Source organism: Colias croceus, chromosome 1 (assembly GCF_905220415.1).
Source record: "Colias croceus chromosome 1, ilColCroc2.1".
Classification (NCBI taxonomy): Eukaryota; Metazoa; Arthropoda; class Insecta; order Lepidoptera; family Pieridae; genus Colias; species Colias croceus.
Window position 1 is genome coordinate 11063197 of NC_059537.1, and position 288358 is coordinate 11351554.

The window sequence follows — 288358 nt, forward strand, 5'->3', positions numbered from 1 at the left end:
TGAACGGAAGCTGGGAGGTAGAGGACCTAAAGGGCTATCCGAATCACTCCTATGTATGTCATGCGATTTTTCGTATTTTCGGAGTTATGACGTTTTTTTCAATTTTTCACCTATCGCCGAGCACGATGATATTTTCACTCATGGTGACGTCAATTATTGCGCTAGATGCTTGATTTTTTTTATGTGCTAAGCTGAAAGATAAGCCAATTCAGTATGGTAACATTTACTGTCGTCAGACCTTTGAATGGAATAAAAAAAAGAATTAAATGCCAAGAAAGATAAAATTACCCAGTATGTTCACCACTTCAAGGGCCCGTAAAAAAATAAAATCACATAAAAAAAGTTTTCCGTTTTGCTTTTAAAAACTTGCTCTATCTATCAGGTAACTACCCTGAAAATTTCAATTTAATATTCAGAAGGCTTCAATCGAAAAATTGAAATCTAAATGTGGTATTAGATTAGAGAGAGTAGGATTTTATTTTTTTATGGGCCCTTGAAGTTGTGAACATACTGGGTAATTTTATCTTTCTTGGCATTTAATTCTTTTTTTTATTCCATTCGAAGATCTAACGATAGAAAATGTTACCATACTGAATTGGCTTATCTTTCAGCTTAGCACACAAAAAAAATTAAGCATCTAGCGCAATAATTGACGTCACCATGAGTGAAAATATCATCGTACTCGGTGATAGGTGGAAAATTGAAAAAAACGTCATAACTCCGAAAATACGAAAAATCGCATAACATACATGGGGGTGATTCGGATAGCCCTCTAGGTCCTCTACCTCCCAGCTTCCGTTCATCACTACTTTTTGGGACACCCTGTATAAATTCAAATTACATTTACAAATGTAGGTGCTGTTATCTACCACAGAACAGTAAATTATCTACGTAGTACCACAGACTAATAATAATATAGCCATACGAGCCATGACAACCAAAATAGTAAACAAGCCAAACAAGCTCAAAAGTCGCCGCGCGTTCTTGACAAAATGTAAGGTCGCCGCATTCTAATTCTGAAATTTTAGAGAAAACTAAACAAACTTGCCGTATTGTAAATTTTCTTTTCAATAAAAAGGGTTTTATTTAAAAAAATTCAACTGATAGATCGTAGTTGTACATACAGTAAAAATAACTACAAAAAAGAAACCGACTTCAAAAACAGCTGGAAAAGTAAAATAGAAAAAAGATTTGATATTATTAATTACTTAATATTATTTAGATGTGCTATTTATTATACAGGTTTGATATCGGCGCTAAAACAAAGCACTAAATCTGTGACTCAATGACAACAATACAATAAACAGCTTACAGCACAACAGTAGTCCAAGTAGGAGGAGGAGCGAGGCAGAATGAGTAAATAAAGATAAAAGACACTTATATTTCGAAGATACGGTTGAATTTAAGAACGCAATATATTTTTGTTTACTTCAGTTCAGCCAATTGCCGTATATTATAGGACGGTATTAAAATAGCTCCCGTAAAAATAGTATTTTTAATGCCTTTAAATACTTAAATGAATGTTTTCTTAATAAAAAGGTTTAAAGTAAATGAAAGGATTTTTTTTTACATTTAGCGCCTAGAAATGACTGAAAATACACAAACTAGTGCTTTTTTTGCTGTTGGTATACTACCTTTTCGAAAATTGAGTTGGTAACACTGAACATTATCGTCCGATAGTTCACGGGAATATCGGTGTTGGCTCCGATATCCGATATCGGACCGGACAATGTGAAAGACAAGTACCTAAATCATACATTTTACTTAGCCTCCGATATCGGATATCGGCTATCGGCGCCCGATATCCGATATCGGACCGGACGATGTGAAAACGCTCTAAGGCAATTACCTGCCTTTCGTGTACCTAGCCTAATAGATAGGGAGGCGAAGAGGGGAATTTTCTGCAATACTCGAGCGTGGCAGTTTAAGATATGAGAGATACCTTAGACCTAATAGAACAACCTTGTTAACTATTTAGCTCTTTAAGTAGTGACGCGCGCCCAGGATAGACGATCAGATTAGTAAAAAAAAATCGATAGTCTGAAATACTCGAGCGCGTCAGATTAAGATATTGGGGGTTGATTTTAGTGTTTTAAGACTAAATTTAACTAATCTGACGATAAGTCCTTGACGCCGCCAAGTTATAGGGTCGCGAACTTGTAAAAAAAAAAACGTTAATCCGGCATTCTCGAGCGCGATTGTTTTTATTTTTATTTTGAAGAATATAATCTAAAACTTACTAAAAATACAAAATCTGCCGGTTTACGCGTGACCGGAAGTCTGGAGGAGCCATTTCGTCTTCCGAAAAACGCGTTGCAGTATATAAGTCGCGAACGATACATTTTACAAAAAAAAAAGTTTGAATAAACAAAAAAGGTAATTTTATTTTACACAAAAAAGGTCTTTTTACATTTTTGTCCAAAGTTAAAACTTTTTGACTTGAAGCATCATAAAAACTCAAACTCCCGGTTTTTTGAGTATATCTCGAAAACTGAGGGTGTTAAGAAAAATTGATATGAAATAACGATGATTAAAAAAAAGAAACTCTCAAACCTTTTTCGGTCAGATTAAGAGAACCCACCAACATTTTTGTCAGATTAAGAAAATATGCTTTCAGGAGACCGAGATAAACCTCCCCTATGAAAATCTGACGCGCTCGAGTATTTCAAAAGGACTTTTTTTTTCTGCATTTTAAAAAATTCATCGTAACTTATCGTCACGCCGAAATCGTCAGTTTTTTTAAGGGGAGCTTCCTTGGGGCCTACTTAACACCCCTTCCGAAAATCTGACGCGCTCGAGTAAATTTTTTTTTTGTGCATTTTTGACGAATTAATATACCTAGCCCCACCACGCAAACCGGCAGATTAGTATACCGTTGTTATCAGAGGCACTTGGGGCATACGTAGTATGAATATCTGACGCGCTCGAGAATGCCCAAGTAACTATTTTTTTTTACATTTTTGAAAATCCGTACACGCCAAACCCACCGCTAAAATGGTTTTTACCATAGAAGCTTTTCTTTTCGAAATTATTTTATCTATCGATTTTGATAAGTCTCGACGGCGCCGTTTAATTACGCCATTTAGCTACCTCGCCTACCTATCTATAATGATTAAAATGTGTTTTTAAATAGTGTAGGTATGTTTTCATATTAATTCTCAATTTATGGAACCGTATGTGATTTTGGAAATAGATTATAATAAATGAAAATCTCCTAAATTTAATACGATCGCAGTACCTACTACTAGACTTAGTGTATAATTTTGTGATTTATTGGAATATACCTGAATTGCCTGAATAGTACAAATAAAACATAGTGTGCCGATTTGGTGCCGATCAAGAAGCTTATATCTAATACGTGGCGATTATAAAATTACTAGCTTTCTGGTACCGATCGTACTTTGATACAGTTCCAGTATTGCTTTGTTTAATAAATTGATAACATTTATTTTAGGTTTAACAGCGGGTTAGACAGAAACAACGACTTTACTGGTGGACTTTACGAACCTAAATTTAATACGACGACGTGTAAGTCTAAGGTACAATTCCGAGACGGGCCGCAGACTGCAACCGCAGGCGACACTGTGGCTACCGGCTGCGGTTACCGCAATGCTGCCTGCGGTCGCTATTCCAACTGCGGCTGCATGCCGTGGCTGCACAATGCACAGAACCGTGTCTTAAATGATATAACCAAAAAAGACAAAGATAGTTTGTCACTTCTGCGCAGGTGGCAATTGGCATTTGCATACTGCAGTCTGCGGTCGCTGCGCGCCGCGGCCGCACGCTGCGCGTTGCGTCTGCAGGCAGCAGTGTTGCCGCGCTTGGAATCAATTTCATAGATGTTCATAGAAACAAGTGCTGTCGCTTGCAGTTTGCGGTCTGCGGCCCGTCTCGGACTTGTACCTTTATAATCTTATACGTCGAACGCGTATATTTAGAAACTAGGACTTTAAAAAATCGGGAGTTTTGAAAAGCGAAAGAAATTGACATCTGGCAACACTTGACCAGTTTGGCAGAGGATATGAATCCGCGTAAATGGCCTATGTCCCTATGTTCCCAGGTGGTTCCCAGTGGGAACATAAAAATATTATATGATCTGATGATGATGATGAATATACAAGTTTGTCAATCGACATTCCTAAAAAAAATATGATAATATTATGTTATAATAAAAATTTAGAAGTAGACCCACTTTAGTAGCTTTTCTTTGATATCCTCTCTTTTATTTCAATATCTTCCATAATATAATATTCTACACAAAAATAAAACAAATTTTTATTAATAAAAATTATTTATTTACGATGGTCAAAACGCTACAGGAGCAACGCAACCCGTCATCCGTTGTAAGGCACTAGTCGAAAAACGGACACGCCGAACTATAATAAATTATTACATAATTAATAATTACATTGCTTGTAACAGATTGTTCATTTAAAATTGTACATTTGAAAAAACCTGTTTTCGAATAATGTAAAATGAATAAACGTGATACTTTAAAATTTAAATGAACAATGTGTAACAAATCCATCCTAATAGATAAGATTTAAACACTACAAAAATAATCTGTTTCCTATTAATCAATACAAATAGATTGTAATTTATAATAAAAGCGTCGTTTTGGCATTCAAAGTTCAGTGGGTAGATTCAAAATATTCCAAAACGCATATACAATTTAGCTTGTTTATTGTTTAGATTTAAATCTAATCTGTTTGTTTACACTAATCTAATGTGTACACTCCTGATTGTGTTTATAATGAGCATAATTCAAATCTAATTCCTTTAAATTTAAAAATTCGATACAGGATTTGCTGGGTCGTTACATTTGAAAAGTAACGGTTGCGAATAAGAACCGCGAATATTTGTTTTTGTTACTATATAACTATAGAGTATAGAGCAAGCACGAATCACATTCGAATTCGTAGGTGAAATCGTATCGAAGCTTTTAGACAGGAAGATGATCATGTTCTTTTACGTACGACAGAGGTGCTTCTCAATTTCCATACCTCTCAATGACGATGATAAATAAGAATACGTTTTCGATAGTTTTCGTGCTCGCCCTACTGAAGTATTGTACTAAGCCCTTTGTATATGCGTTGGTATATTTATACAGAACAAATTAGACGACACTAAGAAAAAATATTTCTAATCAATAAACTACTGTCAATATTCTGTAAATACCCAGAGCAGATATGTTACGAACAATTTTATGATATTATATACAATGCAACTACGCATTTGAAAATTTGGTTCTTTTTTTTAAACACTACTCAATATTTAAGCACATAGGAAAATACTATTGTTTTAATACTGAATTCCTAATTATCATAAGAAAAGAATCGTCTACTAATATTATTATTACCCCACTTTCCGCTACATCGGTCAATAACCTTATCTTAAATAATGTGTGTATAACAATTAAGATTATCACGAAGCAGTAAACAACTTCACATTGGCATTTAGCTCAAAGGATTGTGCAATAAATAGTGATGATTGGCACATGTTTTTCAGCGTTTTAAACAAGGGATAGTTATCCCAATAGTTATTTTATTAAAGGCCGATTTTTCAATCCTTGGTTAAAATTTATCCGCCCAATAAAGTATTACACGAACATTTTAAAATATCACCTGTAAACTGTCAAATACGGACAATTAGAATACATTTTTGAAATGGTAGTTTAATACGTTATTCGATGAATAACTTTTAACCAACGATTGAAAAATCAGCCCTAAATATTAAAGCAATTCTTGGATTAGTTAATTAACTTGTCTCATTAATGACTGGAACTGTCCAGAGTCCAGATAAAATATATTGAAAGTATTATGACATGCAATAAAGGTTACGAGAGGTTCAAATAATGTACCATTTTAGGGTTTTTAAAATAATCAATACACAATAATAGTAACTTGGTGCCCAATTCACAGCATTTTTAGGAATTAAGTGAATTTTTAAACAACTAAAAAATAAATAAGGCGGATCATTTCAGGTTCCACACCTTCCTTCCTCGCTTACAAATTATTATTATTTCCTAAGACTGTAAAGCTAAAAGCACATAAGAATTTATATCACATTTTGAAAAGCCTGTTACGCACTTAATATGTATAAGGAATTTAAATGTATTCTTGAGCCTTGTGAGATCATTGTGATTGTATGAAAAAAGCTACTTTTTGCATCTATTAAAATTTAACGTGATTCCAAAAATTGTTTAATCATAAGTACTTATTTAAATAACGTTCTTAATTCAGTATAATAAGAAATCAACTATATCACGTGTTATCTGTTATCTATAAGATTTTGAATGTAAAGTGTAACAAGTAAATTTTTAATATTCTACTGTTTCGCTGTTATTGAAAAAATTTAATTACCTTTATGTGCAATAGTAAAAAAGCATTTTATTTTAATTAATTATCTATTATCGTACTTATTGGTTGCGTCAACAATTTTGAAACTTAGAACTAAGTCATTTCCTAGTCAGGTAACAAAGTGTTCTTTATACTCTTAAGCTGCGTTTCCACCAAAGATCGGCGAAGATGCGTAACGATGGATGTGTTTGTAAAGAACCAATAGTATCACTTCAGACGCAAAATGAAGCGATATGATTGGTTCTCTTTTCTCTAGTGGAAAAGCACCCTTATTGACGTATTTGCAAGCTGTAATATACTGCACTGTGGATAGTGCATTGTACCTCGTTTCATACCATTATACTGATAACAAGGGATCCCCTTATGTTAGACTTAATATGTTAAATTTCTGATTTTTTTCTTTACTTTTGGAATCATTGTATTAGCACAGACTCACTATATTTTCCTCCTCTTTATGTCTTTTTTTCTCATTAAGATCTTTGTATAATCTTTCTTTCTATGGAAAATAAGTGCCAATGGTATCAGACATTTTTAAGTACATCAACCCCCCGCCCCTACAACACGTAGTGGAGTAAGTCCAGTCGATTCGGCATCTAGCCATCGCTGGTTTATCGATTACGTTCATTCGTTGTTACGTCTACGTAATCGAAGTACAGTCGAGATTTCGACTACGAGAAGCTATCCTGCTCGCACTCGTCCCAACTATCGTAGTCCTAGCCGTTGTTGTTGTAGTTGTAGTCGAGACCTGGACTCGTCCCCACTACCGTAGTCGAAGTCGACATATCGACTACGAGAAGCTATCCTGCTCGCACTCGTCCCAGCTATCACAGTCATAGTGGTCGCAATCGTAGTCGATATCACACGCCGCATGACCGGTGGCGTCTGAACTGATGTCGGTTAGTGCTGCGTCAGATACCGGCTTCGAGGATATGTCGAGGATCTGGAAATTGTATTGGTTTTTTATTATTGCTGTAACTGTGCTTATAGATTTTGACACTATTGCCTTTTTCAGTTAAAAACTTGCGTTCAATTTATACTAATATTATAAGCTGAATAGTTTGTTGGAACGAGCTAATCTCAGGAACTATTTGTCCGATTTGAAAAATTATTTCGGTGTTAGATAGCTCATTTATCGAGAAAGGCTATAGGCTATATATCATCACGCTAAGACCAAAAGGAGCAGAGCAATGCTGGTGACACTGTGGAGCACAGCTAGTTTTGACGTGACAACGCCTTATAAATTGGTTTGCCGGGTGACACTTCAAGAAACTGCGTTACGCTCCGCTCACGTTATGCGCTCACAATGAGAGCGAGTGAGAGGCACGCGTCCCTTCCACTCGGGCATGGTTAGCCCGCCTAAGAGCGAGAGAGACAAACATAAAAAGTCGTTGTCACGTAAAACTTTCGCCCGTATACCGACTTTACAGGCAACCAATTTTTTTATATTATGATGTTTGATAAACAGCCTGTAATCTTATCTTCGTATTGAATTTCATACCGATCCGATCAGCGTTAGCACCGCCGCTACGGAGGACGTGTGTATGTCGCAACTATAGTCGAGCCAATTTAATAGGCAACATTTGACGTCTATCAATTTTATCTTCGAAGAGAGGTAACCTGCTTAAAAACATCGATTAAAGTGAATTAATCGATACGGATTTGAAACATTTGTCAATCGAATTTATTAATTTATGATGATTTTTATTCACAAGTAATCAATGCATTCGATTCTAGATGTCAGATTTCGATTTTTAGAGTAACGTCTCTGGTATTTAAAAAGAAAAAAGGTTTATTGACACAAAATTGTAGCGACGTCAGTTCTTCAATTCAGAAATTGTTTAATATGTTTAGTATGGTTTATCAGTAAAATGAAATCTTAAAATTACTTGTATCGGTTATTATTATTTATAAATGTGTAATCATAATTGAAAAAAGTTAAGCAAATGTGCAGTTCTAACAAAACGACATATCATGTTATTCTATGTCGTCGTTACTAGGTTACGTTGTTGAATTTTGTTGAACTGTCAAATGTTGCCTATTAAAATGGCTCTACTATAAATTGTATTATTTCGCCGTTTACAAACGCTCGGTATTTTGTAAACTGTCGAGAATTCGTAATCATAATTTTTTTGTCTGGATGTGGGTAAGGTAAGGTTCGTATTTTTTGTAACCATACAGAAATAGGAGCACGCTGAAGCTGCATTCCGTCGGCTGGCAACCGTCTTTTTGTAAAGAGAAAAAGTAAATCCTCAGCATATAACAAATTGCCGAGCGTTTGTAAACGGCGAGAATATACAATTTGCCTGCGACATGTATATACTCATGGCCGGGCTCAGTGGCGTGCCATGACTGAGGCCTATGTCCAGCAGCGGACAAGTGTGGGCTGACAATGATGATGATGATGATGATGATGATGATGATGATGATGATGATGATGATGTATATATACTAACGTCAGCAGAAGAGCGCAGGCTATAGTTGTCGGAGTGCGGGTCGCGGTCTGCGGGCGGCGCGTGCGAGCGGCGCACCGACACGCGCCGGCTGCCCGACACCGCCGCTACGGACGACGCTTGCGAACGCTCTAAGATATACATAGAAGAAAGAAGAAAGAAAGAAAGTAAAGGACAATGAGTAATGGTGGGCCCACCTCTCAATAGAAGTGAGAAACTCATGAATGAATTGGTATTTTTATACCGAATAAAACTTAGTATTACATCAAAGGTTAAAAGTCAGTACTTTCGGAGTTATACTGTCATAAAAGTGATCCCAATCCCTGCAATTAATTATCGTAGTTTACTTCAATATATTACCGAATAGTGTTAGAACCGTATTACATGTAAATTATTAATTACCGTAATAATTATATTATAATTTACCGTATTAATTGATCGAAACCAAGTTGGAAGAAATGCGATAACACAATATTATTGTACTGCTTGACCGGACGGCGAACTGTAGGTACTTGCGCTCATATAATATCTTTGATTTGGTACCTAGGAGTTGGGAGATATCAACCATTCCTGGCCCCCGCGGCTTTTTTAAACGATGTAATTGTTATCGATGTACAGGACGACGAATAAATCTTATTTAAAGTGAAATACGTGTATTATTATCATTGTACCTTATAAAAATCCATAAATAATAAGTTAGATTAAAATACTTTAAGACGCCGAAAGTACTAACATTTGACCATAGTTGTAATAATAAATAATGTTCCGCTTAAAAAGCCCTATGCAATGGTATATCACATGTTACTATTGCGGGGTGGGTCCAGACTCCATACATTTGTTTCCCATTATCCTTTATTGCAAAAACCACAGCCAACAACATTACAAAATTTATCTTAAGATTAGGCAAACGGATACAGCCTCAGCATTTTGCTGTAGCCTAAATGGCCAATCTAAGATATAATGGAGTAAGTGTTATACCACGTTAGAATCCTTATTAAATACGCTAACTTTTAAAGCTACTTGCCAAACTGTAGTAGTACATTTTTTTTCAAGACGATCAGTTGAAGTATTGCGAAAAATTAATTTTGAAAACTTGGTACGGTATAAAATGACATTTTCCTACAAGTTCGAGTGATCGGTACAGGGTTTAGGATCACAGGTTACATAAAGCACTATTCGGGATGACGTAACAGAAAAAAAATTGGCAAAAAGTAAATATGGGTAACAACAGGAATGAAAAAACTGTCACATGGTGTATTTTTTCTGGAATTTACAAAAAAAAAATCCATAACTTCAAAAATGCATGACTTAAATTTTTTTTTAATTTATCTAACAACTGGTGTGGCCACAGAAACAACTGGTGTGGTGACAACCTGTCAGAAAATTTCGGCATGACGTCGACTTCCCTGTTTAATAAAAACTATGACTATATTTTATGTATAAAACAAATATCTAAAAGTAAATTTGAACCTTTAGCTGCCAGTGATATTGGAGAACCGCTCCTCGGTGATCCCAGACTACCGCTGAAGTACATTTCCGGGTTAGCTTCGTGGCCATCTGCAAAGTATTAGTATAGAATATCTAGCGTCTACTTTAGCCCACATTTATCAAAATATTTAGCGATATGAAATTTACTGCTTGTTTAAAGTAACTTAAACGGAAGATTATAGTTTATAAAAATCTAGCATTCATTCCTAATTTAGTTTTCAACAAAATCAGAATTTTATTTAAAAAAAGTCCCATATGATCCACAGACACAAACAAACCTATACAAAAAAATATATTTCTAGCCATTATTTTATGTTAAAGCATCTCTTAAATATTGTTTACCATACACTGCATTTCCTAGTAAACGACTTTACGATGTACCTGTGATCAGTAACTAACCATAAATACTACTGTATGGCTGATCACGAGTACGCGCGCATTAAGCAAGAGATACTGGAAGCAGGGAGTGGCAATACTGAACGCAAGTACACATTGTCATTATTTGACTATATAATACGGTGAATAATTACACTTTACAATACACTACACTAACCGCAATCAACAATCTCGTGGAACACATAGTGCGCGATGGCTACGGGTTGCCGAATCCACGCGTGGGCCATTAGTTGAGCGACTGTACAACGTTGCGATGGCTCCTTGCATAGCATCCAGCGGAGGAGTTGTTCTAGCTCTGTGGTTAAGATTATTAATATTATTGGAAAATTATATTATTAACATGGAGTATCAGAAATATACTCGTGAAGTACAAAAGCTTTAATAGCAGTCGTAACTTTGGCAGCTGTCATAACAAAAAAAAAAAAAAACGAGTGCATACGCTGCACTTGTATTTTTTTGGAAATTGGGACTAACACGTGACTAATTTTATCACATCATAATAATGGGAATCAAGAGCCGGGAAATTTCATTCTGTTTGACGATCTTTATTTATAATAATTTCTAGAAGAATTATTGCTTGATCGAAGTATAAGAATAATTTTAATATCACTCAATATGTACCTTCAGATACAAGTTGTGGAAACGACAGCGGCCCCTGTATAGTGTCCTCGATGTCGGAAAACGGGTTAACGAAGAATGTCAGCACGTACAGTGTTATTCCCATTGACCACATCTCCAACTCGGGACCTGCATATCTAAAATTGAGTAGTAAAAGTTATTTTTTTTAAGATTGAAAAAAATATAAAGGTTTAAAACAAATAATGCCAATAATGCTGCAATTAAACATTTCCTTTCTATAATTGAAATAAAATTAGATATTTTTATTAGGGTTTAAAGTTAAATTTTTAGATATTTCTCGTTTTATTCTTAAATAGTTATTATTGCCATTTTACTCATTAGGTTTAGTACTTTCGATATCAATTTAAAGTTATTTGATATAATAGTTATCTGCAATAGTTATGGAATAATCACCTTAACGATCACACCCTGTATATAATCAAACTTTCTGCGAAGGTGTGTAAATGCTAAAAAGTTCCATATTGAATCTAATATATATAAGTAAAGGACACTTACTTATTCCCCGCCAAAACTTCAGGACTGCAATACTCTGTGGTACCATAGAACGTAGAAAACAGCGTGTCTTTGCTCATGAACGTCGCTGAACCAAAGTCTATGAGTTTTACGTGGAATTTGTTGTCTATTATAATGTTCTCGTCTTTGATATCTCTGTGTAAGATGTTCAGCGAGTGTAAGTATTCTACCGCTTGGCCGATCTGTGAATGAAGGATTATACAATAAGATCTAATTTTGAAAAAGAGAGCGTGTGTGTTGAGCATATGTGTCAGAAGTGAAACTTCTTTGGCAAGATTCAAAGATACCAAAATCGGCGCCTTACTCCATAAAGTGACGGTATGACGGTAGTGAGCGTACGGAACGTGCGGCGCGTACAAAGCGTACTGAGCGTACAGCGCGTACGGAGCGTACTGAGCGTGCGGCGCGTACGAATCATCATCATTAGAACCATCACCTGTCTAAATATATAACTGAGCAGCGGTTCGTCCAAGCGCGGTCTCCTACGCAGCGTACTGGTTAGAGGCGCGTACGAAGCGTACTGAGCGTGCAGCGCGTACGGAGTTTGCGGCGCGTACGGAGCGTACGGAGCGTATTGGCTTGAGGCGCGTACGAAGCGTACTGAGCGTGCAGCGCGTACGGAGTTTGCGGCGCGTACGGAGCGTATTGGCTTGAGGCGCGTACGAAGCGTACTGAGCGTGCAGCGCGTACGGAGCGTACTGAGCGTGCGGCGCGTACGAATCATCATCATTAGAACCATCACCTGTCTAAATATATAACTGAGCAGCGGTTCGTCCAAGCGCGGTCTCCTCTCGATAAACTCGAACAGATCCATACCGGCGCCGTGCTTCTCCATCACCATTTGGAAGTACTTGTCGTTCTCGTACACGTCCAATACGCTTACCTTGGGAAAAATAATATGTTATTTGGATAAAAAACATTTTACTGTGGTTTGATTGTAGAATAAGTGGAATATAATTCATTTTAGTAAAATTAAAGAAGATTTAAAAATATGAAATTTGAAAGAAGTTAAAACCTAATGTTTAAAGTATATTGTTTGATTTGATAAACTGAATCGTAATGACTGTTTAGTGATAATCTTTACAATCAACTTAGAAAAGCCAGTCTACTATGCAGAGGATTTTCGTGAAGCCCACTGATGTCAAGAAATTTCGGTTTTATGCATTTACATTAGTTTTGTATACGTGTTGTGCCAAAAAATACGCTAAACTATATCTTACCAGATGATACTTGCTTAAAATAATTAAACTCACAATATTGGGATGTTTGAGTGTCATCAACAAACTCAATTCGAGCGGCACTTTCTTGCCTTCCGGTCCGTCTACCCAGAACTGTGCGCCGACCTTTTCTTTGAGAATAAACTTAGCTACTGTGAGCAAGCGATCCGATCTTCTGTATGCCATTTTAACACAACCATAAGCACCTTTACCTGAAAAAAAAAAAGTAATATATTATGTAATAACTCAGAAAATATATACTTTTGGTTTACCTTACTGTAACAACATGTATTATTTAGGCAAAGAGAAACTAGGATATTGACTAAATATTACCATTTGAAACTTTCATTTATAAATTTTCAACTTCTTTAAATATATAACGAAAAAAATATACTTACCAATTTGCTTAAGAGTAACGTAGTGTTTGCTGTACTCTCCAGCTATCTGTTCCTCGCCGCACTGGCTCATCAAAGACATTGATTGGGGTCTACTGCTCACCGATTTATTACCCTGGAAAAGAGGAATTATCAAAGTTCAATTCACACTAGCAGGAAAACTCAAACTTAAAAAATAAAACCAGTTTGGACAGCTTTTTGTTTAGGGGCCTATTTTATAGTGGAGAAATTCTTGTATAGATACCCACGGCTTCCGGGGAAAGAGCTGTGATTTATGTCGGATTTTTACCGACTAAAACTGAACGAGCACTCTCCGCAGTACGGAGCGTACGGAACGAACGGCGTGTACGTAGTGTGCTTAGCGTACGGGGCTTACGGAGTGTGCTTCGCGTACGGGGCGTACGGAGAGTGCTCCACGTACGGAGCGTACATAGCGTACGGAATGTGCTTCGCGTGCGGGGCGTGCTTCGCGTACGGAGCGTACGGCACGTGCAGAGCGTACGGAGCGTGTGGCGCGGTTTCCGTCGAGCCGCTTTAATGACGCAGGTTATTAGGTACTGGTTGGAATTCTTCCGCGATTTCTGTCTCTTGACGGTAATCTCATCTCGCGGCGCACGTTGGGAGGCCACTCACCAGCACGAGCGAGTTGTCCGCGGTGGAGGCGAGGCTGGAGGCGAGCGTGGCGTGGCGCGGCGCGTCCTCGCGGCGCACGCCCAGCCACACGCAGCGCACGCTTCGCCCACTCGCCAACTGCATACTCGACACCGTGTACACCACGTCTGCGGACACGTGGTATGAGATATTATTTACTGCTACCTCCGTCTTCACACGGTTGCATTAGCACAGCGCGTCGTGAGCATATAGCAGAAAAATCACGTAGCGGAATTCGTGTTGTGGCTAACATAGTGACATGCTATTCGACCTGGATGCGTTGTGGCAATGAAGAAGAGCCACCACGCATTTTAAAAAGGTTAATTTGAACTTGATTTAAACATGAAACAATAAAAAAATGTAAAAGTTGGCCACAACATAAAACTCCCTTTAAAAATGATTATCTTTTCATATTTTTTTTAATTACACTCACTCAGTTCAGTGCACCTTATGCACCAAAACACCGCGGTAGGTGCCGTCCTTGTGCCGATAGTCCACCGTCTAGAAGTCGACCTTGCTATTGCGCGCGAGCGTCGACGACAGTACAAACATTGCTTGTTAATTGCTTGTCAAATGTTTTGTCCTAATCGTCAATTATACTAACGCAGTTCAGTGCCATCCTTGTGCACCACAACACCACGGTAGGTGCCGTCCTTGTGCCGGTAGTCCACCGTCTCGTAGTCCAGCTTGCTGTTTCGCGAGTGTGTAGGCGTGGACGTGGTTACGTGACTGCGCACCATTCGCTTCGCTACGCATGGCGTTTCGGGTGGTTCGTCTGTAAGAAAATTATATAAATTATTAAATCAATAGATTTTTACTTCCTTCCATAATATTTTAGGAACTGATGTTTTTATTATGTATCTTGAACATTCTAGAATAATTACACTGCTATGAAGTCCCAATTTACAGCAAGTTTTACTCCTACAGAAATACGATTTAATTCAGCAATTAATGCCAATATAAACTTAACGAACGAAGAAAAACATTCTGTAAATGTAAATTTTATATTTACCGTCAAATTTCTTTCTAGGAGCTGATTCAGTCTGTGTCTCCAAATCTATATCATTGCTTAAACTATCTAAGCTTTCATTGCCGTTATGTTTCGGCAGATCTTCAATCTCACAACCAGATGGCGGCATTTCGTTGATTGGCGTCAGAAAATCTGCGCTCGTTTCATTCGAATCGCAGAAATCCAAAGAAATACTACTTCTATCGTCCTTCCCCTGTTGGTTTACTTTCAAGCCTTTATATTTGCTCGCATCAAAAGACAACCTTAATGCTGGGTCGTTTAGTCTCATTTTCGGGGATGATCCGGTAGGCGTAACTTCTTGGGAATGCTGCGACGTGTAATAGATAGAATCGGATTTTTCTGAAGGCTTTCCGGGGGCTTGTTTTACGAGGTTACTTTGTTCTGAGCGCAGGATATTTTCTGACCGCGACTTGGAAATCGAACTCTGGCAGTAATTCTCTTCGTCTATAGACATTCCTGACATGCCGGAAGTGACGTCAGGCAAGGCTGACATGTCATTCCTCTGTTCTGTGGTACTCAAACTGGAGACCATGTCTTGTGTGGGTGTTGGCGTATGAGTCACTAAGCTGCTAGATTTATCTAGACAGAGAGCACTTGACGACTTTTCCCTTGTAGTGGACAGAATTGATGGCTGGACGTTGAGGGATATACATGCAGATTTCTGACTTCCGTTAAAAGCGCCACATGAATCTTCATCTGTGTCTGAAACTAAAATGCAAGATAAACATTAACTTTCTGATTGATGATTCTTTTTATTCCAATATATTATTTTTTCTTTCTTTACCTGAACCATCATCCTCATTATTAACAGGTGATAATGTCATATTCCTATTGTTCTCCTGCATCTTGACCAAGTCAGCTTCCCTACAGAAGTTCTGTATGACATCCTCAATGTGATGGCCTATTACTTCAGACTGAGGTTTGCCAAATGTCAGCATGGAGAAATGTTGGTTGCAGGCGGTGATGATACCGCCTTCGTCGACTACTAATAAGCCACTTACGTTGTATGTTACCTGTCGAAATATTAATAGTTAAACTGTTGTCTATTGTGGAAAGTAATAACTAATAGTTAACTAATAGTTAAACTGTTGTCTAAGTGGAATACTACCATAGTGGAAATGGCCCCTTTCAAAAAGAACAGGCAAGGAAATTGGTCTCATACTTTGAAATGGTGATGTATTGCAGCTAAGAAATTTGCTTTTTAAACTTTATATTAAAAAAAATAATCATAACTTTAGATTACCATTAATTAATTAATTAGAAAGAGAGAAAGACCACTTTTATTTAATAGCACATAGCCTCTCAAGAATAGAGCAAATACAATACAAAAAATACATTTATACAGAATTAAACGATTAATATTATTTTGCTTACCCTAACATTAACTTCAAATAACGGTTTCTCTTTATTGCCTTTTACTGTTGTCAAACCAGAATTTGGTTTGGATAACCACAAGCACAATGGAAAGGAACCCCCATCCAATGTTCTACCTGTAAAATGCATTCAGTTTTAGTACTATGATTCACAGTAATAGCCTACAACGTGACTAAAGTAGCAATAGTAAACTTCGGAATTTATTATTTATCACGAAAAATAAGTTTTTAAACAAACTGCTTTTACCAGTAGCTTTCTGTTTTGACAAGTTCTTCGGTATGGCGACATCATAGGGTGGCATCTGTATAGAAGGTATGAGAGAAGAGATGGCCAATCCAACCAATTTGTCCGATGTTTCAGCTTGGAACAGCAATCCTGCGTCAGCACCTTCGCAGGAAATGATAGTACCCGTGTCTGCTTCTACTGTGAACTGTAGGAAAAAAAACAATTTAAACATATGAGCATAGCAGGAAAAATTGTGAAAATAAAGTATAGTCTTTCTCATTTTTTTGTGAAATATATTTTCTCTTGATTAAACATACAATAAATTGTTTTGACATTTCGTCAATTTGTGTCCCTTTATATCCTGAGACAAAATATTTTCATCACAATGACTTCTATGATTATTTTCCTTAGCCTTAAAATTTTATAAGAAACAGTTTATAACACTCACTAATACATTTTTACAGCTGACAGGCTCAGCAACCACAAGACATGGACCATCACTGTCCAGCTGTCTTATCCATAATGATACTTGAACGGCATTACCATCTTTGGACAGAAGTTCTACCACCTATAATATAGTACGGGAAAAATTTAAGAAAATCTGTACTAATATTATAAAGCTGAAGAGTTTGTTTGTTTGCGCGCTAGTCTCAGGAACTACTGGTCCAATTTGAAAAAATTTTTTGGTGTTAGTTAGCCCATTTATCCAGGATTTAACAGGAGCAGAGCAATATAGCGGGTAAAAGTTGTATATATAATACATAAAAATATTTACATTTTACTTACATTTTATATTTAAACAAATTAAAATAATTTCTCTATGTAATACTTACTTTTCCACTAAGCAAAACAACAGTACCATCTTCAGATGTATCCCCATCTTCAGCTCCATGTAAATTGAACTTTTTTCGATTTCTGTTATGAAGCAAATCCGAAAAATGCAAATCGCACAACTCCCCTGACGAATAGCCAAGTAGGGAACATGCTTTGTTGTTCACTATAAGAATCTGTAAAAATTACACTTTAAAAAGAAGACATCAAGAACTTTGGAATGAGAAATCAATATACATGATTATACACAAGTATATAGGATATGAGTAGGTGTATAGCTCTCTCTGAAGACTGATCACTGAAGTGTGTTCTACTAGGGTACTAAAATTAGGAATTGTGCTTTAAACACCTTTAATAATTCTTTTAATTCAGATAAAGATTAGATGAATGATCCAGAATAATATGTAAATCAAATTGCTAACAAAAACAGTTAAAGAAAACAGAACATATTACATACCTTAGAACTATTTGGTTCGATAGTGAACACAGCCTTACTATTGATGTTCTGTTGAATGCGGTCAGTTTGTGATGGTGCTGGAGAGCCTGTCACATCACCAGCTGCTATGGATGTGTTGAATCGGAGACCATTTGGACCATCCACTAGAATTGTACAGTTTTTGTTTATAATTTTTAGAGGTGCATAGAATCAAATTGTTTGTATGTGACTGTTAACTGTTTTTGATGAACTTCTTATTAGAACAATTACTATGCGGGAATTTAGGTCAAATTAATATTTTGATCATTGATAATTTCGAAGAGAAAGTATTTTAATGTAAGTATTTAAATTTCTCATTACCTCTCACTAAATCAACAGGTTGTTTAAGTTTAGTGGGTGTTTCTAACTCCATTTTGATGGGTCTCACACGGCGTTTCAGGCGTGGAAAGCTCTGATTGCCCTCAAAAGAGCAATTGTTCCAAACATTGGTAAATTTCTGTGAAGCTTTGACGGTCCTACAATAAATTATGTAATGTGATGGTTGCAAATTCAATATAAATTAACTGAAAGTATATAAATTTTATACATAAAGGTAAGTATATACATTTTATACATAAATATAAGATATGTACCTGCATTTGTTGTCAATATCCAAGCACTTGACAGGTGTAAAGAAATCACGGTTTTCATTTACAGTCACTGCAGCACTAAACTGTCGTTTCTAAAAGGACATAGCTTGCATTATTTTAAAAGATTTATCATATAATATTATTATCACAATAAACCAACCACTTCAACTTACAGGTTTCGGAGATAAATTGAGATGTTCTGGCGAGTAAATATCCACAAATCTTCTTAATCTAGGCTTTAAAGGTGTGAGCGACGAGCAATCTACCGCACTGTACAATAAAAACATATATTACCTAGCACTATATGGCTGAGAATTAATCGAATCTGTCTATAAAAAGTACAAATAAAACGAAATAGCTCTGCTTTATGATTTATTTACATCCTTCAAAGTTGTTTTTGAAAGAAAATCGATAAATTACAGCGCGCAGGTTCAAAATAATAGCTTGAATTTTTTGTTACAATATAAATAAATATTACCAGTTTTTGTTTAAGATTTGTGCCGTATCCATATCGATTGCTTAGCAATTGATCTTGTCTTTGTAACTTATAAATTGATTAAAACAAACTTTCTCTTCTTTTCTATTCAATCACCGAGTTAATAAAATTTAAAACAAAGAATCATTTCAAATATTCAAACCGAAATCAGCTGTCAATGTTTGAATTTTGATTGAGTTGCACGAGTTGCGTTCATAATAAAAGTAAAAGAAAATAAACTACGTTTAAAATTTATACTTAGAAAAAACACAAAATACACCAACTTCGGTACTTAACTGTATAAAATAAAAAAATAAGAATAAAAGAAAATTAAATTAAACTTGCACAGTTCATATTAGTGTTGTGTTTTGTTTTTCGCGCCATCTACAAATCTATTCTATAATTACTATGACTAGGTAGGTACCTACATTTTTACATTAGTAGGCATCTATGTTTACATGAATTACATGAAGATGACGCTATTAGCGGTAAAGTTATAAAAAAACATTAAAAGATATTATATATTATTCTTTAAAATCAAACTGTAGTGCATAATTGCAAAATTGAATACTAAAATATAAAAAAAGCAATACAAAGTATTAAATAAAATTAAATTGATGATAACAAATTGCTATGCTATCACAATCCATTTATGATTTGAACTTAGTGCCTATATTTTTTCAACTGTTTCAAAATTTCGCAGTATACTTCGACTGGGAGCGTGGCGTCTCCTGTAATCCGGCTACTCGGAGGTCGGGCTCTGAGGTCGGGAGTCCTGGTGCTGTGTGGTCCATGTTGACTGGACGTCCACACTAAGCCTGGTATTAATATGGACCCCCCGGAGGAGTCTGGGGGGTGCAGGTTAACTAAGGAGGGGCGAACCGGGCCAGGGGGGAAACCCAGCAGCCAAAAGTCCCCGTATCGGGCAGTAGTGGGATAGCGGCCGGGAGTGGACGCTCAGTATCAGCCCGACCAATACAATCAGACCCGTTCCTTTTGCTTCCATTTAATTTGAAAGTGAAATTATGTATCTATGTGTTCTGTTATTTTTTTTTGTTTCGTTATAGACCGGGAGATACTGACACAAAATTTCGAGTCATTTTTAACAGGATGGCGGTTCTACAGGGGTCTTAGTACGCAATGACAAAAAGAAAAACGATGGTGTGAACGCTGCAGCTGGTACCGGCGGCTTAGTCGCGTGGGCGTTAGTCGAACTCGTCGGAAAAATAGCGAAAGTCAAACGATTTGTAACACAAAAATTTTAGAATTTACCGATAGCCCATAAAAAAGAAGTAGGCGGTAGTGTCATGCCATACTTTTCCGGTGTGACTTACAGCCCGCCATACCGACGCGAATGTGTTGATTTAAATAAAACAATTATTCAACCATTTGTATCAGGCTAACTTTTGCACAGGTAACCATCGTCGTGCAGCCATTTACGAAAATCGCCATGCCATACTTTTCGGACGATTCCAAATGGTCGCCATACCGCCGAAAATCTGCAAAAAATTTTTATTTCGCCAAACTTTTTGTACCAGTATTGCATTTGGATTTTTGGAGAGTATTTGATAAAATGTGACCATTATTATATTTGCCATACTTCTAGTAGGGGGAAAAAGTGCTGTCATACTTGAAAAATTAATTTAGTATTAATTTATATAAGTGAAGATTTCCAACACCTAGATCTTTGAAATTTTGTATTTATATTCGTTGATCCTCAAACTTACAGGAAAAATAAGTGCCATACTGTTACAAATCGTTTGACTTTCGCTATTTTCCGACGAGTTCGACTAACGTCCACGCGACTAAGCCGCCGGTACCAGCGTTCACACCATCGTTTTTCTTTTTGTCATTGCGTACTAAGACCCCTGTAGAACCGCCGCGCCATCCTGTTACAAATGACTCGAAATTTTGTGTCAGTATCTCCCGGTCTATTAGTTATCTTTGTGGTATTCAATGAAAAACTACAAATATGGCTCATAATTTATGAGTTAATATTTAATAGGTAGGTATAGAGGTATACACCTAGACTATAGAATATTGGTTTTCTTTTTTATTTCAGCACTGGACAGAATAAAAAGAGTTCAACGTGGGATATCAAGAATATTCAACAACAGCGAAATAAATTCTAGAAACTGACAAGATCACAAATGTAGACTTCAGAGACAGGTAAATGCGTTCCGGTTGTATACTTGTGTAGTGCACTTTCAAATCTCAAGGTCCATTTGAAGTCCTTTCAATGTACTACCACGTACTACGCCCATTTGAGTGGACCCAATTATTTGACCGTTACTACAATGTAAAATCAACCTTCTCAAGATAATATTAGACCTCATTTTAAGGAAACAATAGCTATTGCGGATTGCTACATATGTATTGTATTTATTTGTTAACTTTATACCATAATTAATTATTTTAATGGGATACTATTGTGCTGGACATTGATTTTGATAGCGGGTGGGATTGGTCACGTTTCGGAACATACCTAGAGTTGATAGCGGATTTAGATTTACGATTTAGGTATAGGAATGACCTTAATAATTCTGTGCCTCCAGTGAATAAGGGAATAACTCAAAAACAGCACTTTTCAGGAGAGACAAAAAACTATATATCAATACTAAATCTTTATAACTTCAAATTTTTAAGCTTGTATGGGTAAGATATGATGTTAGACTTTAGTTTTACATATGAACAGATATTGTAACAACCCCATAAATATACTTTTTTCGTGTTTTTTTGTAGTTGTGGCCTTATGAACGAGTACTTCATGGAATAACTCAATGTATTCACATAATTTTTTTTTTGCTCTTTGCAATATAACGACTTATGCCCTAATGCACTATGTTCATAATCACCTAACACGACTTATATTATTGCCAGCTTTGGTTTTATAGAAATGATGCGACTTATTATGCTTGAAATTTGTGTACTTTATGACTCAATTGAGGCCTTTTAGTGGAACAACCATGCACGTAGCTTGAAAAACGAATAAAATCAACGGATTTTTTATCGTTATTAGATATAATAAAAACAAAATATCATTTAGGTGTTTATATGCATTTAACCCTAGAAGTCCAATCTACGTAAATTTGACGTACACCGCGGCGAAATATCTTTGTCTTTTCTATATTTACCATCGAATCGCTTCGAAATCCAGAACCAACTCATTAGCCGTCGAGACCTAGCAGTACATAGTTGGTTCATCCCGGTAAATTCCGCCATTTTATAGTAAAGAGGATGTTGTACGTCATTTTGACGTATAATTGGGCTTTTCGTATTTTTTTCGATTGTTTCAAATTTTTTATTTTGTGATGAAGATGATTATATGAATATTTTTTTTCCAAGTCACGTTTTACATGATAGAGTATTATATACAATATATTGAGTGTAAAATAGGATCCAGAAAACTTTAATACTAGGACGAAAAACCTTCAATTTTAGTAAATGACGATTATTGTCTTCCGTTGGATTTGGACTCCAAGCAAGAGGATTGGGTAGCTGAAGATGTGTGTGTGTGTGTCCGGAGAAAAACCGAATGTCATGGTGGTTATACATTGAGGATACAAGCACTATAAAGAGATAAGAGAAGCTCGAAAACCATATTCCTGTATGTTCAGTTACCTTACAGGGAAAGTTATAGGTGGTCAGTGGCGATATTTTACGGCAAATATGGAATTTCAAAAATTTCTATATCATAATATAATATCAACATAATATAGATAAATAAAGAAAATACAATGAGCCGCAAAGATTTTATGAAAAAATTAAGCACACATTTGAAGGTGCCTTGGATGCAAATACGAGTGCAAGTGACACGCACTTTGAAGTATCTTGACAAATACAAGACTAGAATTTTGACAATATCCCAATTTTTTCAAAATATGTGGTACCAGAGGTAACCTATTAAAAACTCGAATTTCTATTACCCGAATCTTAAAACCCCGAAAACGGTTGTTAGAACTTTTAAAAGACAGATGTAATGAATGACAAATTTTTAAAATTCCTTTTTTAATTGCCCAGATGAATCGATTTCCAGATGCACCAAAACCAGATTTTTAAAAAGTATTTTTTTGTTTCCCGTATTCTCATAATACAGATCTCATTATACCAGATTCTCCGAATACTTTTTTTTGTTTCCCATCGTACCATTTTCCAAATAAACTATTGCCAAATTTTCATAATCTTTTTATTTGGTTCCCATATAATCGTATAACAGATAAACTATTGCCAGATTTTCATAATATTTTTATTTGATTTCCATACAATCGTGATTATACCTTTACTATCGACTGAAAATAAACATTGTCAGTAAGTAAATTTATTGTTTTACTTGCCCATTACAGAAAGGTTTAAGTGTCAAATTCGACTCAGTAGGTTAGGTTAGGTTTGAACTGTGACCCCCCATGCACGAGCCGAGCGAGCGAAGCGAGCGTGCCGCGGCAGCGGCCGGCGAGTGCCAGAACCGACTCGCTATTGTTTTACTTGCCCATTACAGAAAGACTTAAGTGTCAAATTCGACTCAGTAGGTTAGGTTAGGTTTGAACCGTGACCCCCCATGCACGAGCCGAGCGAGCGAAGCGAGCGTGCCGCGGCAGCGGCCGGCGAGTGCCAGAACCGACTCGCTATTGTTTTACTTGCCCATTAAAGAAAGGTTTAAGTGTCAAATTCGACTCAGTAGGTTAGGTTAGGTTTGAACTGTGACCCCCTGGAAGGATTTCGTTTCGCTGGATATCGTTTATTTGAATTTCAAAAATCTGGACATTGTTTGTCTGGATATCAATTAACTGTATTTCAAAAATTTGTGTTTTAAAAATCTGGCTTTCGTGCATATGGATTACGGTCATCTGGATTTTGTGAATTTAGATTTCGTACGTCTGGAACTCATTCGTCTGGATTGTAAAACGTCGTACAAATGAAGAAATGGGTAAATGAAATTCGGAGTTACGATTATTTGGCAAACAAAACTTCGAAATTTTGAAATTCGGGGTTATGAAAAAATGTCCAAACGTTTTCTGGATTATGATATTCGGAATATTAAAATTCGAGATTAAGATAGGTAACCGGTACCAGAGTATCCATAATATGTTAACGATAATGCAAGGCCAAAAAAGTATCGATATTGCGGATTTTTTTTCCTATAAAAAAGGCAAATCACCAAATTACAGAGGCTAAAACGCTATATGAGAGTACAATATTCATAATAATTGTCAAGACCGGTTATAAAAAATTTTTCTATGCGACTATAATTATAGTATTATTGTAGTTAGATTAAATTAAAAAAAAAGATTAAAAACTAGTTATTTTTTATAAAACTTACCCAAATATAAGAAGAAAATATAAGTTTAACATTTTTGTTGGCTTTTTTTAGATGATTCAACTATCGTTCTGTATTTATATAAACAAAGAGTATAATATTAGCACTTAATGTGTTAATTAAAACTGTATTTTTAATATCTATTGCAAAAAATAGTTAATTTCCATAGAAATATTATTAGTATCCCAAGTTAACTGATAAATAAAAAAAGATTGAAAAATATTATTAAGCAAAAAGGAATAGTGTCCGTTGTTTCCGTGCAGTATTCAAATGGACAAAACTGTCTCATGTCGTCACTTGAACCAATGACACTAAGAGTTGTTCCTTTATGCTCATGTTAGAAAAATGACACAACTGCGTTTATACTAAAATAGTGTTTAGCACGGATGGAACAAAATGAATTAAGTCTTTATTCAAAAAGTATAACTACACATATGTCTTTGTGTTCGTGGGTTATTTTGACTCGAGACGAATAGTTCCTTTGCGATTGCCTAAAATGATGGATAAGGTAACTTATACCGTTTATCACACCCTACTTATACCGTTTGGGTCATTCGAAAAACTGGGTTAGGATGCAGCTAGAGATATGACCTTTTGATATGTTGTGTATTTTGACGAGCTGAATCCAATGGTGCAATAAAAACCAAAGGGAATAACTCGTCTTACTCCCTTATTCACTGGAGGCACAGAATTATCGTATTATATATCACGTTTTTAAAATGCAATGTCATGCCTATAGGATTAAAATATTATTGTTGTGAATTTCGTTCAAAGATACCTACTACACAATTGTTTTCGATCTGGGTCTTTAAGTACCCAGTCTTTAGCCTTTGCTAAAGTTAGTATAAAATAATTGAGTAAATTAGGTACCTTGTACCTACTCTTTACTGCGTATACTATCTAGATATAACTAAACACTATGACTATACTATAAAATAAAAATTAAAGTCATAATATTTTGTTATCTATTGTAATACGAGTACCTAGGTATGTAGTTTCAATATTGTAATTTGTAATTTAGTTCATACTTATTTGCATGTGAATTATTTATATTTTTACCACATAATATTACCTACTTAAAATATGAATATTTAATGCAAATTCATATTTTCACAAGACAGGTTATATTTTTTAATCATTCATTATTAATTCATTGATGATTTGGTATGCATAATTGATGTGCGTATTTTTTGAAAGCTTTCCACGATAGACGTTAGTAAAAAAAGGAATCTCTGTTTAATAACCCTTAAAGATCGTAATATCAGTTTTTTCAATAAACTATGTAACTAAGTACAATTAAATATTTACCTCCTACTTCTTTGAATTGCATTTAAACTTACTTATAACCAGTTTGCACTGCATTAAAATGACATTTGCGTCATAAAATAATATTAAAGCCGGTAATGTTAAACGATATTGACCAAAAATAGTGCACTGGTGATAAGAATTACATAATAGCTCCTTTCACGAGCGTTGTGTAAGTATCGACTGCTTAAAGAATAGGTTCCGATATGAAAAGGCTTTCAAATCCTAAACCAGATTTATAATCTGTGGAATATAAATTTTTTTCACTTTTAAAATTATGAAACCTTTGTATGTAGGTACAATTTGGCGTGCCATTCAATAGCGTAGGTATTGTATAATTTTTTAATTTAATTCTGTACTTCACATTATTCATAGTCACTCGTAGTCAATTTTCTTTTAATCAGTTTTAGTATAGTGTTTACAATTTTGATTAGATATCTCATTCTGATGTTATTTTCGATTTATTTCCAAGTTACACAATGTAGGTATTTGGATTTGAAATGTTATGAAAAATAGGTGAAAATGAATTAAAATTTCCAACATTTCTTTTGACCTGATTTAGATGTTTGCATGTAGCACTGCTAGTAGGGCAACAATTTCATCAGTTTTACAGGCGTGTGTTTTGTAAAAAAATATGGCAGTTGTAATTAGTCGAAAAAAAAAAAATTGTTTGAATAATTAGAGCTTGCACTACACGTGATCATGCTGCCAACTAAACTAAACACATATCTAGACCCTTATCCTTCAGTGAGATCTAAGCCTGACCAATACTTTTCGCCTTAACTATTAGGCCGCGCTAACTGCATGTATTGTTTCTTATCTCCCAACACAATAACACGTAATGCATTATTAAAACTAACAATATTATTGCAACACAAAGCTACAGATACATGCGATTACATTGTACCAAAGTTTCGCACTAAATGAGGTGTTATTGTAATTAAAAGGATAACCTTAACTTGAGGTCACCTAAAACTATTCACTTAACCTCGCCACCTATACGCACTCTTACCGTATCCCATTAAAACTTAATACATAATATGTAGACCGGCTATTAAGCGTATTCTTAAAGCACAATTACTTTGCATTACTGTTATCTGGCTGTATGGTATGTAATTACTTTGAGGTTAAAGTATTTATTTCTCTAGTTATACTTAGCGATTAATTCATTCCTCTGTAAAGTGGATGGTAAGAAAAGATATGCTTAAAAAAATATTGCAGCGCGTTTTTAATATAATAAATATATATTTTTTGATTTATAAAATTTATTGCGGATACCTAAACCCCCTACAGAGATTTGGCCATGTTCTACCACGTTGGCCAAGTCCGAGTTGATGGATGACGCAAATTTTTTGGTTCCACGACTGGCTGGTTTCATCATGATCACGAAACTCCAAATTTAAATTTTTGGCACGTTCATCTAGCACCGATAGTCGGGGGCTTTCTGATTTAAGTCGGAGGCGGCTGAGTCACCTGCTCTATTTTTACAGACACCATACTATATTATGTATGCGCAAGCCATTCTGTTTGGACTTTACGCTATTCCGTGTGGACCGTAGAAAATATAAATAAAAAAAAATCTATATTGACAAAAGATTTTACATTTTGAAATATTGAAGTCTCTGACTCCCAAACTAGGTAAAAACCTGTATATCAGAAGTCAGCGCCCTCTTCCAAAGAGTATTCAAGAAATGCCAATAAGAAAAAAAATGTATAACAGACAAAAATAATAGTAGAAATTGGATATTTGGAGAAGGAAAATAGAACCTCGAGGACGTGTAACTTGTAAGATAGGATGGAAATTCGTGTAGAGAACTGAAGAAAAGGTAAATAATAAAGCAAAATGTTTCTTTAATAAAAATCATGTGGCAGGAAACAGCTTTTTGAAAGATGGATTTACAATAAAGATAAATGTGTGTGAGTGTAGGTATGTGTCTGTAGTGTATGTGTGTAGTGTAGGTATCTAGGTACTCCATGCCATATGGGTATAAGGCATGAAACAAAACAAAACGTTTTATCAATTAACTGATTTGAACATGCGTCCATTACAATATGTATAAGGCTCTAGTTGCATACAATGGTAACAACACAGGAACCTTGATATTAATGTCTCAATAAGATTAAGTGTTTTCTATTTCAATTTGTCATATTGCAACAATCACTTATAAAAGTCATGTATCAAAGGTTCGAATGATATTTTTCATTAATTACATGCTACCTACTGAGGAGACAAAAGCATGACCTTGATCGATTTAATTTTGACAGAGTCATCGGTACAAAATCGAACATTGACACGACGTGTTCGATCAATGTGGAATCGTGATGGAAATGACATTGCCATATTGCGTAGGTACATACCAACATACCTACTATGTACATGAATTGATTTGGAATTAATTTTTCATGAATTTCATTGTATTGAAATCCAAAAGAATTCTGTAAATTTGATTTTATCTGCTTATCTAAGTTAGTGTTAGCTACTATTCAGTATTTTGTGTATTAGATTGTATTTTACTTTTGTAGTTCTACATAGTTAGTTAAAATTATAACGATTAGTTCGTTTCGGACTATTTAATGTTTGCAGTAGAAGTTATTAAATAGCAAAAGTCATTTAAAGGCTCTGTTAATTATAACATCTTGGAAGTAAAGGCATTTCTTGATTTTCTTCCATTACTTATTAATCAACAGTCAACAGGGACTATTAGTACCTATTTCTATTCATTAAATATACTTTGAATACCTAAACCTTAACAAAATAGACAATCCCACGAATAAGCATAGATTTACCTACACTCGTACAACTGTGTAGGTACTTCTCAGAAAGTGGAACAACAAATAACTCTAAAAGCGTGCGCATATTTGCAAACCGAATATTTGATCTGATGTGACCTTTTGATCGATACAGATTTACCATTGAACTTGTGTGACTCTATGTTGCAACTGACATGCCTTTTGTCATTTCCGAACGAAGGCTATCGTTTATCGACGTGAGACATTTTGTTAGCGAATTAGAAGTTAAGTGACAATGCTACACGCAAAAGATGATGATACGGGGTGTCGAAATCAGCCTTCTGTTCAATGAAGGGTTGTGAAATATATCTGTTGGATAATTTTGTTAGCGTGTGTTACCTATTCTTATGTTTTTCTTGTAATGCAGTTTTCATAGATCCGATAATTGACATAACCTTTTCACGCGGGTCATGTTTACAATGTCACGATTTTGTTTCAATTGGTTTTGCCTTCGAATTAAAATTATGCGTGTCGCGATTCGGTTAAAGGTGTTATTGTCTTAGTTATTGGTACATAAATATAGCACGATCGATGTTATATAGTGTTTATTTGAAAAATAAACGAATTTTTTCAGCCTTTGTACTGGGTTAATTCCATTTGACTTGTTATCGTATCTATTTCATATAAAATTATTCGAGGACAGTCAAATTATAATAAAAGTAATTACAAAAATTAGTTATTTCATGAAATTTACTCACGAATATAACATTAAGTCAAAGTAATAAAAATCGATTTCCTCATTACAATGGACAGGCATTTGAGATTGCTAAACCGCTTTGAAATTCTATTGTTACTGTCAATATATAAGTTTTTTTTCGCATTATGTACAGTTTCCCATATTCGCGTGTATTTCGTACGATGAGGTAATAGTGAAGAATAGGGTATTATCAAATGTTTGTAATAGACTTGTGCTGTCGAAACAACAAATGCACTTTGTTCGGGATTCGGAGAATTTATCTGCATTGTCAGATATTATCTCTACTAATTAAAGAAATTTTGTTTTTCTTAAAGCGCATAAGCGCTGAAACTATATTATGTAGATAATATGTGGGATTAACGTTAAATTTTATTTAGAAGATATATTTAAAATCGTTGCTTTATACAGAACCCTGTATTATGTATTGAGAAATTCATATTTTTTTGGTTAAATATATTTCGATGAATAGAATTTATCGAAAGAACTCTAGAGTTATGAAATAAAGACTTCACATAATTTGATTAGCTAACAATAATCTATAAATATGTTAATATGAAAAACTGTCAATAATAAATAACACAGTTTGCACAATTTACTTGTGATATTAACATTAGATTTAATGTCGAAATGTCATAAGAAATGTAATTCGTATCAAATGTTTGTGCTAGAGCACTAGCATGGTGACTGGCAGGCCTTGGCCAGGTACCTACTATTGGAGCTATAGGTACAAGTATGCGACTAAATCTACATATAAGGGTAAAGATTTTGTATTACAGTCGCTGTTATAATATGATAATGTCATTCGTTACTGCGTTGAATGATCGCTCTAGAAATAGCGATCGAATATGTATTTTTTGCATTAACATATCGGCTAATGATCTGCAATTATACTATTTAAGAAAGAGCTAAAAAAATTGACTATATTTAACTTCGGTGCTAAAATTTGCAAGGAATTTTATGTGCTACGCGTAAATTATTTTTAAACTTAAATACCCTATTGGTTGTTAAGTGAACACTGAACAACTCAAAATCGATCACTTACCATAAAAATAATTTCTTATCGAATTCATTCATTTTTCAAGTCGAAATACTTTGAGGTTTGAGAAGGAATTATAGTTGCCCTATACTAGAAAATATTTGGTATATATAAGATATGATAAGAGATTCATATGTAAGAATTTCCCTAAGTTTTCCCTAAGTTTTCATCTCAAAATGAAAATGATATCTATTCTATGTCTACGTCTACGTCTACGCCATGACAATTTTATGCAACAGAGAAATGCGGCCGCCTCAAAGAAAAAGCTCCAAGAGTATGTATTAAACCGTATGCATATGCATTTACAATAAATATTCCCGCTTCTGAAATAGTACGTATGTAAACAGGAATCCACTGATGGCATGAAATAAACAGTTAGATTCCACGTATTGAATGCAGTACATTTCCTTAACCGCCGATCAGATAGTGTGTACCTACCTACTACAATATGAACGAATGAATTATGCACATTTCCCAGCGGTGAATGAACAAGGAAACACCCACTGTGAAATGCAAATTCCATTCAATTTCGTATCGGAACGCGATCGAATGTCACTTGATTTCGCAAGTATTAGAATAGCTGATAGTTCGGCACTGCAAACAATGGCACAATGTACCTGACTGCTTGACAGGTTACCAAATAGCATCAGATGGTATGGCTAGATCCTATTGATATAAGGGGACAGGAATCAATATCGAATTTACGTCAGATGATTGAATGACTTTGGAATGACATCATTCGTGGAGTGGGTGAGCTTGCATTATGTCACATTTATATTACTAGGAAGGTATATAATATGTATAAACTATAAAGTACTGTTACTGTTAAAACATACATGTATGATTATGTAAATTAAGTTTATCTATCTGCCTGCCACCACCCCTACACTGGATATCTCGATAAACAATAAACACTACATTAAACTTATAATTTTTGCCTAAAATATTACAAAATCTGAAATACCAATATTTATTGATCATATTATAAAAAATTTATTAACAAATCAGCAATGTCTATGAGCGGTCTAAGATCAAGAATGAAGTATCGGATCTATAGTAACATATTTTATTTTATGGCAATCGTATAAATAATTTTATAATAAATTAAGTCAAGCCCAGCAATTTTCTACGTAATGTTCTGATTTCAATGCTGTGGGAACTGAGTCTAGAACTTGTTGGAAGCTTGAACGGTAATTATCATTAATAAACTAACACTTTGACGACTTTGATTAAAGTCAATTACTCTATGTTGTTTTGTTCATTAGATAAAGCAAGCCGTAGAGTAAGTAGCTGAAGGCAAACGAGCAAATCAGCCATTGTTTATAACTTTGTTAATGTAATAATTTGATAATAAGTAATAAAAAAGTCACAAAACGTTGTAGGTGTATGTGGTTATGTTATCTATCTAAAATTAAAATAGCGTGTATTTTCTCTCCATTTTGATTGTTTGTCATAACATCCTTTCGATGGATCTATATAATTTCCGTATTGTTTATAATACTTTCAATTGTCTGTAAGAATAGATCTTTAAGTTTAAACGTTAAAATCATGAAACTGTATTCCTTTTTATTGCATAATAAGAAAGAACTATACGTCATTGTCTAGGCCAGTTGTGCATACATTATAGATAAACCCACAACCAACATAATAGTATAGAACGTTACATATTATATTGTTTCTCAATATTAATTACAGTGAAAGCAGTTCACTATTGTAAGGGTGCTTGTATACAAAGCTTCTGGAATGAATGAGCAAGGCACAACGTGTCAATCGTAGCTTTAGTTATTTTCCACTGACTGTTCAGTTGACTTTTAATTATTGTTCGTTATTGATCTTATAAGTATTAACGCTACTACTCTTTGTAAAATTACTTCGCTTAAATTCCCTTTTTGGAGAAAATTGTTAATGCGTAACTGCAGGTGTATAATTATTGTATCTAATATTAGTCTGTAATTTTAAGAGTTTTCAGTTTAAATAGGTCACATAAATAGACTTTCAAAGTTTGAATATAATACAAAAATATTCAATTAACTACTGAATTCAGATTTGTGTTGAAATTATTTAAATCATATTATAAATAACGCAGCGTTTCAAACTCCCGTGCATATCAAGGTTTAAAAGGCTTTTGTAAATTCTAACTAACACAAATTATGAAATAAATCCTACAAAGTACATTACTTGCATTGTATTAGCCAAAGGTCAGTTTGTCGATAAGAGTCCAGTTGCAATATAATGGAATGTCCATAACGCCTTGGCATTTGGAAATTGGTTCATATTGTTGACGTAAAGTGAAGCAGGATTTATTTGATAAATTGATCATACTGTCCTTGCTGTTTAGCTTTGGTATTAGATGTTGATTAAGCGGAAATAAATATAATACGTTAATTTATAAAGGTACAAGGAAATGATAATTGGAAACGAATTCAATTGAGTGCTTTTATGTAGATAGTGAATAGTGTGATGAAGGAAGTGTTAAAGAATATCTATGTAATTAGCAAAAGAAAAATAAATAAACATTTTGATTGATGTTTAACGTTTTTCAATTAAAGTGGTTATTTAGTAAATTATTCTACTTTTCAATAATTGTAGACAATACGTTGTAATTAAGCGATTATGTTAAGGCTTCTACGAACGATTGATCGGTGGCCTTTTCCTTCATAAATTTTTGTATTGTTTTTCAAGTGAATTTTGTTGTGCTTTGTCAGTTGCATTTAGTTTTCATATACAAAAGTATGTATATGTATAATGTCTCTAAAATTAATTTTGTTTTAATTATTGACATTGGTGATACGTTGTACAATATTAGCTCTAATAGTAAAGACAAAAATAAATATTAATTTATTATAATATTCTACAATGTATACCTACGTTTTAACTTTTAACCAAAATATTGAGTATATCATAATTTATAGATATTTAATTCACCAATTTCAACTGTTATAATATATTTTATTCGACGAAACGGTCTAAGGATGTGCAAATTTAAGTTTAACATTAGGTCAATGTCGTGTCAGAAGTCATTAGCCGATGGAACTTGTTACGAAGGCATCTGTTTGACGAACGCGACTATAGGTATTTCTTAGGAAATAAATATAGGTAAATAATAAATATGTAGGATTCTATGTATTTTAATTTATCAGGTTCCTGTGACAAATAGCTATTATGAATCTTATCACAACTCTCAAGTAAAAAATTCTACGTAAACCGTTTACATTGCAAAGTTCGCTAAAGAAATATATGAACATACGTACAGTATACATACATCTATACAGTAGACATACTTCATCACTACATAGTATCCCTTTGTTTGCTTAAATCTTTAAAACAACGCAACGGATTTTGATGCGGTTTTTTTAATAGATAGAGTGATTTCAGAGAAAGGTTTTAGTATATAATTTATTAGGTTTTAGATAAAGCGGGCGAAGCCGCGGGCGGAAAGCTAGTTATTTATAAACATATTCTTTTTTCAATGCATATAAGAATCAAACATTTCGTTATAAGCCTAATAAACTTTTATAGCAATTCTAATGAACTAGTTTTGATAATAAGGTCAACAATATTTTGGTTCAATAAAATTAACACTAATTGCCGTGGAATGTATGTTTAATCTACTTTTTAACACTTGGAAGTATTGTGCAATGTAAATAAACTTGATTTATTCATCTGAACTTGAATTCTTTATCTGTTGATTTGAATACTTGATTACAATAAAACGGTACGTCTTACATCACACTACTTTGTTAATTAACCTTACCAATATGGTTTTAAACATAGTCAATTCAATAAACTTATAAACCAAATTACTTATATCTTAAAAAAATTAATTCATTGCTCAAAAAGTGCCTACAAAAATGTATTTATTTAATAATTTGAGGCATGTAAAAGTATATAAATTATTTAATCTCGATAAAAAATACTCCGTTACGGATTGCTAAATATTTGGACTACGACCAAATTATAAAAATAATTATTTTTAAGGCCCGTCTAGACTAATTATGCCATAGCCAACTTTGATTTCCGGTGATAAAAATGTTTTTTTTTTCAATCGGCCTTTGAGGTCATCTAGTTTTTATGATCTAAGTAGTATGATGTTTGCGTGATAAAATTAAATAGCAATACTTATAAATTATTTCGCAAATGACTAATCTATATTTTTTAATGTACTACATTCACTTTCGATACAATTTTATAATTAATTATTCGAATTTTTTAAATTACTTCAGACTTGTTTTCTGGGGTAATTATAGCCTTCGGTACATTTGATTTATCGATACTTTTTTATTAGATAGTTTACGTGATGGACGCTTGAAGTAATTTTAAACGTTAGATTATTTAAAAGCTCACGTGATATACTTTTCAGTTTCAGTGGGACAGTATTTTTCATTAATATTTTTTTTTAATTCAAATTGTCCCTATCTTTACTGGATACTTTTGCATAATTAGCCGTACTTATTTAACTAACTAAAATTAAAACTACTTGACGTAAGAATCACATTTTTAGAATGTAGGTAATTTGAAGATTGGTACTCGAAATAGAAAGAATACAAGAACAATAAAAGTAACTTAATTAGATTCGAAATTGATTCTGAACAGGACATAGAGACATGAGCATGTTTCCTGATACTATAAACTTGTACTGTAGGAAATTGTATTATAAATGATAATTAAAAAGGTTATTTTTATGTCCTATTATGATTATCTTACATTTACGAAATGTCAAGTAATATAATGTTTCCTAATCGGACCTAACGATTTTAATGACCAGTATCTATAGAAATATCATTCCATAGTGGGTACAAGTTTAATCTCAAAAGGTGTATGCGATTTTAGTTTATATTCCTATGACTTTAAAAAGGTAAACAGCATGTATAACTAACGGCCGTATACAGCGTTAGTATAAAGTTTTATTACCTGCTAAATATATGTAGAAAACACATGATTATTGATTACGTCGTTTAATTATTTATTATTAAATCAATTGGTGTTAATTGGACAACTTCTACTGAACTTTACGTGGTTATAATGTAACTAGATTTTTTTTGGATTTTATCCTACTTATATAAAATTTATTGTCATATAATATCAATTAAAAATAGGATGCAATCATAGAATAATTAATGAGGTTCCGTCAAAATTTGTTAATTACTTAATAATATTATAAATGTAGAGTCTGTATGTTTAAGGAATTTATTAAGTATATTATGAAAATTAAAATAATATCTTGTGACAAATGTATTTTATCCTAATACAAAAAACATAAGAAAAATATACAGACAAGAAGAGAAAATTGACGCTTTACTATAGTCCTTTTCAACTAGGATGATTCCTGTGACACATCGATTGTTGACACGTGTAGAGATTGCCTTTACTGAAATCGTATCAATTGTTTCCGATAATTGATTCCTGTGACACATCGATTGTTGACACGTGTAGAGATTGCCTTTACTGAAATCGTATCAATTGTTTCCGATAATCGATAATCTAATATATAAAAATCAATGCCACTTTTCGTTGTAATTCCATAACTCGAGAACGGCTGAACCGATTTCGATAATTCTTTTTTTATTATATTCCTTGAAGTACGAGGATGGTTCTTATGTAGAGAAAACGTAAACATGTACCACGGGCGAAGCCGGGGCGGACCGCTAGTATTTTATATGGAAATGAAATCGATTTGAATAAAGGACCAAAATCAGTTATTTCGGCATTTCGCCAACAATTAACTAAGGAATCTTAGCAAACACCACCGACAAAAAGTGAACAATTACAATTAGTAATAATAACACAATACCACGTAAAGTATCAATATAAAAATGCAACTTGTATACAAAGCTGACGGACTCGTACAGACGATTGACGCGATTGACAAACGATCACAAGATGGGCGTCAATTATATGATTTTCCAACTCTATAATTTTTCAACGTTCGATTTCATGTACACGAATTGCGTAGGTATTATTTTTTTGTGTTATTTTATTTTATTTTTCGTTATATTAAACTAAACAATACTGTTTTTGTTTTAGTAGCTTAAGATGTTTAATTTTTTATTTTTGGTAATAATGCCGCCTTGAAATAAAAATATTATGCATTAAAATTATTTTTGCTTTTTAAACATAAAATGCGTAATTCGGAACACAATGAAGTGTCACAGGAATCATCCTAGCTGAAAAGGACTATAACCCCAAATAGTAAACAGAAATAAGTCGAACGGAAGAAAAGCTCATGATCGATTATTGTCACAGCGAATGTGTATGATAAAATACACTAATACATTATCTACTATTTACTTGCATATAAAGTAAATGTTCAGAAAAGTAGAAGCTATTTCCATTTTTACCGTCGATATACCTACATTATTATTGTAATCAAGTTATTGCTAAACCAAAAGCTTCTATCAAACTCTACCAATACTTATTGTGCATGCGATATCCTTATTGCTCTGTATTGTTATAAGTTTTAATTGAATGACGGATTAAATTCTCGATATATTCGATTTCGCGTGTCAATTTATCTTTGATAGTTTTTGAGCAACGTACAGTACCGAAGGTCAGTTTACATCATGATATGTATTGTGTTGAAACATTGTCGTTCTGTCAGTTCATTACCGATATATTGATTGAGTTCCGATCATGATTGCCTGTGGTTTCAATGGGGCTGATTTGTACAATAACATAAAGAAATCGTGGTACAGTAGGCGGTTGTGAAAATGTATTATTTACACGCATTTGTATACAGGGTGGAAATTTTTAATAAGCCCTGCAGGAAAAGTAAACGGCCGTGGCAAGTGAATTTAGAAAATCTTTAAATCCAGTTCTATTTCTTATTAGAAACATAGCAATGTTTCCCTTCAGAAAATTTGGCTATCTCCAGCATTTCACGTACTTCCCCTCCAGGGTCGAGGAAATTTCCATCCTGTATATGCAATATGCATTACAAAACGCCGTGAAATGAATCGATTAAAGTAATTATCAAGGATTTGCTTTTAAGAATTTCTGAAAATTATTTTCTATAATATTTAATAAACCCGCTTTTGCTTTTATTTCATTGAAGCGGTAGTTAAATGCTGTGAGATAATTCCGATGGCAATGGGATTAAATATTTCAAAATGTTGTAATATTATTTCCGACTTAATTTATTGAAAAGCTCATATATTTTGATCCATTTTTATAATGTGTCTGAAAAATATACTTTACGCAGAGTAAGTAAATTGTAAGGACACATACCGATATGATCTATCGCGGGCCTTGAGCGCGGGGACCGAATCGAGAAATTCCGTAACGAAAAAACCTCACGCTCCCCACTCCGACGAGCGGAGGAGTGGCTTGAAGGCATAGCATGCAATAGCTTTACCGCGGCAGTCCCCGAGTGCCACACGTCGTTTTTTTATTGTAAATTATTTTTGTATGAATTGACTCCGATTTTTATAAATAATTTTAGAAGAAGTACACATACATCTAGAGTCGTAATTCCTTGCGGAAAATACTAAATACTGATGTATAAAAGTTATCGAGTAGTCTGATATGAAAAACATAACTTTTTTTCTTAACCAGTGGTTAAAAATAACCGAAGGCTAAACAAGTCGCGATATTGATTACAAAAACAACTTTCACTAGTTTTCCATTACAGATTAATGCTTCATAGAATTCTGTTCGCAACTATTGCCTAAAATACGACTATATTTTTGTAATAAACGCATTGTTATGCAAATGAATATTTTTGACGAGTCGTATGTTGTAATTGCTATTGCATTTACCGCTGCAATTAGACGGATTTTAAATGAGTTTGTTTCAAAAGATGAAGATAATACTTTTTTTGGTAATTTGTAGGACTAGTCAGACTAGAACTATTATTATTGTATTTAGCAACGTTATACCAAAAATCGTTGAAAATTTTGAGATTTTATTAAATACTAGCTGTGCCCCGCGGTTTTACCAGCATAACTCCGCTCCTGTTGGTCTTAACGTGATGATATAAATATAGGCATATAGCCTACCTCAATAAATGGTCTATTATTTAAAACCATATCATAAAGAAGTTTTCAAAGCGGACTATAGTAGTTCCTGAGATAAGCGCGTTCAAACAAACATTCAAACACTTCAGCTTTAGAATATTAGTATATATTATGTGTAGTTTGTTTACGTAAATTTTTATGAAATGTATGCTTGAGATACTTTTAAGTTAGAATGAAACATAAAAATAAAAATTCATTGCACGGTTTACGAGATAAGCGCAATATCATTTCATCAATGTAGAGTTCGCGCTTCCTACTAAGATGAGGACTTTACAGATATTTTGTATGTATTTTTAAGGATTATTTTAATTTATTTTAAAGTCAAGTGACTTACGAATCTATCTGTTTAGTTGTTATAAGGTATTTGAGGATAGAGCTGTAGTTTTATTCAATAAGGCTCGGTTGCAGAAACTTATTTAAACTTGTTTTTTATTCGTTCTCACGCTTTGATGTAATTCCATTTCTATCTCCATTCCCATAACATTCCACAAGGAGTTAACCACAAAATAAACGAATATCAAATAATATTTCAGCTACAATACGTTTTTTCCTCGCTCCTATGTAATTTTCCTGCAAATATAATCTGTAACAAGGTACAACCTCACAATTGCCATTGCCCATAGCACCGGCATGTATCAAGAAATTCGCTTTGGTTGCTCAATCTCGTTATTATTTGAAAATTTATAGCATGTGCAAGACCACAGGCATTCGAGTTTACGACTTTGTGCAATACAATAGCTTTAGTACGTATTTGTTACCAAATGTTTAAAAGTTTACATTGAAAACAGGCGTGATACTGATCGGTATTTATTTAAGATATTTGGTTTAAAGCTAGATGAATGACTCTTACATTCGGTTTTATAACATAGTTTGTGAAATAAATTTCCAGGGCTTTGTTTGTTGCAAAACATTATATGTAAAGCAGAGACATATTGTGTTTATTATAGGCTTAATATATCTAAAGTTCTCAACGAGCCTGTTATTAGCATTGCACGATATAATTTATATCTGTTGAGATTGATATAACGTTTCTACGTTTCTTACGTCGCTCCGTTATCTGATAGGGCGTGGTAAAGTAGGCTATCGTTATAGAGATTTTGTTCTTCAAGCTCATAGATAGTTCACAGATTAATAGATAAAAACAATAACTTACTACGTGCAACATTACTGGAACAATAGTTGCCGTGGTAATCATTACAGTTTCCTTATAAGAATATCTGTTTAAATGGTTAGAGAACAGTAATTATTCGTACGTTTCTAATTTTCAAGGCTCCCTTACAAGGCTTGCGGTTTCTGGGCAGTCTCACTTGCTTTGTTAGGAGATAATTTGCACTGAAATTGGCATGCAACATAATTGCTACGCTTATGGTTTATTTGTGAAATGTTTAGTCATATTTTAGAGACTAAGGTGTTGTTATAGTTTCAAATTGTGGGAACCATCTAGTTTAAAATAGTTGTTAAAATAGGTTTTCAAAATGTCTACTAGAATATTCACATAGCAGTTAGTGTGTAAATATTGTTATGTAGTTTAATGTGTGAATAAATATTTTTTAAAATTGCACATTAATTTTGAAGAGGGATTAGACATAATTTAGTTATTTGGGTATCTAACATAGAAAGAGCATGCAATTTGTTTGAACTGTAAGTAAAGTAGGTACTCCTTGAAGAGAAAAAATCCAGTATTTGTCTATTTGTTATTTTATTTTTATACAGTTGGACATACCTATAGACTAGTTATAAGAAAAGTGTACCAAATATGCATACAATCTTACTTAGTTGTTTGTTCCAAGGATTTTTAGGCATACGTCTAATGTTCATACTTTAACCATAATGTTTAATGATGCGCCTGCTATGTACGTAGAATATGTCAACTATTACTAATTAGGTAAATAAAGTCGATGTTACTTATAAGAACGTTCAACCATAAAAGTAGAGGTTTAAAGTAAAGATTCCAAAGCCATAAAATTAATATACATATGAATTTAATACGTATAAGTCAAGATAATAATATTATACAGGATATGCTGAAGGTATTTTATGCGGACGTCAAGATGTGAGGCGGAAAAATTAAGCACTCTATCAAGGGAATATGTACTCTGATTTTACGAGTTAAGTGCTAAAATTGATTGTTTTAATTACTATATAGTCCACTTGAAACCAGGTGATAGTTGAAAGGGTTCAACAGTTGTTGGAAAGGTCGTCGCAAGGTCGTTGCATGTCCGACAGAATGGCGTTACGCAGTTTAACATTTTTCGTAATTAATCGTGATTTTATTAATTATTTCTTTAGTTAACGGTTTACGGTATATTTTGGAATTGGTCAATTGTTTGTACATCATATCGGGCAGTTAGATGGAATGATGAAATACAACGATATTTTTTTCAATTAGATTGACATTCTATTAATAAATATCAATTTCTGAACTATCTGTAAATTGGCGTAGAATCTTGTTAATTAGGTTTTTACAGTTTTGTGAGAAATATATTGAAACAGTTCGTTAAAAGAACTTAATATTTATAACACTTCAATAACTATCTCTCTACCTTTTGAAGATGTCACAAACATAAAACTTATATCTATCTAAAAGATATTTATGAATGAAAAAACCAGTGGTAAATACATAGCATATATGATTTCAGGATACAGGTATCCTTACAATAACAAACTCAGCATTATCAATAATCATAAGCCATTCATAAAGAAGAGCACGTTTTCCACTTCCCCATTCAATCTTGTAAACTCCAGTGCAAATAACTAAAATATTTCAAGAATTATTTGCAGATTAAACAAAAGCGAAGTACAATAAACCCAATGCAGTTTGCAATAAATATTTCAGCACGCGATATTCGTCTCGCAGCATATGGTAATAAAAGTCATAGTCGTATGTATTTAGTGTTCAAAGTTAACTGGTGTAAAGCATTCCCGTTCGATATAATCTGGCGTCACGAGCGTGCGATTCGTGTTACGTCGTAAATTTTTGTAAGCGTTCGAATTTCCGCGTGCCTAGCTCCGGGAGTACAATGTGGTCCATGTTTAGAGAGAAAGACTAACTTTGAGATAAATCGAGGTAGATTTGTCAATTACCTGTATTTTTAAGTTGGAAGGAAGTTAAGTTTTTTAAGTTATGTTAGGAAGTAGTAGAAATTGCTGAGTTCTAGAGGCTTAGTGTAATGAGGTACATATTATAAGAGTTCGGGAAGAGTAGATCACATTGTAAATTATTACTTTATTAAATAATCTCATGACATTTGACCGCCTTCTTGGTACAGTGGTTGACGCGTGAGCGTAACACCGAGGGGTCCTGGGTTCGATTCCCGGTGGAGACGAAGAAAAAAAAATATCTCGGTCTGGTAGGACACAGAAGGCTGATCACCTACTTGTCCCTAAAGAAAAAACGATCAGTGAAACAGATGTATAATGCATCTGCCCCTTACCCCACTAGGGGACATGGGACTTCACTTAAATAATCTCATGGATGTGGTGAAGATACCAGAATTTAATGTAGAATATTATAATCTTGTATAGCATTTGATTGCTATTTTATGATATATTATGTCTGAATGCTTCTCTAGTTTAAGGTTAAGTCATTTTGAAAATCTAATTAATGCATTCCATTTTTCTTTTTGTTAATAAAATTAATACCTACAATTTGTTGGTTTTTGCATCTTTAAGACTCACAATTATTTTGTGTTCAAGAGGAAGCATGTCGTGATTACCATGAAAAATTAGATAATTCCTATCTTTGTGCAAGTTCTTACAGTAGGTACTATGCTCGTGTAAAATGTAAGGTAAACCATATTTTGTATTTAAATAGAGCTTTAATAGTCAACAACTTCTTTTAAAATATTTATAATCCACCAAAAGTTAAAATAGTTTTACTGCCGCATACCAGTACTAGAATTAACATACTTCTTAAATAAGTTAATCTTTTTCTTCGAGATCTTACTAGAACGTTCAGTGCTCTCGTGACAGAATGTTGCAAATCTAACCCTCGCTATGGGTGACGGTAACAATCAGATGACCTGTCTCCTTCACAAACAAACGCATAAAAAGTACAATAAATCTAAGATAAAACATATCGCCACTCCAGTTAATTTCAGTGTAATGTCGTTGCAGAATTTTTTCGTCAAATTGGCACATATTACGTGTTTGGAATCAAGGTTACGTACGATCTTTTTATCGCATATAAATATGACTTTCAGCGCTTGCAGGACCTCCGTTCCGTGTGACCTTCAGGCTCGCTCCCACGGTCTTTCGCGGTAATTATTTTAGTGATTGTGATAAGGGCTCCGTACGTCATTACAGGTAGGATGCACTGGTTAAATGCTCGCGTTTTTAAACTCTGAGGGATTGACGACTTAAATATATAGCTTAGCTTGCCGAATGCTGCCCAACCAAGGCGAATTCTTCTGTTGGCTTCCACTTCGAAGTTTTGTTTGCCTAGCTGGATGTTTTGGCCAAGGTAGATATAATTTTGCACAACCTCAAGCGTGGATTCATTAATGATCACAGGTCTTGGGACTGCGTGCGCGTTGAACATTACCTTCGTCTTGTCCAAATTCATCTTGAGGCCTACCCGTTGTGAAGAATCGTTTAGGTTGTTCAGCATATCGTCAAGCTGTTGCACGGATTCCGCTATTATAACTATATCATCTGCAAAGCGCAGATGCGAGATGTATCGACCGTTAATGTTGATTCCGCGTTCTTTCCAATCGAGTGTCTTGAAGATGTCCTCCAACGCATTTGAAAAGAGCTTTGGCGAAATAACATCACCTTGCCTTACTCCACGTTGCAACTGGATTGATCTTGTACTCTGCCCTTGTACTTGAACGGTCATCGAAGCGGTTTCATAGATACACCTCAGCACATCGATATAGCGGTAATCAATTTGAGCTCGCTGCAAAGAATCCAACACTGCCCAAGTTTCGATGGTATCAAAGGCTTTTTCGTAGTCAACATATGCCAGACAGAGAGGTCGATTATATTCTTCCGTTTTTTGAATAATTTGTCTAAGTGTGTGTATGTGATCTACGGTACTGAAACCTTGTCGGAATCCTGCTTGCTCAGGTGGCTGAAATTCGTCAAGCTTACGAGCGACACGATTTGTGATAGTTCTCGAGAAAAGCTTATATACATGACTTAGGAGGGATATAGGACGGTAGTTTTTCAACGCTGTTCTATCACCTTTTTTGAAAAACAATATCGTTGCACTCCTACTCCATGTTTCTGGGATTGAGCCGCTGTGGAGGACAGAGTTAAAAAGCTTAGCGAGTTCCTTTATTAGTGGCAATCCACCAGCTTTAATGAGCTCAGTTGTAACTCCGTCCTCTCCAGGAGCTTTATTGTTCCTAAGCTGCTCAAGTGCTATCTTGACCTCATCTACGTCAATGTCAGGAAGTTCGTCTGTATAGTGGCGAGTTAACTTGGCTCTTGGATCATCTGTAGTAGGGATTTCAGGCCTTTGATTTTTGTGTCCATACAGATCGCTATAGTATCTTTCGACTTCCATGAGTATATCTGGTTTCGAAGAGACTATATTTCCTTGAGATGTTACTAGTTTGGTGATGTGACAATGTGAAGTATATGGCTTAGTGAAGACTTTAGAGCCTTTATTGTTTTCTATGGCCTCTTTGATGGTTTTGGCATTATATTGGCGGATGTCATGCCGAATACGTTTTTTAACTTCCTTATTCAAGTCTCGGTATTCTAACGTATCTTTGCTAACGTATTCTCTTCTCTTACTCATCAAATCGAGAGTCTCACTGGAAAGCTTAGATTTATATCCCTTCTTCGTTTGTTTAAAGTATTTTTGCCCCACCTCACGGATTATTCGTACAAGTTCATTGTTAGTGGCATTGACATTGTCGTCGTTAATTGGCAATGCTTCAAATCGATTTTTTAATTCCAGCTGAAACTTTTCAGTACCATCTTGCGTATAGAGTAGGTTCGGACGTAGAGTTGACTTCATCAGGCGCTTACGCTCTAGCTGGACATCAATATTAAGCGTACCTCTTACCATTCTATGGTCGCTACCGGTATTGAACCTATTGACCACAGAGACGTCGGTGAATATGTAGCGCTTGTCGGTAAGGATGAAGTCAATCTCGTTCTTTGTCATGCCATCTGGGCTCCGCCATGTCCACTTTCTTTGGGGCTTCTTTTTGAAAAATGAGCTCATATTGTATAACCGCTGACGTTCGAGAAAGTTAACAAGCATTTGACCCCTTGTGTTTCTACATCCATATCCGTGTGGACCTACTCTAGATTCACCCGATTCTCGAAGTCCAACCTTAGCATTGAAGTCACCCATTACAACCTTAAAATGTGACTCGGAATTAGACATAGCCTTAACTATGTCATCGTACATAGCCTCGACCTCATCGTCAGAGTGCGCAGACGTTGGAGCATATACTTGGATAACCTTCAAGGAGTACCTTTTGGTTATCTTCAGTACTAGAAACGCAACTCTACTAGACACACTCCCGATTTCTACAATGTTGTTAATGAGTGACTTATGAACGACAAAACCGACACCACCTTGGGAAAGTTGGTCTCCCTCACGGTAGTAAAGTAAGTGGCCTGATTTTAGGGTCAAAGTATTTTCTCCCTGTCTCCGGACTTCAGATAAGCCCACAATGTGCCATTTGATGTGACTAAGCTCTGTCTCAAGTTCTGTAATGTGTTCGTCTAGCCGAAGAGTTCGTCCGTTATACGTAGCCAAGGTCAATCGTTTACGGTAGCCATCATTAACCCGGGGATTCCTAGCACCCCCTGCCCCGCCGTTACCTAGGTCGCTACCATGACCAGGAATAGCGGAGCGACCGGGAACTGGGGGCCGTTTCTTGGATGCAACTTTCATATTCTTCTTTACTATATCTGGGAGGATATGCCCTAGTCACCGCGCTGGGCAGGCGTGTTGGTGACCGCAGTGAGAGACTTATTTAATCGGCAAAGCTGCTGCCCAGTGTCGATTATTTTAGATTTGTAAGCCCCTTATTAAGAAATGGTTATTCCGCCATTTATCGGTCGCCATTGCCTTGTCCGTTGCATAGCAGGATGTACCACGAGCAGGTAAGGTTGGCAATTGGGCTATCTAGATGTCTGTCGATATCCCCTTACATCCCTGCATCTGTGCATCCTACCTGTAATGACGTACGGAGCCGAAACGTGGACTCTTACATGCGGACTCATCCATAAGTTCAACGTTGCGCAGCGAGCTATGGAGCGAGCTATGTTAGGAGTTTCTTTGTCGGATAAAATTCGTAACGAGGTTATCCGACAAAGAACCAAAGTAACCGACATAGCCCGCAAAATAAGCACGTTGAAGTGGCGGTGGGCTGGCCATGTGTGTAGGAGAACAGACGGCCGATGGAGTCGGCATGTGCTTGAATGGAGACCACGTACAGGCAAGCGTAGTGTAGGACGCCCTGCGGCGCGTTGGACTGACGACTTAAAGAAGGTGGCCGGCATTGGGTGGATGCGGTATGCCGAAGAAAGAGGAAAGTGGCGCGATCTGGGAGAGGCCTACGTCCAGCAGTGGACGGGAATAGGCTGATGTGATGTGTGATGATGTGATGATAAGGGCTTGGTCACGTACACTTTAGAACTCAATTTGCATAGTTTTAGTCCTAGTTGATGCAATGCTGTTAAACGTGTTGGTTGTTGGACACGATAAAATAGACAATTTGAATAAAACTAAACTAGAGTAAATGCATTTAAATTTAAACTTTGTCTAGATCGCGTTCACAAATATGCAGCTTACAAGGCAAAATGCGAAAACAGTGCGATTTAATTCTCTTGAAGGCAGACACTCTTGAAGGCTAATCTAAGATTCAGCCTAATCCAATGTTATAAATTGTCCAATGAAAAAAGGAGAAATTAAAGTCCTTGTCGTGTCTTTCAACATAAAATAAAGGTCTGGCGTCGTTCTTAATGGTTTAATATTTCTTTGTCACGCAGAAAAGCGCTAAATAAGTGTGTGTATTTTACTTACTTAGTTGCTATTTAAGATATCTCAGACCTTTACTGGACAATGATGAATAAGATAAACCGTTATATGGAAAAACCTCGTGCATTAAAACAATAGTCATGCATGTCGTTTGTTTTGATAACAAAATTATATTAGCTGAGAAAAGCTTTTAAACTGATATTTTTATTTACCTATACATTTTATTTTATGCTTAGCATACAAAGCGAAAATGTCTGAATTATGGACTTATGTCATTTATAGGTATTTAAAATTGTAAGTGCTAATTGAAATTCAAGTGTCAAGTCAATAAAACTTATTTTGCAAATTTAAATTTGTTTAGATTTTTTCCGGTTGAATTACATAAAATGCGCTGGCTCAATTTTTTGTTACGTTTCTTGCCCAATTTATTTCATTTGGACAAACCAAAATAACGTAAGATTATTGAAAAAAAATATTTTGCCTTTATGAATGAAATCATATTTTTATAAGATTTGTTTGAATTACTGACCGAAGCTTTGGTTCGATTACTAACAAATTTCGTAATAAGGCACAGAAGGCTGAAAACCTTTTTAACTCAAACAATAAGATCTAAAACGAAACTGAACCAGTACAAAATATATGCTCCTATTATTAACAGCGTTTAAAACAGGAGACGTAGCGCAAACGATAAAATTTTTAAGAGAGAAAATTTTAGTGATAAACTGTAATGGTGAAATTATAAAATGATATCGATAACTTCATATTCTTTATACTTACACATAATGTAGGAATGTTTGAACTCCGATATACGACATTCAGTATTTATATGCTCAAATCGTTTGAAGCAAACCTAGAATTCTGCCTGAATTGTTAGTGCACGTAGACACAGCTAAAGGCCTCAATAAAAATAAGAACAATACATTTAGATATGATGTAATCCTGTTGCATAATAAGTACTCTATATTTCAAGAAGGTTTCACAAAGTGGGCGAAAGCCGTCCAACCAAAAATTTAAGGTTATCTCCACACGCGTGATCGCATTATTACGCTGTATTCGTCTGCAATATTTAACATGCTCCTTTTTAGTACAGTCGTTACATTAAAAACTATCGCAACTCTGAAACAAAGAGAACAATTATCTGAGCTGATATGAACAGGATTATAAATGATTCTCTTACTTACTTTTAATTAGGTACTTATTGCCAAACTGCGCAATATTGAATTGTGTTAGTCAGCCTTTTGTCATATTATTTCTATGAGATGTTTATCTTCTGGAGGCTTGGCTAATTCTTTCTTTAAAAAACTAATTAATGCTAAACCCGGTTAGCTATTTATTGTTAAATGTACACATGTAAGAGAAGGGTGGGTCTTGTAATATCGAGCTAAGTGATAGATGGCTTGATAACAAATTGCTAAATTATTACCGCAACAATAGCCTCTGGTGGTGTTGTCGACATGTCGATTAGTTTGCATATCAAAACCATTTAACATTTTAATGAAATAAAATGCCTCGGACTTTTTAGGGTTCCGTAGCCAAAATGGCAAAAACGGAACCCTTATAGTTTCGTCATGTCCGTCTGTCCGTCTGTCCGTCTGTCCGTCTGTCACAGCCGATTTACTCGGAAACTATAAGTACTACAGTGATGAAATTTGATGGGAATATGTGTTGTATGAACCGCTACAAAAATATGACACTAAATAGTAAAAAAAAGAATTGGGGGTGGGGCCCCCCATACATGTAACTGAGGGATGAAATTTTTTTTTTCGATGTACATACCCGTGTGGGGTATCAATGGAAAGGTCTTTTAAAATGATATAAAGTTTTCTAAAAAACATTTTTCTTAAAGTGAACGGTTTTTGAGATATCAGCTCTCAAAGTCGTAAAAAGTATGTCCCCCCCCCTCTATTTTTATAACTACGGGGTATAAAATTCTAAAAAAAATAGAGGTGATGCATGCTAATTAACTCTTTCAACGATTTTTGGTTTGATCAAAGTATCTCTTATAGTTTTTGAGATAGGTTGATTTAACTGTAATTTATTATATTTGCTGCTACGGAACCCTTTGTGCGCGAGCCCGACTCGCACTTGGCCGGTTTTTTTTCTTCTTTGGTGAACGCTTGAAGTATGATTACTTAATTATTATCTAGGTCGAATTTAGATTTTATGGCTTCTATATTCTTTAAATTATTGTCATAGTTTCAGATTTAAACAAATAAAAAGTATAATTAAAAAAAATACAACAAAATATGACAAATCTATAATAGTAACCGGAAAAGATTAGTTGGAATTTTTTTGAGATTAATTACCAATTTTTGAGTGTAATTACGACCTTGTAATGATCGCATTTCATGACGTAGATTTCATGATAGACATATATTTTTCAAAGGAGAATGGCGAAACTGGGCCTAACATAAATAAGGCCTTACAGAAATGATAATAAATTTAAAATTCATTATGTTATTTTTAATAATTCTTGGTAAAATATTGACTTCTGATTCTATGGGAAAACAAATGTTTGAAAAAAAAGATAATATGTTCACTAACGGCATTGTTATTTAGATTTCTATGACTACCGGTCTTATCAAGCAGAGATTGTCAGTGCTGTCAGGAGTAAAATAGTCGATATATCGATTAAAACGAATGAATATTTATTTTCATTTTTAGTTTTATACAAAATTCAAATGCTTTATGAATCAGAAATATAAGTTGACTACGTTACATATTTTATTTTTAACTTTTTAACACGCTATTTATTTAGGTAATCCGTAATTCTATACATTTTTACTCATGGCGGCCGCACTTTGTAAGAATATTTCTGAAATGTAGCTGGCCGCTTCAATTTTAAATACAATGTCATGTTTGTCGTTTGACTTTTGACATTTGATTGAGGTTTTTCGTTACGTTACATTCGACTTTGTGCTTGTGGTTAACTTATTTTCTTCATCTTTATCGACTTTCGCTACGCATTACGGACACTGACGATCTCTGTTATTACTACCAACCAACGCTTGCACACCGGACTTTGATTACCTGCCTTTACGACTCACTACTGCTACCCTACCTGGACACCGACTTTGCATCCGATTTTTAATTTACAATTAATATGAACTGCATCAACTGTGGTATAAATGCTAATCGTAACAATGCTATACGTATGCATTTGTTACAAGATAACGCAATATTATCAATTATACAAGGGTGGGCTGCTCCTCTAACGGTTAGTGGATTAGTATTATCTAAGGTATTTAGTACTCGCTATTGAAATCAAACAAAAATGTAAACACACATTGTTTTTTATATTTATACTAGCGGTCCTCCCCGGCTTCGCCCGTGGTACCTACATGTTTAAACTATCCTATCTCTCAAGTTGGATCGAACTCCACAAGTTGTGCGAATTTTATTATAATCGGTTAAGTGGTTTAGGAGTCCATTGAGGACAAACATTGTGACACGAGATCTATATATATTCACTTTCTTTTGTCCAATTGTAATATTAATTCTTTATTTGTAGATCACTCACTCTGATCACATATTATTTGATGCATGCTGGAAACTTGCAAATGATACTTTGAGGATTGAAAATCATGAAGATGACAATGCAGTTGGTTTCCTTAGGTTCATATCAAATTAAGCAAGCAAGGTCCTATTATGGTGAGCACATAAGAAACGATGGCAAATATGTTATAGAAGTGTGCCGTGAATCAGACAGCGACATACAGAGAGCACTGTCAACATCAAGTACTACATGGCTTTTAAGAGGTCGCATTCAATCCAGGCATAGAAGTAGTAAAACTTATTTTACTTATATTTTAGTCGACAGTGCTCTCATAGGAAGGGAAGCAATAACAGTTTATTATTGTAATTGTTTAGTAGGAAGAAGAACTGTAGGTTGCTGCTGTCACGTTATGTCCATAATATGGTACCTTAGCTGGGCAAGGTTTCAACCAGATTTAATGCCGCCAGCACAGTTTCTGGATGATGTGTTAATTGTTTATGATGATAATGATGAATAAACGATTTATGAAAAAACGTGTTTTATTTTATATACTTATAAGTACCTACGGTGTTTTGGTAGGTACTCTAAAAGAATAAAAGTTCGATCCAATATCTCTATTACCTAACTGTTCTTCTGTTACACTCTATCTAAATAATATATATTATAGGATATAAACTTACCTCTACTTAGAAAGAAACAAAGCTATTCATTGAACTCGAGCAAACATAACCTCAATTTTAGTGACGTTACATGCTCAATATCTCTGCTATCCCATAGAACAGATCTTTAATTGTTATATTTATAGAATCTGTATATTTTTATCTATTTAACCCCACATAAATCATCAGTGTAACGATCAGGCCCAAAGTCCTATGGGAGTTCGCCATTCTCCTTTAGATTTGAATTTATGACGAATATCTCCATAGTAGCACATAGAGTCGTAATTTATGATATTTTTTTATCTGTTAATATATCAAATACTAATGTGGGAAAGGAAATAAACCAACAAACAATTTGTTAAAATCGATGTATCATTACATAAACTTGTACAATACATTTATGAATGCAATGATCGTAAATAAAGTGCAACATAACACTTAATCGTTATGAAATATACGCTTTATTTTTAATTATCCTTGCTCAATTATGTGAATTTCAAAGTGTTACAGTATTGTTGTAATACACAATATATTATATAATTCATAGTAAGTAATAGTTAACGCATAATGAAGTGAATATATAATTATATAAGCGGGTATGGTATTGTTATTTTAACACATTTAAATTTATATTAGTTTCTTCATTGAGATTTATTTTAATTTGCTTTTATTATTGCTATTTAAATTACCCAACTATATTATGTTATTTATTTTGTCATGTTTGTCTCTGCTGAACTGGTAAGGTTGGACTGATTTAGTGTTTTTGAATGCATTTCTTATGGATTTTGGTTCAGAAGCGAGATGATGTGTCAATAAGATCCTACTTTTTATATTGCAGTACATACTACATAGTGTTGAGTAGAAAAATATTGATAAAATATATCTGAGGTATATAAAATAGTGTAAAACTATCTAAAATAGTATTGTATAACTTTAAATGCTTTTGTGTTTGCAATTTTGGTGTAAATCATACTTGCCCAGGACAGGTTTTTATCATGCCATTTGTTTACTGCATACCTTTTGTATTACGCCAGAATTATTTGGGACAAGAAAATATATAAGTGTGTATCTACTTTTTTGCACATCATCAACTTTAAAACGTTTCTTATTTCTCAACGAGTTAAAATCCCGTGTTCTTCTGTGGTGTATGGAGTAATTATTTGTAAAAAAACGCTTCTTTTACTCAGTAAACTTTTCAACTATAATTTTGCATCTATTAACTCAGAACTTATGACTGGGAGAACCGATTTTGATGATTATTTTTTTTTATTTTAAAGCTAATACCTTCCAGTTGGTCACATTTAACTTATGTCCAGTTCTGACCATTTGAGGGGGGTTAGTTTTTTGTGAAAAAATAATTAATAATTATTTTAATAAAGTTACGTATAATCTTTATCAGGAAATAAAAAAAATGAAAAAGAACAATAAAATCAAATGGAAGCCACCTCGCTCTATATGTAATGATTCTCTGATTACCTGGAATCACCGATCTCATGGAATGCCATATTTGTTCATACTCATGAACAAATTGAGAGTAAATCTTTATTAGCCAATATCTTTTAACTAGTGGATTTATAGCTGTGCCATATTTGGTTTGTATTGACAGATATGGGCCGTAGAGCTGCATAAGCATTTTAATACTGTTAAGTTACTTTTAACAATATTTTTGATAATAAACCAGGCGATAATCTGCTGCATTAGTAACCTAAAAAGTAATTTTTGAGAGTAAGTACGTATTGAGTTATAGAATGAGATGTTTATTTGTAAATACAGTCAGACCCCAATTGAGTAAATTTATTAAAAAATGATGTATTTTTTTATTAGGGAATCCACATTCTCTCATGCGATAATTCGGCACACTAACCACTACGCCAAAGGAGGGATCAAAATAATTCAAACCTAACCTTAATACGTCCGCGGTATGAAATTAAATATATCATTACATTTCGGTATAATTGATCAATATAATTAACTTTTCTAATGTAATTACAATAACACGCTACGGTTATATAACAAAGCAAATAACGTATCAGATTGGCAGGTGTTGATTATCGGATATAATGTGTCAGAGTGGCCCAAATAGAAAGTATGTGGCCCACTTCTTTTAGCGCATTATGTAATGTGCATTGATGCACTTCGCACTCTATGTACGTGGCGTGAAATGTGATATGGCATACTAAGTTGTATGAATTTCTTAAGTGATTTTTAAGGTGTGGTGTAATACGGATGTCGATTCTTGATTGGTTTTTCTAGCATGAACTGACGACCTAAACCTGAAGTTTTTCCTGGACAATTAATACATAATTATGGTGTTTATATTTATTTTCATTAAAATATATTATTTTTTATGAACTGTAAACTACAAAGTAACTAATTAAGCGTAAAGTTGAGTTTATTTTATGACAAATTCTGAAAAAATGATATTAAAGAAATAAAATATTTATCGATTATTATAATTTTTAGCATTACCGACCGCATATTAGCTAGAAAATCACATAGCTACTTTACATAGTAAGATGACCAGAATAATCGAAATTAAAACATCCTCACTGAATTGGATACGTCAATTAACATGAATTAGAATTAATTGAAAAAAGGCCTAATGGACAATTTTTTAGAACTATTATCATTCCTACTGCATTTTTAATTATGTGGAAGAAATGCGCAAAATGTAGTTTGTAACGTAAATTGTGTAAACATTACATTAATTAGTAATTATTCAAACCACTTGTTCGCATTCTTATTGCGACACTTGTATACTCGAAAGTTATCCTTTGTAATTATTGAAATTAGTTTTTACTAGCTTTCCGCCCGTGGCTTCGCCCGCGCAGTCAAAGAAAAACCCGCACAGTTCCCGTTCCCGTGGGATTTCCGGGATAAAACCTATCCTATGTCCCGGGGTAAAAAGTAGCCTATGTCCTTTCTCGGGTATCAAAATATCTCTATACCAAATTTCATGCAAATTGGTTCAGTAGTTAAGGCGTGATTGAGTAACAGACGGACAGACAGAGTTACTTTCGCATTTATAATATTAGTACGGACTATTTATATACCGAATTAATTTGATCTTTTATTATATGTTTTAGCACCAGTGTAGCCGAATGTTGTCTTTTGTTATTTTTAAAATTAGTTTATTTTATTTGAAACCGACTTAATTTGAATATGTTTTTCATTATATAAGAAAACCTTCGTATTAACTTCCTTATCATACTTATACATCCCAGTTACCCAGTATACCTAATGCCATGATAAAAAAAAAAGATATATAGAATATAATGTACACGAGTCTGTTATAATACAATAACAAAGTCAATATACTTTTATATATATTACTTATGGATAAACAATTTAATATAAAAGCACCTTTCATATCAGGTGCATTTTATTACCTTTAATACTTCCTCGTATTGTTTCTTATGTAATATAAATATTTACAAGTAAGCAAGCAAGGCTCAGTGGTGAGACTCCAACATAAAACGAAAAAATTGGGGTTCGAGACCAGACGAGCGTGCTAAAAATAAGATGAGTTTTCAATTTATCTCCAAATTACTCTGTGTATGTTGGTAGTTCGTACATTATGTCTGTGTTGGTATTTTGCTAAATCGATGCATTTTCTATTTCTATTATCCCTAATAATTTAAAGTTCACCAAAAGTAAGTATACATTTTAAACAATCTTTTTTAACACCGATCCGATATAAAGGTCTCCATTATTTTAATAATTCCGTGTCAAATACACTTCTTGGTCATATGAAACATATAGTTTAACGTTACATTAAACTAGTTTATATCCGAGATCATTAAACACGATATCCAGCTCACGATTATAGTTTGACGTTGCATAGAATAAATATTTGGGCATAATTACACATCACGACTGTAGGCTGCATTGGGACGGTCTAGTAGCGTTTAGAGGCATAGTTTTAATATTTGCAGCTTGACTCAGTCGGTTGTTTGGAAAAAATGGCTTCTTGTATTTCCTAACTGTATGCACTAAAGAATAAATAAATAATTAATATCAGTCGACGATTTTTTTAGCTTCATTTACATTTAAAAATAAATTTTGTAATTGAAGTGTTGACACAATCAGAATCGTCCAAAATTTGATTATTATTATCACGGGTTTAAGGATATATGACGCATTGCACTTGCGATTATCATACGCCCCTTCATCCATGTAACCCATGTTACATAATAAAATCAATGGTTACATACGCAATGAGACTCCATTTAATAGTACCACAGATAATTAATACTAGTACTAGTAAGATACGTCACAGGTTCAAAGAAACCGCCAGTATCTATAATGTGTACTAAACGGGCATGTGAAAAATCTTAATGGTTGCACTTCGTGGAATGCTCTGAGAGGATTAATGGTGACAAATGGCTATTGAATAGACTAGCTAACTTTATGGGCTTATGCTGGATACACTGAAAGTTCATTGGTCTCTTAGAAATAGCGATGTTTAGGTTTTAATGTGTGTTTATTTCAGAAGGGATTTTTTGGAATTTGTTTTTTGAAAATGACGGATTGATGTTCGAAAAGTAAGGGGATGAACAATTAGAAGAAAGAAAACAATATTTTGTAAATTATTTTCCTTTTATTTACAAAATGTCTACGTAGTTTGAAGGTAAACGAGCATTGAATAACAAAATTAAAAAACGTATTTTTTAATAAACTCGCAACTGTTTTCCAAATATCAATTAAAAGCTGACATAAATAATAAAATGAAATAAATTTATAATCAAACGCTATCTACGCGTTTTTGTTTTGTAGAGCTTACGAACGTTATCGCCCTAAGAAAAAACATCAACGCGTCTCTTTACTTAGTTTGTGTTAAGAGGGCTTATTCAATTTAACGCAAGTCAAAATCTCCGCGATCTATTACGATAGATCGCGGCTTGCGCTATCCTTTTACTATGAACAGCATAAGTCCACAGGAGAGCGCTGAGCAACATATCCTCTCTCTGGAAAGGCTCGCTGCCGACAAAAGTACTCTGTGCTGCCGACTGATTTTAATCGGGTCGCGCGCAGTGTTTTATAGTACTTTAAAAAAAATGTAGAAAAATAATAGAGGTACCTTAGTTGATTTTTTAAATTTTATCTTATAAGTAAGACGTTCTTTTATTGCAATATGTATAAATTATATTAAACTAAGTCAAATATCTTGGTGAAAATAATCATTTTGTCGACTATAATTTCTAAAAAAATTCACATTGTTCGGATTTTAATTTCGTAAGTTAGGAGTCCAAAATAAAAAAATCTTTTAACTAACTATTTTAATAAGGATTTTAGCAGTTAGTTAAAAAAAATTGTGTGTTAGATCTGTCAGCGATTTCAGATATTTTTAGCTTCGAAATTGACACTAAAAGCGAAATCAAGTAATCATCGGCTCAGTTATCTTGATGGTATTCACAAATACTGTATTAATTGAAAAAAACTCTTAACTAACTATATAGACAATAAAATTTCCTAAAATTATTAGTAATTCATATGTTTTTAAGATAAGTGGTTGATGGACAATCTGGTTTGAAAAATCACATATTTGAGCCAAACAGCGCACGGACCGCGTACACGGCCTTAAGCGTACATGTTTTGCGCTATGTTACATTAGATTTTATTTTTCTTAGATAATAATTATGACCATGAAATAGCAAAAATATTGTTTCTAGATTTTCACTTGATGTAAATAAGTTATATTCACGCTTTCAATTAAATGAACCACGATTTCAGAGTGCATTTAAAAGTTGAATTACAGAATATAATATTTACTTTACTTATATTACCATAACAGAAAAATAGTTTATACGTAGGATATTAATATATTTATTGTACTTTAAAAATTTTGTGTGGTTACGAAAATAAACAACACAATTTTCAAAAACTGATATTATGTTCATTGTTCAGTATGTTGCAAATATTAAATCATACTCGTAAATAATGTAAAATTCTCTATTCCATTGAAATACCACTTCCCCGAAACCAGCCCTCTTACAATGTTATGCCCGCAAGAACAGACCCTAGAAACATTACAAAAAGTAACTCCAATACCACAAAACGTAGCATTCAAGATCTGAACAACATCCTGAAAGTATGTAATCTATCCCTGACATTTGTCCGCCCCACCAAGCCAGCGAGGCACAGCCGCGCGACCGGCCACCACAGAGCAAGTATACCGGCCACTGTGGTGCGCTGACTTCCCGCGATACAACGCGTGATGCGGTAGTGAGTGAAGTGACTGTGTGTGCTATGGGCTCTTTTACGTACTTCAGCGCAGGCGCGCTGTTCACATTGGTTATATTGACAGGTGAGACAATTTGAAAATGAAACGAGAGCTATTTGAAAAACGTTCGGAATTTAAACGCGTTATTTTTTAATTTTGCGTAGCTGTCACAATGTCACGAAGGTATATTTTTTTATAAAAAATTATGTGTTGCCAGTATTCTTTTAAAAATAAAATTTAAATTGAGAATGGAATTAAATCAGCGCTCAATTATTGTAAGAAGTATGAAGTGACGTTCAAAGGCTGCGGAAATAAATTAATAGGTAGATCGATCAGGGAAAGTTAAATGTTGTTATTAGTGTATCACGCATGATAAGTCAATGTGATTGATTGGTATTTTTAAGGAATTCGCATTTTAATTTATCGGTTTATTTAATTTAAGATATTCACTAAATATTTAATAATTAATCGCTCCTAAAGAATCGTACAAGGAACAAAAACGAAAGGCTTATATAAGTTAGATAGTTGTAATTAATATGCATACGATAAAAGTTTTAAATAAACGTTTATAGTTGCGAATAATAAGCAGTTTTTGTTTCTAATTATTATTTTTTCATCAAACATAATACGCGACAAGTCGAATTTCTCATGTCAACAATGTCAATTTCTCATGACAAATTCTTTCGCTCTTGCGCAATTTGTCTAGCGAAGTTTAGATGTTTTAATTATATTTCACCAAATCATTCTGTTACAAAACGTCTGTTCAAAAAGTCTGTTGTTTTTATTTATGCAAATGTATGCAACGTTTAATGTTTGTTTATTAAAGATTGTCTGAGTTAACTTGAACCATAATGACACCGAACGAATGCCGAAATAGAAATGCTGTTTGATATTGACGTGATATTTTCTAAACTCGTTTTTTATTTTTATTATGATCGAACTCATAAATGCGATTCGGTTCTTCGTAAGCTTTCCTCTTAATGCAATCGTTGAAAATAAAAGTATGTTTAACTGTACAGAGGCTTTAAGGTGTATTATGGTGAGACATAATTTCTCCATTAGAAATGTACACAATAAAAAAATCACATTTACAGAGCTATACAAAATAAAATGATAAAATTTCGAATGACATTGAGAACAATGGAAGTCATAGAAAGGGATAGTTATACTTAATTCAAGTTTATTTGGAACTTTTACTAATGCCGTGCCAAACAAAACCCAATTAAGTTCGCTTATCCCATTAATTCTCTTGTCACTTTCGTTCTATGGTCGCACAATGATAGTTATGGGAAAAATCACAGCAAAACACCTTGGTTTTCTCATGCGATTAATTAGCCAAAGTATTTTGAAACACGCACGTTAATTGTTCTATTGCAAGCGGTCAGACATTGAAATTGATGTTGAGTAACAAGCGTTAACTGCTCATAACGTGTATTTCGGGAATGTGGTACTTTAATATGGATTAATAAACTGAGGTTGCTGTGAAAAATAGATTTAAATTACTGATGTAAATTTTACAATTTAGTCATTTTAGTTAGAAGTAGTTTTGACGATAATTTGCACTTAAAAACCTTATAATTTTCTTTGTATGAATATTATATATTTAAATGTTAGATTAGTTTCTATACTATCTCTCTATCTATACTAATATTATAAAGCTGAAGAGTTTGTTTTAACGCGCTAATCTCAGGAACTTCTGGTCCGATTTGAAAAGTTCTTTCGGTGTTAGATAGCCCATTTATTGAGGAAGGCTGGCTAAAGCAATGCGAGTGAAACCGCGGGGAACAGCTAGCTTAGAATAAATATCGTACTGATCGCAGGAAAATTTAATTCATCTCTATATATTTTGTTATGTGGAATTATTTTACTGATTATGCCTAACTATTTCAGAATATTAAAGAATTTACATACCATAAAATTTATGATTGCATTTTATTTATTGGGTTATCCCAATAAAACTAACAATGTCGTACTAAATAATATAAACCTATTAAGTTTATGAAATGTTAATTTTACTCTATCTAAAGTAGAGTTAGCAAACGAGCGTCTTATCAGGTAATACCTGGCTTATTTATCCTGTTAAATTTTGAAATAAATGTGGAAAAGTTTTAATAAGTGTGTAATGTTTTCAAAGTGATAATTATATTCAGTTATCGAAATATAAACATTCATTACACATCTTGTAAATGTCTTTAGGTCATTGCGCGACGTTTAGTCACAATATTGCTGGATGATGGATGATATTTTGCATCTTTATAATAATTAATTAATATTACTAAATAATCTAGTAGGCCGCGCCTTCTATCGCGTTGAATACTAATCTAGTGGTATAATAGAGTCGGTAGAGTATGGTAAATTAGGTTTTTAAATAAAGTCAAATTATGAGGTCAATATGCATTAGTTATGTATATCTACTTGTGTTACTTGTGTTATAAATCCGAATGCTTTGATGGATGGTTGAATCAAGGATCAGTTTTAATCAATCACGCCTAAACAATAGTTTAGATTAATAAATCAGAGTTTATAGAGACTTATTTTGGTGTTATTTATGTATCAGAATAACGCATAAACTATAGAAAACTTTTGCACGTTGTTGGAGCCAAACAGTGGGCCCAGGAAGTATCGGCAGGAATCGTTAGCTACTATAAAATATAAGTTGACATCTAGGATATTAACAAGATCACGAGTATACTCTAAAACTTAGTACTTTATTACATAAGTATAGTATAGAAAAAGACATGGCAATGTTAATAATGAACTAGAACAAAAACAATTTAGATTAAACACGTAAAATGTAATTTTCATTGTTTATAAATCATAAAAAATATATTTCCTTATTACAATAGGTATATTATTTAGTTTTCATATTTGAACACTTTTGTTTTCTTATCTTGTTTCCAGCCTTTGAAGGTCGAAATCGAAATTTATTATAGTTAAATATTTATTTAAATAGAATATACATATTAATGACTTACCGAATTGGGACAAGATTTTTATAGAATATAGATGTGAATGACATTAAGTGGCTTAAGATTTTGTTCCATATGAGATTAGTTTCAAAATCATTATAATTATTATCAGCACTAGCTGATATTAGGTATATCTATTGATATTTATTTTGATGGTAGTTACTGCAATATACTTTTGAGCCGAATTATTAGCAAAGCTGATCTAAGATACGTCCTTCGTTCGTCCAGCCTTTCAGGACGTCCACTGCAGGAAGTAGGCCTCCCCCAAATATTTCAATAGCGAGCGATCACCAGCGGCCTGACTCCAGAGGCTGAGATAGATTTATATTAACAGATACCATACATTTATATTTAAATACGATCTTCTTGTAGACACTAAATCTCTATATATATTTCATATAAAGTGACGATTTTGCAATTTTTTCGGATATTCAGTGAAGTCACGGCTATTGTTACGGATACATATTATATACAAAGCTAACAATATGTCAACAGTTAGACCAAATCGGGTCGTTTGTAAGCTGTTATTGTTATGCAAACGGTTTTTCAATTTGTATGTGATCGAAATCGTGGCTCGTGCGCGTGAACGCTTTCTATGATATTGTTATTGTAAATAGTCCTTTTCCTTTCAATTCATAATACTAGATACTATAGGTAATATGTAGAGTATCTTACAAAAAACTTTTACCAAAAGAAATTATCCACATAAAAATATAGCGAGTTCATAAACGAAATAAAATAGGACACAATATATTTTAGCGGAAAGGTTCATGTTATAGATTATAATATAAGTGCGTTAAAATTTAATTGGCATCACTCTATCTATATATCGTATCGGAATGTATCATATATAAATGTAAGATATAGTTCTTAGAGATATAATTTACAAATAATTGGTTCTAAAGCAAAACGAATGAAAAATGTCGGCCAAGGCTTTACTATTTCACAAGAACATTATATATTCTGTCCGTGTCCGCTGTCAGTTAGGTCTTAGAACAAAAGATCTAGGTATTCGTGACGAAACTAAATAACAAATGTGTTCAATTCTTAAACTACGTTATTGATTACGAAAGCGTTTAATTGATTTCCAAGGTCTTTTGAATTTTTTTATCTTTAGATATCTGTATTATTTTTTATGCTGATGTTTTTAAAATAATAAAAGGGCAGGCATTTTTCCTGATTACACCTGGTGATACCGAAGTACCTATAGAAAGTTCAGCATGCTTGCCTAGAGAGATAGAGCCTATTCAATTTTGTCTTAAAATGGCCCAACATATAATGATTACAGATGTAGGAAATTCCATTCTATCGTACACTGAATCAAAAATGTTATGTTTTGTTTTCAATTTCTAAGAAGTAACTTTAATATATACAATTTTGGATAAAATATACGTTATAATTTATTCTCCAGTTTATTTAAATTTATCTTAAACAAATAGACCAGCAAATAATGCTAATTTACTTATTAATTTATCTATTTTCTCGCATAAATTACTATTGCTATGAATTATTATAATTTACATTATAATTAGGCTATTTCAAATACAGTAGCTGATCATTTTATAATGTGAATATAATGCTGTAGTTGTTAAACCTTGACCAACAGAAAATAGATAAAAGAAATAATTATTTATATAATATTAGTTATGTATGTTTCTGTGGGTTGTCAACTTTTTCTAAATATAAATTTATAAAGGATAGAAAAAATTCGATCACGAGGCGGGACTTGAACCCGCATCCTTCGCACAGAAGATACATAAAACTGAAAGGATAGAATAAATTCGATTGCTCAGGCGGGTCACGAGTGGCTGAGTTGGTTAGGCATCCGCCCCGGAATGGCGCGAAGGATGCGGGTTCAAGTCCCGCCTCGTGATCGAATTTTTTCTATCCTTTATAAATTTATATTTATAAAGCATTTGAATGCCATAAAAACCAAAAAATATAAATTCAAGAAAAGGTCGTGTTCCATCGTTACAATATTGTATTCACTGAAAAGTGCTTCATATTGGTTGAAATGGTTGTTAAATCATCTCAATAGATGGCGCGCGGTGTGTCCCTTAAGACACATAAAACTGAAAGGATAGAATAAATTCGATTGCTCAGGCGGGTCACGAGTGGCTGAGTTGGTTAGGCATCCGCCCCGGAATGGCGCGAAGGATGCGGGTTCAAGTCCCGCCTCGTGATCGAATTTTTTCTATCCTTTATAAATTTATATTTATAAAGCATTTGAATGCCATAAAAACCAAAAAATATAAACTTTTTCTAATTCATAATATTTCGTACATATTCATCATATCTATCGTGATTATTTTCTGTTACAGGTAGTTTTTAAAATAACAGCATGTTCATTTTTTTTAATGCACTATTAAGTTAAATTATGTCTGGTTAACAAAGTTTACTTTATATTTTAATCATATTTATGAGAACATAAATAGCATCACATTAAAAACGAAGGTTTTACCAAATTTCATGCATGCAGTGACATTGTGATAATAATAATTTGATTGACATACTCTTGGCTCTTGGCTTAGCCTGGATTATCAGATTATGTTGCTATTGGATCATTAATTTAAACACGTCTATAAACTACTCCTAATGTGGTTTAACATACTAATAACAATAATTCAATGGGTCACCGTCGATTTATTTAATATCAATCTTATATAATAGGTCGAAGTTTACACAATTGTACACATTAACGTCAAACTACAAGGCTGTAATAATGTGGGCGTATATTTTTAATAAAATTTATGGTGTTCTTTAGAATTTTCGAAATAATTGAGAAAGGATTTGTCAATGAGCTTGATATAATAATAAAATAGGAAAACCATTTTGCATCTTAGTTTTGCATTCTTACCGCGGAGTGACAGCTGAAGGATATATTAAATTATGGTAGATTGCAACAAAACTTGATATAAAAATTCAACATACCTACGCAATCTCAATTCGATGACTACAATTTTGTGTTAAATATAAATTTTAACATTTGAAATTTAATCGCTTATTGTTTATTAATGCGTCGTAAATATTAGAATTATCTTAACATATTTGTTACGCATGAAATATTAATTTATTATACCACTAGCTTCCGCCCGCGACTCCGTCCGCGCGGTAAAATTAAGAAAAATTAAGATTTTTTTTTTCTACGTATTTTTCCGGGATAAAAAGTATCCTATTTTATGCCCAGGATAATAAGGTATAATCATACCAAGTTTCATCGAAATCGAACCGTTAGTTTTCACGTGATGCCTTCACATACAGACAGACAGACAGACAGACAGACAAAATTTTTTTTAATCACATATTTGGGTTTGGTATCGATCCAGTAACACCCCCTGCTATTTATTTTTTCAATATTTTCAATGTACAGAATTGACCCTTCTACAGATTTATTATATGTATAGATATTTGTCACCAAACATTACAAGGTTAATACACAAATTACGCCTATTCTTATTCTGATCCGCTCAATTGATCACAGATGTAACATCACTAAAACTATCGATAAATGTTTCTTTATTTTAATCACCGAGGTATAAAGTTGTTTACAAAATCTTTAATCAGACTGGAGCCGGCCAGTTGCATCGAGCTAATTGCTTTTATCGTTCAACTTACGCAACACGGATTACGGAATAAGTTTTTTCATTGTTTTAACTGACTTTCACGGTCATGAATAGTGGGTGCACTTTCTTCGTGTTCATTGTTTGTAACTGGTCATTAGTCAGTGACGTAACTGAGGTGTTATTTTGGCAAATCAACTCGGCGACTTTTTGTCCTGAACCGGATGGTTCGATGCTATGCTAATTATATTTTTTGTAATTTTGCAACGTCACTTTTATGCTTTTAATATCCGTGAATGATTTGAAAAGCTGGGTTGTCCAACCGCGGATATTGTTTACGTTTGAATTGTAGTATAAGAAGCGTGATAAATTTTTTGCATTTATCTGTCTGGTCAAATCGAAATATATATTTTTGCGGTTTCCATTTTTTTGCAACACATTTTTTGAGCACCTAGTGACAAATCTAAAAAAGTCCACAATACGACGATTAGCAAATAAAGGAGATATCCTTAACAATTAATTAACACTATTGTGAGATTTTTCCCGAGTTGCGCATACGAAACGATACTTTATTACACGAGTATACCGTATAGGTTATATCGTAAAAATTAAATACATACTTATAAGCACCAAATACAGACGATGAAGAGGATAAAAATAGGTTCTTGAGAACACTTGTTTTTTGCAATAGTAAGGTAGCGCTCATTAGATAATATGATATGATCATGACATAAAATTGCCAATTAACATTCTTAAAAAATGTCTTATATATGTGACTACCATTAGAATTGTACGATAAAATCATACTAAATTAAACATAAGCATTCTATGATTAGGCACTGTTTTTTCAACATCCACAACCGGATGGGCTAGTTGCTATAAAAACAGTAAAACTGAAAGTGTCAAAGTGTTTAAAATACAAACGTTTCCCTCGTAAATAATATCATAAAGTCCAATATAAGCCATTGCTAATACTTCCACTTGAAGCGAGTGAAAACTGCGCGGTACACATACATCGGAGAATGTTATGTGTAATTAGTACGTATGTGTGCGTTAGCTCTCATTTCTGCATAGCAAGACAGTTTGATTGCACCTCTTTGTTTTTTGTATTTCCTTTTATTTAGCGTATTGAATTTTCTTTTTGAAATATACTGCCCATGACCACGCTTCTGTTCGACTTATGCAAAAGAAAATATGCTCTTCTTTATCTACTTGTTCTTATTATAGTACTTTTTCATTCATTGTAATACTTGGAATGAGTAAGGCAAACGTTTCATAAAAAGACGGTGAAATATTATAGTCAGACATTTTTTAGTACTAATTTGAGTCTTATACTGTCTTCAAAGTTACTTTTTTATGTAAGTTATATACTCACACTCTTTCTTATTAAATCGAATGATTATTACGAATGCTGTCTAGTGAACGGCATGGTTTTTACAATTCTGTCAAACTTTCTTTTACCTAACATAGGAAATTGGTGAGATTACATAAAAACAAAAGTCATCAATGATAACCGTTAATTATAATTTTAACATGTCTTTTAATTTTATGGACTATAATTTCTTTATAATTGTATTATACGATATGTATCTAATCTTTATTTTTAACTAACTGAGTTTTCTTTATGAGGCACTTTTCATAACAAAAAACATAAATGCTGGATTATATAAGCCGCTACTTAGACAAAATAAAAGAAACAATACAGTTATTCAATGAGTAAATGGAATTTGTATAAATTATGTATAAGAGATGATCTAATTTAATATGAATCTCTTAATATAACCACCTTTTATTTTTGGTTACATTGAAATATTCCGCGTTCAATAAATTCCACTCATCTACCACTCTATTTAGAACTCTGCCTTCATTGATGTAACTCCAAATCGTAGGTCAAGTTATACCAGTGGACGTTTACGATAATCAGATTGCGTAATTTGTTGAGATACGAAAGTCCATTTCTCCGATACATACGAAATGTTGGCGAAACGCGATTTCTACGACATGGCATGGTTGTGTTGAAGTTACGCTTAACATAACCGATCGATAAATCCAAAATATGAAAGGAGAAATTAAAATGAATTCAACAGTTCATTACTTGCAGATCGTGTGTATTACGTTGCATAATGGAGAACTTTTTATTTATATTTTGTTGAGCACGTGTTAGAAGCTATGGTCTTTTTAAATTACAAGTTTTAACCAATCACTACATAGTATAAAACAAAGTCACTTTCTCTGTCCCTATGTCCCTTTGTATGCTTAAATCTTTCAAACTACGCAACAGATTTTGATGCAGTTTTTTAATAGATAGAGTGATTCAAGAGGAAGGTTTTAGTATATAATTTATTAGGTTTAAGTCAAAGCGGGCGAAGCCGCGGGCGGTAAGTTAGTTGCATATAAAAACATGTAATTGCAATATCCTTAAAGGACATGGAACTGTAGGTGTTTCTTTGTTAAGAAACTTGTATTGTATGAAAAATATATTTTAGAATTATAGCGTTGCCACCGTTATGAAAATTGTAGCGGAACAACAAACACATTATTCAGAACTAGCTTCCGCCCGCGACTCCGTCCGCGCGGATGTCGGTCTTCGCGTGGATGGTTATTTCTCCATTTTGAGTACCTCTGTCAATAACATCTTATAAATATCTATTGGACCCAATTCCAAAATACGGCTAGGCCTATAATAATACGCAACGTGTGTTCGCGGTTCCACGGAACAACGTCTATGGATAAAACTGAAAAATTAAGATTAATTTTTTTCTACGTATTTTTCCAGGATAAAAAGTATCCTATTTTACGCCCAGGATAATAAGGTATAATTATACCAAGTTTCATCGAAATCGAACCGCTAGTTTTCACGTGATGCCTTCACATACAGACAGACAGACAGACAGACAGACAGACAAAAATTTTTTTAATCACATATTTGGGTTTGGTATCGATCCAGTAAGACCCCCTGCTATTTATTTTTTCAATATTTTCAATGTACAGAATTGACCCTTCTACAGATTTATTATATGTATAGATTTATAGGTTAAATGATGAGACATAATAGTCTATTATTGTGTGTCATTGTAATGATATTATTTATATAATAGCCTACATAATGTTAGCAGTTATGTGAAATCAGGTTTGCTCTATAAAATTTCTTATAATATTATAAGAATTTTGTATTTATATCTAAAAAACTGGAAATATACCGGTTCATTAATTTTCGCAAAGGATGTAAATAATTAACGAGGTATTTAAATTCGTCATTATAGTAATTGAGACAAATAAATATATCGGAACGTACCTGTGGAAATGTAAATTTTTGATTCAGCTAAATTTTAATATGCATTTCTCTCAATGGATAACCAGTTATTTCTTAATGGATCGAAATAAAAAATATATATCTACATTATCTTTAGAATAAAAATAGTTTAATATCAGAAAGTGGCTGTTATTAAAGCAATATATCGAAACCGTAAGTCAATACGTATTAAATTATATTTAAGTGGAAACCAGGCTACTGAAAGTGAGTAATCAATTAGTCTATCGTTACAACAGCGGTTGCGAATGCTTCCATTTCTCACAGACTATGTCTATTTGTACACAACATTGAAGACTCGGTGGGAATATGCAGATTTATAACCATCTTTTTTGAGAGTAAATGAAGGCTGACTGATGTAATATAAAGATAGATAGAAAACTGGGATCGGTCACTTTAATACTATGTGAAATACCACAAAACCAGATTAAAGAGAACCCGCGCTTAAAGTTAAACCTAAGTCTTTATGGTTTTTTGAAAATGGAATCCAAAAATGCTAATTCAATTTATAAATAAAAAAGAAAGTTATTTGTCACGTGCCATTTATAAATAAACATTTGTATATTCTTAACATACATTAGTTTCGCATCATAAAAAATTAGAAATTAATATTATTTTGGTCCTTGATATATTTACTGGATACTTATAAATTGACATTGAAAATCATGAAAAAGAGAGAAACTTCACTATAAGTTTATATAGAATGGAAGATATTTTGAATTGTGATGTTCAGTAAATAATAATTATTATGCAAATGCGGATAAGGTATTGCGGTTAATAGTAAATGAAAGTAAAATTATTATAACAAGCTCTGGATGGAATTACAGTAAATCTTGATATTATATTAGTGATTTACGTCGTATAACATAACATCCTACAAGATTTTAAATAGTTATTGATATCTAGATGTATTTAAATTGTAAAATTATTTTGAAATATTGATACAAATTGTCCATGTTCTATTTTTTATCTGTACATATCTGTTTTTTACGCGGGAGTTTAATCTGTGGTCATTTGGAACGATGTTTAAAAAATTAAAGAAAAAAAGTTTCCAATTGTACAACTAATTTGTTTTTTATTGTTTCAGGTATGCAATCAGCAATATCATCATTAAAAATTACAATAGCAAGGAAGGTTGGGTGCAGAGGATACGACTTATTTCTCACGTCAGAAACCTTCAATTTTGTGTTCATTGTACACAGGCAGTACTCACACAAATGAGTTTATTTTGTAACTCGACTGTTGGCACATTTTCTCAGGCGAAAGGTTAATGGTTTAATTCATGTTTAGATTAACGCTGGGAGACGTTAAGGCGGTTATATTTTTGTTATGAAAGATGGTTAATAGATTTGGTTACATTTTCTTCTGCAATTAGTTGTTTATTTTCTCTTGGATACCTACTTGTGTTGCGCAATTTTAAAACGTTTGTAAGAATTGACTCTGAGGAGGTAGCGGCAGAATTATGGCTTGTAAAAATAATGGGTTTGTCTGTATGAAAACAACATAATAACATAAAATTATTAAATATAAATAATAAAAATAATTATAAACTTGTTTTCCCTTAAATAAAAAAAAAACTGTAATATTAATATATTGTTTATATGGAGAATCGTTCAACCAGCTAATATGTGACATCATACTACTAATTTATTCGATGTTTTACCTTATTATTTTACATGGATAGGTTTTGAATTTATTGGTCTGTCAACGAAAATGCTATAAAATTACAGTTTTCTAACTGTATTTTATGTCATTTTCCTTGTAAAGGATTTGAATGATTTATTGAAGTTATTCATTATTATCCAGATGTAAAATTTTACTCAAATGTAGAGTCGATTTATTACGAATGGTTTGTCTTATAAATTTAAATATGCCTGTTTGATTTGTTTAAGTTTGTGCGCTCTTATTTATTAGTCAAATATGAAATTAATGATAAGATTGATTCTGCATAAAATAGTAATAATTTGACAATTTTTAGTTAATAATAGTTACTTATTTCGCCTTTGTTGCAAAAACTAATGGAGGCTCTATTCGATTATAATAATTTGTCAATGGATTGCGATATGGTGCGAATAAATGACAACACAGTTATATGTTTCTGCAAGATGGTGTCTGGTTTAACGCGACCTCATAGAAAGATTAATGATATAATATCTTTATTTTAATTATAAATTAAATAAGAGTTAATCTTGTCACAAAATATAGAGTGATGATCTTGATATCTAATTTTGCGAATATTTTTCGGTGGTTGTGTGGCATTCAGGATTTTCTGGATGAACAAAAAATTGATGAATCAATTTATCGTTAAGTTTATTTTGGTAACTGAACGTTTCATCCTGAAAGCTATTGAATTAATGGCGATTTTAATAGTTAGATATTTTTACCTGAATTCCTTTTACATCTAAGCTCTAATGTTTTCCAATAAACATGTTTCGATTTTTTAATTTAAATTGCAATCAGAATAATCAAAGAGCTAATCGTTTCAAGGCTTAATTACATTAACATAGACACAAAACATATTATGTACATTGCATATTCTGTATTGTTTGCAAGCTATTAGCCCAACTGTTACACAATAACAAAAGTTCATAGATTGATATAGCTATATCTTGTAGTTTAGCACTTACATTAGCGTATAATTTACACTACTACGTGTCAAGTCACTTTTAAACAGCTACTAAGTATATATATTTGTCAGAGGTCATATCTATTCACAAATACGTTTCCCCTTTTTATGATAAATCGAGTTTGGAACAAAAAAGGAAAAATAATGATCTAATCAGCTGTGTACGACTAAAAACTTGTTGATAAATGTATAATCCTTATAAGTTTTGTTGGAAATATAAATATTGTTAATAAAGGTACCTACCTAAATTCACGTTCTAAGAAAATACTTCATGTATCAAAGTTCATATAACTACCTATATGATAATTGATGTTTCAATGTTTTTGATTGATCTTTAATGGGCGTTCGATCTGTTAAATGAACTCGTAATAGAATAAACCAATCCACTGCTCATCACTTTAATTCGCAGTAAAGTAAAAGTAACCAATTAATTAGGTAAATGCAAATGCCTCTAACTGCCTTGGTTGTATATGGTCAGTCCATTTATAATTGCCTACATAAGGTTAGTACCGATAAGTTGCTCGTCTTCTCAGACTCAGGGGCCAAGGTCGATACAAAGAAGGTGTTAGCTGCTGTGACATCATCGTTTGCACAAGCGTGCATATTAACTAGACAAAAATTCAAATTCCTATACAATATGTGAGGACAAGTTTGCGGTTACTAAACATTGGTTTTGGTGTGATTTTGTGGTTCTGTGAAGGCAAGTTATTTTTGGTCGTGATTATGTCGATCGATGGGAGTTTGTGATTCCTGCTAATTGATACTGGTTTATATTTTGTTTGCCATTGACTTTATTTAGCAACTTTTAACTGTATAATACAGTTAATGTGTAGGTTTATGTATTAAAGAGATGGAGATCCATCCAACGGGCCGATGCCGATCGTCACACTTCAAACATAAAAAACTCACTTATATTATTTGGGAACGATAATAAACTAGTCATACGGTTTAAAATAACCTTCAAAAAGTATAAAACAAAATGTTGTATGATGATATTCATTCATACAGGAGCTTTCAATGGTTTCGTCTTGTTAAGAACATCATATTGTATGCAAATCTCATTTGTTATTCTATTGTTGTAACCAATTTCAACAGGTTATGAAAATTAACATCATTATTTGTATTATTATAATTGTATCGTAATTTTTTCATATTATAGAGTCCTATTAAAGTTATACAGACGATGTTGATGGTGATAATGAATTAACTTTTTAATAGAATAATCGGTTAATCCTCCTTCATCGCAACACTATTATTAAAAGGTTATTCGCATATTTTCACCAGAATTGGCGTAACATAGGAAATCTGCATACGAGAGTAAAATTATTCCACAGAAAGACTATTCTCGCGTCAGAAAAAACATAATTACAATAATACATCCTTTTATTATCACATTATGATTGTAAAAAGCGTGAAATGAAGTTCCCGATCAGTTTGTTCATGTAACTATGCTTCAATGCATTTCTCAAGCCATTATCTGTATTGTCTATCTTCCGACTCTGAATCTGGGTCTTCCTGTTTTTTCCTTTTATTTCCCTGTTTATCTAATGACAATTATGGTGTTAAGCTAATTTGGTTAGTTAATTTGTATGTCAGTTCCGTTGATTGAATTCATAATATTAATTTACTTATGTGGATGTCACACTCAACAGTAAAAACTGAGTATTGTTTTATTTTACGAACGATTTGTTGTAGGCTGTAGCAAACTCTTGACTTTGCATTCAAATACTGACTGTACCTGCAGATTGAATAAAGACTAATATTCAATGTTTTGGATAAAGTTTTATAAAATATTGAAATTATAGCAGCTATGAGCTATCCTCAAATCGTAAGTTTATTAATTATTATTAATAATGCCTTAGACAATGTAATCTACTAGCAATTTTATTTAGCAAATTGAATACATTATTGCAGTATTCCAGTGAGGCATGTAAAGCGCATTGCAATGTGTTCATGCTATAAACTTGTTTCAACAGTAATTAAATGTGGACATATGAATGACTTCCTTTCATCCACTGCGAATTAAGTGTTTTTGTCGCTATGGTTAGCAATTAATCATTGAAAGGCGATTTCCTTTGAGACAGCGTTTGGTTTTACTTTTGTAAAATTTATTCGAGTTCGTTTGGTGCTGTGTTTTAGAAGATTCCAGAATTTAACTTGACTCCCAATGTTCTGCCTAGTCATGTCGTTTAAAATTGTATATCGGAATGCATAATGCTCTGAGACGACCTGTGCAACATTCTTGCATGATTACCGTGAATCAGGAACATCAAGTGTAATCATTATCTTCAATTAATATATTACCAGGATAATCTATAAGTTAAATGTCATTGAGCTCGATAAACGCGAGAATGATTAATTTCTAAAGAGCGACTAATTAAAGTTTTTAATGATAGGCATATCTTGCAGGTGTGTGATATTGACGGAAACCTCGGTTTCGCGTGCATATCACATATTTCTCTAATCACGCAATTACAAGTGAATGTACGGAGGTAGGGCTGCCAAGATAATTAGAAATAATATAAGGTATGTTAAGATTGTACCTAAGTATGTATTACCATTTTATTCCATCAAATAAGTAATAAAATCTAGCATATTACACCTAACTACTTGACATTCGCTATTGAAATTTTAGCAATGATGGATGTGAGCCAGTTAATTTAACACGTACCTTATACGATTGATTTTATTTAAATTCAGTTTTAAAACTATATTCATACTCTCTTTGATTTTATTAAAACTGAAAATTTAGGTAGGTATGTTTCTTTCAAATGATTAACAAAATAATATAAAATTGACAACCCTACACATAGCACGTGCGTACAATACGCAAGCGATTATGACATTTAAAAGTGTAATAATAAGATCGATTACAGGACAAAGTGCTGACTCTTACTACTAATGAGATGTAATTATTTTATATCTTTTCCTAATCATAAATTGTACTTCTTTACTTATATACGAGCGCGTTTTAATAACAATTAATAACGGTTCAATAATCGTTTCAGTACTTTTAACAATATTAAGGTTAGCTACCTGTATGTATGTTGATATAACTTGGTAAGTTGTACATATAAATATACTTAATCAAATAATATGTGAATATCCTTTGTATAAATTGGTTGAAATTATTGTTATTTCCTAAGCGATAATCGATCTTGCGACTAACAGTTTTACCAATCTTATTGTTACCAATAATTATTTCTATTAATTAATCAAAAATAAATAAAAATAATAAAAAAATAATAATAATAAAAAAAAATAAACCCTTAAATAATTTCTGATGAATCGAAGATAATAAAAATACTTTAGTATTATTTACATTTTCATATCACAATTCACATACATTACCTACATTAGTACTTATTAAAGCTTACACATTCTATGAACTTAATTGAGTAACTAATATTCAAACATACAGGATATTTACATGACATAACAACATAAGTATGTGTCGCAAAAACTATGATAATGTCAAGACTGCTAAAGGTTGGATCCTTGTGATGTACTATGATATAATATGTTTATTTTGTCATTATAATATATTCAAAGTTAGTCAAATGTTAGGGGAATTTCGTATTTTTTGTAAAGGAAAAATATTTTTATTTGTGATGCACGTAGTAATTAGAGAAATTTTTACGAGAATATAAGAGTTGGCAATCAATAAATAAGGAATATTTATTTATATAAATACCTCCTCTCTGTGTTGTCTTCTTCATTATTATTATACGTGACATAGCTTCATTCACAGCTACATAAATATATTTATATATATAATTTATTAAAAGGTATAATAACCTCTATGATCATTGTTGGATGTTGGATTGTTCGTAAACTTTATTTAAAGGTTATGTAGAGCTTCAATATACCAGGTAGAAATATTTCTTTGATTTGTGCATCAAGAGGTTATCAATTTATTATAATTATTTACAAGGATATCGATGAGTCAATTTAAATGATGTGCTTATTCGATAACGTGCCACAACTTTGTTAAAAGATAATTATTAAATTCAAAACAAAATGCTACCACGAAAATGGGATTTATGTGCCAGGTACGAAAAGGTATATCTTTATAATAGTAGTAAAACCGTATATATTTTTAGTTTATGTCATCTATATTATTATTTTATCTACGACACATTGGGGCCTTCAAGAAAAGAGCTTATTTGTCCATAAAAGGCCGAAAAAGCACCTGCAACACTTCTCGTGTTGCAAGTGTTTATGGGCGGTGGTGACCACTTAATATCAGGTGGCCCAACTGCCCCTTTGCTTGCTCTGACATACAAAAAAAATATTATAGTAAAAATTAAAACAAAGTTTAAAATCTCTACGCTCCATACAATCGTCTATTAGAATTTTGCTCTATCTTGCTAAAAAAACTGCGGGAGTTACGATGAAATGGGTACAAAAATAATTTGTAAATTGTATTTGTACACAATTTATGTTATTATAAAACAAGGTAAAATAATAAAAAAACGATAAATGACAGATGACGCAAATGATAAATGAAGATTTGTTATATACTTATTAAAATTAGTAGTAACTTCTTCTGTATTGTCATTTGTTTATCTAAATTGACGTAATGTATAGACAATGTAATGGCAATAAACCTTTAGTAAATTATACATGCCCTATGCAGTAATGAGGTAAGCTTGAAAGCATAGAAATATTATGTTGCAATACGACCCTTAGAAGTTTGATTCGATATTATCTCCTTTATATAAAGGAAATAAAGTTTACTTTCGGATGATTTTAAATGAGTTATTTGATTTTAAATAATAAATTTACGGCTGTAAAAGTTTGAATTCTTTGAAAGCTAATACCCAAAAACCCATTTAAGGGTGAATGACTTTACCCTTTGGAATGATATCATCAAGCCAAAAAGGGCTTAGTGCAAGTGAGGATAAAAAGATTAAATTTCTTTTAGTGTCAATAAATTAAAAACTGTTGGTTCAGTCACAGATAATATAATAAGTTCAGTGAATTTGTTGTTCAGTTAATTAATTCAAATCAACGTCTATTTTGTAATACCTTTTTCGGTATTTTGTAAGGATATTCATTTACACTAACTTAGACAAACAGATTTGATGTCACAATTCATCACTCGTGGCCTCGCTACCGAACAAATTGAATAACACAGAGATTTACCTTTATTTTTTTTTGCTTATTTTAAACCGTAAATAATCCATGACATATTGAAAAATGATCTACCTAAATCATTTGTTAAACGTGTTATTACAAACATACCTAATAAAAACAATAAGGATTTTGTTATATATTTTAAGTAGGTACCTATTAAATTAAATAATGTTAATTATCAATTAGGAAATAAATCCCCAATTAAAAATAAATAAAATAGAAATCCCGTAGACAGCTGGTATGACACATGCAATAATATCTAAATGTTGTTGAACTCTATACAATCCAGTTTGACGAAAACCTGTCATACGAGTGATACCAGTCTGTTTTGGTGAATCGTATGAAAATCACGTGAAGGAAATCGAAAGTGATTCCCGATCATTGCTTTCAATTTCATTTAAGTTTACAATTGCGCGTAATAGCGGCTATTCACAAGTTTGCATGACTTGCAAATATTCTATTAAAGGTTAACAAGTAACTAGAGGACCAAAATCCAGAAAATATCGATAATTCGTTGATGTCTCTTATAAATGTTTTCAAAATCGTTTAAAAGATTAATTTTGTGTATATGTACCTAAATAGTATACTTAAGTAGGTACTTAAGATAGGTATATCAATGATTTGGTATGTGATTATCTAATTGTTTATCGCAAATATGCCTTCCTCTACTTACAGGACACAAATCTAGACACGCGGCAGCGTGTCAAGCCGAGTTCAAGCGAAGAGAACTGGCGAGCAGCAGCCGTGTGTATATTTACACGAACCATTTCGAGCCACTTTTCACCCCCTTATAACTCGAAAACTATTTAAGTTAAATAAACCAAATTTGGTACATATCAAGAGGACCTCAAGATAAACAAGAACCTTAAATTTCATAAATACAGATTAAACAGTTGCGTAGATATTAATATCCAAAAATCGCAATTTTTAAGACTGACTGACTTATAGACATATACAAAACCTAACCCACTTCCAGATGACCTAGAAAGTTCAAATTTTGTAATCAGCTAGGTAATAGTGAGTGTACAAAGGAAAAAATCAGAAAATACTGAATTTATTTGTATTTAATTTTTTTTTCAATGACATTAATTTTGTTTGTATGGAAAAATGGAAAAGTTTAAAAAAATAGAAAATAGTATATTCACCTTACTAGTCTTAAAAAATAGATCAAAACTAGTCAGTGGCCGAAAAAAATTTTGAAATCCATCAATAAATGACTGAGATATAGATTATTGAAGTTTACATATTTTAGCGCGAAACATCTGTAGATTCGATGCGCCTCTGACATCACACTCACTCGCGCTAGTATCGCTAGGGCGGATTACTTCGATTGCATGATTTCTTTATTCAAAACTATTATTAAACGTAAAATAAAAGAAAATTGTAATAAAAATATTGCTCATACAGTAATATATAATTTTACAAATTCACATTTCTTTATTCTTTATAATTATGAGTGTTTAGTTTATTTTTAATTTCAGTGTAATGGAAGAAGGCTTTGTCGAAGGTCGAAATGATTTAATTTGCGTAATATTAATAATAATATAAGTGAAACATCTTTAGGCGCGTTTAGAGTAAAATTTCAAAATCTCGTCATGGCAATACCGTAACGTCATGGAGTAAAGCGACGATTCTTCTACAACGATCTTTGCATCTTTGTAATAGTGTGTGTACATATTCACGCTGGATGTTTAGAAAATCATGTAATCTTTTAAACAGAAAACGAGTTTAAAAAATTGCAGATAATGACGGGGCAATGTGCGCTGACATTCATAACATACAAGAAAATATAGAAAATAATACTAAACAAACCATACAAAGAATCCGCAAGAAAAAATATAAAAAAAATCGTATATAAAAAGTATAATTATATTCATAAAGTAAATCAAATTTGCAGAGTAATTTTCTGTACAAAAAGTAATGATATCCCACCAAAAACATAAATGTAAAAATTGGAGCCGAGTTCAATCGTTGACTTAATTTGCCAAAAAAGAAATGAGATCTAATTAATGTGTGCCAAGTTCTGCAGACAGTCCAGAAATTTATTTATAAAGATGTATTAAGTTCTTAGGTTGACTGAAAACTCAATTGTTTTATTTTCCCTTAGAGAACAATGTTTATTCCAAAATATAACTTTTTTAATTTGAATAATATAATTATTTTCACAAAGCAAACAACTAATGACCTATTGAACCCCATAATTTGATGAGGCTAGTTTTACATACTGTTTATATTTTGTGAAGTTCTAAAAACTAGCCTCATCAAATTATGGGGTTCAATAGGTCATTAGTTGTTTGCTTTGTGAAAATAATTATATTATTCAAATTAAAAAAGTTATATTTTGGAATAAACATTGTTCTCTAAGGGAAAATAAAACAATTGAGTTTTCAGTCAACCTAAGAACTTAATACATCTTTATAAATAAATTTCTGGACTGTCTGCAGAACTTGGCACACATTAATTAGATCTCATTTCTTTTTTGGCAAATTAAGTCAACGATTGAACTCGGCTCCAATTTTTACATTTATGTTTTTGGTGGGATATTATGCATATCGGAATAACGACAGTTCGTCGCCCTATGTTTATTTTAGTAAAACATTATAAGGACAATTCTTATTTTGCGGTCATTATCCTTCGCAATGAGTTCATTTTAAAAGGAAATTGATTGTGTTTTATTTCCTTTATATTTTTAAGCATAAAAATCAATTTTGGTTAGATACCTACTATTTGGATTACACATACCAAAATATATATAGGTATAAATTTTACATCACAGTATAACTTAGTACCTACACTTGAAAACATAAATTGTGTAAAATATAATCAAAAATGTACATGTATATGAATAGAAAAGTTTGAATAAGGAAATTATATGAATTCATTGCCATAGCAAGGATTTCCTCACCACCATGAATGGAGGCATATAATAATGCATTGTGTTACTTAGGCCTGTATTCACAGTTCACATCCGCTCGCGTAATCAAACCAGAGACTGATTAATAAGGTAATTAATAACTCTTCCCGCCAAACGGCCATTGTTCCGCCATCTTGGATTGCAGTTGTCATCAGAGAAAACAGATTATGTAACGTTATAATCTCCACCGTAAATACGTATATTTTGGTAATGTAAATGAACTAGTTTTTTTCTCGCTTATTGCGCTATGTCATAAAAATATTATTACATTTATCGTGGAATTTTGGTTGAAGGTGTGATGAAAGCGGCCGTATAAAGGGCTTGATGTGTCTACTTTTATGTATACCTACTGACGAATAATTGCACACCGTAATAGCATATAAATGTTTGTTTTTATTTTCTAACACATATTTCACGCCTTTATCTTTGAACACTTACGTTTTAATATTTCAACATGTAGTAAAATAGTAAGGAAATGAAGAAAATATTCAAAGTTGAGTTTAACTTGAGCCTTTTCGGCGGTATTTAAATTTCATATTAAACTACATTAAATATGTTAATAAATATCTTTTAATTTCGCACATATTACTCATACAACCGTTATAAAAGGAAACATATTGATATATGAACACCAGTTAGCCAAGAACCAATACAGAATAGCTCTTTTTAACCCAACCGTGACCTCTCTGTATTTATTACCATGCATACATCTACATAATTGATGGATAGAGAAATAGTCTCTATATAATTCGACATTAAGTAAGAATTAGCATAACACAGTTAAACTATTATTCGCCAATGCCACTGTCAAATCTTCCATAAGTAACTGTCTTGAAAACTTTTAAATTATGGAGTTCAAAGAGAAATGTATGCAAATCTAATTTTTATATTCATGCATATATCCTTGAGGTAGCTTTTAATTTGATTTTTAAGTTGGTATACATTATTTATACGTTCTTTTAGAAATAGCTCCTGGTCAAGAATTAAACGAAATTAAAGAATTAACGAAATACACATTTATGAAGATTGGTTGAGCTTTAATGATCTTCTTATGGACATTTAATTAAGTTACGTATTTAGTCTGAGTTTCTTGAATTAACTACAAATACGGATAATTATTCGACACTAACTAGTTAAGGTGAATTTAGCTAGTATTTAGATAAGACTTTTAAATAGGTAGGATTAGTATTAGTAGTTTAGTTTTAGACTCTACATTTCAGTCTTTCAGCTTATGTTTATATCCGCTATTATAAATTTTATGCTATTTTGCTTTTATATATTTTATGCGTAGGTACATTTAATTTCTCGTAATAGAAAAATATTAATGACATGAGTATACAGCTAGAATCCCTTGAGAAGTAATCTAGTAGGGCAAGTAAAAGCTGTCTATCGCCCCATATAACTTTCTACATTGTCTTCCGCGATAACTAATGATTATAATATAGTTTATTAGGTTTAAGAAATACTATTAGATAATATTATGTTTCCTTGTGCGTAATGGTGGACCTTACGTAAACCGTTTAATAATTACTGACTGTGACTCTACGAAAATTAATTTTACTTTCTTTAAAGTTTATTTTCACCGCGATACATGCTCATGGAAATGTATAGGTGTTTTTTCAACATTCATCAATGATATTAACTTAATTTAAATTATAATTCCATATCAGCTACTAATAAAATTAACCATTTTAACGTCCTTCATAAAAAAACAAATTGGGCAATATCTACTATATACGACTGTCGCCTTGTATAATAAATTACTTCGATCAGATCGAGTGTGGAGAGTAAATGAATAATTAAACGATTAATCGATAAAGATTGCGTTATTCGAATCAAATTATCGCACCGACTTCAAGTGTAACGCGAAACTGGTGCAGTGACCACTTTTTACATAATATTTGTGGGTCACTAAAGCAATTGTTACATCTCAATCGGCTTTATAATCGAGAGGAACAAATCGATTCGAGTTCAACGAGTGAATCGATTTAACCATGAACCAGGTCAAAAGCTTTTTAAATGGGTTATGTTTATGGTAGGGTTTTAGATGTCACAACAAAACTGTTTTGTTGGAGGTTAATTTGAGGAATATTATATTCGTTTTCCAAGTTTAACTATATTAGTATATGATTTAAAAATTTCATAAACAGTACTTCAAGCCTTTCGTTTTAAATAATTCTCAGGTAAATTGTACCTTATTTCTCGAATGGTTAAATTTAAATCTCTTTGCAGTATTCACAGTGAATGCAATGAACACTAAAGGTTAACCCTTCAATCACAAATGTTGCGAATTATTTGTACTTTAAAGCGGGTGTGGTTTAACGAATATTTGCAAAATATATTAGAATAGACAATTATTGTTTGGTATTCTGATATAAAGATAAAGGTCACATTTCGATTCAATTCAGATTATAATGTAACTTTATCGTACGTGATCTAGCATAGCAAAATAGGCTTAAATCAATACCTTTTATGAGAAACCCATACACAAAAATAAGGTAACGCGTTTTAAATTAGTTATGATAATATAATAAACTTTTAATTGATGATAAAATGCAATGTCTTAAAACATTTGCATCCTTAAATTTTGTAATTAATACTAAAAAAAATATGCAGTAAAATCGAAAAGGAAAAGTTAATGCTTATCGTCGAAATACTGTCATGTTAAGATATCATTACTTATGCAAGAATAATTGCGGCAACTCTAAACTAATCTGTATTTTAAAAGCTCTGCCTCATAATCGCAATTGAAAGTAAAACATTAACGGTGTCACGATCTATCATTTTGTGAGAACATTATCACTACAAGGAGCATGCGTGGGCATAAACGTTGAGCCAATTGTTTTTTAATGTATAAAGTGCAACGGTTTGCAAGATTTATTTTATCTGTGTTACTTTTTATAGTTTTTTTTAATACAAATGACATTAGATATGGTAAACAGGAAAATGAGGTTTCATATTGTTGCCAACCTTAAAAAAGTAATACAGGGCCAACTATATTATTGTGTATACGTAGAGATAATTTTTTTATCCATAATTCATGAATTATATTTTTTTATGAATTATTAAAAAATATCAAAAGCCTATTGTTGAGATAAATCCTTGACCTAATGTCGGGAAAAACTCGTTTTCGAACGTATTTCAGAATTCAGGCAACAGTGTCACGGTTTTCGGGTTGCCCTTTCTTTTTTATTTTTAAACATAATTTGTTTAATGTTCTTTTTTATGTTACAGGTAATAAATTTAAATGCGAGCACGGAAAAAGGTCATATTAATTTATTTGTAAGTATAATTTATACGTTTAAAATCAATAAAGAGATCTATCAGCGTGAAGGATTGAAAATAACACTATTAAATACCTACGCTTTGTCTTACTAATTAGGAATTAGGATATGTCTCAGTTTTTTTGTCTCGTAATAAAATCAAAGATTATATATTTACAATCGGATTCATTAAGAACATCAATCAAATATGTTTTATCGCTTTATTGTTTGTGTTTATTGAAATATCAACGAACCAATTAAGCGTGAATAAACATTCATTTTAATAAATTTAAAAGTGCCTTTGTTATTTTGATAATAAACTTCATACGTAAGTAGAACGAACGTTTAACCTTTAAGTGTGTATCTAGAAATTCTATATCATGAAATGTAGACATCTAGTAATATATATCTTTGGCCCAATCTAATAATTATCGAATAACATTTTAGGTATCGGCGAAATAACTTGTTTCGTAGGTTTCAAGAGACTGGTTGATACATTGCACTTGCTCTGATTGTAGGCTCAGTGACACTTGAGATTCGATTTCGATATAAGGTAAACGCAGCTATCAACGACCCATCGAAAATCTGAAGGTATTACCGACCTATAAAAGTAATTCGAAATTTAAACGTTTCCAGAACTATTCCAGCTATAGGTAGGCAAAGTTATACACGAATGTATTAATTGAGCATCGTATACTTTAACGTTAGAGTGAGTAACTGAGCAAAAAAGAGTTAAAATGCGTAAGTTGCTGCGGGGTAGCGTGGAAGCAGGACGTGTCGTACTGTTCCGTTGTTCCTTCGGGTAAGTACTGTGAGTATCTTTTTAAGACATTTACAAACAAATGACATCTATACTTTAATTTATATTACTAAATGTCAATGCATTTAAGTGTCAACTTTTCATTTCTTACAACATTTTATTAATAAAACGTAATTTGAAACGATAAAACTTAAAATTAAAATGGGACGGTGTTAGCTTCACCAGTTTAAGTCGTGGCAGGTATCAACGACCCGTAAGTCGGCAATGGCAGCAACGTAACTTTTTGTTTTATTTTCTTTTATGTTATTATATCACACTAACACAAGTGGTCTTATGGACCAGTTTAAATCTAAGCTATGAGTCTTCATAAAAATCTATTAGCGACTAAACTTTTTTGTCTAGTGTTGTGTCTTTTAGCGTTGTCAATTTATACAAAGTTATGATATTTTCGAGGATCCCTATCGAATAGTTACAGTAGTAAATCATTGTTTTTTTTTGTTTAAACAATATGCATTTGTTCATATTTTGTATGACATTAATCAATTATAATCTATTTTATAGTCTGATGGTCAAATGAATTAAAATAACCATTTTTTTATGGGTCGGTAATACAATTTAGGTTTATACTTACATACTTTAATACCGACCCATGTGGGTCGGCAATAGCAACTATAGGAAGCTATTACCGATCGAATATAGATTGTTTAGTTTCTCATCTACAAATTCAAATTCAAATTGCTTTATTTGCAGAATGTAGAATAAAGATGTTTGTATATACAGATAATATTGATCCTTAAACATTCCGCTCGTAATTGAGCGTGCAAATATATTTTTATTACTTTTATGACATAATAGGTGCCTATTAAAAATTATATTTTTTTTAGGTTCAATTAACATAAAACATATAATTAGGTATATTTTTTCCAGAAATATGGAGCCACGAAAGCGGCGAAAAGTATTCAGTAAAACACAACTCGCCGAAGCAATCAATCAAATAGCATAACGAAATATCCTAGAGTTTGAAATCCTTAATTTAATATATGTACATATATTAATATTGATTAATGTTAAATGTTGATTAATTTAAAAGTTTGTAATTATTTAGTTCATTACTAAAAAGTACTCATTTGTTTTATTAAAAATAACTACAATAAAAAAATACGAATATATTTGCATTTTTATTTCATTTTATTAAGATCGGTAATCATCATCATCACTAGCTTCTATACATTCCATTGCTGGAAAAAGGCTTCCTCTCACATACGATCGGGAATAGCTGCATAAAAATCGTTAATAGCTTCACAGCCGTTTTTATGGGTCGGTAATAGCAACAATCGACTAAGTCACATTGTAAATTATTTTTTACAAGATAATCCTTTATTAGAATGTATTTGCTTCAATAAATACATTTTTTATACATAACACTAGCATATAAAATGAAATTATAAATCTTTAGAAGAACCAGTATACTTAAAAAATATGGTTGATTTTGAAATTGCCTTAGAGGGGTCGTTAATACCTGCGTTTACCCGTAAACGCAGCTATCAACGACCCATCGAAAATCTGAAGGTATTACCGACCTATAAAAGTAATTCGAAATTTAAACGTTTCCAGAACTATTCCAGCTATAGGTAGGCAAAGTTATACACGAATGTATTAATTGAGCATCGTATACTTTAACGTTAGAGTGAGTAACTGAGCAAAAAAGAGTTAAAATGCGTAAGTTGCTGCGGGGTAGCGTGGAAGCAGGACGTGTCGTACTGTTCCGTTGTTCCTTCGGGTAAGTACTGTGAGTATCTTTTTAAGACATTTACAAACAAATGACATCTATACTTTAATTTATATTACTAAATGTCAATGCATTTAAGTGTCAACTTTTCATTTCTTACAACATTTTATTAATAAAACGTAATTTGAAACGATAAAACTTAAAATTAAAATGGGACGGTGTTAGCTTCACCAGTTTAAGTCGTGGCAGGTATCAACGACCCGTAAGTCGGCAATGGCAGCAACGTAACTTTTTGTTTTATTTTCTTTTATGTTATTATATCACACTAACACAAGTGGTCTTATGGACCAGTTTAAATCTAAGCTATGAGTCTTCATAAAAATCTATTAGCGACTAAACTTTTTTGTCTAGTGTTGTGTCTTTTAGCGTTGTCAATTTATACAAAGTTATGATATTTTCGAGGATCCCTATCGAATAGTTACAGTAGTAAATCATTGTTTTTTTTTGTTTAAACAATATGCATTTGTTCATATTTTGTATGACATTAATCAATTATAATCTATTTTATAGTCTGATGGTCAAATGAATTAAAATAACCATTTTTTTATGGGTCGGTAATACAATTTAGGTTTATACTTACATACTTTAATACCGACCCATGTGGGTCGGCAATAGCAACTATAGGAAGCTATTACCGATCGAATATAGATTGTTTAGTTTCTCATCTACAAATTCAAATTCAAATTGCTTTATTTGCAGAATGTAGAATAAAGATGTTTGTATATACAGATAATATTGATCCTTAAACATTCCGCTCGTAATTGAGCGTGCAAATATATTTTTATTACTTTTATGACATAATAGGTGCCTATTAAAAATTATATTTTTTTTAGGTTCAATTAACATAAAACATATAATTAGGTATATTTTTTCCAGAAATATGGAGCCACGAAAGCGGCGAAAAGTATTCAGTAAAACACAACTCGCCGAAGCAATCAATCAAATAGCATAACGAAATATCCTAGAGTTTGAAATCCTTAATTTAATATATGTACATATATTAATATTGATTAATGTTAAATGTTGATTAATTTAAAAGTTTGTAATTATTTAGTTCATTACTAAAAAGTACTCATTTGTTTTATTAAAAATAACTACAATAAAAAAATACGAATATATTTGCATTTTTATTTCATTTTATTAAGATCGGTAATCATCATCATCACTAGCTTCTATACATTCCATTGCTGGAAAAAGGCTTCCTCTCACATACGATCGGGAATAGCTGCATAAAAATCGTTAATAGCTTCACAGCCGTTTTTATGGGTCGGTAATAGCAACAATCGACTAAGTCACATTGTAAATTATTTTTTACAAGATAATCCTTTATTAGAATGTATTTGCTTCAATAAATACATTTTTTATACATAACACTAGCATATAAAATGAAATTATAAATCTTTAGAAGAACCAGTATACTTAAAAAATATGGTTGATTTTGAAATTGCCTTAGAGGGGTCGTTAATACCTGCGTTTACCCTAACTGGCTATGTTGAAATGTAATAGATAGCGTACGTGTAATGGACAATTTATATACAAGATCTAATTGAGTTTAACTTAGTTGTATGTGGAGTAGTTGAGTTGGTTTGAGAAATAGTGAATTTAGTATGTTGTGAAAAGCCAGATATAGATAGCGCTTGGTCTTAAGAAATGACGATAAAATATAGTAAAATAATTGTGTAAATTTTGTTATTTTTATATTACGAATAAACATAATATTATGTACCGCATAGGACATCCTACTAAAAGCCTTATACCTACATTTAAAAATTAAAACCATTTAAAACGTGAAGGTTGGATTAAATTAGATTTTTATTAAAATAATAAGTATCAATATACAAATACTAATAATTTCGATGATGATTAGTATTATTATTTAGATAATGCATCGTTATATTATAAACTCTAGCCAAGGTTCTCATCAAAATATGTCACTTATATTGTTAGTGATTCAACCTTGCAAGCGCGTTGCACTCTTAGAAATCTAATACGTAATATAATAACCGATCTTTGAAAGTAAACAAATATTATAATATACAATAACGTATTTCATAAGAATATTGCAATTCCATTGTGCGCTTTATATGTTTAAAGTCACGAATTTGTTTAGTAGCTGCCAAATAAATTATAATATTTTTCGACAACGGAATATTTTATAATATTGTGTATAATAAGTACTACACAAGATTTATTTATTTATTTTTAATCTATACTAATATTATAAAGCTGAAGAGTTTGTTTGTTTGTATGTTTGTGAACGCGCTAATCTCGGGAACTACTAGTCCGATTTGAAAAATTCTTTCAGTGTTAGATAGCCCATTTATCGAGGAAGGTTATAGGCTATATATCATCACGCTACGGCCAACAGGAGTGGAGCTACGGGGGTGAAACCGCGCGGAGCAGCTAGTGCAATTATAAAGTAGCAGTTTCGTTAACTAGAGTTTTTGTCAGTAAAGTCAAATATAGTTTCAAGACATATTCCTGTACAAAATATATTGCCAATCGTGAAAGCAAAAAAGCAATGTCCTTTACAGCAAAGTTGCCACAGCGCAGGAGCATTCCTCAACTGTACTTACTTAGTACATACCTGTCTTATGTAAGTTCGAAACTAGAGCGGTTGCAATATATTTGAAATACATTACAGTCGTATCTTTGAAATAATGATCTGACATATTTCTCTTTATTGACAGCTAAGAGAACAAGGTAACAAGTCTGTTAGTAAATATGCCGCGAGAGATGGGTAGGACCTTGGGTAGGACACCTGAGATAAACGTCAAAACTGACTGATTTTTATCACTTTCTTGATTTATGAAACGAATGCACTTACGTGCCATACAAAGAAGCAATTAAAAATTGATATATTTTCGAGAGTGTAAGCAAATCAGATAACAATGCAAACCTAAAAAATGCATTTAAAATATAAACTCAGTCGCATACATAGTGATAGCAAATATCCTATGTTCAATGTCATATCGTGTAGATGTTTTTATAATATACCAAATAAGTCAGAACAATAAATACTTTCGGTATTCTATTGACATTGAAATAACACTTTAGCAACATTTAAATTGATTGTACATCTATAGATACAATATAAATTTGCCTATTAAGAAAATGTCAAACAAATCGCAGATCAATTTAATCACAGAGTAATAAGATAATATACATTAAGGAGCAAGTGTAGGATGTGATAAGTTAAATGTTGTATTATGAGTCATTTACTTTTACGGTGTTGTGGTATTTCAGTAGGACATTAGTCTAATTTAGACTATTAACATATATAATGGTGGTTCCTGCCACTTGTCTAGACCGTGAGTCACTTTACGATTTTAACCTCTCATCTTTGGGTTATAAAATACCTTGGATTGACAGTAAGTATATTCAATCGCATAAAAATATAACTTTGTTTAATTTTGAACTTGAATAATTTTAAATTTAAAGGTTTGGTTGCTTATCTCATAAAGTATAAACAATTTGATTATTCAAATTATTAATTTATTAAAAACTGAAACACTCTCGAAAACTAATATGGAAAATATAGTAAAATTTCAACAAAAAAAATTACCTGTTAATTATCTAACTTAAATTATTAGTGCTCTTAAAGCTGTCCTTTACCGAGAATACGTGTATTACAATCTAAGTAGCAGCTATTTAACAGTGTCATATAATGTAGGTGGCTTGATAAAATTATTGTTATAAGTGCCGCAGTTTTCGCAATGTCACTCCCGCGCAAGTATAATTGTACGATCGACCAGTTATCTCATATGTATTGCAAAACTGTCTGCACGGTTAAATGGTAAGGCATATTTACGACTTTGCGTATCGGTAATGTAAAATATTTCTTATAGAGAATGCTGTCACGACTTTCCTAATTTCAAGTTATGTTTTTGTAAAGTGTAGCCTTTTATACAAACAAGGATTTTGCTTAAAATGTATTAAGTATTGTTTGATCAAATGGTCATTTTTTGTGGGATTTTCTTGTCCATGTGGAATGAACACTAGGTGTCCTTAAAATTATGATGTAGAATATTCTAGAAGTTATAAGAGAAAATAACATTTCGTGTAATACCGTGTTGATTTCCAGTAATTTCTGTTTCGCTTCTCCTCTTCCGTATCGATTGAGTGAAACTATTATTTGCTTTATTCTCGGTAAATTCTTTTCTAAATAAATATTTGGGAAAATTTCTTATACATGTTTAGGTAGTATTAATATTAACTTAAAAAAAGATTAGTTAAATATAAAATCTATTTTTTTATACACGACTCATGATACGTTTTCTTATACTAGGAGTAGTAAACTAACAATACATATAAATCTTTTGAATATACATATTCCAATATCTAATTATAAAAAAAGAACTTTAATTTCAGCTACCAATTTTCTATATAATACTTACTTTCATTAACATAGATTTATAGCCTATTTGTAGATCAAACTCACATTCTCTCGAGTGCATCGATCCGCTTTCCGCCTCCGTTATCAGGAATGCATCAGTTTTCACTGCTGTATCTCAACACCGGTCTTCCGTGGTGTGGATATGTTGATGTGCTCTTCCGATCTTTCTAGTTCTATGCCAATGTTTTTAATATTTTAATCTTTTACAAAAAATGTATGAATTTGAAAGAATAAATGAATCGTTTTTTTTATTCCACGTCCATGTGCATGGTTTTTAAATTATAGTAATATGTAATACTAAGTACATATTATGGTTTATTACCTACTAGTCTGGGTATAATCTGTGTGAAAATATAAGTTTCAACTCTGATTATGAGTATTAAAAAGTAGGAAGACAATAAAGTAATTTTCCTATTAATTCGTCATCAAGGTTATACAAAAGTTGAATGGATAGTCATCACTTAAACTTTGATTTCAAATAAGCCTACTGACACATTAATATTTAAATACATTCGCGTTTAATTTAAAAATGCAGAAATTTAAATAAATAGTAGCAAAAATATACAAAAAGGACAATTTATAACATGTCATTTGAATTTAAAAGTCTTATCTAATAAACTACTTATTGATTACTTTATTGCCCATCAAAAATAACAGTTCCTCGATGATTTTGATTGCTGAATCACGACATGATGTCTCCACTAATAAGGTTATTTGTTATGTCAGGCAATGGAAAATGTACCATACACGTTTGATATAAGGTTGTTACTGGTGCGAATATGATTTTGCAAAATAGATGTTCATCAAATAATAGTAATTGGCCACTCAATTTGTTCCATTATAATCGTAAGCTTCTTTGCAATTTGATGTGATTGTTATTGAGTGAATTAAAAAGGTGTTTGATCTAGATTTCAGGTGATGTCGGTACTTTTTAAACATTATGGTTACCAATTTATTTTCGCCTTTCGTTGTATTAAAATTCTTTGAATACCTTATTATTTGGGAGCTTTAAGCTGTCAGTATAATCATTAATCATATCAAAATTGTACAGTGGCTATGCGTGTTGGAATGAATCCTGCATAAATTCTGCGTGGAGTTTTTGATGAACATGTGATGTTGTTGTTTTAGATGTTTTTTTTTATTTTTTGTTGCATGTGTAAGTATTTTTCGTGTATATTTATGAAAAAAAAAAACGACGTGTGGCACTCGGGGACTGCCGCGTTAAGTTATTGCATGCTATGCCTTCAAGCTATCGGACAGCCCGTCGGGGTGAGGAGCGTGAGGTTTTTTCGTTACGGAATTTCTCGATTCGGTCCCCGCGCTCAAGGCCCGCGATAGAAGCTATGCAATAGCTTAAAAAAAAGAGTGTGTGTACTTATGTACACGCATTAGAAGTTATACTTCTTTGGCGTATGGAAAAAAAATACTAGAATATACAACTTGAACATAGTTACATACCACCTAGAACTAGCTTCATGCTGTTAAATTTAGGTGTCGGTGTGCGCGCGCATCGTAAAAATTCACTCTCATCATTTTTCTCCATCGCGCCAAAAGAAGTATAACTTCAAAAACATATATGATAGAATTTATTCTCTCAAATAAACATGTGTATTTATGATATTTTGTAAATCTAGTTAGTACCTGGAACTATAATAGTTGAGGTAATACATTTCCCACGCAGATGCCATTTATAATTAACTGTACGCACGTAAAGGAACGCTAAATTAAATTGATTGCTCGGACCACATGTCAAATATGTATCGAATTCTCATTAATTATTTATAAAACTGTGTTTTATACGGATAGAAAACGTGTCACAAGTTTTTACATTCGCCTTACATAGTGTAATTGATGTCCAAAAACATCTAAGACTTACAATACAGGTATTTAATCTGTTTGGACTCATTTTATGTGGGTAAAATACCAAATTATTAACTATATTATTTTAAAGGCGTATTCTGTCTTTATTTTAAATCCAACGATATAAATAAAGATTAAAGATACATTTTTTGAATAACAATTGATGATTTTACATATGTCTAATTAATGATTATTAGTTTAAATTTAATCTTCAGACTTGACTAACTAAAGATGTAAATTCAATTTCGCTTATAATAAGTGTTTAGGAACGTTTTATATTGTTGATTAAATTCAAATATCTGTGATCTAACTTCCTAAATTTATTACAAACGTTAGATAAAGTACTTAGTTGTGGAAAGATTTATGTGGTAACTGAATTTTGGTGTCGGAAGTACATGAAGCGATAATGAAATCTTGCAAAAGATCAAATTTAATCATAATTTACTTAATAGCTGACAAATTTGGTAAGAAATAAAATTAAAAGTTTCAATTGGAAAAAATTATCTAGAGCAGAGCAAAAATGTAAGCGTTTTATGTAATAATTCAGTAGGCCGCTCTATTACAATTTCATAATCGTCAAATATTTGTTAATTGTGACTGCTAATCGAAATTAGAGTAATTAACTCTGTGGCGGTTTACAAGAAAGATTCTATGAATTTATGGCGTTAAATTAAAAAAATCAACTGCAATTACAGACTTTTACCAAATGTTTATTTTATACAATTAAGCTGGTTTAATATATTTTTAATAAAAGCAAAACCTTTGATCGGTTGATGTGAGAGTTCCATATTATTGTTTTGTATTGTATTGTATCATAAGTATACTAATTGATCATTTTAACGCTTATAACTTTTCTGAATGCCTTGTTTAATTTTAAAGTTCACAATTTCAAAAATATATATCTACAAATAATTTAACACATTTTATAAACAAAGAGCCATACAAAATCTATTACGTATTATGCTTACATTATGTAGGAGGATTATATTATAAATCAAGCTTTTCACCTTCATAAATTTTAGTTTAACCTTTATGAATAAAAATAAATCTTATCTCAAAGGGGCGGGCTGCAAGCGGATTTACAATCATAAAACAACAACTTCGTGAAGTTTTGTGTTGTTGATACTAATATTATGTATCCGGAAGCTTAGACGGATATAGCCTTGTGTTATTTTAATGTATGTTTTCGATGCAAGAGGTTGATTAATATAAGGTACTGCTTCTAGAAGTGAAGGAACGTGTTACTATAGTAGGTAGGTAGTAAGGTATTTCTTAACAAATACGGGTCTAGACTCACTAGGTATGTTGATATTTTTCGTATCAAATAAAAAATAATGGAATTTGGAATACCTCTAATAGATACCTAAACAAGTGACCGTGGCGGAATGTGTAAAAATAATTTTAGCAAACTGTTTATTATGCAAGTTGCTTTGTTTGCCTTTATAGGGTATCAGGTACTGAACTTATTAATTAATATCAGAGAAAAAAATATAATGATTGTGTTTACCATAATTGATTTCTTATAATCCAAAATTTGACATCAATATATCACCTTTATTTTAATTCACGATCTCAACAAGAAACGAAACATCCGTTTGGCGTTTGAACTTTTGACATCATCAGGTTACGTGTTTTCAGTAGATAATAAGATGTAATTTTCGACCTTCCAAGGACGCCATCTTGAAAAGCAATGACAAATCAGAGTAAGCAAGGTCGACGGTACACCGGTTAACAAACTAGAGCTCTTATAAATCAAGCTATTATGCAAACATGACACTTATTACAATCTACTTTAAACTAGATTTCGTTATCTTTCTATGTAGACTTGTTTTTAAATTGAATAGGTGTGCAATATAAGTTTTATGAATGAATGCTGTCTGAAATTAATAATTGTCATTGTATTTTTAATGTTGGCAATAAATAATTTTGTTGTTGATTTGTTATGTTCATGTTATGTTATTAATACTAAGTATCAGTTTACAAAATAATTAGTTGGTATCAATATTTTATGCTAAAAATCGAGTTTAGCGAAGACTTATAAATTACTAGCTGCTCCGCGCGGTTTCACCCCCGTGGCCCCACCCATTGCCCGTAGCGTGATGAAATATATATAGCCTATAATCTTCCTCGATAAATGGGCTATCTAACACTGAAAGAATTTTTCAAATCGGACCAGTAGTTCCCGATATTAGTGCGTTCAAACAAACAAACAAACAAACAAACAAACAAACATACATACAAACAAACAAACAAACAAACTCTTCAGCTTTATAATATTAGTATAGATTGGGATGTGGAAATATTTATTTTACAGGTTTGGTCTCGTGCTAAATTGAATGGTTGAAATTGGGTTGAAATAAACGGATTTGGAACTTCGAAGCACTCTTCTAGAGTAGAGTAGAGTATCTCGTTTTATATCTTTTGTATATCTTTTACACTTTTTGTATTGTTTTCGGTGGATGAAATAAAGAAAGACCTTAAAAATAACAACAGAACTTTTCCGAGAAGTGGATGAATATTCACAAAGTTCTATATAGGTATATAATATTTGTGTCACTGAATAGTGTTGTATATTTTTGAAAGAGCACGGAGACGGATATAAAGGAAATTTATGTGGTAACAACATTACCTTTGCAATTCAATACAAAACGATGTTCTACTACGAATCCTTACTCTATGTAACAAACAGAAAACGTGCTTCCCATACACGTGACGATTCCATGTGACGCTCCGCGTTTTTGACCCACAAACAAAACTAAATTTAGCCTCTATGCCATTGAAATAAGGGTCAAGAAAGACCTGGGAGTACGCCTGCGTCACGTAAGGACGTATGCAGTAAGAGCGTATGAGAAGACTACATAAACACGGCCTACATACGCAAATGTCAACATCGTGTTTGAAACGTATAATGGTTATATCTTTGTTTCAGGTAATTGACACTGCTATGATGGATCGAGTGGCTTGTGGTAAATTACTTCGAAGCGCGTTCGTTGGTTGTTTATGGCGGCTCTTTTTTAAAGCACGTTGTAAAACGCAATATAGGTATGTTGTAGGTAATCTTTTACGATAAAATATATGTACAATATGTAATATATACAACATGTAACTGAAGTATGCACTTCCTTAAACATATTTTTACAAGAAACGTACGTATCTATAATTTGGTAATTTTATCTTAAACCTATCGAGTGGAATAGAAAATAATATTAGAATATTATAATTAATTTATAAAAAAATGTGTTTGACAAAATCTATTAGTCACTCTTAATAAGCCACTCTTTTTAGGTCGCGTAGGTAGTTCAAAAGATACTACATACATCATCATCATTATGTTTAATAATTAAAAAATTGTCACAACCAATTGCTAATAGATCAATGTTAATGTTTGACAAAAATTATAACTTGAAATGATTGATGTCGTTTTAATGGTCCAATTTTTTGATTGAAGATAAAAAAAGTTCAATTTATTAATGTTAATAATTTATATATAAGTAAACCTGAATATGAATTAATATACATTAGCTCCATAAACAACGATAATTTATTGTTTGTCATGTTATATGTTTTTTTCAATAATTGCCCACATCCTGGTCATATAATAAATTGATATAGTTATATCAATTATAATTCATAAAAAATAATACGGAACCAACCGCGGATATGGAATTCACTTGCATATAACCTTCGTGCAATGAAGGTTACACTAGTTCTTAATGAGCCTTTCACCTAAAACTCAAGGCGTGGCAACGAAAACTATAAAACATGGTATTATGTTTTATCGCAATCCCTAATCTATGATAAATTAATACGTAACATTAGTTGTCTATGAAATTCATTATATATTACTAGCTTCGCTCCGCGGTTTCACCCCCGTGGCTCCGCTCCTGTTGGTCTTAGCGTGATGATAACCTATAAGCCTTCCTCGATGAATGGGCTATCTAACACTGAAAAAAATTTTTCAAATCGGACCAGTAGTTCCCGAGATGAGCGCATTCAAACAAACAAACAAACAAACTCTTCAGCTTTATAATATTAGTATAGATTAGTAGACAAAAGATAAGCATCAAAACCAGAAATAAAATAGCATGCGCAGTAAAAGCATAATTAATAGATCAGCAAATGCCAATTTGGAACAGAACAGAGTTGCCCCATGTAAAAAATACACAAATTAGTCGCGGAGCTTTTTGTCCAGGGACATATAAGTGTTCTAATTATGTGTAGGTTTGGACCAGTTTTTCAAAAGTTTCCGCATGGCAACCCTCTTAAGGCGTGTCTTGGCAAGGCCGACTACGTTCACTCGAGCTAGCCCAGTTATACATCGCCTAAGGTATTTATTGGTAATGCTGCATTTTGTTCCATGTACCAATCGCAATTAGAATGGGCTTCTAGAAATTTCTGTGATACTATTATTGTAGAGCTCGATCAATAAATCTATACTTATCCTTTTATTAGAATTCTTTAATATTTTTTGTTGCTTATAACATTATAATTTATGAGCTATGCAAATAGAAAACAAAACTGTTTATAGCCGTTTATATTTATATACATTAAGTAGCTATTTTGAAGATGAAACGACGAACTAAATCATCAACACTGTTAACTAATCAAAATTGTATATGGGGTCAGGCAGGTAGTTAGGAACATAAAGAAAATCAGCCGGGTTAATGTCCACACTGACTGGTCCAAATGAAAGGTCAATCTCAAATAAACCAAGAGTGCAATGAGGAAGTCAATATAAACTGGATTCCATCGACATACGAGTAATTACCAGAGTTATTACTTGAAATGTTATGGTTTTTTACCCGGACGTCGCTGCGTTTTATTGTGTGTATGTGGATGATAAAATTGTAACGTATTAATAATTTAAATTTATGTTTTTGTTGCTTTTTAATTATGTGACAGCTTTTTTACAAGTTTGTAAGAATGTGACTGCTGTTTAAGTTCTTAATTAAGTGTTGTTTATTAATTCAGACAGATAAGGGTAATGATTCACAAGCCGAAGTTAAAAACTTTCCAGCAAACATAAATAATAAGCAGTTTTGTTTAACCACTGTATTTTACATCAAATACCTCATTAAAAGCTTATTATATCTATTTCAACTGCTCTACATTGCTACATAATACTAATAGTATGAAAATTGACTTATAATCATAGTTCAAATAATGTAATGATACTCGTGCGTTATGTCATGACGATGTAAGGTCACTTTCACTGCGAACTTGACACTGAGTTCTTGAGCCGACCAGCATTTGCATAGGTGCTTAGGGTTAAAAAGTCACATCATAAATTCGTGTCTAGCTTTCGATTTTATCTTGAATACGTGTGGGTTTTTTATATTTAATCTTTGCGTTTTAAAATAATATTTTTAAGCTATTGCATAGCTTCTATCGCGGGCCTTAAGCGCGGGGACCGAATCGAGAAATTCCGTAACGGAAAAACCTCACGCTCCCCACTCCGACGGGCTCGGAGGTGTGGCTTGAAGGCATGCTATGCAATAACTTTACCGCGGCAGTCCCCGAGTGCCACACGTCTTTTTTTTTGAAGTATTTTAACGCTACCTATATGTAGTATACATCTTTTTGTATTATAAATTATATTAAGTATAAAAAAGTATAAAACTTTACGTTAAGAAAAAACTGAATCGTAACGCTTGCATATTTAAATGGAAAGATTGCATCAAAATTATGTATTATTTAATTGATATAATCAATGCATATTAATTTGAAATTTCGCAAGAGTGATTTCTAAATGTGTATATTAAACATCGATATGTATTGGATGTCTTCAAACAGCAATTTAAATGGAAATTTAATAGATTACGATGTTTCATAATAGACGCTATTTAGACGAAGGGTAAGGATGTATGCGTAGGCGCATATCCTTGTAGCAAGCGCGTAGGCTTCTACACATGAGAGGCGGATGTTCGAAATAACACTTAGTAAGGATTTATCATTGTTGCATAAATATAATTTTATAGATCGTGAGAATTATTAATAGACTAGATAAAATCATTTTTTAAATTATTTCTAGTTTTTTATAATGTCAAGATACAATCCTTAATTAATGAGACAATCATAAGCTTTTAATCGTCTTTGCCCTTTGCATTGTTTATGGGTAGATTCTATTATCACATACAAAAATATAAATAAAATATAATTCTACTGGAGAGAAAATTTACATAAGTCTCCTTTTTATTTATATTCTTAGAGTAGATTAGAAAAATTTTTAAAAATAAAATGTATCCTTTAATACTGTCTTTTATACTGTATTAATCACTCAAGCAGAAGCCGTCGATTTCAATCCATTGTTAGAGGTTTTATAATAATATTATGAATATCAATTTCTCAAACACCATTTTTTCTTTACCGTCACTTAATATTATTGGACATTTGCACAATATCTGACCTATATTCTATTGGATTTGTTTTTTGATTCGTTCTGCTTCACTTATATTTCAGTCTAACTTACAATCTAGTTTCAAATGTTGTATCAGACACATTTAATCTAGTCTATATTTGAAAGCTTAAGGTCAGAAGAGACAACATTGAAATATAAATATCACCTTGTCAATAATTTAGTGCCTTGGAGAAGTTTTTGCGGCTTGCATTCAAATATAATGTGGGACAAAACAATTATGTTATTGTCTATGTAGATATTTTTGCCTTCTTGGAAAAATGGCTTATGTTCTAATAATTTGAAATGACTTGTTGCGGTTAACTTGTCGCTTCAAATCAATAAGGATGTATAAATAAATGATTAAACAAAGCAGTTTAGCGGCAGCTGGTTGGAACATAATATTTAAATGTTCTATATTATTTATCAACATTAAAAAGGTCCGATAGCTTTCAACTTCCTGGTTATATAAGCTGTAATTGTTAAATACGACATTCAAACTAACATTTAAAGAACGATATAATAATTCTATGATGATAGTGTTATGATATTTAAGATCGGATCTATTATACAACAGACGCGCGTTGAATTAGAAAATCGTCAAATATTTTATCTGACATTGCGAGGAGATTGCCCGCACCTGCTCTTACACAACAAACGCACTAACGAGCTATTGTCTCAAAAAGAAGGGATATTATTAGCCACTTCCGTCTTCACAGTTGTATTTCACTTGTATTTATTCCATTATAGACTGTTTGGCTGATTGTTTTGCATTGTTTGGGAAATAAATTGACGACGCGTCATGGCGCGGGGCATTCAATCGGACCAAGGTTTAGATGGCCGTTGCTTCCTTCAGTATTCTTCGCCGGACAGCACAATGGGCGGGCGGCCTTTGTTACTATGTTCTATGGCCAATAAAGTGTTATCTCAATGTCATCAGAATACGCCAATCAATCCCATGGCTCGGACCGAGAGATTTATAACCGGAACGCGGTGGTATCATGACAAAGTACCTCTTGATAGATGTTGAATATCTTTTATGCAAAATAAAGCTTGCAAATCTCTTTGAAGAGAAGCAAATGATCGTGACTTGAAGCGTGACAATCAAGTTAATGTACAAAGCGGAGAGTTTCAGATCAGATGTAATGGATTTTAGATGATAAATGCTTTAAGATGCGCCAAGAGGGATTCGCCCAATCATTGATATATTAAGATAAAATGTACGGAAAAAAGAATTCAAAAACATTGAAATAAATATCAGTATACATTCCTTACAAACTGTTGTTCTTATTTTCTTATGTAAATTGTTTTTCAATGTGCCGATGTCCTACATGATTTTGGCATCGTTTTGGATGCTTCTGAATTATTCAATATGTGTCCTTCATACTGTTGACATTTTTGTCTCGATTTACCGTTAATATTTGTGCAAATTCGTCTTGTCATTATTCTGGAATGTACGAAAAATAAATGAACGGATCCCTCAAGCTGGTTCAATTTTTTCGCGTTGACGTTAAAGGTTGTAGAGACGTTATTAATTTTTCATACTTTGGTGAACATCGTGTTAAGTCTTATGAAGTACTCTGCTTTTGAAATGACTGTAAATTCGCAAATATATACCAAACTAACTAATTATGGCTCTGCTTACAGCCTAAATAAATTAAAGCTTGTCCAAACAGTTCGACAGATTTATTTGACAAAAACACGCGAATTCACGAGAAACGATTTACAAGTGGGACAAATAAAACATCGCGTTGTATGAATACAAACTTCCTGGTGTGAATAAACTTTGGGATAGTTGTTTAGGTTCTTCCAAGGATATTACGCGAATCAATTGTTTACATTTAGTGATAAATTTATTTATCCCTTCTTTTATTATAAAGCTGAAGAGGTTATTTGTATGTTTGTTTGCTTGCACGCGTGAATAGTCGAGGAAGGTTATCTTTATTATAATATCGTCACGCTAAGACCAATAGGACCCGGAGAAAAGCGAGTAAAACCGTGGGGCACACCTAGTTTTATAAACAGCCATTCTTTGCATTACCTCGTCAAATACGAGACAACAAAGTGCATCGTAATGCACTTACTGAATACCTAATAGAACTTCAATAAGTGCATCCATACTAATATTATAAATGCGAAAGTAACTCTGTCTGTCTGTCTGTCTGTTACTCAATCACGCCTAAACTACTGAACCAATTTGCATGAAATTTGGTATGGAGATATTTTGATACCCGAGAAAGGACATGGGCTACCTTTTATTGCGAAATAAGTACCACGGGCGAAGCCGGGGCGGACCACTAGTTTCATTATAAAATAGATTTCCAGTATGATTCAACGGGTGATATAAGTACATTTCAACATCCCACAAATCGAATTACGTTAGGCAACGGCTATACAAATCCTAGTCAAGTTAAATTGGTATAAAAAGTGCAAGAAATAGTCATTACCTCCAGACTATAAGAACTTTCACTCGATTGAGGTTCGGCATATACAAAGATAGTTATTTCAAGACACATGTATGCGTAATGGTAATTTTGTAGAACAACATTAATCAAATATTGATGTTGTTTTTAATATCATTGCTCTTATAGCTACGAATTATTCTCTATTTATTTAAGTAACAACCAGATTAAAAACATGGCATTTTTATAACATGTATGTACCTAATGTTTCCATTAATTACGTTCACTAATAAGTTATTACAAGAAACAATCACAAAAAATATTTGTCCTTCGTCATTAATTAATCATGACACGATCACCAATAGACAGAATCGTGTATAAAGCATTGAACACACGAGTACATTTTGTTAAATACAGATTGTATAGAATTATTATATTATCTGTGGTACAGATAATATAGCACCCAGCTGTGAAGTGGCGATGGCGTGTGATAAGCAAACCGACAGCCTCGACCTTGCTTTCTATTATGTAATGTAAGGGTAGTTGACACTGACGGAGTCTAGCTTAGAAATGTGAGTATCGAGGTCTCAAGGAATTTAGGACAATTTTTTGAAGTAGATACCAGTTACGAGTTTAGAAGGAGCTTTTACACTTGTTGGAGTAATGTAGAGATGCGGCTTAATGTAATTTGGACAATGATTGGATACCGATTTTTGTCATTAGATACCTATATTTCTTATGGTAGCTATTAGTTAAAATAATAAGCACTAAATTGTCTCGCTCTTTTATCCATTATCATCCTATTTAAAAGTATTCCACTCAAAAAATTAGTAATAAACTTTGTCTATAAAAAACTTAAAAAATTAAAGTACATACTTACAAAGCCACCATCTGTCGATGCTTATTTGTATCTAAGATATTATAAAGCTATATTGCCCTCGATCTGGACTTATATGGTTTGAGATAACGTGGCCGTGTGGTCACTTATCGTGATAGCTAAGGTCACACTTAAGATTAATATGATTAACTCTTTGTTCTTGTTACTAGCAAGCTTTGAACGAATATATGAAACACGTGTGAAGCCTTATTAGGTAAAATTGTAGGAACTGGTACAGTACAAAAATATATACACAATTTTATGTATGTATAAAGTAATTGCATACGAACAATGAATATGCAGTATTGTTTGAAACTTACCGATGCGTGTTCTTGTGTCAATCAAAAATAATTGATTGACCCGTTGCTTATAAAATCGGTGTTAACATTTTTTCTATGTTTATAGTCAATATTTTTTTAATAAATCCATTTCATACGAACGATTAATATTCTATGATTTATGCAACACTACTGACCTTTTGTTTAGATATTTACATAATTTCGAATTCGCATAATATGAGGAAAGAAAGCATGCCTCTTGTTGTGATAGGTTTTGTTATTTTCTGTTTGGTAATAAATCAGCTTCCGTACTTTCCTTCGCATAGCTAACGATTAACGATTAGTGTGTATTTAATCGTAAACAAACGTATTTCCGTGCATATCGATCGAAATGATAAGTGATGAGCACAAAAATGCATGCATCAGATACAAGTTTGGATATGTTTTATTACCGACTGTGATATAAATCAAATTGTAATAAATTTATAATGAATGGACAAGATCTTGATGCAACCGCGAATCGTTTACGAGTGCGATGAACTTTATCGATGATGGACTGGTATCGATTCGATAATTCGAACCGATTATTCGATTGTTTGAGAGATTATGTTTGTGAAATCTGTACACAAGGTCATTGCAGTATTAACAATAGATAATTTAGGTATAATGAAATACTTTAACCTTAGTACATGCGATATTTAAGTGAAGAATTTTGATAATTATAAATTAAAACTAAATAACATAATTAAGTAATTAGTAATATGCAAGTTGCAACAAACATGTATTTAACTTTAAATTAGCTTTAAATCTTCACTGCCTTCCTCCAAAAGGATGCTTATTTTATTTTGAAGCTTAATAACTCCAGATATAAAAAATATTTCACGCAATTAGTTCATAGAAATCATTTATAGATCCAAAGAGAAAAACAAAATACGACAACGGTTTCTTAACTGAAAAAAATAATATCTATGGTCAGCATAACAATACACAAATTAAGAGTCTCGTTATTTCCAAGTAAGGTTAGCATATGTAAATATCCATTGTTTATTGCGTTTTTGTCTATCTGATAAATAATTATGTAAGTACTAAGCTAGGTCTTTAGTGAGGTCTGACGGTGAACGGCACTACGTGCAAGGCTGTCTCAAATACTCATTTACTTCATTGTACTATTTTGCTTTAAATTGGCTATTGAGTGCACTGTTTGAGCACGTTTTTTGGAAAAATAGACTTGCATTAGCTCACAATGAATTATTATAATGTAGGTACTCAGTTTGTCTTGAATTAGCTCAAAATTGGTTATGTACTAAGGTTGTATTATATAGTTTAAATATAATAGGTTATACCCAACAATTTAAATAAAAATTGCTTTCACGGAATTGTCTTTTTAAATTATCATACATTTCTTTCGATATTTGTGACGTGAAAATGTGAGCTTTGACCAAACACTTATAAAATAACTGAAAATATCGTAAGAAACTAGTGTTTACTTCGAATATTTTATGCTCAAAGACACACCGAGACTAGAAATCTTAAGAAACATTAATTAGCATAAATTTATCAATACCAACGTTAAACAACGTCAACGAGCATTTATTTCAAAATATTAAGAAATTTGGAATTGGAATCAGCTATTTTACAATATTCTATGTTCCTTCTCAAGCTGAATAAGCTGTCAATCAAAGAGACCGGTCGTTGACTCGTCTGTTGCATCGAGATCATCTCCCGATGTATCGATATAAAGGCTTATTAAAATAATAAGTTATTGACCTTAGTGTTGCCGATTAATAACTACTGAAAAGAAGTAAAATAACTTCGCAAGTAGTTAATTTTAATAGTGTTTTTTTTGTTATGTTAAATGACTGATTAACTTAATTTAACATTAAAGCTTTGGTAACATAATATGTTCGTTACATAGCTTTTCATATGTAGATTACCTATAGCTGTAGAATGCTGTGTAGTGTGAAGGTATTTCATTAATTATCATATTACACTCTTGTCATAGATCTGAATCTGAGGTATTTATAACATATTTCACGCTGTTATAAAATAAAAGAATGTTAAATATGATCCAAAAATAACTGGAGTATGAAGACGAGTACGTTCACTTACGTAACCGATTTTACAAAAGGCACAGTTATCGCCTTGTTAACTTTTAATACAATACGTTAAACGATTGAAATGGTACATTTAATAAATTGTGAAATATCTACGGCTTAATTACCCACATTGCATTGTCAAACGCACTTGTTCTGGTTCAAAGCTTGAGTAACTTCCGTCAAGTGCCGTAGGGTTTATGTCGATAGTATCAACACTCTCTAATTATGTAGTCTTGTTTCAACACTATACGCAGTGTAATCATGTGTAAACGTTTTGTAAGAATAAATGCAATGTATTAACACATTTGAAAGGATTCTTAATTCTGTTTGTTCGCAAGGACGCTATATTGAACTCTATTTGACTAGGAAATGTATTCATTACAATTGCATAACACGCAGATCGATTTCCATATTGCAATCGACCCGTGAAAGCGAACGTGGTTTTCCACTAGCGAACTTGCATAGAAGGTGAAAACTGTCGCGTTATTCGCTAGAGGGCGTTCGTCAAGGTCGCGCGCATTTTTTGTAAAAATATATTGCGTGTGGAATCGTGAGCGATATTTTAAATTGCGAAACTGTGTTACGGAATAAGGTCGTAGATTTTGTGATTTTAGCACGAGATTAAATCTATTAGTCGAAGCTGCGTGCTGAGCATTGTTACAATTGTGCTGTTTACGACACATTACGCTGTACGCTCTGAAGATCGACATGATAACCTCAGATTTGGAGCAGGCGTACACGTCAAGTTCATAACATTTTGGCTTTGATTCAGTAGATAAGGCTTGTCTTACATACTAAGATTAATAACAAAAACGTGGGCAACGTACTCGCTCGCAACGTAATAAATCGTCGAGTAAGCAATAATCTACGTTTGGAATGAAAGTTTAGACCTAATTGGGACCTGTGGCGGTACCTGTAAATGAAAATATGCCGTTCGCTCGGTTAGTTTTCATGTCAAAGACCCCGAGAAAAGCTGTTGGATTTCCTCGTGATATTAACATAATAGCAGAGACGTTATTACTAAAAGTGTTTACTTACAAATTCGCTTTCAATATGCAATTACTATTGCAGATAAGATTACTCAATATACTTACATTTCGTATTCAGAAACGAAAGATATTGTCCATGTATAAACTCGTTTATCGGTATGGACGACTGTCTTCACGATTGATTTCAACTTTATCAAGACTTTATAAATAAAAACCTCTGTAATTAATTCGGGCAATTAGTGTAATTGTCTGTAAAACTTATGTTACGTACGGTTGTAAATTAAATAATCACTGAATACGCAAACAGGAGCACGCAAGCATCAATTCGGAAGTCAGGTATTTCGGCCACCGTCACGCACACACACACCCCTGTGTCGTGACGCAATACAATGCTGTGTGTGTGTGTAATGCAACTAACAACTTTGTGGCTCGACCTGCTAAAGTCACATTTACATTATGAAATTGATATAATAATTAATTTGCGGTTATTTAATAGATGATAGATTAATAATCCAGTTTTTATTTAAATTGCGCAAAACAAATTACTGTTGGTCTCGTGCCGATAATAGAGCATGATTAATTTAACAAAAAAAAAATTGTAGAACGTTAAACATAATTATGACATAGAGTCAAAATGTAGGGCTCTCTTTTAATTATATTTTATTAAATACTAGCTTACCGCCAATGGCTTTGCCCGCTTTGTTTCAAACCTAATAGGTAAATTATACACTAAAACCTTCCTATTGAATCACTCTATGTACCCATTAAAAAAACTGCATCAAAATCCGTTCCGTAGTTTTAAAGATTTAAGCATACAAACGGACATAGGGACAGAGAAAGCGACTTTGTTTTATACTATGTAGTGATACACAATTGTTGTCTCACTGACTGAATAATTTGTAAACATACAAAAATTTTCAGTACCTACAATTGCAATAAAATGTAATAACCAATATAACAAACAAGTTATTTCAATTACACATGTATAGAAAAACAATCTTGTCGTGTAGCAAGTTGACGGCTTTCCCCGACGGTCAATGCCGCGTATGAATCTTGTTCTTGAGCCACGATATTACCATACTTACGCAACCTCAATCAAAACACGGAGTAAACGAGTACAAATTACTTTGGAATATAATCAACATGATTTTCGGTCTTGAAAATTAATGTGTGCTTTGGATTGATGAACTGTGTGAGAATCTCGGTAGGTAGGTACGAGTTAAAATGAGAGCTTTTTGATTGATTTGATTTGATTTGAATTGGATAGAAGGGTTAAAATCTAGTGTCATTTGCAATTGAAGTAAATTTGAAGTGGCAAATGAAGAAAAAGTATTTTTTGCATAATTTAATCAAAATAAAAAATATAAGTACATGTGTTGACTTCAACAAATCAACCAATTAATTGATTTCGATTGGGCTTCAATATTTACGCATATAATGACCTTGCTCAATATTATAAGTACTGCAATATAATATATTAACCCAGAATGTTATCTGAAATGTAATAGTAGGTCCTATCATTAATCCTATCTAGGTACAATTTCTAAGTCGGTCAATTACAAGTGATAACTGCGTTAAAAACAACCGACTTCAAACTTGCACTTGCAAAATTTACAAATACCTACAGACAAAAATGCTCATAAAATAAAAACTACTGGGCCTATCCGAATAAAATTTTTATGGGACCAATTCGACACCATCCCGCATCGAACAAAAAAAGAATCACGTAAATCGGTTCAGAAACCTCGGAGTAATCGGTGTACATACATAAAAAAAAAAAAAAAATATACCGGCCGAATTGATAACCTCCTCCTTTTTTTTGAAGTCGGTTAAAAAAGGGACAGCCGATTCAAAGAGCCATGTCACACGGGACACCCGATACACAAATTGCATAATTTATATCACAGACGTAATATCCAGTATCAACATTCAAAGTACCGTCAACAACTTTCACTGTTCATTAATTCCGGTGCGGTACCGATGGCAACGGCAACCGTGAATTGAATCAAATAACAAGTAGAGCGGAAATTCAGTAACGAATCTATTATCTGAATAACACCAAATTGTATTGAGAAACTGTTTTTAATAATTGTAATGTTTTTTATCTAAAGCCTCAATTCGTATACAATGTAAGCATTGTTAGTTTTATGTAATTATAAGTGTTATTGTTATTTTATCGTCGCATCTGTTATTCGGTAATAGCTTTGTATTGATAATATCGTTTCCTGTGTTTCGGCAGGTATTTGTTCTGTTTATGTTTGGTTATTTTTCTAATTACGTGCGTGAAGTTTTGTTGTACATTCTACAGTTAGTTAATTGTCTTCTTGTTTAGGAAAGGACAATTTTACTGTACCTAAGTGTTACATTGTTATATTGATTAATTTAATCGATCGAATAATCGATCTAAATTATTCCAGAATATAATTAGAAATATGTCATGCCCAAAAGCTATGAAATTTATGCATTTCAAAATTATTCTGTATAAAGCCTGCTTAAAGTCTAAAGGGAACCAAGGCAAGTCAATAAACGAACAAAATTAATTATACATCGAAACGTGCTCCGCCATGCTTATCAGATCGACTTGCATCTCACTTTCTACAATAAAACGCATAATGCTATTAGATGTGATTAAGAATCAATAATGAGAGCACACATTACATAATCGAACTGCAAAACAAATTGGACTTAATCACGACCGCACAAGGTGCACAATACATCAATGAACTGTAACAGTTGCGTCGTATTACATAAGGCAGGATTAACACGCAAATTATGCCCAGCGTGCACGCTAGATCTGTCCGTCCTTCCGTTCGTCAGCTTTCGCTGTACGTGAGCGAAATTATAACTTGCCACCTATATCGAATGTTTCGCAATTGTGTACTCTATTTCCCTTGAGATAGAGTACATTGTTACGTCGCGGATTGCCCAATTATGACGGTCATATTATGAGATTATAATTTTAAGTGGAGCAGTGTGCGCATTCTTGTAATTTTGTTTAAAGAGGACCAGTTTTTCATCCAAAAAAGTTGTAGTTAAGGTCGAAGGTCCAGTAAGCGTACTTTGAATATTGTTACATAAGACCAAAATATAAATTGAAAACTTTTATGTTATTATACAAATCCAAACAATTATTAAACATTACACGTTATGAATAGAAACGTTCAATCATAAACAAACACTTATCCAATAAACTAACACAAGCATTAATAAATAATATTGATTGAACAATTTCCGTCAATATTACCATGAATATGCTAATGTGTTACATAAGAACTGTAACAGTGAAATGTTTCCCACCAGGCATTAGCCGCTAACCGCAGATCTGTTAGAATTGTATCTATTTGTGTAATAGAGTAGTATTTCTTAACTTAAGTAAGTCAAGTAACTAGGTACCTACTTTTAATAAATACAAGTTTATATCCATTTGCATACTTTTATCTTTCAACTATAATATAGAGCTTTGACTTCGATACATAGTTGGCATATAGTGACCATATTTCAACTAGCTGTGACCCGCGGTTTTATCCGCAGTGCTCCGCTCCTGTTGGTCTTACCGTAAAGATATATAGCCTAGCCTTCCTCGATAAATGGGCTTTCTAACACCTAAAGAATTTTTCAAATAGGACTAGTAGATAGAGTAGTTAGATAGTAGTTCCTGAGATTAGCGCGTTCAAATAAACAAACCAACTCTTCAGCTTTATAATATTGGTAAAGAAATCTTTGTGTTTATCACTCATACCATCCAATATTTTCTACATTACTTACCTACCATACTTCCTACTATAAATTTCTACATCCAATTCCACTTTTAAGCGTAAATATCTCGAAACAATAAACGTCTAGCCAAACGATTAATCCACATTTACCTTATGTATCGTACTCACGAGTGGATTGTGAAGCCAGACATTGCGAAACTCAGCCTAGTTAGAGCTAGGTGCTATCGACTGAACCCATAAATATGGAGTTACCATACAGGTGTAGTTACGAGGAATTGAAAGTATTTTCGCTATAGAATAGCCTTTGTTGGGTATAAGTATAATTTATGTGAGTTTATTTGTAGCCTTATTTTTCAGCTTATGTTGTTTAAAGTATAATGAAGCTTTTTATATTACTTGTCTTTTTAAAGTTCTGAAATTGAATACTTTATTGGAATGGTACTTAATATGATTTCAACTGAAGTTTTACAGTGTTTGTGTAGCTTGTATATGTATTTTAACATACGTAAAAAAATTGCGTAGCGATAACACCTAGCCTTGTACAGAATAACACAAACATTTATACTAAGACCAACATTCAGATTATTGTCTCCTCACCTTTTTCTTATTGCGTAAAAGGCATTCGAGATTCGATATATTTTCCTCTTACTTTAGAGTTGTTAAGAGCGCGTGTCAGAGAACACGTTAGGCTGTTATCACTAGATCGCTAGCCAGCTTACATGTTGGCTTTAATGGCATCTAATACTAACCTGACTTTATTTCTCTCGTTTAGACCTTTTATGCGAACGTATTACCTTATAGGCAGTAAATACGACTGTAGAGCCAGATAGTGCGGATTCTTTACGTGCCTTAACATGACAAATAGTGTTTATTTTTGTTTGAAGATTGTTAAACCCTTATAGTACAACTTAAGTCTGAGGAAAAACTAAAGTTCAATACAAGAGTTTAACTATTAAAAATACTCAAGTGTTTCAAACATTTGACTCAAATATACAATCCAATTATATTTTGTGTCGTGCATATTATGTGTTAAAAGATCCTTAAGCACATTTAAATTATTTAATAAAGGATTAAGGATACATTAAGGCAAATTACAACACTATGACGTCACGTTACAATCATTGTACAATGTAATGTATTATGCAACAAACTTAGTAGTTAAACTAATAAGTAATAATAGCTGTTTGCCGAAATGTTTCGTAAATTGATATTTATTAGGTAATTTACAAAATTTGCACAACAGTAGGCATTAATCATATAGTATACTTATTGTATATTTAAAGTATTATGCCTGTGTATATCAAGGTTGATAGAAAATAAGATAATTTCTGATCAAGTTTTATAATTTAAAGGCTGTGAGTATTTTTCAAGACTACAGTTTAAAATTATCTATAACTAGCTTTCCACCCGCGGCATCGCCCGCGCAGTCAAAGAAAAACCCGCATTGTTCCCGTTCCCGTGGGATTTCCGGGATAAAACCTATCCCATGTCCTTTCTCGGGTATCAAAATATCTCTATACCAAATTCCATGCAAATTGGTTCAGAGGTTAAGGCGTGATTGAGTAACAGACAGACAGACAGAGTTACTTTCGCATTTATAATATTAGTATGGATTTATATTATAATCGCCATTGCCGGATAATAATATTCAATGCAATATATTATATGGATAGAATGTTGAGTCTAGAAATAAATATTATTTGCACTATTTTATTTTGTAGAAATTAGCACACTAACACGCATTTAAATTCGTTTGTAAACATTGTGCAATATACTGCGATTACAATAATTAGGCTTAAATGAAGCAGTACCATGTGATTTGCATTACGTAGTTGCACATAACAGTGTAGTTACGGTATATCGGAACTGGGAAGGATAGGTCTAGTATTTCGCGCTTTGCTAGTTTCTATTACTTAAGAACTGCCATGATAGTTAAATCCGTTTTTGGAACGTAAAACTTTGGAAGTATATAATAGAAAAACAATACCATATCCATTGCAATATGAGAAAGTTTAGTAATTGCTAGTTGAAAATGTTTAAAGTAGCTAAAAATAATTTTTCTACTGAGTATTGCTTAAAAAATTGTGTAAAGTTGGTAAAGAATAGATTGTCTTTAAAATAAGTTTACGTTGACGGATTGTGAGGTAAACTTTTTCCAGTATCTAGATCGATTGAATCTCGATACTGAAAGTATATTTTTTACTTATAAAAACTATTTATTTCAAGTGTTGTAACCTTTTATCACAAAGTTTTGATCATATATCAAGATTATCTGAGGAATTTGAACCCCCATGATTCAGCAGTCAGCACTTACCGATACATTAATCACTACTCATTCCTTAAAAATAATTGCACCAAGCCCAGACAGCATTTACGAAACTGCGAATCTTAAATAATTTCGGACCATCTGTCCCCAAGAATGTGTTATGTCGAAATATTTCACGCATGATACATAAATGTTCTATAACAATTCGCCGCGGATCTGGCTGTCTCGGTTGCTTTGTAAAATCGTGAACAAACCATTCGAAAGGTGGTTTAAATGTATTAAGTTTGTCTATCACGCCGTGTCCTACATTTATAACGAGTGTGTAATTAAATATAATTGTTTTTGTTGCAGGTAAGGTTTGCTATCATGGCCGATAGAATAAGAAAATCACTGGGTCCCTCTGAAGGGCGTATCTGTAAGCTTGTTTGTAGGTAAGGCACCAGAAGAAGAGGTATGATTTAAGAGTAAACTATATACTTATATAGCATATTTTTAATAGTGTTTTTTCTTGTTAAGGAATAAAACGTACTGGAAGAAACTCGTTTCCACGACACAGGGAATCCTAGTGTGGGACCAAGAGTCCTATACATCATATTTTGGAAAATAGAATTATATATTGTTTATTATTATTTTATGTAGTAGTAGCTTATGTATTTTAAGTCTCGAAACCTATAGTACTTGGTATATTATGTGCTTTTGTATGTAGTAAAAACAGCTTCATGGATTGGAAATCTTTTGAATTTTTCCATCTCTGACGCACGCTCTACATATGAAGTTCATTTAAATGAATACTGGTATGTCAATATACAACATTTTATTTAAATTAACAGATATTGATTTATACAGAAGCTACTGCATAATGCGTTTAATTGAATACAAAATAATATAATCGAGATATAATTGTTTTAAATTATTTGCTGACTTGCTGTAATAATAGTTCGTCGTTCAATAAAATAAATATGATTAATGTTCATTGCCTCCATTAGGAACAATATAATGATCAGTAATATGTCTTTTTTCGTTTATACAAGTAGTCATTATTGTTTTATGCGATAATATAAGTTAGACATTGTTTAATCGTCCACTAATTACTAGCATTTAAACCAAAATTATTATATTAAATTGAAGTATTTATCTTTTATTAATTTCCAATATTAAGTTATTCTAGGTCAGGCTAAACACGAAAAAAAATTAATATATGCGCCAATTTATGCGCCTACGACACTTGATCTCACCGTCAGTTCCCGTGTGAATTAATATGATAGTGATTTCAATTACATAATATTATATTGCCTCACTGTTGTAGTATGAGTTTGTCGTAGAATAAATAAGTTTGTTTTCCCACTTGGCTACTCACATACCTGAAGCAGGGGCAATATTGGAACAATCTAGGTTGCACGGCGGTCGAAGCAATTTCACCAGGTTCTATAAATTGCCCCTGCTTGCCTATACACATCACAATTAGAGAACCAATAAGGGTGCAAGTCCAATATTGCCCCTGCTGCAGGCAGGTGAGTAGCCGGTTTTAGTTGGTTTGTTTTGCCATTGGGTTATGTCAAATCAGTCCCAAGGCTATCCATGATTTATTGTGTCTGTAATGTTGGTGAATGCTAGAGAATTATCTTATTTTCGAGTTAATGACGGTTTATTTGCGTTTGTTTTAGCGCATTAATGTTCGTTTAGGCGTTGCATTGTTTACAATGATGATTACCGTTTAATGTATTTGTTTGTTGATGGAGGTTTGCGGGATTGTACACAGTTTTAGTAGTTATTTTTTACCTATAGCCTTAAATATTGTGAATATATATTTGAACTGAGTTGTAACATAGAAAAACCAGGTCCAAATTTCAATTTATGGTAGAGTAGAGTAGTAGTAGTAAACGAAACGAAGTCGAATTAAAAAATTGTTTTCATTTGATGTCTTTATAACGTTAAAGTTTTTTTTTGATTCACGAATGTAAAGTGTAGGTAGTACTTACATAGCTCTAAGTCATAGCCAATCTCACTATAGGCACTCCCGTCCGATTAGGGCCCTTCTGGCCTCCTCCACTCAAGCGACAGCTCAAGCCGAGGTTCGTGGTCCCCGTCAAGGGGGGACGCCCTTGTGCATGTCGCTACCAGGGTGAACCTTCAGTTCACCCCCGCGTCCGCGTTAAAATGTAGAAGCCCTTCTGTCTAACATTGAGAAACACCATACAAAAAAAAAAAAAAAAAAACTATAGGCACTAAAATATAGCTTAAAAGTGAATAGTAGATGAAGCCCTATTCAATCAATGTTTGAAGTGACTGCTTTGGTTATGTCTCCCTCAGTGAAACAATTTGACCTACAATTGACAGAACATATAGAATTAATCAATATAATATCTTTACAAGTAGAGGCAAAGTGCGGGTTAGGGTCAAAAGTCAGCAGTGAACTTTTAAACTAACAACAAACGAGTAGGTTTTCCTTGCAAAATAAGAAATCTTAATTGCCGTTTAGCTATTTAAAGTACTACATCATGTTGTTATATAATTTCTTATTGTGAAAATCTATTTGATTTGTTATAAGAAAGAAGATATCGTTTAGTATTGATTGACGTCGACATTTAGATAAATAGGATTCTAGGTAAGGTCAAATATGTAGATATGGTGGCATATTAAATAATATTTTAAATGGTATCTGTTAGCTAATTAATGTTATTGTCAATTTAATGATAGAAGATAATACTGTATATTGTTTAAATTCGCGATTTCTTTTGTTTCGATACTTTTATTATATATAGAGCCTATCGTTTTAATTTTGTCTTGTTCTTGTTATGAAGAATATGTGATTTTGTGCAACTTTCTAATTCTTTCAGATTACTTTCGTGTATTTCTAATAATGTTTACTTTATTTTTCATTTTTGAATAAAATTACTTTTAATCCCGTACGGTTCATGAAGTAATACGATTTATCATTTAGGTTAACATACTTGTAATAATATCTAAACAGGCATTATCGTCAAAGTACACACTTTTTTAGTTTAAGGCCATAAACTTAATGTCACTTAGAGGTTAACTTGATGAGCAATGATGAGATTAATCGGTCAATAAGTCGTAGGTCAAGTTAACTTATGTAATAATTGCACAACTTTACATAAAATTGTTAGAAGCATGTGTCTAAGTACTTAGCACATGTTAATAATATCTCATAACTTTTACTACATCTGTTTAAGATAAAATAATAAGATTTTATGAAGATAGACCTTTTTTCTAAGCAGGGAAGTATCTTTAAGTAGGTAACTTTATTTTAATTGTATCCTACAAAAATGGGGCTACAAATTAAAAACCTCAGTTTTCTGAACGTCTGTTGTAAATAATAATTCATTTATTCACTGTAACATCAATGGTCCACTTGTTAGTAACAATATTCTTATACCTATGTTAGTAACAATACATAATTTTATTCTAGTCAATATAATAGTGCTTAATTTAATTTTGAATTATATTAATTTTCAGTTGATAAAAAATTCATTAACAATTACCATTAAACAAGAACATAAAAATTAAAAACACAATACTACTTATGATTTATTATTAGAACTTTACGGAAGTGCTCCAAAATAGGCGAATCCACCTTATCGCACAACACTTTCAGGATGCTATTGCTGCTGCCGCGAAATCTTTTCAGCAAAGAAGCAGTCTTTTTTCTTATTAGCGCGGGAAAGCTGTCAGTTTGCGCTTGAGCGAACATACTCGAAGCTGAGCAATATCGCGGCAGACGCAACAGCATCCTAAATCCATTGTTATACTGTACTCTAATAGCCCTAAGAGCTTTATCTGTATAGTTGCACCACAGACTGCCCGTGTAGAGAGTTTGGCAATACGCCTTAAATAAAGATATTTTAGCCTCCTCACTACAGCGAGCAAATCTGTGAGCAAGCATGTTACAGCGCGCCGCCAGCGCTCTACGTTCTCGCTCAATGTCTAACCGATCTTGTTGGTCCTCAGTAACATAGTGCCCGAGATATTTAAATTGCGACACCCTTTTTAGTATTTTCCCATTTAGGGTAATTACGGGGTCGTATTTGACGCATTTACGAGGAGCTTTAAATATGAGGTATTCACATTTAGCCACATTGTATATGAGTCCATGCCTAGCCGCATATTTCTCGCAACAGTGCAGCAGCTCCCGTATAGAACCAGCAGAAGGACCCAGTAACACCATGTCGTCGGCATAGCTGATATTATTTACACTAACACCATCTACCCAACAACCCACTGGTTTACTGCTTAGCTCCGCAATCAGCTCATTCACATACAAATTGAAGAGCTTTGGGGAGGTCAGTCCACCCTGTCTAACACCACACTGCAGCTTATACGGCTCAGATAGCTTGTTCCCCCATTTGACGTTGTTCACTTGGCTCTCATACCAGAACTGCATAGTAAGAAGAAGCTCACGTTGCACGCCCGCTTTCTCCATCTTCTCCCATAAGAGGTCATAAGAAACTAAATCAAAAGCTTTAGAAAGATCGAGAAAGCAAGCGTACACCGGAGTATTTTTCGACGTGTAATATTTTACGGTCTGCTTTAGGCTTAAAATAGCTGTTTCTGTAGACAGCCCTGGCTGAAAACCAAATTGTGCGTCATTAAATTTTAGTGTTTTGCTGAGCTCATCATTAAGCAAACTATCCAAGATTTTCGCTATAATGGTAGCGAGCGAGATAGGTCTATAGTTGGTGTGGTCGGAGATATCACCCGTTTTATTTTTAATAATAGGAACCACTATAGTTTTCGTCATATCTCTAGGTAAGTACGCATGGCTCACACAAAGGGAGTAAAACATGGACAAAACTCTAGGTAAATGCACACCAGCATATCTCAGATGTTCGACGCTGAGACTATCGTGACCTGGCGATTTGCCCCCTGACATCCTTTTTATAGCTTCTGTAACCTGTTTTGAAGTGAAATGCAATAAGTCTGTATCACTTCCGGTCTTAGGTTCGAACCTCTGAGACGCCGGGCCCAACGGAGATGATACACTAAAGTGGCTTCTAAACATATCGGCTATTTCTTTTTCATCGTTACAGCCCGCAACGCACACTGGTAAACTCGGTCGTATATTCAGTTTGTTCGAATCTTTCCAAAATTTTGAGAAATTCTTGGCTGCTCTATGAGAGGCTATCATGTCCATCTTTATTGTGTCCTGATGCTTTTGACACCATCTCAGACGACTCCTGAATATCTTTTGGCTGAGACACATATCCTCATAAATTCTGCCTGCTTTCGGCTTATTATGCGACAGCCAAGTATAATACTTCAACCGAGCATCACAGTGCGCGCTACGAACGTGCTTATTCCAACCAACTATATGACCCTTAGAGTTTTTATTAGCCATATGAGTGGCAGCTGCAGCATGGGAAAGAACTTTAATAATTTTGATATACATATCGTCGAGTATACGTTTATGAGCAGAATTTGTACACATTTTTCCACTACAAGATACAAGTGATTCTGGAAACGAAATGTTTCTAAGCTGACTATGACATATCTCATGATATTCATCTATTTGCCTAGTGCATCTATTACCCCATTGGGTAGTATTGTGACCGACATATACATCCGGTACTATTTTTGGGACAACTAAATTAAGATCACACCTGACAATGAGAGGTAAATGATCAGACCAGAAGACATCACGAGTTACGTTAACATCAAGTACTGTTTTCCAAGCCGATTGTGATACAATACAATGGTCCAACCATCTCAAACTGCCATTAATATCACTTTTATAGGTGAAAATGTTTGAATTTAAACCCAGTTTTTGTACATCAGCACAAACCCAGGATTCATCCGAACAAAAATCAACAAGTTCGTTCCAGAAGGGTTGATTAGGATGAGAATTAAAATCACCTAACATATAAATGTTTTCAACGTTATTACTAATAAGGTTATTACTTTTATTGTTAAGGTTATTACTAACAACGTTAATACTAATAAGTAAAAGGTGCAGTAATATTTTTTTAATTATTTAAATATAGGCTGGTTACCACGCTAGTAGAGTCAATTTATGCTAACGTGTATTCCATACAATATAATAGAGCCTACAATGACTCAATTAGCAAATCAAATCTATGTTTTTACATAATCTTGTTATGACTGATATCGTTCATATTGTATCATATTGTCCAGAACAACTGAAAAGTTGGAAACATACAATATACTTACAACTGCTACGAATTTTTTATTGTATATAATTTTTTATTTTTTATTTTTTATGGGATAAATATCCCATTAAAATTATAGATCCATTCAGATCTATATTATTTTTTCGAAGGTTTAATTTAAAACAAATTTCCTTTAGTGTAATATCAGGAAAACAGCCCCCCTAGCCAGTGGCTTTCTGTTAGCGTAGCGTTCAATAGAATAGACTACGAATGTATGAGATTGACGTAAGCTGTAGATAAGCGTAGCGTTCAATAGAATAGACTACGAATGTATGAGATTGACGTAAGCTGTAGACAAACGTATCTACAGCTTACGTCAATCTCATACATTCGTAGTCTATTCTATTGAACGCTACGCTAACAGAAAGCCACTTGGCTAGGGGGGCAGGTAGGTAAGTATGGTTAGTCAGTAAATACTGCAATAGTTTTGAAGGAAAACGGGTTAAGATTTGCACTGCTAATACAAACATCTAGTTTTACGTCAACAAAACAAGACTTGGCGCTTAGTATTTGCAAATGCAGTAAGAAATGTAGGTAACCGAAGTAAACCTATTACTTATAGAATATACCAATTACGTATAGTGCAAGAGTATAATCTGGTCCGATTTATATAATTTGAAAGCGATCCATTTCACTGCAAATTCGTTTCTAGTCACGATTAAGTCGCTCGTGACAGCTAACAACTAGTTGTATTCTAATTAGAACAGATAAGTGCAAATTATCTCCGTGTCTTACGTATTTGATGTAATACAGCGTAATAGTACCTGATAGTGTTTAAGCCAGGGTAGGGTGAGGCAATGGCTGTAAAATAGCGCTCCATTCTGATGGATGGATTTATTATTTACCTGAGAAACTATAGTAGGTAGTGCGTAATGAAAATAATGTAGATTTCATAGATGGCGCAAGGGAGGAGCTTTAGCTCCAGTGCAGACTTATAAGCCTACATGAATTTATACATAGAGCACAATATTTTATAAAATATGTTGTATTGATCCATAGTTTAATTCGATAGGAATCACAGTAGGCTAAATAAGTGGGACGAGGAAAAGTGCATTTCAATTATTGCAAACGTTAAAAATAGAAATATCAACCTGACGCAAAAATATCTCTCTGTTGAAACTCAACTTCCGTCTCTAAAATATAGGTCAATCTAGCCGGAACAATTACATAATTTGACAAGCGTTTTGTTTATTTGTCACTGAAGTGGACCGATTGTTTGGGCATTGCGTTAGTCACGATTCCGAATGGTTTCACCGGCAGGAGTCAGGTTGGCCACTGCGCCTGCGCCCACTTGTCAATGGCGTAATAGTGTGGCATTTTGTGTTGCAAGTTGGAGTTAAAGCTTTGTAAAGGATAAACAATGATAGCATGAACGTGTAGAATGTAGATTATGTAGTTATTCAATGAATTTGTAGAGTCGATTGCTTTACTGTTTTTAGGACAAATATTTGAAGCTGATAATAAGCAGTGGTAATGCGTGCACACTATTATGTAGGAACTTTTATGCTTAATAAATGAATAATAATAATATTTAATCAGAGTCTTTTCGAACATTTCGAAGGAGCTTTTCATGGTACATACTTTTAACTTACAGAAGAACACTTCTGAGAACACTTCTACATAACAATGTATGATTGCATAATAATTCCATGAATTGCTTTATGAATTTGTCGTTTACCTTAATAGCGATTAAAATAATTTAAATAAATGTATTATAAAAATGATCAAGATTAAAATATATACCCACTTTACCGGAATTTCTTCGTTCATAAACTTCAATGGATAGTGTAATTGCAGTACATAAGATAATCGTACATGGAAGTAAAATGTCAAGGATTTCGAGTTTCAACTGATCTATATAATAACGAGCTAATATATAATAAATTTAACTACCCAGGATACTATTTACCATATAATCTTACCTCGGGAAGTACTTAGCATTTAAAAATGAAATAAAAAATAAAGTACTACCTGTTAAAAGTAATTATTGTGATGTAAATGAGCTTGTGTGGTTTTTCTATCAAGGTTAATCTTAATATTAATGTTAATATGTTAAACATCGCTGTTATTGAATGGTTCAAATTATGATTTTTCCAAGGTTCCAAATTTGAATTCAATTATAAAAAGGGATTTAATATACATTCTTACTACTTAATATGGTACATTATAAAATAAAATAAATAAATATTATAGGACATACCTATAATCTGCAATGCATACGTCATTAGGTAAGATAGGTAATGATTTTAAAGTTTTCTTGGCTTTTAAAAGGATTTTAAATGACTATGTATTAAGGTCATTTTTTCTCCACGCTACAGCGAAAATGACGTTCGGTGCTCTATGGCTTTTTCCTTGCAGTATTAGAAAACATTATCAATTAACTAACTTCTAAAACCTAATCCTTATTCAGCAGACACGGAACAACTCAATTTCGCAAATGTTTATTGTATACATGATAGATGTTTATATAATAATAACATCGGTATTTCTCATTTTCTACGAAATTGCCAATTATATTTTCCGGTATTTATTAAGGAATACGGAAAGGGGAACGGATATTTGGAAATATACCTATTACCTATACCTACTAATTAGTTAGTCGCAAATTAATGCAAACAACTTCATACAAGTCGATACACTTCATTGGTTCAATAACCTATTTTATATTAAGCAAATCACATTGAAATCCTACTAATTAATGCAAGTTTCACATATTTCTACCAGCTTTACCGTACCTTGATAAGTAAAATTCTTGACGACTCTCGCAAACGAGCTGATTTATAGATAAGATCAATAGAATGTATTTTTTTTAATCAACAAAAGCGCATCAAATATTACGAACTGAATGATAGAAAATGGTCTAAAGGTCTGGTAATACGGAATAGGTATTCTAATTTGACCACTTGGGCATTTTACGTGGACATGTTCACTTTTTCTGTAAAAATATCAGAATACGTACGTATTCTGTTATTTTTCTGTAAAAATATCAGAATACGTACGTATTCTGTTATTTTCTCTCTATCTACTCAGTTTTTATCATCAATCATTTTATAAAAGCTTCAGCAAATGCCCTTCGCTATGTTGTAATAATTATCATTGCAAATAGGGAACATAAATGTCATCAAGTCTAATACATTACGTCACTTGATCTTAAGGTGGGAAAGATCATTTTCATCACTGCCTTATTCTTGACACGTGTGATACTAAATGTTATGTGCCAAGAGGCTAATTATGGATGTAGTGACTATTAGACGAAAGATTGGAGCAATTTTGTACAATTTAGAGCGTAATTTGACAAAATGTTGGAACGAACGATGTGTGGCAAAATTTTAATGCTATACTATAATATCACGACAATATTATGAATGAGAGCTCATACTTCTACATATTATATACGTATCAAAGTAATCATGACTGGCTTTTGACACAACATAATTTGGACTTTTGACAACACAAAAAAGTCGTGGTATGAAATAGAACACTAGTTTCCTCCTTCCAACTAGAAAGTCACCAAAAAATATTCTATGGACACAAGATGAACAACCCTCCTCCAATTTATTATTAAATCTATATTTATTTAAAGGTGATTTGGTTCTAGAACATTCACGAACGTTCGATTCAGAAATGCACCCGCGAATGTTATTAATAATTAATTGGAGCAGAAATCAAGGCTATTTTTGACGTAGGTATCATTATAGGTATTGTAAACTGCAAATAGGCATTGCTTTCAATGATACAGGTGTAAGATAGGTTTTAGTTAAAGGTCAGCGAGACACGCCTAGTCTGCACGTTTTGATTGTTGTTATAATGATCTTGGGCAATATTTGACAATATAATGCAAAAGGTGTACTTAAATTTAATGCTTGTGTATTAGTATAATGTATAATGAACTAAAGAATGGTATTCGCACGGAATATTGAGCAAATGTGTAACGTTTCCTAGAAATTAATACTCATTTTAATATGATTTTTAATTAATATTCATCCTGCCTTGAGAATAATTCGATCAGAATTCAGGTTTCCCTTAGTGGAGTATGGAGAAGATACTTTTATATATTTCACTGATAATTTTCTCAACAGCCTTCTAGGTTCAGCAAAGAGTTAGTCCCCAACGAAATCAACCCGAAGTCAACGGTCAACTCATGCTTTTTAACCACTGTACGAAGGAGGCCGTCACCTTTAAAATATATTTGCCTATGAAAAATGTATTTGTTAATAAATAAGGCGTTATATAGCAATGCGTGTTGCACGTTAGCCTGTGTAAAATATAAATCATAATGTAATAGTGGCTGTCATCGCCTACTCCGCACTGTGTATCCTAAAGGCTACCTCGCCTACACTACTACGCTTTTAACGACCTATAAATTACTGTTATTTGCTATTAGAATGGACGCAAATAATGTATTGGTTATGTCTTCATACAAGTCTTTTAGTAATTTTCAATTCAAAATAGTATTGCTATTAATTTGAAGAAATTTGATTTAAGGATATGAACGCTCAATTGTGAAAAGAAAAAAATACATAATTTTTATACGGTTGTCAAATAAGAAAAGACGGCTGAATCTATTGTAGTCGTTACCTACACTTTGTGTTCTTGAGGTGTAAAAGCCAATTTCTAGTTAATTCATTCATAATACACATAAGGTCGAAATAATTATATAATAGAATACATTGAAACATATAGAGTATCTATAGTATAGCTGCACCAGTAATAAATTGATTAAACTAATGAGCATTCGACCGGAATTTATATTGTTTACAATTTCGAATGCCTCTTCATCCATAAAACTTAAAAGGTTCCAATAAGGTTCGTTTTAATTCCAATTAAAAAGTAACAACCCATCAATTCCAATGTTTAGGACTTCTCGATAATTGTAGGCGTATTAATGTAAAAGTAAAGTGTAAAACTAAAGCATTTGCTTTCGAGATCTAAAGGAATGTAAATTACGAGCAATACCGGCCAAATCACTTTTTGCTGCCCACAACAAAATAGTTAAACCTTTTTTGCTACAAATAGAATAAGACTTAAACAGACTTACGCAAAGAAAATAAAGTCAATGCTCTTATGAGTTGTTATATGCTAATTTAGCAACATATATTTGATATTAAAAAATAAAAAATCCTTCAACAAAACGTAGAAATTATAATAATACCTTTTAGAATAATTATAAGCTGATTATTGGAATGAAATTTCATATGATATAATTTGTAAAATCATGTTTTAATGTAACTCTCTAAAAGATGAAGTCTCTATGCATTTTATTTTCTTACAAAACCGATCCATTATTTTCAATGAAGGCCTCAAAAATGCCTGAGGATATTGCGTCATAATGTAACCAAATAACCCTCCATTTTCCATACAATCATTATGGGCATGTTCTAGTTATGAAGAGAACTTTGAATACTTACGCCCTAAGTCACGTTCATCGAATTAGTTGATTGATTTCGATATTGACGTTGCAACAGCTCTATCGATTTCTTTGTTCGATAATTGGTGTTACAGCGCGCTTGTTAGTATGCAAATACGTGTGTTTATGTTTAGTAACCTCTTTTTTGTTACACTGTCTTAATACGAGGTATCCTCGTACTTCGCTATGGTTTTTATGATAAAAACTTCTAGGCATTTAGAAAATGTGCGACATGTATGTTACCAATAATGACACTTTTAAACACTATTAAATAATAAGAGACGCTAATTTTTGTGAAGTATGATTGAATTAATATATAATGACTTCTTTTAAGAATTAAGAAAGCAATGCTCTTAAAAAAGGTAGAGCAATTCAGTTGCAGTGCTGATTTTTAGTCTATACTTTTATTATTATCAATATCTTTTAAACGTTTCAACAATAATTAAAATAAATCATATTTTTTTTTGAATCAGCATATTGTCACGACTATTGCGAATTAATCTCGATTTTTATACGACTATGTATCTACAATTTTGAGCTTGGTTATAAATATAATGCATTATGCAAGTATGTATTGAATGTGGTATTTAATCAAGTTTTTGCAACCGTCATCTTAAACTTTTATAAAATGTCACATTACCTTAAATGCCTTAAGTAATTTCCTGCGTAAGAAGCATTAATTATTCATAATATCAAAATGCTAATTTGATTTGTGCTAATTTACAGATATAATATACCGCGTCCGCGTTAAAATGTAGAAGCCCTTCTGGCTAACATTGAGAAACACCTTACACAAAAAAAAAGATATAATATACATTTATTTTTTATAAGAAACATAATCAAAAATATAAAGCCCCCACCTGAAAACAAACGTATAGTTCAAGGAAGTGTAAATATTATTTAAGTACATACGATTCAATAAAAGAAACGTAAATAAAAATAATGTATAAGAAATTATTTTAACCACATTTTACTTTACTACTTAATTACAATAAATCGTGGAAAATATTGATTCTTTTTTATTTTAATAACTGTTTTAGTGTGTCGGAATCGGTACAGATCTGAATTAAGTCAAAATACAACTAAATTAATGATTTTGAATTGATAATTTTGCACAAAACACTTACACAATAATTCAAAGTCATTTTATTACAAATTATTTTCTCATACAAGCGACAAACTAAAGCTGTATAAAGGACGTTTACACGTAATTTCCCGCGTGAAATGTATAATACGTGAGATGTGACGTCGTTCCAAATCCCACCGTCGTGATTGCGACAACGTGACACTTCCCAAACGTGATAACTAATGCACATCCCTCATTTGATGTGAGATAAACTCTAATTGCGAATGTCGCTTTCCCTTATGCTGTAAAATGTGTCTTCAATTGTGTTGTATCTGGATTTAAGGAGTTCTCTTTAATATCAGTTAACTAGTTGTGCGGTTAAATTAGTCACACTGCTCAGCTCCAATTTTTCTTATCGTGATGATATATTATAGCCTGTAGCCGCCCTCGATAAATGGGTTATCCAACACGGAAATTTTGAAATCGGTTCCCTCGTTCCTGACGTTTTAGCGTTGAAACAAACTAATACGTCAGCTTTGTACTATTCGTATAGAGTGACTATCTAACCATCTCCGTTAAGATTTGACCGAAGAAATAGTCATGTACTAAGAGATATTAGGATATGTAAATCTGTATCTTATCTGTAAGGATTATTTATTTAAAATAGAGAGCTAAATAACGCAATAGCTGCAAGGCCGGAAAATGCAATAGTAGAGCATTATCAAGATCTAATTAGATTAGGGAAGACTTTTAATTACACGCTTACAACATTTTGTCGGATTATCATGAAGTGTGCAACTGTTGAAAAATTACTCAATTTTCTATTTAGTACTTAAATTTTAAGCAATTTATCTGTAGCATAGGTTAACCAAAAGTGGGTTAACTTTAATGTTTTAAGACCGCTTTTCCTCCTTGATTTAGGTCGATATGTGTAATTAGTGCTAGATTCAGTCATAAATTAATGTTGCAACTTGCAACTTTTTCCTTCCTTATACCTTTCTACTGTACCTACATGTCTAAAATTAACAAAATTTGCCAGTGTTCTGAAACAATTTTATTAATTTTCAGAATGTTTTGGGGCACACGACCGTTCCCGGCAGCGCTCTGGCCCGATCAGGAGCGTTCCGGTCGCGGCAAGCATCAAAAGGGAGGTAGACTTCGATTGCCCCGAGGAGTTCGGCTACTACCCTCACCCTACCGACTGTACCCTGTACTATGTGTGCGTGTTTGGTGGCGCGCTGCTTGAATCTTGCACTGGTGGTCTGATGTACAGGTGAGGATTTTGAATTTACTTTGCATCAGCTAACATAATAACGGACAACGTTAATAAACATTCATTTCAATTTTTAATAATATGTACAGGTACAAGGGTATAAACCGTTCTTTTTTTTTCTTAGGGTACCATTACCCAGTAACCATTTCTATTTGACAGTAGCATAATTTTCAAAGAAATATTTATTTTTAATTTGTGCTTCAATTACTTCCAGCCACGAACTCCAAACATGTGATTGGCCGCGCAACGTCGGTTGCGACGCCACTGGCGCCGTGGTAGCCGAAGACTTGGAGCGACTGAACGAGAGAGAGCCACCCCCGCCTCCCCCGCCCCGCCGCAATCCCCCACCGCCGCCGCGAGTTCAGCCCAACCCTATTGTCACTTCACGAGGCCAGCCTAAGTACAGCCGACGAGAAGAATACGAAAAAGTGAGATTACTAATTCATAGTGAGAAATATCTACTAATTCATTTTCCAATAAAACAACACTTTATGAACGATTATTATATTCGATATTAACTATTTATGTCCTGCTTTATGCTCACCATTTTAGGATTATCATAACTTTCAACTAACATAATAATCATATCATAACAGATATAATTAAATTTAATTTGAAACTTTAACTAACAATTTAAACATAATTTTACAGCAACAACAATTATATGCCGAGGTAGAAGATCAACTTCCACCAGTCGAAGAAATCGAGACCGACAGACAACAGAGAGTATACAGAGGACAACCCTCTACTATAGGACAGGTTCAAAAGGATAGAGACGGCTACGCAGCGCAACCTATTTCCTCTGGACGAACACTGAACGCAAACATTATTCCCGCTTCAATAAATCAGAACAGTAAAATCGGATCATTTTCATTTGGCACTCAGGTTGACGAAAGAAGAGCGCAATCCGCCACCCCTGCACCTCAAACTTACAGGTATATAAATCACTAATTGACAAGTTTTAATTGCATATTTACCAAGATTCATATAAAGACTAAACATTTAATGACTAAATAATATAATTATGATAATTTCAGTGGACCTACTCACGAAAACGTGACTGAAACTTCTGACAGACTTGTTGACTTCATGACTAACGAAATTGAAACTGATGAAATAAGAGAAAAGATTCATTCTAGGCGAAAGCGTGATATTGTTGATAGTGCTCCAGATTCTAGCTCTAAAAACAATTCTCATATTGTTGATAGAAATGATAACGATCAAACGATGGAATATATTGAAGTTGATACTGAATCTATACTGGATTACAATGACGAGCAACTTGAAGAAAATGAGAGAGGGAAGAGACAAGTTAGATATTACTCAAAAAATGGTTATAAAACTCCTATCAAAAGTTGGCCGAATACGAAACAGATAAAATATGTCGATTTGCAACAGTATAACCCCAATTACAATCCAAATATTCAAAGTTCTCGGTACCAACAAGTTTACAATAATGACGACTTAAGTAACGTTCAGCGTACTCCATCTGCGCCGAGTAACTATTTTCCAACAGGCAATTCATACCTTTCATATCAGACCGATAATTTTCAATCCCAACGACCGTTTAAACCTAGTTTACCGGATATACCAAAGCAAAAACAATCTCCAACAAATATAAACACTCAAATTATTACAAAAAGTCCACCAATTTCATCACTTCGTAACAATGATAATCCATTTTCGTCTTTATCGGGTGGTTTCTACAATAATAACCAGAATAATCAAAATAAGCATCATAATTTTAATCCGAACGGACAGTACATATATCAAACAGTAACTCCAAAATACCCTTCTTATTCTGACTCTTCTCAGTTATCTAGTACATTAGTTACTGGAAAACCTGTACACGCTTCTTCAACGATTGCCCCTGGTAAATATCATTCGAATTATCAAATCGCTAATGGTCAACCAAATAAATTTAGTAATGCAAATGATCAAAATACTGTTAATATCAGGCCTCCTAAGGCTGATGAAGAGTACGATGATGAAGATGAAGAATCAGACGAAGATGAAGATGAATCAGAAGAAGTTTCAAATGATAAAAGAACAAACTTTAGACCAATTTCTTCTCAAATACCCCATGAGTATAAACACCCTAAACATAAGTATGCTAATATTGACAATCCATTCGCAAGGCCTGATTTTAATTTTGAGGACTTTCTTACGAAACTGAGAGAGAGCCACTATTCTGTTGTGGGAATAACAACAAACAAACCTAAAATTTTGTACACTGATGGATTTTCTTCTACTCCTTCCCAAGGCCAAAGGTTAACATTTCCCGCATCTTCTACATATAAAGTAATCAGCACTCCAAAGCCATTTACACCTTCAACGCATTTAGGTGTTGTTCATTCTTCGACACCTCAACAATTTCAACTAACCTCCAATTCACAAAATAATCAACATGTGAAAATAAAGCCACCGAATTTTAAAGATGATCGTCAATTACCTTTGACTCACAACTTTGATACGCCATTTCAAAATATCAATGAATCACGAAGTACTTCACCGAAGAATCAAGCACAATATTTACAAGAGGTTACCCAAAAACCATTCTTTACCGTAACAAATAACGCACTCATCTCTAGTACAAGGAATACAAATTTCTTAAATCATCCTTCGCCTTTCGTTTCTAGTGAAAATCCCTTTGTATCGTCAACGATAAAGCCTAATCATCCGTTTGTTTTTACGTATAAGCAGTCAACTCCTAAACCTTCTACAACATTAGCTGGTCAACAATTAGCTGCTCTTCAGCAGTATTGGAATAACCCGTCTACGGAGTATTCACAATTTTTAAAATCTACTCTTAGACCGAATTATGTTTCCGATATACCAAATTTAGAAAGTTTGTTTAAACAAAGTTTTCGTCCTTCTCCGCAAGTGATAACGAGAGCACCAGAAACAGTTAGAAATCCAGTTATTAGTACAACTTCAACAACCACGACTACTACAACCGTTGCGCCGCCTAAACGTAAACCTATTCCAAAGCCATCTCCAGAAATGATTGATTACTATTATGACGACGAAGACGATCAATATTATTATGAACCCGTTGTTAAACCTAAATATATGCCTAGTTCTGAAGTTAAGCCGCAACGACCACCAATGGCTCAAAATTACGAAGAATATGACGATTTAAATGAAAACAAAGTAAATGCACAGACCACAGTACTCTCTCGACCTCCACTACGTAGACCGATAAATTATAATTCATATCAGCACGACAGTGTGACTAAAAACCATAATGACGTATCTGATATAACTAAGACACCTTTTAAACAATCATTAAAAAATATAAATGGTAAAATACCTGTTCCTGTTATGATGGATTATGTGACACCTAATGATGTGCGTCCCGAACTTAACGATATTGCAATGATACATCATGTTTCACGCAATCGTACTGTTCATATTCGAAAACCAATTAATAACGAAAATCCTTATACATTAAGACCACCGAAATACTTAAATCAAACAACATTGAGGCCTTATACAGTAAGGCATAGATTAGCTAAGCCAACCACTGTTAAAGATGCGTCAAGTCAAACTGAGGACACGAGACAAACCAGAGGTAAAATACGTCACCACAACATTGTAGCAGAAATGAAATCAACAACTCCATCTGACAGCTTACGACAAGAAACACGATACACAAAGACTGGTCACGATGACAAAACAAACAGGTAAAAATTGACGACTGTATGAGCAGTGTATAAATTATTTAAGAGTACATTTAAATGGTTTGAACCGCACTGACACTAACTTAATATATTTCTTACTATAATAACACTTACCACTTGTACTTCTTCCTTGTAACTATGACCAATGACATGGTGACTAGACTATATTAACATGACGATATTTATATTTATATAAGCTTTGTACATACTTTGGCAACTTTAATAAGTTCGAACAAAGTGTACGACTTGAAAATCGTTTACAGCTTGGAGCCAACGGAAAGTGTTACACCATCCTCATATTCCGCTAGCCCACGACCAAAAATGCTATACAATGGTTCTCAAGCTTACATACCTGACCAATACGATCCATATTATGCTGTGTACGATGAAGATGGTGAATTGTACAAAGACACAGGTAAGAAATGAGTTTACTTGAAATGAGTTTAAATGAGGTTACTCTGTATAAAGCACGAGTCACGAAAATATAGGTAGGTACGTGGTATTTAATAATGATAATGGGTTTTAAAATACTAATAAGATATGTTTCATATCTTAAAATAATAACCTTATAATTGTGGTAAATCGAGATATTATGTAAATATAAGACATGTAAATAAAACATGATATTAATGGGTATCTTCGACTATATATCTTAAATCTAATGATATATTGTCACAATTCACAATAACTGTTTAAAACTATTAAGCTGGATATTACTAGGCTACTTATCTCAAGTGTCAATCACTTTACATAAAACGGAAAAATGTACATACAAAAGCATCCTAGCTACCTAATATTACCTATCCGACCTACGCACCACGTCACTTCCCTTCCACATCCATAACACATTTAAAAGCAATGGTATGGGCACTTACGCAATAACGGGAGGACGGTACGGTGTTGGCAGATTATGAGCAGCAATATAACCCAGCCTCGCTCCGCCCGGCAGTGCAGCAAACGTACCGCGGCACGCCGCCGCCCGCGCCGGCTCGCCGACCTGTTGAGACATACACGCCGAGACCTGTGCTCCCTGACGACTACGATGATGCTTTAATACAAGGACAGGTAAGGATTTGATATCTGTTTGGAATAAAATTACCTTTTGTTACTTACAAGTTTCATATTGAAAGGTATTCGTACAATACATGTTCAGCAAGGAAACTGTAACTTTTTATTTGTGAAAGTAATATAGAATAACATTATATTATGAGATATTCCATACCGGTCTTTTATTTAAAAAGTCGCCTAATTTGTGTTTATGTAAAGCTTATATTTACAAAAAATTGTTTCACAGATATCCAACCAAAACCAGTATCAAACTTCAATTAGACAACAGACAAGGTAATGTTTTAATCAACTTAACAAATGCTTTTACTTATTATACAAATACCAAATAAAAAAGAGACAATATTTACAATTCCCTATTAATACAAATATCAATAATCTAGGGGCGATGGTAACGAATTGGGCTATGATCATATTCCAAGCAGCGTGAGAACGACTATTTATGAAGCTAGTTCCTTAAGCACAACTCCCACAACGACTAGCACTACCACTACCACGACCACTACTACCACGACTACTACCACAAAACGTCCAACCACTGCACCTTTCACAGAAGCTATAACAGTGTCTCGTTACAGCCCCAGGTACAAAAGATGTTCCAAGTTACAGAATTATATTCATCGGCTTCATCATTGAAAATGTCATCATCATTGTTACATTCATCTGCTAACAAATTGTAGTTAAAATAGAACAGATACTACCACATACATTTACTCTTTCAAATTAATCAATCTTTGTACCTGATTGACAATTTATTTATTAACATTTAAAACTAACCAAATGGTTTAAAGGTAACAAACATAACACCTGTATTGTTTTTCTCTGCTGTGTATGATATCTAGTGCGCAATGTGTTTTATATTTGCTTTTGTGGTATCTTTTGTGTGTTTAATAACTTAACAAAAATAGTATATAGTAAAGTTGAAATTTAATATTTGATTAGTTCACGTATTAAATTTAACCGTCCCCGACAATTCCTGTTAGAGTTGAACTAATATAGAACAGAAATTAGAAAGGTTTGTTTTCCTATTCAACAGATCGTCTACTGATGAAAATTCGTTTCGCGAATCCGATCCCAGTGAAAGTTATAAATCTTTCAATGAATCCCAATCAACCGTCCCTCCAACATTATCCCCTGTCATAAACTTGTCATCCCTTGCTAAACCCTTTGAAAAGACTGGTAACTCGAACAGGTTAAGTAATGACGCATCTTCTACTACTACTAATTTACCGACTCGAAGGACATCATCAAGAGCACCTGCAAGCAATAATAACAACTTTGAACTCGTACACTCTGATTCTAATAAGACAAATAAAAAAATGATATCATTAACAACTGGTTTTTCTATTCGTCGAAATATTAATGACACAAATAATCCATATACTGTAACAATGCATACCCAGCCTTTTGTTTCTCAAAATACCAGAAATAGCGATACTAAAAAACACGACATTCAAAGATATTATTATTATGATTTAAACAAAAATAGCGATACTTTGAAAAAGGACGATGATGTATTCAACAACGACCAAAGCCCTACTACACGACGAAATGATGCTTGTCTTGATGTTGAGGAAATAACTAAATATAAAAAGCCAATTATCAAAGTAACATCTACCTCAAAACCAAGAATTCGAATAAATACTACACCCCCACCCACAGATTCTACCAAGTACTATTTGAAAACTATATTAAAGCGCCCAGCTCTACAACTTAATAAATTTGTAAATATTGATCAATCTACCGAAAATAATATTAAGACCGATGAACCAGTTGAATCCGAATTAGAAGATATTAAAAATGATTATATTTTTAGTCCTTTAGAATCAAGTACGGAGAAAATTAATGATCAATTATATACCGCTAATAATAGACAATGGGACAAGCCTGTAATATCACCGTATGAAACATTAAATAATTTACGAAACAAAGACACAGAACAAGATGTAGATTACTTATCAACAAGTTCTTCTACTAGTACCACAACAACAACAATAGCACCAAGGCAATATTTAGAAAGATATGTAACAGAAAAACACTCACCCCGTAAGTCCTCTTACTATACATACCGAGTCGCAGATGACGATGTTTTAGATCAAACAACAGAAATGTTCAACGGAAGAGTTAAAAATATAATTAAAACATTTTTTAATAGTCTACAAAGTACACCGAGTATAGAAACATCTTCACCTTTTTCATCTTCTCCCCGTAATGAAGAAACTGTTAATATAGGATTCCAAAAAAAGAAAGTTAAATATTCAGACGAAAAACCAGTTCGAAATAATATCAAATATGTTCAAATAATTACAGAACCGGTAACTTTAGCAGAAATTGCTCCTACTTATACGACTATTGCAGAAGTAGTGAAAGAAGCAGAAGATCCATTCCTAACAACATCAACGTTAAATCCTACAACGACATTAGTTCAATTACCACAAGACCAACAAACGCCACCGACTATATTAGAGAGTTCAACAGTAAATGATATTGTAAATATACAAAAACCTACAACTTTTGAATCTAAATTTAGTAAGCTTGTGACTAATAAGCCACATACAGAAAAGTCCCATAAATATTCCAAAATAATTACTAAAGAACCTACCACCGTATACCCAAATAGCTCGCTTTCGAATGAAAATGAACCTACATCCGAATTAAATAATCCTACTGATATTTCTAGTACGACACCTGACGATCTTCAACCTATTGTTGTAAGTGACATTGCTTCGACTACTAGTACGACTAAATCGACAACGACTATTAAAACTGAGTACGACTTGACGTCGACCAAGTCGACTTTACCTTTCCCAACACGGGTTTCGCGAGTCAATCCCGCCATAAAGTTAGCTGCGAAAAACCTCGGAGGTGGGCGCAGGAGTTATCAATCGTCGAATTGCTCAACAGACAACCGTCTGCAAGCGAATCCAAAATGCAACGAAATCAAATATCAGAGGTATACTGCTTCCCGGCCAGTATTCTTACAGCCTGATGATCTTATCATACTTACATGTGGACGGTGGAGGCTTCTTTCTAAAGTCCTGCAAAGTGACGTAACTTTCTGCAGCCCGATGTAACTAGCATGAAAATAAACCTTTCCAAAAATCTCTAAATAGCACCAGTAGCTGAAACCTATCGCTTAGCATTTTCTCTTCTTTCATTGGGGGACTTCCAGTCGGTTGAGTTGAATTTTAGCATTGTTAACTCCTGACGCGTACTTTCCATTTCCTACTCAATTGCACCGACAAAACTCTACATTGTAGTTCTATGAAACCGTTTTATTAGAAAAGAAAGTTCCTCAATGTAGCTAATGCACAATTTATGTACTTCATCGCAACTCATCATCAGCACACCAATCATTGCGTTATATCATAATTATTTCATACCAATCTGCATGAATTGTACAACGTAAGTTATTTTATGTTAATTGTTTGATTTAACTATAAAAATATTAATATTTTAATGTTGTGAAAGAAATGCTTAAATTAACTATTGACGATAATAACAATAAGTTCAACAAGTAGCTTAAAACTTATTCACGCATACTAATGTTAACATATTCATAAAGTACGTATTTTATTAATCGTAATTATTTACAGACCAAGCAGTACCCGCGGACGTGGTTCCGCACATTACTCTACTTCGGGTGGATCTGAAACGCCTCAACAAACACCTAACAGAGGAACTCCACCAACGTTAGAAATAAACAAATTATTTATCACGCTTTTCATATTTGTAAATTTGAAGTAGTTTGAAGTCATCAATTAATTGCTTATTGCCATTTTAATTTTATTTTTGTCTGTAAATATCTCCTGTTCATAGTAGCATTTATTTTTTCCTTCTTTGGTATAACATTTTCTATTCCGTAATAGAAGTCATAATAACACTATTATATTTTTAGACGGAGTCGTCCTACATTGAAACCATCGACTGCTATTGTTTCTAAAACTGCAGAAGGTCCCGATATTTACACTAACCCGCCTAGAAGACCGGCACCTGTGTACCCTCAACCTACACCTGATAAAACTGCAGCCAAATGTAGAAAGGACGTATGCCTTCTACCAGATTGCTTCTGTGGTGGAAAAGATGTACCCGGTAAGTCTAATCATCATTCGACTAATTACGTATGACATTGTTAATGCTAGTTCAGGTAAGCAATAATACCTTCACCTGGTAGAAACCGAAAGCATAATCTAGGATGCAATACGCTTCGACAAAAATGTAATAATAATTTATTTTCTGCCACTTTTACATTTAATCAGTTTGCTGAATATCTCAGGAAATTTACCCGCCGACGAAGTACCACAAATTGTACTTATAACTTTCGACGATGCCGTGAACGATTTAAATAAAATGTATTATGAAGAGCTTTTTGAGAGAGGACGAGTTAATCCTAACGGTTGTCCCATTACCGCTACTTTTTACGTATCTCACGAATGGACAGATTATAGTCAAATACAGAATTTATATGCAGATGGTCACGAATTCGCCTCCCACACTATATCGTAAGTTTAAAGTTTTGAAGAATAGCTCTTCGCTGGGATAAACTCTCTTTGGTGAACTAATGCGGAAAACGTTCGGGGAAAATAATCGAACTCTCTTGTTTAAAATTAACCCGTCTTTATTCTTGGCCATCTAGTGTTAGTATTTATAATCTACATTGGGTAATATTTTATACTAATTAATATTTTTTTCTTTCTTCCTTTCTTCTAATCCCACCTATATTTTACCACTTTATAACCTGACTTGCCTTATACCTTTTATAACCTTCTTCTTTTCCTTCTCCTGGCACAAATGACACAAATCCAAAATTCACATGCACAATTGCCGTCCAATTCCTACAACAACAGGAGAAATGCCCATCGAGAGCATTCCGCAAATTGTTCTGCTCACGTTCGACGACTCGGTAAACGACCTCAATAAGGTTTTGTACGCGGACCTGTTCGATAAGGGCCGTGTTAACCCTAATGGCTGTCCAATCTCCGCGACATTCTATGTATCACATGAATGGACCGATTACAGCCAAGTACAGAACCTATATTCTGCCGGACACGAGATGGCGTCGCATACTATATCGTAAGTCTCAATAGCTATTACACACACATACACACTGCACGCACACTGGTTTGATTTTAAATTGATAGTTTTCTTCACACTATCACTTCTATTTATTTTAATTAATTCTTTAGATCACTAGTTTTAATTTTCAATTAATATATTTAGTGTAGTTTAGACTCTATCAAGGGAATTATGGTATTCTATACACTTATAATACAATTTTATACTGTTTCTTGGTGTTTCGGTAATGTATTTGTAGAAAAATCTTACTTAATCACAATATGGTTTATTCAATACTCTGCTGCTAAAGTATTAGAAATACATATTTTAATTTAACCGCTCTAATTTACAGTCATAGTTTTGGTGAGCAATTTTCTCAAAAGAAATGGAATAGAGAAGTAGGTGGACAAAGGGAAATCTTGGCCGCATATGGTGGAGTGAAATTGGAGGATGTAAGAGGCATGAGAGCACCTTTCCTCTCTGTTGGTGGTAATAAGATGTTCAAAATGTTGTACGACTCCAATTTCACGTATGATTCATCCCTGCCAGTGTATGAAAACAGACCACCCAGCTGGCCATACACTCTTGATTATAAATTGTTCCATGACTGCATGATTCCACCTTGCCCGACTAAGTCTTATCCAGGTGAGTTATATTATATTATCTTATCTAATTTATGAATAATATAAAGTGAAAAAACTAAAACCCAACTACGACAATAACCGGCGCTGAAAAAGTATAAAACAAGATTTCAGAATACTGAACTGAACAAAGTTGCTAATGTAGTTGCAAGTAAATGGACACAGTAGACTCAACCAAGATGCCTTCGTTGTAAATTGACAATAATGTCATACAATACTATTCTGAAGTATGCAATATTCCACTATGTAAAGATAAATTTTCATGTTTGGAAAGTCGTAGTCACACGTTGTTGAAGTGCTACGGTAGATAGGTATATTATGTAACGTGTGACTACGCCTTTCCAAACATGAAAATTTATCTTTACATAGTGGAATATTGCATACTTCAGAATAGTATTGTATCACATTATTGTCAATTTACAACGAAGGCATCTTGGTTGAGTCTACTGTGTCCATTTACTTGCAACTACATTAGCAACTTTGTTCAGTTCAGTATTCTGAAATCTTGTTTTATACTTTTTCAGCGCCGGTTATTGTCGTAGTTGGGTTTTAGTTTTTTCACTTTATATTATTTGTACTATTTTGGTGTTAAAGTGTATTTGGGGGCATAATATTAACAAAAGTTAAACTGATGAACTAATAAAGAAGCTATGGACGAAAAGATGTGAATTATATGCAATCAGCCCATGAATACAGGTAAAGTCACGAGCAAATGCTAGTAATATATATATATATTCAAAATGTACAAGGAAAGCGCTTTCAAATGATACCAAACACGGGATATTTATCCTAACTTTATTTTTTTACTTTGTATGTTTTGTCCGATAGAGGACGCCACATAAGATTTTGTGAAACCCCATATAGCATATAACCAGCGGACAATTAAGACGCTTCTAATGATATGTCATTTGTCAAATTCTGATAAGTAGTTTAGACGTTACAAGGGAACAGATGAACATACATACATACATACATACATACATAGCCTGTCAAAATCATAACCCTCCTTTTGCTTTGCCGTAGTCGGGTAAAAAATAACAGGACATCTCGGTTCTAATCTGTACATTCTACAATCATTTAGTTAGATAGCCTCTATATTATTATGAATATTATTCTTAGAAAAAACAGGTGACATATCAATAACTATATTTTTAACTTCAACTAAATAAAATCAATTTCTGATTTATAGGTGTTTGGGAAGTGCCTATGGTAATGTGGCAAGATCTTAACGGTGGCAGATGCTCAATGGGTGACGCCTGCGCCAATCCCCCGGACGCTGAAGGAGTATATAAAATGATATTGAAGAACTTTGACAGACATTACCAAACAAACAGGTAAACTTTAATCAATTAGGCATTAACTATAAATAGAAACAGCAGCTATTTAATAGTAACGTTAAATTTAATTAATATCGAAATTTTTATGTTATTATAACAACTACTTAATTGCTAAAGTTTGAGACGACGTCGACGTCTCATATCGCCTGTCGACGCCTATGCAATGGTGATGATTGTCATATTACATTTCTAAACGTTTTTTTATTTAGACTTTAGTAATAAATAAGTAATTTATTTTTCAGAGCACCATTTGGTTTGTTCTACCACGCCGCTTGGTTCACACAACCTCATCACAAGGAAGGTTTCATCATGTTCCTAGATTTCATCAACAAAATGAAGGACGTTTGGATTGTCACAAACTGGCAAGCCATCCAGTGGGTCCGTGACCCGACACCAATATCAAGGCTGAATAACTTCCAGCCTTTCCAGTGCAATTACCAGGTGAGCTATTTGCCTTTAATTTACCCGTTTTAATTAAATGGTGAAGAGATAGAGCTGCCAATAAAGACTGTATATAAATAATAATTTGTGTAAATGAATTCAAATAATTATAATTATTAATATTCTCTTTCTTTCATAAACTATTATTGGAAAATAATCATAAATACATCTATGTTTTGATCGTATAGACTTGATTCAATTTTATTCTCCTCAATGATTCCTGAATTATGATTCAATTTATTAATTCCTATCATTTTCAATTTCAGGATCGTCCCAAGAAGTGTAACAATCCAAAAGTATGCAATCTCTGGCACAAGTCCGGAGTGAGATACATGAGGACATGCCAACCGTGTCCGGAAATCTATCCCTGGACAGGGAAGACCGGCATCAGATCCTCGCGCATCGACAACGAAATAGAAGAGAAATAAATGTTAACTAGTAGAAGATCTCGTATCCATCTTTGATAGTGATCCTGTGAGATTTGTAAAAACGATTTTGAAGCCAATGAGGCAAGGATCACTTCACTAGACATTTAGTAGAAATTGTGTTGTCACCAACTCGAAGAGTGCCATGTAGGTTTTGATGGTCACAAACAAACGACAGTAAACAATTTCGTTGAAGATGTGATTCGATATTTTTAGTAAATACACTAATTATTATTGATGATAGTAAATGCGTATTGTATTGGAAACTGTGATATTGTATGTTTTCAATCATCTAGGATGAGAAATACTTCGAAAACTACCTAAAATATAATTATTTAAGTATTTGGTATTGTAGAAATAATACTTGGTGCAATGATTGTTTGCAATACTTGTATTTTCATATTTACGTCTATTCAAAATCCTTTAATTGTATATGTTAATAATTTTACAAGAAAAAATCTGAATTCAATTTTTACCAATCAATTTTCTGTTTTCCGATAATTTTATACAAGAGCCATATTAAAATTTAGACGGTCTTAATCTTGCCAGCTTTGTGGTTGACACTGCCTTTTTATATCTAATGAATAATTGTAAATATAATGATAGTGTTTTGTATTAGGGTAAGTATTTTAGACTTTTATAGAACGATGACAATATTATGTATCGTGAAATTGGATCTTTAGGAAGAATAATGGAAAATTCCGTTGCGCAGACGTCTGACTACATCGATTTTAAATGAAGCACATGTCTCTGCGACTGAATTGACGAAATTTCACTTTTATCCATTCGTTTTCGTAAAATATTAAATTCAACATTACGATGTAAGTTTATATATCAAATTAGATTAACGCTTTTGTCTGCTAAAATGCGAATTAGAAGGCGCTTGCTATAAATTTATTATACAGAAGTAATATTTATAAGTATTATTGTAAATATAGGATTAGTATTTAAAATTGGTAACCATTTTGTACGATGAATTTATTTGATTGTGTATTTTATATTTTTACTCACCGGCAATTTCATTATATCTCGGATTTAACTAAGACATTGGAATATTTAATATTATAATTAGTTTCCATTTGTACTCTGGTAAACTTACTTGTGTAGAAATGTGATTGAATGTCATGTGCTGAAAATAAAATTTATTTAATTTAACTAACGCATTTTTATTAAAAACATCCTCACTGAAAACTCACCCACATTAATAAATGAATGAGAACTTTTTAATAAATGTTGTTTAAGATAAAAAATAGTTCTACATCAAGTTTATTTTTTCTTTCATTACTTACTTTACAATCTCTACATCGAATATTAAGTTATGAAATAATAATATAGAAAAAAATATTAAATGTTTTGTTTATATTGTCTTACCTATTTGTATAATTTTTACTTAAACATTCTCAAAGAGGATTTTAAAAGAACAATAAATGAATACCTTTATATTGAATTTATTAAAATACCGACATCAGTTAGAACATGATGATTTCATTTATGAATATACAATGCACCTATAAAAACCCGATGATTTCGTGCAATATAAAATATGTCACACTACAAGTTTGTTACTAGTTAGGTATTATTATTTAATGATAACCTTATCATTGAAAGCCTAGCTAGATCAAGGACGGCTTGTTATTGAGTGAGCAAGGTTCTCATAAAAAATGTAATTTCAATCATAGCACCTGCCTGATCAAATTCCACGAACTCAATTCAAGGTCTAAGTCAAACCATATAAAAGAATTGCTCACATGTTTGATAGACAGTATTTGTATCAACGCATCACAATGCAACTATTATATTTATTCCTGCTCTACATTCATATCGTAGAATGCAAGGAAATAATTGAGTATTATCCATCAATGCGAGAGTTAAGCCGTGGCGGACTAGTCGAAAGGCATTATAAAAATAATGTAAACCATAAAATGAAGCAGCAAATCCAAAGACCTCATCGAATCTTTAACGAAAAAGAGGAACGAATTTATAAAAATATAACTAAACGAGCCTCCGATCCTGTTTTCCATGGTTACCCGAAAACTGTCGAAGAGTTGTGGCATGAGCGTTTTCTAAAGTTAGATGGAGCCTTCGATCAAACCCCGTCCCTCATTCATTTGATACAAAATATCACATTGACTTATTTGAATGATTGCACTCCAGTTCTCCTTTACGACAGTCAGATAAAGTCTGCTAATACGTATCTCTTTCAAAATTTATTTAAAACGTTTCCTGTATCATTTGTACATGGCTATATTGGTAGTAATGATTCGCTACAGGAACCAAAACTTTTACACCCGAATCAGGAATGTTTGCATTTCATACTATTTTTAAATGATGTTAAAAGAAGTGCGAAGATAATAGGAAAGCAACCTAAGAGCAAAGTGGTTGTTGTAGCCAATGCCTCACAATGGGCAGTTCAAGAGTTTTTATCAGGTCCGCAATCCAGGGTCTTTATTGATTTACTTGTTATTGGTCAGAGCTTTAAAGATGATGACAACACACTGGTAAGTTTGTTTAGAAATAAAGGCATATCGTAAAGATATCTATTCAATTTAAATAAAATCAAATCTATAGGAAGCGCCATACATACTGTATACTCACAATTTGTACACGGATGGCTTGGGCTCTAGCGAGCCGCGCATCCTCGTGTCCTGGACCCATGGGAAGTTTTCGAGAAACGTAAACTTGTTTCCAACCAAAATGACTGAGGGGTATTCGGGACACAGATTTCTTATAGCTGCAGCTAATCAGCCTCCATTTGTGTTTAAGAGGTTGGTAAATTGTGTGAAATAACTAAATATCTACTATTTCAAGTACCTAATTGTATTTATATCTAGTTAGGTAACTAACTGTAACGTTTGTATGTATTTAGGTCAACTCTGAACACTAAGAGTGGTGATTCTCAAACAACGTGGGACGGTGTGGAAATAAGAATTCTTAAGCTTTTAGCTGAAAGGAATAACTTTTCGATTGAAATAGTTGAACCACGGGATTCAAACTTGGGGTAAAAATGTTGACCTATTCATATTAATTGACTGTAGTCTATAGTACAAATAAACCCTAATTTGGTTACAAATGATAATGTTATAAATTAGATCTGGTGATGCAGTAGCTAAAGAAATAGCTCAAGGCAAAGCTGATATAGGAGTAGCTGGACTGTATGTGACGAGCGAAAGGATGAGGGACATGGATTTAAGTTTTCGACATTCTCAGGATTGTGCTGTTTTTGTTACTTTAACATCTACAGCGCTTCCACGGTTAGTATTGCCTGTTGTACTTCTAGGTTTCCTGAATAACGTCTACCTACTTTATACCTATCTTCAAAAGCTGTAGAAACAATAAGCACCCTATTATTTTGTATTCTAGATATCGTGCGATTCTGGGTCCTTTCCATTGGCATATTTGGGTCGCATTAACCTTCACATATTTGATTGGAATTTTTCCTCTAGCATTTTCTGATAAACACACCTTGAGACATTTAATTAATAACAGCGGCGAGGTGGAAAATATGTTCTGGTATGTTTTTGGAACATTTACAAACTGTTTCACTTTTGTGGGAAAGAATTCTTGGAGCAAGACCACAAAGATTACAACTAGATTGTTAATTGGTAAGCATATTATAAGTAAGGCTCACCATTGATACTTAATATGAACTTTAATATGTTAACCCCACGTAGGTATTATTTGACGCAGTTTTACCTATACAAAACTATTATAATACTAGCCTCCGCCCGCGACTCCGTCCGCGCGGATGTCGGTCTTCGCGTGGATGGTTTATCCATTTTGAGTAACTCTGACAATGACATCTTATAAATATCTATTGTACCCAAATACGGCTAGGCCTATGATAATACGCAACGTGTGTTCGCGGTTCTACAGAACAACGTCTATGGATAAAACTGAAAAATTAAGATTAATTTTTTTCTACGTATTTTTCCAGGATAAAAAGTATCCTATTTTACGCCCAGGATAATAAGGTATAATTATACCAAGTTTCATCGAAATCGAACCGCTAGTTTTCACGTGATGCCTTCACATACAGACAGACAGACAGACAGACAGACAGACAGACAGACAGACAGACAGACAAAAATTTTTTTAATCACATATTTGGGTTTGGTATCGATCCAGTAACACCCCCTGCTATTTATTTTTTCAATATTTTCAATGTACAGAATTGACTCTTCTACAGATTTATTATATGTATATAGATTTGCACACAAATGAACAACATCGTAGATAGAGCTGAGACACTTTCTTATGCTAAAGATCTTTATTATTATTGATATTTTAGGATGGTACTGGCTCTTTACAATTATTATAACGAGTTGCTATACTGGATGCATTATTGCGTTCGTAACGTTACCAATTTATCCGGAAACTGTTGATACCATACAGCAGCTATTGAGTGGGTTTTACCGGGTTGGGACATTAGGTAAGAATCTAATGAAAGTTTTTTTAATAATCCAATGTAATAATAATTATAAAATCTGGATACTTACTGAAATAATAAATCTCCTGATCGGATTTCCGCCTAGGTGCCGTACTGCGATGTAGGTACTCTACATCTAGATAATAGAAAATTATATGAACCATAACACATAACTTAAAAGATATCCAACGTAATAATAATTATAAAATCTGGATACTTACTGAAATAATAAATCTCCTGATCGGATTTCCGCCTAGGTGCCGTACTGCGATGTAGGTACTCTACATCTAGATAATAGAAAATTATATGAACCATAACACATAACTTAAAAGATATCCAACGTAATAATAATTATAAAATCTGGATACTTACTGAAATAATAAATCTCCTGATCGGATTTCCGCCTAGGTGCCGTACTGTGATGTCCTCTACCTCTAGATAATAGAAAATTACTTATATGAACCATAACACATAACTTAAAAAATTCACGTAAAATCGCCAAAGCCGAAAGTCTTATAATATAGTGTCTGAATCTCTAGAAAAACTTGAAAAGTTCTTGTTGTATTTCTTCAGATAGAGGCGGTTGGGAACGATGGTTCGTAAACACCTCGGATCCGATGACAAACAAACTCCTAAAGAAAGTGGAATTAGTTCCTGACATTCGAACTGGCATTCGGAATATAACAAAGGCATTTTTCTGGCCATATGCGTTTTTGGGATCAAAGGCAGAACTAGAATACCTCATACAGTCGAACTTTTCTAAAGCTGAGTAAGTTTCGCGAGAACTTGGAAGTTTTGTTTTATAAAAGATAGATGTCACTAAATTCTATACCATTTCAACTAAGGTCCTTCATTATTAATTTATATTAAAACTACTGCAGTTTACACATATTATGTATATCTATTTATTATCATAAAAAATATGAAACTGCTTGATAAATCATAACACAAATATGTTCGTTCAAATTACAGAATTTCTATAGTTTAGATAATTTTTCTAAACAATTTTAGATCAAAACGGGCAGTCCTCCATATATCTAATGAATGCTTCGTCCCATTTGGTGTGACAATAGGCTTTCCTAATAACTCCATACACACAACAAAATTGAGTAACGATATAAGGAAATTATTACAAGCAGGAATTATCGACAAAATTACGGATGACGTCCGCTGGGAAATACAAAGGAGTAGTACAGGAAAGCTTTTATCGGTAAAGAACTTCCCCTTCCTATACTGAAAAACCAGTTATTAAACTCACTTGGTTGGATTTTGACCTTTGCAATAAAAATATATTTTTTGTACAAATATTACATTAAAAAAAGTTTCAATAATCATGTTTCTTTATATTTAATTTTATAGGTAAAATCAACAAGTCTATCATCGAATTCTTTAGAAGAAAAAGGATTGACACTAGAGGATACACAGGGCATGTTCCTTTTACTTGGCGCCGGCTTTCTCATAGCAGCTACTGCTCTGATCTCAGAATGGATGGGAGGCTTCACACGAAGATGTCGGTCTATACGACCACATAGTACTGAATCCAAGGAAGATCTAATCAATACAGGCTATCCTGAAGATAGTTTAAAAGAAGTTGATAGACTACAAATAAATTCAAGATCCACAAGCATCGAATCTTCGGATACCCTCGATAGCCAGATATTACAGATTAACCAAGAATCGATCGTGGTTCATAACAATGTCGATGATTCCATATGGAATTCTAGACAGTCAAGTATCGATTTAGACAAGGAAGTCCAAAACATATTCATGAAAGATGAAAAGCCGATTCGTACTGAGAAACGTAAGATAGAAATGACAAAAAGTAAATCACTGGAAAAATCAAGACAAGATACAGCTTCTAAAGTCTTTGGTGACCATGTAACTGAATAAAATAAGTGTATTTAACTTAAGGGTGTATAGACAAAAATAATAAACCAAATTGACATCCAACTCTTTATTATCCTTCGAACAGTCATCAAAATAATTTATAACAATTTTCTAACACTGTCCATTAACATTAATATTTCATTCAGCCACTGAGATGTTTATAATTCATTTATACAAATGGCAGAACCACATCTGCTGCGCAATATACGCTGCCGTAAGACCTAGATAATGCATTATTTGGCCCGGCCACATCTTATAAAATAATTACACATTATGACTTAACCCGCGTGACACCTTCGAAATATCGAAAGTTTCACCACGGCTAGCAGTAAAAATATCGATAAAATACAACAGATTTTGCATTCTTTGTAAATTCAAACGAAAATATAACTAGTACCTACCTAAGCAATATTGTTATCTCTGATGTATTGCACAACTGATGTTACGAGTGATTAAGTGTGAAATCGACTGAGTATTCATAAAGGATATGTATTATAGTCCTACTTACTATCTGGGTTGTTCTGAGCTGTGAGACAATAGCAAAGTCGAAACAGAAACACATTGCGTAACATCTAATGTTCGGAACCCGAGGGTTTCGGATAATTTATACTTATGACTAACTCCATAAATGCAATGATCTCACACTAATACAACGAGAGGCTTATTGCTATTGTGCCACAGCAATATTACGGGTAAAACATACACAAATGGTACATCTAAAAACAAATCAAGCAAACCATTTATACAAAAACACACAACACAGTTGTGCGTGAAATGAATATAATATTATTATAATTATTTATAAGTGAAATCATTCCCGATAGCAAATCTCACAACCTCGGAAATTATGCTCCCAATACCAGCTTACTGTTTTATATTACAAGAAAGTCGATAATTCAAGTGCAATCGACAGAAACTCTATGATGTTTTTACATAAATATGGATAATATTCAATGATTGATACTTAGTCCTACTCGGATATCATCCGACACAGATTATTAATATAATTATATATTTATTACATAGTTAAATCTTTTAAGAAACTTCGTGCAGTTCGTGATAGGTATCGGCAACATCTACATACATTTACTTATTTTTATTTTCATTATGAAATAAAATTAAGAATGCCTCTTAGTTTATGTTGAGAAGACGTAATAACAATATTTAAAAATTTATAGGAAGTATAGTTCAACTGAATATTATTATGCAATAAATAAGATGGGTTTAGTTAGTAACATATATAAAATATTATAATATAATATTGGCCAAATAAAAATTTGAGCAAATTTTAACGAATATAGCACACATAGATATGAAAGGAACTTTTAGGAACAATCGAGAAACATCTTAATTTCAACGAAAGTTAACAATTTTAAAGAATATGAATCTTTGAGTGCAGTGTCAGTATCACAATCATGCTAACATTTTTTATAAGAATATTTCCCGACATTCGGGACAACGTTTATTATGCATCGGTATTAAAATATTACATTTTAACTATTTGTGTATAATATTATACAATGTGAAAATACATTTCTTACTCGTTCAGACTTTTGAACTTCAAACTGGATACTTCCCTGTACAAATTCAACAAATATATCATTTTGTTATTGTGATTTGAAGTATTACAGTAATCTGACTATGATGTATCTATACAAGTATTAAAATAGTGATTTTTACATATAACAACAATCGTATAATTTTATATTTACATACTTAGTTCGTACAAATAAAATAAAATACGTGAAAAAGACATTGATTTGAAACAATTAGCAAAAGTTTCAATAACATTCTCTTAATATTTCTTTATAAAATGTGAATGAGATAATGTATACACGTTACGAATATATTACAAAGTTTTAAATATGGGTACACTTAGGCACTGTGAACAAGGCAACTACAGTGTGAAGATTACAAGTGGTCCAAATTAAAAAGCGAAATAGGTTATTTTTAGGGTATATTTTGTTAAAAATATGTATATTTTTAATATGACATAGGAAGTAGCTCAAAATAAGTATATCTTTATTCAATAATTTGTGGTATATAATTAAAATTTTATGATTATACAACATCTAAAAATATGTGGTTTGTGATTTAGTAGTGCTATCAAAATATTTTATTTGTGAAAATATATTTTTGTGTTAAAGCTTATAGTAAATGATTACGACGCTTCAGATCACATTAACAAAATGTAATATATAACAACAAGCTTCACCATACGTTAGTACCCAATTATAGCCACTAAACACTAACATGTACTTTACAAGTACGCTCGTACACAATGAATTATGATTTTAAATTGACTTCAATATTTGGTCTGGATGATACGCCCGCATTTTTGACTTCTCTGATGGAAACTGTGATCCAAATGAGATCAATTAGAAGATTTGTAGAGTTTGAAAGGAGTCTAATTACAGTAAATCGTGTTCACTTACAAGACGAAACTGCTTAAGGTGCGAGTTATCATAAGAATTTTAAAGCTTCGTGTGGTACATTTATATACTCATATCTAGCTAACATTACCTACTTACAATACATAACATTCGTACCTAACGGGACGTGTATACATATTGTGTAAATATCAATATTATTTTCGTGTATAAATATGTCAATACATAAAGTACATTTTCCAATACATAACTTATTATCTTCTGTGATGATGCTACACTTAATTTACAAAGATTCAAAGTTCGGATGTCACACTATGATATTTTAAAATGGCACAAAAAAACTATAAAACACTAACACAAAGTCAACAGTGTCCGTCTCTTTCGCACTCGCACAAATGTCTGCGGTCTGTCGCACTCTGCGCACTTCACTCCTTCCGGCTGCTTATAACAGTTCACTCGCCGATCGCAATATCGACTGTTTCTTATCGTGACTAATTTTAAATTGACTAACATTTAAGCTAAACAGACAATGGCACGGATTGCACATATAACATCTATATACAGAGGAAATTAGAAATCTATCTACGTACGCGTAGGGTTCAATTTCGAACAGAAGTCGCTACTGTGGTGATGGCGTGTAACATCGATTACGTATAAGGGTCGTGAACATTGCAAACACCGATCTAGGGGAGGGGTGGGAGGAGGGCGGCCCTTTCCCGGAGTGCCGGGCTGTCGCAGCACCGGAGGGCACCTGCAGCACCGAGCAGCACCGTCGGAAAAGAGCGTTTATGAGCAGGACGGTAGGGTCGAAGCTCGTTCGGCGCGGAGGGCTCGCGAGGCCTGGGCCCCCGAGGCTCTAGCAGTGCGGGTGGAGGGGCCTCGGGTAGGGACCGAAGGCCTCATAGCCTAGCTATGTGGCCCAGCCCTCGATCCGCGGCCGCTTCGTGTGGGGCTGCTCGTAGTCCAGCGGGACGGCGTTGTGTCGCATGTCTTGGCCTGCAAAATATATCAACATTCATAATATCCGATGATTATTGAGAAAGAAAGTTAGAAAAGAGAAATTCAACATTAGGATTACTGCATTATTTCTGAATAGGTACCAACTAACGATACGATTATGGTAAAAATAAAACTTTGTGTATTAGTTAATATACACTGATGGTGTTTATTATATATCTGTGTGATGGTGAGCACGTAATACTATACGTAAGTATATGAGGTGAAACAACATATACTTTAGGGCTTATTTGTGCCATTGTGCAGTGATAGTGTATACCTAATAATTAATGAAGGTGTATAATTTTCGCAAGGTGCGCAAGGTCTACAGCGGGAACAAGTTAAAAGTCCCTTGTCCACCAATGTATGCTTCAAAAGTGTGTATACCGTGGTTGTTGTGTGTATAAATAAGATAAGCTAGTGCTCACCATCGAGTCCGGGCGCGAGGTGCGCGGGCTGCGGCGCGGCGGGCGGCGCGCGGTGCAGGTGGTCGGGCGCGCGCGGCGGCGACACCGGCTCCGCTTTGATCTTCACGTTGCTGGGCGACGCGGCCGGCGGCGGCGTGCCCCCGCCCAGCACGGGCAGGCTGCTACTGTAAACGTAGCTTTGGTCATTTATTGTTCTTGTATGATTTTTAGCGGTGAAGGAAAACATCGAGAGGTAACCGACGTGTTTCGACATGTCTATTTCCTTTCCGACCTCGACCGACCCTCGATCCTCAAAAGAAGTTGAATCAAAAGTTTGACGACACGTGACATTTGCCAACCCACGTTTGACCAGCGTGGATTACAGTCAGATCCCTTATAGGAGTCCCGTTCGTTTCCCAGCAGCATATAAAGAGCTGATGGTGATAATCATTTTTAGGGTTCCGTACCAAAAGGGTATTACGGAAACTTCACTGTTTGTCTTACTGCCCAACCATCAGTCACCAGGCTCTTCAATGTTTAAGTTGGCAATGGGTCGCCTGATAATAGACAACCACATTCGTATAGGCATTATGATTATAAAATACATTTTTGTATGTACGCTGTACGCTGTTTTGACAACACACAAGTGAATACTATCGAAACTTAGGTGAAATTTGTGTATCTATGTTGTTGTTTTTTGAATATTAATTTATTAGGAATAACTGTTTACTCCGAATTAGGAAAGTATTTAAATGATATTGCACATTTATCATAGAACTCGAAAGTGAGTGGTCAAATAAACAACAACACATATATTTAATATTATGATTATAGTCTTTATGAATATATATTAGCAGTTAAGCTTATTCATACGCCTGAAGCGATATCGATATTTTGAACAAGGAAAAAACAGCCGTACTAGTTAGTGAGAACATCAACTTATTTATTAAATTTTGTTAAATTGTCTTAACAATTCAAATTTCCTAGTAACTATGTACTTTATATCCCTGTAAAAATATATTATTTCTATAAAGTTACACTTAATGTATTGCTGTATGCAAATTGAAAATATCTGCAGATATTCAGTTTCACATAAATTATTATGGATTAGCGATATGTACTTCAGACGTATAAATTTGTTGATAAGAACTAATGCATTCATGCGTTGAAAATATGGAAATATAGTATGGAAAGTAATAAAGTGATTGCATGTTTTAATTTATTTTCATCTCAAATCAATTGAAGTTATAAAATCAATTAATATATTCTCATTTATATTTATATTAATGAATAAGTTAAAAATAATTATACTCTATAATTATAACTTTTTACGACAGTAAGGAAAAACTATAAGATAATTATGAAGTTTTAACATCAGCGTGTATTTTGTATCATCTATTTAAATATCTTATAGTACGATATTTTGCATTATTCATTAACGGGATTAGCATAGAAAATAAATTATAAAGTAGAATTGTTAAACATCACGCCTCGTTGGAAAGCAATTAGTTTTTTACGAACCTCGTTGATCATGAAAAAGAGGTACGTTAAGTTTTTTGGTTAAAACAAGTGAAGCGCGAAAAGTGATGTAACTTTGTCGAATGCTATAAATTATTTTGAACATTCTAATATCTGCTCCGATAGCCGTGATCGTCTAGTGGTTAGGACCCTACGTTGTGGCCGTAGTAACCCAGGTTCGAATCCTGGTCACGGCAGCGCAAGCTGTCTCGGCGGAGCAATTTTTTATTTTTATTCGACCATTTTTCTTCGCGTTATAACCGTATTTTAGAGTTATGTTCTGTTATGCTAATTCTTATGATAAATTTTCAAAATTTTAATGCATAAAAAAACAATTCATTATAGCTTATAAACATCTGAATATATTAATATGATTATCGATTCCGTGCATCAAGGAAAAATACTAACTAATGACATGTTAGGAGCTTAGTATTGAAAAAAAATTGGGCACATACATGTGTGAAAAAGATGACAAACTAATGACATGAAAGTCGCTTAGTATAGAAAAAAATAATTAGTAAAATTGGGCACAGACATGTACCTATTGTGCTGTAGTGTCTGCAGCTGGTGCGCGCCCCACGACAGCCCGATCCCCATGTCCGAGCTCATGCTGAAGTCCTGTGGTCCAAAGTTGCCGAGTCCTGAGTAGCTTAGCGGTGTCTGGAATGTATGGACAATGTTTTTTAAAACCTGTCCTAAGAAAATGCAGGATTAAGACAGAATTTTACACTACTGCTATAAGAAAAGGCAGGATAGTCAGAATCCTCAACACTTTTTCAATCAAAGGTAAAAGAGGTAGATTGGTCAAATACTGTCATTACCAAAAGGAGTAATAACTTGTTACTTGAGGTGTTTTAATCAAGGGTATAAGAGGCAGAACACGTGATTTGACAAAACATTCCTTTAAGCAAAGAAATGCTATGGGATAATTATTTAGACCTTGAAAACAATAGTTTTAGGATATCTTGAACTTGACGTAGACTTGTCAAGGACCAAAACTGTATTTGACCAGAAGAATCTGTTTCATCTTCGTGGTATTTAACTAAGTATGGAAACCTAGATATTATAAGAGAATTCTTATAGGTCATTACATACCAGTTAACGGCAATTCTACATATTAATCATTTGAATAAATTAACCAGGTTTATCTTATACAGTAAAACTATCGTTTAAAATGCTAAAAAGAGATATATTTAATGCAGACATGTTTATGATTCTCTTTTTATGTACATTTTTTTATTATAAAACCATATTTTGTTTATGAGGTTGACCACCACCTTTTTCGAAAATCTGAAGGATATTTGCATTTACTTTCAATTTTGATACGTCACCATGGCAAAGCGGTTCTGCTAAATGTTTTTAGATATCAATGGAACTTTCCCTTCGTCTTCTGCTGTGGTCTTCTGTCAATTCTAGCGATAAACCGGCCGTAACATTATCGAATAAATTAACGTCAAAAGGATATAATTAATCAATAGTTAATTTCACTCGATATCCGCTAACAGTAGAATGATCGAGTTGTCATTATATTTGGCCATATTAATGTTCACATAATGTATGGATTAACGTTCAATAAGTAGGCTCAAACGACGCTAAAAAAATGTCCGTCTATTTTTAATTTGTTTTTGTCGAACTGATTACTGATTGCCAAAATAGGTTGATATAATTTTTACTATTTTTCCCCCTATACCTAATTCTTTTTCTTTTTATGGGGGGCAGTGACCAATACGCACCTCTCCAGTATACGATATATCATCCTGCTGCGGCGGCATGGCGGTGGGTATAACGACGCGCAGGTTGCTGTGCCGCGGCGAGTGGTGCGGCGGCGGCGCGTGCGCGTGCTTGTGCGCGTGCCGCGGGGACGGCGCGGGCCCGGGGGAGGGGGAGGGCGTGCAGCTCGCGCCCAGCGGGGACCCCGAGCCCGGGTAACCGTTCGACATCTCGAGCATTCCGCCGCTGGGGTATACTGGAAGGGGGAAGCTTGTTAGATGGTAGGATATAAAGAAGATGCTGGGTGATTTAATCGATGAATGAAATTTTTAATATCTGTTGCTTTTAATCTGTGACAATTTTACTCTCTACTCAAAATTCGTATTTTAAACGATCGAAAATATTTATTTCGCCCAAAAAATTAACGATGAAGAATAAAAACAATACAACACGTAACGTCAATCATGAAACTTACCAGAATCAGTTTCCGAAGACGAAGGCCGTGGACTAATAGAGGGGTGCATCTGAGGACTAGCTTGTAAGAGCGATTGATCGTAACTTCCGACTGGCACGCTGACGGGCAGGTTGTAGTTGCTTCCAGTGACGCCCACACCGACTCTGCTGCCGTTCAACTGGTTCCTTTGCATCATCATTTGGAATTCCTCATCAATTTTCGAGTACTTGGCTTCGGTGCGGGGGGTCAGGTTGTATTCGGGCTCGGCTTCGGGACTGTCCGGTGACATCACTCCATTCTTATGCTCTTTCTTCGTTAGGGCCTGTAAGTGTCAGCGAAACGAGCTCAGGTGGCTTGACGAGCCAAGTACTTAAACTATCGACTCGACTGTTAGCATGCTCAAAACTCATTATTTAACACCCTCTGTACAAACTACAAACGTTATTTGAAAAGTGTATTTCTGTTTTAGTATGTAAAGGAGGGTAAAATAAAAAGTGCTTCAAAACTACAAGCGGTTTCTATCTAATTGTACGTGTAAACTTTTTAGCGTACATATGTGTGTAGTGTCGAATGCAATGATAGATACAACACTGACTTTACCCTTGCATCGGATCGCCATCAGGTAGGCGCGGTTAATTCAAATAAACACAAATTATTTACAAAACCCATGCTGTACGAGGAAAAAATAACATAAATATTTGGGGTGGCTGATCATAAACTGTTAAAATACGACGCGGTGTCTGGTCTCTTGTACTCCTTAGTTTTTCTAACAGGAAATAAACAGGCATGCTGGTTTTTATAGGATCGTGTTTATTCTATGTTTGCATCTACGATGTGGATTGAACATTGTCTTTGGAGGTTCGGGATTCTGTCGAGTTTATATTGATTAGTATATCACGTAACTATTCATTTTTAGTAACAAATGTATGCAAAAGGTTTTGTGAGTATAAGCACGCGGTTAATGGGATAAGTCAATATTGCATGGACATTGCATTGCGATCACGGGCACACAGATGACGCCGTACTTAATGTACCTCGATGATGTTCCGATTCGTCAGCGATTCGTGCGGTTCGTTATACTCTGTGTATTTCAATAACACCTGAAATTAAAATATTATTACATGTATTTACTGTATAAATGCACTTAAGAAATATATAATTGGATTGAAAAAAAATACGAGTATTGTGATGCCAATTTCAATGCGACCACTCAAAACTGGTACAAACATGTGATAAACCTCAAAATTAATTGCGATAAAGACATTGTTACATTGAAAGCGGTGTTTCGCCGCTCAAAATATTAATAGGCATGTCGTACAAACAATTTTGTTTTAATGATAATTGTTTTTTCATTTTTTAAATAAGTTGTAGCCTCCACCTATCAAGTTTGCAATTCATTAAGTAAATACACACAGACATTTCTACCGTATTTATGCCCTGTTAAATAATAATTGACATTTTGATATCTGTTTTGGATTAATATAATTAAATCAATTACCTTGTCCATATCCGTGCTAGCATATTGATACAACTTATTGTTGGAGCTGAAAATAATGAGAGCAATTTCGCAATCGCAAAGGACGCTCAACTCGTAAGCTTTTTTCATCACTCCAAATTTTCTTTTGTTGAACGTCACCTGAAAGTACAAATAAACGTTTAGGTTGCGTAAACAAAAGATTCGATGAAATGCCGTCGTTATAATATTCCTTCTTGTGGTTTCAGGATGAGTAAGCACGGTAAAACGCGTCGGCTGATTTACTTAAAAACAGATCTTTCTGGAATATTTTTACGAAGAATTTGCGACGTAAGTAAAAGGTGCGTACGACTGTATTGACTGAACAATAAAATTAATATATCATTGGTTACGCAGAATCGTTACGAATTAAAATGTAATATTCCGCATTATATGTAAAGCGCATTGTTTGATAAATAATAAATTTAATCATTGAGTTTCCTTCAACATTGTATTTAACTTACATTCAATTAACGTCATTAAAAATGTGTTTCAAGGCCCGAAATATTTTTGTGCCGAAAAGAGAAGTTTTTGTAAATTCTTGGAAATTTGCGTTCAATTTTCGAATGTTTATATAATTTAAAAGTGACATAAGTCACCGGATATCACACTTGGCGAACTTGTGAAGTTCTAAATAAGCTGGTTGGTTATAATATAGTGTAATCGTACAATTAATAAATTACAGTACCCGCGGTCATTGTCCCTACGAGATAATATTCGCAATGGCCTGATACGCTCTCGCATCTGTTGGGTCGGAGCATAACTTAAGGTCACTCCATTTGTAACCTTGTTTCGTACTAATTAAGGAGGAATAAAGCTGTGAACTAGCGCTTAATTACCCTTTATATATTAAAATATTTTTTGCACGGCCAAGTTAATACTAGTAGCATATGGTCCTAAGGTTGAAAATAAGCAACTACGTTTAGGCGTACGTCATAGAAATGTAATAAAAAAGATAAATATTTTCAGAACATTAAGTAAATTTAAATTTGTTATGTTTTCTAACATAATAAAAACGTCCAGACGTAACGTAGCATAACGTTTATAGAATTAATTAAGTGGGCAAAATTTTAACCACCAAAAAATCAAGTGAGTGTTGCTTACAAAAAAAAATTTTTTTTTTCTGTAGGCTTCAATATTTAAAAATAAATGACGTACCTGTCGATTCCGTTCATCCGTAATCCGAGATATTTGTATTTTCTTCCGACCCATGGTGGCAGCAATCTTGGAGAGGGTGAAAGGAGCGGGGGTGTGAATAAAAGTGGCCGGACGGCGTGCTACTGTGGTCGTCAACAGCTGCTACCTGCTAACAATGATACCAATGTTAATTACAAAATCTTTACATCTTTACAATAAAGAGATTGTCTTGATAGCGTGTTGAGAGATACTTCCATGACACAAGATAAGAAGAATTTAATTATAACAGTTAATTTTTAGTATAATCATTCGATATAGTATATTACTTAAAAATAATTTCCTGCAAAACTATTTAAAAATACCCTTGGATTAACAAGACCTTCCGGTTTTATAAACAGTCTTTCTACGCGGAAAATAAATGCAGATAACGTGAAGTGAAAATTAATTAATTATTCTACAATTTGCAAAAACCTTTACCTAAACAATTTTGTTCTTTGGTGTCCTTGTGATGCCAATTGCAAGATTGAAAAAGTAAAGAAGTCATTTCATACGTCATAATATATATTGAAAGAAACTGAGCATTATATTGTCCACTAACTGTACCCCGCGGTTTTACCCGCTTTGCTCCGCTCCTGACGGTCTTAGCGTAACGATATATTATAATAGCCTTATAGCCTTCGTCGATAAATGGGCTATTTAACACAGAAAGAATTTTTCAAATCGAACAAGTACTTCCTGATATTAGTGGGTTCAAACAAACTCTTCAGCTTAGTATATATAATAAATATAGTATAGAAATAATGCATGGAGATAACTGATGATTTACATAATACGTCACCAGCCCTCATGGCCTCGATTTTTACGTAATCGCTATCCAATATCCATTGGTTCTGATGTTGTTTTAATGGAGAAAGTAACGTGTAATGCATCATGTTTGTTTCACTGCGCGTCAACAGCGACATAATGGCAAGTGAATTCACTTTTATTAATGACCTAGGTAGGTCTTAATGTGACGGGGTAAACAAGGGAGCTGGGATGATAAGTGACCATTACCATGTCTAACAGTTAGCTATAATAATCGCGGAGATAGTGTAGAATTATGGCATTATGCAAAACTATGTAAAACGTGTAAATATATTATAGTACCTATAGCAGTATTTCGTAAAAGAGTGGAAATTTCCCACATCTAATTTCCTTCTCGTGGAATATTTAAGAGACATTAATATCTAATATAAATATTTTATTTGATAGGGATAAAGAGCAGATGTGTGATTCTTATGAAGATTTTGATGGTGTTTATTTTAGTCCAATTACTTAAAATAATTCGATGCATTGAACGATGACGAAATTGCTGCAAGTCGATACGTAACTGATTGGCACAAAATACAAGTTTAAATAGCCTCGTTTTGAAGTTAAACAAAATACCGCCTTGTTCGATCACACATATCCTAAGAATAAAATTAAAAATACACAGAGGACGGTGACGTTCTTTCTCTTTACTGATTTAAAAATTATGTAAACATGGCCATTTCTTATTTACAAAAAACACTTGCAAATTGTAGATTATTATCATTTTAATTGCATGTACACACGGCAACAATTTTTGTAGATGGTTCAAATATTTCACGAGCATAGAGTTATTAAAGAACCTAAAGTTGACGTCGATATTATGTTAATGAACGCTTACCTCTAGATTATGTGCTTTGAAATCACAATGTAGAGGGCTTTTGTAGGGGACGCTAGGGACAGCGTGAGGTCAGTATGTTTATAGGTGACAAGGCATTGCGGTATTCCATGAATGGCAAATGACGCAGTAGGGGAAACAAAAAGCCCTCAAAATGTTAGCGTGATACTTCCAAATTACTGCAACTGTGCCATTCGTAGCGTTATTGTCCATGTTTCAAGTCTGCTTAATTTGCAGTACGGCTAGTGTAAACGAAAGCGTATTTTCGTGATCTAATGTACTGGAAGTAGCAGCGGAGGGAACCAACTTGACCGTCCTTGCCTTCCCTTTTTTCTTATGGCTCATTAAATTTTTCCTTAAAAGGATAACAGAAGCATGAGAGCATAAACTGTGGGTATAATCGTGAAAAACCTTCACACAACGTACTTTAAAGGAGAGGTTGTCAAACAATGGACCTCAATGTTCCGCCACGATGGCTACTGCCTCTTCAGATATACATATTTATATGGCTTTCAAGCGCAGTTCAATCTGCGTTTAAATACGTATGCTAATAGGAGCTTTTGAAATCAATTTCTGAAAACTTGTGGTTCTTGTTGCTAACTTCGATAGATTGAGGAGGATCAGTTTAGAAAGCAGTGATCAGATTACTTTGAAAGGTGATACAACTCCTATATGGATAAGGATTTTGATATGGACTTCCGATCATTAAAGAACACAGGTTAAAACTAAATGAGTAATTGAATTGTCGGTGTTCGAGTCATGTTTCCAATGTACACGAAAAAAAAATGTAATATCAGAAAATAGTAAAAGAATAACTGAAGCGGATACACTAGAGAATATGGTATAAAACTCGTTATTTATCGAGAGAATTCTAAAGGGCGCTATCGATTCGATTTTTCAGTGGATAAAAACGTGGGAGTTGAGTTTCAGTGTGATGCCCACGCTCGTCCGGGAAAAAGGAGACAGACGCACATGGAAAATTACATTTTATATCATCCATACTAATATTATAAATGCGAAAGTAACTCTGTCTGTCTGTCTGTTACTCAATCACGTCTTAACTACTGAACCAAACTGTATTAAATTTGGTATAGAGATATTTTGATACCCGAGAAAGGACATAGGATAGGTTTTATCCCGGAAATCCCACGGGAACGGGAACTATGCTATATTTTTCTTTGACTGCGCGGGCGATGCCGCGAGTGGAAAGCTAGTATTATATAAAAGCTTCATTAAATATTTACCTCGTTTTATTTTCCAATTACATTATCTGCTTGTTCCTTGTTTCATTCTTATTTAGGTAATTCATTTTGTTTTTGAGTTAGCGTGTTTCCTAAACTTCTTGTTATCGTTCATTCGATATTCTCTTATTCTATTACTACATAAATCCAATCTTAGTTAACCAACGAATAAGTTATTCAAAAGCTGAAAATCTGAAATACGCAAATAATTTTATTAAAAACTAGCCGCGCCCCGCGTGGCTCCGTTTCTGTTGGTGTTAGCGTGATGATATATAGCCTATACCCTTCCTCGGTAAATGAGCTATCTAACACTGAAATATTTTTTTCAAATCGGACCAGTAGTTCCCGATATTAGCGCGTTCAAACAAACAAACAAACAAGCATACAAACAAACTCTTCAGCTTTATAATATTAGTATAGATTAGACAGTACCTAAGTAGGACTTGCTTTAATCACTGAATTAAATAAAAATTCTAAATATAGAAGCGTTGAAATAGATGCCATTAATTGTTATTCTACGATAACGCAAGAATCAATGCAACATACATATCACATTTTTTGTGGATATTCATGTATATCTTTAAAGGTTACATTACAATATAAATAGCACAAATAGCTGTTTGTACAATTTATTAAATTACATACAAAACTGGAAGTTGAATTATATGCGAGAAAGATCGCGGTAACCCGGTAAAAATTTATGTTGATATCCTTATGGTCTTATTAAATTAAATTTAGCGAATAGCCTTGTGCGCTGGCGTTGGCAATATTGTATGTTGTAATTGCTTACATTAATACGTGGTTTACATTTCAGCATTAAAATGTATAAAGATTAATCAGATAAATAATGTTCAACATTTCGCTTTTCTGGTATACTCAGTTTTGATTAATTATTATAAAACAATTGTTATTATATAAAAAGGCAATAAGGTATATTATATTATAGTATATAAGTAAGTAGAAGAGGTAAAGTAGTAGTAGAAGTAAAATTACTTGAATGATACATTTTTAATATTTATTTAAGTGTGATGTACTTACTATATTCAAAGTTCTATGCTATAACAAATATTAGCACAAATACAACTCGAGGTGTCGATCTAGATAAAACATTTAAGGGGGGTTAGGCGGTCAGCGAAAATTCAGCTATTCGGGCCTGAGGTAAGCGGTGAGGGGGTCCGCGTTTAGTATGGAATCAACGTGCTCGAAACTAAAAATCGTAAGCGCCATTCACATTTTTATCAAAAAGTGAATGAAAATAGTTAGTATTTTCTAAATCTAAAACAGTCACGAAATCGAGAAGGTAAATGCCTATGTACTTGTGATTTTATTCGAATTATTATCGTAAAATACGGTTGTAATGAGCATTTATATGATATTTTAGAGGTAACTTCAGGATTTTTTTTTATCGAGCAAAATTTTTCCAATCGTGTTTTGGAAACAGTCATCCCATCACACATACGTTCTGTAATACATATTAGAAATTTCAGTGCGAAAAAACCTCAATATTTTCAATTATAGCTCATAGAAAACAGTCCATTTTTCCGTGTTCACCTACTAAGGGCCCTTAACCTTATTATTCAAATATGATTCAATAATTTATTCATTTTCACACTTAATAGAACACAATAGAATTCATATTTCCACGACGCGGCCAGGACGTCGCCTTGACTTTGTGATTCAGTTAAGCTGAAATCTGTTATACATTCCTTATCACTGCTTTGATATGGCTTACAGACGAAAATTGCCCTTCTGCTGTTGACATGTCAATCAGTAGTAACCTACACGTATTTATACGTTTGCATAGAAAAACAATTTACATATGCCTAGTAGGTTCAAAACAACAATGCCTGTCGATTAAAAGCATCCTAAAACCGTCGTACATCCATCATGTTTACCAAAACGTATGAGCGGATTCCGTTTTCCAGGCTTTCACAAACACCTGTTATATTTGTTCCATCCCTTGCCGGGCGCGTGTGACCTTGCAGGGACGGGGAAGTCGCCCACGCGTAAGCCTCCAGTTTTCCAATATAAGCTCTATTCCATTGTGATAAAGTTCAAAGGGATTAGTCGGCAGTGCATTACAATCCCTGTACACGTTGTTAGAACTAGTTGAGTTGATTATATCAACCAGAGCCTAATAGCAATCCATTAGTATTAGAGACAAAGTTATGCCTTTATTGAAAGCTACTGTGCGAAAGTAATCGTCGAATTACACTTTTTGCCATAATATTATTAATCAGCAACATTGTTTAGCGATATAAAAATCAAGCTTGTAAATCAAAAAACTGCTACAATCAATAACTATGCTTACGTACTTTACGTAATCTACTTATACCTATATCTACTACTAGCGGTCCGCCCCGGCTTCGCCCGTGGTACATATTTCGCAATAAATAGCCTATGTTCTTTCTCAGGGTCTAAAGATTGTCTGTGCCAAATTTCATCAATATCGGTCCAGTAGTTTATGAGCCTATTCATTACAATCAAACAAACAAACAAACAAAGTTTTCATCTTTATAATATTAGTGTAGATTTATTTAAATTGATTTTGTTGCTTTTTTTTTTATTTGTTACTTAAGAATTTGTTTAATTGTGCGCTGTGAGCAATTAATAATCCATAAAAAGTGTTTAATTAAAAATAAAATTACGTATAAAGCTTTAAACAACAATACAAGATTTACGTTTTTGTTGTCTTTGTCGTGGGCGTCACACGGGTGCATACAAATATTGGCTAGGATAAATAACAAAGTTTACCCCCACGCTGCGATGTGAAAACTAATTGAAAATGAATTCAACTGTCATTTACACAAGGTTCAGGTTCAGTTAATTTGCGTAGGCGTAATATTGGGTGCACTTCGAGTCTATAATATTATGACGTCACGTTGAAAAAATTAATCAAAGCACGCAATTATTTCCGCGATGAAAATTGACGTGTACAATGACGATTTATCAGAGAAATTTTAATTTCGAAATTATAATAAATCGAGAATCTTCTCGGAATAATTTACTGTTAATTACTTGTTATTTAATGCTATGTTTTAATGGACTAGTAACAAGTAAGTACCTATTGTTGTATTTAATTGTTTTCTAAAGGAAACTTTAATAGATATTAATTTTAAATTAAAAAAGGTGTTAAGGTAATTATACATATAAATAACAAAAACGATGCTTTGTCGCATGCCTACTTTACATAATATGAAATTATTATGAGATATTCATGTTATGGTATTGTTTTTATAAGTATTTGTTGTGTAAACATTTACGTAACAAATGGACTGAACAATTTCGTTTATATACCTATAGTTATTTCATATTCATAGTTATTTTTAAATAGCTTTCATGACTGAAAACAATAATATAAAGTAATCATAATATAGATTTTAACTAGTTTCAAGATCCTCATTTAATATTACTGGTAAGACTCAGTTTTAAGCTGATCAAACGCTTCTAGCCTTGCGAAGCTTTGAAAGAGCTTCTTTGAGAAACTGGTCTACTTATTAAATTTTTAGCGTGACTTTTAGAATGGAAAATCATATTTCAATAGCTGGATTATCTCCAATAATAAAAATAGTGTGCGTGTACTAGTGTACACACGTAAGAAGTGAAACTTCTTTATGACCTTATTTTTCAAAAAATAATTTACTATATATGCAACTTTACAGAAATACGTCGAATCACGCGTGGTAGGGATAAGAAAAAAATGGCGCGTAACGGAAAAATGTCACGTGTAACGAAAAAAATAAAAATGTTACACTAATTTTTTAGATTAGAAGATAAAGAAGTTTCACTTCAATAGAATTTATTTAGAGTATTAAGTTATTACATTTATTATGAATTACTTTTTTCAGAATCATTTGACGTTATTGGGATCCAATTCGCATTTGTTAAGTTTTATCAAAATCGGTCTAGAATTTTACCTTGGATTTTGAAAGACCTACTACTAGGAAATCTCTCCACCTATTGTTAAACTATTAGGAAAGGTAAGTAAAACGTAAATTTAAATATTAATATTATGTAAAAAAAATCAACGTTAGTAAATAACGATCCCTATTTGTATTTAATCGCATTAAAATTACGAGCAAAAAGCCCAGGCAAATGAAATATTCGCAGCTCGTCTGCGAAACGTATGTTTGGTTGCCAGGCAACGCGTCACTAGCAAGATGGCGCGGGTGACGTCAGCTGAGCCCGGGGAGGCAGAGGGGGGCAAGGTCTCGCGGCCAAGCGTGTCACTTCCCAATGAAAAAGAGGCCTGAGACCCGAAACGAGGGCTGTCCTTCAAGCGTTCTTGCGGAAGGTAAAAGTGCTAAATTTTACTGATACGCAAAAAACAACGTGCCCGCAATGCGATAGAGCCCACAGTTCTGTAACAAGCCCTTAAAATCTTCTTCGGTTGTTTGGTTCTCGAGTGTCATCATGGAACCGTTTGACCTATGTCAAGTTCAGTGAAAGCGAAAGTTGTTTAGCTTACGAATTATGTAACCATATTACCTATTTTATTAGATTTATAACTCTCTTTGTATTTATTTAATAGAAAATCAATTAAAAAAAAAAATAGCACTTACAATAGTGTTGACTCGTTTCGTCCACGTGCTATAGTAGTACGGCAGACTCCATGGCTGACAATTAAGTTTGGAATAACATCAACAATGATTTGGAACGTTTGTGCGCAAAATCGAACCGTGTGTCCGATGACCGAGTGCTCGTTAGCCGTGACTGCGATGACAATCGTACATGACGTCATCCGCGCACACACGCACACCCGTGTGTGTGTTCTGTTTGATAAGGAAACCGCAAGTGTGCGTTAACACAAACATTAGTGTGGGCGTTTAGAGCATTACATTTATTTGTTGAGACGTAGCGCATATTTTAATTGGTGTACAAAGTAAGCCTGTTCTAAAATGTATCGCATTTTATATAGAAGGTTTGGTAAATAAATTTTGTGTAATAATTCGATAATGCGACAACTTTTCCGTTTAAAGTCATTATACAAAATAAACGATTTGTTTTATACCTACTCGTTGCTTAATTTTGATTGACACCATAATGCTTTGAAAAACTCTGACAGGATTCCTTGAAATGATCGGATCTTGTCATATTTAATTAGTACTTGCTAGTTGTTAATTGAGTTGATAATTTTGTAAGTAGCTATTAACAAAGAACCGTTTAAATTACGAGAGCAAATCTGTCAAAAATTAAATAGGCTTAATTTTACTTTTCTACCCTGAATAATTTTAAATATTATGTTTATGTCACGTATACATATTATAATACATTTTAATTGCCTTATATTATATGAATAGTTAGATAATTTTGTGTCGGTCTTGAGTAATATTTAATACACATAATAGGTACCTACGTTTTATAAAATTATCGATTGGACTAGCATTTTATATTGTTATTTGTTACCTACTTACCATTATCTAATAAATTTCAAACTTCGACATGTAAACCTTCTTAACGGAAGTTATAATTCAATGAAGAAATAAGCCAAAGCCAAGAAAGACCTCAAAGGTCAAGGACATAAAATAATGAAGAAATAAATTTCAAAATAATCACAAGAAAATATGCCTATGAAAGTACCTATGAAGTAGAGTCAAGTGTAAGCCTTCATTTTGCCACAAAAATTTACGTAAGTTTTTGTGTAATAAGCATGTAATTTATTCCAATAATAATATTTTGCATTGCTTACGTCCGATTCCAGCAGATATCATATTAGCTGATGATATTAAATTCATTCAAATCGTGTGGCACTTTTGTCGCTAATTCGCGTACAACTGTTTCGAGGAAGGAATAAAAATGAACCGAATGTTGGCCCTCACATATGGCTACTTCCCATTTGGTAAACTTCCCATTTCGTAAACCTCAAACTGTACCTACTAAAAAGTTGCGTTTGGTAAACATTTCGTTACTTCATACATTTAATCCCATTTGGTAAACTTTGTTTATAGTATTGTTATTTTTGTACGGTACAGTCAGTGTCAAATTAGTATTAAATTAGAGATGTATATATTTTTAAATGCTTCAGTCTTGAGATAGTATCTCGACCATCAAAAAGAATGGCTGATCAAGAAGAAGTAAAGAAAACGTATTAAAGTCTGTAAAAATACCACGATGCTACTAAAAATACCACGTGCTTTTCCCGCAAAAGAAGCACCGAGCGGGTTCTCAGGTAGGGATTTATTGTCCTTACCATCGTTTTAAACAAAAGGTGTGAATGAGATAGACATAAGTAAGTATACGTAAATTATATCTATTACCGGGTTTAACTTATTATATATTGTTTTTTTATATAAGTTGATTTCGCATCTAGATTGACTTAATTGTTATTAAAAAAATAAAACTTGTCATCGAAATAGTCAAATCGAACTGTGATTTTTCTTAAATTTTATGAAAGTTATTTGTACACCCCACTTTTTATTTCTGTTTTTAAATATCAATATGTGTAAATGGCATACGTACACATAATCCGACTATTGTACCTGTGATTAAAAATATTTAACAAAATAAATGACAATGTTATCATTAGTTTCGTTTTTCTTTTTTTACTTGACTGTACCCATTTCATCTGAAAGTTTACCAAATGGGATATAACACAAAAAATTATTGAAATGTTTTCGAAATGGGACTAAATGTATGAAATGTATAATGTTTACCAAACGCAACTTTTTAGTAGGTACAGTTTGAGGTTTACGAAATGGGAAGTTTACCAAATGGGAAGTAGCCTCACATATTGATGAGATGATAATTTACTGAATATATCAAGAAAAAAACGTGCAATTGCCGATAGTTTGGTATTTTTATTTCGTTACTAGAACCGAATAATTATATTAAATACTAGTGACGTAAGCATGTGTTGAACGTTTCACGTAAAAAGTCACGTGTCCTATTATTTTTTGTAAATTAATGGCTAATGCCATGTTTTTATCAAAAATGTAGCAATCGTTGTTATAAAATTGAATAAAATAAATTATATTTTCGTGTATTTTCTTAACATTTAGATAACACAGATGTATTGATAATTCGTGAACCGTAAACATAATATACTAACATCCAATTGTTAAACATCACATAACGTTAAGGAAAATATGCTTTTAAAATATTATTCATTGTACGTAAAAATCACTGATAACTCAGGTCAGTGCTTTGTTGAGATTACAATGTCAAGACGGAATCTCGAGTTTCTGTTCATATGTTAATTGTAGATGGCGCCCGATGCGATGTTATCAACCCCCACTTCTCATTGACTTTGTTTAAATTATGTTTGCTACTCGAAAACATCCTTCGTATCCAGTATTGAGTTTAAGAAAACATTTCGATGTTATACGAGTATGTAATTGTTTGCTTTAGAAGGCTTTACATGTGTCGTACTCGTTCTTATTAGAATTTTACTGTAAACTTATAAATTTATTATAGCAGCAAGACATTTTCAAAAAGAGCAATAAAGGATACAATTAATAAAGGACACAATCAAACCATTAATAGTCACTACTCACTATGCCAAATAATGAGTCACTAAATCCATAACAATTTCACGCTGCAACTATAAAGTACCAATTAAATCTTTTATATTATAATTTCACTATCAACTATTTTTATTATCCACTCGTATATTTTTGATTCTATTTATAGCCTTTCTACATTCACGATCACATAATATATTCAAATTTGAATCAATGTCATTCTTTCGCCACATTACGGTGTTTTTCATGAAAGGGAATCCATACGAAGTGTTACCAAATTCAATCAACATAAAGGCGAAGACGGTTTTTCAAACCCATGATGTCGTAACAGGCATTTGTTTACTGGGGACCGGCACCCGTCTGACCCGAAACATGAAACTATGTCAAGCAGTTTATTCAATCTGTCACAAACTCAGAGGACATAAGGGAAATAATATCTAAAATCTGTGACGCTAAGGTGCATTTCTAAATGTTGCGGAGTGTCAAATGTAGATGTTTCTTTAGTACTTGTGCCCTTGAATGTGGTGCTAACGATGTTACTGTAAGTACCCACTGCATTGTCACGACATCATAGAAAAATGGGTGCTTCAGTGAAGATCTGGAAGTTTTGGAAGAGTGCATGGTTCAAGTCCGTCGAATTGTTATAACGGTGGGGAGAAACTTAAGGTGAAGTACTTAAGATTTTTCACGAGCTCATTAGAGATATTAATTGAACTATTAATTTCAATTCAATTTCGATAATTCGATGTTCTAGCTTTCGTTTAAGTAAACCCAACTTGCGAAATGTCAACTAACCTAAGAGAATAATATCTGCAATAACATTTATTTTCTTCATGCAAATTACAAGGATAACATTTCAAATACACGAAAAATAAACAGAATGCTCTCTCAGTATCATATCAGGTAGCGTCTATTAATTGAGAATTTAGTCAATAATCTTAACGCTCTGATAGCGAAACTCATCCAAAGCCCCTGAACGTGGCAGTCAGTTGAGGAAGAGGATTATCGCTTGCTGATAACATACGTCATTTGCCAAACTGTAGGTTCACCATGTACACATATTTTTACGGACGAACTAACACGTGGAAAGAAAAATAAATTGGATGAGCCAATTGTAATAATGTAACTAGTGTTATCATGTATGCGAAATGATCTGTCTTGGAAAAATTATACTATTTGTTAAAAATCGAATTGGCTAAATTATAATATTCATTTACTTGAAAAATGTAATCTATGTAAAATATTTAATATTAATAAAATGCAAGATTTAAGCTGGCCTTTCAGTGTATTGATTTGAAAACATAAGTTCTGTCTTCATGTCTTTTCAATATAGCGTTAGATTGAATCGGTTTTTCTTTATTGAAAACTTTATTGATAAGAGCAAAGTTATATTATTAGATTAATATCAGTCCCGTCAATATTAGAAATATGGTGAAAATAACGGTAAATAAGTATTATCGGAATCTAATCTAAGCATTGAAAAAAAATCGCAACAAAATTGAATCCGTCAAATAGTCTTATCTCAATCAAAGTGAAGATTATCTCTTTTTGTAGATAGATAATTGTGTAGGTATATTTTGCTATTTTTTATACTGTTTTTATATAGCTGAATACGTTAAGAACAAAATTTATTCAAGCCACAATTTATTATCTACAGTCTTTTATTGAATAATGAATATTGCGATGTGAGCTATAAGTGGAAAGAGACGATAAATATTTTATACGATTCAAATTATATTAATTTTCAATCCCAGTAATACACCTAATTTGTTTACAGTATTCTGTAACGTCGATTATAGTCTAGTCTCTAGTGCTTATGTTCACCTAGATCTTGTTATGCCATTGTAGGCATTCGTAGGGCTTCTGTTTATGTTCCAATAATTATACCTTTTGCATGTGTGCGTGTGTTGCGTGTATGTAAACAATGTTTTTTCTTGTTTGATGAAATGTTTATTCAATGAGAATATATTTTTTTTATTAATTAATTTATAGAAAATTATTATATTGGGACTTATGAATTAAATTAGAATACCCATTCTATAGATACCTTTGTAATTAATGAATACTAATTAAATAAGTATCATAAGTAAAAAGGAAATTAAACAATTTGCGGATAACATTCCACAAAAAAAAGAAAAGAAGTTGCATAACGAGTTGCCTTCTTAAAAAAATAAAAAAGTAAAAGCGAACGCACCGCACACCGTCATGCTGGCAACATTGAACGCGCGCGAAAAAAAGCAAATGGCCGCCGTCAAGGTCACAAGAAGCTGTCCTAGTCACGGAGGGCATTTACATTTTTTTTATAGTAATTGCTTCAGGGGCTTTGCGAAACAAGCAAGCAAAAAATAAACCGCATTTTTCCCACTGCATCTCTACATAGTTCGGGAGTTCGGGACATATGATTGGGACGTTTATTTCATACGACCACAGATATATATTTTGACCAGTACCTACTATTCTCGTTTACACTTCATATAGAAAAGCTGTACACTTATGTTGTAACCAACGAAAAATAAAATTAATTAAGAAGATACTTATTAAGATTTCGAATTTTAAACTGGAAATTGGGATATAATTGGCGCACATACAATGTCATAATTAGTAATTATTTTGTTGACATTGAAATTAATTTACTTAATAGTTTCGCTTTAAATTCAACAATTAAAAATTTAATTGCATGTTTCTCTACCTACCTACCTATACCTAGTCACGAAAAAAAAATTAAAACAAAAATATTTGATAATAAAATCAAGAATGCACTATCGAGGATCGATAATACGAGTTGTCTTGCAAAACCAGAATCTTATTGTAGACTTGTTTAAAAAAAATAAAAGTTCGTGCAGTACGCGACGATGGCATGGGAACGACGCATCTTCGCATACAATTTTTTCCACATTAATTTTGGACTCTGCTCCATTGCAGTACAGGACATTTTAAATGCCTCCGAGTGCCTTAAAAAAAGTTGGTAAACCATAAATGGTTAGTCGCACCTGTCGTAGATAAAGCTAGATCCTCTATATGAAATTACGACGTTGTTTTAATATTATAATCTTCATCTCCTTACATTACAACTAATATTGTGAGGTTGCAATTTTTCATGCATAAATTATTGCATTCGTACTGGCAGATTAACTTACGTGGTATTAAAAAGCAAGCAAGATAAGACGCTATCGTATTTACGTTTTTTATTTCTTATCAACAACGTATTGTGGAATTACTTGTATAGATATAGCTAGATGCGTATAATAACTTGATAATATTATTGCAACAACGTTTTTGTAAACAATAACTGATATTTTATGCTTCTCTATTTTACAATTTAAAGTTTACTTCCATTGTAACGTACGACTCGAATATCTTGTTTTTATGCAATTATTTGAGTACAAATAATAAATCTCTTTACCAATACTACAATGAAATATAACAACTTATTTAAAAGTGCAGTAATGTTCTCAGTAAGCAAGCTAGCCATGGACACTTGGACAGTATTGATCATGACTGCGATAAAATGCCTTGACTTTGCGGTAACACGATTTCATCTAATCACTAAAGATCACTCAAATAGCTGACATAACTTTTTAAAGTCCGTAATACACATCGCTTAGATGTAGGTAATGGGTATGTACATTGTACAAGGATTTAACAAGAGTTGATCACAGGATATCATTAGATAGGTAATTAAATTAAAATAATATAAAGTGAAAAAACTAAAACCCAACTACGACAATAACCGGCGCTGAAAAAGTATAAAACAAGATTTCAGAATACTGAACTGAACAAAGTTGCTAATGTAGTTGCAAGTAAATGGACACAGTAGACTCTACCAAGATGGCTTCGTTGTAAATTGACAATTATGTCATACAATACTATTCTGAAGTATGCAATATTCCACTATGTAAAGATAAATTTTCATGTTTGGAAAGGCGTAGTCACACGTTACATAATATACCTATCTACCGTAGCACTTCAACAACGTGTGACTACGCCTTTCCAAACATGAAAATTTATCTTTACATAGTGGAATATTGCATACTTCAGAATAGTATTGTATGACATAATTGTCAATTTACAACGAAGGCATCTTGGTAGAGTCTACTGTGTCCATTTACTTGCAACTACATTAGCAACTTTGTTCAGTTCAGTATTCTGAAATCTTGTTTTATACTTTTTCAGCGCCGGTTATTGTCGTAGTTGGGTTTTAGTTTTTTCACTTTATATTATTTGTACTATTTTGGTGTTAAAGTGTATTTGGGGGCATAATATTAACAAAAGTTAAACTGATGAACTAATAAAGAAGCTATGGACGAAAAGATGTGAATTATATGCAATCAGCCCATGAATACAGGTAAAGTCACGAGCAAATGCTAGTAATATATATATATTCAAAATGTACAAGGAAAGCGCTTTCAAATTATACCAAACTCGGGATATTTATCTTAACTTTATTTTTTTACTCTGTATGTTTTGTCCGATAGAGGACGCCACATTAGATTTTGTGAAACCCCATATAGCCTATAACCAGCGGACAATTAAGACGCTTCTAATGATATGTCATTTGTCAAATTCTGATAAGTAGTTTAGACGTTACGAGGGAACAGATGAACATACATACATACATACATACATACATACATACATACATACATAGCCTGTCAAAATCATAACCCTCCTTTTGCTTTGCCGTAGTCGGGTAATTAATAATTAGTCTATTTAGAAACCATGCATTATTTATTTAAAAAATGTGTGAAATGGATCAAAAAATTTCCAAATGTTGTTGTGAATATGTAAATTTTTTTAACGTTTTGTAGAACACATTAGGCATGTATATTATTTTGTTTGACTCTTTTCGTCGAAAGTATCTATAGAATTAATTTAATATCTACATACAATTTTTAAAACACTACAGCGGCGGTGATTAAATGAAAATATAAAACCTCATTGCACAGAGATTGCCAGATATTATTTTAAAATGTAGAGATTGTACAATTTTCTTAACGCAAACTGTCGGGGCGAGTAAAAATATTATACATAATAGGTACTTTTACTGTGTCACTTAATTGCTTTATGGACCGGTCCTGTCTAGCTCGGTAGCAATGACTTCAAATTGCTACCTACCGTAATGGTTTTGCCAGATAGAACGCGTTCTTAGCGCTCGTCAGAATGCTTACCTTACGACACGCTATGATGCCGAATCGTGTTGCGATAACATAACGTCAAACAGATTGACATCGCTCTAACGTGCGCTAAAATCAGGGTCAATCTGACAGAGCCAATAGCGCGTACAATACAATATCATGGAGTCATATCGCGGCGTCAGGTTAGCGCTCTGACGCGCGCTTAAAACGCGTTCCATCTGACAAAGCCCTAAAGATCTTGGGTACGACGCCTGATCACTCGCAACTCTACACTTAGGCTTAAAAAGGGGGATTTCGACTTTTAAACACTAGGCTTAACGAGCAATCAAATGTGAGATAGAAATCTTGGATACCTAGTTATTTATTAGGGCTGTAAATTTTATCGTCCATTTACATTAACAATAGGCTCCAAGTTTTTATACGTGAATTACCCGTTTTCAGTTTCATTGGTTTTATATGGAATCTCACCTAAATTTAAAGATAACAGACAGCAGATTTCGATACAAATTCTGTTTATCTTTTAATTCTCCTTTATTTCTTATCGATATTTATTTGTTTACGATCGAATATTTAAACTAGAACCATTTGACTATGTCCATATAATAAACTTTATAACTTTAATTGATATCCCTACTTCAAGTGCAAATTACAGTGAGATCAAAATATGTAATTTCTTAAAATGGTAGAATTTAAATTAGTTTTACTCTACACGCAACACACACACATAGAGATAAACTAAGAATATGTATAATAATTTAAATGTACAAAATTAATTGGCATACGTATTTTTTATAAATGTTATTTTGGTAATAAATTTTGGTTCTAAAAACAGGCTTTAGTAAAAAAGGAGTATTTCATTTGATCAAAAATGTACGTGCTTTACAATAATATGAGTATTGAAGATTTATAAGTTTGACAATTATTAAGAACTAGCTTACGCCCGCGACTCCGTCCGCGCGGATGTCGGTCTTCGCGTGGATGGTTTATTTCTCCATTTTGAGTAACTCTGACAATGACATCTTATAAATATCTATTGGACCCAAATACGGCTAGGCCTATAATAATAAGCAACATGTGTTCGCGGTTCTACGGAACAACGTCTATGGATAAAACTGAAAAATTAAGATTATTTTTTTTCTTCGTATTTTTCCACGATAAAAAGTATCCTATTTTACGCCCAGGATAATAAGGTATAATTATACCAAGTTTCATCGAAATCGAACCGTTAGTTTTCACGTGATGCCTTCACATACAGACAGACAGACAGACAAACAGACAGACAAAAATTTTTTTAATCACATATTTGGGTTTGGTATCGATCCAGTAACACCCCCTGGTATTTATTTTTTCAATATTTTCAATGTACAGAATTGACCCTTCTACAGATTTATTATATGTATAGATTATTTGCAATACAATATATTTGCACAGGAAGTTCTTTGACCTCATTCCGCGATAACATGTCCCACATAATCTTTTAGGAAATTGCTTTCTGGTTGCCGTTTATATATAAAAGTTATTATTATTATTACCTCCTCTATTATTATTTATTATATTAAATTAGCTAAATTAAATATTCAAGGCACTCAAATTTCCGAAATCTTGCGCAATAGAAAACAGACATGCGAAGTAGTCCAGTATTTTAATAGCTTTGACTAAAATATTTAGACTTTTAGGTCTATCGTTTGATGAGAAAGTTTAAATATCTGAGTTACGTATATATGATGCAAATATAACAACATTTCACAAACCACGAGCCACCAATCTATATCTATACATATAATAAATCTGTAGAAGGGTCAATTCTGTACATTGAAAATATTGAAAAAATAAATACCAGGGTGTGTTACTGGATCGATACCAAACCCAAATATGTGATTAAAAAATTTTTTATCTGTCTGTCTGTCTGTCTGTCTGTATGTGCATCACGTGAAAACTAACGGTTCGATTTCGATGAAACTTGGTATTCCTATACCTTATTATCCTGGGCGTAAAATAGGATACTTTTTATCCTGGGAAAATAAGTAGAAAAAAAATTAATCTTAATTTTTCAGTTTTTTCCATAGATGTTGTACTGTAGAATCGCGAACACACGTTGCCTATTATTATAGGCCTAGCCGTATTTGGGTCCAATAGATATTTATAAGATGTCATTGTCAGAGTTACTCAAAATGGAGAAATAAACCATCCACGCGAAGACCGACATCCGCGCGGACGGAGTCGCGGGCGGAAGCTAGTTGTTAATATATGCTTAAACTTTTGTTAGCAGAAGAAACGGTCATCATCGTATAAATAATAATTAATAAATATATTAAAAGATAACATAGTCGACGTGTGTCGTATATCATTTTTATTTTTCATTTTCAAAAGCTTATGAATATGATAATATCTTAATAGTCAAAATAAAAAATTTGTGAACGCATAACAAATAATCTGTAAGACTGTTTTATACACAGACTAAACACTTAAACAGTAAATAGTTATCAATAGATGGACATGTTATGTTCTTTTTTAAAATATTAAAACAGTTGAACAAATACAAATTAGCAAGACTCGTATCCGGCTTGAGCAAATAGTAAATCCTTTATTGAATGGACTATAACTTAAGTTATTCAATCTAAACAACTAATAAACAGACATTTTCATCTTACAGTCTTTATATGAATAACTATTGAACATGATTATCCATATATAAACGCAATTATATTCGAATAGTAATTAATTAATTAGTATTTAATTGATCGTGACATAGCAAACTGAATATAAATAAACATAAATATTCAAATTTCGGAAATTTACAATTTAGTTTCAGACTACCTATTTACTTATTGAAGTTAGCACATATAAATGCATTTTTTAATTCCTAAATGTATATCTACTATCTATGTATCTAATACTAGGTTTCCGCCCGCAGCTTCGCCCGCGCAGTCAAAGAAAAACCCGCATAGTTCCCGTTCCCGTGGGATTTCCGGGATTGCGTCATTTTCTCGGGATAAAATGACGCAATCCCCAAAAGCCTATGTCCTTTCTCGGGTATCAAAATATCTCCATACCAAATTTCATGAAAATTGGTTCAGTAGTTTAGGCGTGATTGAGTAACAGACAGACAGACTTACTTTCGCATTTATAATATTAGTATAGATAGATATGATTATTCTAATAGAATAGGCAATTGCGTAACAAATGCATACAATTATTATAAAAATACAATGTCACAGTCGTAACCTCTGATGTCATGCTAGTCCCACACCGGCAAGGTTTGTATCAAACTTGGAAAGATAATATATTGAAATGTGATTTCCTGACATAATCACATCTTTGAGAACAAGGCGTTTAATTAAAACAATATTAAAACTCCTTTTGACTAAATTAAAAAAAAAACAATTTAAAATTATCGTTTTATCTGTCCTTTCCAAATTCTATTTTTAAATTGGTCTTGAATTCGAAAATATTTTTTTAATAATTGCATCGATACACTTCCTTTTTGCATTCAATTATATCATGTGTTTTACCTCGTATTAAAAGTCACTGACACTTTATTTTATTTACATGTGAATAACGCCTACTCAAAGTCGCGAGTGTTTATTTTTATCTTAAGGCTGTTAAATAATTTCACTAGTAATGAGCAGAGTAAATAAGTGCTATTTGTAGATCGCTTAGCAACCGAAATCGGAACCACGGTAATATCGGAACCGCCTGTCTTCGCAGTTCGCAGTGATAGTTCGAAGGATGCAGCGCATGCATAAACATTTATATAAAGAAATTAACATATTAACAAAATACACGGTCAACTGTGAGATAGTTATTTCCTTGATTGTACAAACAATGAGATCATCATAATCGATCGGCGACAGCCTTCGAAACAACAGCGCTAACATTTTAATGAGATCCGTTCAGTAGCTGTGTGATAGGTAAACAATATATTGAGTACTAGCTGTGCTCCACGGTTTTACACCCAGTACTCCGCTGACCGCTCCTGTTGGTCTTAGTGAGATGATATTTAGCCTATATTAGGTATATAGCCTTCATCGGTGAATGGGCTCTCTAACACCGATAGAATTTTTCAAATCGGACCAGTAGTTCCCAAGATTAGCGCGTTCAAACAAACTCTTCAGCTATTAGTATAGTTATAAAGTATAGATTGTACTCGTTATCAATGAAAATGTTCTATGAAATAATTTGTAATCGTCGAGTGCATACTAAATATAGAGACGAAATAACATCTTTTTATTTACATAATATCAGTTTTGGAATTCTAAAAATAAAATAAATTAAAATTTCTTATTGCAATTTTAATGTTTGTAAAACGAACTAAGTATTGCATTATTTGTGAATTTATCAACCCATAAACGTGCACCTAAACAGAGACTTATGTATTTAATATATTCATTTTGAAAGGAATTTAAATAAAATATCTAGATTCCTACATTAAGATAGATGTTAATTATAAAAGTGTCGCAGATGAGCTATTTATATTAATAAAAAAACAAGTTTACGCATAAAATAAATAAAAAAAAACTTCTAAACATAGTTTCTTTATATATTATTTTAAAAGCATTTATATTTATATATATATATATATTATTTAAAGTGTCTATATTTAAATTCTTGTTCTATTTAAAGCAAATGAATAAATCAATATTTAAATTAGTGACTGTTAAAGAAATCCGTTATTAAACAACTTTCACATAAAATGAGATCCTGTATCCGCTGTATTGCATAGTCATACTTATGCCTACCACAATACTATTACACTTACCTTCTTTTATTAGCACAATCTTTAATATTAGCTACTAGTTAGTATTCTGTGCTTGCTAAATAGATCTTGAAATAATACCATTACGAATAAATAGTAAGCGTAACCGAGAAGCCTTTGATGGATTAGCTGCAACAACTTAACCTGACGACGACAGGGCGTGTTTACAATTATATTATGCTTATGTATTATGCACCCTTACGCGGTTGTGTAAGAAGCAATTTTATAACTATCTGAATTCTAATGGCCATGAGAGAGTGTGACAATACAAACATGTCAAGTGTGGTGGTATGGAGAAATTAAGAATGGAGTTAGAAGTCTTAAAATAAGGTAGAACAGTAGATTTTGTGTACATTGTTAAAACTTAATCTAAGACATCTTTCATTTAATTTCATTACCCATTTCATAGAGATTGAAGCAGTAAGGTGAGGAAGAGGTTACATAAACCTTTTTGCAACAATTTAACGCTATGTAGATATATAAAAAAAATTGTTATTTTTTTGTTTGTCCTTATTTCACACCAAGTTTTTTGAGTATCATTAAAATTCTTATCGACGAATTCTTGCTCATTATTATTTATTTTTGATTATTCTGACATTATTGATTTATATCAATCAAAATTAAACAACAGTATTGTGATGACGATTGACACCTTTTCAATTTATCAATTTAATTATATCCATAAAAGCATTTTTGTTCTTTATTTGGCTTTTCAAGTGTGACTACAATTAAAAAATGAGAATTTTTAATTGGACCATTTTAAACAAACAGGCTACTTATAATTCCTATTAATTAATGCGTTCAAGGTTGTTTTCCTCATCGTCACAGATAATAATAAGTAGGTATAGACTATATTATACATACATGTTCAATATCCATACTAATATTATAAATACGAAAGTAACTCTGTCTGTCTGTCTGTCTGTTACTCAATCACGCCTTAACTAGTGAACCAATTTGCATGAAATTTGGTATAGAGATATTTTGATACCCGAGAAAGGACATAGGATAGTTTTTATCCCGGAAATCCCACGGGAACGGGAACTATGCGGGTTTTTCTTTGACTGCGCGGGCGATGCCGCGGGTGGAAAGCTAGTACTTTATAAACCTTCTTGGTAACAGAAAAATATACCTAATTCGACAATCTAAATAAATTTCACGTTCACATTTTCAGTTCAATGTATGTGGGTGTAAAATCTGTCACTATCGATTTGTATTTGGATGGTCCTACTTTGGATGAAACATAAATTGATAAATACATATACTAAGAAAAGTTGTTGAGAACATACAGTCTAGATATCTACAATTTATCTAATAGGTAAATTAATCCAAGAGAAGCTATTAAAATAAATCATTATGAGACCATACAAAGAATGTAGAACAATGTTGATACGGTTTTGACAAACAATCCCTGAATCGAGACATAACCAAATATCAATTTAATGACTGCTATAGTATAATCGAATATTTTTGCAGGTTTATTTTGTCAACTTTCGCTTTTCGCTAACAGCCAACAAGAGGCCCAATATGAGTCGAGTTTCTAGTCGATTTGACGTTTATTAATTGTTAATTTTATGCAAATTATTGGCAAAGAAGGCCTAAGATGCGGCCAAAGAAATGATTTCTATTCTGGTCACATAAATAACGTATTATAATATATTTTTCGATAATATCACGGGATTATAAACCCTAAGATGTTTAACCAAAAGAACCATATTACATCGCGGTCTACTTTTGCGTAGATAGATGGCTTTTAATAGAAAGCATTATTAAAAGCCTAAATAAAAAAATCAGGTGCTCAAATCGCGCCTAGAGGCAAAAGGTTACGTAAAAAGTTGCGTGTTCGTTCCAACTAACCCAGTAACCTTGTGAGAATCAATTGATGAGCAGTTAACAGTTGGTTCAGTGCAGGGGCATTGTTCCAAAACAGACGGTGTGACGTCATCGTATGTACATACTAATATTCAACTTTGGGTAAATGTAATAAATGAATGAAATTAATTTCTTATGCATATTCTGTTTTGTTTAAACATACCTACCTAATGCCCCACATTTTGTTATTGATATGGTCATACCGTACTATTTTTAATTTTTTGCTATTTGTATTTGATTTTTTTGTAGCATTTACATTCAAACGAATGTTTCAGTTTTAACTTTACAGTTGTGTTATATTTCATGAAAAAATTAATGAAACAGTATTTTTTTAAGTGTGAATTTCTTCACCAAATCTTGCTAAATAAAAACAATACTTTACCTGAACGCAATAATAGCCGAATGACACCTCGTTTGATAATTTAATAAAAGATTATTTATCTTCTTTGCTGCTTACCTGAAACAAAAAGATATTTATATTAAATACAAAGTAAACAGAAAAGTAAATAGAACGACGTTAGAATAAAAACTAGTGTTTACAGGAAAAAAGAAAACTCGGAAGTTATTAACATATATTAACGATAAAACATCCCTAATCCATTGTTTCCTCGTTCTAGAATATTCTACAAGGCTAGAATCTTGGGATAGTTAATAAAAATTTAATACTTCAACGATTATTATTTCATTAATTGGAATTAAATCTATACTAATATTATAAAGCCGAAGAGTTTGTTTGTTTGAACGCGCTAATCTCGGGACCTACTGGTCCGATTTGAAAAATTTTTTCGGTGTTAGATAGCCCATTTATCGAGGAAGGCTAGGCTACATATCATCACGCTAATACCAACAGGAGCGGATCAATGCGGGTGAAACTGCGGGAAACAGCAAGTCGTGAAATAAAATAGAACCTCTTAAATTTAAAGAGGTCATTAATGCTTTTTCTGTTATTACATATATCACATACAAACCTATATACAACGTTGTTTACTATATATAATATTTATCAATCATTAAAACTTTTATGAACAAAGTATCCTTTCATAACTGTAGTTGTACCAGATTGGTAGGAGTGTCCTTTCAATTGGTTTTAATTTATACACATACCTACATATACGATAAATATGTATGTAAATTATATAAACGTTGTTTGTCTTGCGCGTGCAACTTCTTTATTACGAAATATAGCACGGTCAAAGACATTGTTTTATCTTTTAGTATTTCGCAAACCCTTTGAAAGGTCTTTCTCCGATATTTAATATGGCATCACAAATAAAATGTATGCGTGTGTAGAGATCATTTCAGGCAAGTGACCCGTTTAGCAGTTTATGTGGAAAAACGATTGATGGCACAGGTTATCGCATGGGTGTATGGACGTTTACGCCAAAATGAACTCTATTCTATGACCGTAACAAGCAATGTGGATTAATTCCATTTAATCACTTATTTTTCTCACTAGCCCATTGCTCCCGTTTGAAATTGTGCCGTTTACTCGGCAAATAATAATAATAAAACTTTATACAAGCATTAAGGTACATAGAACTGAAATAATATGACCATTAAAATTGAATTATTGCCATCTTAAAATAACAACGTCTAATGCGTTAGATATTCCCATTTATAACCTTTAATCTTCAGCTTCATGGTTGCTTGGATTCTTGAGTTCTAAGTACAAGTACTACGATACACAACTATAATTCATTACAACATCTGGCTGGAAACAAGAAAAACCGTCAACAAAAAAGAAAAACAAACCGCACAAGATGGCCGCGACACGTCACACTACTATCGGTCTCGGTCGCGTTATCATTCGCGCGTAGACGATCCATTTTTAGAAATATTAATTCAGTAATAACCGTTGTACAGTGAACTATTTTTAGTGTGGCCTAGGCTAAAAATACTCGGACGCCAGCGACCAATGACGCTTGCTTGATAATACTAATGTTACTCATGTTATGTGTCGTTGACTCGTTGCAGTTATTGGGTCTTGTCGATTGACATTCGTTGGGTATCTGTGCTTGGGTTATCTGTGGTCTTGTTTACTAACACTTGCATAAACACGCTTATCTGTTCATGTGATTTCTTTGATTTTCATAAGAATACTACGAGTACTAGTAGGTACAAGTTCTGTAAGCTTTAATAATTACGTTTATAAAAGTATTTTTGTTTTTATGTAAGCTGAATAGATAGTCAAATCAAAAAATTGTCTTCACGGTTGTTGCAGCTATTTTTATTTACCAAATAAATTACTTACCTCAGCCTTTTCTCAGATAACCTTTAAACCCGAGTGACGACTCAGATAATCGATTGTAATCGAGTTATTCATTAGCAAACTAATCGATGTGTTATGTAACTATTCGGACGAGACGTGCTCCGCTAAACAAGGTCGCGGAGTCGACATTGGCCGTGAAGTTACGTATAAAAAATACTTTACTACATTTCCGCAATTCTAGACAACGCTCAAATCTAATTTTCCATTAAAACTCTAACTAAGGTCATCTTGTCTGCGATTTGTATCTCTTCATAATATTAAACATGTATTTGTACAAATTCACACGATATAAAAACATAATTATCTTCGTCTGTTCGTTGATAAGAAGCATGTGACTGTGTCAATTACATTAAAATGGAGAGAAAACTGTAGAGGAAAATTCAATTAAATTATTCGTACATCTATTGAGATGTTTAAACATGTCTATTGTCTAACCACGTGAAATAGGATGAGCACTGTGTAAATTTCCGTTATTATTGTAAGGATATTTAATAGCGATTGGGTATAATTGTATTGAAAACATAAAGTCGAGTGAAATCATGTCAGCTTTACTTTTTCCCGTAACTTTGTGAAATAAATCAATATTCAATAAGTCGGTGTTCTGGCGCCCTTCTCGTACCGAGAACTTACGTAATAACACCTATTACACAAATTTGATATCATGAACTAGAAGCCGGAGCACTTATCCTATTATACTTTGTAAACTTGAGCAAATTATTTCTTTTGTCCCGCTCGTACGTATTTCAAATGAAAGGAATAAAGATGCACGATAATTGTTTCGCCAATAGTTCCTAGGCTTTACTTGGCTGTAGTTAAATGAGTCATAATTTGCACTTATTTGCTGTAATTCTCGATAATGGAATAGTGTTATAAACGCTGAGGCGGGAATTTTTTATACTTATTGGCACTAGTAGGTATTGGGGTATTAAAACGATCATTCTATTAAACTTTTATCCGTTTTCATAGATTTTTATATTACTTTATTGTTTATTTGTTTTAAAAGTTAAAAATGAAGAACAGTTGTTTTGCTTAGTATTAAAGTCTTATAAAACAAAATATAACTTTCCATTAAGGGCGGCTTTTAATTAAAATTTATTCACAAAAACCTAAAAAGTTTTACGAAGCATATTGACCCAATGAATTTAAATAAAGAACCGTGTTTGAATTTTTAGCAATGTTAGCTAAGTCCTTGAATTAATGTGATGTTACACGATAAATAAGTAGGTATGTTGATGTTGAATAATAATTTTGAACAATAATATTTCAACGTCAGTATTTCATGTTGTTTTATGTAAACGGGAAGGAAATACATTATATTTATTGATATCGTGTCATAGCTGCATAGAATTGGTGAGAAATAATAATTCATATTTAGTAGAATTTAATTAGTAATTAATTAAATTTATATGTCATATTATTAGCTTTATATGCAAGAAATATTATTTGAATAGCTTTTAAATAAATATGAAATTGTGTGCGTTACCCAGGCAAAATGTTTTGCTTTAGAGAGATGAGACTTAAACAAATAATTAGTGTATCATGAGGAGCAATTTGTTTACTAATAGCAAAATTTGTTTGAATTGTAGTTTTTAAGTTATTTAAGAAAAACAAATTGTGATGGAGTAACGTTTGAAACGTTACCCAGGCAAAATCGTCTTTCAAAAATTAGTTTCAGCACGGAACCAAATACATGAATAGATAGCTTTTGTTGAGTAGTAAATGTTTATAAATAGCAAAATTTGTGTGTGGTATAGTTCTTTAGTTATTTAAGATTTTGCTGCGGTAACGTTTTGGGATTTCCCAGATCTCGAAAACGGCTCAACGCAGAAGTTTGAAAAAAATACCAATAAAAGACCTTAATTTGTTTAAATTTGTTTAATCATTAGTTTTTGATTTGGTTGACGTAAACCAATGTAATTAAATGGTTTCAAAAATCAGAAGAAGCGGGTTTACATGTAAACCAATACACTTATAACCAAATAAACAGCTGTAAAAAATACCCGTGGTTCGACGCTTGTTTACAGCAGACATTTTAGATTTCATACTTTACACGTTAAGAAGATAAAAACAAATTTGATTTATTTTAGACTGGTCGTACTTTAGCGATCGAATACGCAGTTCCCATAACATTAAGAAACATGGCATACTTTAAACAAATTAAAATGATTCATGAAAATTCTTTCCTGTTAATTTCAGCCTTGAATTACGGCTCTAATGAAAGTTATCTCAAAAACAAGAATATGTCAGCAATTCTCTAATAAGCCGACCAAATTGAAAAGGTCACGTAAAAGCGACTGCACCGTACGTACGGGTAATCTTCGCAAATTAGCAGCTTGGTAACCGATGTTTTGTACAGTTAGGCAGAAAAACGTTATTCGTGAAGCCGATTTTTTAATATTTTTTAAGTGCAGTACCATATTACACAATTTTTACTAGTTAATAAAAGTGTAATATCATAGTGTATAATTTATAGTGTGATTTAAAACAATACAAACATATATACATGTAGCTATATTTTTAGTACTTAATTTGTTGTTTCTGTTAAACCAAATGTTTTATTTTGATACCACAACGCAAAGCCACGCTAAAAACGTTTTAACGTTCTTGATGCTAGTCAGAGCAGCGCGCATCGCTGTGTGCAATGCAACGCAACAGCTATATGCCTTGTCTTACTTACTCTTTAGCTGTGAGTGTTGTTTTCTCATTTAAAAGTTTTGTGATTATATACATTTTTTATAGAATATGCTCGAAACCGTCCCTCATAAGGGCAAGAAATATAGGCAAGCCGATAATACATATTTTGTAAAAAAAAACATTAAATGTGCTTTGCACATTACACACACAACGCCGACTCAATTCCAACTCAAGTCACACTGTGGTATTGAAATATGAGCTTTATGTCGTGTTACTTAGAGTGGATATTTCAACATTAAGTTAAAAGAAGGTTACGACGCTTTGACAATGATTGGTTCACGGGTTATCCACCTGTGGCAGTCACATGTAATGTTAAAATATTCACTCTAAGTAACACGTAACAAAACTCAAAAATGTTGATGCTAAGGCAAAGCAATACATATAATTTGTATGAGACTGATTTTTTAAATAAAAATAATGAATCTTAACCATTTTATTATTTTAACTAACCTGACCAGAAAACTTTTGTATTCAACTGTACTAACAAAACATCTATATTATCCTGTTCATTTCAGATGGTTGCGCTTATGTATGGTGCGGTCGCTTTTATGTGACCTTTTCAATTTGGTCGGCTCATTAGAGAATTGCTGACATAATCTTGTTTTTGAGATAACTTTCATTAGAGCCGTAATTCAAAGCTGCAATTAACAGGAAGGAATTTTCAGGAATCATTTTAATTTGTTTAAAGTATGCCATGTTTCTTAATGTTATGGGAACTGCGTATTTGATCGTTAAAGTACGACCAGTCTAAAATAAATCAAATTTGTTTTTATCTTCTTAATGTGTAAAGTATGAAATCTAATATTTCTGATGTAAACAAGCGTCGAACCACGGGTATTTTTTACAGCTGTTTATTTGGTTATAAGTGTATTGGTTTACATGTAAACCCGCTTCTTCTGATTTTTGAAACCATTTAATTACATTGGTTTACGTCAACCAAATCAAAAACTAATGATTAAACAAATTTAAACAAATTGAGGTCTTTTATTGGTATTTTTTTCAAACTTCTGCGTTGAGCCGTTTTCGAGATCTGGGAAATCCCAAAACGTTACCGCAGCAAAATCTTAAATAACTAAAGAACTATACCACACACAAATTTTGCTATTTATAAACATTTACTACGCAACAAAAGCTATCTATTCATGTATTTGGTTCCGTGCTGAAACTAATTTTTGAAAGACGATTTTGCCTGGGTAACGTTTCAAACGTTACTCCAGCAAAATTTGTTTTTCTTAAATAACTTAAAAACTACAATTCAAACAAATTTTGCTATTAGTAAACAAATTGCTCCTCATGATACACTAATTATGTGTTTAAGTCTCATCTCTCTAAAGCAAAACATTTTGCCTGGGTAACGCACACTATGAAATTATGAATATGTTGCAACATATTTATAATTTCATATTTATTTAAAAGCTATTCAATATTATTATAATTTTATAGTTATTACATAACATAAACATACCAACCTACCCGATATAATTTTTCTTTAGAAAACTTCAAGATACAACCATTTTAAGTGCGCTTAATTAACATTATTGCTTGAGATAAGATAAAGCCTCGATTAACTTCACATTTGAAGGTTTATTTCAAAACGATTTGAAAAAAAATGCAAAAAGTTGTGTCTTTCATATCTGCTGTCCTTTCCCAGCAGCGTGGGCAAAAGGACACTGCGAATGTCCAAATCATTGTTTATTATATACCTATTACGTTTATTATATGCAGTGTTAACGATAAGGGCACTCAGGATATTTCGATTGATATAACCAAGCAAGGGAATTGGTTTATATTTTACAATTTAGTCGCTCCAAATTCAAGTGTCAGCCAACTGGCCGAGTCCATTCCAATTAACGAAAATGATTAACATTAATCTGCAGCGATCGTTGGCGCCAGCTTATTGTTATGTCGCCACGTATTGTGTTGTGTAGCATGTGTGCATGAGTGATGTGTAGACAGACTAAAATTTAAGAATAAAAAATCACTTTTAATGACGCATTTTATAACAACATATTATAAACGTCAAAAAAAGTATTTTTTTTATAATATTTCTATGAACAAAAGATTTCTTTATCAGCCTATGTTTTAAGGCTGAGGGCTTACGCCTTTATCCCTTCTACATAATATAATAATATGGTAGGTATCCTGAAATTGTTTGCTTATAACTTCGCTGTGAGGTCAATGTCCAACACATCCTTTAGCTTTCTTATAAAACGTAGGTAGTACCTAGTACCTACTTATATAGGTATTTTATATTCTATTTTTGTGTGGCATACATGGTGGTGTTCGCTTTCCATCAGGCGAATCACAATTCACAAGCTATTAGTATACCGCTCAATCATAAAATAATGCTACTTTTATAGGAAGGCAAATGATAAACTCTTGGCAAATTTTGTGACAGTTACACAAAGGTACCTACTTACGGTTTCCACTTCATACCTAAATGGACATATTGTTTAATAAGCAGATTAAAATTATGTATGCTCACCATTCCTGTCGTCGACTGTATTCAAAAGAGACAACTTACGGACATTTAGTCAATTAATTATAAGCTTATATAAAATGCATTTAATATTTATTTTATAGCACTGAACAATTGTTTTATTTTACTCGGTATATATAATATCGAATGTGCGACATTTTGGTGTAAAACAATATTAATTATTGCACCGTTCGATTAATTGCATGTTAAATACCTATTAATTACATAGTCGTGCTCGGTAGATTGTTTCCTTTATTTTTAATGACTTTTAAAATTGACTGGATTACCTAACATTGGTAACCATATAGGTTACCTATCTGTGTGTAATAAACATAAAACACCGTATTATGAGTAGTACTTTTCAAATACTATTTGGCTAATTAATGTGATTTTTACTTAAACTACGTTTTTTTTTATAATTTTACATTTTAGTGAATAAAAAAAATACCATCTTCGTACGTATAGTAGAGAAATGTTTTATCTTTGTCAGTTCGTAACATTTGAAGTCAGAAACTCACGAGTCACGGCAAAGCACCGGACGGGAATAAAAAATACAAAGGTGCCCTTATAGTAGTGTATCCATGCATTTAGGTTAAGATTTTTAAAATAATAAATAGTTTTAGTTAACTTGGTTTTTTAGTACAACATTTTCCTTTTAACTCTGAGAGATGAAAATGAGAGATGACAATTTCCTTTTCAAATAAGAATTGACCAACAAATAGAAAATCTATCATTATCTATTTCGTCAACATGAAAAGGAAAATTGTAATCTTTTTTGACCTTAAAATAAAAGAATTAAATTCAATTATCATGGAATGTAGATTTTTTATTCGTTATTTTATTTTGTATCTTCAATTAATTAGTTAACAAGTAACATTTTATGAACACCTATAGATCTAAAAATTTAGGAGAAAATTACCAATAGGTACATAATATAAAATATAGGTTTGGAAAATAAATGTTTTGTACTTTCATCAAATCCTTCTTTTTAATGAATTATTTGCATCAATTGGAAGTCCCAATAATCGAAAAATCATAGTCACTCTGTATGTGCGTTCGCTATACCGCAAACCTTCATTTGTCAAGGTCAGAAGAAGGGAAGTGAATCCAGATATCTGAAGACCTAAGTAACTGCTATTTCTGAGCGATACAATTTTAAATATTTGTAACTCAATAATTATATTATAAACTATAAAAATGTTGTGTGGTTTTATGAAACCACGGTAAAAGTGAAACTTAGGCACAAAATTTTCGTATTTGTACGATAATTATCGTACGGTTCCGAACACTGCTTTATACCTACTCGGCAGCCGACCGTCACGCGACATGCGCTACACAGATCAAAAAGTTTGAGACGATGTAATAAAAGTTTCACTTTAATAAACGTCCCAAAAATACATGAAGGAAAGTCATCCTACACCTGAGTGTTCACTGCACTATAAGCCTGCGTCAGTCAAGGTTGCATGTGAGGAAGTAAATCCAGATATCTGAAAACTTGAGGAACAGAATTATGTTTGAGCGATACCTGTTTTCACGTTATGTGAAAAAATTACCAATTGAGGTCATCATACAGCCAAATATTCTCTGCAGTATAACTCTGCGTGAGTCAAAAAAAAAACAAACGAAAGTTGGACATTTTACATAGTTATATTTCATAAACATCCCAAAAATAATCAAATTGTGGACATCATACATCCGAGTGTTCGATGCACCGTAATCCGGCGTCAGTCAAAATCTATGGTGAGTTAGTAGTAGATGGCAGAGACCCTAAGATTTAAAGAGCAGTGTAATAGGCACGGAGCGATAGGCACGAATTTTTTCCACTTTTAAAATATCCCAAGAATACCCACATTGCAGGCATCCTTAAGTCGAATGCATAAACCTGCGTCAATGTCACAGGCGAGGAAGTGGTATCGTCCAGACATTCAAAGATCAGCTTTCTTCAAGCCTACTTTTTCAATACACAAGTCCCAAAAATACACGAATTGCGGTATTCTATCTCCTTACATTTTTCAATACAAAGTATCCCAAAAACACACGAATTGTAATCACTCTACATCGGACTGCACAAGCCTGCGTCAAGGTCACAGGCGAGGAAGTGGTACGGTCCAGACAATGCGCTCGGTTTCGCAACACGCTCCACGACCGAACGAGGAAGTCCATACTTATCGTGACATTTACTTATCAACGTAGTTTTTGCAACGTCATACGTGGTTGTAGGATTGTAGGGAGCGCATGATCCCTGTTACAAATAGATGGTTCATTAGAAAAAGGTAGTAGCTATTTGTACTCTTTATTTCAATTGGGAAACATATAATGTATACATTTTTCATAATATTATGTGCTAGCTAGTTCATATTAGTTATTATTTTTAATTTACATATTAATTCTTTTTATTTATTTTTAGGACCGCCCCATTCTCTTTTCAAAATAATTACCATCTAAATTTTATCATTAAGCTACTTTAACTATAATATACTTTTGACACGAAACACAAGCTAGACCTAGTCATTTCTTACTTACATAACATCTCAAGATGACTCTGCTTAAATCAACCGAATCCAGGCAAAAAAAAGCATTAAATCACGGCACACTGCCTCTCATAATAATCAATTGTCACGGAAGCCGGCAATATAGACCAAAGTCGTGCATGAATCCGATTGACATTGAAAACGCACGGAAAGCGTGGTACTAGTTGAAAATTCGGGGTGAGGCACCCATCGATCCCCGTGGAAATGAGGCCACCCCCCGACCTTGATCCGACGACGCGAGCCGAAACTAGCCGAGACGTTTCATTCATACCCCCGCGTAGCCTGAATTTTGAGCTGTGATAGAACTTTCTAGACGATTGTGCGTTACGCCGGGCATTGTACGGGTTAAGGAATTAAGAGCCGAGTTTTAAACGCAGTAATTATCATAAAATTAAATGCTTGTTATTTTGCTATGTTTACAGAATGAGTAAAATATTATGTTCCTTTGTATTGATCAATCGAAATTTTCGCATAAGTTAAACAATAAATATGTCATAGTTTAAACTTTAAATATTTTTTATCAAGTAATTAGTTCACTACAAATCCATTATATACCTAAATTAATGCCCCAGTATAAACAGTACAATAACGTATACAAAATATTTGTATATTGTTCAATTGTTTTATTCATGATTTTATCTGTATGTCGTAAATTATAGTTACTTGACATAAAATACAATTGACATTAGCTTAGATACAACAATGAAAGTAATTAGCATAAAACCTTGACAGGTATGCTACAGTACTAAGATAATACGGGGTCGCGTTATCAGAGTGTCAATATTTGCTGTTGCATTGCACCTTTGGAAATTTCTGCCACCCTGGTAATTGTTTTCATCATTTGCATATTATATGTCGTATTATTTCATCAAGAACAAGATATTTATTACTTTATAATGGGACTATTAATAGACTTGAAATTGGGCGTTTGGATTTATTTTTAATCATTTTAAATTATTAATATGCTTCTAAATTTAAGTCTAATATTTTTATACGCTATTCCAATTAATCTTGAATAGGTGAAAACATCAATATTCAATCTAGATATCCATAGATAATCCCGATCATACATATTAAAATTATATAATCGTGAATTTAATTTATCTGTGTAAAATCGTCGTTCGGAATGTTCGAAATGTCACTGGGTGACGTAATGCGATAGTGAAACAGTCAATATTTGATATGCATTGCCTATGCCATTAGTCGCTCGAACGATAACACGCCAAGTTCAGTAATAAACAGAGAAAACAAAGGTTGTACATATGTATGTCTGTACCTACGTACAATTAAAAATTTTAAAATGAGACTTGACTCAATGCAGCGGCTGATACCAGTTATGAATCCTTCATGAATGTTGAAATTAAATATTTATAAAAAAACAACGATATTCATATGTTTACAATGTAACTAGTGTTAATATAAAACCGCAATTAAAAAACATTCAGTTTATTTTTATACAAATTTACCTACAAGGATTTTTGCTCGATGTCAAATTAAGTTTTTGATTTATGTAAGCGTGAATTAAAAAAATCAGAAACTGCAAAAAATGTTTAAAATGTGACAACAGCTTTTGTAGCTCATTATGCTAAATTATTAAATCAATGATTAAAATCGTGGACAGGCTAGCGGTTACGGTACCTATATAATACATTAATAAATTTATTGCTTCCCAAAACGATTTGATAGAAAATAAAAAAGTTTTTTAGAACGACTCTTTTCTCTAATGTAAACTATTACAGTTACAAAATTTTGTCGAACATTTTTATAAAATATTAATAGCTGTAACATATTTTTAAATATAAATTTGTATTCTAATAACAATAAGTGTATCTAACTAAACATAATAATAATAAAAGCTTTACCATGCTTCCGATATGTGAAAGGACATTTAAACCAATAATTATTAGGTGACCGACCCGTGACCTATGTTTCTAGTCGAGCCAGGTTAAATGTCAAATGCTCTTTTCATAACAAACAAATTATAATCGTATCTACTAAAATATTGTTTTCTTCTACATTATATATAATCGTTATCGGACACCGTTATCTGAGTTTGTCAAATTACGATTATTTTCAGTTTATCAGCGTTACTTAATGATTAAATAATATGCAGGTACTTTATGCTATGCTTTGCTATTTCATTAATCGAAATATATCTTAAAATGTATAATAAATAATCAGCAAAACTGTTCGGCATTATCCAGCATTATTCAATCGAGTAAATAAGTCTTAACAAAAAAGTCCTCATTGCTTTTATCTTTCGTACGACGAATTTCATAAGGACCATTTAACGCACGCATCTGTCCGTTGTGCTTGTAAAAATTATATAATTATTTATCAACCACGTGTAAGCTTAAGATATTATCACTATCGCACTAAACAAATATTACTATTCGCGAACACGTAGCAAATTTCGCTTGTGAACGTCAAAATATTTTGCCTAATTTGTATTGTATAATACGTATCTGTGTGATAATGATAATACTTAGGTATGTAATAATGATGAAGGTAGCATGATTTACGATATTTGAAGCAATAGATAAGAAGTTAAGAAGAGTCGTCATTGAAACATTTTTCTCAAAATGTAGGTAAATAGAAAAAAAACATCAACAACTAAAATAATCATAGTCAAATCATTTTAATAACTAAAAGATAACATAGGTACCAGAACATTTATCACAATAAAACAAGTGAAATAAAGGTTCATATTTGTTATTGTAGCACTATCATTGCACTCGGAGGCGGGAGAACGAAGGTTATCAGCGCTGATAACGACTCATCCATCACGGAGTATCGCTGGGAGACGTGTGCGGAAGATTTTGGAGCCAGTGTACATCTATCACAATTTGCGTGCGTCACCATTCGCAAAAACATTATTCGTGTTACCCTTAAATGATCATATTATATAGGTAACTAGCCTACCGCCCGCAGCTTCGACCGCTTTGTCTAAAACCTAAAAAAATAAAATACTAAAACCTTCCTCTTGAATCACTCTATCCATTAAATAAAACCGCATCAAAATCCATTGCGTAGTTTTAAAGATTTAAGTATACAAAGGGACATAGGGACAGAGAAAGCGACTTTGTTTTATACTATGTACCTAGTGATGATGTGTATTGGAATTCATGCCTTTGGGTGTGTAACAGGCAATTCAATCTCTCTAAATACAGTTATAGAGCAGCAAATACGTAATTATATTACATAACTGTTTGAAATAAAAGGTTGAGGTTGATAATGTTAATAGTAGGCTTCAAAAAGTGCTTAGCTTTTGACCCACTTCAAAAATATTTATCTATTTTTCCTCATTTCTTATCCACGCATCCATTATATGCCACAGTGTAGCGTGGCAAGGTACAGTAAAGTAAATATAATTTTAAATGGGCTCAAATATAACAAAAAATATGAGAAAGATCAAAGAATATGGAAGAAGTTGAAGGTAAATAGTTGTGCTTTGTAGAAGTTCGTTCTTTTGTTTTGTAAATCATATATTTTTACTACAACTTAGTGAAAAGCAGGCAAAAAGTAAATTCTTGGTGTATAATATATTAACTGAATATTAATATATTTTACTGTTAGAAAAAAATGTAGCAATGAAAATTTCTACTGTAATATTATGAAGATATTGTTCGGAGAAAAATTAACGTTATGTACCTATTTTCAATTTTTACCGTGTCAGTTCAAAGTAATCTTCTAAGATAATCAAAAGGGGTCTAGCAAAAAGATAATTAACGTGATATTGTAATAAACAAAAATTATTACTTAATCTCGTACTGATAAGTGGTCCTACCCACATAATCTAATCGAAAATTTTTAATAATCTTTGCGAAATCGCATTGAATGTTGAAGGAAATCTATCAAACGAGTTGATAACTTACAATTTCAGGGTCACAATTTATTATAGGTAGAGCACAATAACAAAATAAATTTAATTTTTTATTCGTATTAAATTTTTCCATTCTTAATGTTAGGCTACAATGATACACGAGACTAAGTTTATACAATATTAAAGTAATGTTTTAACCTTTTTATATCCATGTTATTTGGTGAATAGCAGACATATTTAAATTCAAAACAATATCGTGCTAATTAATTATGGACTCTACTTTGTGTATAAATAAAACTACATTTATCTTCTAAAATAGTTAAAGTTTTTACGTAGTTCTAAAACAATTGATAAAAAGACTCCTTAGTTTAATTAAAATGCTGATTAACCTCAGCCACATTAAAAAGTTTATCATTCGTAAACTATTTATTTTAATGAGGCAATTTTAAAGTCATAAATATATTATTAAAAATTATATCGTTTGGGTTTGTTCGTGTTGTAGATACCACAGAAGATTATTATAAAAAAAAATCAAAGATTATTATTATTATCTTATATGAGATAGTTCACCTAATTTTTTCACGCGTTTTCAAAGAAAAACCCGCATAGTTCCCGTTCCCGAGGGATATGCAGGATAAAACCTATCCTATCTCTCAAGTTGGATCAAACTGCATAGTAAAATAAAATGAGTAATTTATCATAGTTTTTTTATTTTTATTTTTTGTGAAGTTACTCAAATAGGGAGATATTTTTTTTTGTTACGGTCTTGACATTGCCAAATATTTAGCCGAAAAATAAATATACATACCTACAAGGTTATTCAAACATAAAACTAAAAACTAATTATTATTGAATGGGCTCTGAATCAAAGTACGTAACTAACTACAATAATTATAGTTTTAATAAAGCGAGCGTATAAAATAAAGATTTATGAAAATTAGAGCATCCCGTAGTAAGAAAACGACAAAGAGTTATATATGTTTTAACATTCCACGTGAACTCTACGAGATTGTTAGTACCTCCCGATGTTACGCAATAACTCGTGACTCTTATTACAAGTGCCTCTTATGTTAATACGTGACAAGTCTTATCGTTTCGTCAAATGAATCTGGCTCGTTTCTCTATACGCACAAGGTTGGATATTGAATGCAACCGAAAAATTAACGCTTCCTTATCTGAAGTGAATACTAAGATGCTTTTCCTGCACTTTTTGTGTGTAGTAGCGAATTATCACATTAGTTGATAAGTTGTATCATTGTTATTGATCGGCCGAAGTGATTAGACGCGCTGATATGATGTAATCTCAATAACGATTAAATAATTCGTGAATTTAACCAACACAAAAAAAAAAATATATTTATTGGAAACGTAGGTACTTATTTATACATGCATGGTAATTCATAAGTTACAATAAAATTGTTTTATAAAAATTTACAAATTTGTCTATTTAATAAAATATAATACCGTTCGGGCACAACATTTGTATATTATTACAACCTATAATTTGTATATTATTATCATTTTCAAACTCGATTTTTTTTATATCTATATTTGCTAATTTTCACTATTAGAATTTATTAAAAAAGTCCTCTATTAATATACATTTTTACGTAAACATGTTTTATGTTATCTGCCTACCAAATTTTATGGAGTGATATCGCGTACGCGTAGGGGCTGATACCGCTGTCTGCTGTCTGGCTTTTCTAATACGATATTTTTATCAGGTATTAATTTTTAAAACTTTAATATGTACAGATATCTACAATTTTTTTTTTATTATGTATGTATGTTTTTGTTAGGCAGCCAGTTAGCCGTGACCGAAGTTATGAAGAAAAAATGTTCATTTCAATTTATTTATTTAATGTACATAACGTATTTACTCTGTTTCACTACAAGATCCACTCAGTAAATACGCGACTGGCAATAAAATGAACAATAATGCCGATAAAAAGAAAAAAAAACACGCACACATACGCAAACGTCTTAAAGACGTTCACATACATATTCACACACCCACACAATCGAAGCTCTGCAGATGTGCTCTCACACGCATCGAATTGAAAAAAATGAACAAGACCTAAGCTGATAGGTAACTGTTTTAATACATTTAACTTCGAAACAAAGAATATTTTGCTACGTTGTTTTCTTAGATGTTTTATCAAGTAAGGCTAACCAAAAGTATACAAGCTTATCACTATGTGAGGTAAAAGAAAAAGCTAAAGATAGATCGCTTCAATATTTCGCCGAAGTTTGTTTGTGGATTATGTCACATCCATCAGAGGGTTTCCCAAAAATTGGATTTATAGGGAAGAGAGGCTTTAAATTCTATTTTCGTATCTTTAGAACCAAAGAAAACATTAGCCATATTAATGCGTAGGCACCTAGACCCGTAATACGCAATAACTATTAAAATTGTAATTACAAACATTCCATTTCCCTTTAATTATAAAATTCAAATAGGATTCATACACGACTGTTAATTAAGTGTAATTAAATGTCTTTGAATTGAACATTTTCATATACGAATTCTAAATGAAGAGTATACAATTTTTTTAACTAGCTTACCGCCCGCGGCTTCGACCTCTTTGTCTAAAAACTTTTTTTTTTTTTTTTAAATGGGGAAATCTTGCATAGATACCCACGGCCTCCGGGGAAAGGGCCGTATGTTACCTATTTGTCTAAAACCTTATAACTTATATATACTAAAACCTTCCTCTTGAATCACTCTATCTATTAAAAAAACTGCATCAAAATCCGTTGCGTAGTTTTAAAGATTTAAGCATACAAAGGGACATAGGGTCAGAGAAAGCGACTTTGTTTTATACTATGTAGTGATAAATATACGAAAGAGCAAATATTACGGTTGGTTTATGGAAATATAGATTATGTACCCAGGGGACTAAATAATTGTTGGAATCTTGTTACAAAAAAAAAGTTACTTAAAATATGTTTTCTTATAAATTATCTCTAATTGAGCTAAGTGCTAAGAAGTATTCGGAATAAAGTTAGAAATTATCATATTCTTCATTATATAGAGCTTAAATAATTCAGATATCTTCTTTTTAAATAAATTTGAGATAATTTTAATTAATATATTATGCCACATACAAAAAAAAATATTTATATACGGTTAATTCTTAGGTCATATAGGTACCTATAAAATTTTCCCGATTTTTCATATTTTAATCTATATAGATAATATTTTTGATGATTTCAAGTAGTGGTAGTGGTGTGTCCTAAGTTAAAGAAAACTCGACTAACATTTAATTCGTCATAAAACAGTAACAACAAATAAAAAATTAATTTACTCTCCATTTTTATTACATTTAGAAAAAATGGAAAAATATTTGTCTTATTAAATTATAACTGTATCAAAGAAAAAACAATTTGGACGTCCACATAATATACTAATCATGAAGTTGTAGGGCAGGTCATGGCTGAATGCGCAAGCGCAAACGGATGTGCATACGATAACTATTATCATAATTTCTACTTGGTTAATTATTTGCAGAGCGGCTACTTGCCTCGAATATTAACTTTTATGTTATTATTATGATATCTTTACATTTTATAGCATTAACCAGGCGTAAGAGGTATTTCAATGATCGGAATGATATTTTATCAATCGTTATTTTATATTACACAAAGTATTATGTTTCAGAGGCGATGCATGGCCGTCTATTAACATTATTGACAATGTATTCCAAAATGCCTGTTTACAGGTGAACAATTGCATTCATTATCAGTTATATTTTATCGAATGATAAATTATGGACGCCTCTTATTCAGAAAATGTAGCGTCGATTGATAAGTGCTTGGAGCTAGTTCGCAACCAGTTAGCCACTAGCTGTTGTTATAACTATTTGAGTATGGTTGTTTGTCAATTGTCGTGTCCTTCGATAGTATAGACTTGTCTGGCTCCTACCGAGTACTAGGCGAGCAGTGGATCGAGGCGATATCACGTTACGCGGTGGCTGTTGACACCAGCGCAGCGCCTGATTAATATTTATGATACGACTGAGCATCTCGCATGGCCGGTTCGCTTGCTCGATGCGAATTACGGCCGTCCCGCTCGCACGCACACTATCATCTCATTACAAATAGAGATAGCGATCGCGGCTAATGTGCCAAGCGCTGTTTCAAATAAACGAGTGTGAGTAAGTGCGAATGAGAATCCCAAATCTTCATAATTTTACTAAGTTTTGTTTTTGCCGCGCGTTTTTTGAGGATTTCAGAACGAGTCTTCGAGGTCGTTTTAATTCGAAAACATTTGCTTAGTATTAAAATTAAATTGCCCATTAAAGTGATAACATCACCGAGCGCTTAAGGTGTGCGATTAGGTTCTGGAAACATCTTGTTTCCAAGGGACCTAGTGGCCATCGGAATGGTCGTGAAGGCGCAAGTATGTGGAACAGGGAGGGCCGACTGCTCGAACCTGACTGTATCGAGGTAACCCAACCGGACAAACATGACTGACATATAATAAATCCACAACCTACACACTTAGAACTTTTTGCAATAAAAAAAAATAAGTAAAATAGCAGCTCTACACTTCTGTAAATTATCTAATAGGAAATATTAAGTAGACCTCATTCGTCGCTGCTATTGACGTTCTAAGAAAAACATTGTAATTACATCTGAAATTACGCAGAACTTAAACACAATAATGTCTGGATTCTGGAACAATGGCGTTTATGTTCATTACAATTACTCATTGAAAGTTATTAGTCATTTAAATACAGTCGTTTGTCTTTAATTGAAGCGCGTCCAAAAACCGCTCTCGTAAAATTATTTTGTCGTCATCAGAATGAAAACAAAATATTTTTTATTCAAATAACGAACACTAGATTATCTCTACAATAAAGTAGAGATTTCCAAATAAAAATATTTTAAACTATTGTTGTTGACTAACATTTTCTTTATGTGCGCTGCCATAGCCGGCCGGCGTTCGCGGCCTGCATCCCAAGGTCACGTTATCGTTCTGGCGACAACCAGCCGAGCCGGGCAATTTTACCAAGCAAATTATACTGATTATACTGGTGAAATTAAAACAAATTATATCTATACTTTTTATATTATGAGATATCCCGTACAATAGCGCGACACTATTACGATCATCTTACAGGAACTCGGCAATCTTGGCCGACGCAGACTATTACGACCGATTGTCGCTGCGGCGTATGTCCGCGCTCAGACCAATACTGCAATATCGTCTCAAATCAAATTAGCGGAGTGTTTACATTTTATAAATAGAGCGCGTTCACGTGGCGCCGCTTTAGAGATAAGCGTCCGACGACTCGGCAGTATCACTCACCGTGAGCTGTTAACATCCTCCGCAATGGGCTACTGGTTTCCTTCGTCACACTGTCACTCGAGCGAAAACTAAAGCACTCACAAACGGCGCACTAAGTTGAGCGACACACGCGAAGACTGCACAGCGCGACACCCACGACTAGAATGCGGGCGAGACGAGCGCGGGACGCGGGGGCAGGGGTCGGGAGCGACACAACTCATACGAAGGCGCGATGGCGACAACTGCGGCCGAGCGCGAGAGCGTTCGCCTCCATTGGTCGGCGGCCAGGTGACGTCACGGCGCCCGGCCAATGGCCGTGAGAACGGAGGTTCGCGAGACGGCCGCTGGAGGCGCTGCCAGTGAGTAAGTCGCCCGCCCTACAGAGCTTTCTTCAGCTTGGGCGTGTGCTTGCGGGCGGAAAATGACGACAAATTTTCGTCCATTAAATATGCATAATAAGTTTCCTTAGGAATAACGAATACACGATTAAGCAATTATTATTACTTCGTTTTATTTATTGATGAACAATAAGATGTTTTATGGCAGTATTCCACATATTGGGTGACTGCCAGATGAGGTTATTATACCTATGGCGTACATAAACAACACAATAAATCACTGTTGAACGAGAATTGAATGGTGTCAGCGGGGATTAATTAAACACATTATTGTTTTGTCGTTATGGGACTTTGGAGCGCTTCTTTTTATTAAAGTTTAATAAGTTTCTATTCAGGTATGCTTTCAATGAAATGACCTCAGGAATGTCTGAAAGGAAGTAAGTCAATAGACGTGGTAATAGTTTCTGTCATTAGAGAGTGCTGTAAACAAACCCCTTAGTGCGCCCGAGGGGGCGACAGCTGTCTCCAGGCCTCACCGCTCGACCATTGAACACCCACGTCGGATTTCATAACAATCACGCCGAATCACATAAATTGAACTCTATTACTTTATTTGAGAGCACAATTTGCAATTGCTTGAATTATTCTAGACTGTGTGGAAGTTTGAATTTGAAAGAGAAACTTTTATTAAATTACGAATAATTGTGTTATTATACTCTATTTGTCCCTTTTAGGTACCTACATAATATAAACGTGCGTATATATTATTTATTATATGTGTCTCATTTAGGTACCTACATGTATAAAACGAAGATTAGATATTAATAATTAATAATTAATATAATATGTAGGTAGGTATGTAAATAATAATTCATTGTATATTTGCATTGCATAAGCGTACCTCGTAAAATGACCGGTTTTGGCATTTTTTTGTTTTAATTAATTCTCTATTGTTTTATTTTGAAGAGATGATTTATGTACAATATTGAAACGATTTTTAAAACATCTTTATTTTTATAATCAGCAAGGCTGTTTCATCCAGTCTCATAGATAACTTATTTTATTATTATCCATAGAGATGGATTTATTAGGCTAAAGGAGAAAGTTTGTTGGGAGAAACCTCATCAAATTTAATGAATGAAACCTAAAGTTTTATTGCGATATACAAACACAACTATTCTTCATTAAACCAACGAGAAATTAAGTAGGTACCTAAACGTAGAACGAATCTTGGAAAACTATTTTTTCTCGTTCCAAAAATACATAACAGCAATTGCCATAATTATTATTTTGTTCAATTTAAAATATTCAATGTCATAAGTAAAAACAAAGAAAAAAATATTTGTTTTTATAAGATTCTACGCGACCCCTACACGACAATACGCATTAAACAAAATGAAAGTCTATTTTCATTTAGTAATTTACAACCGTTATACACTCCATAATTATTATCCTATTAATAAAAAAGCTCCCCATTGCATAAGACTATTTGTTATAACTATTTAATTAACTTATAGAAACTTGTGTTTTTACAGTAACAGCCCTTGAAATAAATCTGTCGTCTGATAAAGACCCTTGTTAGCTTAATCACATCCTAAATAAGTAATAAACGTATAATAAGTCACTTTATAACAATTAATTAAGACGTATTATGTTTTATAAAATAAATTCATTTATAAGAGCGCTAATTATAGTCTCAAGTATTAAATAAATGAACTCATAAAAGTATAAAAACAAGATAGAAAAAACAATGATTTATAAGATAACTATTATTTTCTTGTACCTACCAACTTTTTTTTAAAGTACTCAACGATTTATTTAGCATGTTAACATGCAAGAATACAAATGTATTTCCTGATTTAATATTATTAGATTAATTTGATTTGAAGTTAAAAATATAATTATATAAATTGTATGCGTAGGTATTTTTGTAAACGGAAACGAAGAGCGGATTATCATCTTGGAATATTGCAATTTTGTCTAATATAAGTATTATCACTATTTAGTATATTCCATGAATGTCTTAGATTAAATCCAACTTAATAGTATAATGATTTATGAGAATAATAAGCATTCATAAGGATATAAGGAATATAAGACAGCTGCATCGAATTTAGAAACGGAGAATTAAATTACATTGATTGGTTTTGACTAAAATAAGGAATATTTAAGTATAAGATTCAATATAAAATGAATTATTAAAAGAAAAACTCTGCTTTAATATTGACCGATATTAATTATCGTTTAGTTTCTATCAATACTATATTATATTCTTACTTATTATATATATTTTATGCTCTGACCTATTCCTCACCTTTAACTTCCTTCCGTAGTACGTCTGGTAGTCTGGAAGAAATCGCTATTTGGCGATAAGACCGCCATTTGTATTAAATTATAATTAGATTAAGTTCCTATTCAAGTTATTTCAGAGCAATAAAGTATGAATAAATAAATACATGCTCGGAAAACGGTATTGCAGAGAAGAAGTCATAAAATGCCGATGTGATCATTAATTACCTCACAAAATAATTGAAATACATAATGCACATATAAATTCATACATCAATAATCATTTGTCCTAATTGATAAAAAAAGTATTTTTAACGACCAATAAAAGCGGTCACATTTAAGGACAATTCTCAATAATTAAGTTGATCGTACATTTAATTATAATAATAAATATTGTAGAGCGAAGGCCGTGTTGTAATATTGTACATTACAATTACAATCATGACTGGTTACATAAAGTACACGTAGAATATTAAATTTTATGTTTACAATATAACTACTATGTAATATTTAAAATTTCCGCATTTTTTCCCAAATATGTTTACTCCATAAATTAAGGCAGACGAATTAAGTAATTATCTAGTTTTTGTCTAGAATTTGCCACGTCTTGTATAAAAAAAATATATATTAAGGAGCATAATTTGTATATAGTATGTATTGTAGGTACTTCCTTTTTAATAAGATAATATCGGTAAGTACAAAATACAAAGAATTACAGTTACAAGACACCTTTCACGTTGCATAAACTATAAAAAGGCACACAAAAGAAAACGAGTTATATACAAGTGTTTACAACTCGTTTTATTTAAGTACATAATATAATATGTATACTATATATTAACTACAAACTACACATAATATATATTATGATGGTTTGATTAATTTCGCTAAAATAACACGCAAATAATTAAATATAGAAAACTATAACCAAATTGTCTTAATAACTTTTACATCAGTCCATGACGAGAATAATTATTACAATCACATCTTAATAATTCGTCCACCTGTTTTAGTAATATCAAACTTACAGACATACAAATATATATTCTTAATACTTTTCTCTTATTTTGTCTTCCTTAGGGTAGAATAGGTATAAACTAAATTATAATATTATCTTAAAATAAGTACCTAGTTTTGCTTATTGGTTATATTATTGCATGATTGGAATACTTTTAAAAATACTTTAGAAATCAAAGTCAGAAACAATTAAACACAATGAGATAAAATGTGATTAAAAATTACAATGAAAGCAACTGACTTTTTAAATTGCTTTTTTTGGCTCTGAGGTCAAATTCCATTAAATAGAGCAACTTTTTTTTTATTATTATCACAATATGTAAGATATATTTAATATACAAAATGTACTGAATCAAAAAATTCAAGATACCTAAGTACAATTAATATTTTTATTCCGATCCGATGCTCAAAGATTTAAAATTACATTCTCTCTAGGTATTTCAACGAACTTTATTAACTAAAAAGAGATGAATAAATTTATATTTTTTGGTTTTTATGGCATTCAAATGATTTTTATAAATTTATATTTAAGAGATGAATAAAGTTAAAAATCAAAATACACACGTACATAAATTACATGGAACTGTAAATTATTTCTCTACATAGAGTTTACAGTATATTTGAGTTTCCTATTCCGGATCGGTATACGTAGCGCGTAGGTACCAACTAGCTTTCCTCTTACGGATTCTTTCGTTCATTCCCCATACAAATTTTCACCATAATTTTTCTTCTTAAAAGCTTAGATAATGGAAATAAATCATAATATGCTACCTAGAACTCTTAGATCTTCAACAATCGTATTATTTAATAATAAAATGTATTTTACTGTCAAATATAGGTATGTAATTTGATACATGAAAACAAAATGGAATCTATCTATAGATGATCTTAATCCTTTGTACAATTAAGCAATCCCTTAGGATTCCCTCAACAATATATGAACGAAATGTCACGTTTTCAGTGATTATTACCAAGCCTGTAAGACGCCAGAATCCGAGTAGTTTGGTATGAGGCTGGTCTATTTTCGTCCGCTTCCCCTTGACGGCGGCGCGTGCGCACGGCAGTATTCGCCCAGGAGTTTAATGCACTTAAATCGTTTTGTACTGAAAGTACTTTCGATAAAGTGAAATCGAAATCTCTAGATTTAGTTTATGCACTTTCAGACAACGTTATGTCTATATTATATGCTATATGCATTCTATATAAGTATATTTGATCCATCACAAGCGTCATATAAAGTACGTGTAGAAGTTTGGTTAGCTTCTGATAAACAACAGTTTTTAGTATTTAGAAGTTTTTGTAGGTATTTATTTTTTATGTATGTTTCATCACTACATAGTATAGTATAAATTATAAAACAAAGTCGCTTTCTCTTTCCCTATGTCCCTTTGTATGCTTAAATCTTTAAAACTATGCAACGGATTTTGATGCGGTTTTTTTAATAGATAGAGTGTTTCATGATTAAGGTTTTAGTATTTAATTTATTAGGTTTTAGACAAAGCAGGCAATGCCGCGGGCGGTAAGCTAGTATACTATAAACTACTTCTCATCTAAGCGTAGCAGAAAGTTGTTTTTCTTTTTTTCAGGATACCTACTGATGTTATACAATATGTAGGTACTAAACCGCTGTGTAAAAATGTCAGTAAACTGTGATTTTTATTTTATAACACTATACTTATAACATACATATGAAGGACTGTAACGTTTTGATTTTCCATTTAAATATGTATTTAAGCTAAAAATGTGTATTTAATACATTCCTACAGCGACATCAGTACGATTTCTTTCTTCAAACATTTCAAAATTACAAATGCTGGTTGTTCACATTTATGTGGAGCAATTACATACAACAAGAAAATTATTGAATTTCTTCATCGCACATATAATATAATTTACCTCTCAATAAAGGTGATCATATGTTACTATATATACTTATTGAAAGGGAAATTGGCGGTCACCTGATGGTAACCGATCACCGCAATCAATGTCACATCAATACCAGATACCTCGTGAATGTGTTGACGTCCTTTTAATTAAGGCGCTTTTCGAGAACGTTCCATATTGATTCTTATTATATGGGTGAAGGTACGCACACTTTGGAATTATACATCTTACATACTGATGCTACGTGACTTAAAAGTTAAAACGTACCTTTTTATCTTGCATTGTGCAAGCCAAACCTGAATTACCTACAACCTGAATTAATTTAATTATGATCTATATAATCATCACAATTAAATAAATTTTCTGTCTCTTTCTATTTCAAGCAACTTGACATAAGAAAGAAATAAATGTTAACTTAAATAACATTATCACACATATAATACTTTTACAACCTTAAAAGTATACACAAACTGAAGAGAGCTGATGTGCTTCCTAATTAAGACGAACTAAGGCCTTAGTGGTTGTGTGGTCGATGGGCCTTACCTTCGTCCAATCGTCCAAATAAACTCAACCGATCTGCTTATAGTTGTTTGACTGATTGCAGATTTGTGACATCAAAAAAAAAATATAAAAAAAAATCTTAAATATTGACTTTACCCACTTCGACGCGAGAATTGAACTCCACGTTCAACGCAAATATTCCAACAAAATTAGAATATTATTACACAAAATACCCCTTACATTTAATTGTAATAATAACCAAGCTGAGACGTTGAAACGATTCGTATCAAGTTTCATTCACGTCGTTATTTTGCAAACAAGCAGCTGAAAACAAAATACAGGCAGAACGTGACTGCGGGTTAAGTCGTAATAAAAGCCTAGAACTAATTATAATGTTGCAGTTGCCCTCCGTATAGGAAATACGCAGTAAATACAACAAAATACCAAGTAGGTACTTCCTTAGTCGAATATATTATGTAATCAAAGAGTACGCGCTATTTTAATGGTCCTTAGACTAATCCTAAGTTGATAGGTCAGAAAATTGTATCTTTCAGTCGTTCCGAGGAATACAGATCATTCATATTGTATAGTTAATTTCTAGCAATACCTTTTTACGTTTCATAAATACATTCCCAAGATAATTGATTCAGAATAGCTTAATAAAAATGCACACAAGAACTACGAAATGTCTTTAAAAAAGATAAATTAAAAAGAGAATATGCATCGGATCCGAAGTAATAACAAAAAATACAGTCTCCGTAAAGATTAGTGCAATGTGTTGCGCACTCTTAAACCTTTGCCTTTGCATTGGGGTCTCCCACAAGGTGATATGAAGATCTCATTAGACTTATCATCACAGAATTTTAATGCAACTTGTATCTTAAAACAAATAGCATAAGGTTCAATAATTCATAACTGATCACATGATAATACGACAGGATGTTTTTTGTGCTAGACCCACGTGGTGTACCACATGTTAAGGACCATCGCTGGAAGACTATCCGGGAGATAAAGTTAGATAAAATACTACTTTGTTTACGGCGACGTTGTTGATTTTTGAAAGTTGAACATTTTATTAATATTTGGATATAATGGAAATGATTGTATCGTGTATATATAATTATTTCGATGTTTTTTTGAACGATAAACACAAAATGTGTCTATGCTCTATATGTGTGCATTTTCCTGACAGAGTATTTGGAATATTTTCAATAAAATTAAAGCTTTAATGATTCATTCGCCATAATAATGATATAAAATGTAATGGCAAAAGGCAATGAATCAGAAATTCTCATGAAGACGAGTCGCTGTGACACGTGTGCCACATGTGTACCCCCTCAGGACCTACGTTACCTCACCCCCTGTTAGGGAACAACAGAAAAAATGGGACCAACACCACACCGACACAACACTAGCAAAAAATTATTCGCTGCGCACACGACATAAGGTTCAAATTCCCAGCAATTTCAGACTGAATTTATGATATTGACACAAATGGTCTTTTAAGACGATTTTTTTAATCAATTCTATTAGTTCAATGACCTAGTTTAACCAGGGTATATTCTCCTGATTATAGTAGCGTACGAAATGTGGACGTTTCCAGTTTAATAAAACAAACAAAATAAAATTATCGTGTAACGAGATAAGTGAGATGATAGATTTCTGGTTTTACGCATGAAAATATTCTTAATCTAGCATCAACTGTCAATCAATAGTTCGATAAGATATGAAGATATTTTCAGGCACTTATAGAATTCTACGCCACGGCCACAGTTTCAGTTTTGCTATTCTAAGAACAATGATGTGGTCATTTGTGTGTATAGGGTTTGTACTCATTTGTGGAGTTCTCGGTCAAACGAGCTATCCACAAGTCAGAATAGCTCAAGGAACAGTAGTTGGTACATTTAGTACATACTATGAGTTCTATGGAATACCTTACGCTGGGTCTCCTGTAGGGACCAATAGATACAAGGTAAGCGAAATCTTTTTAAATAAGTCAAATATTAAAACTTAAACTACTAAATACTTTGCTAAATCAAGCTATCAAATCCGCTTTATATATTTTTATCTTGTATTGTATTAATATTTTTTTAATAAATGAATATCTGAATCAAAACACATTTATCAAAATTAAATCTATATGCATATTGATTTAAAGATAAAGATTTGATTCGACTTGAATCGGACGTGCGTTACTTCTGTTACTCATCAAATAAAAAAAATATATTATGTAATTTTGCTACATAAACATACTTTAATTCAGTACACAGATCCATTGTTCATGTATCACGGCTATAAAATAACTTCTTCTTCAACAGGCTCCAACTGATCCGCCAGTATTTGAGACCCCATTTATTGCAGACCAAAAAAACATAAAATGCGTAAGACCGTTAAGATTTGGTTACGAAGGAACGGAAGATTGCTTGGCATTAAACGTTTTAACACCAACACTCAATCAGACACAAGGCTTACCGGTTATGGTTTGGATTAATGGAAGAGAATTTGATAAAGTTATTGATCCGATGTTTTCCTACGACAATTTCCTGGAAAAGGATGTTGTTATTGTGAAACCAAATTATAGAGAGTCCATTTTTGGATTCCTGTGCTTGGGAACGCCTGATGCGCCTGGAAATGCTGGTCTAAAAGACATAATTGCCGCATTACAATGGATACAACAAAACATTGCTGCATTTGGAGGGGATCCAGACAATGTCACAGTTTTTGGTCACGGCAGTGGAGCTGCATTCGTAGATCTTTTAACGCTCTCGGAGATGTCCAAAGGTCTTATACACAGAGCTATATCTCAAAGTGGGTCTGCTATGGCTCCCTGGGCAGTCTCTAGGGATAATTTAAAATATGCTATTAGTGTAGCTGAAGCGTTAGGCCACAGAATAACGAATTTGGAAAATTTAACAGACGCATTTCGACGAACCAGTGTATCTGCACTAATGGCAGTGATAGGGGATCTTGAATTAACGGATAATTCGCTTGCATTTGCACCATGCTTGGAAAGGGAAGTTGTAGCGGATGTTAAGCCTTTTTTGACAAAATCTCCATACGAAATTTTAAATGCTGGAGAACAATTAGATATTCCGTTTATAACCGGATTTGTTGATGTGGAAGGCACTATAAGGGCTGACGAAGCTGTAGAAGAGGAGTGGTTGGCTAAAATGCAAGAATCATTTACAGACTTCTTACAACCAGATTTAGGTTTTGAAACTGAGAAAGAGGAGGAAGAAGTTGCTGAGATAATAAGAGAACATTATTTCGGCAATAATTCTATTAACATGAGTACAATAGATGGTTACCTGGCATACCACGGTGATACATTGATACTTGTATCTGCTATAAGGGAAGCACGTATGCGAGTTGCTTCAAGCAACGCGTCTGTTTATCTTTATCAGTTTTCTTATAAAGGTTCTCTAGGTGGAATATTTCAAGGTCCCCTTCCTATTGACGAAGCGGCTCATAATGAGGAATTATCTTATCTATTCCACGAGGATAATCCGGATACAACTACGATTATAGATCTAACAATCATTGACATACTTGTAGAAAGATGGACCAATTTTGCTAAGGCTAGGTTTGTATTATTTATTATGATACTTTCATGAGTCAAATTAATTAATTTAATTTAAATAAACCTGTATTCTTTTATCTTTTTTCAGTTTACCGAGTAGTGAGACTTCCACAGTCGAATGGACACCTGTTACTGTTAATAACACATATTTCTTGAGAATCCTTGATGATGAAGAAGTTAATAGAAACGAAGGTGGCTCGTTAGATATTGTATTGGAAAATCCACATCCAACAACTGTGGCATTTTGGCAAGAAGTTTATGATAACTACTTTGAAGATGCCAAAGCTAGATGGAGCATTCAAGATGATGGTGAAGAAATTGATGATGGTAGTGGTGATAATGGTGAAGGTAGTGGTGATGCTGATGATGGCGAAGGAATTGATGTGGTGGATAGTGATGGTAGTGGTAGTGGTGACGGGGATATCACAGAAGGTGGTGATGAAAATGCTAGCGACTCCGCTTGCGCATTGATTGGCTATACTTTTGGTATAGTCGTACTATTTGCAATCTTAAACATGATGCACACTTCCCTTATACTATCATAGTTTCATAAATTTAAGGTGAAGGTGGTGGCTTTGATGAATTTTGTTGGAAATTCATATAAAGCACCCATTATTTACATCTATCGACGATTATTTCTACGGTTTATTGACATATTTCTTATCGGCACATTTATTTAAATTATATTTTTAAATAGCTTGATGTCGCTTTAAAATATGGCCTAGTAGTATTGGCAAAAAATGTAAATAAATTCAATGTATGTACTTTGTTATTGTCTTATTTCTAAAGATTTGTGATTTAAAAAAAATAGTTAAAATACATTGTACCTAATTTTAAGTTTTCTAAAGCATATTTTTTATCGCATGATATTAATAGCGTGTTGTATTCATAAAAAACAACAAACAATTATACTATAATTCACGTCAACAACGCAAGATTTATATAAATAGAACAAAGGAATATAGGTTAAAGTTAAAAAGGTATTTTAAAATTAATTTACATTTAATGTGTAAAGTTGCGTGTAACACGATGCATGAACGGATTCCGAAAGCTTAGAACTTACGGACTTCAAGAAAACTTCGTTCAATCAAATAACATCTTTGAAGATACTTTTTTTACCATGAAATATTTTATATCACTCCGCAAATATTATCTAAATTTACATAAGAGTAAATTATACCAATAAATTGAATAAACAACATAATATTTTTATCTCTGTTAAATTTCACAATATTTTATTATTTAAATTAAAAATTCCAAAACACAACTAGCACTTTTTTATTTTTTCAAATTCGATCCTTCAATCCTTCATATAACGACACAAGACTTAATAACCCATGTTCGAAAACTGACATAAAACGTGATAAAACTAACCAACATTAATTTACGGTGAAATAATTCGTGCTTATTAGAAAATTCTTAGGTCTTGTAAACCCCCTGAGGGTGGCCGCTCGGCGCTCGTGACGCAAGGTCAAAATGCGTCATGCGGATATGCACCTTGAAACATACTGCAGACTTATAATGAAGCTTAGATAGTGAAGAATAGTAATCACAAAGAATACCTTGAACTTTTTTTTTGTCGTCAAATGTGATAGATAGAACGAGATAAATAAAGTGTACATCAGTTTTTAGCGGTTTAGTTAAATCGTTATTATACCTAGATAGGATTGTCCGAAAATATTTTAAAATTATTTAATGACTTAGTGTGCCGCGCGGTTTCACCCGCGTGGCTCCGCTCCTGTTAGTCTTAGCTTGATTATATATATATATATATATATATTATATAGCTATAATACTCGTAGATAATGTAGCTTTCGAATGGTGAAAGAATTTTTAAAATCGGTCCAGTAGTTTATAAGCCTATTAATCAAACAAACAAACAAACCAACAAAGTTTTCTTCTTTATAATATTAGTGTAGATAGAGGGCAATTAACTAAGTTACAATGTAATTTGATGTAAAAATATCAAGAATCAAGTAGGAAGAACTAATCATTCAGCATCTTTATCTTTAGTTACATCTATAGTTTTAGATTTTTTTGTGTAGGTATATTAATAAACTATAGATTAATACCATCAAATTGATCCAACAGAAATATAGGCCTGAAATAATTTATCTCACAAACAATATATTGAAGGTATGTATAATTCTAAATCCATACAGCTGTATGATTGGCTCCATAAAACTTAATACATAAACATTGTTAATAATCCCTTCACAAATGTTTATCGTAAAATCCAATGGTGACCATAAAACACAAGGGAAGCTATTAAAAGTGCAAAAGAGCAGATTTGCAAGGCGAGTTTAATTTTGCCATGCAGCTGGGGATAATGTAAACATGGGGGTGAAGCCAATATGTTTAAGTATTGCATGTGTACCTGTTTGAAATGCAAACATACAAAAAAATACGGCTTCTTTGGATATGACATTTTTAATTGTGATATTCATTAATCTACTAGCAAAGCGAAATATTAATTTGAGTATTAAAGCTCTGAATGTCAATAAATATGAATTAAAGATAATAAATATATGAATAAATAAATCTCTACTGTGTCTACTGTTTTGCCAGCTATCCAAAACTATGGGATGATAATATAGTTTTCTCACTTGCAGTGATCATCACTTGTTTATATAGATATTATTTTATTTTTCTTATCTTAACGATACATACAATCTAATGCAGTAAAACATGATTTATTTGTCTTAAATATTTTCATAAATTTATTAACATGTATCCAATATTCAGTACCAGGCTGACATAAAAAACACGTGGTGCATCGTCACCCGTAACCTGAAGGTGCGGGCAGGATGCGAGCCACATGGCCCGCAAGGCACGGGCGTCTACGTGGACTGTAGATTTATATGGATACTCCCAAATTCTTCATGACAAAAGGAACAAAAAGAGTTAGTTATGCAAAGATTTCAAGTAAGAGTTTGCTTAAGATGTTGGAAGGAAAAAAGGCATACTGAAATTATTATACAACGTGTACTAAATGTTGAAATAATGCTATCTCTACTCTACCATCACAAAAGTTAATCTTAATGTTTGTTTACAACGTAGTATTCCATCATTTTTTAATTTAAATATTTCCATATAAGTATAACTATATATATATATATATATATATATATAAGTATAACTTATAACAATTTGAGATGCAGAGGTATACTACAAAAATTAATACAATAAACCATATCCATACTAACTCTTTCGTATGCAAAGTTACATTTTAAAAATCATCAACAGCACGTGTACAAAGCGATTTCAGCCAAATGCACTAGTGCATAGGTACACTTAATTACTCTGTACTGAGTAATAATTCCAAGAAGAGAATAAGAATGTTTTCTTCATTCAGATGTTCACACTTGGCAATTAGTCATAGGAAATAACTACTCAGTCAATGAACATTTCATAATAGATGTTTGATTTTATGAGGTTTACTAGCGGTCCGCCCCGGCTTCGCCCGTGGTACATGTTTACGTTTTCTCTACATAAGATCCATCCTCGTACTTCAAGGAATATAATAAAAAAAGAATTATCGAAATCGGTTCAGCCGTTCTCGAGTTATGCGAGTTATACCAACACATTTTGCGATTCATTTTTATATATAAGAAGATATTGTATGTGTAGTTAGGAAGGGCTCTATTTCTGCTATAGACGTAGAGAGAGCCTTAAAACAGCAAAATTTAAAAAATATCTTTCTTTATAATAAATTGATTTCAAATAAAGTTAATATTGTTGGAAATAGCCACATTTGAAGAACTTCTCAGAAGATAAAATGAATATTGCTTTTTAAACGTGCACGATATTTTCATGAGCAGTAGTGAAAGAATTAAAAGCTTACATCGTACTTATTTTTAATTCCAAAGTTCCTATGTAAAGGGTTATGTTTATTTATAGAAACACTGCATCATTATCATCATCATCAGCCTCTCGATGTCTATTGCTGGACATAGGCCTCTCCTAATGCACGCCACTGAGCCCGGTCGTTGGCTCAAAAAAAAAAACACTGCATAAAATATGTATCATCAGAAACAATTTAAATAGGTACCTGAGTTATGAAATTGTTTTTAAAGTTTCACCACCTTTTTCACGCCCTATGAAAAAAGCAGCTAAGTATATTAAAATCAAATTTTTTACCTTACACGAAATAGTGTTTTCTTACGATCCGTTAATGGCCTGAAAGTGACATTTTACGATTTGACACTGAACTCAATTTATGGGCGTTTAAAATCTTCAAACTAAACGAAGTTTTGATGTTTAGAAAGTTAGTACGTAAACAAATAATAATTCCGGTCGTAAATTACCTTTAAAGCTTTGTAAATGGAGAACATTATAATGTCTTATTAACGCTCACTATTATAAATACATAAGTCATTTAGAAACATTGCCATTAGATCTTAATATTATGAGCTCATTGTGAAGGTAGTTAGTTACCTTATAATTTCGTGTACTGAATTCAGAGATAATTAAATCCTTCAATATAAAATAAATGGCGAAACTATCGCAGAATATGTATAAGAAAAAGAGTAATTCCTGTTATTTCAAACAATCTGTATAACAGTGTTGCGATAGTAGGGAAGCTAATAGTTTCAGTGTCTGAAATATATTTAGTGTTACCCAACTATTTTACACAAATCTCAAGCTTCATCAAATTTTTATCAGTCAACTCACAAAATATAGCTACAAAAAACTGGTTAAATCAAAATTCTATAATATGTAGCCTGAAGGCTGAAATTTATAATTATTATTATAAAAATACTCGTGCCTAGAGCTGCTATAATCGATACAGCAACTTTATAATTTAAAGCACTTAAAATTCAGTTCATTACGCCCTTCATGTTAGTTCAGAACTAAATAATAGGAAAAGTTGCTCATGTATATATCGATTTCACAATAACAGAGTCGACATCTGACAAAGGGTAAAACTATAACTACAGACTATGGTCTGGTGTTTTATTTCTCTAAAAGCTGATCAATCGACATGATAATATCGAATAGCCCAAACCTAGGTTCATGAACTGATAAAACTATAAAATTACCTGTAATAGCATACCTATGCTGTTGGGATAGCTTTGTTTGTGGACAAGGCAATTGCTACGAACTTACTTAATATTATAGCAGCTATTCCGGCAAACATTGTTAACACTTAGACTAGAGATATGATTCTCCAATTGCCTTTCCCTAGCTCTACCAGATATGCAAAAAAAGCCGAGCAAGAGTTTAACTTCAAATGATTCATTTTATATATTAGATAACGTTATTTATAATATTATTTCACGCATAATTAGTTGTTATGTTTATAGTCTTGTTAACATCGACATGAACTTAATACATTAACTAATACTGACCGGTCTATAGGTAATTTGAAATAGCCATCTGTTAGATGGGTAGTTCCCTTCAATGTCAAAGAGAATTAACATTTAGATAGGACAATACTCCCGAGACGAAATGTTTATGGAAAACAGAAGTAGAAGAATCACACATTTCAAATATATTGGTCAGTATTAAAATAATGTACTGTCCATTTGGGATACATTAATTTGAAATAAAAAAGTGAAAGTCGTGTAGCTAAAATTTCTGCTTCAACCGTCTATCAAAGTCATTGTTTGTTTGTCTTGTAGTCTTCGTCAACCAAGTATTTTACTGATAATAATAATGTACGCCAGTTTTTCTCCCTAATTGTTGAATCTTTCGTCATACAATTTTGTTGGAATGTTGAACATCCATGTAGGTTAGTTGTAGGTTAGTAGTATGTACGTTATAGAATATTTTACAATAATTGGTATTTTCAGAAAAAGCGGTCAAGTAACTTTCAAACACCTGGCCTTCAAAGGGGGAAAAAGCGGAACACGAAATTTTTCTTTTCACATTTCTATATAGCATGTTGTTGCATATCTCTTGGGGTCTGGTGTGTCATTTACTCGGTTCAAGATAAGTTGAAGAGTTTCGACAGTGTGACAATGACAGGCTTTATACATCGAGGCACATTACAAATGTTGCTCTATGTTTATAAAAAGGAGGTTCGTGAGACGAAATACTGCAGATCAACTACAAAAAAATCTGGAAAATTTCCAGTTATGTTTACCTACCTACATCTTTTTCCACCTAAGTTGTTATTTGAGATGTTGCGTTTGGAAAATACCACGCAAGCGAAGCTGCGTGCAACAGCTAGTGTATTATAATTCCATAAGCACTTTAACTGATAATAATTATACTAATAATAATTTTCCCCAAATCTAAAAGAAAAATATACCAGAAGCTTTACCTTTAATCAAAAACCTGCCTCACATACCAGTTATCCACTTACGCAAACTGTGTACAAAATTATCTACACACTGCTCTTAAGCCACGGAAGAGATTTATAAAACACTCCATACCCCAATGAAGCGTAAGCCGATTAAGCTTAAAATCTAGACTACATTTCCTCGTATTAAAGTACTATCCATTCATATATGAACGCAAAGTCTAGGTAATTTTAAAAATAACAAATGTGTGGGCTAAACTCAATGTAAGAATATTATTTAAACCGTATAAAACTTCTAAGTAGAGTGCTTTAAATATATTCTTCAACAAAATATAAAAATATGTTCTTATGAAAAAAGAAATAATGAAACATTAATTATTTGCTCATTTACTATGTACTGGCAATCATTTGTTTCATAATGGAAAACTATTAGAGCCAGCGCGCACGAGCAACTTTGTCTCCGCAACTATTTTGTCTCTCCCATCAATTTGTATGGGGAGTTGCGTCGCTACGTGCGCGCACTTTCATACTAGCCCATGGCTGGAGAGACAAAATAGTTGCGGAGACAAAAAAGTTGCGGAGACAAAGTTGCTCGTGCGCGCTAGCTCTTAAGAATAGTGATTACTGATTATAACCCATCGCCACATTAAACGCGATATCTGTTTCATAATATATCGTAATCAAAAAAGAATAATTTACAACAAAGGACTATTTTAAATCGACAGAACATTTATAGTTCCGTACACGAATATAGAAGTCTGATCCTTGACCGAATCCCTAAATATCCGATACTGAAAACATCGGACACTAAAATATACGTGTAAAATTAGCTGTATCCGTGCTCAATTGAATGAAGCTGCAGGTATGTTCGATTCTTACGTTATTTAGACGTAAATATGTCGCATCATGGGCGTAGCTAGCCATGGGCTCGGTGGGGCAACAATAAAAAATAATATATAACTAGCAACTGTATGAACCAAGTATGTACCCATTATATCCAGGTCTTCAAATGCCGGCGACCGTACCGCCGGCATTTGCGAAGGCATTTGCGAAGGCATTTGCGAAGGCATTTGCGAAGGCATTTGCGAAGGCATTTGCGAAGGCATTTGCGAAGGCATTTGTGAAGGCATTCGCGATGGCATTCGCGAATGCATTCGCGAAGGCATTTGCGAAGGCATTTGTGAAGACATTCGCGATGGCATTAGCGAAGGCATTCGCGAAGGCAATTGCGAAGGCATTCGCGAAGCCATTGGCGAAGGCATTCGTAAAGGCATTTGCGAAGGCATTCGCGAAGGCATTCGCGATGGCATTCGCGAAGGCATTCGCGAAGGCATTCGCGAAGGCATTTGCGAAGACATTTGCGAAGGCATTCGCGAAGGCACTCGCGAAGGCATTTGCGAAGGCATTTGCGAAGGCATTTGGGAAGGCATTCGCGAAGGCACTCGCGAAGGCATTTGCGAAGGCATTTGCGAAGGCATTCGTGAAGGCATTTGCGAAGGCATTCGTGAAGGCATTCGCGAAGGCATTCACGAATGTATTTTTTCTAGTGTAGGCACTAGAAAAAAAAAGTGTAAAGTAAAAAGTATCAGTGAGTTGTAGAACGTGTAACACAACAAAAGTGAAATTGGAAAGTTAGTGGGGTAACTATAATTGGGGTACTATTCTTATTTTTCTTACAGTTCATGTTCATGTAGCCTCAGCTATTTTCTTTTTTCGTGTGTAATTCGTTGTTCGAATTATTCTTATTCAAAACACCTTATTGTTCACCTACCACACCACGAAATAGATCCAAAAATCTTCAGCCGTTTGGTCGCTGGGCGTATGACACTTGTTAGTTGTTAGTCAGTCAATTTAGAGGTAAATAATACTTACTAATAAAATTATAAAGGTCGCATTTTCTGTGTCGCCTGTAGACTTTCAAGAATCGAGTGTGAATTTTCTTACGGATATTAAGCTTAGTAGTTAGTAGGTACTTCAATTTTTAGATTTGGTTAGGTATCTACCTACCTTCCAGGTCAAAGCTAGAGTGAGGCAAGCGCCCCACCCTGCCCCACCGTGGCTACGCCCATGTGTCGCATTACATAACAAATATGCTTTATCAGAATTTCGAATATAAATTGTTTTAACGAAATTAATAATGAACTGATTTACATTTACGTACTGTTATTATTTTTTTCAAATTATCAACGTTTTTTTTTTTAAATCATAGTAGCGGACTATACAAAAATGCACCTGAAATGCGTGCGGAAGTACCTAAGACAAATGTGCAGTCAATAAACAATCAAGAAACATATTATCCCGCTAATTGACTATCAATGCACAATAGAATATCTTTGATTTCCAGCCAAACATCAACCTGTCACGGAGTAGAAAAATAGTTTGAAATCCAACCAATGAATTATAAAACCGCACCGGCTCGAACCGACATGCTTTCAGAGAAATGAACAGGGCGTCTGTTCGAGTACTTTTGAGGGTTAATCTTAGCTTGTATGCTATGTGAGTAATTGGTCTCTATATCGGGAACATAGTAGAACCAATGATCCGGTGGATTATGCGATAAATGTGATGTTTTCGGGTCGATAATTTGCTGGATGTTTGTACTGGAACTGTGTTTTCGGATTATCGGGCAATGACGCACGTGTGACGTGCTTATGCAAGCCTGGTAGTTTGAATGAGTGGGCGTGCAATTGTATGCTTTGCTGACATACATTTAAATCATTTACGCTTTTGAACAACTTTTATAAATTGTCAACATTATTTAATTTATTATATTTTCGTTCTAAATAGAAATAACACGTCTAGTTTTAGTTTAAAAACACTAATTGGCCTATTCACAATTGAACATTACTTAGGTTGATATTTTAATAATTAAACAATAAAAGAGTTCTCAAAGGTTTTTTTTTGTGTTAACACTCTTGAAACGCGTAATTTGTTTTTACTTTTTAGTCTTAAAACAAAATAATCTAATGAATGACGAAAAAACAACTGCAAATAATACAGAGCATATGCCTATTACCAAACTAACCAAAAAACGATAAAACGTAATGTAAAAATTGACTTTATTTTTAACATAAAAACATTTTATTTCCTTCGCTACAAAGTTGCATAGGTATTTAACGCGAAACTAATACGGCACCTATCGTAAAGTTTTATAAACTTACTTATACTTAGTTCTGCATTCAGTTCTATTACAAAAGGAAACTTTAATAGTATTTAAATGCTGTTTAATTTTACACATTTGAAGTAAAATAAGCTCCACTTTTGTACTTCTTGTAAATATTATTTCATAGGATCATCTTTGTGGTTTCATTTTTGTTGCTTCAGTATTAAAATTTGTGTTACATTGTTTTTTTTTTGTGTACGTATATTTATACAACTAATTATTAACTAAGATTTTAAAATATAATTATCACGAATATTCTGACATTAAGTAAATAAAAATCACCTTATTATCTTATATGTACAAGCTTTTTTGCACCAATATTTTAAAGGTAGACAATATTTATTTAACACGACTCTATATCGTGATTTATTTATTTATCAAAACTTTGAACAGCCCTTAAAAAGTTAATTAATATGCCAAATTTGTTATTTTACACGAAAAACAATAAATCCAACGAAGGCCAACTACGAAATTACACCGTTAATCAGATATTTAAAAGTACCATTGAAACAAGGTTTCCTTTATTTAAACTGTTTAATACTAATTGATATTTTAACTGACAGATAAGATTGCTATCGGTTAAGCAAATGGTTATCACGCGATCATATCACAAGACAGGTTGGTCCACCTTCGCATACAATGGCCACTAGCGGCTTATACTGGCGTAATATAATTTGTCACTTGTAATTATTGGTGAATTAAGATTTTTTACACAGATTGGCTATGGTTCACTATTTTTTAATTTGTTTATGTGACATATTTTTATTATCAAGGTTGAAGATTAATGTTTAATATTAATATTCATATTTTTGGTGTTTAACGTCAATCTTGAGTTTTGGTTTAAACTTGTTAACTAAAGATATTGGCTACGGTATAACAAGTTTAACATTTTCTCTATGTTAATTAACTTAACATACCTACATTACCCAACATTACTAAAGTTGCTAGACTTAATTTGTGTAAGAGGTAACATATTTTATATCAGTTTCCTAACAGTAAGAAAATATATATTTAGATCTTATAGTAACATTAAAAAAATCAGGGATTATTGGAAATACTTTTTTAGTAGGTACTAGCTTTCCACCCGCAGCTTCGCCCGCGCAGTCAAAGAAAAACCCGCATATTTCCCGTTTCCGTGGGATTGCCGGGTTAAAACCTATCCTATTTCCCGGGGTAAAAAGTAGCCTATGTCCTTTCTTGGGTATCAAAATATCTCTATACCAAATTTCATGCAAATTGCTTCAGTAGTTAAGGCGTGATTGAGTAACAGACAGACAGAGTTACTTTCGCATTTATAATATTAGTATGGATTAATATATAATTATTCTTAATATTTCATTTTTTAAAACACAAAATTTCGTATTACATTTGTAACACATTTCTGCCTATATTTTTTTTATGAGAGAATGCCTATTATACCTATATCTTATATTATTTTCTATCCAATAATTTCAATCAGAAAACAATCAAACAACAAAGAATAGTCTGTATTTATCCGTAGCTCATTGCTAATTGTAATTTGTAATAAAGGCATATACTTAATAATTAATATGTGTATTGGTTTTAGGTGCAAGGTATATTTGATACAACGGTGACCCCACACTTAGAAGTTGTTTGTATTAATACAATTTAATGACACTGGAAAAATTCATCATTTAAAAAACATAATGTTTTGCAATTCCTTTTTGAAAACATATCAAGTATTTTATTATGCTGTTTTGCATGTAACGTCAATGAAATATAATATGAATCGAGGGTGCAATTTCTTAAGGAATGGGCAGGTGGCGACAACAAAATTACAGACCGCATTCACAACTTTTCAATCGTTCATAAAAGTTTTATCGTCCTGATTTTCATTGATTTTAGAGTTCGCTGAATTCAATTCTTATTTCTAAGAATTAAATAAAGGCATAGGTAGGTACACTTCAGTTCCACATGGGGTAGTAAAACTTTAATAAAAAAAGATGAAGATTGCATTTCTTTTAAACTAAGAATAAGAAATAGTAGTGTCACAAAAATCATTCACACATAATATACTACATAATAAGAACATTAAAAATTAATGCATCTCTAAATAAGTCACCTGCACATAGTCTACCTCAAACTAGTATTTTCTGGCAATTAATCCGCGAAGTGCAGACTCTACCGAAATATCTTGTCCTAGATTTCTGCTTCAAGCGAAAGGTCTATATTAGTCGAATGTTACATCGGATGTCGTTCAATTTTCATTAATAAACTACCGGGTTAAGCGGTTTTCTGTGTACCGATGTCCGGAAATAATTCCGCCACTGCATTTGAATAAAACTCGCCGTGTCATTTTAATGGAAATTGAAACATTTTTGCGCTTCCTATAGTTTTGTTGCTTTTGTTTTGATAACTGGAGTTATTATGAATATGGTAAACGAACGAGATGCATTTATTTAATACTTAAGTGTTGGGATAATGTTATTATAATAAATAATGTTAATTAAAAAGTAAGTTATGAAAATGGGACACTACTAATATTTTGATTTTATAATCTAACTTATATTTAAATTGAAAACTTAATAATAATTACAAACGCAATTTATATACCTACTTCAAAATTATGACAATTTCTATTACTAATACTTACTTATAATATTTGACTAACAATTTCGCCTAATGAACTTATATCAAGAAAAGGAAAATTTTTCAAAAAAGTTCCTTCCCCGAATTAAGTATTCCTAATCGAACACCCAAAAAGGGGGTGCCATATATCGACCTTGCATTCCTAACCTGTATCCGCAGAACACGAAAATAAAAGGCCAATAGGTCTAAGGGTCATTTAAGTGCCTGTGACATTTCGCTGTGCATAATTGGATAGGGAACTGACGGCCACCCGCGGGGGGACAGGCGTCGACGTGTCAAGCCTGGTTCTGAATAAAATATAGGCATAGTAGGTGGATGCTTTGCCACTTAGCTAGCTCTGAATAATGTATGCAGCTGGAGTTCAGCCTGGTTTGTTTGTGGACCGATTTGCGAGCTGTAATGTAGGTATTATTATTTATGTTTCACTAGCTTACCGCCCGCGGCTTCGCCCGCTTTGTCTAAAACCTAATAAATTATATATTAAAACCTTCCTCTTTAATGACAAAAACCGCATCAAAATCCGTTGCGTAGTTTTAAAGATTTAAGCATACAAAGGGACATAGGGACAGAGAAAGCGACTTTGTTTTATACTATGTAGTGATGGATACTTATGGGTTTACGTAACGTTTAACGTAAGTAGTAGTTAATAAGGCTACTAAATCGCAAATTTCTTACGGTAATTTGAATTTTCATTATTTTACATGATGTGTCGTGTAGCTCATAACAATGATAAATGTGGTTTAAAATAAAACAAAATGTGCAATAATTTAAATCTAACATCTAAAAGAAATGCTTGACTGAAAATTTGTTTCTATGTTGACGTTTAAAAGTTAGTTCTTTATCCACCAACAGAAATGCACTCAAAAGCATTAGTCTATTGTTTCACAATACACATGATATATTACCATACTTTCATCGTTCCAAACTTAAAACACCATTATAGTAAACTGTTGAAGAATATTAAAAAGCCATTATAACTCCGGTCGGATGCGTGTGCGCAGGTGTCGCGCCGGAAGCGGCTGAAATGGAGGAAGGAGGGGTGGGGTTACCGACTCATGTGGCGTAGTCGCGTTGTATGTTTGTTTTATATTATGTATGTAGATATTATTTCCTTTGTTTTCGTTTTAAATAATATCTTAAAGTTTTGTATTTTTAAGTAAAATCTAAAAGTATTTTTTCGTTATACTAGATCAAAGCTTTTGTTCATTTGCCAAATTATTAAATGTTTGTTCGATTTTACGATTTATCGATTGTAATATGTTCAATTAAAAGTATTATTTGTAAATCAAAGCTAAAATTATAATTTTTTTTTCGATATTCCGTTTCGTCTATTGTAATGACGTGTTCAATTGATTGATGTTTTCGCGCGCACATTTTTTGCAACTATTATAAAATAACAGATTATAATAGAAAGCTGAGGAATAATGAACGTATAATTGTAAATTGTAGTTCCAGTATAGACAATACATAATTATAAAGGGGTTATTATGGCCGTAATAATGTAGAGAATAATTAGATGTCGATAAATGGTCCCATAGCCTATCAATTTGCTTAATGTTAGTTTGCAATCAATTATACCCCGTTTATTGCTGTACAAGGTGAAATAATAAAGATTTAACGGTGAGTAATGTGAAAGTAAAAATAAAATAGGAGAAGGGATTCGTTTGGTAGATAAATTCTTTATAAACAAATATCTTTTATTTTTATAAAGAAAAATATTCGTCTGAATGTCTTATATTTTCAACGAATAATTCCAACAATATATAAGAAAGTAATTTGATCAGGATTCAAAATATCAATTTGTTTCGTAAAATAAAGAATTAAAACGCTAACGTAGAAACGCTCAACATAGAGCTCTACAATCTACATGCTACAAATTCAAACTGAAATATTTATTTATTCAACTACAAATCTTGAAGTTTTTGAATTGTCCAAATTTAGGCAAATTTTGGACGACATCGTAATCTATTACATAGTAAATATAATTTTAAAAAGATAATTATCAAATATATTCACAAATAAACACATAATATGTAAGTTTGTCACAAGATCTTTTTTTGTTTTTTTCACGACGCGACAGCAAAAATCTTGCAACCTCTGAGTTTAAAGAAACAATCTTTTATATCTAACAGGTGTGTCAAATCCTTGAAAATGACGGCTGAAAAAGTACAACGCACGCCATCTGCGCATACGCAGGGGAGAAATAATGATTCCTTAATACACTCCCGGTGAAAATAGATTTCATGTGTGTTCATTGCTGTCACCAGGTATGTAACCTATTTATCCTCTAATTGATTTGACATTTCCATGTCTGAACGTTTTTTCTTCAATTAATAATGAGTATATTTTAGTTTTTAATCTATACTTACTATTATAAAACTAAAGAGTTTTTTTTTGTTAGAACGTGCTAGTCTCAGGAACTACTGGTCCGATTTGAAAAATTATTTCGGTGTTAGATAGCCCATTTATCGAGGAAGGCTATAGGCTATATTATTGGTAGTAGTAGTTATAAATGTAAAGGTGTGCCTTTGAAGTTATTATGTGTTTTTTGAAGTTATTAAGTTATTATGTGCCTTTGAAGTTATTCATATGTGTGTGTGTGCCTGTGCTAATACTGACATTTAAATGTCTAGCTTGTAAACCATGATTTTATGACTTTTTTGTGCGATTGAATTACAAATTTATTCAAAATTAGAGCTATAATCATAAACACACAATATTTATTAGGCAATAATTAATAATAACGTTAATATCTACATATTGTTGTAGTTTTATTTACATCACACAACTTAAAAAAAAAATAGCCTTAATAATATGAACTTCCACATTATATTTTAGTACTTAACTACCAATAATTTTTTGTTTTTTTTTTTGTTAAAAAAATCTTTGAAAGAACGCTGTCTTTTGAGTGAAAAGCAGAGCATTCTATCTACATGAGACCTACATAATATTATAATCGTTTTGTTGAACATCATACAAGATTAATATGGCCTTAGATTTAACATGGCGCATGCGTTAAAATATAAAAATCATGAAATCAGATTTCAAAATGTTAACGGATGCAATAATGGTAACTCAGGAGCGCCGGAGGGTCAACGACCGACATTTTTTTCTGCTCACCGGCTGGGCGCGCTTCCTGTCACAATTTGTCTCATTTTTTTTTTTACTTACCGTTACAGGAACGTTTTTGTCGCCTGTTTTGGTTCCGTTTTTTCATGTTCAATTATTGTGATATTCAAATTACAATCAGACGCTTTCATGTGTCTTGTTTGATGTGACTTTATGTTATGAAGTGATGCATAATAATTAAATTGGTCTTTTTGGAAATATTGATTCAATTTCAACTGTCATGGCAAGAAAAAATAATTTATTTTTATAAATATCACAATTGGTAAACGCTAATAGATTTTAAGCTATCAAAATCAAAAATAAACCTTAGCATGCTAGACCTCTTTAATAATCTCAAAACACGAAATCCCAAAGCATAAATAGATTAAAAAATATCTTCCTCTATTTAATACCACTCAATAAAAACAATTACCCCGCAACACTACAATTAATGAATAATAAAAGATCCGTATATTTCGGAAGCATACGCGCTGCGGCCATTACCGATCCGATTGCTAATTCAAATTGACACGCCAGACGAAAATATCCCCGTCTGGCTGTGGGGAGGCGTACCCCCATCTCAATGCACTTCTCATGTCATAATGGTTTTGACGCCTACCTCTCTTCATAAACTTGATGCTTTATAAATGAGTCCGTTTATTTCATATCATCTGCATTTTGCGATCCAATTTGGCGGACGCTTTTAATGGGCTTGTTTATTTGTAGATTATGGTTGAAAATTGTTTTGGTCAATTATTTTGGTCAGAAAGAAGGAACCGAATTGACTTATTACCTATATAAGCTGATGTTTATGGGTGTAGCACTTTACCGCCTTAAAAATCATTATATTCATACGTTAGTTGTACAAATAAATCATACATGTAATAGCAGACATCATTTCAGATAGTTATAAGCAGTAGTAATAATACAAGCTGTAAATCATAAGATTTTACCAAAGATGTAGCAATAAGCCGCTCCGTAGATGCAGTAGAGCCCGCGCCCACCTACGGACGCGTCCAAGCGGCGCGCAAAACGTAGCGCCACCTCTTGCGCTTGCCGCGGAATCGCTCGCTTTCAATGTATAAATAATCATTTACCAATACGTCGGAAAACACGCAAACCACTGGCCGTACTACGATATTTCAGGAAGGTGTTCCCCCGTCCGTCAGACGCAGCACATCCTATTTATAAGCGTCTATGTATAAATTCACTAAAAGTTAACACCACAACACACGTAACGAATATAAACTCGGAAAAGCCTCTATTAATAATCGACCGACTGACTTTGCTACCAAAAATAATAGTCTAATTGTGAAAAGTTTATGCGCGATGGGTCGTGGACCGGCTATCTTCGGGGCGGCTAAACTTAGTGGTGCGTACGAGCCAGATGGTAAAATTAGTGCTGATCCGAGACGCTGTCTGCTTGCTGCCCATGACGCTGCGTCCATTCACAGCACACGCCGCGGTGACGAACGCGGTACAAACTGCCAAACTTATGACATACCATTTTCGATTGTCCCGTGTTCTGCCAGGTGAGAAGACGGCACTGGGCACGCCCTTCGTAAAGGATGGAATTGGTGACACTGGTGGCAGTTCTTCCCATCCTTACTCTTAATACGAAAGCAAAATTAATTGAAAACGGCTCAAGGTTGAACACTTAAATTAGATAGATAAATGATGGAAAAGGTTGCAAAAACTGTAAAATACCCTATTTTAGAAACAGGTTAATGTGGGTTTATATTCAAATTAAATATTTTACTCTAATTACGAAATTGAAACATTACGAACATGTTTATCTACAAAAAACAGATTTGATTTGATTTGAATGAAATTTGGTATCTAACAAAATTGAGTAAATATGTAAAACCGTTAAGATATGGAATATATTATAAAAACATACGTTTGCTTCATTTAAGTACTTTAATGGGCTGAATGAGGAAGCCTTTTGATTTTATGTTTCATAAAGTTATTCCATGCCTTTTGATTCTTCAGTCAAGCCTTATGGAAATAAAATGTTATTTATTTGTAAAAAAATAGTAAGTAACCTTACGTACTTGATATTTTAAATGTAAATGTATTTTACTAAGAGGTTTTCTAATTAGTTAAGTTTCAACTATTTTAATCACAGAGCAGTTTGGGAAATAAAATTGTTTAGAAAACGTACAGACAGTTATTTAAATTTTCCGTGTAACCGTTATACTTTAAAATATTCATATAAAAATAAATGCCGAATACATAATATTATGTGTAGGTAGCTGAAAAGCAAATAGCACAGCAACAAAACAGATCAATACGACAGAGAAATACAAACTATCGATTTTTTGTAAGTATCATAAAGTATGCATATTCGAGACTCCTCGTGTTGTGACGACAGTGTAAAATATTGGCGGGTTTAAAACTTTAGGCCCAATTGAGTTCGGTTACTTTGACCCCGGGAAATCTGATGAAGCGGCAACACAAAGGGATGCTGGGCATATTCAAATATAATGGGCTCGGTAATTTTCGGAAGTAATCACACATTTTATTCGTAACCTTTATTATGTGACTGTAGCTTAACTTTTTCGGAGTTCAGACGCGTGTTCTGTTCAGTATAAATCAAGGACAATGTTCATTTAATTGATCGTATTCTATGGCGTGTGTTTGTATTAAAATTAATGTGTTTGAGTCTATTTAAAAATACATTATTGAAATATTCATGTACCTATCGTACCATAATATATTTTATTTATTTATTTATAATATACGTACGTGGCTCAAAAAGAAAATAACAGAAAAAATTGAAATATTGTAAAGGCTTTTCTGATATTTTGATAATTTCGCCGTTCCCTTAACTAGATGATTGTTTCACTTGAATGTAATGAAAAAAAAATTAATGGTTTAAGACACGTTTAAACCAATAATACAAATGGGAATCGTGAATGTATATTTTTTTACCGACATACGATTTAGGCCACAGTTGAAACTTTACAGACAGACGTAGTAAATTAATAGATTGTTCTTTCAGGTACGAGCGACGCGGCCTTCAATAGCTCTCGAACGGGTACAATTGAGTAACACGGAAAATACAGATAAAAAATGTGTGCCGAGGACTAGTGGCGGGAGTGAAACTTATTTGGCAAAATTCAAAGATACCAAAATCGTAAAAGAGCACGTGTGCCGAAGACACGCGACAGAAGTGTGACTCCTTTGGCAATATTTAAAGATACCAAAACTTCGCCTTACTCCATGACGTGACGTTATAGCCATGACGCGACCTTGAAATTTTACTCTCAACGCAACTAAAGATTCACTTCAAAAACATGAAAATAAATACGCAGTAATTAACAGGGGACACGTGCAAAACCGAATACGCTTGTCAGACGCCTTTGCAATGCCCCTGGCAGCTGATTATCATTCAAACGGAGTGCTTCCCTGCGCTGTTATATTATTCTCGGAATTAAGTTCCTGTTTAATAACTTTTAAACCTCTACCCGAGGTGTATTGTTGTACTTGACCTATTAGTTTGAAAAAGGATTACAATTTTCTTTGGTATACGATTTATATTACGATTTACGAGCATAATATTTTCTTTCTCTTCAATCATAGACAAAGAAATATATTTATATGTGACGATTTTATTTCTAAACACTATTATCTTTATTAATGCTTATATCTTCTTTACAAATATCCAAGTCAAGATAAAACGTTCTCATATTATTCTCATCAATAACACAAATTATATAACAGACACTAATATTCGATATTTATTTAAGAGCTAAAATGACATACGACGGCGACTTGTTGCTTGGACACAAGCCAGGAACAGAACTATAATTCGCTACGTGATTTATAATATCACGTGTAGTTACTAATGCGCTTCCTTGACTAGTAGATAGATGTATATGTAAAGAAACCAAAGAGATAAAACATATTATCTTTGTGTACACTATGTTATATTATATAGCTGAAGAATTTGTTTGTTTGCACGCATCAATATTAGGAATTACCGGTCCGATTTTAAAATTTATTTTAGTGTTAGATTGCCTATTTATCGAGGAAGGATATCATCACACTAAGAGCAATATGAACGGAACTCTACTGGCTCTACACTCTACAGCTCTACCTAGCTCATAAAATGAGATACATATTATTAGTTGTTATATTAATTTCACCAAAATACATATTATAGACGAAGCTTTGACCTAACAATCACCTGAAGATGAAATTTAAGTCAATACAGAGATTTCTATCGACATCTCAATAACAATTAATACAAAATTCGATACAATTGACAATTATCAAATACACTAATTGGTTAACAATGGCCAGTGACCTATGAGTTAAATTAAATCGTCGAGTTTACTGAGGTTCTACCAAATATAATATAGTTTGGTTTCATTGACCAATTCGTAGACGTTCTACGAAACACGCGATTAATAAATTTACGATGTTAAATTATTTTTGGACTTAGATACTTAATTATAAATTTGATAATTATTCTTAGATTCTGTTCGTTTAAAGCCTATCTACTTGTAGTATGAAGCAATATTTCGGAGACGGAATCCACGGAAATTAGTATAGTCTAATTATAGAAGAAATACTTTTAGAATAAGCCTTGTTAAAGTTTGTAACTCTCTATTTCCTAAATAAATTTATCGTTTAACCAATGTTTTGTAACAAGCCAAAAATAAATATTAAAAAACAAAAGAACGTTGATTGTAATTAATAATAATAAGTAGTACTATCTAAAATATGAATAAAAACCTCCAACTTTTATCAAAAGCTCAAGCTTTTATCAAAAGCTTAAAACTTTTATACTCTATAGAGTGAAGAATCCGACGGACGTTCAAATGCAAGCTACAAATCGTATTTACAACCAAAATCCGATACAACATAATCACTCCAAACTATAATGTTACCATGAAACGATTGAGTTTCCTTCACTAGTGTAGCATTTATATATTATTCACCAAGCCAGTCTCGTAGAACAAGTGCCGGGTTGTTTGTCGGCTCTGCTCTGTGACAGCCTTTGATAGTTGGCTGAATTCTTGATTTCACTTCTTTGTATTGCACTTTGAACGGTAATGTTGGCATGAAGATTAATGTGGGTTTTTTTGGATTTTACGTTGGTAGTCGTGTTTTTTGTTGCTTATTGATTAGGTTATGCAGAAATTAAAACGTGTACCTAATAATGTCTTATTCCGAATTCTTGATTTCCTTTCTATAAATGATTTGCACTCTGAATGTGGGCTTAAAGATTAATTAGGTTTTTACGTTATTATTCGTGTATATTTGTTGGTTATTGATTAGGTTATGTTCAGAAATTAAGATGTGTTAATGTATTATGACAAGCTGTAGTATTTTTTTTAAATAGGATTTTGTAGACTAATTACCTTGAATAGATAAGTGACGAATTTTAAACAAATATTCTACTTAGTAAAGCAGGATTTGAAATGAGCAGGAATAAATGATTATATCGTTAATTTAACGTTATTTGATTTAGGAAATGTATGATTTACGAGTAATTCTGTCTAAATCGGAAGAGCGTTTAGAGCTAAGGCTAACAATTAATGTACTGACAAAGTTATAAAAAGCTCTCGCATTATAAAATTCATCAGTCAAACAAAACCGATTTTTTTTTCTTGAGTTTTCAAACTCAACTCAAACATTCATTTATTCAATTAGACTACCTACTATTTAGTAGCACTTTCGAATCGTCATTAGGTACAGAAGTATTTTTAATATTTACCATTTGATTTGATTTGAATATACCTAAGTATATTCCTAATTATTAGTTTAAGTAATTATTAATAATACGTATTTACGGGTTAATTCATTTAAATTTCGCTCAAGTTAATTTTCAGTCGCCTTAAAAATTAAATTAATAAATTTGCAAATATATAAAGGAAAGTTTTACACAATACCTAGTCTTAAATTTTTATTAATTTCTAGATCCATTCTTATAGAAGAGGTGAAGCCTTGAATGATTAAAGTTACTAACAGATTTTAAAATATGCTTAGTCTGCTCTGACAGTCGCCTAACTATTACCTCAATTATTCGATTATTAATTAAAAATTTATAACTTTTGATATTAAAACTAGGTTTCGAATAGAAATTAGATTATTTGGAGTTACGACGGTTTGCAAGTAAATTTCAGCCTTGTAAAACTACGTTAATAATATACCTACGCGAGTAATTCATTATACCCATTATAATGAATTAGCTTACTACCCGCGGCTTAGCCCGCTTTTTCTCAAACCTAATAATTACAATTAATACAATTTTACACTAAAACCCACCTATTAAATCACTCTATCTATTAAAAAAAAACTGCATCCGTTGCGTAGTTTTAAAGATTTAAGCATGCAAAGGACATAGGGACAGAAAAAGCGACTTTGTTTTATACGGTGTAGTGATTTCACTCAATTCACAAAAGATTTTGGCATATAGAAATAGGTGAATAATATTTTATGTAACATGACATAAAATTCATATTGTGTGTGATATTATGAAAGTAAGAGACAATATCTGTAATCGCGTTGAAGCTTCAAAGACATCAGCCATATGAAATATTTCAGCTCCATCGAATATTTTATAGATACGTAACATTTGTAAGGATTATTGTTTTTTTCATACAAAACTTATACGCGATAATTTTAGTATCAGTAGACTTTGAAATGATAATTAAAAAGAATATATTATAAGAAGTAAGTACCTTGATGTTTCTTTTTCATAAAGCAATACAAGAGGAAAATTTATCTCGATTATGTCAAAATTCAAGACATCGAATCAAATCTCAAGAGACGGCAAGGTTATTGAACTTTGTGTACCTTTGTCCAGCTTTTTAAAATCTTAATTTTATGATATTTTTCCTCTTCTTCTCGTTTTATTTCGTCACTTATATGGAAATAAACATAACAGTTTAAAATATTTATTACAATCAATATAATATAACATTAAAGCCGAACCGAATAGTGAATTTATGATTGTACCAGACCTGCGGCTTCGCCCGCGTTTTCAAAGAAAAACTCGCATAGTTCCCGTTACTGTGGGATTTTCCGGGTCTTCAGATACCTTATTCACATACCACACTTCACATACCAAATTGTACTGTTATCGGTTCAGTAGTATTTGCGTGAAAGAGTAACAAATATCCATCCATCCTTACAAACTTTCGCATTAATATTATTAGTAGGATCTGAAGATCTTACACTCTATTCATAATGAAGCTTGGCTTACAAATTTCACAATTCATAACTCATCAAACTCGTCTTGGTTCTTGTTTTACTATGAATACATAAAACGTCAGAATTCTGTCGGTTAATTACCACCGTGGAGGTGCAGGGCAATCTCTCGTCACGGCAAACGGATCATTAAAGTTCACCGACCACCATCAAAATGGACGACACCATAGAATATAACACAGATACTTTATTTCTAACTTTCTTATAATCTTTGACTGCTATATATTTTGTAGAAAATTCCACAGATGCTTTGTTTCAAACTTCGTATAGGTACCTAATCTGTGTATGTTTTTAGAGTTACCTATAACTGACGTAGTAACTATTTAGTAATCTGTGATACCATGGTTAAAAATGGTACTTGAAGTAAGATTAACAACAGCAAACGGTTTGTTGTAATCTTCGTCGTAGAAATGTAAGGATGTAAGACCTTTTTTATTTAAAAGATAAAAATACTAAGTATTAGCTATTACTATTATTCTTATATAGGATAGGGTTTTGTTGAATACGTAAATAATAAATACTTGCTTATAGGTATTATTTCGTAGTTTATGCTTTCTTGTACTTAAAATTTTACTTCAGTTTGATTAAATAAATATATTATGAGCAAAGCATTTGATAATAACATAATTAGTTACGTCTTTCCACAACCAACAAAAACATTACAATCTCACACAAAAAGCGAGTGAAATAAAAACCTCTCAAAACGTACCATATCTGATTATTCACTGTTAGCTTTAGGGCGGGAGCGTATCGCTGAAAATAGCTCGCACGTGCCATCGGCTGCCCAAGCGCAATGAACATGGCCGCCGCTGCGCGTGTGTGCGTTGATTTATGCAACCGTACCAACCACTCACGATACGCACAAGCTGAAAGCAACCTTATTACAACTGTGTTGAGGTAAAAATTGCTTAACAGCAATAAATCAAAACACAACTACGCACAACGGTTAGTGTAAAGGATTGTACACTCTATTTCTAAGTAAATTAGGGTAGTTTTTGTGTGATAGAGCGATTTATTAGCCGCTTAGTTTGTAATGGTGAAAAATCCTATGTGTGCAGTGGGTAGTGTGTTGTAACATTGGAAAAGGTGTAAAAGATCATTTTTTATTGACCAAATTGTTAACCTCTATATGCCTTATTGGTTTTCATGTTTTTATAATTGAAATAAATAATTTGCTTTGTTATTTACATTTAGCTCTGCTCTAGCTGTTCTGTAGATGACAAAGGCCTTAAATGATGATAACTGTTTTTTTTACGAAAAAATTTTTTGCAAAATAAGTGAACGAAATGAGTAAATGATTTTATCACCACTTAACGAATAACACACAACATTTAAAAAAACATACAAGTCATCCCTTAAATAAAAAAAAAAGAAATAAATCAACTTAATATTCGCTTGAATACTTTTAAAGTCGAAATCCTCTGTCAAAACGTTCACTTTCTTTATTTTTTGTAGAACGCGGTGAAGAAAGAATTCGCCAAGTTAAACTCAAATAAACACACCAATTTCAAACTTACTTCTTTGTCCACAGTTTATTTTACATTACTTTTAAATTGTGTTTTTATAAATCTGAGTTGATTTCACTTTGCAAAGCTGAAAAGGGATAACTTTTACGATGGAATTGTTGTTTTATATTTTTTTATAATAAAGTGAAATTATTCTAATTTATATACTTTTTAGATACGTAGCCTATTTTATATTATGTTAGTTATTAATTATAGTAGACGAGAAACATGTTCCAAGGAAGTATTCAATATAATAATTACATATGGAACACTACATTCACGCATAATACGCAGAGAAAATTAAAGGTTTAAAATATAAAAGCTCTTATAATACATTTTTATCATAATTTCATTTTAAGTGAGACGATTTCGCTTCAATTGCCACCTATTCTTTTCGACTGGTTCGACGCATTACATAACGTTCAATAGAAAAAAAATAAGACGTCGTCTACCGGCTTTCTACCGGTACCTACGGCAAAACTAACAAAATATAGTCAATACACAGGTAACTTAGCTTCCAGCTGGCGAGATAGCATAAGTTTTGTCCAGTTAAGTGTGTCCATTATAACGTTACAATAATAAAACATTTCTTCTTTATAATATTAATTAAATATTTATTTCATCACAGGTGACTCATCCCTCCCTTATTCTTCACACATGTTGTCTAACGCATTTGTGCCGACATTTTTGCATATATCTGAATCACTTCGCAGACAAATTGATGCCATGCCATTAAATTATTTTTATACTCTCGAATTGTGGTGTTTTATAGTGAAAGGCACCTTGGATTTATGAGCTACGAATCATTATTTTCTGTGTTTTTGATGCTATATTTACTTTAATTCTATTATATGACACATAATATCACTTGTGATATGACAAATGAAAGGTACATCACCATACGATACAGTGTTTTCTATATTCCAATTTTTATAGCATGCACGGTACAATGATTGAATGGTGTAGGTCTGTAAATCTATATTTTGTACAGCCATCGCCAACATTACTTCATATGAACGTTATAACGAACTTTATAAGTCTCGATCATAGTGAAAAATATTAATCTATACCTACTTATCTACTAAAATTAAAGTAAAGGGTGGAAGTAAAGTTGCTGATTTTGTATGTTTGTAGGGGTTGATGTTCGGAATTGTTAATTGATCCGATCAGCAATATTATACTTACAGAGAGCTACATCTTTTTGTGTGTCAGATTATCTCTATCTTTATGCTCTATCCCAAATTATCAGGCGAAGCTGAAGAATGCAGCTAGTAAAGATATTGTCTAACTTATTCATATTCTATATCCATATGTATATAGATATAGTTGCACACTAATGGAAGTTGGTGCTTCATACGATTTGATCTTTGTTAATTTTCCAAGTCAACGATCTTAGGTTACCGCACACACGTAAAGCTTATCGTTTCCGATTCTACATATATTATATAGTTTAAACTACCTATGTGTAAAAACTCTATGGTATAGCATTAGAGTATATATGTAATTGCAAATTGATTAGTAATATCTTAAGAAAAGATCCGAATAAAACCTTATAAAAGTTATAAGTTTAATTAAGTTTTCATATGTTTTAATATAACGCAAATGTCGTTGTTTCGGAAAAACGTTTGAAATTCTCAGATAATTCATAATTAAAATAAATCTCTCTCCTCTCTCTGATTTTAATTTAATGTCAAATTAGCAAAATGCTTATTACACATCTGTTCCAACTTATCAATCCGAATTCCCGAAGTCATTCTTCATATTCAGAATCAATAATACAAAACGGCATATTATAAAGATATTTACGATCATCACCGTCTATGAACATTTGCAGAAGTAGAACCTCTGATAGATTGAATGTAAATGTATTTTTGAATTCTACTTCAATCACGATAGAGAATATAGTCTTGATATTTATAAAATCACAATTCTTTTCACGAAGTTCTATTTTGTCTTACCGGAAGACAACAATTGTATAATTAACTAGCTTACCGCCCGCGGCTTCGCCCGCTTTCTCTAAAACTATTTGAAATTTAAACTATCCTATCTCTCAAGTTGGATCGAACTGCACATGGTGTGCGAATTTTATTATAATCGGTTATGTGGTTTAGGAGTCCATTGAAGACAAACATTGTGACACGAGATTTATATATATTAGATTAGATTAGACGTCAGACGTAGCTGCGCCGCGCTTATTATACTCTTTGTTACGTTATCCAAGTATTTCTTAAGTTTTAGTGAATCAACTTGTTTTTTTTTCTCAAGTGAGTCACGCAAGCGTCACACAGCGCAGCTGCCAAAGGATCTCATCTTACTTTGCGCACGGCGCACGTGTCGCTAACATTTCACTATTGAAAACATCATAAATCACATTTTATTGCACGCGAAAATGTTTATTGTTGTGCACTATTGAGATGTCATTTTGCCATATCACGGGACTATGGTTTTCAGTTTCTGGAAGGGTTCCGATGCCATAATCGCCGCGTGTTTACTGTTTTGCTTGGACTCGATTATTGGCTAGAATGTTATTGTTTAGTCGGGTTGTGTAACGGGAAATTAAATTTCCTAAATGATATACATTCAGTATCATTCCATAATATTCAATTATATTGCTGGTGTATACTTATTAAATTATTAAAGAAAGTTTTTACTTAACAGTTTTATACCTACTATTTAAGAAGTTATTGTGGCATTTGTAACCTCAAAACATCTCATTGAATTCATAGTTCCGATATCCAACTAACCTCATTACTCTTCCCAACCTAAAATCTGCCAAAAGAAGATAGAGTCTCAAACCAAAACAGAATTATATGTTAAACTCTACATAATTGAAAAAGAAGTAAAAAGAAACGGCAATCATTCAGTCGCCGAGAAAAACGATAATGAAGGGGAGGAATGTTGGAAATCTCCAGTGTCGTGGCGGGAGTCGGGGGCTATATTTAGCTGCGCGGGCGACGCGCGTTGGGCGCATGCGCGTGCCCAGATGTGACGCCGCCGCCAGGGGACAATGGGACAGGTGATTTGAGGTTTTTACATTGTATGAAATACTCATGGAAAGCAATTTTTTGTTAACTTAATCATAATTTAGTTAAGGAAGAGTGGGCACAGGTTTTTCTAAACTTACTAGGAAGACCCATCAATTTTTCTTTTTAAAAAATTATGCGTATGAAATAAATAATTTTTCGTTTTTTTGAATATTGAAATATTTTATATTTCTTTTATATTGAAATATAAAGTGTATGTGAGTGCTTCACACACTATTCATGAATAACTCTTTTAAAAATTAAAGTCTTGTACATTTCAATAATAATTATTAGACTAGTGTGAAATGGTTAATTTTAATTTATCAAATGACAACATTTATATAAATCTGTAAGTATTATCCTGATCTGCGCATTATTTTTAATTAATTTTCCAAACTACTTTAACATTGTGAGTATAGCGGAACGATTTTTTATTCCATAAACAATTTAAATACTTTAAATATGAAATAAAAAAATAATGAAATAAATGATCGAGTCAAATAAAACATTCTTGTAGATATTTCATAATTCTAAATAATCTTGTGGATTAATTTTGTAGCAAACTTAAATTTTGCTCTACCATTTTTTACGCGTACCTAACACTTTCTTTATATAAAAAAAACGCGTCAAAATTGTTATCTATTAGGTATACTGTGAATAAGAAGAGATTTATCTTTAACTTATGATTCATTTTATTATTATTTTTATTGTGAGTTTTAACCAACCAACGTTTTCAAATTATTAGGCTGGTTGCAGAGCTTGACCGACCATCAGTGCGTACGTCAGCCGCGCTTGTCATATGTATGGAAATTCATAAAACCGTTCATTATAGCTAGACCGACCATACGCACGCGTATTGTCATGCGTAATAGTGTCATATAGTCATACAATAATAGTTGATGTATCGTCAGGACCGACGCGACGGTACGCACTGATGGTCGGTCAAGCTCTGCAACCAGCCTTATACAATGTTTTGCATACATTATTAAATTTTACCAACAACTCCAACGCTCAAAACAAGTATAAAAACATAATAAACGTAGGTAAAAATGTACTTTATCCACTTTCTCACGCCACAGTAGAAGGACATTTACAATTAACTTTCAGCGAAGAGAGAATATTAACTCCAAATAGATAATTACATTTTGTGAAAATAATATTTGGAACATTCATTTACATACATGCGTTTTGGAACGAAGTTTATCGCGAGTACGCTGGCTAAGGGGTGAACTAAAAAAAAACTTCATGACAGTTTTGCTTTAGTGCGCAGCGCTCGTAGAGTTATCATTCCTTTGCGTATTTAATTTATCATTTAATTCCTAAATAATGTTAATTTCTTTAATTACACCTCCGGTTAAGACAAAATTTTTGGATATACTTATTTGAAAACGAAAGAAACTTCGTTCCAATCGAATGCCCAACATGTGACACCTCAGACATTTCTTTATATAAACATAGACTGCACTCTAATATGATGTATAATGTATATGTATTGTCTCATGTATAACTGTGAAAGAATTTTAGAAATCGTTCCCATAGTCTGGAATTCAAAGAAACAAGCACTTCAGGTTTTTATTAATGAAATTGATTGTACTGGTCATTTCCGTTCCAATACTTGATGCAACGAACTCTTTAAGTGTCAAATCTTACTAGGTTTTACCAGTATATGCCGTTGATGCTTTTAAAAAATAGATATCTACATTTTTTTACATTCTCACATTAACATTCCTTGCTTATGTCTTTCTCTATTATATTTTATACTAGCTTTCAGCCAGCGGCTTCGCCCGCGTAGTCAAGGAAATACCCGCATAGCGTCCGTTCCCGTGGGATTTCTGGGATAAGACCTATCCTATGTCCTTCCTCAGGTGTCAAGCTATCTTTATCTTTGAAGCAAATCTATTATTTTTCAGATTAGCTTGGACATATTATAGACAAAAATTTTAAAAACTACTTGGCTACTTGGTTATCGATTGTAGAAATCACATTCCAAGTATTCTTTTAAAAAAAAATTATATTATATAATGTTTTTTTACTTTCCTACGATTTTATTATAATTATAGATATTGCTTGCTTGGTAGTGATTCGAATGCTTAATGCACCTGCCTTCACACTTCAGTCTGAGCCAAACACACGTATTCACGGGTCGATTTATATAAATTAATTCATCTGTACATTCTCTCTGCCAGATATGGTTCGAACAAAGAAATGCCAATGTTAATACAAATAATATTTATCCGCCTGTCAAGAGCAAAGCGAGTGCATTAGTTGAATTTTTTAAATTGTTTTTTTATATATAAAAGCAATACTTCAAAGTAAAAGAGTAGAGTAGTAGGTAGTAAAAGAAGTAAAAAGGTAGCATTGTTATTAAATTAATTGAAAATCGATTACATCTACATTATAATTAAAATGAATGCTCATGAATTACTTTCATTTTAAAACAGGGTTTTAATTGAAAATATTTTTCATATGAGTTAAATAAAAAATTGGTTCCTTCATCGAATATCCAATATTTAAGGTGAACTTAATGAATAATTAGGAGCGGTTAATTTATTTCGTCAGAAAATAATGAGATAAATCCTCGTCTTGCTAATTTACGATTAATTGAGGCACTTTATCCACCGGATTGAATAATTAACTAATTTATTTAAGATAATACAAAATTATCTTTCGATATCGGTTATCGATAAAATCTTCGACATTTAAAAAAGTTAAGGTCAGTTTATTGTTTTGATCGCGAAGTGACAGCTTGTAAAAATAAAACTTTTTTTTTATCCTTGAAGTTGTACGAATATAGAACATAATTATTATCTACAGTTAAGTAATTACTAGTTGAAAATAAATAAATATTTAATAAATATACCCTACTATTCAACAGTACGGCTTCAACTAGCGAGCCTCTATTTTTTTTAGTTTGTTTTTGTAACAAATAAATACATGTGAAAAATAATATTCATAAATTTTGTTTTTAGGCTTCTTGAAACTGGAAAAATTAAACAGCATAAAACCTGCCTATCCCAAAGATCATCGATTTCCAATAACAGAACAGATTTAATAAGATTCCATAAACAATGATAGAAAAGTCAATATGCAAGACCTACGTTTCAGACAACGCTATATAGCACAGAGTATAAAATCTTATAGATATATTACAGCATAGTATGGTTTATCGTAGTGTTGTTGGCAGATCGCCAGGCGGCGTCTCTGGCGCGCAGCCAACGCACTGAAAAACTGGCCGTCGCGCATCTTTGATATGCGTCATGCGCGCGCACCGCGTGTTGGATAAACGTTTGTGGTCTATGAATGTTTTACCATAGAGTTTGTGATAGAGTGGAGTGACCATATGACAATAAATATCTACCATAAACAATATCGCACCTTCGGTAGAACAAGGGCACAATTACAGTTTTTGCAATTTTACAGGAGAGCCATTTTAAGATATTTGTAGTACTTAATGTGGTCTAGCTATGATAATATTTTTTTTATGGTTGTTCTGCTTTGTATGACATAAACTATATACTATATTCTTTTAGGTGTATCGTTTACAAATATTAAAAACTGCTAGTTTTTTTTTAATAATATTTTTTTCTTAAGTAGGTGTACATTTGTGCCCATGTTCCACCAACAAGAAAATTAATTTGTAAATATGGCCATATCTAAAGCTTTAAGTTAATAATTTTGGAATGATAATAACGTGTTTTTTTGTATAAATGTTTTATTTTCTTAAACACTTTAGAAAGCCGCAGTACTTTATCACAAAAATAGAGATCAAAACTTACTAATCAGCCATTACACATCTTCAACAATCTGAAACTATTATGTTTCCTAGCAAAATTCTTTGGAATCGCTTTAAAAATTGGAATAATATTATATTAAGATAACAGAACAAGAAAGAATCATAATTCAATTCCTTGACATTAAATAATTCCTCCTTTTTCGTGGCATTTTTTATAAGGCTTATGTATTCTGCCGGAGTGCATATTGATATTGGGCCAGCTTTTTTTGCACGTTTTACATTCCAGAATGGACGGCATCGGCTTTATGCTGGGTCCCCTAATTTATGTATGATCGATTTTATAGGCAATGTGTTCACAGCAAAATAATACATTCCAAAAACAAATTTGAAAAAGAAAAATAATTATTTACGAATAAATATCTTACTAATATTATTATTTATTATGTAAACTCGAAAGTTTTTGAGGATAGATTTGTGGGTGTGAGGGTATGTTTGTTGTATTTTGATTGGCAGTCCTATCGTTTAAATTTCTAAAAAACTAACTTGTTTTTTTGCTCTCTACAGCAATTATCGGAATAAAATGTTACTTTTAAGACCATGGAGTATAACAAATCTTGGACAGACAAGGGCACAATTGTCTGAACGACTTTGTCCTCCCAATTTTTAAATCGTAAACTAGGCATAAGTGTGACAGATATGGCCTTGTCGTTCCAGAAATCAAAAACATTATAGGGCATATTTACATAAACGACGTTAGCGCTCCAAGTGACAGCTAGCTCAGTCCCCGCCGATGGCACAACTAACCAATGAGACTTTGTCTCGCCAAGAGAGAAACAAAATAGCGCCAAAATGACAACGCCACTATTTCAATCTGGCTGTTTTTTGTAGGAATTAAACGAATGTCTTTGTCCCTCCAGTTGAAAGTGCCTTTTTAAAGCATTTCTGCATATTTAAGTCATTTTGGCAATTTATGACAATTATGCCCTTGTTCTACCGAAGGTGCGATATGGTCCTAGGCCTAGGCATTGGTGATGAGATGTCACCAGATGTGCGATATGCGTTGACGACTAAAAGGCCTATGAAAGCCGTAATAATGTTTCATAGTTGAGCAGTTTCAGGAGCCTAGTTTAGTAATTACATTGTTATTATATTATATAGCTATAATTATGTAAATATAATTTGGATAGGTTTGAATTAACTAGTACAGTATCACAAATTTCAAAGTACCTACTTACGTCAATATATCAAAGTTTATCAGCTAAATACCGACCTAAAAATCGTAGGCAAAGCTAATATATAAATTGTTATTGTATTGATTAATTGCAGAAGTTAGGTAAATCGTTTCCATCAATCACACATTTTCGGTAATGTCCCGTATTAATAACAGGATATCAGGTGACATCTCAAACGTTATTAAAAATGTAGCTTATCAGAATTTTAATTCAAACTGTTTTCTAAAAGCAAATTCCATTTTCATAAATTCGAATTTGAAAATAACGTCACCAAAAATAAGTGTTCCCAAATATGGCAATAAATTGTATTTAATTAGATTCTAGATAGTGCTAATACCTAAAAAAAATTCTAGAATAGATCCTGAACGAAAATTTAGAGACATTACTGTTTTCTTTATCAAGACCGGTATTTCTTCTTGCCATGAAAACCCAAAAAAAAAAAAAAAAAGACCGGTATCGTAAAAGGCTTTTGATGTTATTTCCTTTATATAATGATAGTAATAAATTCATCTAAAAATAGTAAATTGAATTCAAAAATGTAATATTATTAGCCAAATCCATATTCATATTTTAAATGTGAAAGTGTACCATATTATGATACTTTTTCAGGCGTGGGAAACCGACAAAGTACATATAATAAAAATCTATACTTAAGGTAATTATAGATAATAATATCAAATATTTATGTTTGAAAGCAGATGAATGAGCAATGAATATTATTGGAGATAATAATTATTATAATAGATACATAATTCCTAGTTGAGATTAGATAATGTGCAGCAATCATAATCTGCACACATATAAACACATGTTTTTATTAAAATATTGTAAAATAAATATGAAATATATTTAATACCTAATTATAGGTATTATATTGTTTTCAAAACATCATTCATACTGGTTTAGAAAAAACATAAAAAAAAAACCAATAAAATTGTGAATTAATCTATCGATTCACAACTTCCTTGTCATATACTACAAAAATAGACATAACGGCTATAAACTTTCATCAGTAAAGATAATTTATTTATTGTCAATCAATCAATAGAGTCCATACAAATTCGCCCGTTGAGTCCTCTATGCAATATTCGGTCCTCAAATTGTAACATTTCAATGGAATAAGATTACTTATAAGAAGCTCTTGACCACAATCTCGCCTGATGTAATTACTCGCACGCGCTTCCCTAGTTGGTACCCGTTAACTATTGAAAACTTTCATCGGTACAGATAAAAAATATGTTCCATCTTTTAGCACCTTGACGTTGAGGGCAAGCCGTTGTGCCGAGCTGGCAAGCGTCCAAGAAGCAACAGGCGTTTTACTAGGACATTGTAATGAATACGACTAATGTCTTTTCAAAGTAGCCTACATTTTTGTACTGAAAAACACTTATTCATTCAGTTTGTTAGAATGGTTGTTAGCGGGAAGTATTTTAGGATATTGGAACTAGTGAATTATTATGTAGATAATTATATTACTCTTAAATGGAATAATTTTTAATAATTTCAGGAACTAGTGAAACGTAATGCTATTATTTTATATCTTATATTTTATAAGTTTTTTTCAGTAGATATTTTGGAGTATAAATAACTATTAATACCTACGCTTTTTTATATCTAGTTGTTTTCAGTTCTAAACGCTCATAATTAAGGCTAATACTTCATATAGGTATTAGGTACTATTAATAATTTATGAATGAAGAAAATATTGAAATGCAATTTAAAACCTACTGTCATGCCTGTAATTGTTTTTGAATAACAAGATATATAACGTCTGAAAACTGAAAAGTAGAATTATTTTATTAAATGAAACATGTAATTGTTAACTAATCAAACTAAACAATAAATAAGTAATGTAAGTAATTGTGTTTTCGTTGATAATATGCTTATTATAGTTATTATACTTATTTATGAGAAAAAGTTATCTAAGCATTACTTAGTTATTTACTTAATGCACACTGAGAAAAATTTTCTTTAGCAAAGTACCAATTTAGCTCGGTTAAAAATTATTCTGCTGCATTCAATTAAGACATATTTAAAATATGCATTAAAGCTTTGCTAGTATTATACAAGCAAGTATTGCTAAATATTCTTGGCTATTATTAAAAAAGTACTTATTTATTTCAAAATTACCGACTCGGTCAATATTACCTTTACCGAATTAGGTTCAAAATAGACAAGCTTACGTTATTATTTAATGATAAGCAAGTTATTTAATTTTAGACTTAACCATAGTTGGCTACTATTTACACAGAGTTCGGTTAAAAATAAACAAGCTTACATAATGATTGAATGACAAGTAAATCATTTAAATTTAGACATAATATTATTTGGCTAAAATTAAATAACTTTCTATGATGCATATAACCGTGTTTCTTACTTAAAAACAAACAAGTAACTTATCTATTGGGAGATAAGCACAGCTCGGCAATTAACAATGGAGCGAATACTATTTTTGACCGAGTAACTTGATAAAAATGAAACAAGGAATTGGCTGCGTAGCCCGCAGAGTCAGCCATTTCTATCAAATCATAGTCGAGTGACGAACGTGTCTGTTGAAGCGCCGCCTCAGCACCTACAAGGCAGATTCAAATTTACATTAAAAACTTTTCATCATCATTTTAATTCAAACTATTATAGAAGAGCAAGATGCAGAAGACAAACTATTAGGGCTCAAAAACAGCCATGGACAGCCGTAGAACTAAGGTGGCAAGACTCTACAGAGACGAAGCTAATTGCTGCAAAATAGTTAACTATAGCTCCAATACCTCAATACAATGAATATGCGGCTCTTAAAAAACCCAAAGGATATCTTCTGGTGAGTTCAATTTTTTTGAATTTTTTGTCTGCTTTAGTTTAATTACTTTTGTATAATATTTACTTAGGTTTTTTTTTTATTTTTTACAGCTAGAAAAAGATTGTGAAAACCAAAGGACAATATATCACTGAAAGCTTCCCCACAATCAAGCCAAAAATATTTGAATTAGTAAGTTACTTCTGATCAAGCCAGATATTGTCATATACTTATTACTTTATTAAATACCTATTACTTTAGTAAATTACATTAGGTAGGATATAGTTCCCATATAATATGTAAAGAGCTTATTGTACTTTAATTTTTTTTTTTGGTGCAAAAAATGTTTAAGTTTTAGCATTTATGATCATTTTCCCGACGACGAATGTGAATTATGTTTCAATGAGAATAAATTCAAATGTTTAAAATAACGGTTTTACTTGTTGGGTTGTAATAAAATTATTAGATCAAAAAGATTACTTATTCTCCTAACTTATTCTATAGTTTTTGCCTAAACTTTTGACTTATCAAATACATATAAGTACAATATTTAGATGTAGTAACTTGCTTACATTACCATAATGGTTGTTTGTTTCTATGTAAACAAACCTAAACCACTTTCATTATAGAACAAACTCCAACATCGCGAAATAAAATCAGCTGTTCCGTAGATTATGGCAGAGTAGATAATTCCACTTTTGTATATGAAACAGCTGATATTTCTTTTACGATGTTGGATTTGGCTTTGGATTAGGTATAGACCTAATTAAAGTTGTTCAGGTTCGTAGTGTGAGTCATTCCTTAAAAGTTTACTCATGATTTATATTTAACCCTGTTATTGTGAAAATTAAAACACAAAATAGTTATTGTTTCTTGACATTGTGAATTGTGTACTATTTTTAAAAGTAGTAGTATCTAAGTGTAAGTAGTATGTTACTTGAAATGATTGTATCGTGTACTGAATAAAGCTAATTTCATTAATGTGCATAATTTTCTTTCAGTTTCTTATAAGTTTTTGGTGTGTCGGTAAAATGAGTGTTATTTTCCTACATGAACGTTTCATTGGCTTTTTTTCCGACATGCCAAAATTTTGCCCCCTGCACTAATGACAAATGACAACATATCGAACTAGGTAAATATTTTCAGTATGAGCTGACTTCACATTGCATACAGGGTGTAACAGAAAGGGGTCACACATCTAAGCAGGGCGTGATGTACCTACTGATGAAACTGAACAATTTTCCCAAAGAACATTATGTCAAAAGATGAAAATAATGGAGAGGTTTAATTTTTTTTTCATCTTTCGACCCATTTTCCTTGGGAAACGTTGTTCAGTTTCATCAGTGCATCACGCCCTGTTCGGATGTGTATATCCCCTTTCTGTTACACCTTGTATAGGTTTTACAAACATTCACAGGTCAGCTTATACTGAAAATATATAGCTTAATATGTGTCGTTTGAATTAGTACTTGCAACAAAGTATTTTAGCTATGGTTACCTAATAAACCCGCCTAAGAATACAAAGTAACTTGGCTAAATATACCAATCTTAATTGACTAGAAAGAACAGAGTATATTTAGTTATAGTTAACCAATGAACACGATTGACAGTACCCAGTAACTTGGCTACGTATACAAATTTTCAATTGAGTAGAAGTAACAAAGTAGATTGGCTGTCCCTACCCAATAAATATGATTAACATTATCGTGTTACTTAGCTAGTTTTACGCAACAACTTTGCTAAAAACAACAGAGCACGTTGGGTATTGTTAACAGAGTAACGCGATTCACTAGTAAGTAGGTAAGTTATATTTACTGAGTGAATAGGTTAAAAGCAACAAACCTTTAATACGTATTTTTTGACCAGCTTAGTGGGTTTATATTACCAACATACGTTAACAAAGTTGACTTGTATAATTTTAGCAACAAACTTTGCAGGCTCCCTCCGAAGCATCGGTTGTAAATAGCAGCAACTTGTTTATTTATAGCCGTCACGTTTTTTCAGTGCAGCATTCACAAAAGAAAAATATTTTATATTTTATTAGAGAAGTATTGTTCATTAAAGTCTTATTAAGCACAAACTTTTACACTATTTAGTATATCTTTATGCAAACCTCGAACTTATTTGCGAAAATATTAAGAAGAGGTAATTAGTTCTACTCATTATTATATTATATACGGTGTATAATATAAATACGATATAAAATTAATTTGATCAAGGTTAGACTACGTGAAAATAAGTAGGTATTTACGTCAAAGATGCTCTTACGATTTGCGAAATACAGTTGTAAAATAATCTTTCGATACATTTTACAAGTATGTAATATACTCTTATACTTTCAGGCCTAAATATCCACCTGCTATTCATTTTTGGCCCAAATACTTACCTGGCGGACATCAAAGAATTTAACTGCCATTCATTTTAGGCTCAAATACTTACCCGGCGGACATCACCAGTATTTTAAAGAAGAAAATATTGTGTTGCTTAAAAGAACAATCTTCTTCACAAGCATATTGTTTAGTCCAAGGAGATAATATTCAGAATATTAGCGTGGAAAAGTGTCCAGTATTTATCTGTGAATCTTGTTGGCGAGGGGCCAGCTGTAGCAGTACTTGAGAAAAACATTTGAACATGTACTGAAATCGTGTACAGATGAGGCTAGAAATTAATAAGTGACCGGCATTTGAGTACACAGAGGATTTCTATCTATTTTTATAATAATTGTTTATTAATAGAAGTATCATCAAAATCGGACAAAATAATTAATCTAGCTTATTTCTAGTTTGTCACAAATGTATTTTTAGATAATAGACAGAAAGTTCATAATTAATTAAATCGTAAAATAAATCGTAAAATCTATTAGTGACTATTCTCATAAATCTTTAAAAAAATAAGCGTAATAAACCCGTATTATTACAAATATTTATAAAAGAATGCCAATAACCGGCTTTTTGTCACACGACTTAATAAATGGATATTTAAATTGATATTTAATGTATCTATTTTATTGTTATTATTTTTACACCGATTGTACACGTGAGACGACGACCTCGAATGCAAGTCTAGCCAAATGTCGGCGTGCCGATGGTGTTGAGTTAAACGTGTTTATTGCAAATCGAATATCATTCATAATAATTATTATTATTGTGACAGTAGTTTTTGGTTTATTATTTTAAATAATCATTAATAATTAAGAATCCATAAATGTCAAATAATTAAAAATAATTATATCAATATTAAAAAAATTGCATGAATTTTGTGAACCAAAAAATAAATGTGGATGTGGAATATTGTATTATTTATTTATTCACTGCGAATTATAAAAAGCAATCGTTAAACTTATTAAAATCATAACAAACAAAAAATTAAAACTTTCCTCTCTATAATATTACTTTAGATAATACACATTTAAATAAATGTGCCGTATACAGCCTGCAACCGACAGACCGTGATTTTATTTTATTATTGTTCATCATTATATGACGAAACTGTATTGCATGACGTTCATATTAGATCATTAAAATTACTTATATTTTTATTTTTGAAGAATAGTTTTAAATATTCACGCTTATTATTCATAATTATATTTAGTAACAATGCAAATGGGAAGAACTATTTATATATGTACTAGATTTCTGCCCGCGGCTTCGCCCGCGTTTTTAAAGGAAAACCCGCATAGTTCCCGTTCCCGTGGGATTCCCAGGATAAAAACTATCCCTTGACTACTTGAATCCAAGTTACCCTCCATATGTGTGCTAATTTTCATTGTAATCGGTTCTGTAAAATTTGCGTGAAAGAGTAACAAACACACGCACACATCCTCACAAACTTTCGCATTTATAATATTAGTATCCCACCAAAAACATTTTCATGTAAAATGTTGCCAAGACGAGCCCATATGACTCGCACTGTGAAAAAGTTATCAGATCTCATGTAGAGCCAAGCTTCTAACACTACACGCCCTAACTCTACAAGGCCTAACTTCACAAACTCTACACCTTAGTCAAAATATGTGGCTTGGCCATTTCGCTACATTCACATCGGCGTAAGGTGAAAAATTAATTAATTCACTGTTCATTACTTTTGTGTTATACAATAGTTCTTGTAGTAACGAACGGCCAAGCCACATATTTTGACTAAGGTGTAGAGTTTGTGAAGTTAGGCCTTGTAGAGTTAGGGCGTGTAGTGTTAGAAGCTTGGCTCTACATGAGATCTGATAACTTTTTCACAGTGCGAGTCATATGGGCTCGTCTTGGCAACATTTTACATGAAAATGTTTTTGGTGGGATTTCATTTATTTTTGTAAGTTGTTTGTAACAAAATTTTATATGTCGATTAAATTTTTATTTTTTTTTTAACAAGGAGTACCTATGCATATATTATATATCTAGGGGAACCAAGTTTTAGATTATTAGATTAGACCTCTAGCGTCATCAAAATTTAATTTAAAATTACAGGTCTCATACAAACTCCCATCCCCTAGTTTAAGGGGTTGGGGGATGAAAGTTACAAGTTTTATAATTTTTTTTGTTGTTTGTGTGCTAATACTAGCTTACATACAAAATTTCAGCTTTCTAGGACATTAGGGAAATACCTTAAGAATTTTGATGATCATCAGTGAGTCAGTGACGAAATTAGCGTTTTTTAGATATAAATAAAATCTGAAGTATAAAAGCTAATGTAATTAAAACTTAATATTTTCAATAAGTCCGCTATTGGCAATATATCCCGAAAATTTTGTTGATCTAGCATAATCCAAACCCAAGTTATGAGGGTTCAAAAAAACGTCGAAACGCTTCGAGAAAAGGTAGGTAGTGCCCGTGCGCTTCGCTTGTTCGCTTTGCTCGTCTTGGCGGGGGCACTACCGTGCCCCCAGATAGGAGTAGGATATTAAGGTGCTTCCAAAAGTTTATTAAGACGCTGTTGTTTAAAGTTTTTATACATCTTAAATATAGGTACACGATAATACAAGAATACATACATAAAATACATGATTCCATATATAATACACGTGTAACATTATTTATGTTGTTTTCGGAAATATATTCTAAAAAGCTTTTAAAATAGCTAGTTATGATTTGTCTCAAGTGTTTAACCTTTTACTATTAAATCGGTATTAAAAAATTTATTTGCATTTTGACTAAGCTTATGAGGGCATAATAAAAATGTTTATGCCTTGCCGATGTTGGCGCCTATCTATGTTTTTATTCGTAACCGTACAAAATATTTTGGAAGAGAAATCGTAAATATGACTGCTTAGAAACGTGTTACTTTGAAACTAATTCATGTTTTGAAAATAATTTCGTTTTTTTATAATGTTGATTAATTGCTTGTTAAAGTAAAATTAAATCATATTTTTTTTCTTTGTCACGAAACACAGCATTCTTGTGCGTCAAGGTTTTTTTCTTGTTTTGTACAAATAAATAGCATATTTTATGATAATACGTTTATTATTATTAAACATATATTATTATGAATGGAAATTCAATTTTGATGTGTCTGTCAGTTTCCTTGTTTCGGTTTACAAACGAATTGACTTATTTTAATAGTCGCATACCTAGTGCTCAACTAAATATTGGTGTATATATATATTTTTTTTTTATTTCACGGATATATTATTATAGAGAAGGAACCATACAAATTATTTATGAGCTTAACCCAAGACATTTCATATAACTATTTAATTAATAATAATCCACGACTTAATTTTTTTTTTTCAATAAGCAAGCCGTTATATATTATGTATGTGATTTTATAAGTAGAAATTATATGTACAATAGCATCAAATAACGTATACGGCTTTGCAAATTATAAATTAAATAACTTTGAATACGTAATTAATTAATTAAACCCGACACACACTATACGTTCGTAATGAATGTATTATGCTTTAGGAATATATTACAACTAATAACATATTATAACCTAGGTGACACTTGAGAGAATCCTTGAATCAAACTATGAAGACTGCAATAAAATTCCTGTACCCTACCCTATCCTTTTTCTATTCCTCAAAGTTTTTTTAAGCAAAATCAATTATTTTTGGCAAAATTATCTTAGCAGAAAATCTTTTATTATAAACTAGCTGTGCTCCGTGGTTTTACCTAGTTTACCCGCAGTGGTCTGCTCCTGTTGGTCTTAGCGAGATGATGCCTATAGCCTTCCCCGATAAATGGGCTATTTAACACCGAAAGAATTTTTCAAATCGGACCAGCAGTTTCCGAGATTAGCGCGCTCAAACAAACAGACTCTACAGCTTTATACAGGAGGAGAAAATATGTATTGACTGAGAATGAGAATCATTCACTTAAGTATTAAAAGTCGCATAACTTTTCCAGGATTTCCTATTTTCTTCAGACATATTCAGTCACTCAAAACTCTACATTTCTAAACATGTCTATTTTGTGCGATTTTTTATATCTTAGCTTTCTTTATGTATATTTGCCTTTAGGTGTGTCTACGTAATGTACGATAGTGATAAAATGCTTAAAAAATTGCAAAAGATTGATTCGTAATTTTTCAACAGCTTTTTAGTAGAGCTGAGGAAAGCTCTATAAATTATTATAATTTATATGTTTTAATAAACTAAAACCTTGTAAGAGATCCATTCACTGGTAAGGGATTGTTCTGTCGATATCACGTGTTAAATATTTATCGAATTCGCTGGGCAGATGACGGACAAAGTACAGATACCAAACATGTAGATTTTTTAGTTAGCGTTTTGATATGGATGAAATAATCGTAATAATTTATAATACGTAAATTAGAGCAATGGGCAGTTAGTTTTGTTAAAATAAATGGTTACAATAATTGATATTACTTACCAATGAATTAAAAAACTATAATTAATTATGTAGGTACTAGGTAATCAATTAGTTTCCAATACTGGCAGTAATAAACAGTTTTTTATTAAAATCAAAATAAAGACATTACCAGTAATTCGCGGTGGTAACTACAAAGTGCTATATTTCGAGTAATAACATTGCCATAATTAAATGTAAAATTTATAAATAATTGGTTTAAAACCTTATTTTGGTAAACCCACGCTTCATTGCTTTGCGCGTAGCTTGTGGCTTTCGTAAAAGCATGTTAATGTAATATTATGATATATATTTTATTATTTTTTGTTGATTTTTGTTAATTAAGACTTAAAGAAATACTCATTTGTTAAGTATATAAATAATAATTATAAATAATTAGCTTACCGCCCGCAGCTTCGCCCGCTTTGACCTAATAAATTATATACTAAAGCCTTCCTCTATCTATTAAAAAAAACCGCATCAAAATCCGTTTGTAGTTTGAAATATTTAAGCATAGGTACAAAGGGACATAGGGACAGAGAAAGTGACTTTGTTTTATACTATGTGATTAAAAGCATTTTATCGGTATTGCTTAAACATGAAGTTCGCTTATAACTTTACTTTTGGATCAAAATATAAGGCATATAAGGCCATGAGGATAATGTTTTTATTATCTTGTAGGCACTGGACTGTATCTCAAAAACGTCTTAACAAATTCAAAATTTTTTATCAGCGAGTAATATCGAAGAGTCGAGCAATGATCAGGGCGGGCGGGGAATAAATAAGAATTAAGCTGGTAATCTCTACTTAATATTATAAAGCTAAAGAGTTGTTGTGTTGTTTGAACGCGCTAATCTCAGGAACGGCCCGATTTGAAAAATTATTTCAGTGTTAGATAGCCCATTTATCGAGGAAGGCTATAGGCGGGCGGGCGGGTGAAACGGCGGGGAAAACCTAGTTTATAATAAAATGATAGATTCCATTATGTACATAGCTGAAAATAAAGAACGTAACCCTAATCAGCACAGGTTCAGCAACAAATCCTAATAATTACAAATCTCCTTGACAGGGGTATTTAGATTTTTGAAATTGATTTCACATCACGGCTTTATTTGCGGTTTACTCGAATTGCCTCAGAAGTAATTAAACATCCGATTTCACGCCTACGTCATTTGTTGCTACGAGTATAATATTTTTGTTATTCTCGTTTAAACTTCCCGTAAGCGTATTTAATTAAATACATGTCAAACTTTTGATACCATGTCAAAGCTACGGTAAGAAAGGAAAGATCGGGTGAAACAGGTAATTTTTTAGGAAAATTCTACCATAAAAGAGAAGGTAGGTACGGAAATTTGTATAGACTATAAGGTTCTCTGTAACTGCAAGTTTATTAGATAAGAGTTCTTACAGAGAGAGACTTACTTACTTTTCTGCAGAGGATACATTCAGCCGTAGCGGTCGCCACATGTCGACGGCAGTCGTCGGCTGAAGTAGCCTTTGCCGTTCACAAGCCGTTTGTCTGTTAAAACTCTAAGCTATTAAATCAGTTAGGTACCTACCTAAATTAGTATCAGTTAAATACCCTGCCACTGTTTGTGACCCAGCGTTTTTTTTAATCATTATTTTTCAATCATAATGCTTTATTTATGTTGTGTATTTGGTAGGTATATTATATAATCATTGATTTACAAATCACACTTTCAATCCTAAAGTGCACTAACACTGATTGTTTTCAAAACTATAAATTACGTTTAGACAAGGTGTTAGTTGTGAAGTCATTAAAAATTTCTCGGTAAGCAGTAACCTTTAGCGAAATGCGTTGGCTGCCTGTGACTAAGCTTCTGGCAAGGGGCCAGTTCTTCGACCTACATCCGCGGAACATCTTGACCATTCAATTGGAATATTTTACTGCTTTATATGGGTTCTGTAGTTTATATTAGAATGGTGAATGAATTATTGGATAGATAATCCAGAAGATTATTAAGCATAGATAATATCTACTGACTTTTCTCGTAAGAACAAAAACGAAATACGATTTGTTAACACGTTTTTGAATAGTTTTTTTTTTTTTTGAAAAAGTCTGCTTGTAGTAGCTATATTTGTAAACGAAATCAAAAATGTTTTTTTGTCTATAAATTTAGCGATAATACTGCTAAGATTGTTTCTAGTTCACATAGTAGCAAAGTCATGGAACGATATAATATTATCATAATGTTCATACAAAAAAACCATCAGCTTTATTCAATTTTAAAATATGTTTTCTTTTAAGAGACCTTAATTACTTAATTTGATCTTTATATAATTCATAAATATAAGTTTATAATAATAATTCAGAGGCACAGGAATTTAACAAAAAGCTCTCCGAATGTACAATTACTTTAAAAATAATTGTTGTTACTCACAAATCCTTACCCATTCTATTAAATATTTAGTTCATTCGATTCGTTCCATATCCATTAATTCCACTAATCATTCACTTCCCACCTGTAACGTGACGTACATACAAACTTTGTGGTTTACCGACTTCATAGAAAACTAATTTTCTTTACCAAAATTTGTACATTGTTTTCTGTTGTAATTTATAGCGTAGAGAAGAAATATATTTATCGATGTATTTTGTAAATGTGACTCATTTATTATTATTATAACTATAAATTTTTCTTAACTACTTCTTTTAATCTAATATCTAGATATACATATATATTGATTTAAACCAGGATCAATTAATTATTTAGAAATTCAAATCAATCTAATCTGGTTAGCAACACACATACAGGATGATTCAAAATAACATATTAATAATTCTGAAATAAAAATGAGCACATTTAAACCAAATCGGCAAAAAATCGAAACTTTAAAAAATGCGTATTTGTCAATTATATAAGTATTTATATAATATATTAAACAGTTTTGAACCCCTTTACAAATTCCGCCATTATTATAAAGGTTTCAATTGAACGTTTATACGGCATCCGCTGTGAAAGGCAACAGGAAGGATGCCTGAAGGAAGCTGAGAGTAGACATTATTGCTATTTGCTGGTAAAATACGTAATAATATGAAATAATTTGTATTATTTTTTAGTACTTTATATCATATTTGCTTACCACGCGCGACTTCGCATGCTTTTTAGAAAAAATTACAAATTAAATATTTCCTATTGAATCACTCTATCAAATAAAAAAATCGATACGCAATCCGTTGCGTAGCTTTTTAGAATTAAGCAGCAGATAGCAGCAGCGTTTTAACTTTATTTTAAAGTTTAAACTATGTATCGAAACCAATTTCAACATTTTCAACATTTTCAAAAACTGTTTTAAGAGTCTTAACATATTTAAGTGAATTTATTTTCTTGTCAATGTTATTATTTTTTCATTAATCGCATAACAAGGCTCGTACGATTTAATTATTTTTTAAAAAGCATTTTTTTCATATACCGTTTGAATGCTTGGTAGAACGAATATAATTGCAATGCATGAAATGTCTCTGACGAGGACATCGTCATCAGAAGGCGTGGGCGGACCGTCGTGAGTTACAGACACTGCCGGTACACTCGCGTGGATAATTATTGATTTTTGTTGGAAAATGTACGAACGATGGAATATAATTGCTATATCAATATTTCTTCACATAAAAGTATTCGTAATTGCTAAAAAATATCTACAATATGTATCTAAATTATATATTTTTTAACTTAGTAAAAATTAAGTGTAGTTCAAAATGTAGCGATTATTTTGTCACACTATCATTTACAAATATATATATGTATTATATCAGGATAAAAAATGCGCTTTAAAGGACAAAGATTACTAAAACATCTAATTTATTATAAAAATCTCATCTTTAAAAAAATATGTTAAATTGAAATTAAACATTGTGTAAGCGAGTGTACATGCGCCGGCGCAAGCCATGTACGCTCCCTCCGCCCGCCCGCCTTTGACCGCGTTTGGCGCACGACCGCTCATAGACTATGGAATATATTACACTTGGAAAATACGTTTCTTTTTATATATTGTTTTACTTTCTGTTGCTAAGACCCAAACTAATAGCTGTGTTTTAAAACTTTAAGTTCATACTATTGAAATACCTTCATATTATATTGTGCCAATTTAGGCTTAGAGGCATTTTTTGCTATTATTTATTGCCTTTTTAAAAAAAATTCATTATAAAATTGAGTTTAAAAATTAACAAATAATCTTATTCACCGGTTAACTCAGACCAATTAACACTTCGTTTTTAATCTACCACGAGGACTCCAGTAAATATCTGAATCAGCTCTAGAATATTAACTAGAAAACGAATTTATAATTATTGGAAATCTCTACAAGGATTATCTATACAAAATTTAATATCTGAGAAAAATTGTTAACCACAGCTTTTCAAGGACAAATTGGTACAGAGCCACTTATATAATATAAAAATACAGATTTTTTATTTAAATGCTTAGTTATGAGAATCACGCGCTCATGCATAAATTGGAAAATATTACTTTTTTATTAAACTTTATTGTGCTGGCATACAAACTAATTCTTAAAAACTTATAACTGTACCAGTACACAGGTCTGCCTTATTACTTAAAAGAGATTTCTTCCAGGACTCTATCTTTCGTATCTACATATGTTTTTTTTTTATTAAATAATTAAAATTATTTATTTTGCGCTATCCCATGAACTTCATACATGTCCTTTACTACCAGGTGGCCTGGTTGAGACTGCTGATCAGCAATAAGGCCGCCTGTTGTACAAATGATGCCTTTTTTTTAATTGTAATATTATTTGTCTTATCTTGTTTGTATAATAAAGTATCACTACATAGTATAAAACAAAGTCGCTTTCTCTGCCCTATGTCCCTTTGTATTACTAAATCTTTAAAACTACGCAACGGATTTTGATGCGCTTTTTGTTAATAGATAGAGTGATTCAAGAGGAAGGTTTATATAAGGTAGGTATTAGTATAATTTATAAGGTTTTAGACAAAGTGGGCGAAGCCGCGGGCAGTAAGCTAGTTTAAAATAAAAAATAAGTGAGTATTAAAAAATACACTTTCTACGTATTTCCACGTCTGGCTGCTAACTAACCAGCCACTATTTGTTTTCGTTGCCACCACGTACCGTTTGTTTTCTCTAAACAACTGTAGCGTGGAACGGCTATTAAACGTTTTATTGAAGTTTTGCAATTATTTTTTCTACGGAACCCATAATTTTACTATTAATTAATTGTAACAATGATTTATTTAATACGTTGTGTCGGTCTATTGTTTACGACGTTTCAATATTTTAATAATTAATTAACCTATAGGATAATTATAAAAGTGTTTTATTTTTAGTTGAACAGGCTGTGCTGTGTTGTGATGTGATTTATGGTCTACCAAATTTCATTGATAAGTTTTTTTACGCACCGTATTACGTAGTATCACAACATGGCTTTTTTATATTTCTTATTTTTTGATGTGTATATAGCTACAATTTTCACCACGGTCTCTAATAAATATTGAATATAAATTCTGTTCTGTTGTCTCCTGTTGGTCTTAGCATGATAATATTATATAGCCCATATTACTCGTGGATAATGTAGCTTTCGAATGGTGAAAGAATTTTTAAAATCGGTCCAGTAGTTTATGAGCCTATTCGTTACAATCAAACAAACAAACTGTTCCTCTTTATAATATTAGTGTAGATTCAAAACCAATTCAATATACCTGCAACAATGACTACTTATTACAATGGTAATAAATAAACCGAATGTCTTTATGTCTTTATGACGTCTATCTCATAAGCCAAATGAAGGTGAGGATAAATCACATCATAATACACTCTAAAACATTTGACAAACACAACATTTCAGCGAAACATTGACCAACTGGCACAAAGTAAACAGATTAATAAACGAGTCCGCTTTAACACAAATCGTTAAACATAAACTTCGGTTAACGGAAGTTGGTTAAAGCTATAACTCGCTAACGTTCATATAAAGAATGATTTCTGAACAAAAAACTTCTAAGTTTATGGGCGCGTTTATGATATACATTAGGTATATCTTCTCTAAATACTTTGGAAAAGAAACTAATCAATATTAACAAATTGATATTGAAAGAAACTGAATAATATGCAATTAGTCATTCATTGATGTAAGTCGTCTTATATATAGGTATTTAAATTATTTTATTTCCAATTAGATCTTGCAAATAGATCATTGAATTTCTTAGAATTTAATTAGAAATTATATATTTAAGTCTTAGGAAAAAGTATATGATAATTATGATGATACTTTATGTTGATTTTAATTTCATATTACCGCCCTTCCAAAGTGTAGAGCCTGAAGCTTCGCCTGTAGCTTCGTGATTTCAAGGTTACTTTTCATGTTATATCGATTTTCATCTCAGAGAATATTAAAAATGTATGTGTTATATTTATAATTAGTTAATTACCGGTTTATAAAATGTAGGTACCTATACCTAGTCTTTAATAAAACATGATAAAACTTAATATGCCAGAATACAATGTTAAAACACATTTGTTTTGTAATCCAATAAAAATTTCATTTTTATCCAAACAATTTCTCGAAAACAGGAGAGTGAATCTAAAGAGTACATAATTATGTGTTATCAGATCAGACAGATACAATTTCACAACACACACAATCTTAAATTTGTGAAAAATTACGTCTTAAAACTGAAAACTATTCAACAAATTTCAAATATTACGATCTAAATATAGCACAATATTTCTTAGTATCGTATGACGTGCATCGTAACCCGATATTGCGCGCGCGCTTTCCCTATACGGCGTATGGTTAGCACTGACCAATCAGAGGCGAGAGCACGCCCTGCCGTACTAGCCTACTAGTCTACGTTCCCTTTATGGAGTTGTTTCTAATGTAACACATATATTAATACATATTACATGATACATACATACACAATACTCTAATAATGCATAGATATAAACATAATACATATTTATTGTATGTAATAATGTAGAGCATATAACTAACACACACACAACGAAACCAAAGCTCATAAGTAGGTAAGTTACAAGGAAGAGATACATGAAAGTTAGTTGCTACGTAGTTTCCGTTAAATGTTATCAGTATTAATAGGTATATCTAATCTATTTGTTAAACATTATTAATTATGTTTCTGAAATAGTTCAATAGGTAATATTTTAAGAACAATATAATAGTAGGATTAGTAAGTAAGGGCGTATTCAGAAAAAAAGCTTGAAACTTATAAGCGCTTATCGGCGCTTGTCAGCGCTGGTAACCCGCGCAGGAAAATATATGAACATGCGCCCATAAGCGCTGATCGGCGCCGACAAGTTCCGACAAGCTTCAACAAGCGCTGGTCGGCGCTGAGCGCTGCCATATAAAATTTGTTTTGGTCTGCTTCAACCTGCTTCCTTTGTGTAGAACGAACCAGCATTGACAAGCGCCGATAAGCGCCGATAAGCGCGTATAAGTTTCAAGCTTTCTTTCTGAATACGCCCTAATGAAAAACAATCGCGTTAACCTTTTACTGTGATCAACTTCGTCAGAGCTATCAACAAATTCCAATATATGTAATATAATATGTACCAATCATTTACTCAGCAATATCACAGTATTACAATAAATATTGTAAAACTATGGCAATATTGAAAAAAATGTGTGGGTGTACTAGTGTACGTACACGTAAGAAGTGAAACTTCTTTATGACCTTATTTAAAAAAAAATTCACTATATGCAACTTACCCTCTTTCACTATAAGTCAAATCACGTAGTAGGGATAAGAAAAAGATGGCGCGTAACGGAAAAATGTCACGCGTAACGAAAAAATGTTATACTAAATTTTTTTCCAACCCCGATAAAGAAGTTTCACTTCAAAAATAGAACGTATACTTTAGCATTAGCTCATGTGATGTGATACTGTATTTGTTGACTCTGACTAAATAACAAAAGATCGCTCATTTTATGTTTACCGTACCGCTGACGCAGTTTTTCCGATTGCAGTTCTGGATGAATAAACATTAAAACCCAAGAGAAGGAAAATGCTCCAATAAAATTCTAACAACGGAAACTGACTTATTTTTGATGCTGAATAAAACCTATATTATTAAAATATATTATAAGTACAAAAGTTTGTATGATTATTTTATGAAGTACCTCTAGATACCTACTTTTCCTTCAATGTATTATTTTCTGTATATACCTAATAGGCACATTATCATCATAATATGAAGTATTAAAAAAGTCATATCAAGGCAATATAAAATGGAATACTAAGAAACAACTCAACAATATCTCACCTAATGCTGATTGACATCATATACTCAGCTATAACTACAGGAACTATATAGATACATAATGTAATCATTATCCCTACACACCATGACCTTCACAATACAAATATATTGGATTCCTTCCCACATAGGTCAGTCCTGGTAATGACGATCAATACCTGGTACGTCCTTGCGCCGCTGAATATTTCAAGGCAAAACTTAGTACCCCATCATTTTCGTACGTAGCTGTTTTTGTTTAAACTATATACATTGGTGCTTCTGTACGTGATCAATGATTTTAATTTTCATCTTCACATATAAAAGAGAGAGCTGTACGTTACATAATAATTATATTGAAAAGATTCAATAGCGTTTCTTAGAAAAATAATTGTGTGTTTATATACAAGGTAGAGAATAAAAAGATAAATAAAAATAACGAAATTATGAGAATTTACTCATAATTAGTGGTTAAAATAATTTATTTTAGTCATAAATAAATACATTTTTCTGTATTCGATTTCATCCTAATATTAATAATATTATATTCACATACTTACATAATAATAGTGGAAAATACTTCATCCTTCCATTTACCATTCTATTCAAAATTGCTTTAATTAAAACGTCCATTTGAATAAGAAATCGAGTAAACTCTTCCAAAATTACGACCTTCTGTGTGATAAAGAATTCAAACTTTGACGTACTATTTGAAATAAAAGCCAAATTTATTATGTTATTGATAACCGAAAATAGGTAGAGTCAAGGATATAGGTAATTCGATACTTTGTTTAATTCTTCCTAGATATTTATTATCCATTTAAGTTCCCTGGTAGGAAGGCATTGATATAATATTACTACGTATGGAGGAGACACCACGAACAAAATATTATATTATTCCGAGGATTCATATTTAGTGAGCTACGTCACAATTAATACATTGGCACAAAAGTTACCGTCTCACTTTGCTTGACAAGTTGGAAGCAATTTAGAAGACAATAACTTATCGCCCCAGACAATATTATTCTTTACTCTTTACTACATCATACCGTTAATCACTTAATATCAACATTCAGTTCTATCATAATAGTATTCAGGAATAATTACCTATCTCATACATTTCCTTTCATCTGTTTCAGCAACTTAAAAGTACAACATGCTGACTCGCAAGGCAGTAGCTAAGGACATGGAGAATAAATTAAAAGCTACACTCCATGATTTAAAAGCTTCACAATCTTTATGTGAAAAACTCATACAAGAGCGGGATGAAAGTGAATTAGAGATTCAAGAAATTATAAACAAGAACTCTCTTCTAAAAGCCGAGCTAGCTGAACTACATATGAAATATATTAATAGTGAAGACAAGTGCAAAGCCCTGCAAGACATTGTGGACAGCTACCAGCAGTGCTCTAGTCACCATGAAAAGGCTCTCAGCCGTATTGCGGAGTTGGAATGTAGCTTAATGGAAGTGGAAGAGAACAATCCCAAGCGGCAATGCAACACACCAAGTAGTCTTCATGATGAATTTGTTGAATGTGGACAGTTAAGTGGTTCTGTAAACTTTAAAAAGATCAATTTCTCTTCGCATAACAAGTTAAAAAAATATCTTAGATTAAGTAAGTTCATCAAGCGTACGCAATCAATTGTAAGAAAGAGTTCTTCAAAAAATGTAGTTCAATTAGAGAAAGCCAACAAAAACCTGCATCAGGAATTAGATAAATATCAAAGGGATCTAGATTATTATAAAATCTTGTATGATGTAGAAACAACTGAACTTAAGGAGAAGATAGACTCCTTAAGTCAAATGTTAAATGATGTGAACCAGAAATATTCTTCTGCCCAAATGCAAATTAACGAGCATATACAACAGGCAGATCACCTTATTAAGTTGAGCAATGAGAATATGGATCGTTTTGAGTCTCTGACCAATAAATATGTATGTCAGTGTTCAAACAGTGACAATGAGCAACCGTCGCCCCATAAGTCTGACTACACAGACATACATAGTGGTAAACCCAATACCACAAATTCAACCAGTAATACTAAACACCTTTCAAAGCAGGAATTGATTGTGTTGTCAGATAATATTGGTCAGGGATTTGGCGCTATGCTTAACAATTTAGGGCTTATAGTTACTAATGTTTGTACCCCTAACAGTTCATTTAAATATATAATCAAATCACTGGATCATTTCAGCTTTAATAAGAATAATATTGTAATTATATTATATGGGGACAGTTTAAATATAAATAATAAGGATATTGATGTAGGATTTAAAAAAATGTTAGATATTAGTAGTAGGACTAAATGTAAATTTATGTTGTGTACATTGCCATACCTACCTGGTTTAACACAAGAACAAAATAGATTAATTCATAATATGAATTTAAAATTGTATAACCTAACAAATCATCATCGTGATGCATTTATTTACTTTGACATTAACTTATGTATTAAATCTTTTACTTTGACAAAGAATACAGTGTATCTGCCAACTAGATATAAGCGAGAACTTGCTATGTTAATAGCATATAATATTAACCAGTCTGGTACATGTTCGGTATCAGACCATCAATCTACTACAATTTTATGTAGTAGTTATTATAATATACATCAACCTAGGTTAAGTGTTGACAGTCAATCTAGCCCTAAGCTAGATTTAAACTAGTATATAAGACAACAGCTAAGCAGTCTTTTACCATAGTGCATCAAAATATTCAAGGCTTGGCTAGCAAATTGTTAGAAATAGAATTGTTTCTGAATGATAACAATATTAAAATATTTTGTGTAACAGAACATTGGCTTAAACAATGTCAGTCGTTAGTAAATATTGAAAATTACAAATTAAAGAGTATATACTTTAGGACGCAGGCTATTCACGGAGGTTCTGTTATTTTTGTACATGATAGTGTAAAATGTAAAGAACGAACTGACATTGTTAGTCTTTCTGTAGAACGGACCATTGAACTGTCCTGTGTGGAGCTGGAGCGTTATATTATTGTTTGCGTTTATAGACCCCCTTCTAGTGACTATAATATGTTTGAGAAAGTCATGGAAGAAATATTAAAGCGTCTAAGCAGGAGTAAAAAAAAAGTTATAGTATGTGGTGATTTTAATATTGATTTACTTTTACAAACACAAACGGCTACACGAATTGTTAATTTATTTCAGTCATTTAATCTATATAAACTTTTTAACGAACCCACACGAATTACACCTACTTCTGCAACCTGTATTGATAATATATACTGTGACTGCATCTGTTTAGAGAAAAATATTCTCAATACATTGACTTCGGATCACTGTGGCCAGAAAGTAGTTTTTGAATGGGATTGCATACCTACATTTAAAAGGATTAATGTTAGGCCTATAACTAAAAAAGGCATTAATAAATTTAAGAATAATATTAATAAAAACCTGCCCGTACTAAATGATCAATCCTTTCCTAATAGTCCTTGTGAAATGTTTAAAAATCTTTTTAATTTAGTACATAAGGAATTTGAAAAAATATTTAAAGTTAAATCTTTAAATATTACCAAGGATTTACCATTTAGTAAATGGGCGACAGCTAGTATACATAGGTGCAGGAACATTCTTTATGAATTATATGGTATGAAGCAATATAATAAAGACCCATCTTTTCTTAGTTATGTTAGAAATTACTCAAAAATTTTTAAAAAAGTTTGTTTTACTGCAAAGCGTTTGTATATCAAAGAAAAAATACGCGACTCTGATAATAAAGTTAAAACAGTTTGGTCTATTATTAATGGTGAAATGGGTAAAAGCAAATCAAGTAATACCATAAAACTTGTAAATAATGACAGGGTTATTGACAAAAGTGCTGATGTTGCGCTTGCTTTTGAAGAATTCTTCAGTAGTGTCCCTGCTACTATTACTAATAGTTTAAATTCGTCTTCAGCACTTGCAGAAACCTTTTTGAGAGACCATGTTGCGGGGTGCAGTACATTATTTGAATTACGACACGTAACTGCTAGTGATATTGTTACTGCCTTTAAGACGCTTAATCTAAAAAATACTTGTGATCTTTGGGGAATGTCCGTAAATTTAGTTAATAATATAATAGAAAATATTGCGAAAAATTTAGCTTTCATATTTAATAAGTGTTGTGACTATGGTACATTTCCTAATTTACTAAAGCTTAGTAAAGTTATACCTCTATTTAAGAAGGGCGATCAAGAAGACTGTAACAATTATAGACCTATCTCTATTTTACCAACATTAAGTAAGGTATTCGAGAAGTTAATATTAAACCAATTGAGTAGTCATTTTGCATCTAATAATTTACTGCACACCAAACAGTTTGGTTTCACAAAGGGGCGCTCAACCACAGATGCTGGAGTTGCACTTCTAACACATATTTATAAAGCATGGGAAAACTCAAAAAATGCTCTGGGGATATTTTGTGACCTCTCCAAGGCATTTGACTGCGTTGAACATTGTACTTTGTTACGTAAACTTAATCACTATGGAATTACAGGAAAAGCCCAGAACCTTATAGCGTCATACCTGCATGATAGGATACAGACTGTAGTTGTTAATGGAGAACGTTCTAGCGGTGCGTCAATTAACATTGGTGTTCCACAGGGGTCCATTTTAGGTCCCTTCTTGTTCTTGGTATATATCAATGATCTTCCCTATTATTTGCAGGATAGGTGTGAAATAGTTCTGTTTGCAGATGATACCTCATTAATTTTTAATGTGGATAGGCATGACCCAAATGTTGACGAAGTGAACAGTGCTCTTTCACACATATCTGAATGGTTTACTGCCAATAATTTATTATTAAATGCCAAAAAAACCACTTGTGTTGAATTTTTACTTCCTAATGTAAAAAAGTTGAACAGAGATATTACCTTGAACGGGGAGGTATTGCATCCTACTGAGTCTACTGTATTTCTAGGGTTAACATTGGACGAGAAACTACAGTGGGGAGCCCATGTCAACACCGCTGCAGGTAAGCTCAGTTCAGCTGCATATGCAGTCCGAAAAATAAGGCATCTCACCGATGAAGATACGGCTAGATTGGTTTATTTCAGCTACTTTCATAGCATTATGTCCTATGGAATTCTACTGTGGGGCAAGGCTGCAGATATAGAAACTATATTTATCTTACAGAAAAGAGCCATTCGCTCTATATATAATTTGCGTGCTCGGGACTCACTAAGAGATCATTTTAAGAATACTGGTATCCTTACTGTACCATCACAGTATATATTTAATAATATTTTGCATGTTCACAAAAACGCCGACTTACACACAAGAGTAGGAGATAGACACGATTATGGCACAAGGAACAGGAATAGAATTGAAATGCCGTTTTTCCGATTAGCTAAAGTTAAAAATTCATTTATGGGTCAAGGTATACGCTTATACAATAGAATTCCTCTCAATATTAAAGAGTTTAGTAGTTCTAAATTTAAAACTTATATAAAAGGTGTACTAGTTCAGAGAGCGTACTACAGTATTCAGGAATATATGGACGATAAAGACCCATGGAGGGTTGTCGCGTAAAAGCCACAGGACAGTTCTTTGGCATATTATGATATATTATGTATAAGTTAGATATAAGTTACATATTATGTAATATTGACATGATTTTAAAAGAGCAACTATGGAGTTTCTTGCCGATTCTTCTCCATAGATACTGCTTTCCGAATCGGTGGTAAATGTTAAAATACTTATGTAATGACGATTCGAAAGTGCTACTAAATAGTAGTCTAATTGAATAAATGAATGTTTGAGTTTGAGTTTGAGTTTGAAATCTGTGCGCCATTTTTTTGCTCTAACTAAGTTTTAAAAATTATTATCTAGTTAGGTACTTACCGATGAAAGTTATTCCTTTGCACTTTTCCGTATTATTTGTGCAATATCGTAACACACACGAAGGCATATTTGATGCGATTCACTTTAAAACAAATAAAAAATGAGCGTGCAGTTAAGCCATATGGCGTATGTTGAGCGAAACATAAGTGATGTAGGCGGTGTCGTCTCCATATGTATATCTCAATGTAGGAAGGATAAAATATTTATCCAACTCTCTATGTGCGAGTAAATATGTGACTCTTTATCTCAGTATATTGTTTTTGTTATTCTTAATCAGGAATCAAATATTGGACCTCCCGTTTCAAGTACATACATACCTACATACCAATATTAGTAAGGAACTGGAAAATAGATTGTAGAGCACATATTATTCATTGTAATCAAATTAATTAAATTTTCATTTCATTTCAGCCCGAAATATTAGGACTTATCAAATATAAAAAAAAACTTATGATATAAAAATAAACTTATATCAGGGAGAACGATCTTTGTAAAAAAATTTTGAAAATTTAATTAAAGCTAATACAAGATCGATCAAATAAAAAGAAAAATTAAACACCCGATACATTGCGTTTTTTATAAATTCTGATATCGATATTGTAAAGGGTGTTTTTCCAATTATATGAAATGCTCACCCTTAATATTAAGCATTGTAGTCACTAGTTAGCGTCATAAATGCACGTGAAAGGTTCAAAGCGGTGTGTAATTTTATACCATTATCATATTCTAACAGACAAGAAAAATATGCTAGTTCATTATATAAATGAGAACTGGCCATTACCTTTTGTGAATTTAATAAACGATTAATTCGAATCAGTTATAATTGAAGGCTTGTAATGTTTGCTTTTCAAGCTCGCATTTAATATTTTTTTATTATAGCCAATCTGAAAATGTTTACGATCGTAGTTAAAATTGTCGAGAACTATTTAAGCTATCAATGATTTTAAAAACTTTAACAAATTGAATAGCCGTTTTCAATTGGAAATTTCTGATCAACAATAACTTTTCTAGTACCTACCTATACATTTTTAAAAGCCTACATAATATATACTTTCTTTATAATAACATTTCCATGAGTTCATCTATCTTTTTTTCATACTCTATTGATACATATATAAGGTAACATCTCTGTTCGCTCCAAATGTGAGTATCCTTTGTACACTTATCACGACGAAAGTAACCACCACTTATTATTCTGCCTCTGGTAGTACCTTAAATTTGATTTCATTCATGAGCACTCTACATGTGTGGGCGACTCTAAGTGATGTAGGTTCTTATAAGCCGTCAAGCACAGGTGTTACATTACATAGTTAAGTATTCTATATTACTGGGTAACGTAAAAATAACTGCAGTATTCCAACGTAACTGTAGTTTCTACTGAGTATGGCAGAAGGTGAAGTAATTTCATTGATTCACACTTTCATTTCAATTATAAAATCGATAGGTAAGAAATTTATGAAGTATTTTCAATTATCTTTTACCTTGTTTTTCTACAGTGTGTATACGACGAGAGTGTACTTTAGAGGAAGTTGAAGCTTACAGGAAGAGTCTCTCTAACAAGGATAAAAGTGGTTATGGCTATTGCTGATTAATGCCGTATGTCATTTAAAGTGATTGTTGCACTTGGATTGCGCTTAGTAAGAAATAATAGAGCAGAAAGTAGCATTTAGCGAGTTTATTCAAATTCAAATATATTAATAGTTTAGAATTTATTTTAATATTCTATCCCTTCTACAGAAATCTATAATAAGAAGATGGACAGTTCAGGACTCTACATCTGAAGCGGTCAAACGATCGAAGGTGGTCTACCAAACTCGACCGTATCAATCAAAGCACGCATTAAGATAAATTACAGTACATTTCAAACACTTGAGCGTCTGTTCACATTTCAATAGTTATGAGAGCTTAAGAGGGGAAGGTGTGCGCCGGCGCCACCACCGGCGCTTTGTCGGCTCGAGTTAAGGAGAAAAGTAATACCTATAAAGTGTTATCGCGTGTATCTTGTATTGAGTTCTGGGCAGGATTATTGATAAAAAGATAGAGAGTACTTATAATACTTTAGACCAGCGTGCTTAGTGACCGATAGCATTGGATTTAAACCTTAAATGCTACCCAAATTTTATGGAGTTCCTGGTCAATATTAGTTTATATAAAAAATATTGAGATGCTAGTAGGAACTTATAACACTTTAAGATAAGCGAGTTGTATACATTTTTAAATAATATAAAAAAATCGATCATGATTAGGAATTCGAATTCGCGTCTTTCCACAAATTCGGGTCGGACGCCTGACCAATTCGGCCACTCGTGATCCCGCCAGAGCAATCGAATTGATTCTATTCTTTCAGTTTTGTGCCTAAGGGACACACGCATAATCAAGTCCAGATAACAATAGCATTGGTTTGAAACCCAATAAGCAACCTACTAGCCAAAACCATTGCTTTTACATCTGTGATATTTCAGTAGCGTTAAATAATAACGAGAAGAAAACCTTGATAACATATTCTGTATCATTAATTTATAAGTCTACTTCTCCCCGCAGGGACACAGGCCACCTGTAAAGGATTAGGCTATAATCCATCATGCTGGCAAAGTAAGGGTTCGTAGACGTCACATGTCTAAAAACTTTTTGTTTGTGTCATATACCACGCTTGTGACGCAGTTTTTCTTCGTCATTTGCACATATAGGCAAAGTGCGTTAAAAAAATCGTATATTTTGTATAACTTATTTAGAATTTTATACTTTAAAAAATTGTGTCACATTTTTTATTAAATGTTTGTTACAGTTAAAACCCGTTTTAGTCACAACGCGTTTTAACTGAAGATTGCCAATAAATATATAAAGCTGGCCTAGCGCTCCCGAGCTGAGTAAATCCTTATTTTTCTTAATCCATGCGAACTAAAATATCAAAAATTTGGGTTCAAAAATAAATTATAATTGGGTAATTAGTCCATGATCAGTTTAATAAAGAACAATTTGCGGAATAAACTCTACCCAAAATTATTCATCTTACAACATTTTAGTGATTAAATACGTCTGAAACTGAGCATTATTATAAAGTTCTTTAACTAAAAGTTGCTTCTTGTGAAATTAAATCGGATAATATTTGTTTAATTATCAAAATATTAATCATGAAACATTTGCTTGAGTTCAGAGTTTAAATAAACATTTTAATGTTCTGAATTTCAATTAAATGTTATTTTATTAAAACTTTTGGACCTCATATTACTTATAAATTTTGATGTGCCTTATATAAAAATCATATTGGTTATTTTAACTTTAAAAAATACAAACTTGTATAAGTACTTATTAAAAGGAAAAAGCACCCTTTACGCACATAGTTTTTTAGTTCTACATAAATAACTTTGAAACGTACTATACGAATACCGAAAGTATACCTAATACAGATATTTTTTTAGAAAAATCCATATGTTGCCCATGTTGATCCTAAAAATCAGACACAAAAAGATATCTCCAATGATTTTAATACGACTACACCGCAGAGCGTGTAGCATACCTTTTCCCCACAGTCGGGTAACATACACCCTACGCAACCTTCAGTAGTATAGCCTATTAATATAGAGGTTCCACAGGCTGTGAGGCGTGACGTGCAAGCCGTGAATACGTTACATGGGTCAACGCGCCGCTCTTGTTCAACGCGCGTGTGATATAGCCTTTATCATTTAACGTAAACTGGAACGCGTTTTTTATTGTTTTCAAAGGCTTGGGTCAAGCTGCGACGTGTATGGTTGGAATTAAGCCGCCTTTCGTAGAGCTAGACTTGATCTGTAGCAGAAGTAAGATACCGTTCTGCTTTTAGTATATAATATTTATAAGCGTGTAGTATGTGTGGATTTATGAAGTGACTATTTTCTAGCATTATTACAGTGATGAATGATTGTTTGAATAAAAGAAATAGTGATAAAATTTTAGCTCCAATATGCTAATGTAAACAGATCATAACCAAAGCATTCTATATGCATGTTGAGTACAGATGTACTTCATATTCTCAAACAATATGAAACAATCAAAGATTACTAGAGGGTGATCACGAACGAGATTGATTCCATCTTACGATGGATGTCTGTCTGATACAGTAGGTAGTCTTTAACTTATATGTTCCCTTCTAAGATTTTCCTTTTCTATTTCCTATTTCAGCTTTAGGTTCAACAGAAATCAAATTAGAAAAACTTCAGTAAACAACTAACTAGATTAATAGAAATCTGGGAATATTTGGGTACTAAAAGCTTAGGCTTCATAACAGTTATTAACAAGATTAAACAAGGGAGAACTTTATCGAAGATTCAATACGGATTTCACAGAATTTTGAACCTATTTATCAGTAAACAGGATATCGCAATAATGAAGTTCTGAAGTTTTTGAGAGGTTATTAGTGAAATACGATTAAAGTTCAAGGGTATGTTTGTTTGTGTATTATAGATGATTAAATAAATCTATTGAGGCACAAAATCCACTTATGTATTGAGAGCATTATTGTAAAAAATGTTGTGTATTTTTATACGAAAATTATATAATATGTACGTAATATTGTTGGAATACGAGCAGTGCAGGTGACTTAGTATTTTAATCGAAAATGACTCTACGACGAGCATGCAAGAAATAAATATTTTTAACAGTTAATCTGCACATTATCCACATCACCACCGGTCAAAACGGTGAAAAAAAACGTCAACGTCAACGTCACACACGTTGTGGAATATGGCTAAGAAAATAGTAATTTCAGTTATCTTAAGTATCTGATATTTGTGTTACCTTTTACTTATATACTTATATATATTTGTGTTACCTTTTACTTATACACTTACTAGCGGTCCGCCCCGGCTTCGCCCGTGGTACGTATTTCGCAATAAAAAGTAGCCTATGTCCTTTCTCGGGTAACAAAATATCTCCATACCAAATTTCATGCAAATTGGTTCAGTGGTTTAGGCATGATTGAGTAACAGACAGACAGAGTTACTTTCGCATTTATAATATTAGTATGGATATATACTTATATATATTTGTGTTACCTTATACTTATATATATATATAGATATCTCCATGGGCACTATGTTGATCAAACGTGCCATATAGTTAGTAATTATTTGATCCGTTTTCACTTGTTGATCCGGTTGGTATTTGTGGATCCATTGCCACACCACCGTCCGTATGTGGATCCGAACGGAGCCACAAGTGTCACCATCAGTAATAATAATAATTACGGGCTTTTTATACAAATCCACCTTTTTTGCGTTTTAGCTCTTGTTGATCCGATTCAAATGAGCCAATCAGAGCCCACCGAGCTCAGCCATTGGTCGCTTGCGGCCTTAGCCATTTGAAGGTTTAAAGACATTTATTCCCGTTATAGAAACGTATGTTGCCGTTCGCCTTCCATAATTTGTTCGGATCTTCGGGAGGGCAAGATAGCTAGCTCGTCTATTAGGATAGTGGCGATTTGATGTTGAGAATATAATATTTGTATTTATGTTTTTATGTAGCGCTTTGCGGATGAACATACACGTATTATAAAAGTATAATTGTTTTAAATTCATTATTTTAGTGTCGTCGTAGATTTTTTTTAGTTAAAAAAGGATAGTAAAAGATAGTTTTAATGATTTTATTTTGTAAAATTTGGAGTGGCGCTAATTTATTTTTGTAAGCACTCCCCTATAATTCTATTAAATACATTAGGTGCGGCTTTACTAACGTGTTGTAGATGGTGTGGCGTAATTTATGAGGAATGCAAGAAGTAATATTACGCAGAGATCTAAGAAGTGTTGATAATTTATTTTTTAGGTGGTCGATGTGATGATTCCATTTTAGAGAGCTGTCGATTCGCAAACCTAGTAGATCGGGAGCCATTGACACAAAATTTCGAGTCATTTGTAACAGGATGGCGGTTCTACAGGGGTCTTAGTACGCAATGACAGAAAGAAAAATGATGGTGTGAACGCTGGTACCGGCGGCTTAGTCGCGTGGGCGTTAGTCAAACTCGTCGGAAAAATAGCGAAAGTCAAACGATTTGTAACACAAAAATTTTAGAATTTACCGATAGCCCATAAAAAAGATGTAGACGGTAGTGTCATGCCATACTTTTCCGGTGTGACATAAAGCCCGCCATACCGACGCGAATGCGTTGATTTAAAAAAAAACAATTCAACCATTGTATTGTGCAATTCAAATCGTATACTTTTATTTTCTTAATCATTTACTTTGTATCCTTTATCATTAGTCACTAAAATTTATTTTGTTAACTTGCCAAATATAATGTAACATGGAATTTGCAAGGGAAGGCACTGCCTTCTGAGATATAGGAATTACCTAGTTCAGAAGGCAGAGCAATATTGTAATGTTATATTTGAAGTTACTAATAAATTTTATTTTATTTATTATTTTATTGGTACCAGGCTAACTTTTGCACAGGTAACCATCGTCGAATCGAATTTACGAAAATCGCCATGCATCGCCATACTTTTCAGACGATTCTAAATGGTCGCCATACCGCCGAAATGATTTTGTTTAATTGAATGAAATGTTGAAATGAATGTTTAATTGAATGAATTTTGTTTACTATTTGTTCATTTGAGCATACATATTTTTCAAATAATGTACTAATACGGCTCAACTCCGACCGAATATCCTTCATATCATCATTACATCTGCAATCTTGTTCTAGCGGTTGTTTCCGTTTTCTGTACGTAATTTAAGTATCAGTTGGCGTAGAACTCGTAGAAAACGAACTTAGCTTCGATAGATCGGGATGCGATCCACCGGGATACCCACTGCACCACTGCTGGTTAAACGTGTTGGCGATCTGCGTACACTCATATTTACTCCGCAATGGATAATTTGTGTAAGAATATGAGTCGTCATTTGTTTTTGACCTAAATCTAACATTTTAATTATTTTATCAGATTGATATCAGAATCAGGGCAAAGGCGAACGCTACACGTCAATAAATATTATGATAATTATCTTGATATTTACTGATGTATCTTGGGAGGGATCACAGCACACCCTACTTACACCATCAATACGTATCGCGTCAGTACTGAAACGTTCTTTGTATGAGCCAGACGTGATGACGGCAAGATAAATATTGCGATGTAGGTCCTGGGATCAGATCACAAGGAGTTCCAGAAATCCAGCGATATACAGGGTTAGTTCTCAATGACCGGCCAAATTTTCAGAAATGGTTCAGAATCGATAACATTTTAGAACTAATGAAAAAAAAACTTTTTTTTTAATTAGATTTCATTCCTGTCCACCACTAAAAAGCGAACGTGTGGACATTACAAAAGCAACAATTCAGTTCAACAACCTAGATAGGTAGAAGTTAGCACACACATAAATTTGGCAATGCGCGCACGCACACAAGTGCATTGATTCTGGGGGTGTTTACGATTTAGGAAATTTTTAAGACATTTTCAAATGAATGCTATTATTTTTATTTAATTTTATTCGACAATAATGTTTCAAATGCACCTTTGGTTTAATATCTAGATCTTAATTTTAAGTTTTGGCTGGTCATTGAAAACTAACCCTGTATTGTGATCCGTCAATACACTACCCTACACGTCAATAAATATCGTAATCCGATAGTAAATATTGACGGATCACAATATGGATCTTACGTGTAGCGTTCGCCAAAGAGTTGCCCTGATTCAAGAGGTAGGTTGTTATTTGTAGGCTGCATACTACTTGAGAATTATCACCGTCACTGTATGACGAAAGGTTCGTCCAAATCTATCTTTTTAGGGTTCCGTATTTTTAGTTTCACAACGTTTTCTATAAGTTTCAATTGAATTACGGTCGACTTCTTCAACTTCCATAAAACTCAGGAGATTTTTTGCTAGCCCTAATTTCATATCCCCATGTCAATGTCATGCAAGTGCATATAAATGGAACAGATCAACATACGACTTATGATTTGGTATATAAAACGGAGTCAAGAAGTGTTTGAGCATTTCAAAATTTGAACCGTTACGGAGTCGAGTTCGTCTAGTCTAGGCGGATTTAGCAATGTATGGAACATTACCTAACTGTAATATGTTTGTGTACGGAGCCAACAAATACTGTAGTGTTTACGAAAAATTAATCTACGTTACTTAATATACAGTTTCGTTTTGTCGGATCAAATAAAGCTGTAATTTTGATAATATAAATGGATCTGATCAACATACGACTTTGGATTTGGTATATAAAACGGAGCCAACAAGTGTTTATGGGTTTCTGAATTTCGGCCGTTACGGAGTCGATTCAGTTCGAGGTCTTAGCAATAAAAATGTTGAGTATATCAATTTCTCCATGAATACGTTTGGCAACGTCGCCCAAATATTTGCGCCGTTGCCACTCCGGGCAAGATCTATGCAACCGGAGTCGAGTAATAAGGGGGAAAAGGTGGAGTCGGCAATGCACGGCAGTCGGGCTGGATCAACTTAGTGCCCAGGTTGGTATTTATATATATATATATATATATATATATATATGTGTTACCTTTTACCATACCTAAAAGGACAAATGTAGATAGAATTTGTTAAACACGACAGACAAACATTAAAACTCACAAAAAGGGTTCTCATTAGGCTACATAATACTTATTACTTTTTGTAGAGCATTTATCTTATTGTAGGTAGAGCCATCTAGGGATATAAGCGAGCAACCACTAATCAATATTAATATCTGAAATTATTTTTATATAAAAATATAATAAGAAGTAAACAGTGATAATGGTGATAAAAAATACGTAAAAATGTAGGTACCTAATGAAAAACTAAAGTTAAAATGCATGGGAATGCATTTATTAGGTTAGGCCTTAGGGTGTTATCCGTATCATAAACAAATACGAAATGATATTATATACCATTATCACTATAATATATTTAGATAACCTTCCGGAAAAATCTTTATTGTGCTTTAAAATTAATCTACAAAGAGCGGTTAAATAGACAGACAAGGGTTCCGACTTTCTTTTTAAAATGTGTATAAAGTACGGATGACGTAATTCTACAAAATGACCATAAAAAATATGGATCAACCTTGATAATAACTGTATTGAGTCATCATCGTCGAGAATTTTGTAGGTACATACATACATGATAATAACAACATTGACTCACAATTCTTATTTACATTAGCATGAAAATAAAATAAATATCGTTGTTAAACATGGGCCGTAGTAATTACCTATTATTGGGAAATGTAATAAAAAGAGTTCTTTACTTTTTAGATACTATGATGAATTTATTTTTACAATAGAAGGTAATTATAACAATGACGCATTCCCTGATTAATCAATAATAATACAATCGAATAAATATTATATATAAAATACCCATCTCAATGTTCCGTTTGAAAGCATTTTCATTATATTCAAATAAAGAAACCCACTCAGTAAAAAACGAAAAGGGAATTAATATCGTACGAACTTATTGTTCAATATCAGAGTCCAGTCGCATGCAAAAAAACAAGCAGTACAGTTAAATTAAAAAGCATGTTTCACTCGAGCACTCAGTATCAGTGCAGGATTTCATTAAATTACATCTCATTAGATAGCGTTCGCGGTAATTGATTGACTACCTGGGTACGTAGGTAGCGTGGGCCGGTTGCCATGGCGACGCCTACGCGCTACCCCGGGCGTGGAGCCTCAGCATTGACCCGGGCAACCTTGACCTTCCAGCTGACGACGCGTGCGAGCCGCGCTCGCGGTACGTTTGAACGCAAAACGCATCGGCGATGGATATTTTCGACCGCCTAATTCGGGATGCGGATTTGGCGTATTTTTAAGTAGTGTGTAGCGATCTGAGCTAGGGGTAACGATTTTTGATGTGAAATTTCTTTAGGCGTGTTGCGAGTAAAATTTCAAGGTCTCGTCATGGCAATACCGTCACGTCATGAAGTAAGGCGACAATTTTGGTATCTTTGAATCTTGCCAATGAAGTTTCACTTCCGACACGTGCTTGACACGCACGCTTTTTTATTCAATTTGGGGAATGAATTTCTATATTTAATTATATAGGTTACATAATAACAATGTGCAATATTTAGATAGGTATAATTAGGTATATAGGTAACGAGGCTTTGAATAGTCAATCATTTATTGTACTCAAATGCAATATGCGTATCGATTGTATCCAGATGTATTGGTTAAACATATGTTTTTGACAGTGAGGTCGTGTTATGGAAATTTAATTGAACTATCTAATATCTATATAATATTATACTTATTAATATCAGATTTGATTTATTTTACCGAAAAATTATTGGATAATATTCCGCTAGAATCGTATTGTATAATATGTATAAATAGTCGTTAACGAGGTACATACAAAAAGGATCGCTCAGGGATTTTCCTGAATGTTTTTAACGACAAATCGATATTTTATTTTCTTGTACGTTGTCTGTAATGTCCTTCATAACGGCCACCTTCCTGATATTAAGAATTTTGTTTGTTAATTTTCAGTACTAAATGACGAGTAAAAGTAGGTTATAAGAACTTTTGTCTCTTCATAATAATATTTTCTTACATTAAGTGGGATGGGTTTATCCCAAAGAGATATTACGTAAGTAGGGACAACATACAAATCACTAAATAGCTATTTAATATAGAGAACGTTCAAATAATATTGTTATTTCCTACTAATATTATAAATGCGAAAGTTTGTGAGGATGTGTGTGTGTGTTTGTTACTCTTTCACGCAAATACTACTGAACTAATTACAATGAAATTTAGCACACATATAGAGGGTAACTTGGATTAACACATAGGATAGGTTTTATCCCGGAAATCCCACGGGAATGGGAACGGTTTGAAAACGCGGACGAAGCCGTGGGCGGAAATCTAGTCTGTTATAAAGTAAGTTAGAGTTATAAGTATTAACGATAATGTAGGTTTATTGTTTCTTTGAGGCCGTGGGTTATGTCGGATTCCTACCGACCAAAACCCCACTGTGTTCCGTCAAGCCGCATCAGCGACAGGGCCACGGGTATGTGTAGAATTCATCCGTGACCAGATACCTAGGTACTTAGTAACCAAGCATCATGTTACAAACTTATGTGCGCAAACCGTTTCTATTACTCTAATTATTTCTTGGTAAGTATATTTTTCCTGGATTCCTTATCGTTCTTAAAGATTATTGCTATGTTATTTGATTAGATTTATAACATATCCGTACACTTTCATTATCTGTTTATTGTTCAATTGGTACATTGGTTAGTTCGTGAATTGGGAGCTCCTGGTTTCGATATCTAGACGAAACTAAGTAATATATATGACTAGATTTCCGCCTGCGGCTTCGCCCGCGTTTTCAAAGGAAAACCCGTATAGCTCTCTTTCCCGTGGGATTTCCGGGATAAAACCTATCCTATGTGTTTATCCAAGTTACCCTCTATATGTGTGCTAAATTTCATTGTAATCGGTTCAGTAGTTTATGCGTTAAAACCATACTTACATACATACAAACCTTTCCTCTTTACAATATTAGTATAGAAGTATAGATATGTTTGGTGAATCAGATAAAAACCTAGCGAAACGGGCCTGAAATGATCTGCAGTATACAATTTTTCATTGGTTTATTTCACATTTATAAAAACGTTCTATTAGCAGCATATTATCGACTTTCATATTTCCTAACAAATTTAAACAACCACGTAAGCAAACCCTTAGCTTCCCGTCAACCAAGTTTCCAAAAGAAATCCTGCAAAATTAAACTTCGCCACAATTTGTCGCAACTCAAATGTAACTTCGTAACTTCTTTAAATGAGTCGGCTATTTTTGGATTCTGAACTTTATTGTCACTCAGAATTACACAAATACGGGTTTATAGCTAAAAAAGATTTAATTAAATTTGTATAAATACATATAATAAAAATTTAAGGCCTGCGGCTTCCTATTTAAGAAAATTTACATAATAATTACCTATATATTCCGCTATAGTAAAAGTAATCTGTCACTCTCTAGACTTCCAACTATCCCAGACACATTATTATTTATCAAACAAACACACAAACAAACTATCGCATTTATAATATTAGTAAGGATTAAATGGAATAACTATAATATATATATATAATACTTGTTACGGCCAAATGATATTCAACAATAGGTCCTTCAGAGTTTGACGAAAAGCTCCGGAATTCTTTTCATTTCAGTTATATACCTAAAGTTGTATATACTCATTATATAGAATGAAAGACCGTACGACTTACCTAAGAAAGTACAGTATAATAAGATACTTTATAAATGGAATAAATTACGAATTTCTTTATTTTAAACACAGGGAATATTTTGTTCATTAAATGACACGTTTTTGAGAGCTAAAATTACTTCTCGAACTTCTCTTCTCTCTCAACTTTTATTGTCATAATCATTTTTCTAGCTGTTTTGAATTCTAGCCGAAACCATTTGTATTTTAAACTCGATTAATTTATGCTTAGTACATATTACATAAATAATGTTTATTCTCCTTTTATATAACAATAATGTGTATCATCTTTATGCATAACATAATTTTTTATCGTTATCATTACAAAATATATTACATATTCTATGAGCTACACACGTGCGCCGCTTAAACAAAGGAATACATTATAAGTATCTACTAGGTATTTAATACTACCTAGTGAATAAATTGCCGTTTCTTTGAAGCACTGTCATCAACGCTGCTATTGACAGGCAACAATTACTCGTTTCCCTTACTGCAATAATTCCTTTCAACACAGCTATTGATCTCAATTAAAAATTCTTGCGTAGAAGAGTCCACAACTAAATTATTCCAGTCTGTCTATGTGGCTTAATTACACGGTATATACGAGGTGTTGGATATAAGCGAATGGAGATTTTGATAATTTTTTATTATTTGTAAAGAATACACACACACACACACACACACACACACACACACACACTCGCACACGCACACACGCGAACACACACACTCATTCACACATAGTTACACACTTATAAATAAAGGCGTTAATATAGGCGCAGATTTCATTTAGTATATAAATTAATAAATAAAAATAAAATATTGTAAATTTAATCTTAATAAAATCCGTTATGTATAAATAATTTAAAATTATATAATGAGTACGTACCTTTTGTAATATTTAGGAAGGGTTGCAGGCCTACAATACAAGCTGCCTTAGTGTAGGCCTGCAGTTCATATTATCTTTGTTAATCATCTGGTACAATGCATATCTATGTCCTTGTATTTTGAATGTTTAATAATTAATTAAGATAATGATACTATGTATTTAATTTTGTATTTTATGGTGAATAAATGATTATGATTATGATTATGATACTGATATAGATACAGATTATAGAGTGTATACAAATAGGTAAATACCTAACAAATTAAGAAAAATAAACAAATACATATTATGTATAAACTAAACTGACATGCAGACACAACTCCTGTTGCTTTTACACCTAAAAAAGGATAGCTAATATAATATACCGTATATACTTATCGTATCGGATAAGTGTAAAAGGATCAAATCTGGACAATTACCTAAAAGGTTTTTAAATAGAAAAAATAGAAAATACTTATTACTCTAGATATATCTAGATAGATAATAATATAGATATCTCCACGGGCACTATGTTGATCAAACGTGCCATATAGTTAGTAATTATTTGATCCGTTTTCACTTGTTGATCCGGTTGGTATTTGTGGATCCATTGCCACACCACCGTCCGTATGTGGATCCGAACGGAGCCACAAGTGTCACCATCAGTAATAATAATAATTACGTGCTTTTTATACAAATCCACCTTTTTTGCGTTTGAGCTCTTGTTGATCCGATTCAAATGAGCCAATCAGAGCCCACCGAGCTCAGCCATTGGTCGCTTGCGGCCTTAGCCATTTGAAGGTTTAAAGACATTTGTTCCCGTTTATTAGGATAGTGGCGATTTGATGTTGAGATTATAATATTTGTATTTATGTTTTTATGTTGCGGATGAACATACACGTATTATAAAAGTATTTTTTTTTTAATTCATTAGTTTAGTGTCGTCGTAGATTTTATTTGTAGAAGTTAAAAAAGGATAGTTAAAGATAGTTTTAATGATTTTACTTTGTAAAATTTTGAGTGGCGCTAATTTATTTTTGTAAGCACTCCCCCAGACTTCTATTAAATACATGAGCCTAGAATCGAACCTTGTAGTATGCCACATGTAATTGGTAAGGGAATGCTATCGTGGTTATCTATTTTAACTATTTGTGAAATATTTATCGATTTTTTAAATATGATTTCAGCATATCTAGTGCTTTACCATTAATGTTAATGGATGTTAATTTCTTTATTAAAAGTTCGTGAGAAACGGTATCGAAGGCCTTTTGTAGGTCAATAAAAACTCCCAAAACTATATTGTTTGCGTCAATGTTCTGTTTTATTTTAATAGTTAGGTCCATAGTCGCTGACAGAGTGTTACTTTTTGGCTTAAATCCGTATTAATGAGTAAATGAGTCTAAATATTTTTCTAATCTCGTGTGTAAAATCTTCTCCAATATTTTTGACAATACTGGCAAAACCGAAATTGGCCTATAGTTACCAGGTTCAAATTTTGAGCCACTCTTATAGATAGGAGTTACCTTCGCTATTTTTAACGAGTCCGGAAAACGTCTTTGAATTATGGCTTGGTTAAAACAGTCGCTTAAGGTATGATTTAATTTTTCTTTGATGCATTTAATTGCTTTTGTAGCAATACCATCAAGACCTGTACTACAGTTTGAAGTAAGTTTTTAAGCTTATTTATAATTATATATTTTTACTGGCTTCGGTAGGTCTGAACTTATTAGTGAGGTAATTTTTAAAATTTCGTAGTTGTCTTTAGATTTCCTCTCCTCTGAGTTATAAGATGTCAATTCTGGGATACCAGCAAAAATTACATTTTTTTCGCGGCTCTTTCTGTCCCGTAGTTCCTTGATTAAGTTTTAATTTATATGAAGTTGATTTTTAGACGTAAAACCCGATGGGTTGGCTCATGGCTGACTGATTTATTGATTGAAGATTTAATTTCAGTAATTTTATTTTACTCTCACCCTGGTTTATCTGGGATTCTAATTGAGAAATAGTACTCTTCAATATGTTTTGTTCAGTAATTATCATACATGCTGATGACTTAATTTCATTGATTTGATTCGTATTTTGGCGAATTAAATTCAAAGATTGTTCGTTGGACGATTTAATTTCGGTAATTTGTGTTTTTACCTCAGAAATGTTTTCATGAATTTTGTTTACTATTTGTTCATTTGAGCATACATATTTTTCAAGTAATGTACTAATCCCATCAAAAACATCCTGTAAAAAACCCAAGTCTCGCAGCTCAGTCTTTCTACCGTCAAAAGTTGTGAGATCCATGTAATACCAAGTCGGTTAATCTATTTAGTGTCTACTTGAAGGACCTTCTGTCTTAAGTTATTACATAAGTTATTATCATGCCAATATTAAAAATATTTAACGTTTTAAACAAATAGATCGACTTGGACATCGCATGAAAACAAAATGAATATTACAATATTATATTAGATTCTTTAGTCTCTCGCGCCTCACGCGATTGAAACTCTCGTTCCTGTTGGTCGCTGGCCCGTCGCCGTCGTGCTGTGTAGTGTGATACATACTAATAATCAAATCAAGCGATGTCCAAGTCGATCTATTTGTTTAAAACGTTAAATATTTTTAATATTGGCATGATAATAACTTATGTAATAACTTAAGACAGAAGGTCCTTCAAGTAGACACTAAATAGATTAACCGACTTGGTATTACATGGATCTCACAACTTTTGACGGTAGAAAGACTGAGCTGCGAGACTTGGGTTTTTTACAGGATGTTTTTGATGGGATCTCACTTCTTTTTGTAGAGCCTTTCTTTTTGATACCATCTACTTCTAACGAATTTTGTTAAAGGTCTTATGATATTTTCTTATTTTTATATGTAGTCTTCCTCTTTTTCTTTTCCGGTACTACTTCTTGAGCTTCAGCCACAGTTTTTCTCAAAGCCCACTCCCTGTCTCTATGGGCTTTTCTCGGAGGCTTTGATTATAATATATTGTTTTATTAGATTTTCGTACTTCAAGACATGTCCAATCATGTGTTTTTCATTACGTCGACCATTTTACAAGTAATAATGTTGTTCAGTTTCATGGGCTAAACACACCCTTACCCACCCTATACCCCCTCCCTTGCCTCATATGGTAGGTAGGGTTGATGTACCACTAGTTGACCATTTAAGCGGTTTTATCTTTAGCTATATATAAAAAACGGGTTATTTGTTTTACGTTCAATGTTATTTTTGGGACACAGATAATTGAATAGTCACTGCAACTATTGTTCTTAGTATCAATTTGATAACCTTTAAAGGTTTTATGAAAACTACTCTGAAAGTTACTTCTGCTAAAAGTACCAATACCTGACCACTGATCACCAATATCTGACCATCATTGCTCTAAAACTTGACCATTTTCAAAATTGACAAAATGTCCTTCTTCGAACATTAGTTTTATTTAATAAATAAAAAAAGTCTGTATTTAAATTGAAGTTTTTTTTATTAAATGTTATAAATCATTCTTACAATACTGTTATTAATCCTCAATGACTATACCTACGTACCATACAATCTTTTCTTCTTTCTCTTTTTCCTTCGACACCCAGTAGTCTTGCCATTTCTTGGAAGTTGTAGCAAAGAGCAAGCGTTCAGTCTTCTTTTTTAACGGAGAATCAGAAGGCCATATTAAATGTTTGCCAAAAGCTGGGCTTATTTGCTGTTGCATTTTAGTTATTAAATCTACTAATTTGGGCGAAGGAAGTTCAAGGAAATGACTGACTGAAGTTGATGTTGATTCGAGATGCATTGTTGGTATTGGAATAGGACTTAGACGGCTTATATGGTTTGTTAAATTAGGTATAAGCACAAAAAAAGCAAGTCTTTCTTAGCAAAATATAAAAAACCAAGAGCTGACCATACTGGTCAACAATAGGCGAAAAATTGTTTTCGTTGTTCCAAAAGATAACCATGCCGCTAAAAATCATGAAAAACTGTTCATGCCAAAAATGAAGCCGAAAGTCTATAACAGAATGGTTCAATATTATGCCTATAGCAAGACATATAAAGAGTAATCGATTGCATTCAAGATAAATTAAGATTTCCCAATCAACTCCCGATAAAAAACTCTTAGTAAAAAATGTGATTACTTACGGGGCACCTACTTAATTACATCTTCGTGTTGAAAAAATGTCAATATTTCTGATCAATAGCAGCAAGGTTTGTTTATATTTTATAGATGATGTTGCTTTATAGAAAAAACAATAAACTATCATCTGGGGCTGCCGTATTTTCTTAATTGGCGCGTATATTTGAATTTTGGTCATGTATTGGCGCTTGGTCAGCTAGTGGTACATTGACCCTATACCTATCTACACCTATTAAATTTATAACCACCACCAACCACCAACTGCATAAATAACTTTGTAATCCCATATATTTATATATGGGAAAACTGGACCGAAATTACAAAATATTTAAGTTTTCCCATGATTAAGACACTAAACTCTATATGTATTCCAAATATGAAGCTTCTAAGTCTGCTAGAAGTGCCTTGGACTTTTGATGATCGGTGAGTCAGTGAGTGACAAAATTTAGAAACTTTAACAAGTTGTAATTCTTAAACTACTGGTTCAAATTGACTGAAATTTTAAATATTCCGTGTTTATACAATGCCGGATTAGTTACTGAAGATTCAGGTTTCTTGCTTTATCCACAACCGAATTATAGGGGGTCGAAAAAGGCCCGAATTGCTTCGAGAAAAGGATGGTACGGCCGTGCCGCTTTTTTTTTGCTCGACTTGGCGGGGGCACTGCCGTGCCCCCAGATACGGCTCACCTCCGACCGAATATCCTTCATATCATCACTAAATCTGCAATCTTGTTCTAGCGGTTGTTTCCGTTTTCTGTAAGTAATTTGAGTATCAGTTGGCGTAGAACTCGTAGAAAACGAACTTAGCTTCGATAGATCGGGATGCGATCCACCGGCAGTACCCACTGCATGTTGGCGATCTGCGTACACTCATATTTACTCCACAATGGATAATTTGTGCAGGAATATGAGTCGTCATTTGTTTCACCTAAATCTAACATTTTAATTATTTTATCAGATTGATGTCAGAATCAGGGCAAAGGCGAACGCTACACGTCAACAAATATTATGATAATTATCTTGATATTTACTGATGTATCTTGGGAGGGATCACAGCACACCCTACGGCCTACACCATCAATACGTATCGCGTCAGTACTGAAGCGTTCTTTGTACGAGCCAGACGTGATGACGGCAAGATAAATATAGTGATCTAGGTCCTGGGATCAGATCACAAGGATTTCCAGAAATCCAGCGATATATTGTGATCCGTCAATACACTACCCTACACGTCAATAAATATCGTAATCCGATAGTAAATATTGATGGATCACAATATGGATCTTACTTGTAGCGTTCGCCAAAGAGTTGCCCTGATTCAAGAGGTAGGTTGTTATTTGTAGGATGCATACTACTTGAGAATTATCACCGTCACTGTATGACGAAAGGTTCGTCCAAATATCTATCTTTTTAGGGTTCCGTATTTTTAGTTTCACAACGTTTTCTATAAGTTTCAATTGAATTACGGTCGACTTCTTCAACTTCCAAAAAACTCAGGAGATTTTTTGCTAGCCCATTTCATATCCCCATGTCAATGTCATGCAAGTGCATATAAATGGAACAGATCAACATACGACTTATGATTTGGTATATAAAACGGAGTCAAGAAGTGTTTGAGCATTTTAAAATTTGAACCGTTACGGAGTCGAGTTCGTCTAGTCTAGGCGGATTTAGAAATGTATGGAACATTAACTAACTATAATATGTTTGTGTACGGAGCCAACAAGTACTGTAGTGTTTACGAAAAATTAATCTACGTTACTTAATATACAGTTTCGTTCTGTCGGATCCAATAAAGCTGTAATTTTGATAATATAAATGGATCTGATCAACATACGACTTTGGATTTGGTATATAAAACGGAGCCAACAAGTGTTTATGGGTTTCTGAATTTCGGCCGTTACGGAGTCGATTCAGTTCGAGATCTTAGCAATAAAAATGTTGAGTACATCAATTTCTCCATGAATATGTTTGGCAACGTCACCCAAAAATTTGCGCCGTTGCCACTCCGGGCAAGATCTATGCAACCGGAGTCGATATATATATATATATATTAATACCAACTTGGGCACTAAGTTGATCCAGCCCGACTGCCGTGCATTGCCGACTCCACCTTTTCCCCCATATTACTCGACTCCGGTTGTATAGATCTTGCCCGGAGTGGCAACGGCGCAAATTTTTGGGCGATGTTGCCAAACGTATTCGTGGAGAAGTTGATATACTCAACATTTTTATTGCTAAGATCTCGAACTGAATCGACTCCGTAACGGTCGAATTTCAGAAACCCATAAACACTTGTTGGCTCCGTTTTATATACCAAATCCAAAGTCGTATGTTGATCAGATCCATTTATATTATCAAAATTACAGCTTTATTTGATCCGACAAAACGAAACTGTATATTAAGTAACGTAGATAAATTTTTCGTAAACACTACAGTATTTGTTGGCTCCGTACACAAACATATTATAGTTAGTTAATGTTCCATACATTGCTAAATCCGCCTAGACTAGACGAACTCGACTCCGTAACGGTTCAAATTTTGAAATGCTCAAACACTTCTTGACTTCGTTTTATATACCAAATCATAAGTCGTATGTTGATCTGTTCCATTTATATGCACTTGCATGACATTGACATGGGGATATGAAATTAGGGCTAACAAAAAATCTCCTGAGTTTTATGGAAGTTGAAGAAGTTGACCGTAATTCAATTGAAACTTATAGAAAATGTTGTGAAACTAAAAATACGGAATCCTAAAAAGATAGATATTTACGAACCTTTCGTCATACAGCGACGGTGATAATTCTCAAGTAGTATGCATCCTACAAATAACAACCTACCTCTTGAATCATCAGTAAATATCAAGATAATTATCATAATATTTATTGACGTGTAGCGTTCGCCTTTGCCCTGATTCTGATATAAATCTGATAAAATAATTAAAATGTTAGATTTAGGTCAAACAAATGACGACTTATATTCCTGCACAAATTATCCATTGCGGAGTAAATATGAGTGTACGCAGATCGCCAACACGTTTAACCAGCAGTGGTGCAGTGGGTACTGCCGGTGGATCGCATCCCGATCTATCGAAGCTAAGTTCGTTTTCTACGAGTTCTACGCCAATGATACTCAAATTACTTACAGAAAACGGAAACAACCGCTAGAACAAGATTGCAGATTCAAAAATCAAATCAAAATTGTTTATTTGGAACACAACAACGCATTACAAAAACTTTATGCACGATGGCACCCATAAAAGCTTAAATAAGCTGCGGCACAGGTGCCAACGCCCGCCTCCAAACATTAGTAGTTCCACTAATCAAATTTTAACATTCATATCTCCAAAACAGAAACACAAAGTAATTATAAAAGTAAGTAAGACGATTTACTTATACAAAATTAAAAAGACAAAAATGTGCAGGTATGTGTTTGTGAGAGAGTGTGTGAATGTTATGTGTGTGAGTATGCGAGAGTGAGATTATGTGAGTTTGTGAGGTTGAGTGAGAAATGTAGAAGTTTAGATGGTGGTTTTAATAATTAGTTCAGTTTCATCATACGAGAGGGATAGAAGCCAATTTAGGAGTATGGTTTTTAGCTTATAATGACAGAGTGGGTAAATATTGAGGACTTGATTAATTTTATTGTAGATTAACGAACTTATGAAAAGATAGTGGCGACTAGCTATTGCTGTTCTGCGATATTTAATAACGCATACTCTGTCGTTTCTGCGCCTAGTATTTATAAAGTCCAAGTCATACACAGTGTCTGAGTGCTTCCTCAGAACAACTTTGAGAATAAACAATTGTCTTACGGTGGGAACTTGGCAAAGAGCATATAATTCGCTGGTCGGATAGCGGAGAGGTTTGTTAACGAGAACTTTGAGGACAGCCCGTTGGGCTCGTTCCAGTCTTATCATCAAAGATTTGACACAGCCTCCCCAGGATGTTATACAGTAAGAGGTAACAGACTGAATCAATGCATAGTAAACAGTTTTTAGGTAACAGATATCAAGGACTCCTCTGAGGCGTTTAAACACAAATGTTAATTTTCTGATTTTAGAGCATACAGTATCGATCTGCTGCTTCCACGAGAACATTTGATCGATTGTGACGCCCAGATATCTCAAGCTAGTGGCTCTTTCAAGACTTATACAATTGCATTGATCACTAGGGTCGCTCTTGAGACAATCATGTACGGATATGTTAAAACTTGAGGGAGGCAGGGAAGAAAGTTTGGGGGCAAAAGTTATGTATTTACTTTTAACAATATTAAGCGTGAGGAGGTTTTGTCGAAGCCAGTCTTGAACAATCTTTAGAGCATTTTCAGCAACATTACGAACCTCCTCCCAAGTTCGGGCATGGATAATCAAAGCAGTATCATCGGCATAAGAAATTATTTTACAGTTGTTAAGAGACAAATTACACAGATCATTTATGTAAATTAGAAACAGGGTAGGTCCTAAGACGCTGCCCTGTGGTACGCCAAAAGTAACTGGTTCAAGCTCACTAACAATATCATCAATAACTACACACTGCGTACGTTCAGAAAGATAACTACCAAAAATATCCAGAACAGAGCCACGAATACCACAGCGTTCCAATTTAGATATAAGAATAGAGATAGAGACAGTGTCGAATGCTTTAGAGAGGTCTAAAAAAAGAGTAACAGATTTCGTTTGTTCTTCAAAATTATTTATTATGCTATTGGTCAAAGACAACAGAGCATCTTCCGTGGATAGGCCACGTCTAAAACCGAATTGATTTTTTGATAGTAAATTATTGGTGTTAAGAAAAGTAAGGAGCCTATTATTTAAGACTTTTTCGAAGATTTTAGAAATAGCTGAAAGCACAGATATTGGGCGGTAATTAGAGACACCATCTCTATCTCCACTCTTGAAGATCGGGTGGACAACAGCTCTCTTAAATACAGTAGGAAAAATGCCTTTTGAGATGGAAAGGTTAAAAACGTAACAGAGAATAGGAACGAGTATATGCCTCGCCGATTTAAGGACAGACGTGGGTATCCCATCCCAGCCAACAGCACATTTGTCTTTAAGATTGCAAATAATTTTATGGATTTCATCATTGTCGATACTCAGTAGTACCATCGAATTTATAGAAGATTGAGAAGAGTTGTGTGGAAAAGCCTCAGGGGTATTACAATAATTTGAGGAAGCACTCCGAGTACTGTGAATAATTTTATAAGCCATATCTTTACCCACATTAGCAAAATAATTATTGACGGCATTGACAGATGACTTTTTACAGGTGAACCGATTCAGTAAATTACTTGCATAAGACTCCCTTGTTTTAATTCCTGACAGCTCCTTGATAACATTCCACGCGGCCCTTTGATTATTCCTGATCTTCTGAAATTTGGTATGTATTCGTATTCCCGTTTAGTTCTCTTTAAGAGCTTATTACAGAAGGTTCTGTAGCGTTGGAAGATTAATTTGTCCTGATTATCTTCTGGGTTTTTCTTATGTTTACGGTACAGTTTATCTCTATGGCGAATACATTTCAGAAGACCAGGTGTAATCCAAGGCTTTATAATACGTTTTCTAGAGGGGACATGCACAGTACGTCTATGAGAGCTTATTGTGGAGGATAGGATGTTTACTAACTGGGATGCAGACTCTTCTGGATCTGAGGAAACTAGAACAGAGGAAAAATCGGTATTTTCAAGGGCATTTACAACTGAGGGAATGTCAATACGAGAATTTAAAATAGCATTTTCATTCGGTTGTGCAATTTTAGTATGAATAAAACATAGGACGGGGTTATGGTCAGTAAACATCGTATCGAGTACCAACGTAGTGGCTTTGAAAAGTGTGCGAAGCATCACATGATCAAGACAATTGTCTTCACGTGTTGGAAAAAGATGAGCAGGTAGCAATGCATGTGATGCTAACAGATTAAGATAGTCATCGGTTGAAGAATTTGTGTTGTTTGAGATTATATTGATATTGAGATCTCCTATAACCACAACACTCTTGTTTAACTTAATAGAAAGAAGTACGCTTTCTAAGCTAGAAAGGAACGGTTCAAGGTTCTTGAAAGATGGCGATCGATATAACGCGACTACAGCCAGAGAATCAGGAAATTCAAGAATAACACAGTTTGCATCATTGAGCGTAGGTAATGTTACTTTGCATTTTAGTCCAACTCGAACATAAGTGACTACACCCTCGTTTTGGTTAGTAAAGTTGGATTGGTGGAAATCGTAACCTGGAAGATGTGGAATAAATGGAGCTTTACTTAACCAGCACTCTGACAGAACGAGGATATCCAGCTGATATCCAAGTCTATACAAGAGAGTTTGAAGAAGGGTAAAATTGCAGTTTATGCTTCGTATATTGACATGTAAGATTTTAAAGTCTGTAGCAATATTTTTTACGTAAGAAATGCTGTCCTCAGGTTGACAAATGTGGGATTCAGACACAGAAATGTTTTCGATGTCGTCATTAATAGAGTTAAAATCAGTCATGTTTTTGACAGTAAATAACACGGGTATTGAAACCTTGATTGAAACTGAAAATAAATTTTGAATTCATAATGAATGAAAAAGATTTATTGTGTGTGTATTGGCGTATGTGTGGAGTGTGTAATGTGTATGTCATGTAAGTGGTAGGAAAAGATGTCACGTAAACTACAATATCATTTACAGATTTTTTTTTAAAATAACTAAAGTAATACAATAATAATCTGCATAAATTCTTAACAACTAACACTGCGAAAATATCTGCCAATAGTCATATTATGTCTTGTTTCACTTTTGCAATATCCAATTCCGTATGTATTCTAATTAGAGGGCCATTTTCCTTTTTACGAAGAAAGATCTTTCCGTGTGACACCCAACAGAACTTAAAATTATGAGTGTTTGCAAGATCACGTGATAAGAAAAACAATCTTTTCATTTTTGCAGTTAAATTTTCCGAGATGAAAATATTTTTTGTTGGGCCCTTAAGATGCAGGTGTTCGGTAGTGAGTTTAGAATGTCCTTTATTAAAATTTCGGTACAAATTAATAATTTTTTCCTTTAGTAAACAGCTTGTTAGGTCTACAATAATTGTTCTAGAGTTAGGGTCCTTAGATTTAATTCTATAAATATCCTTAACTTCATGAGGCTGCACATCAATTTTTAATACATTTGTTGTTTTTAAAAATGTATCTAAAAGATAATTTTTTGATTCTGAGGAACTGTTTGGAATATTTCTTATTTCAAGGCACGTTGACCTAGATGCGCGCTCGGTAATTTCTAGCTTCTCTTCCAAGGTTTTGATGTATTTGGCATCTTCACCCCGCGCCAATTCCAATTTATTTACTCTAGTTGACAAGGAATCACATTTTTCTGCTAAAAACTCAAACGATGTCCGCATATTCTCAACCGTTTCGCACAATTTTTCGAAGCTTTTATTTTGCTCTTCTTTAAAATGCATAAACATTTGCTTTATTTCGAGCATAAAACTTTCTAGCTTATCTTCATCACATTCAGTATGCTTCCTTTTACGGAAGGTGACATTAGTTTTTTTTAGTTAAACTAGGTTCGGAGGAACAATGGTGTAACGTTTGTTGCATAATCGGAACAGTTAGTACGCTAGTAGAAGCATAAGCTTGATCAACAACATCGGAATGAACAGCCGCAGCGGGGGTGGAGGGGGGTGTGCGCTTGAGGGGCATGTTATTTTGTAGTAAAAGTACGAGGTAATGTTACTAGGCAAGCGCAAGCAGCAACCACTGGGAGATTGTACAGTGCAAGTAAATAAAAAACGATGGAGATCAAGTTAAATTTGTCGCGATCGATAAATTCATACAAAGTTGCTTTCCGTCCAGTATAAGTTGACCTCCGATGATGTTTCTTTCGCACTTTGCGTGTGGATAAAGATGTCTTATTTTTGTATTTCTTGAGTCTGTGTTTAATAAAATCAATTATTCACTCACGTGTATTCTGGTGATTTATGTTATCCTAGTATTTTAAAAAATATTTAATTTGAAATAATTAATTTTTGGAATCAAATTTAATATTCGGATTTAGCACAAAACACGTCTATACTGCACAACGGTGCGGAGGGAAGGGGATAGTATGTTTAGTGATGATATGAAGGATATTCGGTCGGAGTTGAGCCGTATTAGTACATTACCTACTTGAAAAATATGTATGCTCAAATGAACAAAATAGTAAACAAAATTCATGAAAACATTTCTGAGGTAAAAACAAATTCCCGAAATTAAATCGTCCAACGAACAATCCTTGAATTTAATTCGCCAAAATACGAATCAAATCAATGAAATTAAGTCATCAGCATGTATGATAATTACTGAACAAAACATATTGAAGAGTACTATTTCTCAATTAGAATCCCAGATAAACTAGGGTGAGAGTAAAATAAAATCACTGGAATTAAATCTTGATCATAATAAACTTCATATAATTTAAAACTTAATCAAGGAACTACGGGACAGAAAGAGCCGCGAAAAAAATGTAATTTTTACTGGTTTCCCAGAATCGACATCTTATAACTCAAAGGAGAGGAAATCTAAAGACAACTACGAAATTTTAAAAAATTACCTCACTAATAAGTTCAGACCTACCGAAGCCAGTAAAAATATATATGTAATTATAAATAAGCTTAAAAACTTACTTCAAACTGTAGTACAGGTCTTGATGGTATTACTACAAAAGCAATTAAATGCATCAAAGAAAAATTAAATCATACCATATGCGACTGTTTTAACCAAGCCATAATTCAAAGACGTTTTCCGGACTCGTTAAAAATAGCGAAGGTAACTCCTATCTATAAGAGTGGCTCAAAATTTGAACCTGGTGACTATAGGCCAATTTCGGTTTTGCCAGTATTGTCAAAAATATTGGAGAAGATTTTACACACGAGATTAGAAAAATATTTAGACTCATTTAATTTTATTTCAGTGCGTCAATACGGATTTAAGCCAAAAAGTAACACTCTGTCAGCGACTATGGACCTAACTATTTAAATGAAACAGAACATTGACACAAACAATATAGTTTTGGGAGTGTTTATTGACCTACAAAAGGCCTTCGATACCGTTTCTCACGAACTTTTAATAAAGAAATTAACATCCATTAACATTAATGGTAAAGCACTAGATATGCTGAAATCATAATATTTAAAAAATCGATAAATATTTCACAAAAAGTTAAAATAGATAACCACGATAGCATTCCCTTACCAATTACATGTGGCATACATGGTTCGATTCTAGGCCCATTGCTTTTTTTAATTTATATTAATAATTTACAAGATTTAAAGCTAAAGGGTCACCTAACACTTTATGCGGATGACACTTGTCTGTTTTATTTTGTTCCCTCTATACATGACATGATAGCGCAAGCACAAAATGAATTAAATAAATGGTTTCAATGCAATCTCCTAAAAATAAATATATCTAAATTCAAAGCTCATAACAAAATTATTCCGCCATACGCTCCATTTGAAATTAACGGTGTTGTATAAGAACATAAAACCCACGAGAAATAACCTAGATTTGCGAATCGGCAGCTCTCTGAAATGGAATTATCACATCGACCATCTAAAAAATAAATTATCAGCACTTCTTAGATCTCTGCGTAATATTACTTCTTGCATACCCCATAAATTACGCCACACCATCTACAACACGTTAGCAAAGCCGCACCTAATGTATTTAATAGAAGTATCGGGGAGTGCTTACAAAAATAAATTAGCGCCACTCCAAATTTTACAAAATAAAATCATTAAAACTATCTTTATTCTTTAACTATCCTTTTTTAACTTCTACAAATAAAATCTACGACGACACTAAAGTAATGAATTTAAAACAATTATACTTTTATAATACATAAATACAAATATTATAATCTCAACATCAAATCGCCACTATCCTAATAGACGAGCTAGCTATCTTGCCCTCCCGAAGATCCGAACAAATTATGGAAGGCGAACGGCAACATACGTTTCTATAACGGAAATAAATGTCTTTAAACCTTCAAATGGCTAAGGCCGCAAGCGACCAATGGCTGAGCTCGGTGGGCTCTGATTGGCTCATTTGAATCGGATCAACAAGAGCTTAAACGCAAAAAAGGTGGATTTGTATAAAAAGCACGTAATTATTATTATTACTGATGGTGACACTTGTGGCTCCGTTCGGATCCACATACGGACGGTGGTGTGGCAATGGATCCACAAATACCAACCGGATCAACAAGTGAAAACGGATCAAATAATTACTAACTATATGGCACGTTTGATCAACATAGTGCCCATGGAGATATCTATATATATATAATATGTATAATAATTTGTAGATAATAGATCTTACTTAATAAGGGAATTTTTCAATAGAATTTTAACATCTATTTTCGATTAAAAATGGTGGATTAACCCATTCATGATGTGAAGGTAACAAAACTTTAGTCATTATTACAGCCACAGGATATTGGCCGAATTTTAGAATTAAGTACCTACCTACGCATACATTTCAGATACCTAACCTTTTTATTATAATAATTTTGATTTTATCATAATCCGTGCCAACTTTAAACAAGTAAAAGTTTAGAATTATTATAAGTACCTACATACTTTTAATTTTAAAATTATTTATTTTAATTTTAAAATTACTAAACGTTTTTGTACCATATATTTTCACCATCAAGCGATTATTTTAATTGGCGCCATTATAATTATAACGTTTACAAATATTGTATTTAACTTGGACCAAACAGAGTCGTGTGAATTACTTCACTCGGCTACTGTAGTTTTATTAATAATCAGTAAATATGCAACTTCTAGAATTAAATTAGTTAAATTAAGTGGACAACTACATTTACTCTCATTTAGAAATCTAGAATTTCAATATATTTCATTTGACAATTTTAGAGGTACCTAATTAAAAAGCAAATAAGACGGAAAACAACCTTTTGTAACACTTATTATATTAGATATGGTCGCTGATTTTTTTAACTTACCTTTTGTTCATTTCTTTTGTATTTTGGTTCTGTTTGTTAAAAATATACAACCTATATAATAAAACTAAGATATAGGTTTTATAATATATACTTAAAAATTAACATGATTTAAATTACGATTATAGGTAACAGGATAAATGATGATGCCACGATGACGCTCTAGATTCTAGAAGCATGCAGAAAATTAAGCCGCTCTAACAATGCTCCAACAGGTAACTATTGAACATGAATACTATTAGTTATTATATAGTATTACTCGACACTCGATAGACCAATTTGTATTTATAGTGATTCGAATGCAACTAACGAGACCTAAAGCTTCAAAGGGATGTTTTCATTTCATAAATTGGCCAATAATGATGATAAGCCTTCTGCAATCACAATTCATTCAATCATCTCCCGGGTAAACTATCCGTAGTTACTTGTCCTTGAATCAGTCGCTGAACACATGCACATGGGCGTAGCCACGGTGGGGCAGGGTGGGGCGCTTGCCCCACCCAGGCTTTGACCTGGAAAGTACCTAACCAAATCTAAAAATTGAATTATCCAGGTACTAACTTAATAGCTTAATATCCGTAAGAAAATTCACACTCGATTCTCGAAAGTCGACAGTCGACACAGAAAATGAGTTTAATTTGTTTACACATTTGTTGTTTGTTGTTGTTTACAAATTTGTTTATACATTTATAATATGTTTATACATTTATGCGTTCGCAAGCGCGTTCGCCAGCGCGTTCGCCAGCGCGTTCGCAAGCGCGTTCGCAAGCGCGTTCGCAAGTGCGTTCGCAAGCGCGTTCGCCAGCGCGTTCGCAAGCGCGTTCGCAAGCGCGTTCGCAAGCGCGTTCGCAAGCGCGTTCGCAAGCGCGTCCGCAAGCGCGTTCGCAAGCGCGTTCGCAAGCGCGTTCGCAAGCGCGTTCGCAAGCACGTTCGCAAGCGCGTTCGCAAGCGCGTTCGCAAGCGCGTTCGCCAGCGCGTTCGCAAGCGCGTTCGCAAGCGCGTTCGCAAGCGCGTTCGCAAGCGCGTTCGCAAGCGCGTCCGCAAGCGCGTTCGCAAGCGCGTTCGCAAGCGCGTTCGCAAGCGCGTTCGCAAGCGCGTTCGCCAGCGCGTTCGCAAGCGCGTTCGCAAGCGCGTTCGCAAGCGCGTTCGCAAGCGCGTTCGCAAGCGCGTTCGCAAGCGCGTTCGCAAGCGCGTTCGCAAGCACGTTCGCAAATGCGTTCGCAAATGCGTTCGCAAATGCCTTCGCAAATGCCTTCGCAAATGCCTTCGCAAATGCCTTCGCAAATGCCTTCGCAAATGCCTTCGCAAATGCCTTCGCAAATGCCTTCGCAAATGCCTTCGCAAATGCCTTGGCAAATGCCTTGGCAAATGCCTTCGCAAATGCCTTCGCAAATGCCTTCGCAAATGCCTTCGCAAATGCCTTGGCAAATGCCGGCGGCACAGCCGCCGGCCGTGCCACCGGCATTTGAGGTTCGAAGACCTGGATATGACTTTGGGTACATACAGTTGCTAGTTACATATTATTTTTTTATTGTTGCCCCACCTTGAGCCCATGGCTAGCTACGCCCATGCACATGCACTAAGCCGATACACTACCCTTCAACGTTTCATGTCCCCTAATGAGTTGAATTACGCAGCCGTATCAGTTGTGTAAAGTTGCGTCACGCTAAATCGTATTTTCCACAACACTCTCAAGAGTAGGTAATCTTGTAAGCCAATATGCGAATACGGGCGCCAACCGCTTGTTAGGTAGAACGGTTAACAATGAGAATTACACAAGATATTATGTAATTTTCTTCTGGCTACATGTTGCGGGGATCGTTAATCATCTCAATACAGCTATATATTAGCTATATACAAGCGATTTCCCGCAGCTTCGCCCGCGTGGTCACAATAAATTTGCATGTTACAAACTTTAACTCTCTATTTACCCTTGGGGGTAGTATATTATCAAAATAAAATTCTTAGCAGATACGTTCATCATTTAATAATGATCATAGTGGCTATCCGTATGCCAAATTGAAATTTGCTCGATTCAATAGTTTTAGCTGTGCTTGTATCTATACCTTTGCATTTTTAAACAGAGTCTTCACAAATAAAAAATGTGAGTTCCCTAAATATTTATTGATAACTTTGTTGCTTTTCTTTCTAAAATTAATATGCATCGAATGAATGTGTCATAGCGAGTCGCCGGACGATAAATAGATGCTTGTGGCTGAAGAGCCACAGACTATACTAGACTCTTGGTGAACTTTTAATTAATTCCAAGCATTGCTGCAGAAGAAGCTAGCAAATTTTAGTCTTTCATCACAATTTTTAAGACTAACGAGCACCATTTTTTAATTTTCTATAACACGTTTTATACAACGAGTGTTTATGCGATGGCTCATTATTTCTGAACAGAGGAAAATCCACTAATTAGTTGAATAGAGAGAAAAGTATATTTATTATTAATCTACGCCCACATTCTTTGTTTCTAGTAGATAGGGAGGCGAAGAGGGGAATTTTCTGTAATACTCGAGCGTGGCAGTTTAAGATATGAGAGATACCTTAGACCTAATAGAACAACCTTGTTAACTATTTAGCTCTAT

General features: G+C 32.9%; 5 protein-coding genes, 1 long non-coding RNA gene and 1 other non-coding gene across 19 annotated transcripts; 5 read left to right on the forward strand and 2 right to left on the reverse strand.

Moving 5' to 3' along the window:
* Positions 1-4863: 4863 nt before the first annotated feature.
* On the reverse strand, positions 4864-19251 carry LOC123692310 (PAS domain-containing serine/threonine-protein kinase). Its single transcript, XM_045637047.1, has 22 exons — positions 19112-19251; positions 18807-18903; positions 18637-18725; positions 18365-18519; positions 18026-18168; positions 17571-17744; positions 17186-17305; positions 16759-16942; positions 16513-16628; positions 15923-16151; positions 15121-15846; positions 14713-14883; positions 14091-14236; positions 13461-13572; positions 13099-13274; positions 12588-12728; positions 11828-12027; positions 11315-11448; positions 10851-10988; positions 10280-10366; positions 8813-8940; positions 4864-7299 (listed from the first exon to the last, which is right to left on the reverse strand). Exons 1-22 carry the CDS (start codon positions 19141-19143, stop codon positions 7147-7149), a joined length of 3651 nt encoding a protein of 1216 aa, XP_045493003.1. The 5' UTR covers positions 19144-19251; the 3' UTR covers positions 4864-7146.
* Positions 19252-56477: 37226 nt separating this feature from the next.
* Positions 56478-135925, forward strand: LOC123691260 (mucin-4). 6 transcript variants are annotated; one of them, XM_045635572.1, is made up of 16 exons: positions 56478-56672; positions 121919-122123; positions 122338-122551; positions 122775-123058; positions 126070-126221; positions 126714-126871; positions 127101-127147; positions 127255-127455; positions 127908-129824; positions 130468-130563; positions 130770-130963; positions 131148-131373; positions 132279-132571; positions 133757-133901; positions 134147-134345; positions 134612-135925. In XM_045635572.1, exons 1-16 carry the CDS (start codon positions 56615-56617, stop codon positions 134771-134773), a joined length of 4551 nt encoding a protein of 1516 aa, XP_045491528.1. In that variant the 5' UTR covers positions 56478-56614; the 3' UTR covers positions 134774-135925. The 6 variants fall into 6 exon arrangements, with proteins under 6 accessions (XP_045491528.1, XP_045491520.1, XP_045491536.1 ...); XM_045635564.1 differs by lacking the exon at positions 131148-131373 and adding an exon at positions 131719-131944; XM_045635580.1 differs by lacking the exon at positions 131148-131373 and adding an exon at positions 131719-131944 and having other exon boundaries at positions 126756-126871.
* Positions 135926-136518: 593 nt separating this feature from the next.
* On the forward strand, positions 136519-141135 carry LOC123705928 (ionotropic receptor 21a). Its single transcript, XM_045655038.1, has 9 exons — positions 136519-137268; positions 137339-137535; positions 137637-137768; positions 137860-138021; positions 138131-138372; positions 139059-139199; positions 139770-139965; positions 140208-140406; positions 140556-141135. The coding sequence occupies exons 1-9, from the start codon at positions 136519-136521 to the stop codon at positions 141084-141086; spliced, it is 2550 nt and encodes an 849-aa protein (XP_045510994.1). The 3' UTR covers positions 141087-141135.
* A 2112-nt stretch (positions 141136-143247) lies between these two features.
* On the reverse strand, positions 143248-192677 carry LOC123691766 (myocyte-specific enhancer factor 2). 8 transcript variants are annotated; one of them, XM_045636351.1, is made up of 9 exons: positions 192467-192677; positions 151230-151374; positions 150057-150194; positions 149593-149658; positions 148580-148880; positions 148128-148360; positions 146930-147054; positions 144898-145061; positions 143248-144469 (listed from the first exon to the last, which is right to left on the reverse strand). In XM_045636351.1, the coding sequence occupies exons 2-9, from the start codon at positions 151281-151283 to the stop codon at positions 144384-144386; spliced, it is 1167 nt and encodes a 388-aa protein (XP_045492307.1). In that variant the 5' UTR covers positions 151284-151374; positions 192467-192677; the 3' UTR covers positions 143248-144383. The 8 variants fall into 8 exon arrangements, with proteins under 8 accessions (XP_045492307.1, XP_045492331.1, XP_045492301.1 ...); XM_045636375.1 differs by having other exon boundaries at positions 148580-148868; positions 151230-151377; XM_045636345.1 differs by having other exon boundaries at positions 151230-151377.
* On the forward strand, positions 146520-146591 carry Trnah-gug. Its single transcript has one exon. It is a non-coding gene; the product is annotated as a tRNA-His (tRNA).
* On the forward strand, positions 192610-202689 carry LOC123705932 (venom carboxylesterase-6-like). Its single transcript, XM_045655051.1, has 4 exons — positions 192610-192733; positions 200298-200446; positions 200793-202057; positions 202143-202689. Exons 1-4 carry the CDS (start codon positions 192610-192612, stop codon positions 202597-202599), a joined length of 1995 nt encoding a protein of 664 aa, XP_045511007.1. The 3' UTR covers positions 202600-202689.
* Positions 202690-235859: 33170 nt separating this feature from the next.
* Positions 235860-237671, forward strand: LOC123692327. The gene is made up of 2 exons (XR_006751515.1): positions 235860-236714; positions 236804-237671. It is a non-coding gene; the product is annotated as an uncharacterized LOC123692327 (long non-coding RNA).
* Positions 237672-288358: the final 50687 nt, after the last annotated feature.

Excerpts from the sequence above, each read along its gene's own strand:
- LOC123692310 (XM_045637047.1), bottom strand. The coding sequence starts at position 19,143 with ATGGATACGGCACAAATCTTAAACAAAAACTG. Across the intron at positions 16,152-16,512 it reads TATTTGAAGTTAATGTTAGG|GTAACATACAACGTAAGTGG; the intron begins GTAAGCAAAATA and ends ATATTTCGACAG. Across the intron at positions 14,237-14,712 it reads CAAGGATGGCACTGAACTGC|ACGTGGTGTACACGGTGTCG; the intron begins GTTAGTATAATT and ends ACGTGTCCGCAG.
- LOC123691260 (XM_045635572.1), top strand. The coding sequence starts at position 56,615 with ATGGGCTCTTTTACGTACTTCAGCGCAGGCGCGCTGTTCACATTGGTT. Across the intron at positions 126,222-126,713 it reads TGAATTGTACAAAGACACAG|ATTATGAGCAGCAATATAAC; the intron begins GTAAGAAATGAG and ends CGGTGTTGGCAG. Across the intron at positions 132,572-133,756 it reads CCCGACTAAGTCTTATCCAG|GTGTTTGGGAAGTGCCTATG; the intron begins GTGAGTTATATT and ends TCTGATTTATAG.
- LOC123705928 (XM_045655038.1), top strand. The coding sequence starts at position 136,519 with ATGTTTGATAGACAGTATTTGTATCAACGCATCACAATGCAACTATTA. Across the intron at positions 138,022-138,130 it reads ACATCTACAGCGCTTCCACG|ATATCGTGCGATTCTGGGTC; the intron begins GTTAGTATTGCC and ends TTTGTATTCTAG. Across the intron at positions 139,200-139,769 it reads TTACCGGGTTGGGACATTAG|ATAGAGGCGGTTGGGAACGA; the intron begins GTAAGAATCTAA and ends GTATTTCTTCAG.
- LOC123691766 (XM_045636351.1), bottom strand. The coding sequence starts at position 151,283 with ATGGGTCGGAAGAAAATACAAATATCTCGGATTACGGATGAACGGAAT. Across the intron at positions 150,195-151,229 it reads CGGATGAACGGAATCGACAG|GTGACGTTCAACAAAAGAAA; the intron begins GTACGTCATTTA and ends TTGTACTTTCAG. Across the intron at positions 144,470-144,897 it reads CCTCGCGCCCGGACTCGATG|GCCAAGACATGCGACACAAC; the intron begins GTGAGCACTAGC and ends TATATTTTGCAG.
- LOC123705932 (XM_045655051.1), top strand. The coding sequence starts at position 192,610 with ATGCGGGCGAGACGAGCGCGGGACGCGGGGGCAGGGGTCGGGAGCGAC. Across the intron at positions 192,734-200,297 it reads CTCCATTGGTCGGCGGCCAG|GGTTTGTACTCATTTGTGGA; the intron begins GTGACGTCACGG and ends TTGTGTGTATAG. Across the intron at positions 202,058-202,142 it reads ACCAATTTTGCTAAGGCTAG|TTTACCGAGTAGTGAGACTT; the intron begins GTTTGTATTATT and ends ATCTTTTTTCAG.